At 42.5% G+C, this 269608-nt stretch overlaps 4 protein-coding genes across 10 annotated transcripts; 3 read left to right on the top strand and 1 right to left on the bottom strand.

Annotated features, from left to right (window-relative positions):
• Positions 1-49171: 49171 nt before the first annotated feature.
• DCP1A (decapping mRNA 1A) lies at positions 49172-84678 on the top strand. Of its 2 annotated transcripts, none has more exons than XM_033140894.1 (10): positions 49172-49352; positions 52990-53030; positions 57956-58083; positions 63100-63166; positions 68153-68276; positions 71711-71821; positions 74759-75508; positions 76509-76565; positions 77379-77597; positions 80064-84678. In XM_033140894.1, exons 1-10 carry the CDS (start codon positions 49218-49220, stop codon positions 80142-80144), a joined length of 1713 nt encoding a protein of 570 aa, XP_032996785.1. In that variant the 5' UTR covers positions 49172-49217; the 3' UTR covers positions 80145-84678. The 2 variants fall into 2 exon arrangements, with proteins under 2 accessions (XP_032996785.1, XP_032996784.1); XM_033140893.1 differs by having other exon boundaries at positions 76509-76574.
• A 2561-nt stretch (positions 84679-87239) lies between these two features.
• TKT (transketolase) lies at positions 87240-122375 on the top strand. Of its 2 annotated transcripts, none has more exons than XM_033140891.1 (14): positions 87240-87481; positions 98320-98437; positions 99466-99579; positions 100875-100972; positions 105899-106090; positions 107480-107598; positions 111969-112162; positions 113534-113698; positions 114816-114972; positions 117486-117616; positions 119098-119181; positions 119313-119406; positions 120810-120932; positions 122033-122375. In XM_033140891.1, the coding sequence occupies exons 1-14, from the start codon at positions 87375-87377 to the stop codon at positions 122218-122220; spliced, it is 1884 nt and encodes a 627-aa protein (XP_032996782.1). In that variant the 5' UTR covers positions 87240-87374; the 3' UTR covers positions 122221-122375. The 2 variants fall into 2 exon arrangements, with proteins under 2 accessions (XP_032996782.1, XP_032996783.1); XM_033140892.1 differs by lacking the exon at positions 87240-87481 and adding an exon at positions 97226-97316.
• Positions 122376-125943: 3568 nt separating this feature from the next.
• On the bottom strand, positions 125944-144608 carry TMEM40 (transmembrane protein 40). Of its 2 annotated transcripts, XM_033140888.1 has the most exons (13): positions 144511-144608; positions 142965-143217; positions 140867-140931; positions 135959-136044; positions 132333-132389; positions 131091-131186; positions 130185-130220; positions 129126-129158; positions 128100-128168; positions 126945-127016; positions 126787-126861; positions 126532-126594; positions 125944-126106 (listed from the first exon to the last, which is right to left on the bottom strand). In XM_033140888.1, the coding sequence occupies exons 5-13, from the start codon at positions 132379-132381 to the stop codon at positions 126087-126089; spliced, it is 513 nt and encodes a 170-aa protein (XP_032996779.1). In that variant the 5' UTR covers positions 132382-132389; positions 135959-136044; positions 140867-140931; positions 142965-143217; positions 144511-144608; the 3' UTR covers positions 125944-126086. The 2 variants fall into 2 exon arrangements, with proteins under 2 accessions (XP_032996779.1, XP_032996781.1); XM_033140890.1 differs by lacking the exon at positions 142965-143217 and having other exon boundaries at positions 144511-144532.
• A 27588-nt stretch (positions 144609-172196) lies between these two features.
• BICD2 (BICD cargo adaptor 2) lies at positions 172197-253136 on the top strand. Of its 4 annotated transcripts, none has more exons than XM_033140886.1 (8): positions 172197-172596; positions 220199-220411; positions 243607-243759; positions 244129-244581; positions 245184-246203; positions 246502-246653; positions 249204-249369; positions 252997-253136. In XM_033140886.1, the coding sequence occupies exons 1-8, from the start codon at positions 172357-172359 to the stop codon at positions 253000-253002; spliced, it is 2403 nt and encodes an 800-aa protein (XP_032996777.1). In that variant the 5' UTR covers positions 172197-172356; the 3' UTR covers positions 253003-253136. The 4 variants fall into 4 exon arrangements, with proteins under 4 accessions (XP_032996777.1, XP_032996775.1, XP_032996776.1 ...); XM_033140885.1 differs by having other exon boundaries at positions 172198-172596; positions 249204-249414; XM_033140884.1 differs by lacking the exon at positions 252997-253136 and having other exon boundaries at positions 249204-250773.
• Positions 253137-269608: the final 16472 nt, after the last annotated feature.

Below are 269608 nucleotides of genomic sequence, written 5' to 3'. Positions count from 1 at the left end.
TTTAATTCTTAACAGCCAGCCTTCTGCAAAACTCATATTATGGTGTGCATTCTTAATCAAAAGTAGAACTGGAACATCAGAATCTGCTCTGCTTGTGGATTCTAAATATTTAATTAACTCATTTCAGAGAGAACCTGTTGCAAAGCCAATGCCAATGTACGTTTTACTCAAAACAAAATAAAAAAAATTCTTTCCAGTAGCACCTTAGAGACCAACTAAGTTTGTTCTTGGTATGAGCTTTCGTTTTACTGTTAGCTTATACATCCAGCACTCACCCTCCTGCTGACTTGTATATTGAATCAATGCTTGTCTGTCCCCAGTCTCATATCCTTGTCTACATCCTCCCTCTATTAGCCCATATATAGGCAATATATAGGCCATAACCACCCATATATAGCTTGTCACTGCTAACCATGTGCTCTAATCCAGGAGTGGCCAGTGTGTGGTCCTCCAGATGTTGCTGGACTGCAGCTACTATCACCCTTCAACAATGGCCATCTAGAGAGCTGCAGGTTGTCTGGGTCCTGTTGTAAAGCAAGCTAAGCAGATAATGAAAAATCCAAAATGAAAGCAGGTAGGGATAGCAGGGGGTCAGTATGCCCTGATCCCCATAGTAGCCATTGTCCGCAGTGTCCTAAACTTCAGTGTTCTCCTAACCTGTATAGGACAACTGGGACTGAAAGACCAAGGCAAAAAACACAACGTGTGAGGCTGCAGGGCATGCTTATTGTGTGCAATATGTGGAGGTTGGGATGAGAACATAAGAAGAGCCCTGGGTGGTCAGAGCAAAGGCCCATCTGACCAGTGTTCTGTTCTTACTGTGGACAACTGGATGTTTATGGAGAAAGCCTGCAAGCCGGACCTAAGTGTCCCCACTTGTGTTCCACAGCAAATGCTAATCAGAGGCAGTAGTGAAGTCCCTAGTCAAAGTGTAGGCGGTGTGAAGAAATACGTTGCTTTGTCTGTCCTGAGTCTTCCAACATTCAGCTTCATTACATGGCTCCAGATTATAGTATTATGAGAGTGAGAAAAATGTGCCTTTTCTGAACCTTTCCCAACCCTACAAATATACTTTTCCAGATGCAACAATCAGAACTGAACAGAGTCTTCCAGGTAAACTTGCACCATAGATTGGTATAGTGCCGGGTTCCCCAAACTAAGGCCCGGGGGCCGGATGCGGCCCAATCACCTTCTCAATCTGGCCCACGGACAGCCCGAGAATCAACATGTTTTTACATGAGTAGAATGTGTGCTTTTATTTAAAATGCATCTCTGGGTTATTTGTGGGGCATAGGAATTCATTCATTTTTTTTTTTCAAAATATAGTCCGGCCCCCCACAACGTCTGAGGGACAGTGGACCGGCCCCCTGCTGAAAAAGTTTGCTGATCCCTGGTATAGTGGCATTATAATATTGGCTGTTTTATTCTCAATCCCTTTCCTTATGTCCCATCCCTAACATAGAATTTTCCCTTTCCACAACTACTGCACACTAGTTCAACACGTTTATCGACACCTGAACTTATCCTTTTCCTGCCTTTTTTTGTACATGAATTTAGTAAGTGACTTAACTCTCAAATCAAAGGTTTTTTGGTCCTAGAATACAGAATAACATCAGCAATGAAACTGGAATCTCCCTAAAGTTTACAATTAAAGCAGATTGTTTGGAAGAAGCAGCCTAAATTACAAAGAAAGAAGATGCAACGGACCTTGATAAGGATCTTAGATTCTAGCCTACCAAGTGTGCCTGCGGGAAGCAGCTTCTAACTGTGCTCTAAACTTGAGGATATATGTGAGGGGGGAAAGATGGAGGGAATGGATGCAAAGGAAATTAGAGAAAGAGAAATTGACAAGAAGCTTTGCACAGGCAGGGGATGAACTAATATCTTTTGATCACTGCTCTTCAGACAGAACAAAGATGTAGCAAAGATACTCTTCCAAAAGCTTTTTCTCCCTTTACTGAGGCGGGGGAGGGGGGGCTGTTGCCATGTCCTGTGCCCCTTTGCATAATCTAGTGACAAGAACCTAATGTGCACATACAGAGATGCAAAACAGAGGTGGGTTGGGGGAGAGTTTAAGATGGCTCCCTTGGGGTGGGTGAAGGTTGGGGAGAAGGTTGTTGTTGTTAGCATGTTTCCCACCGACCAAATAATTAATGGATCTTGCATTAAATCTCAGAGAAGGGAGAGTGGGCAGAGAGTGATGAGTGGCTGGCCCATCAGATTGCACGGGGTCACATCAGCAGCTGGGTCCATTGCTAGGTTACCCAAGGAGAAGAAGAGTTCCTGCCTCAGGTGACCGTTTGATGCAACAGCAAACGTTGTCAGATTCACTCTACAATTATTTCTCCTAGAACCATTTCGTAATTCCGCCCCCTCCTCCAAGTTGCACTGCTTTCTCATTCTTCCTTCTCCCCCACCCCGCACTTCCGTCTTTCTATTTTTATGGGATGTCAAAAACGAAGGCGGTCAACCTATTGACCCCTCTCCTTGGCAAAGGGGCACCACTGAAAGTGAACTCCAAAAGGGGGGGGGGCTTATCTTGCCCCTGGCGCGCGCGAGGAAAAGCACGCGCGCGCGTGCGATATCAAAGTCGCTGTCAATTTCAGGAGAGATGAATCATTTCCACGCAACTCGCTCTCTGGGAGAAAGAGGAGCGGGAGGTTGACGGAGGGGGGGGCAGCAGCAGCGCCTGCCCGAGCCTGTTTGCAAAGGCGATTAACACACACGAGCCCCATGTGTCGTCTCTCCCTCGGAGCTCGGCGAAGAGGTGGAGGGGGGGGAGCGCTGCTCGCCCGTCTTCCGCAAGAGCCTTAACCACCAAGGCACATGCCCGGGGCGCCCGCAGCAAACAAAAAAACAAAAAAAACCCAAACCCTTCCGTCGAAAGGCGCCGCGTCCCCCTTCTCGCCCTTCCTTCCCTCCCCAGCTTCAGCCCAGCCTCGCGGCGAAAGGCAGACGTGCGAAATCAATGCAACGCGCTCCCGCGGGAAGGGGAGGCGGCAGAGGGAAGCTCGCTTGCCTTCGCCTCGGGAGCCTGCCACAACCCCGTGACCCCCCAGCCCTTCCTTTCGCCAGCCCCTTAATCCTCCCCGCGGTTCCCTCCTCTAATCCCAACATCCCCAAAATCCCTAGCTGTTTTAATCCCAAGGCATCCTCCTCCTGCTGCTGCTGCCGCGGTTGTTGCTGCTTCGGGAGGCGGCCAGGGATGGAGGTGGGGGGCTGGAAGGTGAGGGCGAGCGCACAGCGGCGCGGCTCTTACCATCATTGAGCTGCGGCTGCTGCTGCTGCTGGGACATCATGGTCACTTTCCTGCGGGGGCCCCCCGAGACGCGGGCGCCGCTCCTTTCGCCCTCCTCCTGCCCGTCCGCCGCTCCAAGCCAGGCGTGAGGCGATGCCCCCCTCTTGGCCCTTGCCCCTGCGCTGCCTGCTATCCGGCTGTCCCCATGGTGGCAGGGCGGGCGAGCGAGCGAGAGGGCAAGGGCTTGGAACGGGGTGGGTGGGAAGAGTCGCTGTGGCTACTACAACAACCACCGCCTCCGCCGCCGCCGGTTCTTCTTCTCCGCCGCCGCTGCTTGCAAATCCCTTCGAGTTTGGGCCAACATGACACTCACATCCGGGTGACACGGGCGCTCTCCATCCCTAGCAACCCGCCGCCGCCGCCGCCGCGGCTGCACCCTCTTCCCGCCCCGGCTGCCGCCTCTCTCGAGCCCGCAGCCGCTGCCTGGCTGCCTCCCGCGCAGCCGTCGCCACGCGGGTTAACTCTCTAGCGCCTGCCGCCGCCGCCGCCGCCACCTGCTGCTGCTCAGCGAGGAGGAGGAGGAGGAGGAGCAGGCGGGCGCAGCGAAGGAGAGGCAGGCTGAGCCGCGCAGTAAGCAGCCTAGAGGCGAGCTCCAGACCGGCGTCCACAAATAGCAAAGAGCGCGCCGCGGCCTTAACCCCTTCCTTCCTCCTCCTTTCCGCTCTTGAATGTCTTGGAAGCAGGAGAGAGCAACTGCGTTGCGAGGGGGTTCAAGGCCGCCTGCAGACCAGGCCCGCCTCGGGCGTGCAAGCTGCGCTTCGTACTCCCAGGAGAGCTGCGTGCGTGCATGCGTGCGTCTGGGCGTGTGACCCACCTCTGCTCCTATAACTGGGCGTGAGCCTCTAGCTAAGGCGGCCGGGCGCGTATTTGCCACCAAGGGAACCTCCAGGGTTAGAGGCTTGCAGCGCCTGGGCTTTGCGCGCGGTTTTGCCCATATGCAAACTTCCGGTGGCATCTGGGCGGCGGATGCTGCTGCCCTGGTAAATAAGAGCAAGGGAATTATGGAGGGAGGCCTTGCGTGTGAGAGATGGGCACTTTTTACACAGAGGGGGAGAAAGCAGCAAACACTACCCTGAAGCTTCTTGTGTTGCACATGTGTTTGTGAAAGCTGGCAATGCGGGTGGAAGAGGAAGCATCTATTCCTTGTCAGCCAGGGGAATTTTACACTTGCCTTAGGTGAGGACCAGCCACGTGTTGAAAACGCGACGGCCAGCAGGCTGTTCATATTGGAAGAGATGAAGTTGTGGGCAGGATGCCGTTTCCTCCTTTCCACTGCAATCCACATCTGGGAGTTAGAGGGAAGGGTTTCCAGGTCAAATCGTGTGCATGCGCTGACAGACTCAAATGAGCCCACCACCACCATGCCTTTATTTTATTTTTTAAAAGTAAAGCACTGTGGAGGAGGCTTGATGTAGCTACTCATGACTGAAGTAAATGTACTGTGCATATCTTCTTTCGTTAGTACACTAAGAGTCAATCAGCTTCGCAGGGAACTTTTACTCAGGGAAGGATGAGAGTAGGTGGGTTTCTTCCCTACATAACTTGCACTGCTCTCCCTTTCATCATTTCTTTTCCCATTTCTCCTCTTTCGTCTACTGCCCACTTTGGACTGGAAAGGTTAGCCGGGGAGATCGGTGCTGGTGGGGGCAAAGATGCTCTGGTCAACGTTGAGTGTCCCTATTTGCAAAATGGCTGCTCCTCCTTTCCCTGCTTCCACTATGGGGCAAGAGAGTTTGTCTGGCATAGCTCAGAATGGGTTGAGCCGAATGACATATGGAAGTCAGAAGATGGAGGGTTAGTTGCTTTCTCTCTCACTTAAACTGACAGAGACTCTTTAGGTACTATGTGCACCCTCTTTGCAAGGCACACGGAAACACTTAACTAGCGCTCCTGCTTCTTGTCACACTAGAACAGGTGGCCAAGTGGCACTTTGATTTCCTCTACTGTCCTAACTACAACTTCAGCAGCCTAGTCTTGCCACTGAAAATGACAGGAGTAGTTTAGAAAGATTGTACTTGTGCATCTTTCATCCTTCACCTTCCATGATGTATGTTATCAGATCTATATCCATGCCACCATTTACACCCTTATTGATCCCCTATTAATTCCAAACCTCTTTAATGAGCCAGTACCATACCAGCCACTAACCTGTTCTCTTTCTATTTGTAATAGAGGCAGCCAGTTTTATCTAGATAAATATACAACAACAATAACCTGACTTGGGTCCTCATTGCTCACAAATTGAGGGAGCAACTTCCCCCTTAATCTGCAGCCTCACCTATCATTTCCCACACAGTTTCCAACGGTCCCCCAACCCTGAGAAGCAGGTTTTTTGCAAGAGGGGATACAGGGGGCTGCAGAAAGAAGCAGGAAAGCCCAATTCCATGAACTTCCATTCAAAGAAAAAAAGTTAGGAACCAAGCCAATGTTTCTAAGTGTTCTAACACTGCTGACATTTTACTTTTGCAGCTCAGATAGCATAAAAAGGTAAAGGACCCCTGACAATTAAGTCCAGTCGTGGATGACTCTGGGGTTGCGGCGCTCATCTCGCTTTGCTGGCCGAGGGAGCTGGCGTTTGTCCACATAGAGTTTAGTAAATACATCAAGTAATTTAATGCAAATTATTTATCTTTGTTTTGACACTCTGGAGTTGTAATATTTTTTAAACAAAATCATTCATACTTGAATATCATAATTTGTAATGTTAGAACTGCATATGAAACACTTTAATTAAATTATCCAATGAAATGGATGCTAATGAATACAGTCATTCATCCTGTAAAATAGGTGATTTTCATCTGCTTTCTTTAGTAAACTGAGATATCCAATTATTCTGCTAAAATTGATTTGTTTTTAGTACATTAATGGAATACAGTGTTGACTGTCTTATTTGCTATTACATTACTTACATGCTAAATGTTAATACTTGCCTATGTTTATTAGCAAATGCTGGGAATAATGAGATTTTGGAGGGGAAAATAGCTTTTAATGGAATAAATGTAGCGTTCTTATCTGCAGTGTTATCCCTGTAACATCACATCATACCCTACTGAAATTCATTCACACTTTTATATTAGTGAAATGGCATGTGAAGAAGCTAGCCTGTTAATTGTTCACTCTCTCCCCACTAGTCTGAAAAGTACCCGGTAACGATTTTGGGATGTAAATCATAATTAGGGGAGCAATCCAAGCCGCTGGTATGCAGCAACAGGGTTTAAAGGAATGCTCACTCTGGACAGGATGAAATGTGGGGAGGGTAATCCTATGTTTTTATTGCGCCAGCTCCAGGGTGGCACAGAAGAGAGGCCCTGATTGGGCTGAATGCTGGTAGCTGGACCATCTTAGGATTCAGCAGTTCCATTTTGGGAGTATACAAGAGGTGTAGTCAGGAGCTCCACCCCTGATGGCAGATCCGGCACAATCATCCAAAGCTGGACAGAGGGACACCTGCACCTCTACCAAACCCCCTCCAGTGTGGTAGATAAGTGTGAGATAAGCCTCATAACTAATCTGTGTAAGTCTAATCAATGCATGAAGGGGTTAATACTATAGAGTAAGCTGTCCTGCCAGGCTTAGCTCACCTTGGGCACTAGATAATCAATACAGTACTTTCTTCCCCTTCAGTCAACTTGTGAGGAAGGCTGAGCTTGTTGATCTCAAGCCACTAAAGTTCCTATACCAATAATTTAGGAACTTTCACCACTTTGCAACTAAGCCAAGTTTTTCTGCCTGTGCAGTTTTTTGGAAGCACATGAATCTCACCTTTGGAGAGTTTGTAAGTAAACCAATTTTAAACTTAGCAAATATGTGGTCTTCGCCTATGCCAGGGGAAGTGGGAAGCCTTGGAACTCACTTTAAAGGGCATATGTTAAAGGTCTGACAACCTGTATTTTTACTCTTTGCTGCATATTTTGTGATTTTAAATCTACTGGGGTTCTTTCACCAAATAGTACTTGCCCCAAACCTGGGTCTTGGCATCTAGGAAATTCTCCTATATATACATTGGTGTTGCATTGTTGGCATCTGTCTGTCACGGGAGACAATGGAGTGCACCTTTAGGGGTGAAGTCAAAACTGTTGGAAGGCTAGACCACCTTCTGTGGCTGTAGAGACCAATATGAGAGATACATGTTTTGTTGCAGCTGGAGCAGATGAAGGTATCCGGTTGTGCTGCTACAGATGCACCATGGCGTTTCTATATACAGAGAGCAAGAATTCTATCTATATACTGTATATCTATACTTCTTTTTTCCACCAGCAATAAGAGCATAAGACGGACCCTGCTGAATCCGACCAAAGATCCATCTAGTTCAGCATCCTGTTCTCACAATGTCCAACCAGATGCCTATGGTAAGCTCACAAGCAGAATTGGGAATTTCGATTGTGCTGTATGTTCAGCGGAACACTTAATGCAGGGATGTACAAGCAAGCCACAGTTAGCCTAAGAAAACATCCTATAATTTGCCCCCAAAGCATTTGAGCTTTTGCAAGCGTTCCTTTTCAACACTCACAAAAGATTCTATGACACCTGCAAAGCTCACATTTCTGCTGCCTTCTCCCCACTTTTCTCGCTCCCAATGCCAAACAAGTTACCATTGGGGTGACAGGATAAGAAGGTGGCTGCAGTCCTTCTTAAGATCTCTGGCAGAGCATTCCACACACACACCTCACCATCTATGACAGACTACCAGAGTCCCAGGGCGGCAGCAACTCCTTAGATAAATGAATTGGAAAAAATCAGGAATAGCAGCACAAGTGTGAAATGTAGACAGTAGAATCCTTTTTTAGTTAAGGCCACTGGAAAACAGAGATATTAATGATATACTGCTGTCAGCAGCAATATTTCTGCAAAATCCTTGACTTGCGCATTCATATTTTCTTCTCTAACTTATGAAATACACACCTACCTGAGACAGGTTCAAAATATGTCAAAAATTCTGCTTGATCATTGTTGATATCAGGTGTGAAGAATGTACAGCTTTCTATATTCCTAAGCTCTCTGTCCTCCCCCAAAATCGCCTGGTTAAAATTGTTTTCACTTTAGAAATCTGATAGCCAGTACCATGGCTTAACTGAAGGGCAAATAATAAATGCATCTGCCTATGTACCGGTATATATGGGTAGGATATGGTCACACTTAAGTGTCTTTGCACTGGCACTATGTCATTAGATGTCATCTTGCTCGACCACAGCTCCAACCCCACAGCCTAAAAACTGCAGTGAAACAGTACTAGGCTGTACAGTTCAAGGCCTTGCATGCCCCCTAAGCAGATAGAGAGGAGTGTTTGGTGCAGAACATCTCTTTTGGTGTAAGGTCACTTCATATGCACATATATGTTCAAAGATGCACATTAGCTACAATAATTGGAAACCCAACTTGAATACCAATATATTCTGCCTTGATAAGCACCTTAGATCTGTGAAAGTTAGTAAACAGATAATAGCTTTCCCATAATTTGTGGACAAGCATGTGCCAGTATTTCTCAGCAAGGCCATTTTCTCTGCTGGAACTCACCAGGAAGTTGTTACGGTGAGTCGTTGGGCAACTCAGGGCAGCCCTGAACAGATGCCGGTTTGACAACAGCTGCATTCACACCACCCGCACAGGTGCTAAAATCTACAACAAACTGTCTCCCTAGCTGGCCACCCCTGGTTCTGGTGCAAGTCAAATAAATGTGCCCCTGCCTCCCTTGTTCTCTTAGATTCCGGCAGATGGCTAGAGCATCTTGGAAGGGACCTCATGCAAACACAATGGCAGAGACACGCGGCTAGGAGTGTAGTGACTAGGAGCTAGGTGGAGTCATAGATCTAAATGTTTAAATGTTCGTTTTGGGCTTCTCAGAAGTACAGTACGTAAAGGCACAAATGCCAGTCCGCAATGTAGTCCACCTGAGAGATGCTGGAACTGCACTCTGGCACACTCTGGCTGAAAAAATGTACTTTAAACAAAGATTAAACAAAGCTGATTTAAGCTTCCCTTGTTAAAATAATCTGTTTATAGTCCTGTTCCCCAAAATATAAACACTGATCCCGTACAAGTTGCCCTGAACTTTGCAGTTGGCTAAGGAAATGGAAGCAAAAGTATTGATCGAACTATTACAACCTCCAGAACACAGTAACAGGGAATCTACTTAGGTGGATGGAAATTCAAGCCTTGGGGCTGAATATTAGATAGTGCACAGTAATTCATAACAACAATGTAGGGAAAAGCTGTGTTGGATTTCGTAAGCTAACAGAGAGTGCTCAATGACCTCTTCTCTATCACGAGAACATCTCTGATGTCCTGGAGTAGTGATAGATGAGATATTATAAAATGCTTGAAACGTATCCAGTGCAGTATCAAATTAATGTTTATGAAATAACAAACAAATCATGGGCTATATGCCGACTTCCTACAAGTTGCCCTTGAACATAATGGAAACCCGTTGAGAACAACCACCGCTCAATATTCCAAGGCACTGAGCTGATAGATGAGCCAAATCATTACCATGAAATTATGGTTTGGAAGCAAGGGTGTAACATTAATTTCCAGAGACTAGGAAATTTACATCTCAATATAAGTTTCTAGTTTCCAGTAATTAAGAATTATATATCCAAATGAATGGATGCTGGCAGGTACATCAACACAGTTCAATAAGGTTTTTTATTATTCATGCAAAGTAAAACAGGCTCAAGTGGACCATATCTTGGGACCCTTCCAGTTTCCTATTGTATATTGGTTCTTTGAAAGTACCTCTCGGAACAGAGACCTAGCTATGAAGAGCACTAGGCATTAATATCTTCAGTCATTTAATCTGCACACTGTAGGTCTTTGTCCTGAGGTCATTTATTCCCATAAATTAAATGCATGGTTCTCCAGCAGTGATTCTTAGGCAACCTGGAAAGTATTGCTTGAAAAACCATTTCAACCTGAGAAAGGTTTCATATTGGATAAGAGATCCAATGAAATTGCTGATAAAATTGTCTAATAGCAAGAAAGATATGCTGGTGACAATTATTAGGAAGACACAATTTGAGTTTACTGTCCAGTAGATAGATAGATAGAAAGAGAGAGAGAGAGATTGTGGGAGGAGGAATGCAAAATTATTTAACATAGAATCATGGTGATTTATTTGAAAGAATCTCTCCTATGTTTCCCCTACTTAACTAAAAATGTACTTTGGCACTGAGGTCCAGTTTTTTGCAGATAAAAATCTCTCAGAATCCACCGTGGGAGCAAACTTTTTCAGCAGGGGGCCGGTCCACTGTCCCTCAGACCTTGTGGGGGCTGGACTATATATTGAAAAAAAATATGAACGAATTCCTATGCCCCACAAATAACCCAGAGATGCATTTTAAATAAAAGGACACGTTCTACTCATGTAAAAACACGCTGATTCCTGGACCATCTGTGGGCCGGATTTAGAAGGCAATTGGGCCGCATCCGGCACCCGGGCCTTAGTTTGCCTGCCCATGGCTTAAAGCATTTGGCTATGGAGCTGAGTTGAGAGCAGGAGGAATTTTTTCAGAAGAAGCCATAAGAAACTAGAATAAGAAGTGATTAAGTGGAATATAGTTGATGAAATCTTATGCCATAACAAATTTATTAGTTAAAAGGTGGTGGCACCCATAATGTGGAACAACCTCCCTTTATAAATCCAGCGCACTGAAGAAGAAGAGGAGTTTGGATTTGATATCCCGCTTTTCACTACCCAAAGGAGTCTCAAAGCGGCTAACATTCTCCTTTCCCTTCCTCCCCCACAACAAACACTCTGTGAGGTGAGTGGAGCTGAGAGACTTCAAAGAAGTGTGACTAGCCCAAGGTCACCCAGCAGCTGCATGTGGAGGAGTGGAGACACGAACCCGGTTTCCCAGATTACGAGTCTACCGCTCTTAACCACTACACTACACTGGCTCCCACTGTTCTCTGCTTGATGCTTTCAGCGAATGCTGAACACCTTGATGCCACACAAGCACCACCTGATTATTAATACTGATTGGTGCATTTGCTTAGTCGCTGTGGAAACTGGAAGCTATATTATAGTTCACTATTTTATTTATGTCTGTATTTTTTTGTTTGTTAATTACTCATTGTATGCTGAAATATTTTGTACATCATTCTCAAGTATTTTAAATAAAAATAAAACTTGTTTTTCTGCAACAAACTAACATGGCTACTACCCCTCTGGAAATTGGGAAGGAGGGAGTTAATGTTTCACCTAGAGTCCATATACTCCCCTCTCTAGCTTCCTTTCTTGAGTCTTGAGAGGGAAATCATGGGTGGCACTTCTATGTCAGAGAAACCAGCAGCTTTCTCAGCTGGAGCCATATAAATTCTACATTTGCCTTGACTGTTAAAGTGCTGCTTTTTCACCATCAGAATAGGGTGCTTAACATCATACCATGTATAACAGCAGGAGAATGAGGTGGGTGTAGTGAGAGTGAGTGACAAGTGGAAGCGAGTGACAGGTGAAATGAGAAGAACAGATAGGAAAGTCAAGAAAGCAACCGGGTATAAAGGCTAGTGGTTAAGACACCAGTTCAAAAGGGGAGTCAGGTATGCTGGGAAAGTCTATTAGGTAGAAACAATTATTCATTATTTCTTAGTGAATGACAGCACAGCTTCTAGTTGTGTTCCTAAAATACTGTAGCTGGCCGACATGGCATGCAGCAGTGGTTGGCAGGGGTGCAGGGTTGGGCAGCCGCACACACCTTGCCTCCCGGCACCAGTGTCACTGCGGCTTACTGGGAGAGAGAGGCAGTGGTGTGGTCAGCGCCATATGGATGGACTGGCAGAGTCAAAGCAGAATGCTGGTGCATTTGCAGAGTGCTGGCCTCCCTGCCGCCTCACCCATCTCCCGGCAAACCTCAGTGCTGAGCCACTGGACACCTAGCTGCTCTGGATTAAGAGAAGGGCTGAACTAGAGGAGTGGGCAGAGCACATGCTTTCATGGGAAGGGTTCCAGGTTTAGTCACCGGCATCTGCAGGCAGGACTGGGAAAGTCTGTGTCTGAAACCCTGGGGAGCCGCTGTCAGGCTGTGTAGATAATACTGAGCTAGATGAACCAATGGTCCAACTCAGTGTAGGGCAGCTTCTTGTGTTCTTTACACAGAGACTCCTGAACAGCATGCAACCACTTTTTCTGGTTATTTTAGCTCACTGAACGAACATGTGTTCAGTTGTTCCTGCACTGAGCTCACCTTGTTCCATCTTTTCTCTCTGGTTTTCTGATTGTTGAAGACAAGCACTCATTTTAAAAATACGATGTGTTGTTTGGGTGAGGCTGAGGCAGAGGAAGTACAGGTCTTAAGAGTTTTGTTCACCTAAAAACTCAGCAAAATAGCCCCTGTACATTCCTCAGCGTACCTGGCTATTTCAGAGAACGGGCCATTGCAACTGACTCTACATGTGTAGTTGGGCTTGTTTAACAAGTTCAAAGAAATCAAAGAGCAAAAAGTGAAGTGTATTTCAATGTATTTGTAAGGAGTTTGATATCTCTTTTATGTATGACTTAAGAATTCATACAAGAAGGAGGAGAAGGAAATGCTGCACTACCCTAAAACAATCAGGAGAGTTTGGAGACCCACAACACTCCAGCCCTCTGACAACAGGAAGGCATTCATTGATGATAAAGGGTAAAGGTAAAGGTACCCCTGACCATTAGGTCCAGTCACAGACGACTCTGGTTGCGGCGCTCCTCTCGCTCTATAGGCAAGGGAGTCGGCATTTGTCCGCAGACAGCTTCCAGGTCATGTGGCCAGCATGACTAAGCTGCTTCTGGTGAAACCAGAGCAGCACATGGAAACGCCGTTTACCTTTCCGCCAGAGCAGTACCTATTTATCTACTTGCACTTGACGTGCTTTCAAACTGCTAGGTGGGCAGGAGCTGGGACCAAGCAACGGGAGCTCACCATGTCTGGGGATTTGAACCGCCGACGTTCTGATTGGCAAGCCCTAGGCTCTGTGGTTTAGACCACAGCGCCACCCACACCCCCTCAGTGATGATACCTCCCTGCATTTATCTGCTGGTGATCAAGGTTGGTATTTCTGCTAACAATCCAAAGTGCCAAAGCAAAAGTTCAGAGTGAAATGTAAAAAGCACAGGCAACAGCAGCTGCTCTGATTTGCACATTAGGGCTATGCCATTATAAGGCAAAGCAAAATGTCAAAAAATAGTGTGCGGGCAGGGGGAAGGGAGGGTGTTGAGGGAAGGGGAAAGGGTTGGACTGGCAAAAGTAACATCTGGGGGGAAAGAATAAGAGCTGGAAAACTTTTCCAGGAAGCCTTTGGATCACCCTTCTAGTTCCTTTACTGTAGCTTATTGAAACGAAACCAAAGTGCATGCCATTGAAATAATCATGTATTTCCCTGCTTAGCCATGCCTACATATGCCACTCTTTGGGATAGGGACCAGTCACACCTGTTCTTTTTTAAAGCATCACATACATAGATGGCTATATAGGGACCCTCCAAACATCCTTTTTAGTGAGCATTCATGACGATTCATGCTCATGCTGGTATCGGGGTGGTTATACACAACCCCACTTTCAATACTGTTTTCACCTGCCAAAAGTTCCAGGGCAGACATACTGCTTCATTTCCACTCAGTGCATGTCCCATAACTTCTTGCTGAAACCCTATAACTTCGTATAGCACAAAATGTTTAATGGGGGTTGAGTTGCCCCATGTTTATTGGGTTATAGTGCAAAGATGGCCCAGTCAGCAGTAGGGTGCTGACAGTGGGGAAGTATCAGAAAATAACTAATAAAGCATGGAATAATGTGTGGTTGATCCATTATCGCCCTATTATTGCATCAGTGGCATGTTGAAGAATCCGCCGACCAAAAAGTCTGGAGCAGCTCATAGCCAAAGTCCACAAAGTTGAAAAGACCACATGTTCTTCTCCCACCTAAGCCATGCCTACATCCCCCACTTTATCTATTGTATCCCTATATCTAATTTAAGTTGAAAAGCCTTTTGACCAGTTACAGCTGCTCTTTGTAGAGCACCATGGACATAGATTGTGACGGTAGATGTATAGATATACAGTGGTATAAAAGCTATGGATATCTCTGTAAGGAAGGCTCCAGTGTCTGACAACAACCTCAAAACAGTCATTCAGAAGAAGAACAGTGGAAGCTCCAGGTCTCCATCTCTCCTACCTCATCATCGCCACCCCTTCCCATCTCCTTGAAGAAGTCCTTTCTCCCTTCTGCACTCCTTTAAAATGTATTTATCTATCTGCCTTTGAACCACTACTTTCATTTATTCTTTTCCTTGGTTTTCTGAAGCTAGTTTTGCTACAGCACATTCAGGCTTCAGCTTTAAGTGCAATACACATTTCCGTACTGGAAAGCTGGAAAGCCACCCCCTGGATGCTTCTTAAGCAACATTCCACTCCAATCTTATAAAATGTCATCAGTGACGCTTGTAAATTGGGTTCTGAAAGCAAGATCACTGGTGGAGGATATAAACTCATTGGCATGCTGGGCTGTATTTGGCTGGCTTCAATAGCAGTACAAAGAAGGAAGAAGTAGGCTGGAAGATTGTCCACTCATGTATTGCCAGCCATGGCCACCTGCTAGTGCCAGCAACAATGCTCTGCTATGCTTATCCCGCCCCCCAATAGTGCCATGCATGGCAGAAGAAGAAGAAGAAGAAGAAGAAGAAGAAGAAGAAGAAGAAGAAGAAGAAGAAGAAGAAGAAGAGTTTGGATTTGATATCCCGCTTATCACTACCCGAAGGAGTCTCAAAGCGGCTAACAATCTCCTTTCCCTTCCTCCCCCACAACAAACACTCTGTGAGGTGAGTGGGGCTGAGAGACTTCAAAGAAGTGTGACTAGCCCAAGGTCACCCAGCAGCTGCATGCGGAGGAGCGGAGACGCGAACCCGGTTCCCCAGATTATGAGACTACCGCTTTTAACCACTACACCACACTGGCTGATTCTTGTGTAGATATTGACTATGCTTGCTTTCAGTTCAGCATCAATGCAAATGAACAGCAGACCATTCTCCTCCCTGTGTCAGAAGAGTGGCAGTCTTTCAGGGCCTGAAGAAGTGTCTGAGACAACAAATGTGGTTGTGTATTTTTTGTGATGCATAGCAGCCGAGGTGTTTTTTTTAATATATAAAATCAGTCCTAATGGCTGTGCAGCTCGTTTGTCAACATGTACTTCAAAGGGGTGGCAAAAGACAGGGGTGTTTTATTTCTCCTCCCCTCTCGTTTTATCTTTTGGGGATTCTAGCCTATAACTACTGATGCCGCTGGAGGTGCGCTCTCCTTTCTACGATCTCTCCCTCCTTGCATCATTGCTCAGACTATTGTTTTCTTTCCTAAGCATCAAAATCCTCCTCTCTTTGTTTGTGCCAGTAGCACCAGTGGTGCCCAAGTTCCACTATTGAAAGGAGCCAGCAGTGATGTGATGGCTTAAAGGCAAAGGCTGACTCAGAAGCGCTGAAGCTAATCATTTATGCTTCCTCCACGCAGAAAAGCAGCTCGCTATTATGGAGCGCAGTGCATGCCTGTGTAGTACTTCTTGCAGCAGAGCCATAATAGATCAAGGAGAATAAATATGAAACCATGAGGCTAGGGGACAAGACAAAGGGGACATTGCAAGAGAAAGGAAGATGCAAGTTAAAGGAGTGAAAGAAATTGGGAGCAATGTAAATCAAAAAGGAGAGGGAAGAGCTCTCCTAGGATTAGCTAAGGATGTCCAGCCTACTACAGGATTTCGAGGTAGAAGAGGCTGTGCAAATTGCTCGCATATAATGTTTATACAAAATCTCTGCTGCAGAGGTTGCATTCACGGCTTGAACTTTGGACCCCCTTTACGCAACGTTGTCTGGCTGTTTGTGCACCAATCAAAGCGTAAGCAATAAGAACAAAAACATTAAGAGCACCACATCCAGAGAAATCAAAATAGTGTGAGGTAAAACTGAACGGGGACCACTATAGCATATTATTCCCTCCTTAAGGCCCTTGAATCGGTCTATTGTAAACATATACTGTAAAGGGGATCTGAATGGGCAGATTTAGCCTTGAAAGGCATGTTTGTGGGTGAAGAGGGAATTGTAGTCCATTTCAGGGAACAGAAGTGTGTTAGAATGTGCACCTGGCAAGATAATGTTTGCGACACACATTGATTTACGGAACACCACTTCTTGATGCTTGGGCATGTCTGCTTAAAGCCAAGAGGGAGCAAAAGGCATGTGACATGGACCACAGCATGTCTGGCCAATCCTGGAGACAAGTGGGCATTTAAAAACTGAGTCTGCTCTTGAAACCTATTCTAATTGTCGGCATAGCAAAGGTTGTTTTTTTCTTTAAAAATGCACTTCTGCAAACCTGGGAATTCCCCAAAACCTCTCCTGCATAGTTTTTCCCATTTTCACTACATAACAGTCCACACTCAAATAGTTGAGTTTGCCCTATCTAGCCATCCATCCTCAGTACTGCCCCCTCCTCAAATACACAATTGTTCCATGCATATCTATTTACACATGCACTCTGGGAATTAGGTAGAAAATCTGTGTGTACCTTATTTCACAAAAAAACAACCTGTTGTACTAAATTAAAAATTACCCACTCCTATGTTGTCTTGGCTTTTGGACAGTGTGTTTATGCAAGTAGGTTTGCATATTTATAACTTTTTTAAAAAATTCACTAATTGATTTAAACATTTTTACTTTATTTATTTATTTTCTATCTTACCTGTTTCAAAGCAGCTGTCAAACAGTAATAAAAACAGAATAAAATATTCTCCTAGAAAAACACATTATACATTCAAATTAATATGTCAACAGTCTCCATATAACAATTTACAGAATGAATCAAAGGCCATTTGGAAAAGCCAGATTTCTCCCAACCACCTGCAGCAGTACAGACATGAGGCTTGATGGACTTTGCTCAGCAAGACATTCCATAGGAGAGGTGCTACAACAGAAAAGGCCCTACCGACTGCTGGCACCAGCTGAGCAATTTTGAACAGACCCAGATGACAATCAGAGAGTGTCGGGAAGAATAGACAGGAATAGGTGTTTCCTAGGGTACCCAGGTCCCAAATGAGCCTGGACATTAATTGCCAGTGTAAATCATATAGAACTGAATTGCCTGGCTGTCATCAGCATTCTGGCTGCAAGCATTTTGCACTAATTAAAACATGCACATGCCATATCATTTTACCAAACATCAAACTAAATACAAGCTGAAGTTACCGCAATGGTTTAGAGAGGCCATAAGGAAGTTGATGACAAACACGCCAGCTCTAACTAATTCTTACCATTGCTTGCAGTAACACCATATAAAAGCTACCTGGATAACTGTATCTCTTTGATCATTCCAAAGGTTCTCTTCTGCATCTATATTTTATACCCTAGTGCTACATCATCCATAAAGTCCCCTGCAACGTCCAAGTGATCTAAAACAAAGCTTGATCTCAAAAATGTCAAACACAGGGAAAAACAGAGAGCCGGTTACAGCTATCTCTGTAGTCCCCACCCTCAAAGGCTCTGCGGTTTTCTTTCAACTCTGTTAATTACAGCTGACTTGGAGGAACCAGCTACTGTTAGCGCTGCTGCTGTTCCCAACTTGGTTGCTGGCGCATGTTCCCTCAGATGAATACGTCTCAGAGAATAAGTTTCCGCATAAGCCGCCGGTGTCCCAGTTTACCTTTATGAGTACAATGCAATTAGCACATGTTGTGACAGGGATTGGAAGGTGCAGAAAACTTGTGATTTTTCTTGGCATTGCAGTCAGGATCCTCCCAGAGGAGAGGCTCAAGCCCGACTCCAATGAAGTCGGCGAGTTGGTTAGCTGACACCACAAAAAATGTGCATGCATTCTTTCGAAAGGAGACTTACCTAGTGTGAGAGTTTGGCAACACAGGAATTGTTCCTCAGGGACATCTGGTGCCCATTGAGGACTGTTAAGGCAGGAAGACCAACAGTAGGTGGAGCAAGAGTCAATGAATTGCAGGAGCCAATTCTATATTTCTATTCTCCTCCCCAGCTGAGTGGTACAAGGGCAACACAAGAGACCGAGGAGGAGGAAGAAGAGGCCAGGAAGTGCCTCCTCCAGACTAGTTTTAAGTAAGAAGGTAGGCCCAGTGGGACTAGTTGGGGCAGAATGAGGTTGGTGGGGCAAGGACACACTCTCCTTAATGAGCCAGCCTCCACTGTGAGCTGTTACTAGGAGTGAAAACAACATTTAGAGACTTTGGAACGCAGAAACAAAGGAAAGCATCAAACAATGAATTCTAGCATGCGGGACGCCACCTAAATTGTATAATTTGGCATCTCAGTGATTGGTATTATTAACTGTATTATAATTTGGCATTGTTATAATGAGGCTGTTATTGGATTGGATTGTGGTAATTGAAAACTAATAAAAATTATTGTATAAAAAAAGAAAACAACATTTAGAAAGGATTAGTCCACAGATCCACCACAGAGAAACAAATGTTTCCCCTGCCTGCGCCTGACCTGTCTTATCTACCCACATTCTGATGCTCTAAGGTATTTTCCCCAGCCAAGCTCCAAAACCTGAAATGGATCCTGCATTACTGGATAAGATGAGCATGTAAAATTAAAGGAAAAGCAACTCAAAATGGTTAAAAATAATGTGGTTAAGGAGGTGGGAGTTGCCTTCTGCCATCTTTCCCAGGGAATTGAAATGTGTTTGGGAGGGGGTAAATTATTGGATTGTTTTTTGTTTTTTTATATTGTGGTTTTATGTTGTAACCTCCCTGAGACCTGCTGGTATAGGGTAATATACAAATAAAGGGTGAGATGATGGAAGTGCTTTGGAAATAAATTAACAAATTGTATGCACACGAAAGCTTATACCCAGAACAAACTTAGTTGGACTCTAAGGTGCTACTGGACAATTTTTTAATTTTTTAATTTATTTTTACTGTAGCAGACCAACACGGCTACCTACCTGAATCTAGTGCTTTGGAAAGTTAGTGAACAGGCAGTTCAAAACAAAAAAATAAATCCCTCAGCATGTATGGAAAATGGTGCTGGGCTTGGGAAAGGAAAAGAATGCTGTTAGTCATTAGGTAAGCATGATAGTCACACAACTACCGGTACATGTTTCATGCAGCACTCATAATACAATCCTTTGCATTTTCTAGTTATGGGCTGAAGTGCAATTTCCCATCAACTTGATTGAGCAGTGTGTGATTTCCGCAGAATGAAAGTGCTTGCTAGAGGGGTATTGTCAGGAAAATGAACAAGAAACAGCTGCCCAAGCTCTGTGCGGAATTCATGTTGTCTTGAAGTGCGCTTGGATCTCATGCCCATTAGCAATGCCCAGCTGCAAACTGAGGTCTCCTCCAAACTAGGAATGGAAGTATTGTCAATTTTGGTTTCTTTCCATTTCTAAACTTTTCAGTCTTAAGTTCAGTTTTCCACATTTCCACATAATTTTCTGAGTTTCTTTTAGAAGTCCTCCTGAAAATGCATTAGCATTTTAGGGAAAATTTCTCTAAATATACATATTTTGTATGCAACTTTGCCTAAAATACATATTTTTGCAAACCACATTTCCCTAATATTTATCCCCCCCATAGAATGTGTTTCTATGTGTTGTTTTCACCAACGTGTTCATTTTTATGCACTCTTTATCCTAGTAGATGCATTTTTGTACATATTACTTGGCTGCAGAACTGCATTGCAAAATTCAGATTTCAAAGCATGGCTGTGTTTCAGTCTGTGTGTTGTTCTGGAAGGTATGGATTGGGTAGGTCTGCCTTTAAATGTGAGCAGAACTGAATACCACCCAATTCCTACTCCAGACTGTCAGTATTTTGCAAGAAGGATTGAGTTACATACTGAAAGTTTCAGTTTGCACTGTTGGTGGATTAAAGCAGACTCCCCCCCCCCCAGCTCAATGCAGATTTTGGGAGGGCAGGGTTAGGAATGAGACAGCGAAACACATTGAAAAGTGTGGAATGAACGAAAGATTAACAACAAGGCATATAAACACCTTGCAAACAAATCAGGATAAATACTCTTTATCATATAAGCACCTCACAAAGAAATTAGAACACATGCCCAATAAAGACTGGATATCATCTAACTTCTGCATAAGCTTTCTGCAAGCAAATCAGGATGGATCTCAATAAATAGGTCATCCGAAGAAGCGGCATGATTTTGTTCATTGGTTTGAGAAAGCAAAGCCTTTGTAGCATTCGTGTTCACCTTGCCACGAGATGCTGGGTAATGAGGCAGAAGAGAAGCACCCTCCTTCGCTAAGACCAATGAAAATGTCAAGGCCAAAAGTGCAGGAAAGATGGCTGAACTGCCATACCCAGGAAAGGGATTTGAGTAGGTGAGTGGGAGAATAATGAGCCCGGTTTCTGGACTCTTAACGCAGGCATTCTAGAGCAACACCTCCCACACTACCACCTCCGACTTCAGTTTATTATTCTCTAACAGAATAACTCCAGTTGTTCGTTGATTTTCTGTCTCTGCCATCTGGGAATGAAACTGCACTTAATTCTGCCAGTTGAAGGTTAAGTGCAACTGAGATCACCTTCTGTTTTCCAGTTGCTGGGAAATTATATGCTCTTTGCTGAAGGTATGGATCAAATATACCAGACTACTTTACAGGCACTCTTGTCTGTTTCTTTAATACAAAATTCTGATACTTGGGAGATGCAGTGATTTTAGTGCACCACTGCTGCTAATGTAACAGATGGCAAATGGCTGCATAAGGGGGGGGGGAGAGAAGCATAAGAGATTCTGGTTTTGCTATGTCAGTATATGAGCTTTTAAGAGGTAAAATTTAAAATTACTGTGTGTGTGGTATTTTTTGATAAATGTGCATAGTTGAACTGTGGGCCGATCCACACTTGCCAGCAAAATCATGACTTCCATTGTTCAGTGGGTCCATATTTGTGTGCTTTTTCTTTTTGTTCTGGAACCCTCTCCAGAAAACCCATGTTTCTTAGTCGGATTTTTCTAAGTGTATCTGCCTTGTTCTGACCTCTGTGCTTGTCAGGGGCTTAGAGCAGCAGAACACTCTAGGCTTCCAGGATTTGTTGCTCCCCTCCCTGTTGTTAAGAGGAGTTCCTAAGAGTGTTATGGGCTCCTAAACTCATTGGTCCTTCCTTCCCTCTTGCTCCTCTGAAGCAGATGCTGGGTCATTTTATGTTTTTTAGAGGACAGGTTTTGCAGTTATGCAGAGATGTGGCACAGTTTGCATAGCAGGGTCATTTGGAAAATGTGGGTGGGGGTGGGGGGGTCTTGTGTCCCAGCAACGCAGTAACTGGAAGTGAGCAGTTCAACAGAGAAACTGAAATGAGTTATTTCCACCATTAGGAGGCGAGTGTGGAAAGAAATGGAGAAGGTGAGAGTTAGTGTGGAGTACTGGGCCGCATGGACCAATGGTAAAAGGCAATCTGATTTGGTATGAGGCAAGTTTGCATATAGAGAGAGAGTCTACTTTTAACTATGGATTGCTATGATGACTCTACCCATTAAAAAGAGGATGTGTCCTGGGAAAAGAGGACAGATGGCAACCCTAAGATATATACACCTACTAATGGGGTATATTGTATTTCTATTTAAATTATAGCATTTACTTCTAAGTAGCCACCCTAGTTCGTGTTCTTCTGAATTATCCCATGTGTCTCTGTTTTCCTGAACTTGCTCTAGAGACCATTTTGGTGCCCACCAAAGGAATGGTAAGAATATTCAGGCCTTTCAAGGTACTCTATCCTTTTGATATAAAGCACACAAGCAATAGGGAGTGTGTTTCATTTTAGAAAAATATTTTCCCTGGAATGGGCATCCCTTGCTCCCTACAGCCCCATCATCACACAGCCGTACTTATCTCTTCTTCCAGGAATTTTACAGATTATGTTAACTGTTCTGTTTTTATTAATGAATTTTTTTTTTTTTTGCTGAAGTTTTCTGCTGTTGCAAAGTCAGTTTTATGGGTTATGTAATGGTTTCATTGTACTGTCATTTTGCCATGCCTTTGACTAAAAGGTTTATGTAAGTTGCTGAGATACTTTTTTCTTTATATTGTTACAAATGCCCGGTTCCTGTCCCTCTCTCTGCCAAGCAGTGGCCAGAGCGAATGGGGCCACGGCCACAGGCACACACAGAGGAGGCTGTCGTGCTTTAAGAAATAGGGTTTATTTGCCTATTTACACCTTCAGTCTGCATGGAGGGAGTCCAGATCTTACAGCATGGCCCACAGCATTGCAGGTAACCTTCCCTCTCTCCCACAAAGATGGATCTCAGCTTTACTTCCTCCACCTTCTTCCACGGAATCCTTGCTTCAAAACTCCTTTTTATTGCCTCCTAAATCACACAAGCAGGGATGCGGGTGGCGCTGTGGTCTAAACCACTGAGCCTAGGGCTTGCCAATCGGAAGGTCGGTGGTTCGAATCCCCAAGACGGGGTGGGCTCCCATTGCTCTGTCCCAGCTCCTGCCAACCTAGCAGTTCGAAAGCACGTCAAAGTGCAAGTAGATAAATAGGTACCGCTCTGGTGGGAAGGTAAAAGGTGTTTCCATGCACTGCTCTGGTTTCGCCAGAAGTGGCTTAGTCATGCTGGCCACATGACCCGGAAGCTGTACGCTGGCTCCATCAGCCAACAAAGCAAGATGAGCGCCGCAACCCCAGAGTCGTTTGCAACTGGACTTAACTGTAAGGGGTCCTTTACCATTTTAAAAACACAGTTGCCCCGGCAACCTTTGTGACATTTGACTCCCCAGGTCAAAGGAGCCTTCTGTGGCCCATCAACACATTTTTATAATGCTAACAGGTCTGCCCTTCCCCCCAGCCAGCCAGGCTAGTTTGCATAAGCCAGCCCAGGAATCCCCTGAATTCCCTGTGTGGCACAGTTCTGTACTTTGATCCATATGCCAATTAATCAAAATCCTAGTACAGTGGTCCCTTGACTTACGAAATACTCAACATCTGAATTTTTCAACTTACGAACGAAAAAAGTGGTCGCACGCCAATGAATTTTTTGACATCCGAATGGAAATCCGATAGCATTTTAGATGCGGTTTATTCGACTTACAAATTTTCTTTTTAAAACTGCTTCAATACATTCCTATGGGGAAAATCGCTTTTTCGACTTACGAACTTTTCGACCTACTAATGTGCTTCCGGAACGGATTAAATTCGTACATTGAGGGACCACTGTATTTATTTGTTCCTTGTGTTTGGGGGACCCCCCCCCCGTTCTATAACAATGTTAAGCAACTAACAGTTTGACTTCACTCCCAAATGCCCACTCCTCCATTGCCTCCTGAGACAGACGGATGCCAACAAACAACTAACAAGTTAAATGAATGAATACATAAATAAATAAATAACAAGAAGGCTGAATCCTGTGCATAATGGGTTCTTCCAGATATGATCCCTATATGAGTATCTGCTCTTAGTATCACTTCATTTTATTGTTCTATTATTTTATCCAATGTTTGACACTGAAGCTGGTTTGTTCCACAGACTGTGCCCAGTTTGTAATTTTACCTGAAGTTGTTGAGTTACACAAAATATTTCATCAAGCAGAAAATCAGAACAGAATCAAAGAACTGTTGGGTTGAAAGGGACCTCAGGTGTCATCAAGTCCAAGCCTCTGGGATGCAGGAATCACAACTAAGTAAGCCCTCTAGCCACAGTGTAGTCAAATTGCCAATCACTCAATGTTCACTAGTGCTATATGGCAATAACTGCACAACTTTACAAATACTCAGGTTGAGCACAGATGGAGGTACGCAGGTTAAACACTGGAGCAAACACTCAAAGCCCACTGTTCCCACATCAGATGGCTAGCAAGCATGGGCGTAGCCTGGGGGGTGCGGCAGCTGCCCCCCCCCATCAAGTAAATAAGTAATAATACTTAACTAACTGACCAATTGCATCACAGATAACTCAGTTCTGTCCCCCCAACATAAATCCTGCCCTCCTCAAATAAATCCTGGCCACGCCCATGCTAGCAATACAGACAAGATTCCTACAGAGCCCAACCCCAGTTCCTTGTTTCTCTTCCTGTGCATCTCAACTAACCTACTTTCTCCCCACACCCTAGCTTGGAGGAGGATGACCTCCCCACTTCTCTGATAAGCTTCTCTGTTCAGAACATTCCCCAAATGCTCCTGAATCATCAAGAAGCAGTTGTCTAACTATTTAATTCCCATGGCAACATATCCCTTGTAGTTTGCCTAACAAAAGGATTCATCTGGCCACCTTTGAGCAGTCCTTCTGGTCCATTAACCCACAATCTTGCAACAATACTATGTGGTAAGTATGTTTTTCACCCTAATGTACATTTTCACCACTTATGTAACTAGGCAGAGACTGCTGCTTATGTTTGTTTGTTTGTTTATCCTGTTTTGCTTCCCTTCAATACACCTCCTGTTACTCCCTTATCCATATAGTAAATGTTGCTGTGTGTGTTTGGGCTGCAGCTAGTCAATCGAACCATATCCATCTTGAGGGAAAACATTATGTTAAAACAGTAAGGTTTTAATTTAAAAAAAACACACACAAAACAAAGCACCCAAACTGTTATGATCAATATACACTAACACACCTGCTTCAGAAGCCTGGGTGGGACAGGCTATTTCAGAGTAAATGAATCCAACATAGAGCAGATGGTGAAGAGTTGCTAGCAATATGGAACAGTACTAGTGGGTGGTGCAATGTTACAAGAGTGCCCTTGTTTTTCCCTCTATGAAATGTTGGAGGGTTTGCACAAATTATTGTCGTTCCTTAAAGGATCAGGAATCAAATTTAGTTAAAAGGATCCGTGAAGATAGAGACAAGTGACAATCTAGCACATGGAAACCATGGAAACCAGCTTGTGTGTGTGTGTGCGCGCATGGTGGGGTAGCTGTGTTTAGGTTTAGCTGAAGCACATCAAAGCGTGCATCAAGCTAACCAAAAGAAATTCAGATGAAAAAGCACTCCAATCAGCAATATAGAAAGCAATGGTTGCAGCAACAGCTCTTACTCAAACAGATTGCAACAGCAGCTGCTCCAAGAACTAACCGGAGACTATTTGGGCCATATCAAAAGCCAAGAGCAACTACATGACAGGAGGTCCCTTTATCTGTTTGGGAAGATATTAATTTCAGCATTCTACTACAGGGCAAAGAACAATAACCACAATCTTTAGCAAAGCAATAATCATGATTGCTGGTATTGCTTGCAAAATGCCTTGGTTTACAGCTTGATTTTAAGGGAGGGATCAATGTTGTGACACTAAGAGCCATGTGATTCTTGGCCAATGTGCACTTCAAAAGAGGGTCTTGTGCACCCATTTACAGAATTACCACATTAAACAAACAAACAATAATAATAATAATAATTGCTGCAAAGTTATCTGTTCCATCTGCACCCTGGTAAATCACTAATGGCATTTCTGTTTGAACAGATTTTTACAACTTTCTTATTTCTAAACCTATAGATGATTCTCAAGCAATCGGGTGTAATTTCCTCATTTTAACATGTTGAGGCTATTCTAGGAAAACTAGCAGCAGATCATAATTCCAGAATAGCCGCTGGCTGCATGCTAAACCATGGATTGGTGTTTCAAAAATGAGCCCCCCCCCCTTCCATGGGGTCAAACATTCCCCCTTCCCTCTCTTCCTCCAATTTGGCTGTGAGGAGGAGAATGGATGCTACCAGTTCAATTTTAGATTAAAAGCGGTTAAGGATGCCATCCAAAACCTAAATAGTAATGTCAACCATGGTTATTAAAAGGAGGCAGGTTCATAAGCTATGGTTTGAAGTTGGCTTGTTTCCACTGACCACGGTTTAAGCACAGTTCATCTGAGTTCAGAAAATATGGCACGTGGTCACTCTAAAACAGAAACAAAAGCTTCTCAACTCCTCCCTGATGGGAGGTAGGAAGCACATAATCACATATAATATGAATGATCAGGGCTCTAGAGTACGGAAAAGCATTTACAGTACAACTTTATGTACTGAGACCCCCTCCCTACAAACATTCATGCTATAAATGAGCAGAAAGAGTCAAGAGTGGGAGCCGTAAGTGTGGTCCTCAGCCCACCTCCATGTGTTCGCTGAACATCTGAAAAATATTCATCTTTCTGATAAATTCCAATTACAAAAGAGCATTTTATTACATACATCCCCCAAACTGCTATTTGATTAAGCATTTTATAAATCTTTCTAAATAAAATTAATAAACTTTGGATCTCCAAGGTTTAGCTTTTCCATTGTCTCATTCAGCTCTATCTTGCCAAGCAATGATTAGTTCCTGGTTACAAATGACAATGAATTATTTCTCACTGCATACTGAAATGCATTGCAAGAGGAATCACAGTGCAATTACAGTCCAGCACTTATTAAGGCGATCTTTTATCCATGACAAATTGCTAATGATATTGAATCAGTGAGCGGTCAGTATAAAGAAATTCAGGGTTGAGACCATTCACCGCACACAGAGATATGCTTGAAAATGGGGGTGGGGAGGATGAACTGAAAAGTTACTCATAGCGACAGAGCAATTAATGTGCTGGAAGGGAATAAAATCACAGAGCTATTTCTTTCTACCCTCTAGAGGCAAACAGAAAAATAGAGCTCTTCTCTCTCAAATTAACAATTGCTTTTGCTACGTGAAAAAGGAAGGGTGGGCGCTGGGCGTTCTTTTTTTGTCCCCAAGGTGTTTTCCGAAAAATGGCAGATGAATATTTCCCATTTGACCCTACACCGCTATGGACTGCTAGCACACCTCAACTCTGGTACTCTGCAAAACATGTTGTAAATTTTATTAACGCAGCTAAACTGTGAGAACAAAGCATGGAGGGGTGTGGGGAGAGCACCATTAGCATATTGATGTAATCCCTAGCTCTGTTGTCGGTATGAGGTGCTGGATATATTATAGGAGGAATCGATTATATAATAGCTACAAGTTCTTCTCACTTACACCCACACAGTTCCAGTGACGTCAGCATCTCTGAGTGGAAAGCTAAGCCTTCCTTATTCACAATATGCACTGAAATACATCTATGTATCTAGTTAGCTATCTGAGCTTTACTCCCTAACTAGCTACATGTGTGCGAATAATGTGAAATAAGTGAAGGACCGGACAGAGGTTTAAGATTGTTTATGTACTACTGTACCACCCTTCATCAAAAATGGTCACAGGGTGGTCTACAAAAAAAAGACCATATAAAACATGATAAGAAGAACATAAAAATAATTTTCAAACATTCTGTAAGAACTTAATTAGCAACATTACTCAGCCTCTGAAAGCCTGACCAAAAAAAAAATGAGTCCTCTCCTGGTGTCTGAAAAAAATATAAAGTGGTGGTGAGGTGCACCTGTGTGGGGAGGACCACCCCCCCACACACACTGATCTTCACACTGAGAGCCAGTGTGGTGCAATGGTTAAGAGTGGTAGACTTGTAATCTGGGGAACTGGGTTCGTGTCTCCGCTCCTCCACATGCAGCTGCTGGGTGACCTTGGGCTAGTCCAGTGTTTTTCAACCTTTTTTGGGCAAAGGCACACTTGTTTCATGAAAAAAATCACGAGGCACACCACCATTAGAAAATGTTAAAAAAATTAACTCTGTGCCTATATTGACTATATATAAAGTAATTCTCTTGAATAGGAATCAAATAAACACAAAGAAAGTATTTTATAATTACTTTATTATGAAATAGTAAGTAAACAGAAATATGAAAAATTATAAAATACTTTATTCAGTGCGCAATCAGGGCCTGTTTGGCTGAACACAAAGCTGATATTCTGGCTGGAATTTTTCCCACGGCACACCAGGCAACATCTCGCGGCACACTAGTGTGCCACGGAACAGTGGTTGAAAAACACTGGGCTAGTCACACTTCTCTAAAGCCTCTCAGCCCCACTCAGCTCACAGAGTGTTTGTTGTGGGGGAGGAAGGGAAAGGAGAATGTTAGCCGCTTCGAGATTCCTTTGGGTAGTGAAAAGCGGGATATCAAATCCAAACTCTTCTTCTTCTTCTAAAGCGGGATATCAAATCCAAACTCTTCTTCTTCTTCTTCAAACATGGGCTGGTGGATACAGGAGGAGGTGTCTTTAAGCATTTTGGCTTCAGTCTTTTTCAAAGGAACTCTGGGAGCTAAGATGACATCATCACTCCTATGGCATTCTGACTGTTGTGGTTCTTCCTGCACAGGCAGCCCCCCATTTATGCATGTTCAAGATGTGCATGGCTGTGTATACGCACATCACGCCGAACCCAGGAGTGACCTGGAAATGTCATAAAGATGTCATGGAAACGTCACTAAAAGGGCAGAACAGGGTGTTTGCAGGCTATTTAGTGTGTTAAGCCTTTCAGTTGAGTTTTCTTCCTTCCAGTATCCTAGGACTCGAGGGTTTCTCTGTAGAAAATACTTCCAAAACAAAGAGGTTGTTGTCGTCAGAATTAAAATATTTTAAAAGGAGGACATGTGACCTTTTTATGATTGCTGATTTTTGGTTTCTAAATTGCGTATGAAGGGCATAATATTCCCTTTTGGCCAGACATTTTGTGTCCTGGGTCTGTAGGAGTGAACACTCAAATCAAATTTGGCCAAGGAGTTGGGGTGCAGGAAATGATCCAGTTCCCCACCTCTGCTCTAATGCACACAGAAGAATGGTAATGGATCATGGCAGCACAGCGGATGTGACAGAGGATCAGGGCAGAAATGGTAATTGTCTGCTTTCACAAGGCATGCTGAAAGCCTTTCGTGTTCCAGCCAACAACAGTAATAATTTGTTCCCTCACTAAGTACACTTTGTACAAATACTACCCACTACGAGAACATCAGGCCTCAGATCCTTCCAGCTGCAAAACATTTTGGGATTCTGAAGAATGGATTTATTTATTTTGCCGTACAAATATGTATTATATTTAGTTACCTTTTACAATATTAAGCTCTCCAGAAGCTTTGCAATACTTTTGGCAATAGGCACACCTTATCCTTTGGGGCGACAGAGAGAGTGTATCATGGTATGATCTGACCAAGACAAGTTGAAGATGTAACAAAGGAGTGACAGTAGGAGAGCATAACTTTCTGGTCCACCTCAGGAATACAGGAAGCTGCCTTATACCAAGTCACGACTACTGGTTCAACTAGCACAGTAATGTGTACACAGCTTCACAATGGCTCTGCAGGGTTTCAGATTGGTGGTCTCTCCAAGCCCTACTGGGAGATGCCAGGGATTGAACCTGGGATATACTAGATGCAAAATGTCCTCTGCTATTGAGCCATCTTTCTCAGTTTTGTGTTCATTTATAAATCTGTGCTATCTTGTTTTAACATCATTAAAATAAACAAACCTTGAAAATTCACCTTCTTTGTTACACATTTTATGCTAAAATATGCATTTTTGTAGGTTCATGTTTCATCTCGCTTTCAGGCCAAGGGAGCCGGTGTTTGTCCACAGACAGCTTCCTGGGTCATGTGGCCAGCATGACTAAACCACTTCTGGTGCAACAGAACACCATGACGGAAACCAGAGTGCACGGAAACATCGTTTACCTTCTTGCCACAGCAGTACCTATTTATCTACTTGCACTGGTGTGCTTTCAAACTGCTAGATTGGCAGGAGCTGGGTCAGACCAATGGGAGCTCACTCCACTGCGGGGATTTGAACTGCTGACTTTCCGATCAGCAAGCCCAAGAGGCTCAGTGGTTTAGACTACAGCACCACAAATCATAGAGTGGGAATAGGAAAGTGGAGAGAAAGGGTGATTTAAAATAAAATTTGGTACTTTTTTGAGCAGACAAATGTATTGCAAAATTTGAAGAAGTGCAAAAGCAGGAAGGATATCCAATATGTATTAGTCTAGACCAGGGGTAGGCAACCTAAGGTCCATGGACCGGATGCAGCCCATTCGCCTTCTCAATCCGGCCCACGGACACTCCAGGAATCAGTGTGTTTTTACGTGAGTAGAATGTGTCCTTTTATTCACAATGCATCTCTGGGTTATTTGTGGGGCATAGGAATTTGTTCATCCCCCCCCCCCCCCAGAAAAATAGTCCGGCCCACCACATGGTCTGAGGGATGGTGGACCGGCCCATGGCTGAAAAAGGTTGCTGACCCCTGGTCTAGACTCTAGGAAACACCAGTCAGCTTGGTTTGCTTGAAAATGCAGGCGAAATGAAATCCTCAAGTATCCCTACCTTGTGGGCAGTGGCACAAGAGTTCAGTGCAACCAAAGGCTCTGTGGATGGTTACATAATAAATATGTAGACCACAGGGCAGGTAAGTGCTCAGAAGGCAACTGGGGGAAATTAAACCAGGGCTTCCCATTTCAGAGATACTTTTGTGGCTCAGAGGAAAGGTAAAGCACACCTGTTCCTTGGCCAGAAAACCCCAATCAATATGTGTGACAGCCTTCATTTTGTGTAGGGCTTAGCAATACGCCTTTGAATAATTCTTTAAAACAGTGGAATGACATTGCTCTTCATTCATCTACATGGCTGGCCAATGATCCATGCAGAGCACGCTGCATCGGTGTGACGATTAAGCAGAAGCTGATAAGTAATTTGAGATTCAAGTGATGGTGGATGCAAAAATTAAATTCAGAAAGAGGAAGACAAATCAAATCACCAATCAGATTATTGTGAGGAAGCATCCTAAATTGTTAGTTTAAAAGAAAAGTCAAATTAATCCTTCCCAACACTGTTAGCAACTTAGCGCCCAGTGTGGGGGAACCAGTCATGGTGCCCTATATCTGGCTCTGCCTCATGCCTCCCAATGTGTTCCAGAGGGTTGGGGTAATTCCTAGAATAGATCTAGGGGGGTGGGGGGAAAGGTGGGGAGAGTTCTGTTGCGCAAGCAAAATCCCATGTACTAATGGAACTACTTACTTAGCACTAAGTTGAATACAACCCATCTCAGCTGGAATTTTTTGACTGAATGCATAAAAAAAAGAAAAGGGAAAATGGGGTATTTATAACCAGGGGTGGGTGGGTTCCAGCTTACAGGCTGGAACTAGATCAGACAACATGCTCTGAATTGTTTCTAAAGACCATTGGAAATTAGACAGCATTTTTCTTCTTAGTTTAAAGCTGAGTGCTCTGGTCTCTTTCTTTTGTGAAGGCAATGGCACAGCAAAAGGCTAAAGTAAACAAAAGAAAGCCAGGGCTTCAGCTTGATAGTGAAAGAATAAAACTCAAGTATGTGTTAGCTGGGGCCAAAATAGTTGATCTCAACAGCCCTGCCTGACCTTGACGTTTATATTATGCAGGCTTCTATTCTCTCCTTGAAGTTAAAGAATCCAAAACACCTATCTTCCTCAGCAAAAGTAGATGTGGGGATGAGCAATATCCTGTTTTGACCCCCTACCTGGATACAGCAATGTATATCAAAGGGGAGCTTGGATAAGATGTTGCTTATGGAAGTATGTGAGGTCCTTCTTAGGAATTACACTTATATATTTACCTATAGCAGATGAGACGCAGGTGGCGCTGTGGTCTAAACCACAGAGCCTAGGGCTTGCCGATTGGAAGGTCGGCGGTTTAAATCCCTGCAACGGGGTGAGCTCCCATTGCTCGGTCCCTGCTCCTGCCCACCTAGCAGTTCGAAAGCATGTCAAAATGCAAGTAGATAAATAGGTACCGCTCCGGCGGGAAGGTAAACAGCGTTTCTGTGCTCTGCTCTGGTTCTCCAGAAGCGGCTTAGTCATGCTGGCCACATGACCCGGAAGCTGTACACCAGCTCCCTCACTCAATAAAGCGAGATGAGCGCCGCAACCCCAGAGACTGGACCTAACCATAGCTGTCAACTTTTCCCTTTTCTTGCGAAGAATCCTATTCAGAGTAAGGGAATTTCCCTTAAAAAGGGGGGGAAAGTTGACAGCTATGGACCTAACGGTCAGGGGTCTCTTTACCTTTATAGCAGATGAGGAGGATTGGGGGTATAATTTCAGAAGCCATTTGCAAATGATCACTTCAGAATTCTGGCAACACTGATCTGCACCTTCTCCAGCAATCTGCTGGGCAATGAGAAAGTGAGGAGAGAGAAGTGGGTGGCAGACAGAGAAAGATGGCCTGCTTACTTTTGGACTGGCCTCACTCATTACTGACTTTAAACAAACCCACAGCTGCCATGCAGCCCCTGACAGACCCCTGACAGATTAATCCTGAGGAAATGTGGCCCACTTTCAACCTATAGGAATGGATAGTGACAGAAATCTTAAAAGTGTATACTCATACAACTGTAATCAATATCCAGTACAAAATTTAAGCAAAAAGCTTACTCAAGCAATTTACATAACAGCAACAAATTGTGAACCTCACACAATGTGCACCGTTTGGTAATATGTGCAATATTAATGCAGCACATAATTAAAAAAAACAAACAAATGCCATTACTTTCTGCAAGAAAAACATAAGTCAGTATGGTTTCGTCAGGGGAAACATTCCTAATATTGAGTAACATTTGTATTTAAACCAATACAGAAAACAATACATTTGTATTGGAAGGGGTTAATTAGCTAACCTATATATTTACCTGAATGTATTGTTAGTCCAGTGAAGGTATTAAGTATAAAAGTGCCCCTGTTAAGCTTTTCTGTATGAAACTGTTCTGTAAAGCTGTGAACTTTGATCTGCATTGTATTTCTCTCTGGCAAGCTTCGCCTTACTAAGTGTCTGGAGATAAGAACAGTAGACCTTACGCAGAGAGTACTGTAGCTGTCCTTCATTGAGAGGAACTGTTGTCTAGGTCAAGAGATAGGATGGCCTTGCTGGAGTGCGCATGAACCAACACTGGGCTAAATGTTATTTTGCCTTATATGTCCTTTGCCTTATATGTATAACAGGAAATGTACAACAGGAAATGTTCCTTATATGGACAAGAGGAAGTTTTCCGAAGGTGGGGGGAATGAGTTGGAAAACTGTATAAGAACTGCTGGTAAACTGACTAACTTTTGTACTTGCTTGGCTATCTAAACACCGAAGTACCTCTGCATGCAGAAATTAAATCTCTCTCTCTCTCTGAAGCCAGAAGCCTCAGGTTTTTTTTTACTTCCATGTTCTCTCACCGGGCGCAACAATGGGAACCCGTAGGGGCAAATAAGGCTCCATAACGTGGTGCATTGGCCGGGAACCCTTTGCTGTTCCCCGGGATTGAGAAAACAGGGAGTCCGAGGCGTCGCTGCACAGCAGAAAAGGCTCTCCTGGTCTGGCGTTTGCTGGCCCCAAGCGCGCTTCCTGCCTGTTTGTGGGAAGGGACTGGCTCACCCCAGGGGGAGAGCCAAACTGCACCGTGGCGACGGGAGAAAGAGAAAGCGGCCGCAAGGGGGGAAGGGAAGTAAGATCTGCAGAGGACAGGTAAGCTCCACAGGGGGAGCAGCTTCCCAGGGAAGGGGAAGCGCAGGATGCGATCGATCCTGCAGCGGCAGTGTGTCGTAGAGGACCGCCGCTAAAATCCGGTAGTGTGCAATAGAGTTGCCACCGGAGCCTGGCAGTGTGCAATAGAGTTGCCGCCAGAAGCCTGGCCGTGAGCCGTGGAGGGCCGCCAGGAAGGGGGAAAGGAAGGGGGGTGCCCTCTCTGAGGAGAGAGAAGGGGGTTAAGAATCTTTCAGAGAGAGAAGGGGGTTAAGAATTTTTCAGAGAGAGAAGGGGGTTAAGAATTTTTCTGTGATTTTACTCTGTGTATGGGGAATGGTGTGTGGGGACACTCCAATGGATGTATTGAGTGAATGAGACGCAGGAACTCAGTGTCCCTAGCGAAGCGGAGAGTGTGTGCATGAAAAAAGTCTGGTTAGGTGGAAGGAGTGTCCCACTGTCCCAGGTTGAACCAGAGCTTGCTGAGATGGGGAATTGGAATTTTTGTTGCTGTTTAAAAATTTATGACTTGTAATAATTTTATGAACCTGTTGAATATTTTTTCCTTCAGTATATGTGTGTGTGTTGTATGAGTTCTGTGTTTGCAGTGATTGTGCAGTGTGATTTTTGTGAGTTTGTCTGTATCTGTAGTGCCTGTGTGTGTGTGTGTGTGTGTTGGTCCCTGTTTGAGGCATGCATTCATTTTGGAAAGGTGGGGCAGAAAGCAGCCCTAATCTGTGGGTTCCCAAACTCTGTGTTCCTAAAATTGTTTCATTTCTTGCTGCATTGCCAATGAAGTCTGGGAAGTCTGTTTTTTCCTTGTATATGTGGCTGCACAATTTGTATTTGTTGTTTTGTTTTGCTGTCCCTTCAAGGAATCTGTTTGAACCCCAGGGTTTGGTGAGTGTGTTTTGGAAATTGTTTGTGTGCCAAGGTATGTCCCTTCAATAGAATGGGCTGTAAAAGTATTTCTCTGCAATGTTAAGGTGAATGTAAAAGTGTGTCTGAAGCATTGAAAGGAGGGCTGCTCTTGCAATCAGGAATGTTTGTTAGTTTGTTTTTAAAGTTGGTACAGTCTTATTTTGTTTCTTAATTGACCTTTGGTAAAGCAATGAGAGTGGGGAGATGGACAGAAATAGAGAGAAGCCTTAGTTTAAACAGCAAGGATTTTTCTCTTTGCAGCAGTGAATCTTGCAAAGGAAGGGAATTTGCCTCCCACAAGGGGGGGAAAGAAGATTATGTCTTCTGAGCAGTTTGATTGTTTCCAGCAGAAGTTGATTAGAGAGAAAAAGTTTTATTTTATATCCCAGGTTTTAAGTTTTTCAGGGAAGGTTTTGAAACAGAAGAAATGGCTTCTTAGCAGAATGTATTTTGGAATGTAGATGTAGGTTTGTGGAATGTGTAATGAAGGAGAAGAGAATGTTGAAATAGAATGGGAAGGGGCTCAACTGGTTAGCAACTGACAGTGTAGCCCTGACAGTGTAAGTTAGGATTTGGAGGAAGTTTGAACCTCAGGAGGAAAAGGGGACAGAAATTTTGGAATGATTGGAAGAAAAATTGATGATAAAGTGAAGGTATACATATCATAGAATCATAGAGTTGGAAGGGACCCCAAGGGTCATCTAGTCCAACCCCCCTGCCCAGCAGGAAACAATATTGAAGGCAATACACCACCCTCCATGCCAAGGTTGCAGAGGACATCTAGGGGGGTGAATCCATTGTCCAAACCATGGAGAGGACCACCAGGTTGTTGCCATGGAAGCATGAGACAATGAGAGAGGCCTGAAGATGGCTCTGCTTCAGAGGTGGTAGATATAGTAAGCCCTTCAAAGATTGTTTTAAAAGGGACAGGGGCTTTCCCTATTGCCTGTCCATAATTTGTTGTTACCTAAAAGAAGCCTGAAAATTGTCACTATTTGAATGAGCACATCAAGGGTTCAACTCCATTGTCCTAATGAAACACCGTTGTGAGGAGTTAGCAATTTTGCTAAGCTGGCCGCCATGTGTGAGATGATGAGAGTGACCTAACGATGGCTCTGAAGCGAGATAAATAGGCCAAGTTCTATTCTGTCTGACAACCCAACTTTGTCAGAATTTGTTCCCTACTGCCCTGTTCCACCCTAAGTCCTCCTGAAGGTCAAAAATAGGTTGGTGGTGGTGAGTTAATTCTTGGACACAAGGTCCTGATAGGCTTGGTGAGGTGATAAGTAGAAAATTAGGTACTGAGGATCAATGGCTGGTGCTTGGATGCAGGAAACAGAAGAGGAGGGAAAGTTAGTTTTTGATGTGGCTGTTGGAATTGGTAATATAATTGGGATGGAGAAATGGAACATTAGAAAAGAGAAGACAGTAAGGAGAAAATAGCTATACCCAAACACCCTAGATCACTTGTACAATGTTATATTGGAGAGGATTAGTTGCTAGGAGAATGTTCTGAAGGATGTCAAGATAGTGAGAATTGCAATGGCTCTAGTAGTGTGTCTGGAAGGTGATGTTGAAGAAGTGGATCTTATTTGGGAAAAATTGTATCTTTCTGTTCCCTGACATTAGCAGAGTTTTATGTTAAATTGGTCTGAAATTGTGGTGATAGTATGATTGTATTGTGTACTTGTTTATATTTGTGTGTATTCTAAGTTTAGAGTGTTTGCATGGATTGGAAAAATGAACTAAATTATTATTCTGGGCCAAAGAAGTAGACCAAAGAGCTATGGGATAATTATTGCGGAAGAATATTGTATTTCGAGGAGATAGTGATTCGGCATGGTCAGTAATATCTTGTGAGTGTATGGGAGGCTGTCCTTATTTGATTGGGTTATTCTAGCTTACCTCCAACAGGGAGGAGGACTGAGGTGTGATCAATATCGATACCTGTGAGGTTAATCTGTGAGGCAAAAGAAAGGCTGGAGGGGCCCAAGACACCACCCTCCAAGGGCAGATATAATCTCTGTAACTATCTTCTATTCTTTTAGCAGGTGCCCTAATGCCATGTAGCTTTGCTAAGCCAGTTTTATCCCTATGCAGCGACTCTGAAACCTAAGTGGCAAAGATCCTAAACAGTCTTTATGACAACACTGCCAGTGGTGAAAGTGGCTGGTGTCCGCCTCCTTATGTAGAGACAGAACCTGCCACAGTGTGCTGAAACATCCCTTGAAGCTGAAGATCCAGGGAAGCAACAAAGGCCAAGAAGCAACAAACCTGCTGCCAATGCACAGGGGAGGGGCCATTGGCCCTGTGCACGCCTATGGAAGAAAAGGAAGGAAAAGAACACTGAATGGGAGGACTGAGTGATCATATTGCCTTAATTTGTGTTGACCAGTTACCAGATAATGTGACCAGTTGAACAGTTTCTGTAATTAGTGTTAGGAATATTCGAAGTAAAAGATCCTTAGTTGTATTTGTTGTATCTGTTGATATTGTGTCCCCCATTGTTATTTTGCCTTTGTATTTCTGTTTAATGTAATGTATGCATATGGTGATTTATAAAGTTGTGTCATGGATTCTTTAGCTCATTGCCCTTGCTAGAGAATATCAGTCATTTCCCAGGGACGCGCTGGAGAAAGAATTCCAGCGGTCCGAAGAAGAGGAGGGAATGGAAGGGGTTAATTAGCTAACCTATATATTTACCTGAATGTATTGTTAGTCCAGTGAAGGTATTAAGTATAAAAGTGCCCCTGTTAAGCTTTTCTGTATGAAACTGTTCTGTAAAGCTGTGAACTTTGATCTGCATTGTATTTCTCTCTGGCAAGCTTTGCCTTACTAAGTGTCTGGAGATAAGAACAGTAGACCTTACGCAGAGAGTACTGTAGCTGTCCTTCATTGAGAGGAACTGTTGTCTAGGTCAAGAGATAGGATGGCCTTGCTGGAGTGCGCATGAACCAACACTGGGCTAAATGTTATTTTGCCTTATATGTCCTTTGCCTTATATGTATAACAGGAAATGTACAACAGGAAATGTTCCTTATATGGACAAGAGGAAGTTTTCCGAAGGTGGGGGGAATGAGTTGGAAAACTGTATAAGAACTGCTGGTAAACTGACTAACTTTTGTACTTGCTTGGCTATCTAAACACCGAAGTACCTCTGCATGCAGAAATTAAATCTCTCTCTCTCTCTGAAGCCAGAAGCCTCAGGTTTTTTTTTACTTCCATGTTCTCTCACCGGGCGCAACAATGGGAACCCGTAGGGGCAAATAAGGCTCCAGTATCATTCACTCTGAGTAAGCAGAATGTGTCACACAAACATCATTTTTAAAACTGTGCGTGTTTAGACTCCTGAATTATAGTGGCACACATTTCAGAATACAGTACTGAACAGGGAAGAACTAGAGAACTGAACTACCTCCTGGTCCGTAGAGATATTGTAAATGACATTACATTGTACAGGTAATGCTCTTCTGGTTTTGATACCTAGGAAATGTAAAACCACAATATGTCACATTCACTGGTCACAGAATATTACACCTTACTGATCCAGTGTGTATGTGTCTCTTAGATCTTCCCCAGAGTCTAGCTGTTTGCTTCAAAATTGAAATATTATGTGCTTCAGATTGTTCTGGCACATGTAAAGCTGAAGGAACAAAAGCCACATTCTTTTCTATCATAAGGTAAAGGTAAAGGTACCCCTGACCGTTAGGTCCAGTCACGGATGACTCTGGGGTTGCAGTGCTCATCTCGCTCTATAGGCCAAGGGAGCCAGCGTTTGTCCGCAGACAGCTTCTGGGTCATGTGGCCAGCATGACTAAGCCGCTTCTGGCAAACCAGAGCAGTGCACGGAAACACTGTTTACTTTCCCACTGGGACAGTACCTATTTATCTATTTGCACTTTGATGTGCTTTCGGACTGCTAGGTGGGCAGGAGCTGGGACTGAACAACGGGAGCTTCCTGATCAGCAAGCCCAAGGCTCAGTGGTTTAGACCACAGCCTCACCTGCGTCCGTCTTCTCTATCATATGTATGCATAAATATCCCCCCCCACACTTTTTGGCCCAGTTGTAACATAGGAAGAGTGCTCTTCAGAACAGTAGGACTGGCATTATCAACCGTCACTATGGCGTTTGCTGAGGCCTACATACCAGTAAAGGGCCAATTATTAATCAGAGCCTCATAAACCACTGCTGGATGCTGCCATCTTGCTGCAGCACTGCATGTGTGCTCTGACATGTTAAAGGATGCATCTCAATTGTGTTAGCAGAACACTTCAGAACACTCTGAAGGCAGCCCTGTTTAGGGAAGTTTTTAATGATTGATGTTTTATTTTGTTTTTAATATTCTGTTGGGAGCTACCCAGAGTGGCTGGAGAAACCCCGGCAGATGGGCAGAGTATACATAATAAATTGATTTTTTTGTTGTTGTTGCTATTTTTAAGTATCCTTTTTGTGGAATACTTCTGCACCCTGAGAGAAGGCTTTCTTGGAGGTGGGGCTTTATTTCTGCCTTTTCACCATTTGAATCCAATTTACAGGGGTCTCCCAGCTCTGGCTCCCAGCAGCACCAGTGGGATCTAGCTGACATGCAAATAAAGCCTTAATTTTTCTTCGGAGCTTATGTAGCTCTGTAAAGCTACTCTGAAAATGGTACTTGCTTCCAAATGCATATTCAGACAGAAAAAAATAGGATGTACATTTGTATGCTGGCATAGCATAGCAGCTAAGAATCTGAATTTAGCTGCTTAGAAGCATTTTTTGACATGATGGAGCATATACAAAAAATCATCGGTTTGAATTTTGGCTCTGCTATGTACAGTAAGCCTGCAACTTGCTTGGGGGTTACGTTCTGGGGATGGCACCTAAAATCAAAACCGCATATAGTCAAAACACATTGGGTTCAATGGCGGGTGGCATTGCCAAAGTCTTTTTTCCCAGATGCCTGCCCACTCTTCGCCCCCTTAAAAGATTTATTTTTGCCAAGCACGTAAAGCCGAATGCATACAAGTTAAATGTTAGTTTACTGTACTCATTTAGGCCAGCCGCTCTTTCTCAACTTCTCTTTTTCCTATCCACAATATGGGAAATAATAATACTGACTTGCCTTACAGGGTTGTTGTAAGGACTTGGGCGGCTGAATACTAACTGTATCCTTCATTTCTGCTGGGCACAGTGCCAGAGAGGCAGCCAAACCTCCGCAGGCTTCCCCAGCACCTGCATATTATTTACATACCCACTCTCAAAAATATGAAAGCATTGTGACATTATCTCTCCAAGATTATAAAATGTACAATTAAGCATAGATTACAGTATATTAATTAAATGTGAAAACAAGCATTGGATATCTATCATAAAGGTTTTGAGGGACCTATTCCAGCCTGTCGTGCAAATTGGTACTGAGTCTTTAAATAGTTTCTTCTATTATTATGACATATGACAGTCTCTCGGGCAAAGTCTAATAAGGCCACTGACCAGTGACCTAACAATAATATGTCAGGCCTGCAGAAGTTCCCTGGTTTTATTCTAACAGTGCATTAAGACATAGGAGCCAACTCCTGGGGGGCGAGGAGTCTTCACCCCCCCTCCAATAAAATATTTGAGGGGGCTAGGCCCCGTCCCCCAGAGTTGATGTGCATTGCCATTCAAACGGTGTGTGTGCACTGTGTCATGTGACCAGTTATGCAGGGTGGGGTTTACCTGCAACCCCCCCCCCCCAATATTTTATTCAAGTTGGCACCCTTGCGTTAAGGTCATGTGCTGGTGGTCATACTGCTCAGAGACATTTACAATGTACATGCAGTAGGAAGACACCTTCCTCGTCACCATGGTTGCTGGTTCTGTTTTCTTTTATACCACTCCAGTTAACATTAGGCTATTAATAGGATTTACCATCTTCCCACTTTTAAGATTAAAGTAGGTGTGTGTATGCATTCTGATTCTGAACTTCGGAAGGAAAGTGCCCACCATTCTGTAGCCAGAACGGCAGATCCACGCACAAGCCAGCTAGCTTGGCGGCATCATAAAATCTTTCAGGGGACGTGGGGGATCCTAAGGCAGAGAAAACTCTTCAACCAGCCTAATGGGAGTGGAAGCTGGTCGATTAGAGTGAGTGTAGCACCACCTCAAGTACGTTAATCTGCTCTCAACCAGCCCCACTTGCCTGCTTTCTTACAACCAGCCCTGTCAGCTTCCTTCCTCATCATGCCCTTGTAGAATGCAGCAGAGAGCAGGATAGTGACAAAGCTAGAATTAGTAGGCTCCGCCTTCCTCTGGCTCTGCCTATCATTGGCTCTGGCTCTGCCTGCTCAGTTGGCCTCCCTCCCTGCCTTCCACCCCACCCAGGGACATCTTAGCTTTTGAGGCTACTGGCGCAAGGCGCCACGGCCTGAGGAGGGCGCCTGCGCCCTCCAGCCCTGCCAGCAGGGCCGCTCTCGTCCACCTCTTCTTGAGCTGCGGATGCGGGGAGGCCGTCGGCGAGCCTCCTATTGGCGCTGCAGCCAAGTATCCTTGGATGGCAGCACCACGCTGCCGCTTCAGCCGAGCAGGGGAAGGCGGAGGCGGAGGTGGAGCACAGCTGGCAGCATCCCCACCCGCCCCTCCGTGCCCTCCAGCTGCCCGCCGCGCCTGGCCCTGCCCAGCGGAGCACAAGGGGCACCAGAGGGATCTTCATGCCAGGGCACCGGATTTACTTAAGACGGCCCTGACCCCACCCCACTCCCAAGGGGCATCAGCCACCACTGCCAGTGAGGACTCAATTACGTTAAGAGACTAAGTCCCATTTGGTTGTTAGCTCCTGGGTAAATCACTGTTACCAACATGAGTTTGACCAAACTGCGGGAGGCAGTGGAAGACAGGAGTGCCTGGCGTGCTCTGGTCCATGGGGTCATGAAGAGTCGGACACGACTAAACGACTAAACAACAACAAATCAATGTGGGAGCAAGGAGCAGGGCTGCACTTGAGTACCAATCATGTTTGTTTGGCCTAATAAAGATACTAGTTTTAGAATTCTTCTTATGAGCCAACATGGCTACTTTGTGTTCAAGTTAAGGAGTACTCCCCAACAGACATTCACCCCACCACTTTCTTTGCCCAAACAAACACTTTGGGAGGCACTGTTCTTTATCATCACTAGCAGCAGGAGTCCTTGCATGCCCGTGTGTGTGTGTGTGTGTGTGTGTTGGTGGTGTCTGGCTAGAGCATAAAATAATCCATGTGAATAGGAAATGAATTGTCTTAAAGGCAATGGCTGGCATCCAGAATTCTAAGGCAGTGGCTGGTATCTAGAATCTTATGTATACAGTTTTGTACTGTATGATAAGGGAATAACTGATACTGGTTCCAGGGAATATCTCTCAAGTTTCAGTTCTCATCATAACTGAATGTAAGAGGCGTTAGCCAGATAGCATCTCTTGCTACTTTCTAGTAACTACTATGCTCTTTTTTTAAACGAAGATGCACATAAACATATGTTTGTAAACTTAAGTGGAGAGATCAAACTCCAAAACACCCAGATCCACCAGTTCAGGTTAAAATAATGAAGAGGGTATTATGAAACACTAAAGCTTTTTTGTGTGACAAAGCATCAACAATGCTGACTTAAAATCTGCGTAATTTATATTCTTGACAAACAAGAACACCAGAATTATTCCACAAGGGGTACAACTTGGTAAAGTCTCTGTTTGCAATGCAACTTATGTGAGTACAGTATACAACTCATTGCTAATTTTGAGACGTTATACTCAGTGGAATCCTATACAGCCTCATCTGAAGAATTTGCCTGTTTTCTAAACCGCGGAAGAAAGTTGATGCAACGACAGACATATATACAGAGAGCTTTGAATGCTGGAACTTGATTTCACACACAAATTTAGGGGGAAAGTTGCCTTTTTAAAGTGTAACCATATTTACAAGTATCTTTCAATTGCAGAAGTCTGTTACACGAGAAATTCACAAATGTTAGGTTAGAATTTGTAGGTGTTTGTTGGAGACTTTGTGGGCAGAAGCATAATGATGGCAGTAGGTTTGGGGGATAGTGGAGTGCCATGCAACCATAGATCGTAAGCAAGGATAGGGAATCTGTGGCCCTCCCAATGTTTTCAGACTCTAACTCCCCTCTGCCCCAGCCAGCATGGACAAAGGTCAGGAATGTCAGGAGATTGTAGCCCAGCAATATCTGCAGGTTTCTCATCCTTGTTGTTGAGCTTATTGCTTCGATCAGGGAGTTGAAGTGCACATTATGTTAATCACATTTTTTCAAATGTCTGCTTAATGCTGCCACTTAACGATTTGTAGGCAAAGCAGCTGCAGGATCTCAAGGTATACTGTGCTGCCATTCAGGACCCAGACTCTTCTCTCTCTCTCTCTCTCTCTCTCTCTCTCTCTCTCTCTCTCTCTCTCTCTCTAACTCCTGCTGCTATATACCACTGCAGGCATAGTCCGCATTAAAAAGTTCAGACCTAATCAAAGACAGACAGTCCAGACTACTGATGAGGTTGTCTCAGAAGTGCTTGCGATTGATTTCAGTGAGACTTGCCTTTAGGTAAGAATGCATAAGATTGCCTTTCTCTTTTTTTTTGCATGGTGGGGAGGCAGGTGAGTCCTACTCCGAGGGGTTCAGGAGCTGTTTTCCCCATTAGTCAACCACAATTGTTTTCTATGGCATTTGCTAACCTTCTAATGTAAAAAAATGGCTGATCTTCCACTATTTTACAAATGAATGACATTCGCTGTTTATGCTGCAGATTTAAGCTGGTTAATGCAGACCTACAGTAGTCCTATTGAAATTATATTACCTGTGACTGAATATTGCTCAAAACATTAACATTTAGGAAAAGAGAAGAATAAATATTTGTATACTGTAAGGCATTGTTTTTCAACCTTTTTTGGGCAAAGGCACACTTGTTTCATGAAAAAAATCACGAGGCACACCACCATTAGAAAATGTTAAAAAATTTAACTCTGTGCCTATATTGACTATATATAAAGTAATTCTCTTGAATAGGAATCAAATAAACAAATTTTTCCCACGGCACACCAGGCAACATCTCGCGGCACACTAGTGTGCCGCGGAACAGTGGTTGAAAAACACTGCTGTAAGGGAATAAGAGAGTTCCCCTTGCATTGGTAGAGACTTTCATCACTTTGCAAAGTGCATGCAAGTTTGCTAAATGCGCCGAAGAAATCAGCAGCTTTCTCGACTCTTACACAAAAAGAAGCAGAACAGAAATGCAAATTGCATCTATGGTTGGCTAGCAGTGTTAATGGCAAGGGAGGATGTCTTATTTTACCACGAGCTGCCTTAAGAAAACAGATCCTCTTAAGAATTAAAAAAACAAAAACTGGTTGCAAGTTGTGAGCGGCACATTTACAGCTCCAGCTTTACCTGTGTCATTAAAACCACTTACCGCCCTCAGACGGAAGATGTCATATTCATGAAGCAAATTCCTGCAATTTGTATGTCTCCAGCTGGCAGGCCGATGCTGCCTTTCCAGAAAAGTTGCCGCCCTTGCACAATCCCCTGATGAAATGGCATCCCATGTCAGAAGGATGCAGGAGATTGGATTACCTGTCTGCACCAGATCATTGTTTCTAGGAGATAATCCATAAATTATTAATCCTTCTAATGTTCTTGAGCAATGTAAGGAGGGCTGCCTGTGACCTATTTCAACCTTTCCTACTGCTGTGGTGAGAACAGCCTTGGTATAGAAATGAAACTGGCTGCTCGTTCTTATTGGATCATCAGGGTGGTTTATAGCCCTTTTCGTTCAGCAACGGCCATTTCACATCTGTTAGCTGGAACAGCCACTAGTTATGGTTAGTTAATTCCGCAACCATAGGGGAGCACATAGAAGCATAAATTGTTATTCTATGCTGTTATAATTGTACTCTATTAAATTACATGGTTTCAATTATTCACTATTTCTTTAATGTTTCCTACTCTACATTTATTTTCTAAAGGATTTCACTGGCTTCACAGAAAAGAGCAAGCAGTGTGTATTGATTCACATTAGCCTCCCCACACTTTATCCTTTCCCGGAGGCCTGGGGGTGTGTAAACTTAAGGATCAAATGCAAGAAACAGAAGGTTCTTAAAACAAGTCTACATAGATAAAAATAATTATTCTGTGTTACAAACTCTTTGGGGCATTTGTCAATTACAGTTTATTTACTGTGATTGATTGAGCAAAACAAACAAATGAGAGCTTCTACAAATATCAGGATCGAAATTTCAACAGAAAGGCAGGGCAGATTCTTATTCTGAACTTTTGCACTAATGTAATTTGAATGGATGGATTTTGGTGCATATATTATTATTTTATCAGTGCTCTTTATGATACTTTATGAAGGCAGTAAGGTAGCATGGCTTGGGTGCTTTATTTATTACATTCTCTCTAATGAGTGTACAGAGTTCTGCCTCCCCTATTTTATCATCACAACAATCCCGTGTACCCCCTGGGAATGTCATGGTCAGATTCCGAGGAGAAATGGAAGGAGATATGAGAGCTGGGGCTGAAGACCCTGAAAAGGGTGCTAGCAGGATGGGCCAGATGAAATCAAGAAGTACCTGAGGCCAGGAAGGAGGCCAGTTGTTCAGGGGACAGAACTCTGGATCCTGGAGACGGATCAAGCAAGTTGAAAGAGGAGTGTTCCACCCCTGTGAAAACTGATACACCCCTAGTCAGACTCTGCCTACTGTTGAGCTGGCATCTCCTCCTGTCAGTGAGGAGCCTCCTCCTTTGGGGGGAGATGACTGAGAGTCAATCAGATGCTGAGCTGGTGCCAACCCCATCTCTGCCTCCAAGGTCATGGAGACACCAGTGCACACAAACCTCAAAAACCCACTCAAAGGAGTGCATGCTTGTTTGCCCACTTCCAGAATGCAACCTCGCACTTCTATCAGCAGGCATGGAAGGAGCCAATACACTGGTTGATGGGAACAGGGGTAACTGGTGGGTGGCTGTCGGAATACGCTGCGTGGATCCGTTAAAAGATCCGCGGTTGTTTCATTTGCTTTAATGGGTTTTTGAGAACTACTTTTAGTATCTTTACGCGTGAAAGCAAAAGTGAAAGTAAGAATGAACAGTTGGTTTACCAATAAGATTAATCCGCCTTTTATTTGTAGTTCCGGCAATATTTGAAGTTATCAATGAACGTTAAACCTGCTTCCCGCCTTTTTGGAGGGCAGCAACAGTGGTTTTATTGGTTGAAGTGTCAATCGTGATGTCACATCTGTTCCCTAATAAAAGGCTGAGGCTCCCCGCTTGGGCACGTTTTTGCTTTAGTTGGGTTTCAGTTCAGGTCAAGTTTAGTTTAAGGGATTTTGGGAGCGGGCTGGTTGGGTTGGATGGGTTTTGCTTTTAGTTAGGTTTAGTTCGCGGAAGATATTCGGTTTAGCCTTAGTTAGGTTTCTTAGGTTTAGCCTAGGGCTAGAATTGCGGAAGATATTCGGTTTAGACTTAGATTAATTTAGTATCGCGGAAGAATTGGCGCGCAGGGACTTAGAGCTCAGGGAAACCTAGCTTAGGGCCACAAGACGAGCCTACGCGGGTTTTGCCAAAGCCATGAAAGAAAGATCTGGTGTCTGTCGTCATTTGGGGTAAAGGGGGTAAAGGTTTTAAGAATTTTAATTTCAATGCAATGTCCTTGGTTTGGTCTACATGGTTCAGATTCAGGGCGTCCTTTGGTTTTCGAGGCATCCTTTAGTTTCCGAGGTGTTATTTTAGTTAGAAGGCATTCAAGAACTCACACACCTTCGGAGTCATTTTCCGTCTTACTCAGCTTCCTTCAGATTGTGAGACTTGGCCGGCGCCCATGCTCATAAGCACGTGGAACGCTGGCCGCTTTTCCCCGCTACTGGTACCTCGTGCATGGGCAGCCTAAGTTTGTGCACGAGGAGCTCCAGCACCCGAACCCCGACAGGTGGCGTTGCTACCTTTTGTGAATCTTAGGCACACTGTCTTTTCCTTATAAGCTTGGTGGCTGGCAGTGGACAGAAAACATTACAACAGCCAAAAATGACATGTTGGTTCCAATGTATTACTTTGCCAAGGGGCCAAACTCCCAGCTTCCAGGGTCCATTTTGAAACACCATGTTTGTGAAATAGGTCAGTAAGGTAACGAGTTAGGGCATGTAATTTGAGGCGAAAACCTGGTTGCTATTTATGTCTTTTAATGCATCTATTAAAAAGTGACTAATGTAAAACCAAATAGAAGTTTATAAATTATGCAAGGCATGGAGAAAGTGGATGAATGGCTCTCATACTCTGTCATGATGCTCCAACTCATGAACAGTTGATGAAACTGAACATTGGAAGATTCAGGACACATAAAAGGGAGCATGGTTGCACAGGAACTTGCACAGGAGGCAGTGATGTCCACAAACCTAGATGACATTAGATGAAGTCATGGGGGATGGGGCTATCAATGGCTACTAGCCATGATAGGTACATTCTACCTCCCCTGTCAGAGGCATTATACCTCTGGATACCAGATGTTGAGAACTGTAGGTGGGCAGAGTGCTGCTGTGCCCATGTCCTGCTTGCAGCCTTCCCACAAGCATCTGGTTGGTCACTGTGAGAACAGAATGCTGGACTAGATGGGCCATTGGCCTGATCCTGCAGGCTCTTATTACCGGTACTTTATCTCATTCTTATGTTAGTGAAAATAGCATCTAAGAAGAAATCCGCCAGAAGTGAGTTACAGAAATAAGAAAAGAATCTATTATCAGAAGCTGGTATGTAGTATCAGCCTGCTTCATATTTCACTTTCAGTTCCAGAGGGACTTAAACACTTGAAAAGTTGAAAGCTGCCTTCACTGAGAATTTCTCTTTACATTTGCTACAGCCCCTTTATACTCTGGGAGAGCCAAGTTAATTCTGAGTTCCTACTGAAGCTCAGTTAACTAACAGCAAAGGTGTGAACCCAGGGCCATAAGATGAATCAGACCAAAAGTCCATGTAGTCTAGTACCGGTATCTGCCTCCTACAGTGGCCAATCAGATTCCTATGAAAAGTCCACAAGCAGGGCTTGAATAGCCCTTTCCTGCTGTTGCTCCTGCAATAGGCAAAATGGGTGCATTCATTTGGAATATGTGAGGTTTTTTTTTTTTTGGTTTTTTTTAAAAAGCTCTCCCTGTACCTCTGGAGAGGTCAAGTTGGTGACTCGTGCCCTCCTCTACTGCTCCTTTTACTGAGGTCATTGAAAAATCTTTATCAAACCCAGGACAATCGGATGCATTTTACATTCTTTTACTCCCCCTCAGATCAAAACACATCTATCACTCTCAGTGGCCAAGTACTTAGCTGCAGCAAGCAAACCCCATCAGGAACTGACTCCAGGCATCTTGTAATTTTATTCTTTGGAGATCATTACGTGACCATAATAACTTTATTTTTTATGTTCCTTTTATTTTATTCTGTGTTACTTTTATTTATTATATCCAACTATGCACATCTCGACAAACATCCATGTGCTTCTTAACTTGTTTAATGGTGGTCATTGACCATAACAATAAAGATTTGATGTGAAAGCTTCTCCCATGCTTTACTGTAGCCTTTGCCAACCTGGTGTCCTCCAGCTGTTTTGGCCTACAACCCTTATCAGTCCCAGCCAGCACAGTCATGCATGTTGGGCCAGATGGTAGCTGTAGAACAAAACAGTTGGAAAAGTCTGATTTTTTTTCATGTATATGCCACTTTTCCTCCACAGAGCTCAGAGCCACATTCCATCCTCACAAACATTCCAGGAGGTAATATACTTGCCAAGTAAAATGTAAAATTACCCTTGCCGTACATTGAGCATGGCTATCAGTTTTGGAAGTAAAGCAAAAACTGTAGTAGTTATACTCCTGTTTTAACCTAAGGCTATACATGGCTCTACAGTAATTGGTAGATTATTCATCGTTATCATATGTGTTTTTATAAATGAAGCGTTCTTCACGCTCTTCATTTGGCAGAGTGGAATGCAGAACAAAGCAAAACAAACATATCCTAACTTCCAATGATGCCAGAATGCTAAGAGATTTGGAAAGCAGTGCTGCTTTTCACAAAGCTATTTACATAAAGTCAGTGCTTTCTTTATAAAAAAAAATTAGGTGCCGGTGCCCAAATCTGGATAAGCCGTAAAACCCCTCCCTTCCCGTCTTCCTACACACCTCCCCACTTGTATACTGAATTTGTGATTAGCTTTTAATTAAATAGTTGATAATAAAACGATGTCATACATTACATTCAGGGTTTTCTTACATTTTCTCCAAACTTACAAAAACTGTGGAACTATTTGAGAACCGATAATAACTTATGAAATCTTCAACTTGGAGAGGCTCCAGCAGGAGAAAGCAACGATTCACTTTACTTCTGATGTGTTTCTGAGCTCCTGGCATTTCTGCAGGAGCTGCTTTGGTTATATAGCTGGGTTTTATTTCTGGGTGAGGCGGAGCGGGGAGACGCATTTCGATTCTGAAACTGGCCAAGCATGGGCGTGTGGAGAAACGAGGACAATACAGAGCGACCAGAGACGAAGCATCCTCAGAAACGGTTTTAGGACCCCTGTGACCCTACGCGCTGCAGCGACGGAACCAAAGGCGCAGGGTAGTGGTTTCCGGCCGGCGGATGGGGAAGCGCTGCACACAGGGCTCCTCCGCGCGGCTGGCTGGCTCGGCTGGCTTTTTCCTTCCTTCCTCCCCCCCACCTTCGCCGCGGCTGAGATCCCGGGTCCAAGATGGAGTCTCTGAGCAAAGCGGGGCAGGACATGAGCCTGGCGGCCTTAAAGCAGAACGACCCCTACATCACCAGCATCGCCGACGTGACCGGCCAGGTGGCCCTTTACTGCTTCAGCCCCAAGTCCAACGAGTGGGTGAGTGGGGCGCTGAGCGGGCGGGGGGGGGGACCAGGCCGGTGGGGACCCCCCCTCTCTCAGCCCCGGTTGTTAACCCTTTTCTCTCTGCCTTCTCTCTGCCTTTGGACCCTGGTCCAAAGTCTCCTCGCGGGGTCCAAAGAGTCACAGAGAAGGTCCCGATGGAAGAGGCGCACAAAAGCGCCTTCGCTTCGTGCGTGCCACCCGCAAAGAAAGATTCCCCACCCGTCCTATATATCCCCGACTGTCCGCAGAGGAATGTTTTCGGTGGGGGAGAAGAGAGGAGGCTGCCCGGTTCGGTTGGCGCAGCAGCTCTTGGGGAACACGCCCACCTCCCTCGGTTTTCTGTGGTTCATCTCCTCGTGCTCTTCTCCTCCTCCTCCTGCTACTAACTCGCTGGGCTCAAAATTCAGGACGGATTAGTTAGCGCATAACACACCCTTTTAAATTAGCCGGCCTCAGTTGAGGGTGGTTTAAAAGCTGGTGCTAGGAACTAGTACTGTAGTGAACTTTGTCGGTGCTTTTTCTGAGTCCTAGGGGACCCTTGTGGTTGGCTGCTGGTTCACAGATTCTGAAGATGGATCTTATTGGATATTGCTGTCCCCTCCTCTCCAAAATATTAAATAGCTTCCCTGGCCAGTCTTCAGATTTGCATTAGTTGTTGAAATTATGGATCCAGTGAATGATGGCTTATGTACTCTTGGTGTGTGTATATTGTCAGGGCTCATATCTGTTGGTGTGCGTGTATATTTGTGAGAGAGCAAGGTTTTAGTGACAGGTTCTAATTATATAGTGCAGGATTATGAAAGCTGGAACTGAACTTCATCTGAACCAAGTAGGATTCCAGCTTGACTTGTGTATATTTCTCCTCCTTTGCTTCATAGGTCGGAGCCAGCCCAAGTTCAAGGCTTTCTTTTAGATTATCTGATTATCACTATGATTTGAGGGAGACGCAGGTTCAGATCCCCACTCAGCCACAAAGCTTGAGGATTGTTTGAAGGTGGATTTCAACCAATCACCATTTTGCAGTCTAACCTACATAATATGGCTGTTGTTAGGGAAAAAATTATGTGCTTGTGGAAAGACCTCTGAGTTACTTGGGGGAAGGTAGGCTAAATAAATAAATAATAGAGCTCCCACCTACACTGTGTCCCACTTATCCACATATTTTAGAGCAGGGGTGTGGAACCTGTACACCTCCAGATGCTGTTGGACTCCCAACTTCCATCAGTCCCATCTGGCATGTTCAGTGGTCAGGGCTGATGGGAGTTGTAACCCACCCAACTGCTGGAAAGTCACAAGTTCCCCATCTCTGTTTTAAAGGGGGCATTGGTGAATTCTCTGCAGTTGCAGTCAGCTTCTTACTTAGACATGAAAGAGATCACAAGGTGGAAAGTACTTGTCCTTTCTAGGGACTGTTCATACATTTTTGATTGCACACAACTGTACCCAAACAGGATTTTAGGTCATTGTCATCCAGAATTCATGACCTGTTCCATGCGGATTGACAAGGCTTGGACCCATCTTAGGACAAAATCAGAAGTTGATGTACATCTTTTTCAGTGAGCAATGTGCCATATGCCATCTCTGTTCTCACTGTATAGGGAGCTGCTTTGCATTGAGTCAGACGCAGGTCAGTATAGTTGACACTGACTGGCAGTGGCTCTCCAGGAGTTCAGACAGTAGTCTTTCCTAGCCCTGCCTGGAGATGATATTGAACCCCTGGGCCTTCTGTATTCAAAACATGTGTTCTACAACTGAGTTATGGTATAGCTTGCAATAATTTTACTGCTCCCCACCTGCCCTTGCAGGACATTTCTGCATGGTGGTTAGTGGTGCAAACATATGGGTTGCAATAACAAACAAACACAGCTGTTACCATCTCCATTATTTCAATAAGTCATGCAAACTTAGGAATAACATGTATATGTGAGAAAATGTTTAGTGTATGAAATATTCCTTTGTGTTCACTGAACCATCTGCACAGTAAGTCTTGGGATTCATTAGAAGCACTGCATTATATTTACCAAGAGAGCCTCGCTGACAGGTAGCAGAAACTTCTTTTCCTAAATGGGTCTGTATCAGCCATTTAAAGGCCACCTCCTCTCAGCTGAACCTGCCCACTCCTCCTGCCTTCAGATATTAGGATGGAGAATATGTGGGTAAGAGCCTTTTCTGCTGTTGTGTGCAGTCTTTAAAGCAATCTCTTCCAAGATAGCACCACACACTCTTGATCTTCTTTGCTCTTTAGTGAGCCTATGTTACCGCTATGTTACGAAGGAATGGTAACATAAGTGGTAACATGTTACCAAGGAATGGGTTACCGCTCTTTCCTTTGATCTTCTGCTGCAGAACTTCCCAAACTTTTCATGTTGGTGACACACTTTTTAGACATCATTTCACGACACAGTAATTCAGTTTTACTAGCAAACCGGAGGTTAAACTAACCCCTTTCCAGCCCTGGGAGGAGCACAGGGCGTGTTCGCGCTACACACTGCAGCCGACACACTTCATCTCTCCCATGCATCTCTCTGCAAAGAGTAATGCTTGAGAGACTACTGTGGTCAGTCATCCATTAATTTTAAAAACCTTAGTTTTGCAAACATATACACCATTTTAATATTTGGTATATGTTACAGTTTATCGCTCTTAATAGAGGTCTCAAGCCTTTTTGGGTCCATGGGCACATTTGCTCACCAGATAAATTGTGGGCACAACACACTTACTTACTTACTTACTTACTTACACACACACACCACAACCTAGTCTATTGGCTACAGTTATTCTTTCAAGACTAATTTCATCAGAGGCAGGGGACCCTATGGGCTCTAAGGAAAACCTGCAGGCATATATACGTCTGTGGGCACCATCTTGGCAACCCCTGACTCAGAAACAGAATAGTAATGTGGAAAACTTCATGTGTTTTAAAAACTTTTGCGGACTGCAATTCTGCCCACTGTGTGGTGTAGTTGATGCTATTTAATAGCTCACTTTATCTCTCCCTAGTTGCCCACAGAATTCATGGAAAAACAACAAATAATTAAACTTCAGGTTTTTTAATACGATTTTAGCATGACTGTTACTGATCAAATGTAAAAGTACATGCAATTTAATTTATTTATCATTACCTTTTGAACCATGCTAATGAATCAACCATAGGTATTTAAAAACTTCTAAATATTGTATGGAGTGCTGTGCCTTCCTGCTTGCAGTCACCTTACATTATATATAGCAATATTGAATGCCACCATGTATAAACATTTGTACTGATGTATTTTTCTAGACCTTTAGCATAAGTTCAGGGTTTGTTTTCATTAGGTTGGAGCCGATGTTAGTATGTACAACTCAACCACCTTCTTGACAGCACAGCGAGTCTTAGAATAACAGTTATATTCTTAACCATGAAAATAAATAGGATCCATTAAGTTCTGTAGTTATAATTTTATGTTAAATGTAAACCTCAGGGGATGAGCTGAAAACAAGGAATTCTGCTCAGTGATTGTTTAGAAACCACAAATTCACCACCTTGGGTTCCATGATGGAAGAAAGATGGGATATAAATGTAAGAAAATAAATAAAACAGGGGCTGTAATGCTTAAATTAATTTATTGCTACAATTTCTTATTGTTTGTTACAGGAGAAGACTGACATTGAAGGTACTTTATTTGTATATAAAAGGTAAGTGTATATTAATCTTATTCTAGAGTCAGTTTTGCTTTCAACACTATGAACTGCAAAACTATTTGCTGTTCAAATAGAGCATGCCTTTCAGAAATTGAAATTTTATTTTCTTAGCTTAACACTATTTTTTCCTACCTGCAGTTCTAAGAAAAAAAAGGGGTTTTCTTTTGATAAACAAGGTTTTCAGGAAAGCTTACATGCTACTGTGTTGTGCTGTTAGCAACCCTGTAATATGATATTACAGTGTATTTAAACCTTTGCCATATCTTTTATGTAAGCAAATATGCCTCAAATGCTTGTATTTGTCAGGAAGATCCTCCCTGTTCCTTGGTAACATTAAATAGTACCGGGTATTTCTGTACCTGCCCCAAATCTTGGATATCCTTCTTAAGAGGGGGTAACTAGTACTGTACACACTTGAAATAGCTTTAGTATGCTTAAAGAAAGAAAGAAAATACTTTCCTAGTAACTGTTTTCACAGTAAATTTGCCTTTTTAAAAATTCACTGCCCCACCCCGTGAACCAGATAAATCTTTCCTGGATAATCACAGCCAGTTTAGCCAAATTCTCACAGGACATGGCTTGTGGCATATGCCTTCAGTGTGGAAAGCTTTATAACTTAATAAAGCTTTCCATTGGCTTCATTTCAGCATCAGCCACAAAATTCTTGTTGTTATCTTTTACTCTTTGTGCAACATCCTTTCTTTTTATCCTTGTTTTCCATTATATACATGTCTGTGATTTTTTATTTTTCAAAATTTATCCCTTCAGCCCTCCTAAAAGTTCCATTCTATACATTTTTCCTTGCTGATGCCTATGCCCAGGGCACTGTCTCCCTTCAAATCCTTCATCATGGTGCACCTTTCCTGTGAAGCCTTTGGCTTAACTTGTTTAGTCCTTATCCCCAAGTAAAAGGCAACCTTAATATGTACTTGGTTTTTTGAGCCCTCACGTTTCTTGCTTTTGCTTTCCCTATCTACCATTTGTTTTCCCCGCAGTCAAAATTCTTCTTATTAAATTTGTTAGTTTCATAATACAGGTGCTCCTGTAGAATGTACAATAATAATTAGATTGTAAATTCCATGAGGAAAACACAATCTGGATATGATGGGTATTGTGCACTGTAAATTACAGGCATGCAAGGAGGTAGAATGGGATCTTTTGGCACACCTCTTGACAATTTGAAGTAGATTGGCAAGGATTTCTGACTCCCCAGCTGATTAACAGTGACAACAACAAAACAGCTCCCCCACTAACTTATACTGTCAAGATGAACAAAAGTGGAAATACTCAGGAGAGGAAGCCTCATGAGTTCAGTTCATAGAATTGTAGAGTTTGAGGGGATCCCTGAGGGTCATCTAGTCCAGTTCAGCTCTGCTACTCATAACAAATTCCTGGGCTCAGAATGTTAACTATATGCCTTTTGCACCAGGCTTCTAATTAAAAAAGTGAAATGGCTCCCTCAAGTCTGCACACTCCTTCTGTAAATAATGGCAAAACACTCACTTGGAAGATAGCATAAGTTTTTGTTATTGTGGTTGTTGTAAGACAATGATCTAGCGATATGTGGTTAAGTTTTGGTCTTCATATTTAATAGGGTGGGGTAGGATTTTAATGTTGCCGCAAGGTGAGCATTTCTGGTTCATTAAGATTCTCTTTTATGTATTTTATATTTTGTATTATATATGCTTTTAAAATTGTTAGCTGCTTAGAGACATGTTTGTAGCCAGTAACAAATAAATATAAATAAGAATGATTTAATATTTTTAATTACATCAAAAGTGTTCAGCTACTCTTTCCATGGACCCCTGGTGGTTCCCATGCAGAATTGGGCCCAAGGGGTGGTAACCTATATTTCAGGTTCTGCTTTTTCACTTCTCATATAGGCATCTGGTTGGCCACTGTAAATACAGAATGCTGGACTAGATGGGCCATTTTATGTTCTTAGCTGCCCCTTCAGGTGGCAGTCTCTGCCAGTGGTAATGTACCTTTTCCCCTGACTGATTTTAGTAAGCATTGAATTCGCAAGAGGGGAAAGTGTATAACTGTGAGAGTTTCCCATAGTATCTTCAGACCTATGGTAGAGGGGATGTGGAGGATTGGTATTAACAGTAAGTAGCAGGCGACACTTATGTAATATTCTCCCCTTCCTTCCTTTCCTTTCTATTTTGACTTACTGAACTAAACTGGCTCGAAAGAATTGCCATAGAAATGCCGTTTAGCAAAAGAATAGTAGTTGAAGTGTATCATCATTATACGAAATAGTTTAGTGTGACACTATAGTTTGAGGTTAAAGGGAGTATTTTAAATATTGGTAAATAATAGAAGGTATAATCTTGAAATAGAGCTGTAGGAGTTTTATGAGGGAGGAGGCCAACTTTAACATTGTTGGAAATATTTAGAGCATGAGCTGGTGCTTGAAGGTGGCATGGAGAATCACTTTACAAGGTAGCGGACACTTGTGGTCAGCAGAGTGTTGTGATCTGTGGGTGATGAGATTAGGAAATGTCTTCATCACCAAAGCAATTGAATCTTTGTGTTTACTTAGGCCTGTAACATAGATATGCTGCGTGCTTCATTCTAATGGTTGACTGTTGCATATGGAGTGTCAGGTTGCAACTGAATATGCATGCTTTTTAACTGAGGGTCTTTAACTCTCTGTTTCAGTTCTTGATCTTGCCACTCTCATCCCTCTTATCATGCATACTGGACATCTTAAGGGCCCTAGTTGGGACTCTCCTTACATATAACTTGGAGGGTGCAGAACATGAGAGTCCTCTTCTGACCCGCTCAGTTATCCGTAGAAGATGAGATAGGTGCTTTGTGGTCTGTACAGTTTAATGTAGGCTTCCAGGCCTATTTCCTGGTACTTAGGGCAGCAGTCCTAACCCTACTAACCTGGAAGTAATCCATATTGAATTCAAAAGGACTTACTTCTGAGGAGACATGGTTAGGATTGTGCTGTTCTGATTTCCTTCTGCTTGTGTACATGTATACAGTTAAGGATTCAAAAATAACTCTTCAATACAGTCTTCTCAGTAATGCTTTAATGCCAGCAGTGCTTTTAAAACTGTTCTTGTGAACCATTTATTTTATTTTGGGTAGCAAGAAAAATATCAATATGATCAGTTTTCTCCAAAACCCTTTTAGAGATCTAGAGAAAATAAGTCAAAACCAAAAATGTCACTCTTCTTGTTTACACTGTTGTAATGCCTTTGGGCTTTCTACACATGCTATTTCCAGACCTTTACTGCTGTAATCATGACTTCAGTTGAATTTTAATTATTTTTGACATGCTAACTCAGGCTGTTAGTCCATCTGTTATAATAGATGTAGAAAATAAAGAAGAAAGTATGTATTAAAGTGACCTCTTATGTTTCTCAGACACAGCCCAATGACACTTTAGGTCTGTTAACTTTATGGCATAGCATGCTTAGCAGTGTGCTAGAATGCAGTCTGTGTCGTTTTCCTCTTGCATTCCCAAGAAATAGCTTGAGTGTTATTTAATTTGGTTTCTAACACAGCTTTTCTTAATACACAGATACACTTTTTATGTACATAAGAAAGGGTATGTCCGCAATAACATGTTTGGTTCCTAGGAAATAGCTCATCACTGAAAATAGATACTTTATAGCTATTTTTTGTATGTTTGATACTTTTGATCCTGAAGTGCTTTCTGAAATGTATTTTTTTTTGGGGGGGGACTGCACTGTTCTGTTTTTTTGCATGAATTAGCATTTATGAAAAGTTTGAGAGTTGGATTTTAGTGTGCCTCTACAAGTTATGTTTCCCACTCCATTTACCTGAATTGCTATTGATAACATGAAATGTTTGTTTACCATTCCGCTCTAAAAGTTTTGCATACAAGGTTGTAAGCATACCAAAATAACCTTTGGTGTTTTTTTCATGGCATGTGAAACTTGCTACAGTATATAATTTTAAATGAAGGAGAAGCATGAATTTAATCCTTTTTGGAGTAGCCTTGAAAATCAGTTTCTTAAAAAAAAAAAAAAAGATTGTGCATCTCTTCCTCCCCTCCCCTAGTTTTAGTTACAATATTGCAAAGTAGACTAATCATTGCTATGTTTTTTATATTCAGATACTGAAATACAATTCATCTGGTTAGATCCAAAGGTGCCAGTCTGTGAGCTTGGCCTCTTCCACAAGCACAAGTGTGTTGTCTGATATAGGAGGAGTGCTATTCTTCTTGCATGAACTTTTGTCATAGCTCTTGAATAATATCTTCCATTAGCCATTGAACAATGGTTCACAGAGGAGTACCACTCCCATAATTCCTTATGCTTGTGAATCTCCCCACACCTTGTGTTTCAAATTGCAAGCTTGCATGGCATTTTGATTTCACTAAAGTCATTTGGGTATTCCCAAAGGAGTAACTTCTGACGGAAAAGCTTCTGTCAACAGAACCAGGAGGGAAGCAGTTTGGTGATTCTCCCTGCCCACTGGAGCCCCCTTTCTGCAAAGAATTTTTCTTGTAAAGTGGTATAAAAATTATTACCGTAAATTAAAAAAGATATTCTCCAAAGAGTTGGGAGCCCCCCCCCCCAGAACAGAGAGTGGGGGCTTCAGGGGAATAGCTGACCCCCCCCCCCCAATTCTGCTTCACCATCATTTGAGTGATACTGTTGGATACATTTCATCACCATCATTGCTATTGATTATTTTCCTGAAAGCAGGTTGTTATTCATATAATGCATTTATTTAATAGTTTTTTCCTCTGGGTATCCATGTTATGCATTTACACCAGTGGTGGCCAAACTTGGCTCTTCAGCTGTTTTCTGGACTACAGCTCCCACCACCCCTAGCTAACAGGATCAGTGGTCAGGGATGATGGGAATTATAGTCCCAAAAGTTTGGCCACCACTGATTTACACAGTTGTTTTGTTGTTCTCTTGAAATAACAGGTCTGCGTCACCTTACCATGGCTTCACAATTGTGAATCGACTGAATATGCACAACTTGGTTGAGCCTGTAAACAAAGACTTGGAGTTTCAACTACACGAGCCCTTTCTTCTGTACAGAAATGCTAACTGTGAGTATAAACTTGGAATAATGTTGTTATTTAGGAGACCCCACTTTTTGAACTGCCCTGGACCACTTCTGCTATTAAAGTAATATACGTGTGATGTGGCAGTAGCTAGTTAGACTCTAAACACCAGTTCAGTTTCTGGGGTGCCACTCTTCCAGCTGTGTTCCATCCATAAACAGTGTGAATTCCGTGTGTTATACAGTCCTTCTTTCTTTCTGTTTCGACACCTCTCTGGTCTTTTTGTGTCCTCGAAGACCTGTCTTCATAATTCCAATTGATTGACTAGTAGCAAATAATGGTTCTTAACTGGTGTGTTGAGGTAAGGTAATATCAAAGGCTAGCAGAGATGGGCAGATGCTTGGTTAGGGGAGAGGCAGGGGGGCGAAGTAAAACGTCTTGGGAAGCAGCATGCAGTGGGTAGGCTATGCTGGATTTGAGCATGCATTGTGGGCCTTTCTTCTCCAAGTCACCTCTGCTCAGAGCTAACTGGGGCTGGCACCCCAGCCAGCTGGAGGCAAATTGCGCCAAACATGATGGGCCTTATTCAGCATAGCATGTATTTGTTATTTTCAGCATTTCTGTCCTACCTTTCATTAAAACTATATTCCAGATAGGAAATGGGTACAAGCAAATTATGAGACTATATCTCCCCAAAGATCATAATTTAATTACTTTAGTTTGGCCTATTTCCTTTCATTTGAGGCTTTGCTATGAGATCAAACACATGTCACATAACCATTTTCTTGGCACCAGAGGTAATGTTTGCAAGGACCTGAGAAATTCAAAAAGCAGGATATTTTGAATCAGTTTGGCAAGTCTGCTGGATCACTGTCCTCTCTTGACCACAGTATCTTTAGCTGAGGGAGCAAGGCATGCAGATCTCCAGGTATTTGTTTTAGGATAAAAAATTTCCTGATAACAGTAACAGCTGGATTATTCTTTAAATCTTTTTAAAAAGCTAGCATCACTTATGCTAATTATTCAGTATGTCACCAAAGACCTATTTTAATCTGTATTGAGAAAGTCACTAAGTTAACTTCAGAAGCTCTAGAGAAGACCGTTATAGAATTCCCATCTTTTATTCATAATATATTGAATACGCTTGTAACATCAGTGATATGCTGTAGTTACCAAACTGCATAACAGGAAGCAATATAAAGCACTCAGTGACAAAAAGGATATGACTGCAAGTAAAAACATTTCTAGTGTCCTACAGGGTTGCTAACTGTGCCTTTCTCCATAAAGGGCTTAAAATCTAAGCATCAACCACTTAATAAATTCATAGATACAAATGTGATCAAAAATTTCAGAAACTTGGGTTTGTTTGGTTTTTAAATCAACAATTTTGAACTTACCTCTAAAGGTCTTAAAGAAGTATGCTTCCAAATCAGTTTCACTCACAATTCTTCCTTTGTATCTAATGTCACTGTCTTGATGTAGAGAACGAAATTCCATGCTAATATTAAAAGATAGGTGGTGGTATACAATTCTGAATTCTCAAATGAAGATACTGCCTGCACTTGTACCTTTTCTTCTTTTTTGAGCTCTGTATGTCCTTTTTCCAGTTGAAATGCAGCAGCAGAGATATAATTCCAGAAGGATGTACTTGAAACTCTGTTACCTTGGCGGTAACAACAGATTGCTCCCTAAATATACCTTTGTAGCCAGGCCGTCTTATTTCGTTGCTGTAAAAATATCAAAGTGGGTCCAGAAAGTTGAAGACCAGCCACATGTGCATATCAGCAGTGTTGTCAGAGTGACATGTGTTTGATCAGGGAAGGGGAATGGATCTTTAGTAACTGCTTTAGCTCTGCCTTCTCAAGAAAGATAAGGAGTGGGACTGCTGTTGCTATTTCTGTAGAGAGAAATGGTAAAATTGCATTTAGGGTGTTTATAATGGAGTTTAAGTTGAGGGCAGCCAAACATGTAGAATAGTGTGGCACAATGAGCTAATGTGTTAAACAGCAGTCACTTTCTTGTTCTCTGTTCTGTTGCAAAGCAGTTATCTCTTTTCTGTCTTTGATAGCTAGCTTTGTTTAGGACAGATCCATTAGTACTTGGCTTTGATATCCTCTTAGACATATGTTTTCTTTCACCATGCTAATAACTCCAGATTAAACCAAAGACTCTTCTCTCCTTCCTTCCTTCCTTCCTTCCTTCCGCCCTTCCTTCCGCCCTTCCTTCCGCCCTTCCTTTCTTTCTTTAGCATAACCTTTAACAGGGGCCAGCAAACATTTTTAGCAGGGGGATGGTCCACTGTTCCTCAGAGCTTGTGGGGGGGCCGGACTATATTTTGGGAAAAAATATGGACAAATTCCTGTGCCCCACAATGCATTTTATGCCCGCCCAGAGGTGCATTTTAAATAAAAGGACACATTCTCATGTAAGGACTCACATAAAAACATGCTGGTTCCTGGACCACCCGTGGGCTGGATTTAGAAGGTGATTGGGCCAGATCCGGCCCCCGGGCCTTAGTTTGCCTACCCATGCTTTAAAACCTTGAATTGTTACATACTGTCTTTTATAAGTTATATTACAGTTGGTAGTTGTTGCTACTTTGCAATGAATTCAGCTCATATTATTGGTCTTAAAAGTTTTCCCTTGAGTTAGAAAATATTTGTGAGACAATGTCACTTGTATTTACAGTGGTACCTCGGTTTACGAACTTAATCCATTCCGGAAGTTCGTTCTTAAACTGAAACCGTTCTTAAACCGAGGCTTGCTTTCCCTTAATGAGGCCTCCCACCTCCAGTGCCCTTCCACCATTCAGATTCCATTCTTAGACTGAGGTAAAGTTCGCAAATCGGGACACTACTTCTGGTTTTGCAGAGTTCGTAAACCGAATCATTCGTAAACAGGGCTGTTCTTAAACCAAGGTACCACTGTATTATTATGATTATTAAATTTCTATACTGCCCTCCTCACAGGGGAGTTTACAGTAGTACATACCATAATAACAAACAATAACAGTACTGTACCCACCCATCCCACATACTTAACAATGCCAGAGATTGTTTAATTAGCCAAAGGCCTGGGAGAAGGGGAATATTTTTGCCTGACACCTCAAGATATGTAATGGCAAGCCACCACAGAGAAGGCCCAATCTCATGTTCCCACCTACTGGACCTCTCGTGGAGGAGCCACATAAAGAAGGGTTTCAGATGAGATGGTGGTCCTGAGCCATTTAATGATTTATAGGTAAAAACTATCACTTTGAACTGGGCCTGGAAACTGATTGACAGCCAGTGCAGTTGGACCAGGATCAGTGTAATATGCTCAAACTGTCTTGCCCCAGTGAGCAACCTGGCCATTGAATTCTGCAGCAGCTGAACTTTCCAAACTGTCTTGAAAGACAGAGTTACATATATAATTGTGCTGCAGTAATCTAACCTAGAGGTTACGAGCGCCTAGATGACATAACTTGGGCATATCCAGATAGGGGTGCAGTTGGGCCACCAGCCAAAGCTGATGGAAGGCACTCTGTCCCACTGAGGCCACCTGAGCCTAAAGCGACAGCAGTGGGTTCAGAAGTACTTTCTAACGGAGTATTATTATTTTTTGATGTTTAGGACACAGCTATGTACCAGTTTCCTTAAAAGATAGTTTTGCATTGCTTTGGTCATCTGCTTTCAAAGATTTAATATTTCACAATGCTTAATGGAATCACATCTCCCCATTTTTATTTAAGAATTTGTCCCTTACTGAATCCCAATTTTTGTTAACTGTGGTTTAGTGTTTTGTGTGAATTGAGCCAGAATCTCTTAACACAGAGACCTGGCCACAAGTTCCCTGTTCCATGGAATTATGGGCCTGCTAGCTTGATCCAGTTCCCAATCCCTGTTCTAATATATAATTATCTGTAGTATATTACCAGTATATCTTTTTTAGAGTCCACAGTTATTTCAAATCAGATTACTAAACTGGGCATGCCTCATCCTGCATCTTCATTTTGTCTCTACCCCGTAGCATAGCTACTCTTCTTCCTGTTCCCAAGCGATGGTTTTCTTAACAGTGCCTTTTCCTTTGTTTATTCTGCTTCATATCAGTTGCTTCCTTTACCCATCTTCTCTTGGGACTCTGTTATTTGGCCCATTACTTACTTTGTCTCTCTTCCTCCGTCTGTCTTGCCTTCTGACCTTGAGTTTCCTTCTTGCTAGATCCTTTTTACTCCTTTGCAAGAATAGAATGAAGGTTTATAGCCAGGAAGGTGACACAGAAAGGACTCTGTATATGCGTGTCAGATGAAAGGCTAGAAGTACAGAGTGAAGGAAAAGGAAAGACTCATGCAGTCTGACAAATTTCTGGTTCCTTTAGACCTTTTCTTTTTCACTCCCAGGGCAGAAAGTGAAATACACATTTTTAAATGTATTTAACGCTTATACATAATTCCCTTTTGAGTTAATGTTGTTAACGTCATATCATTTTAATTGTACAAGCATACACATACCTACTCAGAAGTAAGTCCCACTGAACTAAATGGGACTTACTGGTACATCCAGTTAACTGTATAATGTTAAAGCCAAAGTCTTATTTAAGCTGCTACTGACTTTAAGTGAATGGTTCATAATTATCATACACATATAACTGGGCTGAATGTTATGTTGATTTGCACTGCACTTTGGGTTCTGCACTAGTCTTAAGTGCTCATTTTATCTGACCTGCCTGTAATTTAACCTGTCAGATCGGGAGCTTTTTACATGTAACCTTTTTTTTGGCCTAAGATTAAAGCTTTTGCCTGGGAACAAGATGTTTGTTTTCGATATGGTTGTACATATTAAATTGTTCACTAGCAAGTGTAATACCATAACCTAACATCTGTTTTATTATTTGCTGCTCCTGTTTCCATGAATATTTGAAATTACCCAGTAATACTGCTCATATGTGCATAAATCATTTTAAGTACAGAATTTGTAATCCATGCATCCTGCTGTTTTCTGTTTGGAGATATTCTGTAATCAAAATGATTTAAAAATAGTAATAATATTATATTAACTGTCTTTTTTAAATACCTTCCTCAAGTGTCAATTTACAGTATCTGGTTCTATGACAAGAATGACTGTCATCGAATAGCAAAACTCATGGCAAAGTAAGTATCTCATTTTTTTAAAACAACTTTGTGTTATTTCTAGTTTGCATTTTATAGCATTTCCTATAAAACCATGTATCTTTGCCAATATTTGTGCCGCCAGTAAAAATTCATGATAACTTAGTTTGTAATGCACTCCTTAATTTTGTGAGTATGGGCCATTTACTTTCCCTGTTTGCATGCAATACTAAGCCAAACTATGGCTTAGCACCCAGGCAATGTGATATGAGCTCTCTTATAGTGCATGCAAAGTGTATACATGAGCAGAACAGAAGTCAAAAAATAATAATAATAATAATAATATTTATTATTTGTACCCCGCCCATCTGGCTGGATTTCCCCAGCCACTCTGGGCGGCTTCCAACAGAAACCAAATACAACAATATCAAACATTAAAAACTTCCCTAAAAAGGGCTGCCTTCAGGTTTTTTCTGAATGTCAGGTAGTTGTTTATTTCCCTGACCTGTGATGGGAGGGCGTTCCACAGGGCGGGCGCCACTACCGAGAAGGCCCTCTGCCTGGTTCCCTGTAGTTTTGCTTCTCGCAGTGAGGGAACAGACAGAAGGCCCTCGGCGCTGGATCTCAGTGTCCGGGCTGAATGATGGGGGTGGAGACGCTCCTTCAGGTATACAGGACCGAGGCCGTTTAGGGCTTTAAAGGTCAGCACCAACACTTTGAATTGTGCTCGGAAACGTACTGTATTGAATTGTTTTATATTATATATCTGGAGGATAATGCTAAATCAGATAGCCTTGGTACCTCCAGTATCAGACACTACATGCCTCTGAATACTAGCTTATTTGATAGATGGATTAATTTGTTTAATTAACTCCCCCACCCCCAGTTTCTTCCGAAAGAAGCCCAGAATGGCAAACAGCAAGTGAATAAAACAATTCAATACAGATTCAGACTAGACAAATCCTCTTGCTGGGGATCACAGAAAGCTTGTGGGCTTTCTGTAGACATCTGGTGAACTTGATAGGCCCTGGGCCAGGTCCAGCAGGACAATACTTTGGTCAAGAATTTATCATAAACTGGTTCATTTTTATAATTGTAAAGTAACAGAATTATTGAATGGGTGCGATCCGTTGCTCAAAATGAGTGAGGAGTTGCAGTGGATCACTGTATGTAACACTTCTGATTCTGCAACCCAATGCTGGGTTCAAATTCTGGTCAAACCAATGAATAAGAGTGGGGAGAGAGAGGGATTTATAGCAAGGAGCACACGATCCCATGGCTACCAGTTTTTTAACCGTGGTTACAATTTTAGGAGCATCACATCTGCATTGATCCAGTGATACAGAATCCAAATTTCAGATCTGAATCATGCAAATTAAGATTGTCTATGCCAATTAGCGAAGGTTTGCCTCTCTTCTTGTTGTGTAATTTGGTGGCTTTATCGCAGCGTGTGCCCAGCATGTCCTCAATATTACCTATAGTAATGTCATGTCTTGGAGGACAGTCCACAATTTTATTTGGCATCAAATAGCTGCATCAGCAAATACTTTAGAGCTCAGAGAACGGACCACTCTCAACCCTCTCCAGGGAATTTAATGGTATTTATGACCTTCTGTTTCTGTGATTTTTTCATTCTAGACTGGGGAAACATTAATGTAATGATGGTGTGAGCTGTTGGGAGTTAACCTGCTCTAGCATCCTTTCATGAAGAGAAGATATGGCGTGATTGACATATTCTGTGATTGTTGTGATATCACCTTTTGGCTTTCCCATCAGCTGCCTGTAATATAGCCTGATGCTTTTGACATGGCATTTCCTGTTCTTAATAATTAAATCTACCGTATATCGCGGCGTATAAGGCGACTGGGCGTATAAGATGACACCCCCCCCCAACTTTTTATGTGAAAAAACAGAGTTTGGGGTATACTCACCCAGCCCGGGCTCCATGGCTGCTGAGGCGGCGGCAGCGGCGCTGGAGCGGCGGGGAGAGCCTCCCCGCGCTGCACAGGAGATCTCCGCGCTTGCCGGCAAAGCGCACAGCGGCCTCCATGGCTGTTGAGGCGGCGGCAGCGGCGCTGGAGCGGCGGGGAGAGCCTCCCCGCGCTGCACAGGAGATCTCCGCGCTTGCCGGCAAAGCGCACAGCGGCCTCCATGGCTGTTGAGGCGGCGGCAGTGGCGCTGGAGCGGCGGGGAGAGTCTCCCCGCGCTGCACAGGAGATCTCCGCGCTTGCCGTCCAAGCGCAGGACGGCCTCCATGGCTGTTGAGGCGGTGGCAGCGGCAGCTGGAGCAGCGGGGAGAGCCTCCCCCTCGCCGCACAGGAGCCCTCCGCGCTTGCCGCCCATGCCCAGCCCGGGCTCCATGGTGGCTGAGGCAGCGGCTGCGGCTGGAGCGCCGGGGAGAGGCTCCATGGCGGCTGAGACGGCGCACGCACGGCACGCTGAGTCGGCGCACGCACGCAGCCAGTGGCGGGGCGGAACTCCGGGTCACGTCGCATGATGTTGCCGGCGTACAAGATGACCCCCGACTTTAGAGAAGATTTTTCGGGCTTAAAAAGTCGTCTTATACGCCGCGATATACGGTACTCTCACTGCAGGAGACTAGATAAAAACCCACATCACTACTACCATCTCATTGAAGGTTAAAGGTAAAGGTAAAGGGGCCCCTGACCGTTAGGTCCAGTCGTGAACGACTCTGGGGTTGCGGCACTCATCTCGCTTTACTGGCCGAGGAAGCCGGTGTACAGCTTCCAGGTCATGTGGCCAGCATGACTAAGCTGCTTCTGGCGAAACCCGAGCAGCTCATGGAAACACCGTTTACCTTCCCGCCGCAGCGGTACCTGTTTATCTACTTGCACTTTGACGTGCTTTTGAACTGCTAGGTTGGCAGGAGCAGGGACCGAACAACGGGAGCTCACCCCACCGCAGGGATTCGAACCGCCGACCTTCTGATTGGCAAGCCCTAGGCTCTGTGGTTTAGACCACAGTTAATTCAAGCGGCTTTGATCTAACCTGTTTCAGGAAAGTGGAACATTTTTTACCAGGCTACCAAGTGGGGACCAAGCACTGGCTATTCTGAGCCAGAGCCTGGATCTCCTGCCCCTTTCTCTCCCATTTGAAAAGCTTTGTTGAAAGAAACTTTGTTTATAGGGTGACTGGATGCCCTCTGAAGCAAAGTGCTGTTGATACCCAGCCACCCATCATCTTAAGCCACATTTGCATTATACATTTTTAAAGCATTATCATACCAATTTAAATAGCCACGAGCTCCCTCAAGAATCCTGAGGACTGTAGTTAAGGGTGTAGAGATTTCTTAGGAGGCTTCTGTTTTCCATTACCCAGCTACAATTCCCAGAGTTCTCTGGAAAGAGGGATTGATTACTACACTGATATGGTTCCCAGGATTCTTTTGGGGGGAAGCCATGACTATGTGGGATGATACTATATTAAATGTATAGCGCAGTTGTGGGCTCAACTTCTGAGAGGCATCTATGTTTATAAATTAGCATCTCCAAATATTAAGCATCGGGGTGCCATCTTGTCCTCGGGATTGTGGGTGCCTGCCGCTGCAACACGGGCGTGCGACGTCACACACACAACATGCAGGCATGTGATGTCACATGTCCATGTTGCGGCAGTGGTGGCTCCTCTTCTTCCCCCTCTCCGCAGCCAGCGAGGCACTGTTTTCCATTAGGAGGGGCTCAGAGTCGGAGGCAGAGAGACACTGCCTCCACGTCCAAGCCCCATGCCCTGGAAAAGGATGCCTCGCTCACTGGCTGCAAAGACGGAGCTGAACTGCTTCTCTCTCTCAGAGGCAGCACCGCTGATGCCTGCTGGGTTTTCTCATTGACTTTGTGGTGGCTCAGCCCCCACAAGTCGTTACTGTGGGTGCCCATGGTCCCCTGGAGATGGCTGCTATGTAATGCATATTTGGGTCATGGGCTCGTGACCTGATCCTTTAAATTTCTAGCAATGTTCCTGCTCTCGACCAGTAGTTATGGTAAAATAATAGTCTCCTTTAAAAAAACACACACAAAAAATTGATATCCCATCTTTCTATGCATCTGTACACTGAAAGTTACATTTAAAACAAAATAAATGTGACAATATAATCAACTGAAATCTAAAAGCTAGTATAATGCAAACCAGAAGCAAAACAAACCTTTAAAAGGCTCTGACTAAAAATGCAAGTTGAAATAAAATAGTCTGCAAGTGTGCACTTGAAAATTGGCCATGAAGGGATCAGACATACCTCTCAGTGACTAGACTATATCATTTGTATTTCTGTTCCTCTAATCTTACTCTTTCTTATACAGAATTTTGCACACAAACACACCATCCAGCTGATGAGAATCAGGCTATTCCCGTAATGCACTTCCTGTGATAATTTGTGCCAAAAAATGTCATTATAAGCTGGGCTCTATTGTTTGGCAATAAAACATTTTTGGAGTAGTGGCTAATAAAGGATTTTATAGAGGAATCTCCTGGTGTTGTTTTTTGATGGGCTGCTTTGTACATGTCTACAAAAGTAGGAAATGGTCACATGAAAAGTGAACTGGGTAGTCTTGGTGACTGAGCACATTTACAAGTAGCCCAAATTCAAAATTCCTTCAAATGCGCAAAAGTTTTGTGTGTGTGTCAATGATCTGCTTTTTTTTTAGAAAGTACATTTACTCCTTCTACTACCTTGGGAAAGGCCTAACCTGGTCATAATCAGTGGAATCATAGGTGTTGGTTTACAGTATTACTTGCTCCACTTTATATGTCTTTACTGTTAGGTTATCTAAATGCTATACATAACCACTGTACAAAACCCTGCCATTTTTGGGAAGTAGAAACCAGCAATGAATTGAAATTATAAAATTCAGGTTTAGAACGTATAGCTCTATTGGGGTTAAGATGTGCACAGAATTCATGAAGCATGTATTCAGTTCAAAATATGAAACAAAATGTTTCTATAGTGAATGGTGTGTTTTGCTGTACATTTTTAATAAAATCTAAATATATGCTGTCCCCCCTCCTCTATCATAGAGTAGTGCAAGAAGAAGCTCAGAGATCCCAGCTGCTGTTCCAGGACAGAAGAAATGTCAGCAGGATTAATGGATGCACTGATATCCTAGAGATGCTTAGCAAAGCTAAGGTTGAATATGAACAGGTAAGGAAAGTATCTGTATTAGAAACTGGAGGTCAGACTTGCATTAAATATTTTAATGGGAGCCAAAATAAACTTGGTGTACTTTTTTTTTTGCTAACTGTTGGATGGTTATCCCTCAGTGATTTCCATTCATTCTATTTTCTTTTTCTAGCAGAAGGCACTGGCAAAATGGGGCTGTCCTGCCTTGTTTTTCTAAGAATATCTGGATTTCCATTAATGTAATTTTTGTGTGTCACTGTACATAATTAGGCTTTTGAAATTTAATTTCAGCCTCAAATGGCTGCCTTTCTGGAAGCTGAGATAAATGTCAAAGGAGGTGTTGCGTACTATTACTCAAGGTTCATGTTCCTTCTGTCCAAACTTGATTATATTACCAACAGACCTGGAAAAGTGGGCAACAACAAAGTTGCCTGTATTTTAGTATTCCCCTAGCACAACTTCACACTCTAGAAACTTTCCTTCAGTCTTCAGTACTATAATACAGTCTGTTTTCTTTCTCCTTACCCAAACTTGCTGAAGGAGAAAGAGTGAGCAGTGAATCATCATAGGCAGTGCATTGCAATATTAAAATGCCTCAAGGCATGTTGAATCATGAAGCAAATGGCTAAGGGCTTTCATCTATCCTGGAATACCAATTTTAGACACATTGGTGTTTATCCAAGCTAGAATAAGTTGCTGTACCTTTTAAAAACAAAAACAGCAGCCCGTCATGGTTTATAAAATAATGGCGACATAATCCGTCTTGGCTCTGACAGTAATGACTAAAAACTATAAGGAGAAACAATGAGAGAGAGATATATTTTTCTTCAAGCTTCTGTTTTATCTGGGAGAAGGGGCATAGTTTATGTGAGTAAAACATGCAAATATGGTTTTGCCTTAGTATTTTACATCTGATCAGTTTAAATTTCTTCGTTCTATGTTTAATGCCTTCCCAACCCTCGCCTTCAGTAGCAATCTATCTATATAATGTAGAGTTGTCTAACTCACCCTGTGCCTTCTTAACTGCATTGCAACCACACGTCCATTACTGCCTAGGTTCTATTAACTATGGCAGTCTCCCCTCCAACGCGCCTGTGGTGGGGTGTCCAGTCCTTCAGAAATGTGTGCACTGTGAACGCCTCATCTACTTCCAGCCCCCACCCATCTTGTTCCCTCCCTCCTCAGAGAGACATGTTAAATGAATCAGGTAGGATTAGAGGTAATAAGAGAGGAGAGAATAAGCAAGTACTCCTTGATTTTGGTTTTTTTAAGGTGGTGGAGTAGAATGAATTAAGAAAAGGAACAGTTTCAATGAGTTGGGTCCAGAGTATCTCCTTCTGTTTTTGAAAGGGGCCTGGATCCATCAGAGGTTTCTGTTCCGTTTTGGCAATTCCCCCATTATGGCCTTATTCACCACCTGCTACACTTTTCTGGAGGGTCCCCTAGTGCTAGAGTACACCTTTCAGGGAGCGACGGGAGGAAGGAGAAGTCATTGAAAATACTCCCCCCTCCCCCTCTTCATGTGTGAAATGTTTTGTAACCGCAACACTATTTATGGGATTTCTCAACACAATTCAACAACATTGAGACATTAACATGATCATCACTGTATCTACATAATGGAATAAAGAAAACCTTCACAACCTAATTTTCTGCTTTCAATGCTGTTAAAGACAAAGGAGAAACCCAGAAATAATTTGGCAACCTTAATCATGTGAACTATTCTGGAAAATATGTCTACTTGTCTGTCTTGTAAAGTTCATTGTAAGCTAACTTTATGTCTAAATCTGCATGCCCTCTTCTCTTTTCTCTTGAGGTCTAATATGAATAGCTGGGACAGGTTGAATTGAATCACTTGATTAAATGTATACACCATTCTGTACACTCAGGGCAGGTTGAATTCATTATAACACTGCCTCTTCCATCTGTGGGAGGCAGAGACTCCGACTCCACATTCTCTCGCATACTTTGCATAACTCCTCCAGCTATTGAAATGTGCCCTAAACCACAGCTATCCAATTTGGTTTTCAGAGGTGATGCTTCTAAATATGCAGATCTGTAAAGTACCTGTTTAATGAAAGAAATGAGAGGGAAGCTTTAGAAATAAACTCCTGGTATAAATTGAATTAGTGTTTTATGTTGTTTAGTTGTGGGTTCTTTCTGTTGCTGTGTCATGTGTCTTACACATTATTGCTCCTTATTCTTTTAATTGCATGCTTTTTCAAGCGTGTGTATGTTTTTATGTCATTTCTCTTACTAATTCCTTGCCAATTATCTTGAGTCTATAATAATTATAGGTGAATTTGCATTTTATAGAAAAATCTGCCTAGTACAGTCCAGATGGATCATAAAATAATCCTGCTGTGCAGCCCACATGTGATGGGCGGAGAGTCGGCATGAGAATGGGTAGCCAGGAGTGAGAAAAGAGTTTTGTAACTGCCTGAGTGATTTAATATAGGATTCTAAATCAGCTTAATCTTTCATGTACTCTCTGCATCCAGTCCGTATGAGAAAATGAATGAGTTTGGTTAGTGGGTGGATTCTTTATTCTGGGGTATTTTCTGGGGTATTGTCAATCTATGTTGTGAATTTTAAATCTGTAAGATAAAGTAAATCTTTACATATTTATGCAAAGTTGTAGTGGTGTGGCAGGTTTCCATTGATGGCCATGTTTGCAGCTTGCAGCTTGCTGCAGTTGGCTTAACTTCCTTGGGTTGATGGTCAGCTCATGAAGCTTGAAGCTTGTACTTGGGGGAAAAACTTTGCGTAAGGTAATATATCGACTGAATTTTTTCTCCAACAGCAGCAAAGACTGTCAACTTCAGCTCTGTTGACTGCATCATAAATGGCACACTCAAAAGATTTAAACTGGCAGGTCTCTTGAACCATGAAGCTGAATCATCACTTTATTTTAGTGCTGTTAGTACATTTGCCTAATGCCTGGAAACATGCTGGACTCATGACAGTTCTAGCTAATTTTATAATTGTTCTGTGTACACCTTGGTGTGTATTTTCACAAGTGTAAGCACATCTACCCTTTTAGAGGACGTGCACCCAGTTGTATAGCTGTAAGAGATGTTTAAAAACTCTGTTGCGTAGACATTCTGTATCTTCTCCATTCATCTGGGTAACCCAAATGGCCTGAGTCATGCATTCTTGTCTAGCTGACAACAGCTGGGAGAACTGTTTGGGTTGAAACTGGGTGATGCTGGCCATGATGTTTACTCAGCTTCTGATCAAGTTGTGCCTTTAGCATGACACTGGCAGAACTATGATATGATTGTGCAATGTCATAACCACAACATTGAAAGATAGTATGTTGTGAAAAGCGTAAAGTGCAGAGAGAAGAGGAGCAGGCGAGGTAGTAGAAATCTTCCTGGGAGGTTTATAGAGGGGTGCGAAAAATGAACACGTCTAAGCGGGAATTAAAAACAATAATGCATTTTATTTTCTAGAATCAGAAGAGTGACCTCATTTGTTGGACACAACCAAGTGCAAATCCCACAAAGACGGAAAATACAGAGATTTCAGAGCATGGATCATCAATGTTACAAATGCAAGACCATGTATGTTCATTTTAAAGCACTGTGAAATTACTGCACTGTTTTGTTACCTTTATAACAATTGGATCATGGGGTTGTACCCAGTGCTTTTTTTTCAGGGGGAACGCAGGGGGACACATACCCCTAAACATTTTGTGAATCTTTGTACTTTTGTCCATTTATTGTATTTATTTCCCCCGATTTGAACTACAAAATGGTGTTTTTCTTGAGTCAAAATGAGAGTACCCCTTAATATTTTTAAAGAAAAAAAGCACTGGTTGTATCCAATGGTAGCACTGCAAGCCAAGGCACCCCATTTTCACAGATTCCCCCCAGCAATCGTTGCCCTCTGTGCTATATCCCATAGTGTTTCAGAGGGTCCTCTGGCTCTCAGGAAAAGCTTTTGAGGCCATAGGAGACTTGTCCTGGGTAGGAGGGATCAGTAAAATCGGGGGCCTTGTTTTGTGCAAGTGGAAGTGCTTAGCACTAGTGCAGAGCCACCAGTTGGAAACAACCATTATGAGTTTTCAGGTCCTTCTAACTGGAACATGGTGTAGATTGCATTCAGTGCTGTTCGTAGGCAGCTGTTTGGATCCAGCAGAGGCTTCCATAAACAGAAGGGGGTGGGAAATAATTTTCACTGATTTCCCCCTTCCCTCTGGAGACCCTCCAGAACAGCATGGAAGATCACTTGGAAGACGGCAGAAGAAAGGGGAAATTTGCCAAAAACAAAACAAACAAAAACCCCCAACCCCCTCCCTCTTCTGCTGGATCAAAGAGCCTTTTGTGTACAGAAGGGACAGCATTGGAAACAACCCCTGTGTCTTCATTTTAAAGGTATAGATGACCTCTGTGTTGAACTATACCTGCTGAATAATCACATATTATATTTGTTGGGGCCGCCTTAGGTGGAGTGATTGCAGGCTTCCCCTGCTGGTTTAAAAACAACAAGAGTTCCTAACACAAGAGAAACAGGCTAGACTGGAACTTTTCTTTTCCATGGTGCTTTAAGGTTAGAACGAAGAATGTGAGAACCATGAGTGCAGCATTCATAACTCTGTTGTATGTCTAAACATGGATTCTGTCCCTGCTGTAGGTTGCTTTTACGGCAACAGTAGGGACATCTGACCACCTAGGCCAGCTTTGGGCCCTCATCGGACATCGTAAGGCTTATCAGTCAACTAAACAGGAGCTTTGGCTAAGAAGTGAGACAGATAGCCAAGAAAGATACTGTATACTAATACAGAAAATTGGTTGCAAGAAATAAGATGAGCCTGGTCTTGAAGGTCTTCTGCCTGCTAATAGTGCCATCTAGTGGAAGAAAAGGAGTGGTGCACAATTTAATCTTTAAGAGTCTCCTTCTAGAAATGGGGTTTTAGGGCCATTTTGTCTTACTGAAGCCACTGAGGGTTTTTGACAGATCTACAAGGAAGATGTTGGATGTTTCAATTTTTTAATTGATGTAATTAATCAGAAGTAGTCTTATCCACTTTTTTTGGCTCTAAATGAGGTTTGGGGTGCGTAGTCCTAATTATTAGTCTGGAATTGGAGATTAAAGTGAACCAGTGCTGCAAGATTCTAAAATATTACACTTCTACATCACAGGAGTTTTTCCATCCTTTTTATTTCTCTTTCTCCGCCACCTTTTCCCCTTTTATTATTCCCTCCCTCCCTCCCTCCCTCCCTTTTTGGTGTCTTCTACTCTGGGCCACTATTGGGATTACAGTGGTGCCTCGGGTTACATACGCTTCAGGTTACAAACTCCGCTAACCCAGAAATAATGCTTCAGGTTAAGAACTTTGCTTCAGGATAAGAACAGAAAGTGTGCTCTGGCGGCGCAGCGGCAGCGGGAGGTCCCATTAGCTAAAGTGGTGCTTCAGGTAAAGAACAGTTTCAGGTTAAGAACGGACCTCCAGAACGAATTAAGTATGTAACCAGAAGTACCACTGTATACACACATGGAAGGTAATGGCTGGCTAGTGAAGGACCCTGTGTGAGAGGCAGGGAAGGGAAGAAAAGGAATCTCTCAGGTGATAACTGGAAGGGTCAACCCCTTTCTCTGTGATACAAGGGTTAAGATCTAATTGAGAGAGGACTTTGCTGTTTCTTTTTCTTTTCATTTAAATTAGTTTGTCTTTTATTATATTGTATTATGAAACAGCTTCCAAAAAATTATGACATAAATGAGTTTTGCAGTTCTGAAAGTGGCAGGGAGCTAATTTTCTGACCATGAAGATTTCCTTCTGTGCACAGGGAACAAATAAATCCTTGCCGTAATCACACACAACCCCATTTCTCCTCCAGCATGCTGGAGCTCTGCCTTGTGTAACAGTAACACACCATGCCATGCAAAGTAACCCAGTACCCTTTTGTTGGCCTTCTAGCAGCTCATTCCTTCCTATGCCCATGTGCAGAGCTTACTTTGACTTTAAACTCCTTTTTTGTACTTATCTATTATGGTTTGCAATCTTTACAGATATGAACTACTTATTTGTGAGGCGAAACTGATACTGCCATGAGATAAGATGGTGATATCTGTGCAGAATGGGTGAAGGAGTATGGAAATAAGTAGCTTCTTGGGGCAAATGTGCTTACGGCTCCTTAATTTTTTTTAAGTCACCTGATAAATATTCTCTCCTTAAAGGTGTTTGCAGATTAAAACGCCTTGCAATTTTAAGGACAATAAAAAGCAGTAGGAAAACAAGCTCTTACAGTTAGGATTCCAAGAATTAGTTGTTAGCGTATATTGTTTCATCATAATATACAAGCATATCGTGCCACATAAGTATAAAAATATTGTTGATAAAACCAATGGCCCACAATGTGTTTTTTGCATGGCTCTACAACTTTTAGCAAGCTGTTCTCTTTTAAATTCTACACACTACCACTAATTTACTGGAGACTTGTCTTTGTATACACTTTAAGCTGAGCTTCTGGTCATTCTTTTATCTCTATTTCTAGCCATGCTCATCCATACCAAAACACCTAACAGTGGAAGAGTTATTTGGAACTTCATTTCCAAAGGAACACAGTACAGTTCCCTACTCTAATCCAGAGAGAACCAAGAAGCCTGACGCCTCATGCAGAGAGCACAATTTGCTCCTTCCTTTTTCATTTGAGCAGTCGACAGTGATCCATCAGCCTCTGGGGAAACTGGATGGCTCAAGCTTCAAAAGTAATTCTTGTACCTTACTGCCACAGGAGTGTATGCCACCCTTACTGATTGCCTCACCTTCTGCCCCACAACCTGAAGTGAATAAAGCTTCAAACTATGCCATACAGCTAAGCCCTAACCTTAATTCCACTCTGGCCACGGAAGCTCCCTGCGTGCAAATGCTTCAGAGCGGCAGCACAAACAATAACATGCTGCAAGTTATGCAGCAGGCTGCCAAGCAAATGTCTCCGCTTGTGAATCAGCAGCCGTCTGATGTGAACCACGGTCCGCAGAACATCACTCCCAGTCAGAACCAATTCTTAACATCTTTGGCTGCAACCAGTACAGAAAGTGCTTCGAACATGCCGCTTCCAAATACGGATCTCCTTCAAAAACTCAGGTTGACCCCACAACATGATGTTATGCAGCAGTCGGTAAATAAAGCGCCAGTAGCGCCTAACTCTTCTTCTGCCGCTAGCCAGCTGGCAACCCCAGATCGTTTCAAAGAATCCCACACCAAACAAGCCCTGACTGGTAAAGCGATTGCACCTGTTCAGGTCAGTTCTCTTAGTGTATAACAAAATGGTTAGAGTGTTATCACACTGCTGTTCACAAAAGAGAAGCAGGCGGGCGGCCCAGGTATGGAGGCAAGTGGGTGGAGCAAGCAGTTGGAGTGCAGCCCAGGTGAGCTGCAGAAGACTAGCTCCCCATCAGCTGTCCTGCTCTGCTGCCACTGCGCACCTCATGGCTTTTGCTATTCCAGCCTCATCAGCATGGAAGGCCATGGAGGGAAGTGGCAGCAGAGCAGGACAATTGCTGGGGAGCTGCCCCAGCTTGTCCTGCCTGTTCCTCTGTGGCTTGCCTGGGCTGCTGCCTAGGCGAGCTGTGGGGGGACACAGGTGCATGGCTTGGGTGAGCAAAATGAGCAGGGTTGCGGCTCCTAGTAAATTAATATATGTAGATTTCTTTAGCAATAAGGTTGAGTGTAGAAACATTTGTAGCTTAGTGCTGTTACCAGCGGTTCTCATGTTACTACACCATGTTATTTGAGTCTAAAAGTGCCAACACAATTCCTTTCTTGCCAGTGGGTGAATTGGACATTTGTATTGGATACTAGTCTTGTAAAGGGTGCTTTATAACACTGTTTTGGCTAGGCAGTTAGTTATTATTATTTTTTAACAATGTTGGGTTTTTTCAGTGTTTTTCTTTAAAAGTGACGTATTGATCAGAAAACTTTGGTCCAATACAGATGAAATTGTGTATCCGGCCAAAACAGTATTTGTTGATTATGTCAGTAGAGACTAGATGGTCAGAGAACTGTGCTTGAATCTGGAAGACCAAGTCTCACCTTTCCAAGCAACCCTGTGGTGGTGAGAAGTACAGTATGTAACTGACAATTTTGGTTACGAACTCTTATACAGTAATAGGTTACCTTAGGTATCTTATCTAACAAATGAAGCAATAGCATGTGTATGTGTATGAATTTTTAAAAGGGGGAAATGTAAGAAGAATGCGGGATTGTTCACGTACTACGTATTTCTTTCTTTAAAATTGTAGGTTGCACAGCAAAGCAAAGAGCTTGAAACATTTTCACACCCCAAAGCTTTGTCGAAGGCAAGCCAAGTATGTATTTAAATCCTTGCATCACCATAGTGTCTTTCCCTGTCTGGGTTTGTGCAAAGGCCAATTCTAAACAAAACCTGGTTCTATCCAGGCTGATGACCCAATGTGTCTTCAATCCTGATCCCTTTCCATTAATTAGGATGACCTACTTCTCCTCTACTGGTATACTCCTCCTGGAGACCTCCAGGTCATGCAAGAATTGAAATATGCCTAGCCGACAATCCTTTCCCTTGTAGCTCATAAAACAATAATGCAATTGGCTGCTCTCTATAAAAGTGCCCATTTTTTTCCAGAGCACATATTAGTAACCTCTTGTTTCTTTATAAGACCGAGTTTATACGCTGGTACAAAGAGTCCAAGAAGGCATCAACAATTGTACTACTATCCATATTATTGCAAATCGCTACATAGTTCTCTTCGAGCTACCACATCAGTATGCCAGAATAAAAATTTGGGTTTATTAATTATTTCCTGAATGGCGTTGTGATCCAGGTTGGTTCACAGTGGTTACTGTTAGCATCCATAGCTTTTGTGAGGCCCTTTCAACTTAAGCCGCTTCATTTCTGCATGCAAGTCCCTGCAGCTTGTATAATGTTGGAAGCGCTGAGGTCACATAAGAGCCAGTGAAGCAGCTGCTGCTTTTGCCGGTGTGCCAAGGAGCTACGTCGCTGGTTCTTGCTATTTTAACTGGGGCTTCAAACAGTACCAGAAAGGTAATGTCAGAAGCGGCTTTAATATATCTGGATGGTTCTTGAAAAATGAGAAAAAATCATCCCCATCTCATTTGATTCCTTGTTTTTGCAGGTTGCTTCCCCACAGTTTGCTGCAGCTACAACCACAATGGCACCTTCAGTCCTCCTGTCACCTAGTGTGTTCCAACAGTCAGCTATGAAGTCCTCCGACATCGAAAACAAAGTTGGTTCCTCTTCTCCTCTCACGCTTGGAGCAGTAGATGTTCCAACATTACCTCCGACAGTTCTTACTAGATCTCAGCTTCAAGAAACCTTAATATATCTAATAAAGGTACAGTCAGTGACTCATGTGGCCTCTTGATTCAGAATAAAGTGCTGATTATCAGTGGGTACCATAAAGAAGGTTAGGAGGAATAACACTGATAGGTGTGTTAGATCATTTAGCAATAAAAGCAGCAGCTAGAGAACTGTTACCAATATTTTAAGTGGTAATGATATTGATAACCTTAAAAATGTGAGAATTGTTAATTCAGTTAAATAACACAATTTATTATTAAGTATGCTAACTTAAATGTCATCTACCAAGGACAACTCTCCAAGTATCTCTCTATCTAAGGATTTTGAGGCAAGAGGTATGCGCTTCAGGGCTGATTCAGAAATATTTGGAGTTCATATTTCTAAGCCATTTAATAACTGATGAATTAGGAAAGTGGGTAACCAGGGCCTCCCAAGTTGCAAATTTTGTTTTAAAAGTCTGCTGTGGCTATGGCACCTGAAATGTGTTGGACATGCAGAGGGTTCTGATTTTTGAATTGTCCAAATTGTTCACAACCAGAGGATGAAATAAGTGCTGTCTGCATTTTAAACAACTGCTCAACCTTCCCATAGTTCAGTGTTTCTTTTGAGTGAATCTAATCTGTACGTTCAGAAGGATGGGAAAAATGAAGATGAAAGATGTTTGACATTTTACATGAAAACCTCTAGCAAAATGGGTTACAAAGGTGTAGCTGGAGATCATAAATCAACCTGCTTCACATGCTTTACCACAGGAGTTTGTTCATTAGAAGTTCCAAGTGGCTTGGCCATTCTTGGTTTATTCTGTTACGAAATATTTGAGAGTTCATTGAGACTCGTATTTAGCCAGCAAAAGCACACTTGTTTTTTTAGTTATGTATTGGCTTCAGCTGCAAGGCTGCTTTGTAAGTGTGCCAATAGATCCAGTGAATCACAAAGAGAGATCTTGCACCTAGGACAGGCTTACATTAAGAGGATTGTTTTGCCCTTTTTGTCATCACCAGGGTCACAAACCTTTGTGCTACATCAGGGCTCTCTAGTTCTTTCTATACTGATATCAGTAAGTCTTGTCTACAGAGTACAGATCTAAAAATAACAGGACACAGAAATTAGTGTTTTGGTAATAGAATTGTTAGGAATAAAATGGGCCTGTACTCAGTCACATAATCAGCTTTGTGGCCTCTGTTTTGTGTCTTTGTAGTTTTTTTTCTGCACAACCTGCTATTTCTTTTCCCCTGTCAGAACTGCAAGTGAAACAAAGAAACTTGCTGACTGTGAAGGGAGGGGAGAAGAGCCCCTATGAACAGAGGTCAACTGTCAGCAATTTTACTTTGCAATTAAAATCATGCCGCACTTTCAGTGATCTTGAGAATGTGCTTTGTGTTGTCTTAAACCTTCACAAATGCTGTTTCTGACTGCTCTCTGCTTTGTGTATGTCCGATCTGGTTAACGGTTGATAATATTATTATTAAACTCTGTTTCCCTTCAGTAGAGGAGTATTAAAAAATAGTGCTACAAAATTCCATGAGCTATATGTGGATCCAAAATGCAAAGCTCATCTGATTGTTACATTTATTATAACTAGAGTTCTTTAAGTGATGAATAAATAAAACAATTTAAAACACCAGTCCAAATAAAACACCAGTCAAAGGACAGCACAGAATCCCTGTAAAACGAAACAGCTGGAGCAGAGGCTAAAAGTCAAATAATAAAACAGTAATGGAGAGCAACTCCTCACTAAAACCATGTTCCAAGTTTCCATTAAATGTAGATAAAAATGAATTAATATAGCTGATTCTTAAGAGAATAAAAGAGGATTTATTTTTTTTACTAAGGAAAGATATTAAAATAGGTGAGAGGTGATCACCTGTGAGTGAGGCTGCAGAGAAGTGTGACTAGCAGCTGCATGTGGAGGAGCAGGGAATCAAATGCAGTTCACCAGATTGAGTCCACCGCTCTTAACCACTACACCACACTGGCTAGATGATGCTTGGGCTTCAAACTCTACAATTCTAGGATTCTATGGCTCTGCTTAGTTTCATTGTGGTGGTGGGCACAGGGAGGAGCCATTAAAAGCATAGAGTGCCGTCAATTGCAACCACCTAACTATTATGTGCAGCCTGAGTCTCTCCCCTCAGAGAGAATTGTCCCTTCTCTTCCCAGTTCTTATTTGGCCTTCTGTTATTCCCGTCACAGTATTTTGGCAGCAGCAATGTGGTAACTGCTTTGCTGTGCAGTATATGCTCAGTGATATTTCTGAGCTAGGCCTATATATAATTGATGGTATAGCTTTATTAAACTTCTTGCCTCCTACCCAACTCCTAAACTTAGTGATTGTAAGAAACTGCATCTTCATTCAACTTGGGTTTCCTATCTCCTAATTCTCTAATTCAAATAAATACAGGTTTTGTTAATAGGTATAGAATAATGAATTGGGTTGGAAAAAGTGATGAATTATTTCTGTCATTGGTTTAATTATGTTCCCTCCCCCTCTTTCCTTCAGAATGATGCGAATTTTCTTAGTACGCTTCATGAAGTTTATTTACAAGTCTTGACCAAGAATACGGACAGCATCAAACTATAACTGAAGTAAATACAGTTCAACTTACCACCTAATAGTTTCAGAAACAATTATGCCTCTTCTGTGAAACTGTTAATATTTTTAAAGGTTGTTTTTAGTTGAAGTTTTAAGTTTTGTTAAAGTAAGGAGACCTTGTCCCTTAAAATTGCATAACTAATGTTCTCAGAAGTGATCTAGGTTTCACTGTGACCAACCACCAGCAGGCTTTTATTTCTGTATGCCAAAAATGGTCTTCATGTTTTAACAGCACATTGTTTTTGAGTGGGTTTAGAGTAATATGAAAAACTGTTTTGATTTTTCTCTATCTGGTACATATGTCTAAATAATTAGGGTGAATGTGGCCTAAGCCATCTTCGGCAGTTGAGTAAAGATAACAAGTTGTGAAGCCAGCTTCTGATTTAAAGAGCCATGGAAGGAATGCAGAAGATCATTTTAGGCTTTGGAAGGAAACAGTGGAAAGCATTGTAAAAATGCTGGGGGTTTTTTTAGCTTTGAGCTGGGTGGACTCAGCATGGTATTGACCATCAAATTGACTCTCTTAATATGCAGTGTTGGCTTATGCATCCTAATGTTTTACTAAGGCAAAATCAAGATGGATTATGAAATACCCCTTTAACAATACTTGCAGTGTGCTTATATTTTGTTTATGGTACTATTTTCAAGCAAATAATTTTAAAACAGAAATGGTTGGAACATCATTGTGGTCATCTTATTGTCCTTTCCAGGCTTAATGCAAATTTTGGAGGTTTGCCTGTAGCATAGATGGGAAGGAACCCAGAGAAATGTGTATAATTTCGTTTGTGGTGTTCAAAAACGGGCACATAAACAACAAATGCAGTCTGCTCTTCTCCCAATATTTTCCCTCCATTTGCAGGTTTTTGTGAGTTCTCATAGAAGGTTAAGATTTCATTACCACTGTAAAGATCAAACTTCTTCCCAAAGGAAGTTGCTCTGATCTCCTTCTTGTTTTATATGCTGCTATCGGTCTCTCCTTGACTTGTATTTATTTCATTATGGCATGTGATAGTAGCTAGCAATACTCTAGTGTAACATAAATCTCAATATGTTCAAGCAATACTAATATTAAAGGATGGGGTGGTTTTTGTTTTTTAGTAGAAGGTCTTTGTTTTATATTGTGAAAGGTAATTTTGTAATCCTTTTAACCTATCAACACACACTGCTTATTTGTCAAAGCATTGCTGGAATGGAGGATCCATGTGTTACAATCAGTTTCCTGTGCAAGCCATTGAAACGAGTAGGGCTTGATAAAAAGCACAGCCAGGATCTTATAAAGGCCCCCTTCTTTTGGTAGAGTTTGCAATGGAAAAGGTCCTGAATTAGAATGTACCTGTTGCTCTTAAAATTTAAATGTAACGGTGATCCCTTCAAGGTATCTGCAATTCATCTAATTATGATTCCACCACAAATCAGTGTTTTGATATATAGTGTGTTGGATTTTTAAAAAATCAAAATATGTACTTCATTTTGAGTGATTTTAAGTAGGTGTTTTTATGTTTAGCAAAATCTGCCTTTTGAGAGAACCTCTTCGGCCTTTGAACTCAGTGTTTCTAGTTGCAAACATAGTATTTTATATCAGATATATGTGCAGAATTCAGGGAAATATGTTAGTAGTGATATGCATATTTGACTAATGTTTTGGCTTTAATGGTAAAACTAAAATGCATCTTTTCAGGCTTTCTAGACTTTTTTTTTATGAAACATGAGAGCTCTACATAAATGCTGGACCTTTGATAGCACACCCATGTATGTGCACCAACAAAAACATGCTTGCTTATTTAAACAGAATTATTCTGTATGAAGCTTTTTCCTGGGGGTGGGGCAGGAATCAAGCCACTTCAGTACTCTTCAGTTTATTTTAAGTGGCTATATTAACCATACCCCCTGAACCAAATTTATATAATGCTGTGTTTGTAGATAATAAAGACTCAAGAACAGTCCTTAATTATTGTGGATGGAAAGAAGAAAACCTTCTTAGCCATAAGCATAATATTGGAGGAATAATTATATTGAGCTGAACTTTGTCACAATGTTCAAAGTAAGCATTGTATCCAGATATCTGAAAATGAAACCGAAGTAGCCAGTGTGGTGCCCTCCAGATGTTGAACTGCAACTCCCTGGCCACTGACCATACTGGGTAGGGCTGTTGGGAATAGCAATCCAACATCTGGGGGACACGTTGGCTACCCCTGCTATAAAGGGTTCCCTGATATTGAATGTACCATTACGGTTTTGTTTCTTCAAGGGGTTAGTGAGAGAGAGTTTTGCTTCAAACATCATCACTGTTTCAAAGAATATTTGTCCCAATACACTTGGTCCTCCTGTTTACTATTTTGCATTATAATTCCCTAGAAACCTCATCTGGTAGCTTGTCAGGTCAGAGTTCTCAACTGACAGAAGTATCTGCAACATCAATAAATAGTTCTCTGCTTCCAAAGAATTCCCTTAGCTAGAAGAAAGTTGAACTTTTTTTTGTCAGATTTGCATTAACCTAGGATCTTACACACACCATTAACAACATTTGTGTATGTAGCAGGCTCAATCTGGGAGATCACAGGCAAACTACGCAATGCAAAGCAGCATTCTGCTTTTATAGCTTATTGTAGCGTGAGAAGTTAACAAACGAAACAAAACAAAACTTTTTAAGAATTGCTTTGAAAAACAAAACTCTGCTGCAAGGTAAAAATCACAGAAGCTTACAAAATGTAGAAATCACTGGACAGCTTTAGCCTGATTACATATGGTCATATCCAACAGTAATCATACTCAGAGTAAACCTATTGAAATTGATGGAATTAAGTTCCTTAAGTTGAATGATTACAATAGGTCTGTTCTCAGTGCGATTTAGTCTTTTAATCTCTTGTAGAAGTTTAGAGTTATAATGAAACATTTTATTCTTACCTGCATGTAACAGTAACAAATACATAGCTAACCTACTTGGGCCATTCTTTTCAAGCTTATATTTTAGCAAGGTATTTCCCACAAGCAAATGAATGATTTTAGACTGTCCTAAAAATCAATATTCAGTATCTAAGCATGTATTTTTTTTCATTGCCTATATGCAGCATTTTATTTAAAATTGCTTAATATTTGTCCATCCAAAAGTGGCTTTAAAACAAGCAGCTTACTCAATAAGAACTCATTGCTGTTTTGTTCTGTTGCATTAACAATGTTTTCTTAAAAATGTGCCTAGCAACTCTGTATTTGTGACACACCTGGCAAAATGTAAACAGTCTGCTAAGAGCTAAGGCACACTATCACAGTATGACAAGTAAAAGCATGTCTTATTCTGACATGGGGTTGGAGTCGAAAGTTTCTTCCATGAACAGAAAAGCTCATTCTGTGGAAGAGACAAATGTTGCTGAAGGAAAGGGGGAAGGTGATCTTGCAGATCCCCACTTCCTCCCTGCCTCCCCCATGCCGCCTCAGTTTTCTGGAAGGTTCCTCAGCCCTCCAGAGTAGTTTTCCATCTTCTGAGAGTGACATTTCACTCCCTGGAACTTTGTGGATCTAAGCCAGCGAGTATAATCATGTTTCAGGCATACTAAATGGTATCCCCACCCCATTGCCCACCCCCGTAGTTCTCTTTTGCTTGGATTTAGGGCATTCCACCAATGCCATGTTTAGGCACGGGTATAATTAGTGTGGAACTTTCCAGGAAATATATTTAATGTGGAGTGGTCTGACACAAAAACCCAGCCACCTCTTGTTGGCTTACATGAGTTGCTTCTTAAGCATATCTTAAAAAGAGGAATGTGTGCAATATATATTTCACCTCAGTTTTGGACATCTTTCGTGAACATGTTAAAGGTGCAATATCTTCACTTTAAGTGGGAAACATTTGCAATAATTTCCCCCTGTGGTTTGTTTTTGTACCAATTTAACATTGTGGGCACATGGTGGTTGTCTGTTAAAAATGCACACTACACTCAGTGTTTGGGTTTAGCGCTTTAATTTGCACTCGCATGCATATCAAGAGTTTGAGGTGCTTCCGATCTTTTGGATTTCAAATGATTACTTTAGGGAAACAATGGGCATGGTCCTGTTCCACAGGCACAGTATTCACACCTGAATGATTCCCAGAGGATCAATAGAGCCCTGCTTCCCCATTTTTTGTGGGCACATAGGAAGTACAAGAGACCGTTAGGAAGAGGAATGGAACTTTTGTACGTGTGTCTCATTCATATTCGTAGTCCTTGACTGCTTGGTTGAAGTTACTCATCCTTCTACGCACATATATAGGTGGGGGTATTGGGAGCTGATATATATTGAACTTGTTGGAATCCTCTACATATTGGCGCTGCAGGTGGCCTGGATTGTGCCCACTAGCATTTGAGCAACTTTTAAAACTGTCACCATAAAGCTTCATTAACATTTCAGTATATGGGTATGTAATTTGTGCCATCTTATTATATTGGCAAATATTAAGTTATTGCATAAATGTTTAAGAATAAGCATTTTTCATTGAAAATTTTGTATGTTTGCAGATATATTTTTGTAATAAAACTTCAAAGACAAATGTTCTGGTCTGTCCTGATGTCTTCTTGGTGGCAGTTCACTTTTTGAAAAGAGAGTCCAGCTTAGGAGAGCTGTTGAAAGCTTTTGTGAAGATTTGATAATTGGGTACCAGTCTTCAAAAACCAGACGTCTCTGTACTTTAACACAAAAATGTGACTCTTGGGATTGTAGCCAACTAACATTGGCCAAACTGCGAGAGGCAGTGAAGGACAGGCGTGCCTGGCGTGCTCTGGTCCATGGGGTCACGAAGAGTTGGACACGACTGAACGACTGAACAACAACAACATTGAGTAGACCCATTGAAATTAATGGATCTAAGTTAGTTGTGTCCATTAACTTCAATGAATGTACTGTACTTGGACTACCATTGAATGCAACCCTAGATTCTTGCATCTGTGTTCCTTTTCGTTTGCTTTAACACTTTAATATAAATCTTTAAAATATGCTATACGAACATCTGATGCCACACTTACCCAGGGAATATACTATTATGAAACTGGGGGAAGAAGCTAAGGAGAAAACATTTGAGATGGTGTAAGACATTCACCTGACAGGCTTAGCATCTTTAAAAAGCCAGGATGTCTTCTGAAATTAACTGTTTCATTCAAGTTGATGAAGATGTAACCTGAATACAAGCATCCCCCTACTTAAGTGCGTTATAGTTGTACATGACCACTCATATGCACAGCTCTGAGAAATACCGTATTGGCCCAAATATAAGCTGCACCTTTAAAATTGGAGGGGGGGGGAAGGAAAAACACCCAAATATAAGCCGCTCCATTCCTTGCTGCTCCTGGCTGCATACCGGGGGGGGGGGGCGCCCTGCATTGCCGGCAGCCTTTCCCCTTCCTCACTCTCTCCCTTCCTGACCTTGGGGGGAGAGGATGGGGGACTACACATGAGGTGGGCGCTGCTTTGCCGCACTCCTGGCGCTGTTTGCCCCGCACTTCTGGCTGCACACTGTAAGGTCATGAATATAAGCCACACTTACCCGGTATCTACGTATCTACGGTGGCTAGGAGTGCATTTGCACAGTTAAAGCTAGTGCACCAGCTGCACTCGTTCCTTGAGATGTATTTGGCCACAGTGACACACGCAGCTTAAGTTACATCCCATTTGGATCACTATAACACGCTCTACATGGGGCTGCCTTTGAAAAGTGCTCAAAAACTTCAACTGGTCCAAAGAGCTGAAGCCAGATTGTTGACTGGGTCTGGTTATAGGGAGCATAACAGCTCCACTGGTCTGTTTCAAAGTGCTAGTTATAATGCTCTGTGGGTCCAAGCTATCTGAAAGACCACATTCCTTCTTATGAACCAGCCCATGTTCTGAGATCTTCAGAGGAGGCCCTTTTCTCAGTCCTGCCACCCTCACAGACACGCTTTGTAGGGACACAAGAGAGGGCCTTCTCAGTGACTTCTCCCAAACTTTGGAACCCCCAAGCAGGATTCCACGGGGTTTCAGGCGATCACCCAGTGTTTCCATTGGGAAAATTGAGACACAGTGTATTTAAGAAATATTGTTCATTTTACACCTATTTACACCCAAAGTCTTCAATGAAGGGGGTTAAAGGTAAAGGGACCCCTGACCATTAGGTCCAGTCGTGTCCGACTCTGGGGTTGCAGCGCTCATCTTGCGTTACCAGCCGAGGGAGCCAGCATACAGCTTCCGGGTCATGTGGCCAGCATGACTAAGCCGCTTCTGGCGAACCAGAGCAGCGCTGGAGCGGTACCTATTTATCTACTTGCACTTGGACGTGCTTTCGAACTGCTAGGTAGACAGGAGTTGGGACCTAGCAACAGGAGCTCACCCCGTCGCAGGGATTCGAACCGCCGACCTTCTGATCAGCAAGCCCTAGACTCTGTGGTTTAACACACAGCACACCACAGGCGTCCCCAATGAAGGGGGTGCAGAACATTATTCCCAGCGCCTTTTTTCACCCGGGATTCCTCTCAGGTGGGCGTCATAGCCATTCTAAGAGAACGAGGGAGGCGGTCCTGGTGAGTTCCAGCGCCTCTTTTTCTAGAAAAATAGTGCATAGTGTGTCTCAATTTTTGAGCGTTTTCTTTCAAACCGACTAGTTTTCCCCGCAACATCGCAAGCACAGAATGCCATTACAACGCGGAGCTGGAGGAAACCTGCGGACCCGCCAGGTTTTCTTGGACTCCAATTCCCAGCATCCCTGACCATTGGCCGTGCTGGCTGAGGGTGATGGGAGCCGGAGTCCAACAGCACCTGGAGGTCCGGATAGAAAGAAAGCCCTGCACCCTACGCGGGCTGAGTTGCACCCTGGGCTTTTCCACTTCCCTTCGCCGCTGCGCAAATGGCGCTCAGCCGCGCCCTGCTCCCGTTACGCGCGGAGCGAGAGGGAAAAGGACGCGGCTTTTTTCGGCGCCTCAGCCGCGCCTCTCTTCCTCGGGAGGGGAGCGGCTGGCCTTCGCAGCCGGGCGGGAGAGCTCAGTTCGCAGGCAGCGCGCTGCTCGAGAGGCGGGGGCTTTTCGCCCAGGCAGGCAGGCAGGACTCCGCCCGCGCGCCGCTCGCAGAGGTGGCCCCGGCTCCTGGCCCCTCCTCGCCCGGCCGAGCAGCTCCGCCTCTCCTTCCTCAGTCGCCGAGCCCGGGCCTGTCCAGCGCCACACGCTCCAGCTCCTGCCGCCGCCTGTAACCCGAGCCTGCTGTCGGCCACGTTCCTGCTTCGCCATGGAGGATTATCACAAGCCCGACCAGCAGACGCTGCAGGCCCTGAAGGACACGGCCAATCGGCTGCGCATCAACTCCATCAAGGCCACCACCGCGGCTGGCTCCGGGTGAGCCAAGGGGGAGAGGGAGGGAGGGAGCCAGGCTCGATTCAGGCAGAGCGAATCCCTCACCAGAGAAGTGCCGGGGCTCACACGCCTGCCGGCCAGTCACGCCTTCTCTCTTGGAAGGCCCCGGATCTCGCAGATGAGGGATCAAGGCAGCCTGTCTTGCTTAGCACGACGAAGGAAAACTGCCTCACACCGTATCAGACCTTTGGTCCTAGCTTAGTGTTCCGCGACTCGGACTGGCAGTAGGCACTCGGGGTTTCCAGTTCTCCCAAGCCCTACAGTGGAGATGCTAAGGGTTGAACCGAGCACCTTTTGCATGCCTTTTCCCTGTAATACACGCCGCTTCCGGAGTGCAGACCTATTTCTCCAGAGCTGAGCGTTGGCTGAAATTAACTCACGGAGGGATGGCAGCAGTCTGCCTGGCATATTCAGCACTGTCTGGCTGCCCGCCTTTTATCTTGCCCCAGGTTTCCCACTCACAGTGGGTGGAAGTAGCTCTATTGGTGCCTTCTGTAAATGTCCCCTGCCACCTTTATCCCAGGGTAGATCTTACTTAGGTACCGGATATCCTCCTAAGAACAGACCCTTGCCATTTTCTGAGCAAGGTGGGGTCAACTCTCTTTCACCCCCATAAGGTGGATAGGTTCTGGTCCCTTCATAATCCTAGTAAGCAGAAGGTAGCCCCTACTTATGTGTCTCTTTGGTATAGCCCAGGAAGATACAGTAGTTGTGCTTTCCTTCCTTGGTCCTGCTACAAATGATTCTAGAGCAAGGCTACTATGGAACAAGTACTATGGTACTTGTATGGAGCAGCCTTGACACTACCAGCTGTTTGTGTGGACCTCTGTGCCTCTGGATGAAATTTGGTCCAAATCTTGCCTCTTACTGTTGCATGTGTGTGCAGTCCAGGGGGTTTCTGCAGAGATCTGACTGTTGAGTTGTGCATCAGTCATCAAGCCACAATGTGCGTACACTGTTACCCAAACACTGTATTTGAGTTCAGTAGGGTGTTTCTCTTGGAGCAATAATTGATTTCACAGCTTTGCCCAAATGGGCTAGTGATATCTTAAACATTATACCTATTTGCATACTACCTGTTTTCCCTCCCCCCTTTTCTTAAAAAGCAGCAATGACAAGTAAAATATAGAGCTGAAGATCTTTATTCTTACTGAGAAACCTTGAATTTGGAGTTGCAAAATGGGTTCAGAGCTTCCATTAGGTTTTGAAATGCAGATTTAAAGCAATCTTTAGGTGTCAGTTATGTTTCACAACTCATGTAGTAAGCAAACCTGGTTTGGCAACTTAAAGCTTTCAACGGTTTCAACAGCCATACAATTTAATTGAGGATTTTATTAGAAAAGAAGATGTAGCCATTCATTACAAAACACTGCAGAATGGCGAATATAGCAAAGGTGCAAATAGAATTAGATAGCTTATTTGCTTCATCTGTAGCTGGATTGAATATGGGATTTGAGTAAATTCCAAGGAGCCGAACAAACCCATTTTCAGCCAGTGCCTGCAGTCCTATACACATTTATCTGGGAGTAAGTCCCATTAAACTCAATGGGGGAACTTTTGAATAGACCAGTTTAGGATTGTGCTGAATGTAATCATTGTACCTGGAAGATACAGATCATAATTAGATATGCAGCAGTTATCTGGAAATACACTTGGGTGTGAAAATTGTTACCTCACCTGTGACTGTGAAAAATGAATAAGGATGATAAAACATTGAACACTGGATGTGTTTGTTGATGGAATACTTTGTGTTTTGTATGTTTTGATAAAGGGCTCATTGCATAACAACCCTTTTTACATCATATGGATTGGTTCAAAAACTTCTTTTTTAGAAAAAGAACAGAGTTAATTGCTCTTAAATATAGGGGCCTTTCTGATTATACTCATACACAATTTGTTTATGGATGTAGTGTGTGTGTGTGTCCAAATGTTTGGCTCAGTGTGGATAGCGTGCAGAATGAGCTGCCCTTCTACCATAATGCTGTCTGCTTTAATCATGTACAGCTAAAATGGGCAGCTAAAATGAGAGCATTCAGAAATGCGTGAGAGTATAATATTGACAGTGTATTTTTGACACAGATGGTAAGATATTGGGGTATAAGGTTCTTCATGCGTATGATATGACAGAAAGAGAACTCAGGAATGCTCTCTTGACACACAGTTGGAAAGAAAAACAATTTATGCTTTCGGCCAAATTATTTCTTTTGTGCCCAACAGTCGTAACTAATTGTCGGCAAAATTTCAAGTTGGCCTAAGTGGGATTATTTTTCCAAATGCCTGAAGGGCAGTTTATTCAGGCTTTAGAGTAGAGGTTATTTTAGGCTCTGTCTGCAGATTCCAGAGTTAGTCTAGTTTTGCTTGTACTCTGCGATGGGAAAAATCCATTGTCTTTTGATGTGAAAATCAAGCTATTTCCCCACATCAAACAGGTTTATTTAATGTTCCATTGACAAACACTGATTTTCTAAGATCTCTTTACAATATATTTACCTTTTTTCAGCTGAGGATTGTATTTTTTATTTTCTATTGATTGTGTGTGCTATATTATTTAAGGTTCACATTGTCACATTTTAAAATTTAATTTTTAGAAGCAAAAGTTTTCTGTAAGGTTGAAACATCTGCCCACATTTTAAATTCCTTTTGTCTGTAGTGATCTCTCACTGAATTTTGTAAGGTGCATGATAATGCCATCGTTGGAGGCATTTCTGCACTGAATATCATTTAAATGGAATGCTAAATTCCCACAACCACACGTTCTGTTCTGAGGTCCATCTGAAGGACTAGGGATCATAAAAATATGGGGGGGGGGGGTAAGTAAACCCTTCCACCTTGTGTTGGGCAACAAAGTTGGGCAACAAAAGAAAAGTGATGGAACCATTTTGAATTTGCATAAATTCAAACCACCGAACCATAGTTCAACCTTAACGTTGGTTCAATGTGACATCAGACCTGAGAAACCATGATTTGTAATGGAATGGAAAATTACAACTGGGAACATGATATGAAGTGAGTTTGCTTATACTAGCTGTAATTCCATGATTGTCTGAATTGACACACCATAGGTATGGCTGTTGCCTTGGTGTACCATTAAGGCAGAAAAGCTGGGGGAAATGAAAGTGCACATGTGACTTCAGTTGTAGCACATCATCATGGGTGCTCTATTCTGCTCGCAGGATAGTTCTCCTTTTTCATAGCCTTACTCTTATTATGCATCCTCTGTAGCTGTGTTCAGGGCAGCTTACAGTATAAGAGCAGTTCGGAACAAACAGTGAACAGCCTTATAACGAGCTCCTTTGTAAGATAAGTAACAACAGCAAGAATTAAAATGCAAGTGTATTTTAAAACTGATATTAGTTCTAATCATTGTGCCTGATTTGCCTTGAAAGGAGCATGTTCTGCTTGATCCTAAGTTCACCAAGTCATGTAGAAGGTGGCAAAAACCTTATCCTCCCAGATGGAGCTCAAAATGACTTTATGTTGGCTGTGGGTGGTGTTAGCGACTCGGCGCGTGGCTTCTCCGTCCTCCTGAAGTCACGCTGTTCTGCGGGCAGTTGCTCCGCCCTCCTGGCCACCGCAGTGCCTGCTGGGTTCCCGCCAAACCCAGATTTAAATTCTGGTCTATCTGCAGCGGCCTTGGGGTGTGGCAACAGCAGCAGACCGAGTTGGAGCAGGCTTCACTCTGGTCCGCTCCAGAAGCATAAAAAGGGGCTGGAGCTGACATCGGCAGCACAGTCAGCCCCAGAGCGTCACCCACCTCTAATCTTGTTTTTTTCTTACAGGCTAACCTTTCTCCTTTCTAGGTTCTCTGGCGTTGATATGGTCGTACGATGGTTGCTGTTTTCTCACAGCTGGGAAGGAATTTTCCCTGCTCTACAGGTTTTGCCTACCTCATAGCAATTGTCACAACTTTGGCGATTTTAGGCATTGGGCAGAATCCTTTAGTCTTAACAACTGAAAAAGGGGTTAAGCGGTGACTTACCCCTTCTGCGGCAGCGATACCAGGGTACCCCATTAGAGGGGTCTTGAGGGGAGTCTCTGTCCACAAGGGCACAACAAGTGGGCCATAGAACTTCCCCCAGCGACGTGGGAGAGAGCTAGTTGCGTAAACACACATTTTGCAGTGGCCCCATATTCCCGTTCGACCCTGACTTGCCTCAGACCCCCAGCAGGGGGCTGAGAGGGATACATGCCCAATGCCTATGCCAAGGTTTCCTACATCTGAAATTGTGGCCATTTTAATACCTAAAGATGTTGTTGTGTCTCCTGGTTGATCCTATTGGTCTGGCTCCCGGAGGGGTGGGGTGGGGACTTTGCCTAGGCACACAAAAACCATTTACCAGACTTTGAGTAGGCCTATGCCTCTAGTCGAGGGCAAATAGCATTCCTCAGGCTTGGTCACAACTCTTCTGTACTTTCAAAGCCTATGCTAATTTTTATGCACATTAAAATGTGACTCTGTCACAAATTGCTACATCTCCTGTACAAAGTAACTTTTTAAGGCAAAACCATTTCTGAGGAAGGATATGGAATGGGTGGGGGAAAAAACCGAAGTAGGGTCTGGGGGCAGGGGAAGAAAGTACTTAACCATAAAGCAGAACCCTTAGAAGGAAGTTGCCTTTGATATTCTTGGTGTGGTGTTGCAATAGCTATATTTACCATTTTACAACATCAAGGTGGTTCCTGTTTTATTTTTTGAGGTCAGTTGGAGTTCTGTCTGAAGGAGACTGTGAAGATGCAAAGCCAAGTGACTGGAAAATTAAGAGATGGGAACAATGTGATTGTACAGTACATCCAAATACAGGATCAATATTTATTTGAACAGTCTCTTTAGTAAATAGCATGGAGCAGAGACTCAGTACTGAGTTCGGCAAGATCTAATTCCTCCTTTGTTATTCCTGGGGCCAGATACTAGAATGAATAGATGGATATCTGTTCTTGCCACTCCTTGGGAACATAAAATGGCCAGCAGTAGATGCATGAACATGCCTATGATGAATCATGTTATGGGGCTCTGCAAGTCTCCAATTGATATGCCCTACCCACTTCTTTGTTTGCACTAATAGAAAAGTGCCTGAGGATGCTTGGGTAATCTTTTAGTCCTCTTTCCCTATTGTGTCCAGACTTATCCATCTAGCAGAGTCTTAAAAGGGTCTCATGACCACCAGGGGGCGGGTAACATGCCAGTTGTGGGAGGAGCCAGAGGTAGAAGTAGGTGATGGTGACAAACAATCCAGAGCAGGAAGGAGGAGGCAGCCTTTGTCCGTGAGGACACTTATTTTCCTTGAGCGGCAATGATCTATCCAGGTGCATGCTGAGACTATGTAACTGCCTTTTCAAGGGGACTGTGACTGTGCCCAGAACAGGCTGTGTACCTAATTCCAGGGAAAGCAATTTACTAACCTACAGGACCTCCCTCTTGTCTGGATTCAGTATCTACTTACCAGTACTGGTCCTCATAGAATTATAGAGTTGGAAGTGATCCCAAGGGTCTTCTAGTCCAACCCCCTGCAATGCAGGAATCACAACTATATATACATGACAGATGGCCACCCAACCTCTGCTTAAAAACCTTGAAGGAAGGAGAGTCCACAACCTCCCAAGGGAAACCATTCCACTGTCAAACAGCTCTTACTGTCAGAAAGTTCTTCCTGAATCTCTTTTTTTGTAACTTCAACCCATTGGTTCAAGTCCTACCCTCCAGAGCAGGAGAAAACAAGCTTGCTCCATCTACTATGTGACAGCTCTTTAGATATTTGAAGATGGCTATCATATCTCTTCTCAGTCTCCTCTTCTCCAGGCTAAACATACCTAGCTCCTTCAACCGTTCCTCAATAGACTTGGTTTCCAGACCCTTGATCATCTTGGTTGCCCACCTCTGCACATGTCCCAGCTTGTCAACATCCTTCTTAAAATGTGGTGCCCAGAATTGGACACAAGACTCCAGGTGTGGTCTGACCAAGACAGAATAGAGTGGGACTATTACTTCCCTTGATCAGAATACAGTACTTATGTTGATGCAGCCTAGAATAGCATTAGCTTTTTTTTTGCTGCTGCATCACACTGTTGACTCCTGACCTTATTATTATTTTTAACTTCTCTTGCAAGTCTGAGATTTGGCCCACCTGACCTTTTCCCTGCAACTGCTGGTTACTCATGTATATTCTTCCTTTGGAATTTCCCATTTCTTCCATTTCTTATTCATTCCCTTCTTACATCTCAGCTCATCTGTAAGTTCCTTATGTTGCCACACTGGTTTCATTAGATGCCTCCCATTTTTCATTCTTGATGGAAATGTCTGCCTTTGTGCCTTAAATATTTCACCTTTAAGAAACTCACATCCACCTTGGATGCCCTTCTCTTTTATTGTTTTGGACCATGGGACCATCCAACCCATCCCTGCATCTGGGCACTGGTCAAGGATTCAGATGACAAGGAGAAATAGAGCTAGATGGCGTCTGCGCCATGTTGCATAGTGATCGCAACTTCCTGAAGCATCCTTGCCTTTAGCTCAAGCCCTGTGTTCACAGAACTGGTAATTAGTGGCTGTAGGCTGCTGGCTGTCCTACCCAGCTGTCCCTGCATGCTCAACCTGAGCAATCTCATTGGTTTTTGCAGGTCCTTTTCAGTGCAGCAACTCAAGGTAGTCTCTTGACTACTGCTTCCTTTGCCAGCATTTGGAATAAGTGACTTTCTTAACATGGGCTCACAACCTCCATCAAGATGGTGGTGCATGTTTACAAATGTCTCTTCTTGATAAAAGCCGAAATTGGTTATTTTATGCTTTTACGTTGTTACGCCTTGCTACTCCTTTTGGGCATATTTGCCTTTGCATAATTCCACCCCACCCGCTGGCTGGCACTTGGTGCGTTTTTGCTTAATCAACTGTCCATGCTGAGTAGGCATCTTTTGTATTGCAGCTCTGTTTGTTTTGTGTTAATCCAAGCAGTTTGACCAGAACTAATAGAATTTGACGATTGAAAGAAGAGAGGTTTGATTTTCGTTTTTTTCGAAGGGGGAAAGAACAAATGGTTATTGTAGTTTCGGAGGAATATATATTTTTTAAAGAAATTGCAAGAAGGAATTTACATATGAGTGTATTTCCATAGAATTCACTGTGTTTGCATTCCTTTTCTAAAACGTGTTGTTCGTATTGGGAGTGCTGTTTGCAAATGTATAGGGGGAAAGTTATTTTGCACATTGGCCAATAGTTGAAAATCTCTAGTTTCAACAGGAATGGTTTTTTACATGGAATGTGTTGAATTTCAGATATTGGCATGTAGCTTGGCTTGTAAACTGAATTCCAGTTACTGATGGAAGCTGAAAGGTAGAGGATGTGTCTACTACGCCTTCTGCAACACCTTAGTTCATTTTGAAATCTGCTTGAAGGCTTTTGCAGAAGTCTTATGAAAATTAGTGGTACTTGCAGAACACTATTGCTTAGTGGGTTTTTGTTTTTTTGCAATATCAGTATTTTGCAATCTAATCCTAAAGCTGTTGTCATACTCCCACATACCTGTAAGTAAGCCCTGTTGAATTCAGTAAAACTTCCTTTTGAGTAGGCGTGGCTAGAACTGTGTTGTCCATCTTGCCAAGTTTAATCAGACTTGCTTCCTGGTAACCAAAGTTGCAATCCTAAGCACATTTAACATCTCCCCCTCCAGTAGATAGGTAGCTCGATTTTCAGTTTTTATATTTTATTAATATAATTTTAAACCTGCTTTAAAATGTTTTTAAAATGCTAACAATTATTGAAGTCCCCTACCACAAATATATCTACATATCTATATATCTATATCTATATATTTATATCTGTATCTATATCTAAGTGCCTAGAGGGGTAGCTGTGTTAGTCTGCTGCAGCAAAACAGCAATAAGTCTTGTCTGATGAAATGGACCCTTGCCCACTACAACATATGCTGAAATAAATTAGCTGGCATTTAAGGTGCCTCAAGATTATTTGTTGGAATTGAGAATTGTTGTGGTAAAATGTTTTTAATTGGTTGTTTTTATTTTTCAAATGTTTGCTTTCATTCCCTGTTTAATTTTTCTTCTTCTACATGTTCACCAATAGGTTTATTTTAAAAACTTTACCCCCAGAGCAGCAGTTCTTTAGAGAGATGGTTAAGTATAACATTTATAAGATTTAAGGAATGAAAGCCTTTTAAGCAAGCATGTAACGTTTACTGATTAACAGCCATGTGTAAATATTTACTAATACATGTTTTTGAGTCGTGACTTAAATCTAATTATTTTAATTCCTAGCGTGCAAGTACTTAACTTAACAAGGGATGAGCACTAACCTTTACTCCTGTTTTCTTTTTAAAAGCATTTGCATGTGTTTTAAGAAATTGTTAACGAGAGTGCTGTTCCCAAAGGGGTTTGGATTAGGAAGCAATATTTAATTGGCAGCTTGATAATAAGCACATTATATAGTGGATGCCATACAACTGTTGTATCATGTGTTTGGATTTATGATTTTAAAATGCTAACATGCATGGAAAATGTAGTCAAAGGGAAAATGCCATGTGACAGCCAAACTAGTAGACCGCTACTCTATGAACAGGATTTCTGGCTGTTAACTATTATAGCCGCCCTATAGCATGTCAGCTGACAATTCATTCCACTTTATCATTACAAGCTACTGACGCTTGTAGACTACTGTAGTGTTTAAAACTGAGCGTGATCCTGGGTCACAGACTTCAGCCATAAATTTATGAACAGTTTTACTCTAATTCTGCAGTCCTTAATACACTTATACTAGGGAGTAAGCCTCATTGAACCCAGTAGGACAGGAATGAGGAACCTCCAGCCCAGGGGGCCAATTTTGGCCTGTCAACCTTCCCCATTTGGACTGCAAAGCCATTTTGGGCAAGCCACGCTCACCTGTCCTACACCTGAGGGTCATACGGATAAGGGTGGGGGTGGGGGTCTTGGAAATGCTGCACAAAACTGGTACCCAGCACTAAGCAGGATTTCCCTCCTGGTGCATTGGCTGATGCAAAGAAAGGGTGATTCTACAGGAAACTCCCTCACACACCCAAACCTGCTCAGTTTGGCTGCACTTTCAGAACACTCAGAAGGTAGCAAAGCACTGCTAAAAGCAAGCTTTCCCTTCTTTTCAGCAGCTGTTTCACTGTAAACCCCTTGCAGTGAAACAGGTGTTAGCAGTGCCTTCCTGCCTGCTACAAACTTTGAAGTCCTGATTTCAAAGGGCAAAAAACCCTGATATCATTTGTGACAGAATGTGGGTTGACAGGTAGGCATCCTCACTCACTTGCTAAATTTGGCCCATCAGTTGGATCTGGCCTGTGGAGCCAAAAGTTTTCTCCACACTTGAAGCAGGGCTAAGTAATCATACATAGGGTTGAGCTGTAAAATTCTGTTACATATATTAAAATAAATGATACATTATTGACAAGTCCAAATTCTGAAATCCAGATGCCTTGCTTATGGAATGCTGTTATACTATCTATAATTAACTGTATGCATTCTTATAAATTGTGTATTTTAGAGACAAAGTAAATCACACTCCAGGGTAATGCTTGCTTTCTCAGTTTCTTCAATCCCTAGAAATGTTAATTTCTAGTTTCCCTGTTCAGGGTAGGCAATATCTTAAAAGGGTATGACAAATGTTCACAAATGAAAAATGAAGTGGGGGGGGGGGGAGAGAAATTCCCACTCCATTCAAAAGCCCACTCCAATCTATGGAGGTTTTTCTTTTTCTTTTTAAGGCAAGTTGGGGCTTTTAGAAACCTCTTAAAGAAATTAGTTTAACAACTGTGGAGAATCTCTCTTGCTGCCCGAACATGATGCTCAGGTGTGGTACTATAAGAATTGTTTGCTGTTGATCCTTAAGATCACATTGGGATACATAGGAGGAGGAAGCAAGCCACTTCAAGTTTATACTAGGTTAAACAGAATTGTACTTGTTTCTTGTCCTGAAATAGCCTAATAATCTGCAGTGCTAGAAAGGGCATCTCTCCTGTTCATGTTCCTTTTACATGATTATTTTGCAAACCAACTGAAACCCTTCCCTGAAGCTCAGTAGAAAATCATAGATATCATGCTCCTTCACAATGTCATTGAAATCCCTGCTAAAAATCTCCTTCAGCTCGTGCTCTCTAAAGAGAGAAAGCATATCCAATGTCATAATGCACCAATTTGTTTTCTGGAGCTTAACTTTCCTTTATAAGTGCTCATTAAAACTTAACATCTAGTCAGATAAGTGCTCTTTCAAAGTCCCTTTCAATCAGGAGTGGCTAACTTGTGTCCTTTCAGATGTTGCTGGACTACACTCCCATCATCCTGGTTGGGGCTGGTGAGAAGTGGAGCCCAGCGGCATCTAGGCGGCGAATACCCTTTAGCCATGTATATAAACCATAGGCGAGGAGCCATCTTTGCAAAATACTTGAAGTATTGTCAGGGCTTCGTTCAGGTCAAGGAGATCTCCTTGGGCCTTTCACAGGAAATGAAGCTTTTCTCTAAAAGTAGGTGAATGTGTAACTTCATGAACACAATAACTGCTGATTCTGATGCTCTTTCTTGATCTTAGTGGAGAGAAAGTAGCTCAAGCTGTCCTGTCGCTAAAGCTTACATTTCGGCATCCATTTTGGGGGACATAACACGACATTCTCTTCTCTCAACTGATCAGAGCTAATGGACACTAGGATGATAGTAGATGGAAGGAGTTCTCATAGGCACTTCTAAAGGCGCATTTCCCTGTGGAAGCCTGGAAGGATGAGCATGTTGGTGTTTCAGTGACAGGAATGTGACCTGACAAGAGGCTGCAGTTGTAACGCTCTGTGTGCTTTGATTTGCAGCCACCCAACGTCATGTTGCAGTGCTGCAGAAATCATGTCTGTGCTGTTTTTCCATACCATGAGGTACAAGCCACAGGATCCCAGAAATCCTAACAATGACCGGTTTGTTCTTTCCAAGGTAAGAGCTAGATCTTTTTCATTACTCTCCTGACGGCTAGCTCTGATTGAATACTGTACTCTGTTTCCTCAGCAGTGCTCTTATACAACAATGCAAAAAAAACCCAAGAATTTCTTTGCCATCCATCACAATTTCGGCGCTGACCCTTGGATTCATGCACTTGTTTCAAACTCCTTGGGCTTTTGAGATATTGGCTCAAATGCCAGTTAAGTTAGTCACACCTAAAGTCCTATTGGAATCAGTAGGACAAGTAGCCAACTGGACATTAATTTCAGTGGAACTTGAAATTCAGCCGGCTGTCTTTTGCTTTGGGCTGTTATTCCTTATCTCTACCTCTTTATACACGTTGAGATGGGCAGTGGGGCTCAAACTCACTTATGAAGAGAAGCAAACCATTAACCAGGAGGCCCCATATATTGCAGGATCCTTGGGATTTTGTTTTCTCATCTCTCACTTTGGGCATTTGCTTCTCTCTACAATGAGCAGAACAGAGTAGGGACCAGGAGAAAGTATTTGCAGCCTTCTGGTCTTTGACTTCAAAGATTTTTTTTCACTTTGCACATGTAGACATACCTACTTTTTAAAACTTTCCTTTATTCCTGTTCTAACTGCTTGTCTGCTCCCACCCTCTTTTTCATTACTTCCTACTCCTGTTTGCCATGCTGTTTCCTATTCTAGAACTGCCATCCCCATTTCCCCCTTCTACTAGTTCACTGTCCCTTTTTGCCTCATTTAAACTCTCTGATTTGAATAAGACCCTTCAGCTGAGACCATGTCACTAGTATGATATCTAATGGTTTTTCTCCTCAATAGTTAAAAGTTAAACACACACACACACACAAGCTTTGCTGCATCAAGCAAAAATCCCATCTAGTCTAGCATCCTGTTCTCGCTGTAGACAACCAGATGCCTGCAAGCAGAACATGAGGGCAACATGTTGACATGAGCATTTCCATATCCTTGCATGCTATTTGGCCTTTCTTAAGATGGTCTGCAATTGTTGATTTTGTTTCTTCCCCTTTGTCTAGGGTCATGCAGCCCCAATCTTATATGCTGCCTGGGCTGAAGCAGGCTTCCTCCATGAATCAGAGTTATTAAACCTGAGGAAGATTGATTCCATTTTGGAAGGCCACCCTGTGCCAGTGAGTATTTCGGGAAAACGCAGGGAGATTGCCTTAGGAATAAAAAAGTTTGTGCACCTTTTACACTGTCAACATCTGGTTCGTAGTGATAGTTTAGCAATGGTTTAGGTAACAGAAATAAACCCATGGGTTGACAACAAATGAAGTATAATTAAAGGTGGGGGTTTTCCCCCGTGAAAGCAACCAAAGAAGATTACTTTTACATTTTTGAAGGGCGCTCAATGCCTTTACTTTCATGCATGTCAATATTAGCTATGGTATTAAAACGGGCTACTTTTTATGATGCTCCGACACATCTCTCATACCTCTGAGAATCGATGGATGCTTCATCACAATACCCACCCAAATCCCCTCCACATACTGCCGCTGCCTCCCCTAGATGCAGAAGCCCATGGCAGTGGCTGTAGAGTTTGATCTCTCGCCCTCTTCTCTTGAACGTGGTAGAAGGGCAGATCCATGGACAGTTGCCTTTGGACTGATGTTAAGAGGGAGCGTCGCCAGGCACAGGTTCACCTAATGAGAAGCTGTTTTTGAAATGTACAGTTGATCAAGATGTTCAGCATGCTTTCTTTGTTAGAATCTATTTAACATGGCCATTGCAACAGCTGCGAGCTAAGAGCAGAAAATGGGGCTTTAAATATTTGGGGCAGGTGCAGCTTTTGTATCTCAGACCTTCAGGGATGTATAGGTTATGACTGCAAAGTAATACTTAACCCCTGACACACCTGTATTGCTTTAATTTACTCATGTAGGGTTGCATCCGGTGCTGCTGATCTGCTCATACAACATACTACCACTTGCACATGGAAATGTCTGCTTCCTCTTCCCCGCAGCCCCTTGTGCACCCTCAAAATCTGATATGTAGGGGTAGTAGTCTTGTTGCACGAATGGAACTCCAGTTGTATTGGATGCAACCCATAGGCTCTTCTCGTGACTTTCTGAAGTGCCCAGAGGGGAGTGCTTGATCTGGCAGCTAAGGCTGACTAAGGGCCAGATTTCAAGGGCAGGTGGGGTTGAGTGGGGTACGGTACTTAGATAATATAGATGGCTAAAAAGGTGAGTATTGGTGGTGCAAAGGTGAGTTTCGCAAATTGGTCTTAAGAGAGTTAGGCTGGTATCTGCACTAGATGTACCTGTGGGAACCTTGGGTCAGGGTTGAACATGCAGCCTGATCTGTGAATGCTTACTTGGAAGTAAGCTCAACTGGGCTCAGTGTTGGTGTGCCTAGGATTGAAAACTTAGGGTTTATGAAGTAGGTATTCTTTTTATTACATGGTATTTCTTCTTATTTTTAGAAACAAGCATTCACTGATGTAGCTACTGGATCACTTGGTCAAGGATTGGGTGCTGCATGCGGTATGGCCTACACCGGGAAGTATTTTGACAAAGCCAGGTATCTTGAAAATATTTCACCTTCTTTGCTTGCATGGAGGTATATGGGTGGATAAGGAAATGAAGCTGTTACACAATCAAGTCTCCAATCTCAATCTCCAATCCAACCTCAGGTTTGAGAATGCAGACCCTGCTAAATTAACAAGATTCATCTGTTGTTAAATTGGGCACAGACCAAAGAAATGCCAAATCTGGCCCACAACCTTTTGAATTGCAATTATAGCTTGTTCAGTGCCCATGTATGCATGAGAGAAAGAGCGAGAATCTCCATACCTCTGCAGAAATAATGCTAGTGACAATGGAATAGAAAGGTGACTTTATATGAAAGCAGTATTTAACTTGAGCGGAAGCAAATTTTGTTCAAAGATTGTTATGGCAACACAGCATTGTCCAACAAAAGTAGGTGTTAGAGGATATTATGCAGAAGAACCCTGTTGTGCAATTTGTAGAGAGTTCAAGGGCAATAGTCCTGTTAGAACTGGTATGAAAATCTTCATGTGGTGTTAAAGAAAAGTAGATATCCAAAGGCATTCGTCTGTGTGTGTTGGGGAAGTTGATGTATTTTATGTGACAGTATTAGAGCATGAAAATCTGGGTTGCTGAGTAAATGCAATTTTACATTGCACACTTCACTTGCTTGAAAGCTTTTCTGTGTACAATGATGTGCTGATCTTAATGCAGCCTGGCAGGTGGTATTCATAGAAAGACTTTATCTCTGCCTACGGTTGGTGCTCACTGGCTCTTTGCACGTCATGCTGCAGAATAGCCAGGGTTTTGTAAAATTGCAATTTAGCTAGGTAACTAATAAAGTTTGCAGATATGTGCTCTAACACAAATGATATTTACTGTAGATGATAGCATGAACTGCTCTCATCAGTATTTATTCATTTTTATTCCTGCCTTGCTGTATTATTGCCAGCTTGCTATATTCACACACCCCACCTCACCTCTCACACAAATACATTTAATTTGCAGACTAATGTTTTGGCAAATAGACAAATCAGCCCAGAAATCATACAGTCATCTGTAAAGTATTTGAGGAAGTAGGAAATGCAGAAAAGCTAAATTTGGGGGGGGGGCACAGGGGACCGGGACCCTGTCACTTGGAGTTGAGTTTGATTCACAAAATCTTAAGGCTGAGAGAGGGATGTTAAGTCCATCTAGGATTGTCAACTTTGTTCCATCAGCCTCCTAGGCCTTTTAACAGCTGCATATTAGGTTTAAATACTGGCAGTTTAAATACTGTTGCCAGTGCATTCCCCATCATGAGATACTGGGATGGGTAGCAAATCACGCATTAAATGTCAACCTGTCTGCCAGAAAGAAATGGCATCAAATTACACAATGCAGCAGTTACTTCACAGTGGCTCTTTCTATTCCTTGCTCTGTCCCCACCAAGACGCATCACAATCCATATTGGCCTTGGCTCATTTGAAAAAAAAAACACCATAAAGTAGAACTGTCACCTGATTAAAGAAATGCTAGTTACTTGATCATATGGTTTTTAGTTGACTATAACTATGTAAATTTGCATCAGAATAAACAACAATGCAAGCATACTCTTGAATGCCTGCACGTGTTGCAGTAGGCGCCATCTTACTAGAGACCTTCCATCCTCTGTAAGAGAGAGGGGACGGGGGATGCCTCTTCAAAGACAACACCTGTCACCTGCAGCTTTTTCTAAGAACGTTTTTAAAACCAGTTCTTTTGCTTTGCTTTTTAAAACTTACAGACCTCTTAAATAAGCCCATAGAAGTTACTAGCCTGCCTGCAGAAATGTTTACAAGCTTGCTGGTGGCTAGCAAAGGATGGATGGAGAGCTCTGTTCCCTTTGCAACAAGCCTGTGGCATTTGTGTGCTGGAAGTCAACAGGGAAAGGGTTTCCATCCTCCGGCAGCTCCCTTAGTCTCTCTGCTGGATGCTCAGTAGGGACAGACTCGTCTATCCCTCTGTTAACACCACACACTTGCCTGCTTAGAATTGCATCATGCACTCAACCTGCATGCAGTTCCTAATCACTTGTGGCTACTAGGCTAGTGCTTAAATGCAAGGCTGAGTCTTGGGCACCTTTGTAATAAACCAAAAGATTTCTAATCTATATTAATATAATCAGCCGTACCAAGAAGGAACATTGCTCTGCAAGACTATCGCTCCCAGTGCTTTTACTTGTGGCAGATGCTAATGACATGAAAGAAGTGGGGGTAAACCCAGTATAATGGAAGTGGGGCTTAACCTTTTATTTAACTGTAGTAGGCCACAACGGAGGGCCAAATTAAACATGACTCTAAATGCATTTGGAAGTTGCATTTGTATGTTTGTTTGTTTTGTTTTTTAAACAGCTAATAGGGATATGTGGGTGGGAAATTCTATCGTCTGCTGAATATGCCTCATGCTGTCGCTTCAACCCAGAAAGGGAGTTTCCATTGGTGCTGGTTGGAGCTATGAACTATAAAACAAGCGAACAAAACTTCAAGCATTTTAGCGTCCCGACTTGTTTTCCCTTGAGATATATAGCAGTTACAGTATTACAGGTTAAGCATTTAGACTCAAATATACATACATATTAAATAATGTGCAAATCCTTGCCTCTGGCTGGATAGATTATAAGCAGCACTTGTTAAGTAATAGCTGAGCTTTCCCAAGGATTTTGCTGAGTCACAGTGATGGTGTGTTTAGCAGGCACGCATTCATTCCAGCTTTACAGTAAGAGTCATTGTTACAGCACCTTTTCCCCCTCAAGGTTACATTCTCGTTCTACAATAATTGGCACTAATGACTCACAGCTTCCCTCTGGTTACTCATTTTGATTACCTTTAGGTGAGGCTTTGACTTAGGCGGAAAAACCAAAAGTAGAGAATAATGTGTGTTTCAGATTATTCTTGCTGCTCTTTACGAGCTCTTTAAATACTTTCTAGGGCACATGGGCACACATTATTAGGCCTCTTAACAACCGCAGCAGCCTACAGAAACAAATGAAGTTAGTTCAGTGAACTACACTAGGAGGGGTTGAATTTTGGCCTTAAAAACTTGCATTATGGAGCTGAATAATACTTGTCTGCAGCCCTGTTTCTCATGGTGTGCGACTATGAACAAAAGCTGTCCTCTCAGGGCATGTTTATGTTAGAATCCTAATATTAATCTGTAGTGCTTAAGGTCCCAGTAGACGCAACTGTATTTCAGTGGCGTCCTGTCTAAATCTGGAGGTAGCATATAGCCATCATGATTGTAGCAGCTAATAGCCTTTTATATTCTATGAATTTGTCTAATCTAGGCTAGTGGCTGCTACCATATCCTGCAGCAGCTCATTCCATAGGCTCATTCCAAAAAGGGAGGAGGGGGGCTTTCTAATAAGAACAATACTTCCCACGATTCTTGGGGAGCGGGAGAAGCCATGACATTTAAGGCAGCTTTATGTCTGTAGTGCGAGCCTGATCATAGACCAGGACATTGGAGAGCACCCACAAGCCTTGTGTGACCTGTCGAACCAAATCCCCAAATGCAGGCATAAATCTCGTGTCCATACCTCTGGGGATTGCAGCCATAAGAAATATGGCATAGCTAGCTTAAAGCTTTTATCTGCACACGTGTAAGTTTTCTGTGATTACATTGACACAGCCCTAAAAATTGTGTTTACTTCCTCCTGTCTTCAAAACTGGCTCGTTATTTTAAATTAGATTTTAAAATTATGTTTTGGTGACTATTTTCCGGAACACATTTGCTGGATTGCTGGTAGAAACAGAAAGCTGGACTAGATGAGCCTTTGTCTGATTCACCTTTTAGGCTCATAGACTTTATTTTATGACGCATCCGGTACTATCAATCACTTAAGCTTTTTCAGTATAAATGAGTCACGAACCAACACAAAAAAGACATTTGGATCGACCCATCTAATGAGGATTGTGTACTTTCTCTCTGATTAAAGGAATAAATCCAAATAAACTGGCCTTTGTGATTTGTTTTGAGAAGCTCAGTTTTCTGCTGCCAGAACAGAAATAACCCAAGACATCTTAATGCCTTTAGTATCATACACCCAGAGAGCATGCTTTGGAAACATTATAGCAGCCTTTCACAAACTTGAGTCCCCAGATGTTGTTGGACTACAACTCCCATCATTCTTAGCTACCAGGACCAGTGGTCAGGGATGATGGAAGTTGTGGTCCAACAACATCTGGGGACCCAAGTTTGAGAAAGGCTGTGTAATAGCATGCCAAGCACACTCGTTCTGGCTGCTGTGCTGAACTGTAGCAAAGTCAGCGGTGGGAAACTTAAGGCTTTTCAGATGTTGCTGGACTAGAAACTTCTGTCCAGCATGGCCATTGCTCAGAGATAGTTAGCATTGTAGTCCAAGGGCATATGGGCAGCCACAAGTTTCCTGCCCCTGTCCTAATGGTGAAACCGAATGTAACGGCAGCAGGTCTGTGTTGAAATCCAGTTCTTCCCCAGCCACACAGGAAGCTGGGGGTGGAGGCAGGGTCTGAATTTAAGAATAAAAGGAAGTGATATACCAGACTTTCACATGGCTGTCACTTGAAGTTTCCCCGATACCAAAAGTTTGTCAAGCTAGGAAGCATGTGCCTGGCATGATGGGCTGTAGAGATGTAAGTCACGGGGGTGTCCTGTGCCCCCTGCCTACCTTTTGCTCTTGCCAGATCTATTTTCTCCAGATACACAGATATGCTGCTGTAACACCTAACTAGGTTATGTAATAACAATGCAACAAACAATGGTAAAAAGAAAAGAAAGTATTTGAAAGCAAAATTCCTCAAAATCTATGCAGGAAGAGTGTCATTTAAAGGAAAAAATGTTTCATTGGAGCTACTGTTGTATTGTCCATGCTGTGTAGGCTTCTCTGAAAAAGTGTTTTTCCTCCTTTGTCAACTTATGGTACTGAATATTTAGTCCCCGCTTTTTGTTGTTCAATATGCAGCTACCGTGTTTATTGTGTCCTTGGTGATGGAGAATTGTCTGAAGGTTCAGTTTGGGAGGCAATGGCCTTTGCTGGGTTCTACAAGCTGGATAATTTGGTTGCTATTCTTGACATTAACCGACTGGGACAAAGTGACCCTGCGCCTCTGCAGCATCATGTTGAAATCTACCAAAAACGTTGTGAAGCCTTTGGGTATGTATGTATGTATGTATGTATGTATGTATGTATTTGAGAAATATATAGTGTCTTCAACCTTGGTTGCTCTGTACTCTTCTCAATTAATGGATTGAGTTTGGAGGATTATTAAATGCAGAATCAAAATCTCTATGGGCAGCAATCTTCCCACAGGCCTCTCCCACTAAAGGAAGAGGGCATTTCCCCCTGATTCCTCCCTCAAAATTCCTGTGCTCTCTGAAAAGCTGCTATAGAGTGTCAGGGTACAGAGTACATGGGGCTACACGTAGAAGGCAGATTTGGTGAAAATCACCTTGCCTCCTTCTTGTACTAGGAGCCTCCACTGACTCTCAATTCCTTCCACAAACAGAGAAGTCTGCATCCAACTTGGAGCCATGATAGCCAATATAAAGGTATCATAAATACAGTAAAATAAAGGGCAATACGGGTTGTTAAATTTTGTCCAGGAGTCAGTCCGTTCTTTCATTTGAAGAGCACAAAATGGCAAGGAAGTGTTTATTTCTGGCTCTGTTGAAATTTGTCACATTTGAGGAAACTGACTTTCCTCACTCCTTAAAACACGCTTAAAGGCCCCATTGAACTATTTGAGCCTTTAGGTCACATAGGTGTTGCCTCTATTTCAGAGAGGATTTATTGTTATAGAGTCTTGTGTCCTTAACAAGTATTCTAGACCTTGCTTTAGTTTATAGTTATTTTAATAAAGTGGCTAAATGGGTTGCAGGTAGCTTATAGCCTTTGAGCCCAAAAGAGTATGGGATAGTAAGTGGGAAAAGTAAAAATCTATTATTCAGAGAGATAATTCTTGCTTTTTGCAAAGGTCCTTTATGCTTATGAATACTTGGAAGATATTTATCTTTTAGTCCATGATACACTCTTGCCTAATATTCTTAACTACTGTTTCTTTTATTATTCGTTTATAAAGGTTAGACTGAATATGCTAGGACCAAAATTTGCTACTGTTCAGTGTGCCATAAGTCAGAGACGAGGACGAATAAGCTACTGCTATAAGCCCAAAATGTAACATTTTCTGATTCTGAAACTGTGTGCTCATTCTTAAGCATCCAGGAGAGCTTGGTCTTAATTTCTTTCAAACTGCAGCTCCTCAGGACGCATGGCAAACTACTTTTTGATACTGAGGAGGCATTACAAAGCGAACTCTGATACAGCTTGGGCTTGACTGTTCAAAAAACACTTTGGTGCACTTAAGCTACTTTTTGGATCTTAGCTGCATCTTGCAACAAAAATGCCATAGTATAGCTTATTAATAATATACAACTATATTTACCAGTTCAGTGCTTGCTTTTGCTTATTTGGCACGGAGCTCTTATAAAAAGCTTTGCCTCTGCAAATCCTTTTAAAAGCTAATCTGTTTGTTTGCATTCCTAGCTGGCATGCTATCGTCGTTGATGGGCACAGTGTGGAGGAACTGTGCAAAGCCTTTGGCCAGGCCAAACATCAGCCAACTGCAATTATTGCCAAGACTTATAAAGGCAAAGGAATAACAGGTGATGCCAGGCTGCAGACTTTTCAGCTGAGCAGCAGCTACTGCTATGATTTGCTTGTTAATAGTATTTCTAGCCACTTTTTTTAAAATTAAGGATAAGGATGATGATAAGGAATTACATAGTGCTTTCAGAATGCTTATATTGTCATGTAATCCTTACAGCAACCCTGCATAACGTTAACGCTGTTTTGCTGAAAGGGGTCTGAGACTGACAGAGTGCTTTGCCTATGACCACCTAGTAAGTTCAAGGCAGGTGTGAGGTTCAAAAGCAGGGGTTTCCTGACTACAAGTTCAGTCTTTTCACCACTATGCTACACCAACTATCACATTTATTTATCATGTATATATGTATTCATATTATATGAATGAAAGAGAAATAAATGTGATAGTTGGTGTAGCATAGTGGTGAAAAGACTGAGCTACAAGTCAATATATATATATACAGTGGTACCCCGTGTTATGTACATGATCCGTTCCAGATTGTGCTACGTAACACAGGCATGCGTAACGTGAATGCTCCTCCCAAAAGAAAAAACATGGAAGTAGCGCAAAGTGCGCAGAAGTATTCTGCGCATCTGGGGGTTGCGCGTGCGCTCCGGAAATGCTTCCAGGTTGCGGGCGTTCTTAACTCGAACCTCCACAACCCGGGGTTCCACTGTATATTGCTTGATTGCAGAAAACCTCATTGTCATTAATGATCCCATTAGAAAATGCTTAAGCCACATCAGTAAGTGTGAAAGGCTTGATTTCCCCCGGTAAGACTTCAGTGTGAACCAGTTCTTTGAAATCAGTTCCTCACTCAAGCTGAAACATTTCTGCATTTGCAGGTGACTAAAATGGCAAGATGGCTGACAGCTTATTACAGAGTGGCATGTCACCTTCCAGGCATTGCAGGAGTACAGCTCCCTCTTTTCCTGAGCATTGGTCAGCGGTGTAGCTAACTGCTCAAGTGCCCAGGGCAGCGCAAATGCCCTGCACCCAGGGACAGGGCAAGCCAGGGCAGAGTACGCTGCGTGGAACCTCCACAGAGTCCGCACGCCCCACATTGCCGTTTCGGGCAGCACAGAGTCTGAAGGTGCCCGAGCCATCACATCACTCCCCAGGAGAGACGTGTGGCTCGGGCATGCTACAGGCCAGGCCCCGCGATCAACCCCCTCATTCACTACACCCCCTTCAAACGCCACCGGCGTTGGTCATGTTGGCTGGGGTTGAACGACACCATGTTGTCTATCCCTGCCTATAACGTGACACAGTATGTGTCATAGTGGGAAACACTAGATCTGGACTCTAAGCCTTTTCTTTTCACAACAAGCTTTAGCTGTAAATTATTCTGTATATCAACACAACCCTTTGCGATATCTGATTTTATTTAGCCAGATTTATATATACGGTACCACGAAATCAAAAGCAAATCAAAACACTAAACAAACCTGATTAGCATACCTCAGGACTTGAATAATAGTCTTCCACACAAATTACATAAAATGTGATCAATCTGGGATATTAAGCAGAAATATTTTTAAAAGCCCTGTTCTTAAGGGAGCATAACTCATCGATTATTGTAAAGGAAAAGCTTTTTGTGCAATAAACATGCTACAAAAGTGTCAAGCATGGTGCTGAGATGTAAAGCTAAATAAAATAGAAGTTTAGGCTCAATTCAAGGGGGATGAGGGGAGAAGAGTGGGCTGGCATAAAGGAGAATGCCTGTATATGTACTTCCATATTCCTGAGAATGGTTATGGTCCAAAAATTAAGCCATCGGGAAAAGTGGAGTGTGCAGTATTCAAACAGTAAATTAATGTACTACTACAAGAGAATAACATGGACGTTTTTTTTAAAAATTCAGTAGTTGTTAAATATGAATGAGATGCTCACTCATATCATATATTTATATCAAATGAAGTTTGAGTTAGCCTTCAAAATATCTCTTGTGCTTTTCCTCCTGATTCACATTAAGTAATCTGCCACTTTTTGGTAAATAGTAGGTAGGCATCGTCTTCTGCTTGGCTCTCCAGTATGAATTGTGAGCTGTCACAAGTGGCAGGACACATCAAATGTTTCATTAGCCATGCAGCAGAGATATTTGTGCTCCTCCTGCCTGCTTGGCAGTCTGTGCCCATTAAAAATTAAATAAATCCCAGGCACATCTGCTGAATTTGGATATGTGCAAGGATGTAAATTCCTTTCTGCTCTGGTAGAGAACCAGCTGAAATCACAATGAATAATGAATCTCTTTGCGCTAGGCAACTGGGGGTTTGTGCCACTATGCATTTATCATGTATTCCCCCCCTCCTCCCCATTATGTTACATTTTTAATATTGTGCATCCATCAGCTGGCTTAAGCCATTTCAAAAATAGCTAAATAAACTTAGGATATTTGTCATTTTTCAGGAACAAATGCTGCCATTCTGTGAGACTTCTGTATGGCGAAAAGAATCCAGTATTTAGCTCCTGTTACTGTGAGAGCTCAGTCTGTCTGATGCTCTTTCCTGAAGCAAAGAGACGTTTCGTGCTTGCACAGAGTGCCTGCTTATTCAGGTCCTTAATTACAGAATACCTAGCATGTCATTATTGCAGTCAAGGTTATTGATTTGCTGGCTTGATTTTACTCATTTACTTGAACACATAGTGCAACCTGCTCCAAGGGTTTAGCTAGCAGTATTGCAGAAACAAAATTATGATGATACGTGTTGCGGAGGCTCATGATCTAAAGAGGACTAAGAGAGGCCAAAAAGGGATAATAGCAATATGCATTTATGTTGTAATTGAACTGATGCAGATGAGTGTGTTATATTGTCATTCTAGTGGGCCCAAGCACCAAAGGAGATTACTGTAGAAAGGAGGTGATGAGAAGATGAAGGGAGGAATTACTAGGACTATATTTTTTTATTAATTAATTGCTAGGTCCTTGGAGACACGGGTGGCGCTGTGGGTTAAACCACAGAGCCTAGGGCTTGCTGATCAGAAGGTTGGCGGTTCGAATCTCTGCGACGGGGTGAGCTCCCATTGCTCAGTCCCAGCTCCTGCCCACCTAGCAGTTCGAAAGCACGTCCAAGTGCAAGTTGATAAATAGGTACTGCTCCGGCAGAAAGGTAAATGGCGTTTCGCCAGAGTGGTGCATGCTCTAGTTATCTCTCGCTTGGATTACTGCAATGCGCTCTATGTGGGGCTACCTTTGAAGGTGACCTGGAAACTACAACTAATCCAGAATGCGGCAGCTAGACGGGTGACTGGGAGCGGCCGACGAGACCACATAACACTGGTCTTGAAAAACCTACATTGGCTCCCAGTACATTTCCGAGCACAATTCAAAGTGTTGGTGCTGACCTTTAAAGCCCTAAACGGCCTCGGTCCAGTATACCTGAAGGAGCGTCTCCACCCCCATCGTTCTGCCCGGACACTGAGGTCCAGTGCTGAGGGCCTTCTGACAGTTCCCTCGCTGCGAGAAGCCAAGTTACAGGGAACCAGGCAGAGGGCCTTCTCGGTAGTGGCACCCACCCTGTGGAACACCCTCCCACCAGATGTCTAAGAGAAAAAGAACTACTAGACTTTTAGGAGACATCTGAAAGCAGCCCTGTTTAGGGAAGCTTTTAATGTGTAATAGATTATTGTATTTTAAGATTCTTTTGGAAGCCGCCCAGAGTGGCTGGGGAAACCCAGCCAGATGGGCGGGGTATTAATAATAATAATAATAAAATATATTATTATTATTATTATTATTATTATTAATTTCTGTGCGCTACTCTGGTTCGCCAGAAGCGGCTTTGTCATGCTGGCCACAACATGACCCAGAAGCTGTACACCGGCTCCATCGGCCATTAACGCGAGATGAGTGCCGCAACCCCAGAGTCGGACACGACTGGACCTAATGGTCAGGGGTCCCTTTACCTTTACCTAGGTCCTTGGAGAAGCTCAGGGATCTCCTTCCCCGGCTTCCCAATTTTAAACTCAAAGCAGTTCTGTGAAGTAGGTCAGGCTGAATGATAGTGACATTGGATGAGTGGGGGGGGGGGCTGAGTGGGGATTTTAACCCACGTATTTCCAGTCTTAGTATGATACTCTCACGACTGGCTCAGCATCTTTGAATAATGGAACTGGGAGTACAGCGGGGAGGGAGAAGGAATTTGGCTGTAGGAGCGTAAGGGAAGAGTGTGTCAGGAGACTTTCTGCAGGATCAAAAGAATACAGTAACAGGAATGAGGCAGGCTAACTTTGCTAGCTTAAACCTCATAGGAAGATGATTGCATTTGCAAATAACCTTATTAGCTTACTTGGGCCTAACTCAGAGGAAGCTGCTGATTTTGGCACTTTGAGAAAGTGTGTTGTATTTAACTTATTTCCTTTTTTAATTATGTGTATGGTAATCCGCAGGTGTTGAGGATAAGGAAAACTGGCATGGCAAACCTCTTCCCAGAAACATGGCTGAGCAAGTCATTTCAGAGATTGATGACAGAATCCAGAACAAGAAAAAGCTTTCTCCAGCCCTTCCTCAAGAAGATGCACCAGTTGTCAGTATCAGAAATGTCAAGATGCCTTCACCACCAAATTACAAGATGGGAGAGAAGGTATGATGGCCTTTCTCTGTTCTCCTCAAGCAGTTCCAGCTTAGGTTTATATTTGTGATTGGAAATGTGCTTTTGCTCTCTATTCTGGGAACTGTGTTTTTTATGGAGTTGATGAATAAGAATAAACAACTTTCAGTCCAGAATTCTGTAAAATATTCCAGATGACATTCAGCCGCCTGCTCAGTGGAGTTCCAATTGTAATTAATTCATCATAGTAGCAGAATGCCCATTCAAAATGTCACACCTTTTGGGAGAACAGTAAATGCTATTTCAAAATATTGAAGATGAGGCAAACTTGATCTTGTATATGTGAGTCTCAAAGCCAATGTTTCACTTCATCTTGGCTGTTTAAAAGGCTAGGCCATAATTCTACTGAGTCACTTCTAAGGTAACTGCTAAGAATGGGACTTGTGGAGCCATCACACATGTGATGCCTTGTGCATTCAGGATGGCTGCAAGTGAAGGCTGCAGGTCCCTACTTCGGTCTGGAAGGGATACATCCTGATCAAACTTGGTTGCCATTTCTAGACCCAGGTAGACTTCTTGTTTCTTTAAGAATGAACCAGGTAGAGAGTTTGCCTGTCCCTCTTGTCTAGTGGTGGCAAAGTCACATGACTGGCCAGTTGTCTAGCCTTCACCTGCTGTGATGCAGAGCAAGTAATAGCTGTCAGGCAGCTGAACTGATGCAGCAAATGGGAGAAGAAAAGGAAGACTTACCAGACTGGCCCTCCCTGTCCTCAGATTTGAAGAGCATGGAAATCTTACCTGAGCCTGCAGACGAAAACCTTAGATGCCAAAGTAAACAGAGACAGAAGGAGAAACTCATGCAAGGGTGGTTTTGGGTTTCCACTTCTCTAGGGAAGTGCTGGTTGTGTTCCCATGGCTAGCTTGTAGTCAGTTAAAGGACAACACTGCACTGGTGTAACTGTATGAGGACAACCTGGCTTATCTCAGCGCAGTTTCCCCTGAGGCCTATTCCTAGGTCTTTCTGCTTCAGCTGTGATGTGTAAGATGACTAGAGGTATAAAGACCCTTGTACTACTAGCACAACACCAGAAAGCTTGAAGTTAACCAGGATTGCAAGGACATATTATAGAGGCTTCAGTTAGATAGGACAATCTCTATGCTTAGGATCAGAATGGTAAACGTTTAAAATGTTGGGTCGTAAGTATGAGGTATCTGTGTGACATACTGTAACATGTAGGGGAGCATTAGAGATTCTTTGAAACTCTTCAGTATAATATTGGTCATGCAGAGTTTTGTCTTGGACTCGTTTTCGAAGGTTTTTATTTACGAGATTTGCAATTGCAGCGTAACGGAATAATTGAACATAATGCAAATGAGGCATCTATGTCCTCTTCCTCTCCACAGTTTGCTACTCGCAAAGCTTATGGCTTGGCCCTTGCCAAACTGGGCCATGCCTGTGATCGTGTGGTTGCTTTGGATGGGGATACCAAAAATTCCACTTTCTCTGAGCTCTTCAAAAAAGAGCACCCCAGCCGTTTCATTGAATGCTACATCGCTGAACAAAACATGGTAAGGTGGTTTGTTTGGGTGTTTGTTTGTTTGTTTTTTTACTTCAAACTAAGCAGCTTTTTGGGATAAGTTCATGCTCCCATAATTAAACCATTGCCATTACCCTACCTTTATAAATAAGGTTTTGTATTCAACTAAGTCATCCTTGGAGTAGACCCTTTGAAATCAATAGACTCATTATTTCTGTCCATTGATTACAGTGGCTCTGCTCTGAGGATGACTTGGTTAGATACAATGTCCTAAAGAGCTTAGAGCAGTGATTCCCAACTCCCCCCCCAAAAAACATCTCTAAAATCCTGATCCTCCCCAGTGACATATAATTCTTATTACTGTATTCAAAAAGTGAACTCCTATTTACGTGGAGGAAGCTAAAAGGCCATTAACTTGGTCTAACACATTCTCTAATTGCCCCCCTTAAAATCAAATTGCCCCCCTGTGGGGCATGAGCCCCACGTTGGGAACCACGGGTTTAGTTTCTAGGTGCACCGCAACACGCAACGGCCAGGTTGATTCAAGGGCACATTTCATAGTGCATCAGCCCCATAGTTCTCCTTCTCTTTCAGCCCCATAGTTAACCTTCTCTTTCCCTCCCACCTCTTTCAGAACACCCCCTGCCCTGTTTCTCCTTTCCCTCAGGCCTTGGACAGGTTGCTGCTGCTCTCCCTATATCCAGCCTACCGTTGTCAGAGAGCTTCTGCTTCAGAGCTCTGCAGATCAGGTTGCTGCAACCAGAGCCATTACTTCCAATTTCTTGAGGAGCTTAAGCACATTTCGTGCACCACAAACATGTGCACGAGAGCAGGTTGCACTGCTATGATCGTTCTGTCGGTACATGTAACTCTTATTTCCTTTCCCACTCCTCTGTGCAGTCCAGATTTATTAGTCAATTAGTGACGTAGCAATTGGACCAAGAGCATGGAGACCCAAGTTCATGCATCCATTAAACTTACCAGCTGGTCTTGAGTCACTCCATCTTTCTTTGCCTTGTTGTAAGGATAACGTAGGGAAAAGGGAAGAGCTATGTATACTGCCCTGACCTTCTCCTCGGAGGAAGAATATAAAGGTCTAAAACATATATAGTTTATAATCCGCTGTTCCCCTCCACTCCCCATCACAGGTGAGCGTTGGCGTTGGTTGTGCAACCCGGGACAGAAACATTGTGTTTGCCAGCACCTTTGCCACATTTTACACCAGGGCATATGATCAGATCCGCATGGCAGCAATTTCCGAGAGCAATATCAACCTCTGTGGATCTCACTGCGGTGTATCCATTGGTAAGCGTCTTTAAATTTATTCAGCAGATTGCCTTAGTCTCCCAGATGCAGACACACAGACAGCTCATAAAACTAAGGGGCATGGTTAAAGTTTTAACTCTGTGTGAGTTTGAAACAAATATTCAAATCTAAACTTTGCTTTACCCATGAAGTGAAAGTAATTAAGTTATTATAATAGTCTACAAATTTTATTCTCTGCTTTTTATTTGATATCACTTGTTGCATCATACAGGAAATGAGGCTTGTAAAACTGATGGTCTGCTAAGTCCTTTGACCAAAGTGTACTTTTCAAACCTCACATAGTTGATCTGCCTACAATAGACATTCCATGTATACATTAGAGACAAATAAAGTGAGTTTTGGATGTATCAGAGAGTGTTCCAACATGTGCTAGAAAATGCTGTGTATTTTCATTTAGTTCCAAATGACCATTACACTTTACCATTGTGTCAATGTGCAGGACGCTCTGGCTATACCCAACAAAATTGAAACAGCAAAGCAAGCTTTTCCCCCAAGCTTTTATTCTATTATTGCTATATGGATAATGACCTTGTTTGTACATAATACTAAACCAGACTATGACTTAGCAAGAATAAGCAAGCATGTGGTTGCCCAGCATGAAAACTGATGCACTTTGTCGTTCCCCTGGTTCTGCTGCACTGCCATGAGCCAAATACATGATTTAATTTAGCCTTTTGTGTAAACTTATGCTTGTAGTTTAGTCTCGCTCCCAAGAAACCAGAGTTTATACCAAGCACAAACCTTGGTTATTTGGGCGGGGGGGGGGGGGCAAGCCTCAAGTCTGTGTTCAAACGTAACCCTAAGCCAAACCCTGGTTTAGCTACAAGCAGTGCAATAGCATGACCAGAGATAAGCAAAGTAGCCATAATTTTCACTCTGGGTACCTGCATGCTTGCTCATTCTGGCCAGGATATAATTTGCCTTAGGGGGTATGTGCAAATCGGGTTATTATGAACAGTGTTTTGTCTGATAGATCTGAGTGTAAATCACCTTTGCCACCAGCTGCCAAATCTTGTTGAAATATTGTTCCTTCATAGCTCATTGACAAAGTATATGGTTCAGTAATGATACCACACTAAAAGCTGATTAGAACTGCAAGTGGCTTATCACAAATTTCTTCTTAAATCTGAGCTTTGTGAAGCACAGTGGAAGTTTCCTTATTGGCTTAAGTGTTGCTCATGCTGCACTCAGAGTTTGCACTGGAAATGTAAGCAGTGAAGCCTGAACAGCTTGGCAGTGGTTCAGGAATTTCCAGCTTGGGCTTTGCTATACTTGTCTATCAGTGCTGTCGCATGTTCAGGTTGCTTGCTTTAGCCATTAATTAGCCTCAGATTCTTTCTAACACTACTTGCCACTTGTGCTTCTCTTCAAAGAATTTCCAGTTGCTTCTTTGACAGTACAGCGAAGCCCTCTTTTAAGTACAGGTGCCAGTGTATTTCAGTGCACATATTCAATTTCTATTTGTAGGGTGGGACATATGCTTTTGTTTTTTGCACATGCCAAGATCTTAATTTCAGTAGAACTCTCACGGCCATCAGGATAAAAGCTTCGCCTACTTCCGAAGTGTGTGTTTGTATGTAGGAGGCTGCAGGTTCAATCCTTGCCATTATCAAGAACGGGATCTTAAGTTCCATTGATGAGAGAAGGTAGTGCCATTTCAGTAACTGTCACTGTGGCAATTGTACTGAAATAGGAAGCAGACACTTTCCCACATTTTAAAAAAATGACTTTGGAGCAGCCCTCTGGCTCCTTTTTGAGGCAGACAGTGTTCACAAGTCAGTTCAGCCAAGTAGAAGCTGGAAAAAATGCACTCAGTTCTTCCAACTGGTTTCCTGTAAATACTTTTCTTTTCTACCAGAAGGGCACAAGTGCATCCACAGCTCTTCCTACTGCTGGCTCTGGAGGGATTTGAACTGTGCCATTCACTGCTCTACACACACACACCCAAATATATCCTTAATTATAATTCATCTCTCTGTGGGTTTCATTAAGCCAATCCTCACTGAAAAATAAGCTTCTCATGAGCTTCAAGTGCCCCCTCTCATGAATTCTTCTGTGTTCCACCAACATTTGGGACATGCCTACTGTCACCTTGTACATTTTCCTCTTGCCAGTTGGCTAAAATCGTGTATTTATTTTCTTTCATTTCTGTAGTCATGTATGTAGCCCCATATCCCTTTTCTTTCTCCTTTTGCCTCTGTGGTAGTGGTGGTTTAGTTTCTGCCTTATTGTTTTAGTTGCCGTTTACGTCTGCATTTTTCCATGATTTTTCTTTATAACCCTAGTTTTCTTTCTTTTTAGTTTCCTTCTATCTTCTTTCTTTGCTATTTCCAAGTTTAAGCAGAAGAGGGTAGGTAGCCTTCCATGTCCTGTGAGTGCCTTATATTTATTTTGGATGCCTTTTGTTTTAAGAAGTATACAGAGAAGTTTGTTCACTTTTCGACACTGATATTTTTCATTCATCCCCCGCCCCACAATCATCTCTTTTCTAGGTGAAGATGGACCTTCACAGATGGGGCTGGAAGATCTGTGCATGTTCCGTGCCATTCCTAATTCAACTGTATTTTACCCTAGTGATGCTGTATCCACTGAAAAGGCGGTAGAATTGGCTGCAAATACAAAGGTCTGCAACTCTTCCGCAGTGTGCTTGCTTGGGAGTTTTAGAGCAGGGGTGGAGATACTGCTGGCCCTCCCCATTTGGCCTAAAAGTTTGTTTCAGGCAAGCCTTACACCTGACATCATATATGGCAGTGGTGGCGAACCTATGGCACGGGTGCCAGAGTGGGCACGCAGAGCCCTCTCTGTTGGCACGCGCCATCACGCCAGCAGTGCCGTTGTTTGGGGTTTTCAAATTGGGCAGCAGCTTCCCTCCACGCCTCCTTGTGAGTAAACTGCTCCCACCCGGCCGGCAGCAGCTTAGAGGCAGTTTATCTCCCCCAAAGCAGCTATATTCCTGCCTCCCCGCCCCCGGCCATTGGTGGGATTTTTTTACAGCCAACAGGCTGTAGTTCATGTGATTGGTGGCTTTGTCAAGGGTTTTCGTTTATTGGTTGCTGCCTGCGATCTTTGAGACTATGTGTTGTTTCTGCTCCTTGTGCCATAGGAAGCGTTTATAATTCATGTGAGTGTTCTCCCCCTCAAAAAACAACTGTGATCCAAGCCCCCCCAAAAGCTCTGCTAGTCTTGGCAACCCCCCAAAAAAACTCTGGGCAATGCCCCCCCAAGCTCTATGTGTTGTTTCTGCTCTGCGTTTATAATGCGTGTGAGTGTTTTTCTCCCCACCAAAAAAACTACTGTGATCCAACCCCCCCAAAAAACTCTGGCAATGTCCCCCAAAACTCTGTGTTGTTTCTGCTCCGCGTGCCATAGGAAGTGTTTATAAGGCGTGTAAATGTTTTTCTCCCCCCCAAAAAACAACTGTGTTCCAAGCCCCCCCTCAGCAACCCAGGGCAGCCCCCCCCCCACTCATTTTATTATGGTATATTAATTATTATCCCATATTAAATTGCCGTGTTGGCACTTTGCGATAAATTAGTAGGTTTTGGGTTGCAGTTTGGGCACTCGGTCTCCAAAAGGTTCGCCACCACTGATATATGGCATCAGATGGAGGATAGGTATTGTTGGGACTTCCTCATTGTGCAGCACTTCCCAAGTGCAGTGGGCATTAGGAAGGAAATGTGCAAGGGACTTTTGACAGGCGTCAATCACCTGGCATCCTCATGACCTCAGATGATTGACAGTTGCTGCATAGGAATGGGGGGGGGATAAGGATCTAGCCCATTACTGCCTCCAAATCTGAAGTTTGCTCTCTCCTGTTGCAGAGGCATATAGGGAAGGGTGCCCACTGATGTGAATATGTCAAAGTTTCATTGTTGGTTGGCTGTTTATTTCATTACATTTATACCCCACTTTTCTTCTGTCATGGAACCCAAAGTGTCATGCTTATAATACCTGGGTGGTCACCCATCCAGAATTAGACACATTCAGCTTTAAAAAGGTTAATTTTAGTGTTTGGATTTTTAAATGCATTTTTCCCGTTTTCAAGTTTAATTCCATGGGCCGTTGTGGGTGTTACAATCTATGCTGTGTTCATTTTGAAAACAGGGCATCTGTTTCATACGAACCAGTCGTCCAGAAAATGCCGTGATCTATGGCAGCAATGAGGATTTCCATGTTGGACAAGCCAAGGTAAGCGCCATTTTGAAAGTTGTTAAAAGACTTGAACTACAAGAACGTAGTCATTGAACATTGTAGTTTTAGCTAGCTTTGGCAGTAAATCTAGTACTTTCTCTAACTCTTTGTTTTACTGTTGTTATCAGGTGGTATTGAAGAGCAAAGATGACCAGGTCACAGTTATTGGAGCAGGTGTAACTCTGCACGAGGCACTGGCTGCAGCTGAGCAACTGAAGAGAGGTAATTACACCAAACTCTTTTGAGAAATGCACAACAGCCATCTTGTAGGGAAGAACATGAGGGCTATAAAGGGAGGGGGGAATAGGAAATTCTTTAGAAGTGTAATCTAATTACTACACCTTTCCTTGGAGCCTTGGCAACATGTGCCCAAATCCCAAAATAAATCATTACTTTATCTAATTTTAAGTCTATTTAAAAAAAAAAAACAAGAAAAAAGTTAATGTTTAATATATAAAATCAAACCCAAACATGTACCTTATCTGTAGCAACGTAGCCCTGGTGCAAACAATAGAAACTGGTTAAGAGACTGAGAATGTGATATGGATTTGCATGGCCTCTCTTCCTTGTGAATTTCCATGGTTTGTTTAACAATGGTGTAACATTACGCCACTAACATCACTGTTACGAATAGCGAACTAGATTCCCTTTTGACAGGCACTGGTGAATCTGATGCAAACTGGTTCTAAACATTTGAGGTCACCCTGGTTAGGAGTAACTATGATCAGCCTCAATGCAGTGCATGTACAAGACGAACCATGGATGAAAGGGAAGGAGGGAAAGGAGAAGTCTGTGAGCATGCAGTATATTGATTAGAAATATTGCATCTGCACAAGATCTTACTAGATGGATAGTCCTGGATAAGTAAACCATGGTTTGCTTCACAGTAGATGAAATGTCACCTTTCCTGAAACATAGAGATAGGTTGCACCATACCTGAACACTTTCAGTTGCAGGCTACATAACTGACAGTAGTTCATACATTCCCATCCTCATTTTGCTCCTTGAAACACATGTGTTGCTACTCATTTCACTGCAGATATCATCCTTTTAGTATCGGAAGTGTACTGGGCCATGATTATCCACGACTATTGGCATTCTCCAACATAACCTTTGGTGGAATAAAGGAAATCTCACTATTGAGAAGTCCACAAGATGATAGTACTAATAAGTTAATGCAATTATAGCCATTGGATAAATGAGCAGGCAGCTGTGCTTTAAGAAGATTGAAGCTGAATCTTGTGCTATCTAGTCCTTTAGATATTCTATAAAAGAAGAGTTTGGATTTGATATCCCGCTTTATCACTACCCTAAGTTAGCTTCTGGGTGTCTTAATTCTTCTGGGGATCAATTATCATAGTAAAGGTCCTTGGAAGTGGGTCATGAATGCCCTCATTCTAGGGAATGAGGAAACGAGAAAGTAAGGCTTATACTTAGTTATCAGTCAGCTTGTTTTTGACTGTATTCTGGCCATTTTTAGAACCAAATACTTAGTGGTTTCAAAGACCCCATTGAGATGCTTTAATAAATGTGTATGAAATGTTAAATGTTAGCGAGTCCCCTCTCCTGTGTTTTGTTGAGCTACGTGCTCTGGTGCATAATTCTGTTCCCATTCTTTTTCTCAGAAAAAGTTTCCATCAGAGTGATTGACCCCTTCACTATAAAACCTCTGGATAAGAAAACTATACTTGAAAATGCAAGAGCAACCAAAGGCAGAATTATCACTGTGGAAGACCATTACTATGAAGGTAGGTCAACAGACATGATAAGAAAGGGGGGGGGGAATCAGTACTGTATATAAGTCTCTGCCATGGGTGTCCATTTTTTATTGTTTTTAAATTCCTCTTCTGTGCTGTTTCCTAACTTTGGAGGGTTTTAAATATTTTGTATATTGCACTGGACATACATGGAAGGTGATTCATAACGATGGTGAGAAATACATGGACACTGATTATTTTCTAGTTCCTGTGCTTCAGCTCAACCTATACATGGTACAGACACCTAGAGACATGAAAGAGATTTCTCTCATGACAATCCTAGCTTGGGTGTGCTCTTGCAACAGTTAAACATTGTTGTGTTGGAGTTGCATTTCCTGCTGTTGTAGTGGAGCTGCTAGCTCTCCGGATATTACTCTTATTATCCCTGACCATTGGTTGGTTGGGGCTCCAACATCATCTAATAAGCTACATATCTAAGACATAGTTTCCTCTATTTCAGATATTCAGGGTATGAGTGCCATTAGTTATATAGCTAAAATGGCACCATCCTTGCAGAATGGGGAGGTATCAGCAGGATTGCCGCTTGGGTGAACCCCAACATTCCCAGGAAAAAATTCTTGGGGGTGGTGGTAATAGCTAAGGAACCTCAAAGATGTCCATTGAGAAATGAACAAGCTCATTGTGCTCAGAATGCTGATTGTTTGCTGTGGATGGGCGGGGGAATGATATAATGGAATGGAATTTTGTGGAGGAAAGCATAGCTAACTGGCTGGCTGGAACACTAAAAAGGAGCACTCCACACTGCAACATTTTACCACAGGTCCTCCTTTAGACATTTATAAAATAGCATTTTTGTATCTGCTGTGTCTTCATGATCAACTACTCTACTTGGAGGGCTTGTGTGGACTCCTGGAGATCAGCTGTCTTGATTGGGCATCAAAGCACTAATCTTCTTAGAAGAAAAACTGTTTAGGCAAAAGCCTCTCATGGGACAAACAACTTTGCAACCTTTCCAATCCCTCTGAACTATCCAATTGTTTTCTTTTTAAATAGCTGGATTAAGCTGCTTACAAAGAAATAAAGCTTGTTAGCCTTGACTTATCATCCATTTGTATATTATCTTTCCCTAGGTGGCATTGGAGAAGCCGTCGCTGCGGCTGTGGTTGGAGAACCAGGGATCACAGTCTCTCGCTTGGCTGTGTCCCACATACCAAGAAGTGGAAAATCAGCTGAGCTGCTTAGGATGTTTGGCATCGATAAGGATGGCATCATCCAGGCTGTGAAGTTGGCAGTGTCCAAATCAAGGAATGCAGAGTAGTTTGTGTTGTACACCCATTGTGTTCTGGGGCAGTGTTTTGGGATAAGGATGGTTAAAAAAAAAAGAGCACTGTAGCTTTCAAACAGGGTTGAAATTATATGCAGAGTTTTAATGGAAGAATTCTAATAAAAGTAAAAGTTTTGGGAGAAAAATCATGTTTGCTGTTTTGAACTGTTGGGATTTCTGGAAACCTACATGCTGATAAGGCAATAGCACATAACCTAAAACAGAAAAAATCCAAACAAAATAAAATAAAAAATTCTTTCCAGTAGCACCTTAGAGACCAACTAAGTTTGTTCTTGGTATGAGCTTTCGTGTGCATGCACAGTTGGTCTCTAAGGTGCTACTGGAAAGAATTTTTTTATTTTATTTTGTTTTGACTATGGCAGACTAACATGGCTACCCACCTGTAACTAGAAAAATCCAAGTAAATTGCTGTAATTTAATGTACCAAAATGATTTATAATGCTTCTCTCTTCTCCAAACACTTGTGGGATTGTGAATTTTATGGCTGACCATAGGGCTCTGAATGTAGCACTGTGACATCTCAGTCCCTTCTTCTATTTCCATTGTACTACCGGTACTAGCCCTGAGAAATGCTTTTCTCTCACATAACTGCCAGCTTGTCCAGAAATACTTCCCATTTGGCACAGCAGTGAAATACGATATACAGAAGCGAACGTTTCACTTCAACTACCTGCTTCCTATGTTCAGGTGAAAAATTTCCATGCATTGTATTTTCAACCAAGAGTAGTGGGGCTGTTATTTCTTCCATCCTCCTCTTCCTCTATCGCCAGCCAATTCTGCTCATATTTTCTGGTGTCCCTTTCCTACCTGCTGTCAGCCTCTGTCTCTGCTAACTGGCTGGAGAGACTGATGGGAGTTGGTTACTCATCCCTGTCTTAAAAACTGACCAAACACACTTCTTGTGCATGTGCTGAGAGAAGAAAACTACATAGCCCATTGGTTTAGGAAGGCCAAGAGCCCAATTTTCTTTCCCTTGGTCCTGTCTGCGTGATATCAGTGCTGACTGAGCTGGAATATCTGGACTGAGGCCTTGGCTCACTGATTTAAAACAAACAAGTACCCACAGACAGCATGTCCTTGGGCTTCTCTGTAGTTTATGATCTATTATTAGCCTGCTCAACCATCTGCGCTCAGAGCAAGGTGGAGCGTGCCATCTCTAGTGTATGGGGAAATCAAACAGAGGTTAAGGGAGTGGACGAGGAAACAGCAGCTTCTTATTATTTATTCATTATTTGTATCCTGTCCTTCAGCTGCAGAGTTCAAGGAAGCTTGCAGATTGCTCCCAGATGGTCTCCCATCTAGGGGCAGACCTACTTAGCTGCAGCATGTTTGTGCCTGTACGTGTGTACATGGCTCCTATTGTCTCCCAGTGCAGTTCACCAAAGTGGCGTTCCTGAACCAGAATGTCATTCAGTTAGGGAATCAGATCATTGGTCCGTTTAGCTTGACTTTGGCTACACTGACTGACACCAGCTTCCCAGGACTCCAGGCAGAACATTCTCAGCCTTGCCTGGTGATACCAGGGATAAAAATGAGGTCTTCTGCATAAAAGCAACTGCTCTGCCCCTTAAGCTACGTCCCTACCCAGGCATGGGTCCGTTTGGTAGCAAGATTTGGCTTGCCTTTGGAGGCCAAAGGAGGTATGCAACTATTTCACTTTGAAATATAATTCTGCCCTCTTCTACAAATGACATTTCAGGGCCTTGCATGAAAGTGTGGTGCCTGATCTGACCAGATGTGTGTAGCCATCAAGTGCATTTGGATACACTGACCTTCTGCATCTACAGCACTCCTTACTTCTCAACTGGACTTTTGTGATTCTGAATGAAGTTATGACACTTGCAGAGGTAGGACCACACACAAATAACAAAACAAAAAATCTGTTCCTTGTCAACATCAACAGTAGCCTTTCATATGTATATCAATGTAATGACACAGCATCAGTGCATTTTTTTAAAGGACACAATTCAGACATCATTCAGGCCAGCATGAAACGAAGCAAAGGTGACATAAATTCCAATCATTTAAGCCATTGTTCTTTTGACAGATATTTTTAGTTAAACATAAATTATTATTAGTGAAATAGCTGGATTACATTAATACAGTTAAGAAGAATGTCAGGAACTTCCTCCCACCTCCTAATTTTAAAAATACTTGCTCTTCCTCTATGCGTTTGATACAGGGCATTTATTTCAAAATATTTCCCCAGATTTAGTAGGAATATTTCAAAGCAATGGGCTTATGAGTTTCAGCTACATTTTGTTTTTGTTTTTTTACAAACTGGAAGTACCAATATTACCAGATCTTCCAAGTTTACTTTACCATTTGAGCTTGTATTCACTTTTCAGAAAATTCCTTGCCACAGTTCCCCCACCCCACCCCCACCCAAACGCCAGTTTTTTTAAATTTGAAGTTGTCAAGCTTGAAGATTGGAAGAGGTATTGAAGCTGAATTCTTGGTCAAATGGCCAAGAGAGAAAATAAGACCTGCCCAAAGGTATTAAACATTAATGAACTAAAGCAAATCAGGTATGCTCACATCAGAGTTCTTACTACTTTCAACAAACAATAGAGACTTTGTTCCCTACTGTACATTTACACTGCCCAGCCTTTTCATTGCCTTATCTTACCATGCCTTACCAAAACAAACAGTATCCTGATAAAGGTACAGTAAAATTTCTCACCTGAATGTAATGCATAGCATTGTGTTTGATGCCCCATGCACTTTGATCCAGATAAATGCAGGAGCAACAGAAGGCTGCTCTTTGAAGAGATGGGGGAACACTGCACACAAAATTCCACCTTTGAAATAATGCTCAAGAAACGGGCATTAGGATTGCCCATTGCTTGCATTATGTAGCATAACTTTTTTTCTAAAGCATACCCCATGTGTTAGTGAGAAATGGGGTATCGTTCCTGAGACATTGGCAAGCCTTGCAGTGTTGCTGCATAATCAAATAGATGATAGGATAGGATAGTCTAGGAATAATTTATTGGCCAAGTACATTTTCCAACATACTTGGAATTTTGCTTCGGCTACATTGCAATGTAAACATACCTTATACAAACACTGTTCCAGGATGATAGGACAATGAAGAGCAAGAACCAGCCAAGGACGTCCGTAGAAGTTCCACCACAATGAACAGAAGCTGTCCCACAGTAATGACTCATGGCTGCCACATGGAGGCCACTTCCAAGTTGTTCCACAGTGATTACCATGTGAATTAGCTTTCCCCACACAATCACAAATGACTCGAGAAACGCGTCTTGAAGCTATTTCACGTACTGCGACTCATGGAATATGAGCTGGCTCACGGAATATGTAAAGCACTTTCCATGAGGTAGCCATGGGCTATCCACAGCCCTTTGTCCTGACCAAGTATAGGGAAGGCAAATTTAGCCATAGGTAAGAGCAACAATGTTCAGTATTGGTGAGACCTGGTGCATGGCAGAATACAAGACAGAGTGGAAATAGCTGATATTCACTCACAAATTGTATAATTAATTTGGATTTTAATTTGATTGGTAATTGGAGATATATATTGGAAAATCAATAAATATGATTATTTTTTAAATAGATACTCACTCACAAAGTGGGGTTGCAGCATACAGCCATAGACCCAATGAATACGAAAAGACTGGCAGCTTTTACATATCTCTCTCATGTGGCACAACATACACCAAGGAAGCAAAGGAGTCACTGTAAGCATGATTCTTCCCTCCAACTGAGGAAATTTCACATTTGTATAGTTAACATGTTATTTTACATTGGCCATAATAGTCCTGTAAACATCTTGTCAATTTTAACAGGATCCACCCAGCTCTGTTGACACCTCCGATTTAGTTAATCTTTTTCAAACCTACACAATGACAAAGGGAGAGAGAGAAACTCATCAGTAAGATTATTTCAAAATACCACACATTGGTCTGTGGGTCAGAAAAGATAGCACTTCGACTCGCTTTCATGAGCATTTAATTTAGAAGTTTGAAAGAAGCAGGGATTTTAGAGGCAGCTGTCCCAATAGGCACAAGCCTGCTGGTTAAAAGCACAAAGTCTGCTTTTAGTACTCAGGGAAGTTTATGTGGGTCTCCCCTCAAAACCTGGAGCCATGACAATCTTTGGAGCTGATACAGAGTCTCTTAATCCGGAGCCCTTTTTCCTGGGATGAAGAGAGTTTTTCTATAAAAAATTGCAAAACTACAACTATTATCTATGTGCTGTACCCAAATGATTCCACGGGGGTACCGGTATATAAAGACACATCAAGAGGGCAGAAGGTATTACCAGGTGTTCTGACGCTCTGAAGCAGGGGGATAAAACTTTCCAGGATACTTCTAATGCGGTGCACTATTAGGGAAACAAAAGACAAATAGTTATATGCAAAGAAGCAAAGAAAACTGGACAACCTAATAGCTCCACTACAACTCAAACTGTAACATAAACATCAAACGAATCTTGGTATATTTTAAAGTTTATACCTAGGTATAAATACGAAGCAGCTTATTTTGCTGTCTCAAGTGGTACGTGTGAAACACTTACCTAGACCAAAATATATTCCAGTTGTTTCTAAGGCTGCGAAGGTCATCAAACCAATACCAAGGGAAACTGTCCAGTCTAAAAATATACACATATATGTTTGCATTACATTATGTTCTGTGTTACCCAAATGAAAGCAATGCATTCCAGTTTTGACGTACCTTTATATCTGTAATAGCAAACCAACAAGGTTCCAATGGCAAAACAAAGGATGACAAAATGGAAGAATTCATCTGAAATGAGAGAGAAGAGATGGTTCTTAACGTTCTTAAAGGATATCACAAAATCAAACTCGATGCCCCCTATTGGCTGCAATTTGAAATTTTCTACTGTACTAGTGAAGGTCTTCTGCTTTTGGAACACATATGTTTGTGGAGGGGGGTAAGGTGAGGATTACTCACATACTTTAGACCAACACCCAGTACTTTCACTAACTGCACTGTACATATATATAATTTATGTATACTTTCCAGAGGCATCAAGTCAAGTGAAGAACTTAAGTCAGCAACCCTCTTAGCCATATACATTATTTAAAATATGGAACTATGCTTTATTCCCACACAGCTAAAAATGCCAAGAATCAGCAATTCATTGTTAAGACTATAAGCAATTTTACTGATTAATTACTAGGAACTTTATATATGGAAGTCCAAGACGTGAAGTTTATGATTATGCAATGTTGTGGAAAAGGCACTCTGTCCTACATATGCTCACATGTAGTATTTATTTACTTATATACTATTTAATGACAAAACGGTCTTTGAAGCTGTTTGCAAGTGTATAAACCAATTATACAAGTATTAGCATTTAAGCATCCACAATTAAACCACCACTACACTGTTATTTTCACAATTCTAGGACTGAATTCTAGCATTTTTTATCAGGTACCTGCACATGGGAGAACTACTGGCTCATACTGAGCAGGTTTTGCAATTAAGGGCATGTGCATGTTAATGGCTTGAAAACACAGCAAGGCTTTTCCCCTCGTGCATTTCAGGTTGCATTCTAAAGTGCTGTACGTGCTATGACCTGATTTGTTTCTCTGTGCCTGCAACTTCGCCGCCAAGTCCTATTCAACAGAGTTGTGCATGCACAATGGATGTCTGAAACATATACATCTCAGCTTAACCATGGCTTACATTTTCAAATAGGATGTCTGAGGGAAAACACATGAAACAGCAGCATTACTCAAGAAACCACAACATACATACGGATTCTTGCTAATGTCATGTGTACTCAGGGGCGGGAGTGCATTGGAGCCAGAGTAAATGGTAATGTGCCCACAGCCTGAGTCTGAGGGTCAGTAAAACTCTTACCATCTTTTCGTATGCCCGGTAGCCACCATCTTGGGTGGTGAGGTGGGTGGCAGGGAACATTTTCATACGCTATGGGAAATGAAATTTCAGTTAAAGTAAAAGTCAATCCCAGGTACACAAACTGAAGCTGAGCCACATCATATTAGTCACTGAATTCTATTCTTTATTATTATTGTTGCTATTTTTCTATTTGGTGCATTGGTCAATGGACCTCAGGGCATTTTACAATACCTAAGGACAAAATAAGGCCCATCCAATCCAACACTCTGTTCTCACACTGGCCAGCCAGATGCCTAAGGGAGGCTCACAAGCACACCGGAGCATAAAAGAAACCTCCCCACCTGTGATTCCCAGCATTTCAGTTTCACTGCCTCCGACAGTGGAGGTAGTCATCAACGGCAGCATTTCTTAAAAGGCTATCCCTGGGAGCAGGGAATAGGGTCAACTGTTGCAGGCCCTGTGCCCTGGGGGGTCTTCCACCTGGCCAGCTCTGCCTGTCTCCTGCCCACTCAGCATAGGCGCCAACTCTTATGGACTGAGCCCTCTATATTGTTTAACATGGGGGTCAGCCCCCACAATATTGGGGGCGTAGGAAGCCAAGCACTGATCCGCACCTGTGGACTAGTTTGAAAACTGGATCAATATACTCTTGGTTTTTTTGTTTCGTTTTAGGAAATCCACCGTTGAGTGGCCCAAAATGCTTTAAAATACAAATCTATTTCACAAAATATCTTAGAACACTTTGTAAGTAAAAGCAAACATTCTCCTTCCTTGGAGGTTTTTAAGCAGAGGTTGGATGGCTATCTGTCGTGGGTGATTTTAGTTGAGATTCCTGCACTGCAGGGGGTTGGATGACCCTCGGGTCCCCTCCAACTGTATAATTCCATGATTATCAGTTTGTATGATATGACAGATCATGCAATGTTGAAGCCTTCATATCCCAGGCAGATAACATGGTACTTGTATGAGACTTAAAAGGCAAGAATTATATAGACAAGAACAACATAATCTGCAATTTATATTTACCAGTTGCAGGTTCTCCGTCTCCGCACACAACTTCTGAAAAATAACACAGACTGATATAAAAGGTGCTTTCAGACTTTCACGATTTTGAGGTGGGATTCAGTCACATAGTGACAAATTCAGGCTGTGCAATTAAAGTTAATCTGGCAATCTATTGCAACAAGCCTTCCTCCTCCTCCTCTTCTTCCTCCCCCTCCTCCTCCCCCTCCTCTTCCCCCCCCCACCAAAAATGAATTTATTTATTTTTTGCTAAAATTAAAGTGATGAGGAAATGCATTGGAAAATGTGGGATAATTACTTAATACAATGGTGTATACATATCCCTGCAAACAAATCAGAGCGAATGCTCAACAAACAGCTGACATTGATCTATCTTTGTGCAAACAAATCAGGATGAATCTTCAATAAATAGGTCTGGAGGGGACCAAAGCAAACAAGCATTTCCTTGTTCAAACCAAACCAGAAACAAACCACATTACAATACTAGGAAGTGCATATATATGAAGATTCTTCCTACCTCGTCAAAAATAAACCTCTATGCATTGTAAACAACTACTTGCCTTGCTGACCATGATTTTCTGAATGCAACTCATCAACTCAAATAACAGTATTGTTTTATTTATTTTTAATTATTTATTAAATTTGTATGCCACCCTTCATCCGGGTGGTTCACAACAATAAAACCCATGCACAGAAGCCGTTGAGTGAAGTTACCACTAGAGGGAGCAATGAAGACTTGTCTTGAAACATCCCAAAGCCAGAAAATTCTAGCTGCTTTGTTCACGCTCAATATTATAACCCGTTTCTTTCCATGTGGGGCCCTTCTGTATAGGAAGAATTTACACATTTTGTGGCAGCAAATAGGGTTTACCAATACATGTATCTCTCCCAGAAGAGAGAAGCATGTCAATTTGGCCCAGAAGAGAAGCAAAGAAAGAGAAGAAAGGGGGTGAAGTCAACAGCAGCAGCAACATGAAGGAGGAAGGAGTTGTGGGATATTACCCAAGGCCAAGGGCCTCTCAAACCTAAAAACAATGCTGCTCAGCATTTTAGTCGACTTACCTGATTCACCATATGGAAGGATTTCTCTGGGTGAATCTAAAATAGTGCACAAATATAGAACATATAAAAGTATGGTTAAAGTAAAACTTTCCAGCTAATGTTGCTGTCAAAACATAGAAACTCCTGTTGTTAAAGTTTGTGTTTGTGGTTAAATTTTTCTTTTTGTGCCCTTTTCAATTGAAGGGCAGGTTATCAACATTTCCATCTTTAATAATTTGACACAGCATCTAAAAACAAATACTAACGTAGTGAAAGGCAACAACAAAACTTGACAAGGCATTACAAAGTCCTGTGCATTTATTATTACTGATTTATTGAATTCACATCCTACCCGTTCTCTCTCTCAAAAAAAAACCCAAGGCGGCAAATAGATGAAATACAGTGGTACCTCTAGTTACGAACTTAATTCTTTCTGTAGGTCTGTTCTTAACCTGAAACTGTTCTTAACTAGAGACGTGCTTTCGCTAATGGGGCCTCTTGCTGCTGCTGCGCCACCGGCACACAATTTCTGTTCTCATCCTGGGGCAAAGTTCTCAACTTGAGGTACTGGTAACTCTTCCAGGTTAGCGGAGTTTGTAACCTGAAGCGTTTGTAACCTGAGGCGTTTGTAACTCGAGGTACCACTGTAGATGGGTCTACGGCTGATGCCAAAAGTTCCTCAGTGCCAGCCATATCTCAGAGGGGACATTCTGCAGCTTTTGTGCAGAATGAGTGGGTGAGAGAAAGGTTTGCGAACGTCCACCCTGTTTCAGCTCAGCACTAGTCTGAACTTGGCTGCTGGGTTTATCTGAATATTGATTTGCAAGTGCTTTTTCCATGTTGAAGCTTGGCACTCAAGATAGCTCCCAAGTGAAGATCAGTTCTCCCTGCACACAAACAAAGCATCATACAATCTTTTGGAGTTACCTTGTGACGGACTCTCTGTTCTAAGCTCCCCAGAATAACTTTCACCCTCACTTTCTTCTTGCGGTTTTAATTTCTTGCCTCGTTTTGGTTTCCCACCTGTTAAAAGTATAAGAGAAAAACATAAAAGATTTTCTTGATGTACTGCTGATGGTAAAGCACTTTTCATGTATTATTTACATATCTAAACAGAGTTAGCCTTACTAATAAATAAATAAATAAATAATAATAATAATAATAATAATAATAATAATAATAATAATAATAATAATTTATTTATTTATTTATACATACATACATACATACATACATACATACATACATACATACATTCCCTGCCCATCTGGCTGGGTTTCCCTAGCCACTCTGGGCAGCTCCCAACAGAATAATAATAATAATAATAATAATAATAATAATAATAATAATAATGTGATAAAACATCAAACATTAAAAACTTCCCTAAATAGGGCTTCCTTCAGATGTCGTCTAAAAGTCGGATAGTTGTTTATTTCTTTGACATCTGATGGAAGGGCATTCCACAGGGCGGGCGCCACTACCAAGAAGGCCCTCTGCCTGTATCATACAAGTGACTGCCTAACTGAAGACCAAAGCCCCTTAACTACTCACAACCAAGGACCAGATTATAAATTTTTGAAAATCGGGAAATATGAAATGTGTGATGACGATCAACAGAAAAACAAGAACAGACAGATATATTCCACTGGCCTACAGTGCAGTTTATTTAGCTCAGTTGTACAGCTGATGGTGTTAGTGCTGACAGCCATAGCTACCCATTTTAAAATGAGTGTTCAGTATAAGCGGATAGTGTTTTTATTGTACATTGCCTTGAGACAATTCTATAGAAGGTAAATACTAATAATCAGAATAAGAATAATCTAATTAGAGAGTAATTTCCATAAAAATAAAAATTACCTTAATCAAGAAAGGCTGAATTACAGGCTGTGGTACTGTTAAAACTGAAAGAGAGATCTCACCAATTCACATATCCCATTCCAAGCCCAAAATCAGGATGTTAACAGGCAGACTTCGGTATCAAACTATTTTATGGGTATGACTCAAAATATTACAGAAGAATAAGCTGAAACAAAACACATGGATGTCTGCCTTCTGAAAAATGTCGCTTTAGTATAGCCAAGCACACAAAAATATATAATGCTTGGTCGCCCAGCTGTCTTTTAAACCAATAATGTGCCCCCAGGCTTAGTCTCCCCATCTTTTCATTACCTTGTTTTCCCCCTGTATGAACTAAATCAGCAGAATTTGAGTTACTCATTGTTGTGTCTGTTTAAAAGAGATGGAGAAAGAGATTGTAAATCTGGTTAAGTCCTTCAGATCTTTCATAATCCATTTCAAATCTGTGCAGGCAGAAAGTGTTAACAACCATTAAAAAATAAGGAACAAAAAAGCAGATAAGAAAACCTGAGAGTTCCTTGAGAAAGAACTGCTTCACACATGAGCCATGTGACATGACGTTTTATTTACTGCAGTAAGGCTGCAATTCTAAGCATGCTTAACAGGGAGTAAGCCCAGTTAACACATTGTAGGGTTGCCATAGTTCAAAAAGAAAAAACCAGGGCGCCCCGAAAGTTGTTCTGATGTTCCGATTGACTTGCCTAAAATCCAGGACACAGCACAATTCTGCCTTTGAAATCCTGGTAACACATTGAGACATTTATGAGTAAACATACATAAGATTGCATTGAATGATACAAGAGAAACACATGAAGCAGTCACATGACTTGCAATGACAGCATATTTCTAAGGAACAGGTTTTATTGCAATGCAAAGTTACAAAACAGGACATTATAGTGGCATTCTGGTCCCATGAGGTATCCTGGACCTTTCAGTGGCACTCATTGCCATTGGCCATGGTGTTCATCTACATTATCTATGTTGGGATTTGGGGGCATCATGCTGTGGCATTTCTGTCCCTACCCAACTGATTGGTTTCAGAAGATAATGCTGGATAATGTTTCCTCTTCCCATGGTTTTAGGGCCACGAGGTCCCATAGAGCTCTATGCTGCATCTCATGCTACATGCAACTATTCAGAAAGGTAGCTCAGGGTATTGGCATGTGATGGCATCAATATGTGATGCCATCATCAGATGAGGTAGAAGTGGTGCTGAAGAGCCTGCAATGAGCTGAAGACTACTCAGAAACTTCATTCAACGTATGGTAGCCACCAGAAGATTAGTCAAAATCAACTGGTCAGAACACTTCACAGGTATTAAAATACCTTCACTCCCTTCCAGTTTGTTTCCAGGGGCAACTGGGGATACTGGTTTTGGCCTTTTAAGCCCTATAGAGCTTGGAACCAGGGTATCTGAAGGACTGCTTATTCCTTTATAAATCTGCCCACTCGATGAGATAATTCCTCAGATGCTGTGCTCTAGCTCCCCCAACTCCCAGAAATGGTGCAGGTAGTGACTAAAGTCAGGGCTTCTTTTTGTGATCATGCTCAAGTTTCAGAATGATCCCCCTAATCTGCTAGCATTTAGGCACCGGCTAAATAAAACATTTTGCTCTCATGCTTTTAATAGGTGGGGAACCTATGGGACTTCAGATGCTGCTGGGCTACAGCTTCCGTCATCATTGTCTACTGGTCAGGCTGACTGAGGCTGATGGGAGCTGGAGTCCAACAACAATTGACACCCCCCCCCCCGATTTAATTAATTATGAACTACCTCTTCCTTCACCATTTTTACTTTTAGTTTTCTAGCATAGCGTTGTATGGTTTTCTTTCAATAGTTTATCATTCATTGTTTCAATATTTTACTCTGTTCCATATTTTCCCATTCTTCTTGTTAGCTGCCTTGAAAAAATTATTCTGAATGATGGAGACAGAAATGTTTTCAGTAGACAAACAAATGGCTAGAGGCTTTTTCCCCTGTTGTCAATGCTTAGAATCGGTGTGGCAGTGACTTTAGAAATGGTCACCAAGCAGGGTAACAGCAACACAAATAATCAAAACCATGTAATGACTACAAGCTTACAAACTCTCCTCAAATGTAATGTACCGTTTCAGTGATGCTGGAACCACTTGGAAATTCACATCATTCAGTTTGTTCTGATAATTTTGGGGTTATTTTCCCTCACTGGAACACAGCCTGACTGTTGGCCCTAGAGTGATCAACTGTCTCACATTTGAAGGGCTATTTCTTATTCTATAGGACTGTCCTTCATTTCTGAGCCTCACAGCACTTACTGAAGTAATGAAAATAGACTCTAGATGAGCCTCTTTTTATATATATTAAAAAATAGCTTGATCTGACAAGTGGCCTGCAGTGAAGAAGAGGAGCCAATGAAATGGCTTTATGCTTGGATGAGTTGCTGTGAATTGTGTTTGAGCCTCACAAATGGAATTCATTTTAATCGTTACGCTTTTCCTAAGCCACTGGAATCTACTTGCTCGTTTCCAACCCAATGCAACAAAAAAGGCCCAAATAGCTATGAGAACTATATATATCTGCAACATATTTCTTGATTTCCTACAGTTTTGAAAGAATGCTGCTATAGGCAACATACCGTGAGAAAGGGCGGGGGGACACACACCTGTGTGTGCCTTGGGCTTCTCTGATACATTGCTAACAAGACACAATTAAGCTTCACTTGAAATGCATGAACAGTAATTATATTTGTCTAACAAATACATCATGAATGAAGTCGATGCACAGCTGATCAAGTGGTTAGGTGATATCGGTTGAAGCAGTGTATCAAGTATTGCAATTCCTCTGAGTAAGGGAAAGGGAATTGCATTATCTTATTTACATGAAAAGTAAGTAGCTCAGTGGTAGAGTCACAGTTTTACACACAGAAGGTGCTAGTTTCAATCCTTGGCATCTCCAAGAAAGGCTGGAAATGTCTTCCGCCTGAAATCCTGGGAAGTCACTGCCAGTCACTGTAGCCAGTACTGATCCAATGGGACCAATGGTCTGACTCAGAATATGTCAGCTTCCTGTGTTCCTAGTAATTAGTAGGAATATCTAAGCATTATCATTAATTTAGTTAGCGATAATAGCTTAATTAAAAATAGTTTAAAGTTTAATAATAGTTGATTTAGGCTTATAGCTCTTACAGAAGTAGAGTTTGAAAAATAATATCGGCCTACACTGCATTAGTTTAAAAACAGAACTCCAGAAAGAAGACACTGCTTATCGTTGAAGCAACATGTGTATTGCTAACCTTCCATAGACAAAAGCCTATTTCATCAAAGGCACAAAGTGGATAATAAAAAAAAAATGGCTCAACATGCACGTTGTATTGAATTATATTAAAGACTCAGATGAGCCTCTGCCAACCTGGTGCTCTCCAGATATTGTTTGAATACAAATCCCATCAGGCTGTGCTGGCTGGGGCTGATGGGAGTTGTAGTCCAACATCACCTGGAAGGCTCTAGGTTGGTAAAGTCTGACTTAGAACATTTTGAATAATTTCTTTCTACATTTCTCTTTGTTCAAACTTCTGGTGCCTTATCAATTTGGTAGTAGGCAGATTCAGACTTTCTTTTTTACTGGCTTTGGACTATGTATTGGGAATCAAATGGTCACAGACTGAAGAGGCCCAGTGCATTAAGGTTTCTGTGGCTAACACCTGTTAGACACGTTAGACTACAGTTTCTTCAGCAAGTGTTGGCTGTGAATCCAACATACACCTGATTCACACAACCTACTGCCATTCAATCCCCACTCTACAGTGCCTGAAAAAATGTTATTGTCGGAAACTATTTATCTGAATCCAATCAATGAGCCTTAAATTCCACACATGGAAGTAAAATAACAGCCATGTACTTATAGTAAGACCACTACCAAAAGAAAACAACATAGGCATAGAAAATAATAATCAACTGACCTGTGATGTTACTATGTATAATTGTCTCTTTGGTAACTCTAAGTAAGTGCTATTCGGTTGGTCTTGCTATTTCAGAGATGAACTTCCTGAAAGAAAAGAGAGAACTGTGAATGGCCAAGGAATAATTATTTGCTAGAGCAGAGATAACTGGGTGTGTATCTCATGCAGGATGTCACTATTCATCCTGAGTTGGGTGTGACAAATCATAACTCTGTGCCGAGTAATCTGAGATCAGCTGTTGTAGGCAACCACCTGACTCACAGCAGCTGGTGCAGTTTCAGTTCACCATGATCTGAGTGGGCAAGACTGTTGTGATTTTGCTATCATTGGGCATGAGAGCAGGGGGGTGGAGAGACTGAAGCTATCTAGCAACTGCTGCTGGCCTGGCTCTGAGTGCTCTCCACTGCCACCACTGTTGTTTTCAATGGCAATCTAAAACTGCCTCATGGGAACCAGCAGTTACAGTGCTTGAGGCTGGTTGTATGCAAATAACTGGCTAGGTGTTGCCAGTCACAAGGAAAAGTTGGTAAGTGTTCTTGCCTTTCCAGAAAGCCGTTTTCAATGGGAATTGTTTGGGGAAAATGTGTTCTTTTTTCTGGAGTTATGGGTGTGGAGTCACCCAACAGTGACACAGACTTCAAGCAAGAAGACAGACAACAGAGAGTGAATGCTGATAGTGTGGGGGAAGAGGAGAGAAGGAGTGGGCTCAGGCTCTGCAAGGTTGGCCACAGTCTGCCAGTGGCCATGGGGCACTGATCATTTTCTTCCTAAGTCCCCACTGCTATTTAGACCCCGAGACTCTTGAGGTCTGAGCCTCAGGAGACCAGTCAGCTGACAATATCAGGAGTTATCGATTCAAATAAGTGAAGAAAATCTCATTACATTACAGAACCACTGAAATAGCAGCTCTAGGAACTCCCAGACATTGGATTAGCATTAATGCACACCACATCATGTACAGCCAACCAATAATAGCTTTATATCCCTTCTTAGACACAAAAGCCCTTAGGAGATATCAAAGGAGGAAACTCAAATGGGATGGCAGGAGATGGTGGTTTTGTTTGCATCTAGTCTTCCTAACTACGCAAAAGCATTTGACTGTGTCGACCACAGCAAACTATGGAAAGTTCTTAAAGAAATGGGAGTGCCAGATCACCTCATCTGTCTCCTGAGAAATCTCTATTTGGGACAAGAAGCTACAGTTAGAACTGGATATGGAATAACTGATTGGTTCAAAATTGGGAAAGGAGTACGACAAGGCTGTATATTGTCTCCCTGCTTATTTAACTTATATGCAGAATTCATCATGCGAAAGGCTGGACTGGATGAATCCCAAACCGGAATTAAGATTGCCGGAAAAAATATCAACAACCTCAGATATGCTGATGATACAACCTTGATGGCAGAAAGTGAGGAGGAATTGAAGAACCTTTTAATGAGGGTGAAAGAGGAAAGCGCAAAATATGGTCTGAAGCTCAACATCAAAAAAACTAAGATCATGGCCACTGGTCCCATCACCTCCTGGCAAATAGAAGGGGAAGAAATGGAGGCAGTGAGAGATTTCACTTTCTTGGGTTCCATGATCACTGCAGATGGTGACAGCAGTCATGAAATTAGAAGACGCCTGCTTCTTGGGAGAAAAGCAATGACAAACCTAGACAGCATCTTAAAAAGCAAAGACATCACCTTGCCAACAAAGGTCCGTATAGTTAAAGCTATGGTTTTCCCAGTAGTAATGTACGGAAGTGAGAGCTGGACCATCAAGAAGGCTGATCGCCGAAGAATTGATGCTTTTGAATTATGGTGCTGGAGGAGACTCTTGAGAGTCCCATGGACTGCAAGAAGATCAAACCTATCCATTCTCAAGGAAATCGGCCCTGAGTGCTCACTAGAAGGACAGATCCTGAAGTTGAGGCTCCAGTACTTTGGCCACCTCATGAGAAGAGAAGACTCCCTGGAAAAGACCCTGATGTTGGGAAAGATGGAGGGCACAAGGAGAAGGGGACGACAAAGGATGAGATGGTTGGACAGTATTCTCGAAGCTACTAACATGAGTTTGGCCAAACTGCGGGAGGCAGTGAATGATAGGCGTGCCTGGCGTGCTCTGGTCCATGGGGTCACGAAGAGTCGGACACGACTGAACGACTGAACAACAACAACAAGTCTTCCTAACACGCCAAATGTTGAGAACTGGATAAAATGACACATAAGGGCAGCACATTATTGCACGTCTCTTTTACAGTGAAAGGCTGGGAGGTACCTAGTTATTAGCTGTTACAATGATACTGAGTTTATTTCCTGTTTTCAGTGCCTTAGGAGATGGCATGCAAATTTATCTTCTGACTCTACTGCTACCACACATTCATGTCCAGATCATATGGGGAAATTGGGAAGAGTGGTTATCAGAGATGTGCTCCTAAGACAAAGTATAGTGGGCAATGCTATTTTTCTAGAGAAAGAGGTGCCAGAAGTCACCACGAACACCTTCCTCATTCTCTTAGAATAGCAATGGTGCCCACCTGAGAGGTGCCAGAACTGAGTTCCAGTGAGTTCTGACTGGAAAAAGGCCCTGATAATGGGCCTAGAGAGGGAGAAGCTCTGTGTGCTTCAGTAGTTTCATGCGTTCAAATTAACTTTTAAACTGAAATTTCTAAACCATCTTTCAAACAAAAAGAGGACACCACAAACACAGCAGTGAGACAAATGGAAAACATTTTAAAAGACAAACTCTGGTACACAGCATTCATTTGAAGCACATTGCTTCAAAAAACTCCTGAGGACTGTAGCTTAAGCCTAAGCTTTCACAGGTGGGATATCCAGAGAAGAGCTATGGATGCAGATCATAACACCCAGGAGACTGGTTTGTGGGTCCTTTGAGTCCCAGGCCCCAGGCTGTGCATGGCTTTAAATATTATAATCAGCTCTTTGAATTGTGTCCAGAAACATATAGAAAGCCAGTAAAGCCGAGGAGGCATGTTTTGACCGGCCAGTTCCAGTCACTACTCCTGTAAGGTAAGGTAAAGGTAAAGGACACATGGACAATTAAGTCCAGTCAAAGGCGACTAAGGGATGCGGCGCTCATCTTGGTGTCCACAGACAGTCATGTGGTCAGCATGACTAAACCACTTCTGGAGCAATGGAACACCGTGATGGAAGCCAGAGTGCACAGAAACACTGTTTACTACTCCTGTGGCTTTTTCTGGCACCAATTGCAGTGTAGTCTTCAAAAAGACAGACCCATTTACAACACGGGTTCCAATGAACATTTTTTTAAAAAATGGTTTGCCTCATGTAAGAGTCCTCTCCCAAATTGTAAGGGCTAGGGGATGAATTTGGTGTGGTGTTTTTTTTTTTTTTTAAATGGGATCCAGCATTTACCATGTAGTGGCAGCTGCCTCTAATTTTGCTGCTTCCTCCTTTAAGCCAGGAGCAGTGTACCTGTAGTCTTTCCGATGTTGCTAGACTCCAACTCCCAGGGGCAAATAGGATTCCAAGAACTTCCAGAGCAACAGGGGGTCACCCATACATGTTTTAAACTGTTTAAAAGCCGCTCTCTCTGTTGTTGACTTAAGGAATAGGAGGAGGAGGGATTCTGACTGCTGTAACCATGTGTGCCCTGCGAATGATGCTAGCTCTTCATGCCACAGATACCACCTGGACTTCCCAGGTAATGGACAGATCCAACAGTCCTTCCCAACTGCAAACTTGATTTTTAAGGGGAAATGCAACACTGTCCAGAAGAGGCTGCAAACTCCACGTCATTGGTCAGGAAGTTGTCTTAGACTATTTGTTCATCTGTCTGGCCTGACTGGGGAACCTGTGCCCCTCGCTGATGTCGATGGACTCCCATCAGCCCCAGCCAACATGGCCAAAGGCAAGGATTCGTGGGAGGTGTACTTGAGCAACACACCTCATCCTTTCAACTAGAGATGCTAGGAATTGAGCCTGAGATCTTCTGCCTGTGCTCTGTCACAGAGCTATAGTCACTCCCATAAAGCCAGCTAACAACAATGCCCCTGCCTAGCCATCTAATAAATTGAGCTTCAGTCTATGAGCCCTAATCCAGTCCCTGGCACCAGACATCTCTTTAGCACATTTACCACTTTGAACTGCATTAGATTAAAAGGAGAGAGACAGCTGGATGTCTTCATTATACAGAGGATGATGGAGACACACCCCTTTACCCTGGCTTTAAACACCTGAGGTGTTTAGGAGCCACCTTATTTGTTTTAATGTTAGTTGGGATGGGGGGCTCTTTGTAATTGTGTTTATACACTGAAAATCAATAAAACTTCTTAAAATAATGTTGCTTTAATGTTGTAACCCCCATTGGCACCTTAAGGTGTAGGGCTAGCAAGAGCTGAAGGAAGAGCAGAGGAAGAGGAAAAAGAGAAGATTTGTAAAAAATTCTCAGAGATACCAAGAAATGTGTTGTGATAAGTTTGGAATCAGACCGTATGATGTCAGATGCAGAGGTAACCTAGACAAAACTTCTCATCTTTTCCTTTGAAGTACTCATTGAACTGTTGATTTATGGTAAATCTACATTACATATTTAAACTAGCTGAAAGAGGTTTAGTTGTAGGTAGTAGAAATTGTTTGCTAAAGATCACCGCCCTATTTCTTCCAGAATTACAATTCCCATAGTCTCTTGCTTGAGAGCATTTAGCATGAAACAGATTTAAAGTTCAGTTAAATGTAAACTGCTAGCTTATAGTGGTTGTGAACTATCCATTAGTTAGAAACCAGAACAGATGGATTTGAAACCTTTCTTAAGCACACAGTGAGAAATCATATTTCATATATAACACAAAAATCACCAGCCAAGTAAGGTTTACTACATACAGACAGACAGTAAAATTCTAAAACTTTGATCAGGTTAGACAGAACACTAAACAAATCACTTACCAGCAAAATATTCTCGGTTTCAAGCAGTGTGTTCTCAGCTAACCACAGCAAAAATTAACACTTTGCTGAAATAGTAACAAAGAAGGATAACAAAATTCATGGAAGACAACACCTCTCTGTACAGTATTCTCAGGAACAAGACTTTCTAGTTAGTTTAGCTATACTCCTCCCTCCTGCTACAAAACATCCTATAAGGTTTGATTGTTACTCACTGACTTCATTACTAACTGCAAAAGCTATACGCTAATGGCTCATGCTAATTGTATTTAAACCTAGAGGTTTCATAATGTGTTGACACATTGCAACAACCCGTTCCTGCTTGCATTCAGAGTGATCTTGCACAAGAAAATGTGACTTCCTCTAAAAAAATTGTACTCAGAAGTTAAAGGCCACATCTGAGACATTTTTAAATGAACTGAACTGGAGTTTAGGGGCTTGTACAAGGCTAATTCTGATCCTTCTGTTGTCTGGAAATGCAGACACTAGAAGATGTTTCCCATCTGTCTAAAATCAATCTCAGATCAGATATTTACATAATTGTTTAAAAGTTTAATAAGAGTCCTTCCTTGTCTCTCCCTCGGAATCAGCAGAATATTCAGGACCAGGGCCAGCCAGAGACATTTTGGCACCTAAGGAGAACCACAAAATGACACACACCTATACACCCTGCCAGGGAAGAAGGGGTGAGATCTACATCAGGATCTGTTGCCCCTGTGGATCTTGCTGCCTGAGGCAGTTGCCTCATCTTGCCTCATAGGTGGGCCAGCCCAGGACAATTTGATGTCAGAAGTAGGGACTGCATTCTAGTCCAGCATATTGCTCCATTCTGAGTCTCATTCTCTGTGACAAACATAATTACTTCAAAGGCTTCAGTGTTTACAACATTCCGTGGTTTGCAACTTCAAAACAGCAGGTAGCAACTCTGGCCAATTATCTATCTTGTGTGTCAAGATTATGCAATGTGCCCTTAATTAGGAGACGCCTTTCAACAGAACAGACAGGGTTACAGATAGCAGACATCTTTACCACAAGGGCATTTATCCACAACTTTGGGGGATTTTGCTCCATACTGGTATTTACTTGCAAAATTTCTACCCTGCCCTCCCTCCAAAAGGAACCCAGGCTGGATCTAGACACATCAAAGGAGCGATTCAGTTAAACACTGTGTATACTTTGTATGAGAAATCAGGTTGGCAAAAACAGAACTCCACAGCGCTATCTTGTGTCACCATGTTATAATGCATATACACCGCATATAAAGTGCTTTTTCTTTGCCAATGTAGCTGAGTTCCCAGTCAAATCACAGGGAATTTGTCCATTTTACTTTCTTTAACTAAAATATTTATAAACCACCTTTCATTGTACGATCAATGCAATAAAACAATCAGATACAGTGGTACCTCGGGTTACAGACGCTTCAGGTTACAGACTCCGCTAACCCAGAAATAGTACCTCGGGTTAAGAACTTTGCTTCAGGATGAGAACAGAAATTGCATGCCAGCAGCGGGAGGCCCCATTAGCTAAAGTGGTACCTCAGGTTAAGAACAGTTTCAGGTTAAGAACAGACCCCCAGAACGAATTAAGTTCTTAACCTGAGGTACCACTGTATTTAGAACAGATAAAACCACTGATACCCAGGAACAGCAATAGAGCTGGTCCAAAAAATCTGCTTGGGAAAACCCTCAGGAATACTTGTATCTTCATCAAATGGTGGGAAACCATCACCATAAGTGCCCACCATATCTCTAGGGCAGCCGTTGCCAGCCCAATGCCACTCAGAAGCTTGGAAATACAACACCCATTAGGACACCAGGTTGGCAAAGGCTGCCCTACCTTTTGACCTCTGTTCATTTCTATGGTCCCATAGTGTGCTTATTGCTTGATTTGCACTCTTCTGGCACATGACTAGAGTGGGCGTGTTTTGCTTATCTCACATTGAGACAGGTGGAAGGATCCTGCCTGGTTTTGTATGACAGTGTCAGCAGAGGAATAGGCAGATGAGGCCTCAAAAACACAGCTACACACATACACACCAAGCATGGGGGCTGGAAGAAGAGGGGATGGGGAGATTAAGGGACATTTGTTATCAGCTACTTACCATTCTGCTTTTCTTTTGATCCTTGGCTTGTAAAACTGAAAAACCTACACACACCGCAGCCTCTTAGACCCAGCTGCTTCTACCAGAGGCCTGATGTTAGCCAGTAGCTCCCTCTGCTCTTCCTCTTCCTACCAGCTTCCTCTCTCACTGTTACCTCCCTTCTGCTGCTGCCCATATACGGCTGACATACCATGGTTAAAAACTCAGTGGCTTGTAAATACACGGGGTGGGCTTGAAGACAGCATAGATACACCTGGAAGAGAAAAATTCAATACTTCGTTTAATGTTAATATTAAATGACCTTTTCAATCTCTTTTTAATATTCAGTCATTCCATCACCGAAATACTCTATTTTGTTCTGCAGGGTGTCCAGTGCAGCATGCCCCTTTCAAGCATTCTATACAGGCTTCAACCTTTAGTGATGTGGCTACCAAAAACTCAGTGTATGCCTAAATTTTTAACAGTATATTAAGGAAAATCAGTTGGATAACAAATTTGCATAATTTAGCAGTTTTGTAGTTTGGAAAATTGGAGAAAATCTCACCGTTATTTCTTCCATTTCTTCATAGTTTTGTTTTATGTTTTTTCTATTTTTTTATGTTATGTTTTATATATTTGCATGAAGTTACTCATTAAAAATACTTTAAAGATAAGAAGGTTATACCGTATTTTTCTGTGTATAACACGCCCCGTGTATAAGACCCTTATTTTGGGGGAGCCCAAATTAAGAAAATAGGGGGAGATTGCCCAGAGTTGTTGAGCTTCTTTTCGGGTGGGGTGGGGTTTTGCGGACAATCTCTCACCTGCCTGACAACCGTCGCTGCCAATCGCATGCCTTGCCTAAGTCAACAATCATCTGCCCACTCACTGCCAGCACCAGCCAATCGCACACCCAATTGCCGCAGCAGCAGCCAATCGCCAGCAGGCCTTCCGCAGCCACTAATCACCCACCCAATCGCCACTGACAATCTCCTGCTCGCAGCTACCACCAATTGCCTGTCCCCCTCTGCACTATTCATGTATAAGATGACCACCAATTGTTTACATTTTTTATAATAAAAAAACATAGTCTTATACACGGAAAAATTCGGTATTTTCTTTTTAGAATGCAGAGCTCTTCGAACATTCTGCTAACAGTGCCATCATTTTGCTGTTCTGTTTCCAAGAGCTACAAACCATTGCCCTACCACTATTCGAAAAGATGGCTAGCTTCCATAGACAATTTTTATAGTTCCATGAGCCAGCATGGAGAGATTGGTTTCCATTATTTGCACTGCTTAATGTGCATAGCTGCAGGTATTCTTGGTGATCCATTTTTACCAGCCCTGTGGCACCAGACTTCTGGTACTCAGATTCAGTAATGGGCTGTTGGATTCAGAAAGTAAAGGCTATCAAGTAGAGACTTTGTCACATAAAAACGAGAGAGACTGAGAATCAGATTACATACCTGAGAACAACACAATTGCCCAAATGTTATATTGAATCAGGGAGAGGATAGCAAAATATTTTAAGGCATAAAAGAAATAGGAATATTTCTTATACTTACACCAAGACTGCTAAAGCGAAGACAGATGGCAGGAAAGAACCCAAACAGGAAAAGGAGACTAGCTTAAAAGAAGAACAGAGACTGGTAAGGCAAAAATAGAATAGCTAAAGGCAGTGCTTTTTATGTAGAAAAAATGGTGCTGGTACTCACCATGAAGTTGTTACAGTAAGTGCCACACTTTTAACATTAAAAAGGTGCTGGTACTGCATACCTTTGAGTACCCCCAGAAAAATGTCCTGGCTAAAGGCAGCAATGAAGTAGCTATTCATTCATTCATTCATTCAGCCTTTACTGTCATAATTTAGACAATAAAATCATAAAAGAGGGGGGGGACATCCCAACCCAATTTTATTTCATTTATTTAGGAACAGGACTTTTGCAAAATCCCAGTGTGATATGCGCTCTTATGGAATGGGAAGTAGAATCAGTTCCTTATTCCAGAGGATTTGTTGGAAAGGCAGCAAAATGTCATCTGCAGGAACTAGGCTCCTGTGGATAGACCAGAATAATAACAATGGCTTTTGTTTTGCATATTGAACTTTTCGCAAATTAATTTTTAAGATTTTTTTGTATGTTTGACAATTCAATAGAGCGTGTTTAGAAACAACTTTCTGCTTTGTTCCTTTAATTTATCAAACTCTGCCAATAAAGGCAGGCCTTAGGGTCTCAAATTTCAGTAGTGCCCTTTGTGATGCCAAAATTTGCTCCCCTTTCCATTCTACATAATAGCTGTGGATCCTTCTGCAGCACTACCAAGGCGCCACGCCCAAACTGGTTGTGCTCCCCTAATTCTGCCTCTGTTGCTGCAGTGCTATTCTCAAAGACATTCTTCATATGTAAGAGCATTACAATTGAGCCAGTAACCTTTATGTTGAGTACTCCACATACTAAGCCATTCATAGGTGGCAGGCAGCTTTGGGACAGTTCGTGAACATTCATGCAGTGAGAATTTAGAGGATATACCTGGTGCACCTCCAGACAACAACTCTCATCAGCCTCAGCCAGAATGACTGTGTTGGCCCATGCTAATTGGAAGTGTAGTCCTCACCTGGAGGACCAGGTTGGCGAAGGAAGGAAAAGGTTCTCCTAAAGCAGGGATGGAGTAACTTGTAGCCCTCCAGATCTCGTTGGACTCCAATTCCCATCAGCCCCTGTCAAGGGATGAGGGGTGGACTGTGGCCCAACAACATCTAGAGGGAAGCAGGTTCTCTACTGTCATGGCAACCTTGCCTTTGAAGCTGCTATGAGGCATCAGCCGGAACGTTTCTCGGTTTTCAAAGCATTTTATTGCACTAATTATTTACAGAGCTACAAAGTGTGTCTGCGTACTTTGGTTACAAACATCTCAACTACTTCCTTCCGGTTCCCGCTTTTTCCAACACAATAATCTCCGGGTGTTCCGGAAGTGACGAGAAAACTTCTTCCGCTCTCTTTTGCTTCCCCCCCCCTGTTTATTACTGACATCCTCACCCCCCCTTTCTTCTGGCGATAGTTCTAAGAAAGGGTTGTCATCATCGGACGTATCTGTGGAGATTAATGGGGCCGGTTCTCGATAGGCCGTTTCCCTCACTGTTCCTCCCCCCACACTCCCTTCCCGATCCAGGCTTGTCTCCGTGACATCCACTCCCTCCTCCAGGCCCCCTTCCTCCCCGGATTCCCTGGACTCCAACGGATGGTGTACAGTCGTGCTAACATTCTCCACCTCCCCGCTCCCCTGCTGCCACTGTTGCGTGCGCGGTGGAGTGACAAACCCCAGGAAGTCTGTGTCCTCATTGTCATCCGACTCAAAAACCGTCTTCCACTGTTCCGTCGTAAAAGGTGCGAATGACACTACCTCGTCAACCTCCTCCTCTGACCATTCCGAATGGGTTTCCTCTGTCTCCTCCCCTCTGCTGTACCCTTGGTCCCCCAGCCCCTCCTCCTGATGACCCTGCCAACATTCATACCCCGGTGGGGCCGGCTTTTGTGGGAATAACGCATGGAATTCAGCCTTGAGGTACTCCTCCTGAATATTATCATGGCGCATCCATGTGTTGCTCTCGGGGTCCTCCCCTTCCCAAGCCACCAAGTACTCCACCTGCCCTTCCCTCCACCTGGAATCGAGGATCTCTGTGGCCTCATTGCCTGTCCCCACCTCCTCCCCTGAATGCCTTTCCACACTCGCTTTTGCGTACAATTCCGAGCTAGATGCCCCGGCTTGTCACACACAAAGCATTTGCGCGTCTCTTTCTCCCCCCTGCTCAACAGCTCCCTGCGAGGCTTTTCTTTGGGGCCTTCCCTCGTGTCCAAACGTCCTATTTCCATTGGCTCTTCGGGGGCCAGGTGTTGCTTGTGCCCCTGATGCGGCTGAACACCATGGGAAGTCTGCCTGTAAGCATGGAATGTCTTACTGCCGGGCACACTCCGCCCTTCCCATGCCCTTAGTTCCTGCCGAACCCCCACTTGCAGAGCCAGTTTAATATAGGCATCCGTGTCTTTAGGCTTCGGGCCCCTGCTTATTTCATCCAGAATCTCTGGGTTCAGCCCCTGCTGGAAAAGCGCTTCAGTCTGAGGGGCTAAAATCTCCCATCCCAGTTTATGACAGAGAAGGGTGAATTTCGCCACATAATCTCTCACAGTCCCTTTTCCTTGCCTGAGGCTCATGAGTTCCTGCTTAGTTATCTCTTGATCAATGTCACTTGTGTAATGAGCCGCCATGGCATCCAAGAAATCCTGAAGGTTCCCCAGCGCTGGGTTGTCACTTGCCAAAAGTGGGCGTACCCATTCCCTCGCAGACCCCGTCAAATGCGAAATAATAAAGGCCACCTTCTCAGCATCAGTCTCAAAGTCCTTCCCTCGCATCCTCAGGGCATAGTCCACCTCAGTCCTGAACCCCAAATATCCCCTGGGGTCCCCATCAAACTTACTCACGGATGCAAGCTGTTGCCTCTGAGTCACGACTGCTGTGGCCCCTCCTCCACCTGTTTTGCGCGCTTTGTCCAGCCGAATATCCAGGTCTCGTAAATCTTGTTCCAGTTTGGCAACTCTAAGCTCAGAACGCTGATTTATCTCCCTCAAATCAGCAATTATGGCTCCCTGTTCCTCCCGAACCTTCTCAATCGCTTTCTTGGCTTCAATCTCCCAGCTGGCTCTCGCCGCTTGCAGCTGCTGCTGGACTGCTTCCATCTCTCTCCTTCCCAAACGCCTCACAGCAACACAGAGGAGTTGAGATGTGTTGTCATGGCAACCTTGCCTTTGAAGCTGCTATGAGGCATCAGCCGGAACGTTTCTCGGTTTTCAAAGCATTTTATTGCACTAATTATTTACAGAGCTACAAAGTGTGTCTGCGTACTTTGGTTACAAACATCTCAACTACTTCCTTCCGGTTCCCGCTTTTTCCAACACAATAATCTCCGGGTGTTCCGGAAGTGACGAGAAAACTTCTTCCGCTCTCTTTTGCTTCCCCCCCCTGTTTATTACTGACATCCGCACCCCCCCTTTCTTCTGGCGATAGTTCTAAGAAAGGGTTGTCGTCATCGGACGTATCTGTGGAGATTAATGGGGCCGGTTCTCGATAGGCCGTTTCCCTCACTGTTCCTCCCCCCCCACTCCCTTCCCGATCCAGGCTTGTCTCCGTGACATCTACCCATGTTCTAAAGCAGGATTCTGTGTTGTTGTTGTTGTTGTTGTTGTTGTTGTTGTTGTTAATGGCATTTTCATCCCATCATTTCTCTGAGTAGTTTGGGGCAGGATACACGGTCCTCTTCCCACCATTTCATTTTTCAGAAATTATACTTAGGAAACAGGCTGAACAATAAAGGGTGTCCAATACTTGCTTATAAAAAGTAGAACACCTATGCCAACCTGCCCCTCTAATAAGCCTCAATGTAGATATTGAGGAGTAGAGCATCAATTAATTATCTTCAGGAGAAAGAAGCGTAATTTCTTCCCTGTGGCTGCAGTGAAAGCTACATCTGCTTCTACAAGATTATAAAAGACACAGCTTAAAAGAAAAAGAAGGCCTCTTTCGATTGCGTGTTGAGGTCCCCAACCACCCTCCAGTAAATAACTCACACCAGAAACATTAATTTTGGTTTGGTTTTTGGAATAAATTTTGGCCACAACTTTATTAAAATACAAGATATGTGAGTGGTTGCGTAGGCATCGGTTTAGACTATCTGACCCACTGGGGACAGAACTGACGACAGTCAGTAAGGGAAAGCAAATTGGGGAGAGAATAGGAGCTGGGGGGTCAGACACTACGACTCTCCCCAAATGCTCCCAGGGGCTCTTGCGTGGCCCTGGCCCCCGACCGGGGGATACGGACAAAAGCATTGCGAGCCCCTGGATTCCTTTAACGGAATTCCCACGCAGCAGCAGCAGCATTGGAGGGGCAGACACAGCCAATCATTACCCCTCCAGCAACGAACACGAAACCAATGCCTAACCGCCAACCTTACAAGTTGTGACTAATTGCTACGCAGTAGGTGAAACCCAGAGGGCACGAGCCAATCAGCCAACTGGAAAAATTCCTACCAGGCCCCTGCACCAACGGCAGATGACCCCATGACAATCATAGCAAGGTCAACGCAGAGGCCTAAAACGAGGGAGGGGAGGGCGGGCGATCCGTTGCAAGCAGCAAAGAGAAATAATACAGGGCGTGCCAAGGATTTAAATCCAGTAACTGTCCATCAAATAAAATTGCAACGTTAATTTCTCCCCAACAACAAATAATGCCCCAATCAATACAGCGACTAACTCAGAGCCAACCCACACTGGAAGGGTGGATTTTCTGGCCCCCACCGCAACCCGTGCTCTCTAGGAAGGAGAACACGCATTGTCTGTCTATATTCCACTTCCCGAAGGACTGAGGTATTTTGTGAAGAATTATCACCACCTTGTGGCCTAGTGTTGCATATAATCTTTTTATGACGAGGAATAAGTTGAACAGTGTTTCTTTTATATAATGTTAACCGCTCCATGTAACTTTTACCTGGCAGGTTGTTTTTTTAAGTAACCAAAAGCATTCTCAGAGGGCAAAACTGCAAATGATAGCAGAGGTGTGTGAATGAATCATCCTCCCTTTACAACCCCCCCCTCCAAATAGAAAATGGAGGAGGGCTAAATCTGGATTTGGGTCACAGCACAGAGATGTGTGTCTTTTAAACTGTTCTCTTATGAAAATTGCCACCTGAGACCGCTGTTTGCCTATAAATCTACACAGGTAGTTTTATTTTGGTTTTTTTTTAAACAAAACAAAACAAAACAAAACAAAACACCAGGGCAAACATTGGCTCTCGGTGTGAGATTTTCATTAGGAAAATGGTGTAGGGGTAGGGAGGGGGGTTAACTCATTTACCTCAGACGACACTTCTGATTCAGCTCATGCCTCCACTTCCACCTGCTATTTGGGAGTGAGAGATTAGGGGCACATGAATGCATCTCTGTTATCACATCTAATTTGGCCCGGGGAAAGGCTACAAATTTAAGGGGAGCAATAGCAGGGAGGGGCTGTTTCATTCCTTCTCTCTTAGGGTCTCCAGTCTGCTTCTTCTCTGCTTCTGATATCCCTGTATCTTTAAATAAAATTGAAATAAAGTAAGGATCTTCTCCTATATTCTGAAAAACGGGGATGGCATCCAATGAATGTTGCTGTACTGTTGAAAGGCATCTGCCTGTGTGGAACATGGAGAAAGGCCGTGTTTGTCATTCCTCTTCAATGCCTCCGCCCTTAAAAACTCTGCACGAGAGGATCCTCCAACCCACTGGAGCAGATTTGGGGAAAGGGGGGAGGGCAGAAGGCTATATTGAGAGGAATCATGAAAAATTGCCCCCCTCTCCATCCTGCTGCAAAATGCCTTTAGTCAGCACAGCAATGGCCCCTGTGTAGCAGCCATTGGATTCTACTCTCTATTTATATCTCAAGTTTCTTTGTTTTTAAATTATTATTTTTTAAAGAAAAAGACGGTGAATTTACCGGTATTAGCTTTCCTTCAAAAGTAGGTCCTAACTTCTCTTTTATAACTTTTCTTATAAAAGCTTATCTGTGTTATTGCTTTAGAATTTTCAATATAATGTACTTCAAATATTTTCACAGGGTGTTCCTTATTGATACACAGAAGAGAAAACTTAATGTAATCTGAACAGGTAGGTAGCTGTGTTGGTCTGCCATAGTCAAAACAAAATAAAAATAAAAAAATTCTTTTCAGTAGCACCTTAGAGACCAACTGTGTTTGTTCTTGGTATGAGCTTTCGTGTGCATGCACACTTCTTCAGATACACTGAAACAGAAGTCACCAGACCCTTATATATAGTGAGGGAGTGGGGAGGGGTAATCTGAACATTATACATGCTATTATTCTTACATTGGTCCAAGGGCTACTTCACACTTGTTTCAATTTTCTTTTCTTTTTTTTCAGTTCACAATGACTAGGATTCATTGTGTTCATGCCTCAGATCACTTTTCAAAAGCCACATCTTACAAGAATCTTTTCAGTCCTGTTTCTGGTGGCGTTCGGCCAGCAGGTGTCAAGAACATATGGGAACTGTAACAGCCTTCAAAGATTTGCTTTTTCACCTTGATCCCTCCTACCTTTAGAATCCAGTCATTCAGTTTGGTCATTTTTGTGTGTCATGAAGTTGTCCTTGATTGATGTTTCGTTCTTTTGGTGTGATTGGTGGGCTACTTAAAAATGAGGCTGCAGTTTAGATTTAATTTTAAATTGTATTTTAATCTGTATTTTAATGAATTGTTTTATTTTTGTTGTTGTGATTTTATTGGTGTTAGCCGCCCTGAGCCCAGTTTGGCGGGGAAGGGGGATATAAATAAAAATTTGTTATTATTATTATTATTATGACACCTGAAACTAGTTAATAGCGCCATTCTTCTGCAATCCTATACGTGTGTACTCAAAAGTAACTTCTGTTGAGTCCTAAGGTAATCATTTACAAAACTGAAGTTGTTTATACCTATATGTTTTAAGTATGTGGAAGCCAATGTGATGTAGTGGTTAGATTGCTGGACTAGGGATTAGGGATCTGGAAGGCCCAGGTTAAAATCTTGACTCTGCCATGAAGATCACTGGGTGGCCTTGGGCCAGTCATTGTCTCTCAGGCTAATGTACCTCACAAGGTTGTCATATGGATAAAATGGGGAGGGGGGATACTTGGAGGGAAAGTGGGATATAAATGTGATAATGATAAAGATAATAATGCAATATGGCAATCAGAATTTGGGACAGATATCTGTGGTGAGAAACACACATCTTGCTGGAGTTTAATTCATTTGTATGCTGCTACTCCATTCTGCTCTCTCAGTGCCAGTGTTGGTCCAACCCTTTGTGGATATAAGAATCCTCAGGGAGTCTACATTATTACTGATATATTAATTACCTAATGTCAAGGAGCCAAATCAAGAGCATGTGGAAAGGCAGAAGGAAGGAATTATAACTGTATAATATTTCATCCACAGAGATGATGACTTGGCTCAGTTACAGAATACATCACTGGCAAGATTTAGGAAACCCTCTATATGCTTTTTAGAATTTGTACATTAGCTATGGAACTCTTTTAAATTTACAATTGGAAATAATTTCAGGGCATGTTGCATGACAAAACAAAAGTAATAATCCAAAGCTACAATTTGCTTTCTGGGCAGATGAAGAAAGATCCAGATTTACCTCTGTATGTGTTTGAAAATCAAGTGTAAATGTTCATTCTGAGTCTTTAACACCCCCAACCCAAAAAAGTACACTTACTCCATGCAATTTCAACTTCCTTTGCCGTTATCCAAAGTCCACAGTACACAAAATGTTGCCAATTACTTTTTCTCTCATCCTCAATTCCTCATCTATCGAACTAGAAAAGGCTTAATTGATGAGGACCTTTAAATTTCCTTGTCGCTGAATGTTTAAGCCACTTAAACAGTGTTCGAAACTCCCACTGTTCTAGGCACATTTTGTGACAGCGAATTTCATTAGCCTGAGCAGATTCCGAGCTCTGGGTCAGGGACGGAGCAAGGGGGTGGGGGGGCGGTCCGCCCCGGGTACTGCCCTGGGGAGGGTGACACTCTGGGGGCAGAGCATAATATTTTAGCTGCATTTCATTCATTTTCAGCTTTGTATTCTTGTTATAAAAAAGCACGCCTAGACATTCCGTTGTTGCGCCCATAACCTAGGTTTAAGGTGCCATTTAGCTCCTAGCTTTCATATCCCAGTTTCTAACACTGCTTAAACAACATGATAAAATGCATCACCAAATGCTATTAAAATAACTTCATCTGATGCCATATAATATATTGTGGGGTGTTTTTTTTTAAATTCACACGGGGCTTCTTTTGTACAAGAGAAGTAGGCCTATAAAAGAATCTGAAACTAAAAAGAATCCAGGTATTCTTATATCTGAATTTACAACATGCAATTCAGACTCACAACACAGCAGCCTTAAAAGATGAGATGAATTCCATGTGGAAATCATGCATGTTGGTGCACATCTATTTACCTAAGCATATGTGACTCCAAACCACTCTTCTGTTTCTGCATCAGTGCATTGGAAGGTCTGCAGAAAGGTCAATGATCATTTGATCAGATTTCAGCTGACGAGCCAGGAGGAATCTGGCCTTTAAAGGAACCAGGCTTAAAATCATGCAGCTTTGCTTGTTACACAATTAAATTATGCACTCCAATGCAGTATTTCAGAGCTGGCACAAAATTCCCCAGACTGTATAAAAATATCTCTTTTCTCAATCCATCTTCTAATCTAAAGTGACATACCTGTAGGGCTTGGGAAGCATGCTGGCTCCTCTTACTGGTGAGCCTGGAGTAATTTTCCTGATTAAGCATTCATGCTAAGGAGCTCATGCCACATCTCCTTAAAAACACACCACCATGATTCCTTGTAAGTATATTCCTGAAAAGGGGAGATGGGATACAAGCAGGAAAAACAGTCATCCCATAACCACCACCACAACAACCTAGAAGTAGCAACCAACACACACTACATACATAGATCCACAGCGGTGTGCTTTGCCCTACAGTATTCCAATATAAAGCAGTGTGACAATATCCACACTGAAATTTACTGGTAACTAATGGAAGGACTACGTCATCATCATCAAACCTTTTATTGGCATCACATGTTGTTGTTGTTGTTCAGTCGTTCAGTCGTGTCCGACTCTTTGTGACCCCATGGACCAGAGCACGCCAGGCACCCCTATCCTCCACTGCCTCCCACAGTTTGGCCAAACTCATGCCCGTCGCTTCGAGAACTCTGTTCAACCATCTCATCCTCTGTCGTCCCCTTCTCCTTGTGCCCTCCATCTTTCCCAACATCAGGGTCTTTTCCAGGGAGTCTTCTCTTTTCATGAGGTGGCCAAAGTACTGGAGCCTCAGCTTCAGGATCTGCCCTTCCAGTGAGCACATAGGACTTTCTTTAAGGATGGGTAAGTTTGATCTTTTTGCAGTCCATGGGACTCTCAAGAGTCTCCTCCAGCACCATAATTCAAAAGCATCAATTCTTTGGCGATCAGTCTTCTTTATGGTCCAGCTCTCACTTCCATACATTACTACTGGGAAAACCATAGCTTTAACTATACGGACCTTTGTCAGCAAGGTGATGCCTCTGCTTTTTAAGATGCTATCTAGGTTTGTCATTGCTTTCCTCCCAAGAAGCAGGCGTCTTTTAATTTCGTGACTGCTGTCATCACATACAAACACCCAAAACAAATCAATACAGAATTACCACTTCCCAGGGGCAAAAAACATTTGCTAAAAAAAAGGAGGCAGAGCAGTCTATCGTCACATCTCTAGGTCTCCAGGGAGATCAGACGTCTGCAGTGTATTTCGACGACAAAAAACCAAATAGAGATATTTAGCCACTAATTTGGCGAGCTCCTGATCATTCCCCAGTAATAGAAAATGTATGACCTCCAACTCTGGTTTCCATTTAGGGATGCAGAGTTGGTCTAGAAATTGCTGATGGAGATCAGCATATAGTTTACAATTAAGAACCATGTGTGTAAGGGTTTCCACCAGGTGGTCTTCACATGGGCAAGTTCTTTCTCGGAAGGACTACATAAAATCCACATTTGTGAGGATTTTGCTGGTAATGGATTTTTCACTTCTGTTAGCATAATGTACAGTACGTAATAAGGTTTTCCTTCCTAAAAGTTATCCATATTAATGTGGCAAATAGTACTATATACCACTTACAAATGCCCTAACCTGGGGTTCGATAGGTGAGAAAAGCTTGATTTTCTGTAATTCTCAAGATCTAGCCATTTTTTTCATGTCACTTTGGGTCATTGCAGCTGTAATCCTATACCCACTTACCAGGGTATACCGTAAATTCCATTTAGTTTAGTGGGATTTATCTCTGAGTACCTGTGTTTACAAGTTTGGGCTGCTAGGCTGCAACTCTAGGCACACACCTGGGAGTAAGGTCCCATTGAGAATAAAGGGATTTATTTCTGCGTAAACATGCATTGGCTTGCACTGGGCTGATTGTGGGAAATTTCAAATCCTCACGAACAATCCATTAGTCACTCATGTGTGCTATTGACGTTAGTCAAAGAGAACTCCCCTAGTAAGAACAATTGTATCACTGCTAGAAATCCAGTAAAACAGAGCTTCATAAACAGCAGCTACAGTCATCACAAACCACAGCAAAAGGGATACTGCTTTTGCATACTATTAGCCATTGGGCAATTTCCAATGTTAGTCATACTTGACCCATTGAAATGAATGGTCATAACTAAGTTAGGTCCTGTAATTATGTTTGGCCATGCATGTTATGATTATGCAGTTGGAAGTGAGTGGACGGAAGTGGTTTTCTACTCACCCACTCATGGTAAGAGGCTGCTCTGCTATAGAACTGAGCCCCGCAGTTAATTATAAGGACTGCAGGATTTGGCAGGCTATGAATTTTCAGACCTGGGCAGTAGAATTTGTTACATGTGTTAAGGTTTGATTTTCTCCTGTAAAAAATACTCCATCACAGCAAGAAGCAATCAGTATTGTGCCCCGTGGGTGTGGGGTGACCTTTTGGGGAGACAAAGCATCAACACGAAAGCATTTGTCTAAGCTCTTAAAAGCTTAAGGAGGCAAATTGTCCGTCCAAGGGACAATACTTATATGGGGCAGTGGACATATGCCAAACACCCAGATTACCTATTAACAAAAACTCTTTAGGAGCTGGCCTCTGGGATTTCCTCAGGAAACAGACCAAGTAGGAGGACAGGGATTATAAACACCGATTTAAAACTTGCTTGTTACAGATGGGGGGGGAGGGAGAGATGAAAATAAAATATGCTGCTTTGTGCAGAAAAGTCAAATGTAGGGAAAAAAGAATAAATGTTACAATAACATTTCAGAAGAGAGATTCTCTTCTCTCAGTGAGTTAATTTCCCCCAGATGACTCCCAAATGCTTCATATGGATCCTTAAATTGCTGCTGATAGACTTCCCTTTGTGGATATATTTCCATCCGTGGAGGCTTTTTGAGCAAACACACAGAGGTATAATGAAAAAAATAACAACCTATAATGCATCCAATAACTTCTCCGCCACTTTCCATTATTGAATGGTGTCACTGAATAATTACCCAGTTCAGCATTGTCTGCAACAGCCACAAGGCTTGATATTGCCTCACTATGCTATAGGAGTGCCCTGGCTGTCAACTCCACACAGAATGGTAACAAAGGAATTCAAGAGCATCTGCTTGTTCCTAGACTATTCTACAGTCTGCTTTTAGAAGTGGAATGATCTGTTTTGTAGGATGAGTGAAAAAGAGCTTCTATTTTGAAGTTCATCATAAAAGTGTGTATGAACACCTGTGGTACTGATGGATTTTGGTATCGCAGGAGAAGAAACCTGCATTTTGCTTCCTGCGTCTGTGACTGTAAGTTAAAGCTCTTTATTTGGTTGGCAGCTCTTTGGACTATTTTTTAATGCCTTCTCTGCGCAGAAAAGGGCACAGAGTACAGAATAAAGAGGAGTAAGCATGGGGTGAACAGCAGGCAGATTACAAGCAGAGAGGATTGGAACAGAAGGGAAGACTTTAGGAAAAGGATGAAGTAATGTTTTTTTCTAAGGAAATCATAGGGAACTCCTACCTGCATTCAGAACTGCTGTCTCTGAAACCACTTGCTTACCTTCCATTTTTTGTCCCCTTTTTAGAACTCCACTTTCTTTTCCTATTCCAGAATCTTCCGTCTCATGTGCTTGCAATAACTGGCTGATGACCCATTATTTCTGCAGCTGCTACCTATATTTAAAGGACATGGTTCCCTTCCCTAAAGAATCCTGGGAATTGTAGTGTACCACTTAAGAGTTGCAATTCAAGGCAACCTTTAAAAACTACAGTTCCCATGATTCTTTGCGGAGGGGGCATGTGCTTCAAATATATGGTGTGGGTGACTCAGGGCTCATCCACACTTCTGCTTTCCCGTGCCTAGAAAGCATGTGTCCGAATGGTTTTCTGCTTGTCTCGTGTTTTCTAGGCATGGGTCTGAGTGGTTTTCTGTTGGTCCCACTGTTTTCCCCAAGACAACCCATTCTTTAGCACTGATTTGGAGCACGTGCCAATCTGCAGGAAACCCAATTATGTTTGCTCCGATTCAGTGGTAAGGCTTGGGTTTCCATGGAAGAAAGCAGCAAGGCAAGCAGAAGTCTGGATGAGTCCTCAGATATGGAAACATAGGCATGATATTTAACCTCTTTTTTCCAATATAGTGGTACCTCTGGTTACGAACTTGATTCGTTCCGGAGGTCCGTTCTTAACCTGAAATCGTTCTTAACCTGAGGTACCACTTTAGCTAATGGGGCCTCCCACTGGCACGCGATTTCTGTTCTCATCCTGGGGTAAAGTAGTACCCGAGGTACTACTTCCGGGTTAGCAGAGTCTGTAACCCGAAGTGTTTGTAACCCGAAGTGTTTGTAACCTGAGGTACCACTGTACTACTAACCGTCCAGCTTGTATAGTGCATGTTTGTTCTGTTGACTGTTCTGCCACACGCAAATTACTTTTTCTTTGGTTCCTTCCAAATTCTGCATGGCTTTGTTAGTTTAGTTTAAATTCCAACTTGTCAGCATCTGATTCAAATGTGATTTGCATCCATCTCTCTATTTTTGATTAAGCTTCAACAAATGCAGGGCAAGAGCGTATCAGACCAGGGCTTCAGTGCCTACTGTATCATTTCAGAGAGGCTTCTTGAGTGCTTGTCATTTTCTTATATTCTAGAGAATAGTAAACTGCAAACAACCTAAAAGCAGTACTACTGCATTTAGAATGTTTTGAAGCCATCCACTAAGTTGCCCTCAAAGTTTGCAGGATGCATTGTACATAAAATGATTCCTACAGTGATGGAAAATCATGTCATTAGATACCAGGCAGAGATCATAACAATATGTAATAATTATTTGATTATGAATTTCCTTGTTGATAGTTACACACATATATATATATTTACAATAAATCTGTTCGGTATATTATCCTTTTACTGTCAAGCATTTCATGTGGTTTGTGGTTGCTGAAATTAGTCTTCGAAGTGCCACAAGACGCTGGGAATAGATAGCAGTGATGTTACCTTATTTAATTCATATTATTAATGCACTCATAATCCTGCCAAGATACTGATACATACTGTTAGCATGCCTTTACCTGCTTTTACTAAATTCCATTAATCAGCAGAGTCAAAACTTGTCAGGCCCAAATATAAGTAGCTGCATATTCCTTGGACTAACATGAAGCAAAAAGAAAGTTTACCAGATAATAACTAGATGAAGAGATTATACATTTGCATTGCACTTTATAAAAGATCTTGAAAGCGATAGTAATCAAATTATGCATTTTCTTCAAATCTAGGAAGGAATATTTTAGACTGTTTATTCTAGGAAGGAAATGTGTGACTATAGCTGTACAACAACACACTTTTCCTCCTTTAAAAAACAAACAAACATAAAATGGACTTTATCCAGTGATGCCTCTGTGCTAACGGAAAACACTGTTGTGCAAGCCGCAACAGTGAATTTTTGTGAGTCCTCCTACTCTAGTCGCCGCACAGCAGACAAAATGTTGCAGAAACACTCAAATTACATTCTTGAGTCCCTGAGGAAAGTTTCCACTGAAACACATTTTTAAAAAAATCATTTTCTTAAAATTCTCATTATATTTTTCCATACTATTTAAGAAGCGGGATGGAGCCCCTCTAGTCTCAAAACTCCTATCAGCCCAAGCTACCATGGCCAATGGTCAGGGATTATGGGAGTTGTCATCTCTGGAAAAAGAGGGAAAGTTTAAAAAGAAGAGAAATATTAAACATGTATGCAGAGTATAACCAGGTGCTGAGTACAAGCATCCCTTCCTCTCAGCTTCTCAGAGGCATCTGACCTGTTGCTGTGGATAACAGGATGTGGGACTTGGCAGACCTTGGTAGTAGCGGCCCAAGACATTTTGCTGCCAGAGGCAGAGCAGCAAATAGCACCAGTGGCGTAGGGATGGGGGGCGGAGGGGTGGGCCGGCCCGTGTGTCATGCCTAAGGGGGGTGACAACATCTCCCTCCCAGGCGGATCACCGATGCGACGATCCGCTCGGGGATGATGTTGTCATCCTCCCATGGATCGCCGACACGACGATCCTCCCAGGGGGCGGATCAGCCTTCCCCCTGGGAGGATCACCCCACTTTGCCTGCTCCAGGTGCGCAACTGCCTAGCTCCGCCACTGAATAGCACCTTCCCCCACAAGTCACTAGCAGTCATAAAAAAGATGCAACAACTAACAACTTGCTCTCCTTTCATGACATCCAAAGGCAGCTGCTAGAGGTGGCCATCTTGCTTTGCCTAGTGGCATGGCGGGGGGCCCTGCTGGAGTTCGACCTGATCTACTAAGGCAGTTCCTGCATCTTTACATTCTAAACCCCACTTAACAAAAACTGATAGATTTCAAATCAGTCTGGGTATATGTGGACATATTGCAAATGCAAATCTTGGGCTGTCGTTATAAAGGTGTATCTTGAAGCTGCACCCCATCCCAGAATGGGTTCAGTAATGCAAAGAGCATTGTGCGTCACAGATGTGTTTTTAAGTCATATACGAGAGCCTGCTGGTTTCTCTGCTTTTACCAGCACAACATGCATGTTTTTACTTAATGGTAATCATCACCTTGACTGTGAGCGTCTTTTGTGTAGTACAATGGACCATAATTTCCATACAATTTGCTGGCATTAGCAGAGAGCATATTCTGCACTTCCAGGCAGAAATACTCTTTCTGGGAATGCCATACATCTGAAGAAGAAGAAGAGTTTGGATTTGATATCCCGCTTTATCACTACCCGAAGGAGTCTCAAAGCGGCTAACATTCTCCTTTCCCTTCCTCCCCCACAACAAACACTCTGTGAGGCGAGTGGGGCCGAGAGACTTCAAAGAAGTGTGACTAGCCCAAGGTCACAGCTTGTGGCAATATGGTTATGGCAAACAGGGAGAATGAAACAGAGAACTGGATTTGTGTGTGTGTGTGTGTGTGTGTGTGTTGTTTTTGTATGAGCACTGTGGAATGTGTTCTACTCCTTTGCTACAGAGCAATATTCTTACCTCTTAAGAAAAAAGGAATTGCTTCTTACTCAGGGCGTATCTATACACACCTCTTTTTTAACATTTAAAAAATGTATGTTTGTTTGCCAGTTTAGTATTTGTTTTGTACATTTATATCCCACCTGTTTACAAAATGACACTCTAGGTGGGCATTAACAACCATGTACCTTAAAAAAAGACAATACTGTTTTCAGTCTTGTGTCCAATCCACATTGTCTCAGTGTTGTGCTTTTGTTGAATCAGTAGCCCTTAAACACACACACACACACAAACACACAATACTTTGCAATATTTTCTACCTGAAATAATAAGCTGTTTCCTTCAAACAGGACATCACAGCCATTGCATGGAAAATTGTTAGGTAGGTGTGTGTGTGTGTGTGTGTGTGTGAGCACACAGGTGTGCAATGGACACCTAATTACAATGTGCAGTATGTAGTTATTTATGTAATGGGAACTTACTGGTAAGTCATACAATTTGTGTCATAATTAGTGGTCAGTGATACTAGTCCAACCTTCATTCCAGGATCATTTTGTGAACGTTTTGTTTTAGTTCTTTTCTTTGATGGATTTTGTTTCCCATGCCATTTTTTAAAATGTAATTTTTGTCAGTTGTATACTCTCCTGCTAATTCAGCTTCTGCCTAGAAACACAGTTAAAATAGTAGAGGGGGGCACCTACACTATATCCCACTGTTAATATGATTTATTGTTTTTTTGTTTTAAGATTTAAAAAAATGAATTGGGGGCTGACCATTCTCTCACTATATGTCTCCTGTGCAGAAGTTCACATCTTCCCTCTTTTTTGTAAGCTGTGTCTGTGTGTGGAGGGACAGGAATATCATTATTAGTGGGAAGAAGAAGAAGAAAAGGAAGAGGTGATTATTAAAATAATTCAAAATCCCAGAGTTCAGTTGGCCGTAAAACTTAAAACTGAATACTTTAAGAGTAACTCTTATTTTTCATATCACGTTCTCAGCCCACTTTAAGTGTCAATCCCAAGGGGCATAATGGGTCAAGAAAGTCTGCCTGGTGCCTGCCTGGCTTCTCAGACCTGACCCAAGGTTTGAAACTCTCCAGAGGAAAGTCTCTGTGTGTAGACCTCTCCACACAACAGCTTTCTGAAGAAAACCAATGAACCCAAGAAAGACTCAGTCCTGCTGTTAACAGCTTTTTCATTTCTCTCCCATTTTCCTTTTTCACTCTCGTGCGCTGTCTATCTCCAGGTGATTTTTGAAAGCATTCCTTTCAGTCAGAATAGAGCCCTTGAAATCTGCAACTATTTTCTGGTAAGCTGTCAATGGCATGTAAAATACTACAGGAAAATACATCAGTCAGCCATCAGGAGCAATGTATTCTCCAAATGAAAATGCCTACGTCTTTTCTTGAAATCCTCCAGCCGGGAGCCTTGAGCCTATGAAGTTTTCTGTTGTACATTTCTCCCTCTGCATCAGCTGCTGAATAAAATCTCCCATGGCTTCTGAGGAACAATTTGGCTTATTATTTATATTTTTTTAAAAAACAACAACAACAACAACAACAACATGCTTTCCCTTCCTTCCTTCCTTCCCTCCCTACCCTATTGTGTCAGTCAAGTTTATATTGTGAGTCTGTGGGCAAGGAATAGGCTTTGTAAAACAAATTGTGTGCAGCACCTAGTAATTATTGGTGACTGAATAAATAAGTTTATGATGGTGGTGAGGATGGTAATAAAGGGAAGCTGGAAGGTCTGTGACCCAGTGGTAGAGCTCATGCTTTGTATACAAGAGGTCCCAGGTTTAATCCACTCTTAATTCCTTCTAACTTTAAACTTGTTAGGGAATGTTATCAGCTTGAAGTCCATGACATAGAACACCGGACCATTTTTTGGAAAGGAGTTAAAAATATAGGTGCTAATATCTGAAATACAGCAGGGCACTGAAAGTTAGGTGCTTTCATTTGTTAAAAATGCATTTATTCATCCAGGCATTTTCTGGCCACTGATACTCAGCTGTAGATGTTTCTCTGTATTTGGATATTGTGTCTTGTTTTAATGTAGTCTTACTGTATTATTATTATTATTATTATTATTATTATTATTATTATTATTACATTGAAAGGAGTCACAGAGCATGCTGGTCAGCAAATCACCCACAGTTCAAAGTCTGCGGTAACTCTTCATGAGCAAAACCAGGACCTCCATAGACTAGGTTGAGTTTCAGGCCTAATGAGCTCATTCCCTGTGGGTCTTCCTCCATGAAATCAGTTGCTGAGACTGAAAGTCCCTGCCTCTCCACAGCTGTCTAAGTCACCTCCTCTCCAGGGCATTTCCCAATCAATTGGAGACTGTGCCTGCATACAGTTTGTAACTGCTCTGTCCATTTCAGCCCTCTTCTGGTTCTGGGAGATGGGAGGGGGAGCTTGTCGCTGCAGGAGGGGGAGACGCCCGTGACTCTGCACCAGCCTGACTCATCTCTGCCTCTTGGCCTACCTCCTTCCATCCTCCTTCTTTAGCTTCTGCTTCCAATTCTGGACTTCTCTCTGCCACAGACTCTCCCAGCTCACTAAGCCTTGTTACCTCAACAGCTCCTGACACCACCTCTTCCCAGTCTTCTCCCTCTGACCACTCATCACTGTCCCACCATCACTCCCTAGGCTCTGAGCCTCCTTCCCCTGATGGTTCCCCAGCTAGTTCCTCCCACCATTTTTCTGCATCCAACCAGTCCATGGCAATAGGGTACATACACCACCTTGGAATTTTCTTTTTAAAAAGTAAACATAATTCGAAAGTAAATTTGAGTAAGTAAATTTCAGTTTAGATGTAGCTTTATACTGATCTATTTTGTTACCACACTTGGAATACCATGTACAGTTCTGGTTCCTGGGAGCTCAACAGAATGAAATCAGACTGGGTGTGCATTGTTTAGCAAAATAACCTTTCTAATTAATGGTATGACCTCTACTAATTCTGCCTTAATCTGATCAAGAAAGCTAGCAGTAGGAAACAGTCTCCCTTTAACAGCTGGAGCAAAACCAAGACAGTATCTCACCAAAAAGGTTCACAGGCACCAAATAATGTCAGCCAGGAAGGCCCATTGCAATGCAAGGCTTCTACAAGGTGGAGGTCTGCTTTAAAGCTACAATCTAAGTAAACCCCACTGAATGCAATAGGACTGACTTCTGAAGAGGCATGGTTAGGCTTGCACTGCCACCCAGGAATGATTAATCCCCTGTGGTGTGTGATGACCAAATGTGTATCAGTAACCTCATGGGGGCTTGGAATATAGACCATACATTTAAAGCACTCTGACACCACTTTAATAGCTATGATGAATCCTGGGAACTGAAGTTTGTGAAGGGTGCTTCAAAAACTAGGTCTTTGGAGTCAGCACACATCACATACTACAGTTCCCAAATTCAGATGTGATGCTAGTATCTGGATATTAGTTCAAATCTGAATTTGAAGCTTTTCAAAAGAGTTCTTAGAGAGCTAGAATTTTCAGAAATAAATAATCTCGTACAGTTTCTCTCTCCACTAAAAGTCAGAGGCAATACAAAGTAACCAATGCAAGGGAAGAAAATAAATACATAAATGAAGATTAGGAGCGGGATTTGGAAGGAAGGATAATTACCAGTCCCTGAGTGGTGCCTTAGCAGGCTTTAAACAAAGGGGCTGTGTGTAGCTCTAGGTGAACAGCTGAAGATTAAATATTTCCCTCCTCCTACACGCAACCATTCCATCCCTGCCTTGCCTGGATTTGCAGTTTCTTGCTGAGTGAGCACACCCAGTATCCAGTTTGCAATACACACTGGCAGATGGCATGCCAGACATCCCAGAATTTGGGCTCTGCTTGTCTTCCCCCCTGTGTCTCTCCCCTCTGCAATGAGCCAAGACAAAGCTGTCAGCGAAAGATAGGCAGCCCCCCTCCCCTCCCCTCTCCATTTAGAGCTACTTTCTTGAAATTCAGTCAAACCAGTCTGCTCGGATTTTGGATTAAAATAACTTAATTCTCTGTCTGCTGCTATTTCAACTTTTTTTTTTTAAGAAACACATCCCATTTCTAGTACATATTGTTATATCTGTATTTACACACCACATTAATACTGTACATGGTGTTCAACAGAGGGAAGCAAATTGCTCTGTTTATTTATGGCATTCATAGACAACATTAATACAAAATTAGCACAAATAAAATTATAATGTCACAATGTAACAGTGTAATATAAATAGTACCACCAGTACAATGCAATATTAACAAATGGCTTTTTATATTGGGAGCCAGTGTGGGGCATTGATTAGAATGTTGTTAGGGTTCAAATAATTCCCACTCAGCCATGAAGCTCAGTGCAATCCTATATCAAAAGTAACCCCCACTGAGATCAGTTGTGCTTACTTGCAGGTAAGTGGGTGGAGCTTTGCAGCCTAAGAGTGTGAAATGTAGGGTTGCCACACATCCCTAGAAAAACGTGATCAGCCTTTTTTTAAGGAGATCAGCCAAAGTTATTGGGCTTTTGGGGGAAACATTCTGGTGGCAGCAGGAGTGGGGTGAACAGTGAGAGAGGCGGTTTGCATAATCTGGGTGGGGGGGAAGAGTTTTTTCATGGGCAGAGGCAGGTGGGTTGGAGAAGGAGACTCTGAGTCAAAGAGCAGGAGAGAGGCGGATTGCATGGCCTTCCCAACCTGTTGTTTATTTTACCTGACCAAAGGTGGCAACTCTAGTGAAATGTGACTTTGGCAGCCTTCCACCACCCCCCATCCTACCATTGCAACAAACTAACTGAACATCTTTAGGCAAGCCACATTTATTTATTATCTTCCTCAGCCTTCATCATATGCAATGCAAAAATAGTTCTACCATCAGAGGCTGTTGGAAGGCCTGATGATATAATGCACACAAACTCAGAATATTTGAAATACACAATAGAAATAATGCTAAGCATTATTGTGTCTCTCATCATGACTTCCATAATGTAGTCAGTAGGTTAAAAGGGAAAAGTGGGCGGATTGCAGAGGCCAGCCATTTCCTGCCTAGAGGAGAGAGAATTCCCAAAAGCAGTGTTAAGATAATTATGCCCTGATGCAGGTGTGGTGGTTCTGGACTCATGCCAGTCTGGACATAACAGTCATTACAAGCTTTTATTATGCTAATCACATAGCCTCATCCTCTCGCATGAGCTCTGTCCTTGGCAATCTGCCATTTCTGAAAAGCAACCAGATGTGCCTGTTAAATAGAAGCTCCTGCTTGCTGCTGCTCAACATCGTCCTTCATGTTTTGGGATGATAGTGCTATCAAAAGAGATTTTGGAAGGCAAATGCATATGTGAAAACACACAGATTCACTGATCATCCATAGCAAAAAGCCATTTTGTTCACATATGGAAATTCAGCTTCTCTGTTCTTTGGAGGTTGGCTGGCTCTGATGTATGGATGGTTCTATAGCTTTCTGAAGTGTTAATACCATAGTGCTTAGTGCTCCAACACTCTGCATAAATGTTTCTTGCGACTGGTTGCACCTCAGTGTGCTCATGCTATTTACAGGGTTCATAGGAAATCATTGATGTACTGCATACCAAAATATTATGCGAATTTTCTGGAAAGGCTTCTCTTCATAGGACTTTGGATCCTGGTTAACAAATAATGGAGATTTTTTTTTTAATGTCCAGTAGCACCTTAGAGACCAACTATGTTTGTTCTTGGTATAAGTTTTCATGTGCATGCACACTTCTTCAGACCAACGTCAGACCAACACGGCTACCTACCTGAATCTAGAACAATGGAGAAATTGTTCACATTAAAGTCTGAACATCTGAATTATTGGAGAAAATAGAAGCAATATCTTGCATTTCAGAGAACATCTTGGGCTGTGAGTCCTGGAAGACCTGCTCCCTGCCTTGTTACATGCTAAATGCATGTTGGAATAGGCATGGAGCAGGAAGGAAGAGGCATACTTAAAAGTTATTATACTCAGTAGCCTGTAAACAAGGGCTATCTTCAGAAAGGCACAATCAAAAAATTGACATCTGCTGGTGTAACAAAACGTGGGGCTTTTGATGCCCAGAGCAATGAATGTCATTATTTTTCTTCTGTCACATGGCAGAGCTTCTTATGTTAATTTGCTCAATGCAGCTTCTTCTGAGAATACTCAGAAGTTCTTTGTGTGCATGTACTGAATAGGTGGAGGATGCTGTGCAACATTTTCTTCCCCAGCCTTTTCAAATAAAGCTGTGGTTCTTTCTGAAATAAATGAAGAGAGGCTGGAGTAGAGGCTGTGAGACAGAGGGAAGAACATGAAAGGAGAGAGAAAATAGATCAAAACATGATTGTCTCCACCGAATTTAGGAATGTTAGTAAATGGATGCCTCTTCAGTGCTTTGCTGGAACTGGGAATTTGGTTTCAACCACAGGCACTCCTCGCTCTTTCAAAGCCCTTGTTTGGATGCAACCCGAAGGGGAGATTTATTGCCTGGCTTGTCCCTGCATGAATGCACAAGTCAGGATTCAGAATGCAATGTACCCACGGCTGTGCCAGTGCAACATGGAAAAACATGATGTTGTTTCAAGAGTTGCAGGCATATATGCCACCTGTTTTGGTGCAAGTAAGGCTTAATTTGTGCCAAGGCTACTGACACAACTCTTCCTTGAGTGACAGGCAGCAGCGCTGGTACGTCCATACAAAAGATGACAGTCAGCACAGTGTCTTCTGTTAAACTGTTGTACCACCAAGAAGCTGAACCCAGCTGGGTAATGCAGCTGTGGCTAGCTGTGTACTTGATGGCTTCCATTGAATTCTATGGGAAAAGATAATCAGCTTCAATGTAGGGCAGGTGAGAAGGGGCAGAACCCGCCTCTTACCACAGAGATCGAAGTGGCTGGAGGGAGGTGCCTGAAGCATTCCTTTGCTTTCCACAATTGTGACTTAGACTACACCTTAGTATATTTCCTACTCGACTCATCAGCTCAAGAGTTACCATGCTGCAGCTTACACAGGCTCCTTTAAGCTATTTGTTTTCAGTTAGAGGCAGAGTCAGGGGATCACCTTTACAGCTGCTTATTAACACAACAATTTTCAACCATGGTATTTCAACTTCTAATCATAAAGCGCAGGATTTGTTATAAATTTATGCTTTAATAAAGCCCGCTTTGGGGTATAAAACTGCAGCTGTAATCTCTGCAGCATATTTACTGCAGGGAAAGTAGGCTAGGTCCCAGATTGCTCACGAAACTTGAAAGTGTCCCCCCCTTGACAGTAATGCGCTCTCTCTCTCTCTCTCCCTCTCCCCCCACAATGTAGCTTCACTGACTCAGTGGGAAACAAGCAGTTTAAAGTGCAGATTAGAATTGAAAGGATTCAAGGAAACAGGAAGGAAGCAGATGCTGCTGCAGATAGGCATTGGCTGCTGGTGGTGAGGGTACCAACTTGCAGAGGTAGCTCTTCTGTTGATCTTTTGTATTTTGGCTCCTTAGAGTTCTTAGGCGGGTGGGTACTAAGGAGACGGCCTCTGCGATTGTGGTGCCCTGCTTATGAGATGTCCTGGTCTTTTACAGTAGGTGGTAGGTGAAGAAACCGTCTTGGTTTTCCAGACCTTTTAATGACAATCGATAGGGTGATTTAGTTTTGGGATCATTCCCTCTTGCTAGGTTTTATGCTGAGTTTAGCTGCAGTTGAAGCTTTTTTCCTCATGGGCTTTTTGCTTATTTATTTTTGTTTCAGTATTTTTTTGTGAATTGTATTGTACTGTCTATGTAAGCTGCTCAGAGAACATGGTTGCATGGGCAGTATCCAAATAAGACAACAACAACATTATTTGGTGTAGTGTGGTGGTCACAGTGTTGGAAGAGGAGCTGGGAAATCAGCATTCAGATTCCTTGGGCCAGTCACCATCTCTCAATCTAACCAACCTCACAGGGTTGTTGTGGGGTTAAAACAGGGAGGGGGAAAACCATGAGCTTCTGGGATGGAAAGAGAGATATAAATGTAAAAATAAATTCTGCAGCATTGCATGCTTCTTGTTGCTCGCTCCCATTAAGCTCATGAGACGTTAAAACGAAAGCCATTAAGAGTATAATTCATCCATTCCTGGTCACATGGACCTAACATGAACAGATGGAATACTGAACTGAATACATGGTAAAGTGTTCAAGGACATGTGAGAGTTTTCATGTTTGAGCCAATTAACAAAGAAGAACGAGGGCTGAAGAGAAAGAAAACAAACGTTCATTAGCTCCATCAGAAAGGATTACGTCAAACCATTAATATTTTGCTTTCAGGCAAGTTTTATAACAAAGCAGCAAAGGAGGGTGTTGCCTCCACTTTCTTCACATGATAAATCCAGCCTCACTATATGCACCATGTGAATTACTGAGTTTGCATAAAAATCCGTAATAAAAAAAATTAGCCAGGATTCCACGTGATTCTGCTGATAAACTTGCGCTGATGAGTCCCTTTATTAAAAGGGCGATGTTTTACATGTGCCAAAGAGGATTAAAATAATTGAAAGGTGGATGATTAAAGCATTTTATAAAGCCCCTGGCAGTAGGTGGGGCAAATGAGGAGTGATCTAATTTTCAGGTGTGTTCAAAATGGATAATTGTTTTTTTTTTTCTTTTGTTTTGGTTGGCACTTTTCTGTTCACTGCCCATTATTTCTGATGAGAAGAAAAATGGTGAGTTGCATTTGCTTCAGTAAACTATTTTGCCAGTTTAATGCCCATTCCTCCAGTTTGGAGAGGTAAAAACATTAGAATAGCCCCAACCAATCTGACCAGTTGCCCATCTACTTTTTTATGTTGTAGTTTTGCATTTTTTACATGCTGTAATCTGCTTTGAGCATGGTTTGAATTGTAAAAAGGCGGCATACAAATGTGTGTGTGTGTATAGTCCAGTGGCCAACCATATGCCAATGGGAAGGCAGGAACTGAGTTCAACAGCACTTCCCCCTCTTGTGGTTTCCAGTAACTGGTATTGAGAAGCATACTGCCTTTGACAGTATGAATTTATCTAATTTTATACTGAAGCCATCCAAGTTGGTGGCCATTGCTGCCTTGTGGGAATGAATTCCATAGATCCTGTTGGAGTTCTTCACAATCTTTTTAGCGTTTTCACTATCCTGGTGTCGTAAGCAAACCTAGCCTCCTTACCACTGACCCCTAACTCTAGAACATTTATGAACAAATATTAAAAAGCATCATCAGGGGACCTCACTTCTTATGTTCCTCCACTGGCAGAATAGTTTCTATGGGAAACTCTGATTAAAAGCTCTGTTCCGCTATGAGGCCCACTGGGTTGCCTAGGGCTTTCTCAGCCTGACCACTCTCACAAAGTTTTTGTGAGGTTGTAATGCTGCTGCTCCAAGCTTCTTGGAAGGAATTTGGGATACAACTGACAAATAACTTTACTCCCACAGATCTGGCATCAGCACCAGTTTTGTGATAGAAAAGTTTATGTATTTATTTATATTAAAAACTTGTAAGCCACTCTGGGCACCACAGTTCAAGAAGGATACTGACAAGCTGGAACGTGTCCAGAGGAGGGCAACCAAAATGGTCCAAGGCCTGGAAACGATGCCTTATGGGGAACGGCTTAGGGAGCTGGGTATGTTTAGCCTGGAGAAGAGAAGGTTAAGGGGTGATATGATAGCCATGTTCAAATATATCAAAGGATGTCATATAGAGGAGGGAGAAAGGTTGTTTTCTGCTGCTCCAGAGAAGCGGACACGGAGCAATGGATTCAAACTATAAGAAAGAAGATTCCACCTAAACATTAGGAAGAACTTCCTGACAGTAAGAGCTGTTCGACAGTGGAATTTGCTGCCAAGAAGTGTGGTGGAGTCTCCTTCTTTGGAGGTCTTTAGGCAGAGGCTTGACAGCCATCTGTCAGGAATGCTTTGATGGTGTTTCCTGCTTGGCAGGGGGTTGGACTGGATGGGCCTTGTGGTCTCTTCCAACTCTATGATTCTATATCAATGTGGTGTACAATCCCCCCCAAAAGTAAGTATAAGAATAATATACTACGACCAAAAGGTTGTTAGCAGATAACAACTTTTTTTCCTGTCAAAAAAGTGCTGGGTAAATTGAAAGGTCTTAAGTGTACATATGAGAGAGTAGATTGCTGGAGTCACTGACGATGCTTTTTCTTCATTTTATTAAAGTGGAGGGGTGGTGGTGCACTAGCCAACATTATGGAGCTGTGGGAAAGCCTGATGGCCCCTGCCACCTCCATTTCCTCAGAATGCCTGTGGCCCCCAGTGTAGTGGGATGCCAACGTGATAATGACATTTACTCCCATTTGGCCTGATGTAGCAGGTGGCGCTGTGGGTTAAACCACAGAGTCTAGGGCAGGCATAGGGAACCTTCGGCTCTCCAGATGTTTTGGACTACAATTCCCATCATCCCTGACCACTGGTCCTGTTAGCTAGGGATCATGGGAGTTGTAGGCCAAAACATCTGGAGAGCCGAAGGTTCCCTATGCCTGGTCTAGGGCTTGCTGATCAGAAGGTTGGCGGTTCGAATCCCTGCCATGTGGTGAGCTCCTGTTGCTTGGTCCCAGCTCCTGCCCACCTAGCAGTTCGAAAGCACGTCAAAGTGCAAGTAGATAAATAGGGACCGCTCCAGCGGGAAGGTAAACGGCGTTTCCGTGCGCTGCTCTGGTTCACCAGAAGCGGCTTTGTCATGCTGGCCACATGACCCGGAAGCTGTCTACGGGCAAATGCTGGCTCCCTCGGCCTATAGAGCGAGATGAGCCAGAGTCGGACACGACTGGACCTGATGGTCAGGGGCCCCTTTACCTTTACCTAGCAGAACCCAGAGGCAATCTTGGGGAAATGAAGGCCGCAAGCTGCTGCCGCCTCACCTGGTAGGATGGTTTGCATCACTTCACAATGCCAAGCTGAGCTCTACCTCCCCAGCAAAAATGTTGAAAAAGGGAAGCCTGTCCTGTCCCAGCTGCCTGGTAAACTGGGGGTGGGGGAAGGAAGGCAGGATATTATGGAGAGGGGAGCCCAGGAGGCACCTTGCTCAGGCCCCAATTAAATCCAGGCTTCAGCCCTGCCCAGGGGTGGAGTGAGGCATTTTTGCACCTGAGGCAAAAAAAATCCCATTGCCACCCCTGCAATGGTGTGTTGGGGGAGGGGGCATGAGCCTTTGCAAATGCTTCAAGGAAAACTCCTTGCAAAGCCTTGTCAGGGGACAAACTCCACCAGGGAAACTCAGTGAGAGAGGGTGTTCCAGACAGCTTTGGCACTGGCCTCTCTGTCCCTAGGGGCAGTGGGAGAGCAGCAGCAAAGTGGAATGCCAGAATGCCTTCCTTTCGCCGGGTTTTCCCTCTCACCAAGCTTCTCTGGAAGCAGGGGGGTGGGTACACGGGAAGCTGCCTCTTGTGTTTCCCTTGCCTGAGGCAACTGCTTCACCCTGCCTCAACTGTGGGCCAGCTCTAGCCCTGCCCCTAAGGTTCCTCCCCAGCTATTCTCTGCAACCAGGCTAGGCAAAAAGCCCACTGCTGGCAACGCCCGCAGGATTTCAGCGTTATTGGTGCCATGAACAATGCCGGTAGCCACTGTGGGGAAGGAAGGAAGGATGTCTAACAGAACAGAGCCCTGGTATGTACTATATGTATTTGCTGCAAGACAACAGGCCATCCTCCTGCAACGTAGCGCAAACGCCAGGCAGTTCTGGGCACGGCCTGCAGGGGGCAGCGCTCAAGCGCCTTCCAGCGCAGCCGATGACGAACAACAGCGCCCGCTGCCAGGTTCTTCCCCTGCTCCAAGAATTCTTTCAAGAGGGCAGGGCCAGGCTTCCATCTGGGGCTCTCCTCCCTCTGCATTGTGGGACTCGTAGTCTTCGAGGCGCAGCGACCTGCTCGGCCTCGGAGGAGCCGGGACTACAAGCCCTACAATGCCTCGGGGCGACTGACTGGCCGTTCCTTTTGAATGATTTCACTGCGGTTTCCCCACATTCCCTAAGCTAGACGAGCAGCAGCAGCAGCAGCAGCAAGAGGAAGAGGGCGCAGGAATCATGGTGTAAAGGAGCCGCCGGTTCGCTGGCGCGGGGGACCAGGGGCGCAAGAAGCCTGCCCATTTCATGGCAGCCAGGACTAGGGGCGCTGGCGAAGAGAGGGGCATGGCAGCTTGGGGGGTCGCCTGGTCTTAAAGGCTGCAGGGAGCGGGGCGGCGTTGCTGCTGCTGCTGCTGCCGCCGCCACCGCCGGATCCATCCTGCTTCTCTCGCGCTCTGCCGCATTTCCTCCCTTCTCCTAACTCCCGTCTGGAGACGCACCACCACCCGGCACTCTGAGCAGCCTCGCCCCCGCCAAGATGTCTCTAGCCGTCGAAGAAGAGGACTACGCCAAGCTGGTGATGGAGTCGGGGCCCGAGTGGCTCCGCACCGAGATCAAGCGGCTCTTCCAGGAGCTGGGCGAAACCACCCGCGAGAAGATCCAGGCTGCCGAGTACGGGCTGGCGGTGCTGGAGGAGAAGCAGCAGCTCAAGCAGCAGTATGAGGAGCTGGAGCTGGAGTACGAGACCATCCGCACCGAGATGGAGCAGCTGAAGGAGGTGAGGGCGGCGCTTTCTTCATTTTGCGGGGGTCGTGCGGTAGCAACAGCTGCGGCGGCGGCGTATCTAATGGGGTTTAGCGGGCGCGAGGAGGCGGTGCGCGATGCAGGGGAGAGGGGGACTGTGCTGAACGCCGGCTGCTTTTTGCGGGAATAAATATAGCAGGCAGCATGGGCTAATGGTTAGCTCACAATCGAGGATCCAGCGCACAAGGCTCCCCTGCCTGTCTGCTTGCTTGTGGAGACGTGTGCATTCTGTGGATTAACGTTTTCAGGGGGAAGTAGTGGGTGTTATGGGGAGCGCGCGCCTAGGCGCGAAGGCTTCCCGAGCAGCCCCGTTCCCACGATCGCAAAGGCCAGCTGGGCCTGGCTCGCCAGTGCGTGCCGGGCGCGTGGCGAATGCAGCGCCTTGCAAACCCTCCCCCTGGCTTGGGAAGGTCTGCGGGTGCGCGCCTCGCCTTTTGGATTCGCCCAGCTCGCGGGCGGCGCACCAGCCTTCTCTCTCCCCGGCCCCCGCGATGCAGTGTCACAGAAAGAAGCCGACCCGGAGCCTTTGGTCCTCCCCCTTTTGCTGGCGTCACGCCTTGCATCCCCCTTAAAGGGGCAGCTCGGCAATGTCTGCGCCTCTCTAATGCACCGTGCCCTTCCTGTGACATCTGCCATATCTTCTTGCACTGCCGTGAAATGTGCCGGACAGAGGATATTTTGAGATTAATACTCTTGGGCTCGGGTGACATCTGTCCACCAGAGACCGTCGTGTCGTTTCCTTTCCTTCCCCCTTTGCAGGGATCTCTTGTGCCTGCCTTGTTGTTGAATATCCCCTGGGAGGGAACCCAGGATAGGCCTCTGCCAGACCTGGAGGGAATTAAATTATTTCTGCCCACGCCAACTGGCTGATGCAGAGTTTTGATGTTTTGGAAGCATGAATTTGCAGGATTAACGATATTGCTTGACATTTGTGCAGAAACTAATCTGAATCTTAAATGGCTCAGTTAAGAGTTCATTAGATAAGTTTTCTTCGCTCAGAGATTGTAACATTAATATTTGAAGAATTAATATTAGGCGTATCGCATGTGCCAGCATAAACTGATCAGAGATCACTGAGTAGATTCAGAAGGCGTCAGAAAGCCTGCTATCTTGATTGCTTGGGCACTTTGAGAATCACCCTACAATTTTGAAATACTGTTTGGCTCTGTGCAAGCCTGGCCCCTAAGAATCTGAAATATTGTTTTTCTTGTGCTGGCCCATTGTATGTTTCTAGTTATACATGCTTTTTACCAATCGTCTGTTTCACAGAAGCAGTAAAGGCCTCTCGTGCAGCTCCTTGCCTCTCCACTGTTCTCAGTTCATTTCTGTAATCACAAACTGTAATGGAAGAGTGGGTGCCTATGGTTTATAATGTTTTGTGTGTTGTTTTATCAGGTACTAGGTTTTCAACTCTGGGACATGGGTTGTTTAACTTTTTAGTTGTGCTTTGAAATTTTTTATTGTGCAAACAAATGTAGTTCTTCCATCCTGTTGGGGACACTGGTTGGGGCTGAGGAATTAAAGTACCGTAGCTTCATTTTTCTCTTGTTCTACTCAACAACATGATAGGAAGGAGGAAAGAGTAAGGGAAAGACTGCAACAGTGCATATTGGGGTGGCATGATACGCAAATTCTGACTGTTTTCTTTGTCATTTCAGTTGTGTGGAGTGGTGAATTAGGAAGGGGGAGACTTATCTCTTGGATGTGGTTTGGAAGTGGCTAACTAGAAAAAACTTAGAGGGGTGTATTTGAGGGATTCAGAGAACAGACCTTTTTGCCCTGGCATGACATGCTTGCAGTAAGTTGCTAGGCATCAGTCGGGCCCTGTGCCAATGGCGACCACATGGAGATCTCTGGATGCCAAGTTAACGACTGACATTTCTATCTGGCTGGCTCCCCCAGCTTTCTTGAGAAGGTAAGCAGAAGGGCTTATTTATTACATTTTTTTATCCCACCTTTTCATCCAAGGAGTACATGGTTCTCCCCCTTCTCATTTAATCTCTACAACAACCCTCTGAGGTAGGTTAGGAGGCTGTGACTGGCCCATGTGAGCTTTGTGAGTGGGGATTTGAACCCTGATCTTCCAGATTCTAGTCTGATACTGTAACCACTACACCACACTGGCTTCCTAGAGTACTTCTGCTGTGGGGCAGCTCAATAAAGTAGGTAAATAAATATGGGAAAAGCAAAATGTCCCCTAGAGAAGGTTCTGAAATATTTTCCTTGAAGCTTGAATTCGTTTCTTCTGGATTGTTTTATTTGATGTTTTAATGTGTTGTAAACCACTTTGAGATATATATAGTGGTATAGAAAGGAAATGAATGACAACAACGATAACATCATATTTCATTGCAAAAAGAAAGAAAGAGGTACCTACACATTCAATTGTGGTGACTGCGACCCAGGTTTAAAGTGCCATTTGGCGTTTAGCTTATATATCTGAGTTTCTAACACTTGTACCAGCTGAGAGCCATAGGAACTTTGAAACTCTTCTCACCAATTTGAACCATTCATGCTGCCACTAAATGCATTTTAGTGGCGGATAGACGGCAGTGCTGCTTTTGAATGGGAGCAATGCTGAACCCTCGTCGGTGGTGGCCACCTACAGTCTTGATTGACCCTAAAATGCAATGCACCTGCTGATGTGGCAGCATAAGAAAAAAACCTGCTCTGTGATTATGGTCATGTGGGTGCCCCCATTGGTGGCCCCATACTAAAAATTCCCTGAAATGTGGCAGTAGTGAGGGCAGCAGTGCAGGGCCAACTTAAATGTCTCCTTAAGAGAGCAAAATCAGTGTTGATTTAATTAGATACTGCAAATCCCTTTGCTGATGCAGTTTCGTAATGAAACCTGGTTTATAGCAATGTGCTTAATATTGTCCACATTAATTAAAGCAGCGTGTCTTTCAGGACCCATTTAAAGCTGTACACGTTTTCAGATATTTTTACATTGCTGGAAATGCATGTCTGTGGACTTGTGGGTATGTCTGGAAATGCTAATATGGAATCATGGGGAAAGTTATTATATAGGGAATGCGTTTGTATGTGTCAAAACAGTTTAATCTCTCTTTGCTCTCTGTTCTCCACCCCTTCTATTCTGTACCTTGTGCTAATGGAGCATCTGCATCCATTAACATGAGCACAGATGTGAGGACTTTTTGTGGCTTGATAGGAGGAGGGGAAGAGGGATTTCAGTGATCAAAGCATAGGAATACACTCAATACAGCATCCCTTTCTTAGCTCTTTGCCCTTTCATCTGACTACTAGAACTGGAATATGTTACGCAAAAATAAGCAGATTATAAGCACATGCTCTAAATTTGCATGATTGACAGAATTCAGTTTTTGTTTGTGCAGCATTTTTAAAAACCTGAAGTATATACTGGTACACAGTGTTGATGCAAGGACTGATTGTCTATGGGCTGGCATTGGGGAAATTATAGTTTTGTAGACCTTTATGATGTTATGGAGGAATCTGGATCCCATTAGAGATTGACTAAATCTTTAACAGATGTATGCTGAACAGGCTTTTGCGGTGGGTGGGAGGAAACCTATTTAATGGCTATGCCTCCCACCTCCGAACCTTTTTTTAAATATAAGTTTACTTAGAAGATTTTTAGTATTATCTTGTACACAGAAGTAAATTTGCCTGATCATAGTGGGGATTAGGTTGCTCCACAGGAATGTTGGCTTTAGAAGTTGCACGTCTTCCACAATAGAAGTTGCTGAGGGTATGAAGTAGAGAACCTTATTCTCTTTGGTTTCCAAACTCAACGTGAATGACGGTATTTAGGCTGTGCTCACAACACATGGCATAGTGATGTAATCATACAGGTGAAATCTGATCACTCTGTCCTCATTTGCTCACAATGCTAAGTGAAACCATGGCTTACCACAAAGATGCAGCCTCTTGGAGAGAAGATCACAGACACTTTGCTCCTCCCTCGTTCTGATGCTGCACTAAGCCATGGTTTGGCTTAGCATGTCATCTGAACCCAAGCTCATGGTTTTGCTCTCCCAGGCAATCCATGAGCTGTAAAACAATGGACAAGGTTGTTGTTGTTTTGGAGAGTGCTAAACCGCAAATCTATGTTCAGGCTATAAGCCAAGCCATGCTTAGTTCAGCACAGCACAACAGCAGAATGTCTGGAGGAGGAGCAAAACACAGTCACAGTCTCCTCCAGAAGCCAGCATGGTTGCTAAGCCATGGTTTGGTTTACTATTATGTGAGAACCAGACCTCTGAAGGCATCAATACCCTACACTGAAAATTGGTGCCTGTGGAAGTTCTGTAGGATGAAGCCAATATAATTAGGAGTATCCCTTCTTTTTTAAAAAGAAAATGTGGGTCCTGCGGCCAGTCATCTCAGCATTTTTTTGTAGAAACAAGCAGACCATTTACGGAGATTGTCAGATCCAATAACTCTGCTAATTTGAGATTGTCATACAAAGCAGGTTCTTCAGACTTTGGCAGCCAAGTACATTTTAAAAAGAAGTACAGGGTCATTAAACAAAATGAAGCAGACCTTTTGTGAAGACATCCATGTTAGTTTTGTTATTCCATCTATTTATTATGCTCCAGCATGAGTGTCGTTGTTTATGTGGCCAAGAAAGTACCACCCACGCACAAGACGGGGGTGTATTAGCAGGCTTGGAGAAGTACTAAATTTTTAAAGAAGAAAACTTGGGATGGGAATCCCCACCCCCACTCCAACAGTCAGTGACTAGAGGTTAAGGGACGTGGGTGGCGCTGTGGGTTAAACCACAGAGCCTAGGGCTTGCCGATCAGAAGGTCGGCAGTTCAAATCCCCGCAATGGGGTGAGCTCCTGTTGCTCGGTCCCTGCTCCTGCCCACCTAGCAGTTCAAAAGCATGTCAAAGTGCAAGTAGATAAATAGGTACCACTCCGGTGGGAAGGTAAATGGCAGTTCCGTGCGCTGCTCTGGTTTGCCAGAAGCGGCTTAGTCATGCTGGCCACATGAGCTCGAAGCTGTATGCTGGCTCCCTCGGTCTGTAAAGCGAGATGAGCGCCGCAACCCCAGAGTTGTCCACGACTGGACTTAATGGTCAGGGGTCCCTTTACCTAACCTAGAAGTTACCAGAGTGTTGACAACAGAAGTTAGGCTATCCCTGTCCAGAAAGGAGCCAGAGTTGATGAAAAGGCTGCCATGCCACTTAAGCCTCAAGCAGCAGTGATGGATCCAGAAGTCCTCCCATGTATCTGCTCTTTCAGAAGTAGTGTAACCACATCAAGAACAGGACACCTCCCATCCATCTGGTCTCAGTTTTATCTGGATTGAGCTTCAGTATACTGACATACATCCATTTCATTACCAAAGCAAGACATTGGTCCAGCTCATCCACTGCCACTCCTGAGACATAAAGGAGAAGCAGAGCTGTGCATCATCAGCATATTGTTGGCAATGTACTCAAAGACTTCAGGTGATCCCAACCAGCAGTTTCATGTAGATGTTAAACATCATCACATGTTATTTTAATTAATATTTTCATTTTTGTGCATGCTTTCCCTTAATATATGCATTTTTGTAAACCTTGGTTGGAGAACTTCATCACAAAATATGACTGAGTATAAATTTAGAAGGATAACTGTGTTTCAGAAAGAAAGAATTCAATAGATTTGGCTTTAAATGTGTACTGAATCAAATTCCTCCTCTATTTGTTGCGCTCATGTTATCTAATGGTTGAAAGGTAGGTCTGTACAGTGGTACCTCCGGTTATGAACTTAATTCGTTCCAGAGTTCCGTTCTTAACCTGAAACTGTTCTTAACATGAGGTGCGCTTTCACTAATGGGGCCTCATGCTGCCGCCGCATGACTTCCGCTCGCATCCCAGAGCAAAGTTCTTAACCAGGAGCATATACTTCCGGGTTAGCGGAGTTCGTTATCTGAAGCGTTCGTAAGGAGGATGGTACGTAACCTGAGATTCCACTGTAATGTAATTTCTCTTTCTCTCTTTGTCTCTGTATTTGCCTCTGCTTTACATCCTGAAATTTTATGTGCCCTCATCCAGTTATAAGTAGAGATGGAAACATCCTGTAAAAATGTGTATTATTTCCTCTGAGGAAGAAAGTATGTAACTAGAACTTGTACAGTCATCATGTTGTTCTCTTTGTGCAGGATAAAAAAAAAAATCTGCAGCTAGTGGCTTAACTAGATCCCTGTGCACATTCCCCAACATTAGATTTAACGGAATCTATACCCTATCTTAGAGACTTTTGACAGCACAGACCATCTGTTTTGCCATGTGCATGCTGGGCTAGGTTTGTATGCAAAAACCTGTTTGGTGCAGAAGCTTGCTGCAGTGCATGAAGATCTGTAAATGAGGTCCCATCACTTCCATGGAGGAACGATAAAGTGTGAAATGCTCCCAGCTGGCTTTTAGGTGAATCACCTACTTCCAGAGCTGTTCATGAGATAAGATGATTCTCTGCTTATCCTCGTCTGATCTTTGTAGAAGGACTGCCCCTATTTCCACACAAAGGATCTCTCACTTACTTGTGGAAATACATTCTTCAATTGATGTAGTTTCTCATTTTCCCCCCTTAAAGGAATTCTGCTTTAGATTCAGGAATTCTTTGCTTACCTCATCTTATAATTAGCAGCAGTGCAAATATTGTGTGAAACAAAACATATAACATTTGCAGGAAAAATGTCAGGTGTGGGCTTGCTATCTAATAAGATTTGACTCATTTGTCACATGGATTTGTTTGGATAGCCAGATCCAAATTCTGTGCTTTAAATGCCCCTAACCCATTTTCTGTGAATGAAAATTGCAAATTGCAAAACAGGATAACAAGTAGGCATCTGCAATAAATGTTGAACTTGATTGGCAGAGAGCAAGGAAGAAAGAAGAATATATGGGGGGGAGCAGTTAGGGTCAGTAGTGGAGTTGGGAGTGCTGGAGAGGTTGTGCAATACCCATGTGCTATTTTTCCTGATAAGTGAACATTTGTCCTATGTTCTTGATTCTTTGGGTGGGATTCTACTAAGTTGTTGCGTGCATGGTGTGAGGTCCACTCATGCAACCCTAAGTCTGCTCTGGCTGGTTGGAGGAACCTCCAGAACACAGTGGGGGGGGGAAGAGTCTTGTTGCATGAGTGAACCTCATTCTGCGCTTAGAGCTATGTGGTACAGTCCCCTCTTTAACTCATGCCTTTTTGGTACAGCCATGAAAGTTAGTAACACTAAAAGCCACCAAGTAAATCCAGGATTTAGCTGTTCCTTTTAACCTTTGCTTTTGGTTGGAGGGAGAAAAGCACCCGGCCCTATGTGAGATAGCCACATACAAATCAGGGTTACTCCTCTGAGGTTTTGCAGAGTCAACTTTGACTTGAAAGAGGGATTGTATGCAGAGCCTAATCATCTGCAGTCTTGACACAATTCATTTGGTGGGGACTGGGGGTGGGGTGGACAAAGGCCTGCAATCCCTGACTTCAAAAGAGGTTATCTCCTTTGCCTAGTGCTTTGATCTGTATTAAGTGATGTCTGCAAGATTTATAGCTTGCTGAAAACTGAAACTGAAACTGGTTCCTCCTGTTTGGAACTGCTTTCTGATTAGCCAATGGTGAGGCCAGTGGATGTAATCCTCATGATTCGATTCCTTAGCGCAGACCTGATAATACTTTGAATTATTTATTTCTATAATGCAAGGGATATGCAATCGTAAGACATACATATATATGAGATTGAGTGGTTGGCTTAGAAGACGAGGCTAGAGCCTTTTAAAGCTTTTGCAGAAATGGCCTATTGCTAATTCAAAACCCACATTCCTCTTTACATTTGAGGTGGTTATTGGGAAAGGGCGTGGATAAAGAGCTCATCGTAGCTAAATACATTTAGGTCTTGCTGATTTTAGTGGGGGGGGGGCATGGTGGGGAGAGAATAAGCCATTTTCATTCCAACTGGCCACATAGCAAAGAACTTCATGTTCAGCAAAATTATGTGATAAGAAGCTTTCTTAAGTTAAGGAAAGTACAAATTTGTTTTTTAATGCTCCGCCGTGTAACAAACATGCAAGACCAAATACATCCAGTGTAGAAATCATTATGAGGAAAAACTGCTCCTTTTCCCTTATGGGGTACCCAAGAGCCTTTTGTAGGTTCTCTATCAGTAAGAGTAAATAACAGAGACCAACCAGAGAATATTGAGAAGCAAAGCAGCTAGTAAGCCTGATCTTTATTAAAGCTGTTGCAACAGGGTGCTCCCCCACACGCACAGGAGGGGTGGAGGGGCCCAGAACAAAGGTGTGCCCACCCTTATATAGACTTTTACAATTTCCCACCCTCAGGGCCGGCGCGTCCATTTAGGCGAACTAGGCAGTTGCCTAGGGCGCCAAAATGGAGGGGGCGCTGGCCAGCCTGCCCCCCCGCCGCCCGGTGCTGCTCCGCCAGCTGCAGAGTAGTTGAGGAGTGGGGAGCAGCCCTAAATCGGGCTTCTTCGCCCCCTCTGCCAGCGGCAGAGTGACGGGGAAGGGGAGCAGCCCGAAATTGGGCTTCTCCGCAGGGCCGGTGCTAGGGATTGGCGGGGGGGGGGGCGCCAGAAGGTGATCTCGTCTAGGGCGCAAAAAACCCTAGCATCAGCCCTGCCCACGCTCAAACTCCAGACCACCCCCAGAAGCATCGTACATACATCACTGAACATCGTACATACATCACTGAAGGGGCGGACTACAACAGAAATCTGAGTGCGTTGTTTATTTCTCTTGTCTGCTAGGTTGCTTGATTGGATTACCTGGGCATCCTGGCCACTCTTTTGTTATTCAGTTCCTAAATCCAGGTCACAGGCTTACACCCTATTCATATCTTAAATGTGCCCTTAAGACAGGATTCGTGAAAGAGACAATGGGGAGATTTCCCCCGTTTCCTACCACCTTGCAGAGAAATATTTGAGGTCATTTTGGGAGAGAGAAAATGGTTTCAGGACTTTCCTGTGGGTTTCAGACATGTGATTTACATATTTGTATGTGTTTGCTTGGTACATTTATGAACATCTACTTTATATATATAAGAACTTAAAATTCTTATAACAAAAGCAACCCCTTTTAAGGAGAATGATTCTAGGCTAGTTCAGTAGTTTACTAAAAGGCAAAGTCTTGGTTCATGTATTGGGCAGGAAATCCAGGTAGCTCCCCTTAAGCTGAGATCATGTCTGAAGGGTCCCCGATGTCTTCTTAAATGAAGTGGATGGTGACTGCGGAAGGGGACTGGCTGGTGGTGGCACCTCAACTTGCAATGCTGTATCTTGCACCACTTGCCTCATGCTGCGTTAGGCACTAGTGCCTAGACTGGAGTGTTTGGTGCCATGCCAATAGTTGTCCCCTCACCACCACCCCGGCCCAACTGCTCTCTTCTTTAATCTGCAGTAAATTTGTTGGTTCTGTTTTAGATCTTATTTAAAATGCTTTCGCTGTTTTTATATTTCTGATGTTCCACGGGATTGTATTTTATGTGAATCATGTTAACCTTAGTATGTTCCTAGAATTTATTTGCAAGCTGTTTTTGAAAAATCTTTAAAATTATAAGGCAGGGTTTTATTTTATTGCAAGCACATGCTGAATGTGGCATGGGGCCCAATCCACCAGGGATTTTATTTGTTTAAGCTCTTGAAAAGCTGTTGTTTATAACATTTAGGGCACAATCCAATTCTCTTGAGCAAACCTGTGGGCTGTCAGTCTCCTCCTCTTCTTTCTGAAGTGCCTGTCTCATTTTGGCTGCGCAAACAAATACTTTTTTCCCTGTGTCATCCCTCCCCCCCTAATAATAAAGAACAATAGAGGGGCTGAGGCAAACTGATAAGTTTTTATTTTCTAAAAACTTTGTTTACAATCGAAGGAGCTAATTTGCTTCATGTATTCCAGTTTTTCTTGTGCAGGATGTCTAGAAGAACCAGTTAGCCTGCATATTGTGAACATTTTCTTTTATTTATGCACGGGTAGCATTCTCTTAGGCTGCAATCCAATACCCACTTATCTGGAGCTAAGCTGTATTGAATTCAGTTAGACTTATCTTCTGAGTATATAGGATTCTGCACTTAAATGTGTAAAATAAGAATGTTTTTGGCCTTTCTCTGCCCCCATCCACCTTGCCCTTTTACTCCACATTCAGTGGGGTCAATTGCTCAGAGCCTGGACTCTTATGATGGAGAGTCGCCAAGAAGCAGAATGTTTTCTTGGAGGAGAATTGTTACTGCAACCTGAGCAAAACCAAGAAGAAATATAAAGAAGCCCCAAATAATTTTGCAGATGGCCTGAAACTGAGCTTTAAGACCCAACCTTTTTACCCATCCCCAATGTGTTGGGATACTTTCACCAGCATCTGCACAACTTGCCCTATATCCTCTGCTCGTTCTTTTTAGGTGACCTGCCTAATTGGAGACTGTAAAATGTATTATATCTGAAACAACTTTGTGTCTTAAAATGACTATGCCTTTAATATTTATTTAAAGCATTTATACCAAGGTGCGGTAGACATTACAATAAAGCAATCCAATGCAAAACAAAAAATGGAGTATGCAATTAATACGATCCAGCAAAAGCAACCTATCACAATTACAGTAACTGGGAATCATTCAATTGGATTTGGAGGCCATGGAAAGTTTAAATAATTAGATGATGTTTTGAAGAGCAATTAGAAGCTCATTACAGTACATGTCTGCTGTCTTTCAGTGGAAGGTTTATTTCATAGGCTGGGGACCACCATGCAAAAGGCCACCCACCCTGGTTACCTCTGCAGGTGTAGATTATCTGAAATAACACTTTCTCCCATATAGATCTGCCTGTACATGTAATATTTTCAGGGGAGACCCCATTAGTTACGCCACGGCTTGCAGAGATTTGTTTTTGTGGCAGCTTGTAGGACAGCCTTCTCTATGTCCATGTTGGCCCTCAGCTTGTGGAGGGAACTCATTTCCGAAATACATCAAGCACCAGCTGTGTTGAGCTTCCATTTGCTCTTTAAAGCGTATCTATTCACTCACTCTTGAGAGTCCCATGGACCGCAAGAGGATCAAACCTATCCATTCTGAAGGAAATCAGCCCTGAGTGCTCACTGGAAGGACAGATCCTGAAGCCGAGGCTCCAATACTTTGGCCACCTCATGAGAAGAGAAGATTCCCTGGAAAAGACCCTGATGTTGGGAAAGATTGAGGAGTCAGACACGACTAAACAACAACAACAACAACAATTCACTCACTATTTACTCATTATTTACCTGATCAGTACACAAAGCCTTAAAACCTTGTCCTGGGAGCAGATTGGCACCCAGGCCAGTGCCAACCTTTGCTTTCAGGCTAATTGCACAATAGCTGAATTTCCCTGAAAGCCTGTATTTGAAGGCTCACATTTTTGTGAGCTGAAGCCATGTGATGTGAAAATAGCCTCCTTCTGAGCAGAGGGTGGCAAGGAGCAGCTGGGGGCGGGGTGCAGTGAATAGCTTCACCATTTTCTGTTCCCATTCTACTGTATGTGAGGTTATGACTAATCAGTTACACTGCAGGGGCATAAGGCGACTTCCAGTGGGTGATTCATTCTCCAGGCATTTGTCTGGGCTCTCTCTCTCTCTCTCTCTCTCTCTCTCTCTCTCTGTTTTTCTTTGCCTCTCCACTTCTGGCAGAATGGTAGCTGAGCAACAGAGAAGACTATAGCATGGATTTGGAATATGATCTATGAAAACTTTAACACAAGCAAGGGCACAAATAAACTTTGGCATCTAAGCGATTCTCACAGCAAAAAACAAAAAAAGAATTACCGGTAGACTCTGACTGGATCCTTGGTAGCGAGAAGCTGCCGATCTTGCAAGAAGTAAACGGGCTGATGTGGGAGGAGAATTCCACCCCACCCCCAGGACATTATTCCTGCTGGCTATTTTGCTTTTATTTATTTATTGCAGACTTTTTTTGCCATAGGCTGATTCATTGAATTTGAACTTTGCTAGTAGGAAAGGGGGGCCCAGGGGAGAATAAAATAATGTCTGTGTTTCCTTGGAGCATAATTAAATCAGTACGCCCTTGCTAGTTGTATGGTAGCTTGCTGTATGAGATTATAATTATTTATGGGGGGGAAAGATGTTTATAAATAGAAAAGAAAAGAAAATGAATTGTTAGATAATGGCTGGGCAAATGTCCTAGGGGAAAGTTTCCATGTAATCGTGTATATGCTGTATTAAACAAGCCCTTCCTCTATCTTCATGTTACATTGGTATAAACAAGAACAGTCGTACCTTGGAAGCCAAACTGAATATGTTCCGGAAGTCCGTTCGACTCCCAAAAACGTTCGAAAACCAAATCACGGCTTCTGATTGGCTGCAGGAGCCGCGGAATCCCCGCCGGACGTTCAGGTTCCAAAAGAACATTCGCAAACCGGAGCAATCACTTCCAGGCTTGCGGCGTTCGGGAGCCAAAACGTCTGAGTTCCAGGGCATTTGACAACCAAGGTACGACTTTTAAATTTTTACTGCAGTTTTCTGAATAACTAGAATAAGCAAAGTTCACTTAGCTGAAGTGAGTTTTTATTTTAAAAAATGGTTGTATGCCTCTCTAGTCCTTGGGATTCTCCCCAGACTATGCTCGCCACCCCTCCAAGCCCTGAATCCTCCTTCATTGATTTTGCTGGGTGGAATGTGTCCTTCGACTTTGACAATGCCTCTTGCTCGCCTCAATGGAGGTGACACAGATGTGTGTGCACCTTCTGCTTTTGTATGGCTGGAATGTAGCTTACTGTACAAAAGGTGAGAGCCACATCCATTGCTCTGGCCGCTCTTGAGGTGTTGCCTTTAAAGGAATGCAGCTCTTGGATTGAGGAGAGGTTCCCTGGCTTCAGAATACTTGTAGGCATGATGTACCTGTGCTTGTTTACTCAGGGGCGGAGGAAGGTGGGGGCGATGGGAGCGCACCGCCCCCCATCGGCGCGATCCCGGTGGGGTTCCATCGCGGCTGCCCCCTCGCCCGTGCTGGGTGCTTCACCCCCACAGGCTGCACGCTCCGCCCCAGAACGTGCGCCATGCCCCTGCGGATGCGTGCCAGCCCCTGCCCCGCCTGCTCCCCGCCCCTGGTGCCGGAGAATGAAGCTCCGCCACTGTGTTTACTGAGTTCCCTGAGACTTGCTCCCTAGTAAATTACCGGTAGTTGAGGATTGCAGCCATACTCCCATTTTCTGCTTGTGTGTTCCTGGTGGGTTATGCAAACTGTTTGAACCAGCGGATAGGAACATAGGAAGCTGCCTTATACAGAGTCAGACTCTACCTCAGTTCTGCCTACTCTGACTGGCAGCAGTTCTCCAGGATTTCAGGCAGGGGTCTCTGCCTTCCCTACCTGGAGATTGAACCTGGGATCTTCTACATGCAAGACAGATGCTGTGCATTGAACTACATGGCCTTTTGCTGATGCTGGAAACAATAGTAGATGTTACCCTGTTTCTCCTAAAATAAGACATAGCCATAAAATAAGCCATAGCAGGATTTCTATGCATTTGCGAAATATAAGCCGTTCCCCAAAAATAAGCCATACCCTGAAAATAAGCCATAGTGACGTGGTACCTCCCATTAAAACAGCCTGGGGAGGCGTGGCTATGCAGCGTACCGATGCGACACGGTTAAAATAAGACATCCCCTGAAAATAAGCCATACTGTGTTTTTTTGAGCAAAAAAAAATATAAGACGGTGTCTTATTTTAGGAGAAACACGGTACCTGCACTGTGGTGTTACATCCTCTGGCAGCTATGAAATGCCTTATTTCATATATATATTGTTGACTGATACATGTATGCTTTAACAATGGTTTTGTTTTAATCTGCCTGTTGTTGTTTTTATGCCCTAATTAACTTTGAGGCTATATAATAATAATTAACTGCCGTAACGTAACTGACAGTGTCAGCGACTGACAAGCCTGTGCCTGAAAGAGTTTGCAATCATAGGGTTTAGAGTGGCGGTGAAGGACTGAACATCTTTGGAAAGGAGGAATGTGAGCATAAGCCGAGACATCAGGAATAGAGAAACTGCACGCACAGCTGACCCACCCACCCATCCCACAGATGTAAGACTCCCAACCCCAGTCAATGGGTGATTTTCTAGACCTGCTACACTGTTCCATCCCTACAGAACAACCATACTGCAAGAAGGCCTTAGAATTTCAGGAAATATAGGTGGCATTAGATGCTCGGGAAAGAGGAAGCCATACCCACGTCTAGCATGTGGCTCTTGGGGGGATTGACGAGCCCTCAGTGTGGCCCTTTGAACCTGAGAAATGGTCAGCCACCTCTGATGTTAACAAGGGGTTAGCTTGCAATAGTGCAGTTTGTAAGCAGTGGGAATTGGGATAGGACTAATGTTTCAAAGCTGAGTGTGAACTCTGGCTAAACCTTTGGTATAGATGGGAACATCAGTGCAGGCAGTGTGGCTCTCACCTCCCACAGAATTCAAAAGAAGAAGGAAAAAGGCATTGTGCTCCAATTACTCACAAAATCAGAGACTTAATGGGAGCACAGACTCTGAAATCTAATGACTTGGATGGATAGATTTTGGCAAATGCAGTATTCTGCCCCAGCAGTATGCTGGAGCACAATTTTTGCATTCACTAAGCAAGATCGCCATGCTTTCATCTGGTTTTTTTTTTCTTCCAAAAAATGCTGCTTTATTTTTCAGGATCAGCTTTAGTCTGCTGTTAAAGCAGAAGCTGGTTTGTTGTTTTGGCCCTCCTCATGTTTCCCCTCTGCATTTCGAATCATTTAGCAATGTTTTATGGACAGGAAATAGGAACTTCTGGTTCATACACACAGCTGGTTTAAATAAATCTCAAACTGAAGGGAACATGTGGAACTCCACCACCCCCAGATTGTATTCAAGGGATCTCTGCAGAACTCAGATCAGAACTTATACAGTTCCAGTGGAATGTTTGTTAAGACTACAGTCTTTGTAAGGGGCATTTTAATGACTTTTAGCCCAACTTTCAGCTTGTCAAAATGACCAAATAAAGGGCTTCCAAATCAATACAATGTCCTGAATTTAATCTGAATCTGTTGTTTTTATACAATTACAATATGCTAGTGAAAGAGAACTTAACCACAACCCACAGCGATATGGTATTCAAATATTTTTGGATGTTTAAAATATGATTTTATTTTTCATTGTATTGCTTCAGCATTTTGGTGTTTGCCACCCTGAAGCTCTTTGGGTGGAAGGTTGGGAGAGAACGTTTAATAATAATAATAAGAATAATAGTTCAAACAGGGTATTCTTCTTAAGCCTTAAAATGGGGTTACTTAATTAAGCAGCCCCCTTATGCTGGTGGGATTGTAAGGGATGAGGAACATATTGGCATACGTGGTAGGGATGTAACTATGTACACACGTTCTAGAAGCAGGTTGTAATGGAAATGTAATGGTATTATTGTTGGCATGCAGGTCACCCTAGATGATAAGCCATGTATCTTATACCTTTTTGATGCTGCCAGTGAAATCTTACTTTTCAACAATTAATTCTATATCCGTTGTTGCTGCTCATCTTGTGATCTCTCAGGGGTGGAAAGACGCATCTTGTTATCTATGGATCTGTGGTTTAAAAAATTCATGTTTGTTGCCATTTCCGAAAACTGACTCATAAAATATGTGCTGCCAGGGGTGTTGCGGACCCCTCCAACTTTGCTTCTGTTTGGGAGCCAAACAATATCAGGGTTGGCACATTCACACTAAATATGAGTTTATTTGGCAACAGTCATGAATATTTGGTATCTCTGGTACAGATATGAACCACTATGTAATTTATTTTACGCCAATCATTCTTTTTATGCTTTCTATGCTTATTATGCTTATTATTTTATTACCTTATGATGTTATTTGTTCTGTTTCTATGACTGCTTTTAAGTACAGATAGGGTGTACCTACAGCATCAGCAGCTGGCCACAATCAACCTTTGGGAATGTTATTCTCTAGTAGGTAGGACTGCTTGCTTTTAAAGGAAGATCTGGTTCTTTGATGTTTTTATTGTAACAAGCTGTACGTGATCTTTTTTGTGTATATATTTTAATTCTAATGCTTAATTTATTAAAGTTAAAAAACAACAACACCCGAGGGTTTTTTTCCTTAGTAAAAAGTGCCCCATTAAGTTCCAGCTCAAGCCTTGAAACAATTGCATGGGCATGATAACAGGGCCTTTGTGACATGGCAAGACTTTAGGTTTCTCATAGCAGAGAGAGTAGTTTTGCAGATAAGAGCTCCAAGGATCAGTCCAAACGCAAACAAGGAAATCTAGACAGGCCACAAGAGAGGAACCAACCAACCAAAACCAAAACCTAGCACCACCAAATCAGTTTGATAATCCACATATTCTTTTCCTGGAAGTACATCTCTGGTATGTTTGCCAAGCAACACAAGGGACACCAGGGACCAGAAATGGCCCATGCAGTTTAGAATCCTAGAGGCAAAGAAGGCCATGGGAGGCCTTATGTCCTAGTAGCTGCTGTTTATTTGTATTTAAATCATGCAAGTCTTCAAAGGTGGAGTAGTGTTGCCATTCCCATATTGCAGATATGGGACTGAGGCAGAGCTCATGGCTGTGATGAGTTCTGCCCAGAAGATTGCCTGTTTCAGAGCTTACTCTTAGGCATTGCCCTGGTCCTCAACTCAACAAGCTTCATGTTAGGAACTACATATTGGCAATACACGATCCTGAAAGGTATCACATGCTTCAGAGCTTGTTTTACTGACTTATCAAAGGAGTGCAGTTTAACAACCACACTAGAGATGTAAAGTGTTTTTTTGTTTTTTGTTTAATGTTATGTTTCTGGGGTTGAGACCATAGCTCATAGTTGGAGCTCATACTTTGCATTCAAGAATTCCAAGGTTCAACCACTGGCATCTCCAGTTAGGAAGAACAGGTAGGGGTTGATTGGAAATATGACTGCTAGGCAAGGTATACAGCACTGGCCTAGATAGACAAATAAGCCTGAGTTGCACAATTGCACCTAAGCTTTCCAGTCTGAGATATAAATGAGGTTTGTTATCCATACACACACATCTCCTTCTGTCCTCTCTTTGTGGGAGTTAGTCATTACATCCAGAAGTCTCCAATTAGCCATAGTTTCCCATTTTGTCTGAATCAGGAAACTGTGGTTAGCAGGTTTGGAACAGGCCAGGCTGATAGTTTTAAGCTTTTGGCTTGTTCTGAATCTGTTAACCATAGTTTGCTAGTTCAGACAAATGAAAAGCTGCAGTTAATTAGAGAATTGTTGGTTTAATTACTGCATGACACATAGAGAAGGGGCTGCATGTGACGGTTCCTATCTTGGCTTATTAAGTCAAGATGTGATTGCCCAAACCAGGCCATTGTCTGACCTGTTATAAGGCAGCTGCCTCTGTTCCAGAGCATCAGATTGGGCAATACTGTGTGGATCAGCCAGGCAGAAATAATTATGTGGCCTGAATTGTCGCTCTTGGTAACTACATTCTTAAGCAAGGAAGAATCTTGATTCATATAAACTAGGACACATGCCCAGTTTACTGGGAATAGAGGGCTAGATTCTAATGTTCTCTATCTGTGTTAACATACTTTTGCTATGAAGTCAATGACTATGCAAAGGATGTTATTTCTCCTCATTAAATTTGCAAGAGTGCAAATTAGAGGAAAGTGATTTTGGTGCGTGCATGGCTCAGTTCTGGGGTTTAATCTGAGATTTCAGCCTGTTGTTCGCTGAGCTTTGTTCAGAGATTATAATATTTAGAGTGATGGAATACGCAAGGAGAGGCATGTGCGCTTGGCAGTTGCGAGAGCCCTCATTCAGAGCAGAACATGAATCAAGAATTGCATAAACAGTGCTCCCTAATTCCCTAAACCAAAGTCTATTAGATCAGCTCTGGTGTGTGGAAATTCCTCCCCCATACCCACTTTGCATCTGAGGAACAGTGCAGGCAATTAAACCCTGAGTGGATGGGCTTAGCTAATTTAATGTGACCTTGATGTGAACTACATTAAGAAATCTCTTTGAGCACAACATGAAACCTAATCATTTTAAAAGCATCTGTCCCCGTGACACACAACTGGAATAGGATGTCACTTTAAATTCTATGGGATGCTGCTGGGGCACATGATTATACAAATTACTGGGAATGTTACAGCTGGGGAAATAACTGCTTATTTGTTTGGGATTGTTGTTTTGTTGCTGTTTTGGCAAAATTCCTAGGATTGTGAGCTCACCCGTTAGATGTGGATTCACATTGAATTTTCTTTTGTCTTTAGCATATTATGTGTGGGTGGGGTCGGGGGAATGATAATGCAAACCGTAACAGTTTGTATGTAAGAGAGTTACTTTGTATTTTGACCTCCCTGAATAATTTCATTTCATAGGACTGTAAATTAGTGGGGGGTTTTTGTAGCCTTTGGGGGAGGATGCATAAAAATAAAATTCCTTTGGAGACGGGTAGTGTAAAAGCAAATAATATTTGGCAGTTTTTATACAAATTTCAAGGGGAATCAACCTACTGAAATGGCGGGTGACTTTCAGTTAATTTTAAAGTAATAATTGAATACTTCTTACTATTGAGAGTGGAATGGAACAAAGATAATATATTGAAGACTTAGAAGAATGCAGAATGTATGTTTTCAATGCAGTTTCCTGTGGCTGCATGGGAACATTCAGTCACTGCACTTACACTTCTGCTTACCATTAAAAAAAGCTTCTTTTCCCTATTTTTCAGAGGGGCAAAGCAGCTATCATATGAGTAGCCGCCCAGAGTGGCCGGGGAGACCCAGCCAGATGGGTGGGGTATAAATAATAATAATATATTATTATTATATAGAATGTGTCCTTTTATTTAAAATGCATATCTGGGTTATTTGTGGGGCCTGCCTGGTGTTTTTACATGAGTAGAATGTGTGCTTTTGTTTCAAATGCATCTCTGGGTTATTTGTGGGGCATAGCAGTTCGTTCATCCCCCCCCCCCCAAATATAGTCTGTCCTCCTACAAGATCTGTGGGACAGTGGACCGGCCCCCTGCTGAAAATGTTTGCTGACCCATGCTGTAGCATGTCAGTGGGCTGATGCTAAGAGGGAGAGTCCATAGCTGTTCTTACATTGCTCTCCTATTTAAGGGGGGGCAGAATATGTAACTGTGTAATCTTTGCGTGATGAAGCAATCTGCCGCATGGAATTTAGACAATAATATGGTTGTGCTAATAAGCTTTCCAGCTGCTTGTGTTAACCCAAACATAGTTAGCTGTATACATTCTTTGTATCTTCCCACACGTAATTAGCTAAATAAAAATAGCTGGGGAGTGTGTGATAATGGTAGGAGATAGAAGAGCTGAATCTGCCTGCAGGGAAAGTGTTTCCATTCATTGTAAGGCAGCCTTGCAAATTAGGCTGCTGTCCAAATCCTGCTTACCTGGGAGTAAGCCCCACTGAATTTGGTAGAATTTGCTTCCAGATATGCTTAGGAGTGCAGCCTTAGTCTACAGCAATCACTGGCTTCAGATATTTGCATTCCTGCATTTAACATGGGGCCTAGCAGAAAGAAGAACAGCCATGTTTCCTTGCATATAGAAATCTGGAGATGATTCTCTGTGGCCACAGGTGAGCTGTTTTTTGCACACCTGTTCTTAGTCTGATGTGTTTTCATATTTGCATTGGTGTTTGGTGCCATCAGTGAAGTAATAGAAGACAGGTCCCTGTCCTGAGGAACATACCATCTAAAATTCAGTGTAGGGGAGAGAGGAGGAAACAGGGAAGTTAGCTTAAGCTTTGCTGCAGCCAGGGGGTCTTGTGCCAAAGGCCTCATGGAAGAGATGGATTTTGAGGAGGTGCGGCAGGCTTAGGAGGTCTAGAAGGCGGATCTAAGTAAACAAGAGAAGCAAGGGGGGATATAAGAGCAGAAAAGGAAGACAGAATTATTATGCTACCTTCAATTCTACTTGAACGTGACACCTGTAATTGAAACCCTTACATTACTACTCATAGGAAATGCCTCTCTGAACTTGGATTGTCCCTTACTTATTTGAGGAAAAACTGTAAAAGATTGGGAATATTCCTCCTAGCCATTCTTATTATTCTGAACAGTGTTTGGTCTTGTCCATATGTTCATGTCAGTAGCAACAATTTATCACCTTGAAATGTTCACAAGGATCTCCAAAAGGGTTGTCTGTGGACAGGATTTGTGGGTTGCTACGAAACTCTGAGGGTGAGTGTGTGTGGCCACTGTTGGTGCTTCTGCAAGTTGCAAAACTAGTCTACAGCCATTGACCAACAGAGAATGGTTAGAATCTGCAACTACATACATATAAACACCACATTTCCCTGCAATTTATTCCAAACTGGCTGGCTGACAAATCCTAAATTGTCTGTCATGTGAGATTTGTAGTGAAATGGAAGAATTGTACAACATTTAATTGTCTTGCAAAATATTCTATAGCAGTCTTGCAAGTTCGGCTACAAAAGATACTAGCCTGTAAGGGAGATGCAGAGATCTAAACAGAAACCATTGTCTGTGGTGTGACACCCCTTTTACTTGTATTTATTTTTTATTCAGATTTGTCATAGCCAATAGCTAGTACAATAAAGTTATTTGGGTTGGGTTGGATACTAGCCTGCAACCATTTTTACTAGACTACTTGTCCATACATATAGATATACCGGTAAGTCATTTGGGGTACATAAGTAGTCCACTCTCCTTCAGTTTACTGGTACTTTCTTGGAGCCACTTCTTGTAAAAGGTTAAAAGGTAAAGGACCCCTGGATGGTTAAGTCCAGTCAAAGGTGACCATGGGGTGCGGCGCTTATCTCACGTTCAGGCTGATGGAGCCAGCGTTTGTCCGCAGACAGCTTTCTGGGTCATGTGGCCAGCATGACTAAAGTGCTTCTGGAGCAACGGAACACCGTGACAGAAGCCAGAGCGCACGGAAATGCTGTTTACCTTCCCACCACAGCAGTACCTATTTTTCTACTTGCACTGGTATGCTTTCAAACTGCTAGGTTGGCAGAAGCTGGGACAGAGCAATGGGAGCACACTCCATCTTGTGGATTTGAACCGCTGACCTTCAGCAAGCCAAAGAGGCTCAGTAGTTTAGACTACAGCGTCACCCGCTCCCTGCACTTCTTGTAACAGGTATGCAGGTGGGTGGCTATAAAACAAGCCTGTTTCAGAGTGTGCTTAATTGGCTCAGTGAGAAAACCACACATAAAACAAATTGTGTACTAGTTGCTTTGTATTTGCATAAGCATCTAGGGTAGTTCTTTTTGCAATTGTTTCTGCTTTGTTTAACCTTGCATGGCCAGATGCTCTGAGATATAAATGGATTATAACTGACCTATACAAAATGTGGCCTCGTTTTTCTTTTTCTTTTTAACACTGGCACTAAGTCTATTAGCATAAAAATTGGTCTGGTGTTGCCTCTGACCTTCGCATTGTTGTTACTTGCAGAAACATAGCGAAGTATTTGTTCCTTTTCTTTCTTTCTTTTCCTGCCAGTGTGCTGGACTGCTGCTGGAGTCTGTGTCGTAGAATCTCCTTGTCCTCTAGTATGTCTCTGGCAAAGCTGTCATAATAGAATATGGGGTCCTTAGCGTTTCTGAAATTGCAAGGATGGAGAGGATGCATTGACCCTTCAGCCTCGTTGGCTTATTTTACTGTAGAGTAGTTCTTTATCCCTCTTGTTTCACACCATTTCGTTCATACACATCCACCCCCCCACCCCCCAGCAACATTAAGTCATGGGATACTGTTAAGTTTTGCATTGTGTTTTAAGTGTACTTCATAGAGGAATGCCCTTTTCCACATTCTGTTTCCATTGTTCCTTCTTGCAATGGGGGTCAGCTACGCTCACTCTCCTTCCTTTTTGCCTCTGGCTTCAAGACTTGCTGAGTGGAGCCATGCTGTCTTAGTTTTGTCATTGCTTTTGTGGGTACTGTACATAATGTTAGCTTTTGTTTGTCAGATATGGGCCTTGCACTTCAGTAAGCACTGAAAGCTTCCATTCACTCAAAAGGCATGGAGGCAATCCAGTGTTTGGGTGATTTCCCTCCCCCCCCCACTGCATTATAGTACTGCTGAAAGGAGTTAGAGAGCTTTCCATTTGGTGGCGGAGCTTGCCTGAAGAGGCCCAAAGCTAATTGTTTGTCTGTTTAACGAAGAAGACTCTCTCTTTGTTAGCAGCAATCAAAATTCTGAAGCCTTCCCATTGTTGTAAGGTAGCTTGGCCTTTCTGTACCCACATTGCGAAATGCCCTGATAACACTGGACCGCCCAGGATAGTAATAATCGAAATTGTACGTCATTTTTATGGCGTCATTCCGAGGCTGTTGCAGAAATGCTCCGGTGCTTCTGTGGCTTTAAAGACACGATCTGCAAATTGATGGGAATAGTTGGAAGGGAAGCAATGTTGTGAGGCAGTGTCTTCGCTTGTGAGGTGAAATAGAAATGTGTTTATTGCAAATGAAAAGCTTTCCCTCCGTGACACCATTCCGAGACATTATTGGTGCGCAGTGCGCTGAAAAAAAGGGGGGGGGCAATTGCTGTAATAACTCTTGTGGTACCTATAGCTTTTCCCTCTCAAATTCCATCTGTGAATGCAGAGCTCCACTCTTCTGCAGGCACAAAGCAATGTTTCCACATAATAGAGTTTTCCCCAGTTGTCCGCTTTCAGTCACCATTTTATATTTTTCGTTTGTCTTTTTGGGATCTACAGCTGTGATTTGTTCCCCATTGTGATTTGCCACCCCTAGAGCCTTTGAAAGGGGTGGGGGCGGGGCGATGTATAAATGTATTTCTATTGTTACACTTTGCATGGAAAAAAACTGCCTTCATTTTCTTCCTCCTTACGCTCAAGGAACAATGGGTCTTGACTTTAAAAGTGCTGCAGAATCCTTTATGGTTTGCCTTCAAAAGACACACACGCTGGCCTGAAGTGTGTTGTTTTCTCCCCACACTTTATATAGAGAACAAGTTAAGTTCATGTTATAAGAGAATCCAGTTCAGATGTATACTCATGAAGCTGCCCTCCCCCCGCCCATTGGATCTACCAGATCATCTCACTCAATGTTGTGTGTCTCTTCTGAGGCAAATACATTGCCAGCTTTGCTACTGAAATGACGGAATGGAACCTGGGGCTTTCTGTACATGGAGTATGTATAGCTCTACCACTGAGCGACGGCCCTGCCCTAGTGATTTCCCCCCTGCCCCTTCTCTGTTGCTAGTGGGCACTGGCTGTGGTGATGTGTGGCATATCCTGCTGCGTGACAACTCTGGTGTTGCTATAATTGCAAGGGTGGATCTCGTAATGAGAAAAGGCAGCATGTGAGAGGAACTTTCAGGCTAGCCACTTCTCCGATGCAATATGAGAATGTATCCATGTCCTTGATATACTCCCAGTGAGCTGGGTTCAAGAGTTTGACTTGCTAGTAGGCCACTTAATGGATGGGGGTTCAAACTCTTCACTGGGCCATGAAGCTCCACTGAATGATGTTGGGCCAGTCGCTGCCTCTCAGCATAATCTACCTCACAGGGTTGTTGTGGGGGTTATATGAGGAGGAGGGGGAACCATCTACACCATCTTGAGCTCCTTGGAGAAAAAGATGGGATATAAATGTGATAAATGATTTAGGACCTTTGCTCTCTGCAGAAGTGATTTTTTTGTATACAGCTGTTCCTTTAGTTTAAGAGACTTTGCTCATGTGTGTGTGCATGTTGCCAAATATCAGTGTTGTTTCATGTACCTAATTGTGAAGGTTTGTGTGGAAGTGGTGTTTTGGCCTGATAAGAATGCCTTGCTGCTTATGGGTGGCCCCAAGTGCTGCTGAACATGCCCCAAAATGACACACACTGCTAAAGGGGCCATGTTAAAATTCAAGCGCAGCTAGCTACGAATTAGAAGCCACAGCTTCCGATTCATTTCCTTCTTCACAGGGCCCTAGAACAGAGATTTGATTCAAATCAGGTATTTTTCTGTTTGACGACAGTGTTTGCCATTGCGGTATGTGGAAATCCATTGTCTGCTATCCCTTGCTTTTGCTGAGTGAAAATCCTGCTATGTTTAGTTCCAGAAGGGCATCTGCTTTGTTTTGCTTTCTTTTCTCTTACACCTCAAGCCTCTAGCAGTCTGGGAGTTGTTCCCTGTACAATTTGACAATCTCTCTCTCTCTCTCTCTCTCTCTCTCTCCCTCTCTCCCTCCCTCTTCTCCCCCCTACTTTCCCTTGATTTGCATGCTGATGAATGAGTGGTTTGTGCCTGAAGTGAAATGGGGATGTATATGCAAAACAGCCAGCAGCTGTTCCTAAAGAATCCGAGTTTATTTTCCTCCCTGCGGTGTGTGTCTCCTTGCCTTGTGGACAAGGACTCCATGCTGAATGAGAAATTCGAGTTCTGATAGCAAGAGAGCCTTTATGGATATAGTTCACTTGCTTACTCTTCTTTCCTGGCTCTGTAGTTTAGCCAGCACACAAAGATTCACTGGATAATAGCTCTTCATTGTTGCTGCTGCCTGCCAGCTTCTGTTGCAATTAAGGGGTAATCTTTTCTAAATGGTGCTAAATTAAGCTTAAATCCCTCTCTCATGCCACATTAAGAGGATGAATCCCTGGTTTTCTAAAAAGAGCTTATTGTTTCGGACAGTGACCAATCCAGTAGTCCAACAGTGGTCTTCAGTAACTTGTGGTACAATTCTCAACACACACACACAAAAAATTCAAGGAAGAATTGAAGAATTACATAGGCAGTCAGAAGACTCCACTATCACGAGAAAAATATCATTTGTCTCTTGTTTTCAAACTTGGGGGAGGGGAGATTATACACAATGGTTAATTTGCTATTTAGAATAATAAACTTATCTTCTTGGGTGACATAGATGCGAGCTTCTGTGTAATACATGCTTCATCACGTCTAATTTTAACCAAGGGGTTCATTTACCTCGTTGATTTGGACAGGTTGACGACTTGTAGTGTTTGCTGTGGATAGTGTCCTTGGGTGGTATTCAGCTAAGTTTTACTCAGAGTAGACTCATTGAAATTAATGACTGTGACTAAATTGGGTCCAGGAATTTCAATAGGTTTGCTGCTCTGAGCAAAGCTTAGTTGAATACCACCCCACGAATCCTTGCCATCTGGCTCAAAGCTCATCTGCCCACCCCTCTTGGTCAGCTGGCTGGCATCCACTCCCTCTTACCCGTGAGTGATAATGGTGGTGGGGTCTTGGTCAACCCTAAGTTGGCCTGCCAACCTACTGACTTTTCCTAATGGCACATACAATGGTAAATGGGAGAGCGGTTACATTAAGGATTGGTCAGTAAAAGAATCGCCACCTTTTTGGTTAGAAATAAAGCTGCTAGTGTACAATTTCTGTGCGCTTTGGTTTGTTCTAATGGATATGACACACAAGCAGCTAATCTCACCCGACGCTAATACTCTTTTTATTTGGATGCATTTTGGCAGGTTCCAAAAGAAGGCCACTGGACTACTGTTCCTAATGCAAATCCGAAGGCCCCTGCCATTCAAGGATTCCAGCATTAATGTTGCTAATGTTTGAGCCAGAACTGCTTTAGGATGGGTTCCAGTTGGCAGCAGAAACAGCCTTTCCAAACTGCTGAGCATTCATCAAGGGTAGTTCATGTGGTACCCTCCAGTTGTTGGACTACAACTCCCATCACCCCTAACCACTGACCATTCTGACTGAGGCTGTTGGGAGTTGTAGTGCAAGACCTGCAGGCCGCCATGTTGGCTATCCTAGGTATACACGCATGAGATCGTTGTACTGAGCAGAAATGGAGGGACGCTTGGAAAAGTGCCCCATTGGCAATGTGAGGGTGCTATGAAAGGATCAGCATACAGAGTACTTGTAATGCAGATCCAGGGAGCATTGCTTAGTCTCAGCAGACTTTGTGATATTGTTATGTAGCCAAATCAGACTGGAAATTGTGATAACATCCTTTTCAATGCATGGTCTTTGATTTATTGTGATCGCTTTCCAGATACGAGAAATCCTGGTTTAAAAAAACAAAACAAAACCCAGCTACACACACATAACACACACTTGTGCCAGATCAGCTGCCAGTTTGGTGGAGCACAGCCAGAACAAATTTTAATTGAGAGGGGAATATTTCAACAACACGTGGCATCAACACACACTACTCTCCTACAGACAAGTGAGATCAATGGCTCAGCTTTGCTACTACAAAGCAAAATACGGTTAATGCTGGGAAGTGAGGTGGAATTACTATGGAAAAGGGGCATGGGCATAGCCAGGATTTATTTTAGGGGGTGGGGCAGGCTGTGTGTGTGGGGAGGGGGGAGCACAACTGAGAGATCTGTGATGCAATTTGTCAGTTAGCTAAGTATTTCTATTTATTTACTTGATTCAGGGTGGCAGCTGCCCTCTTGCCCCCCTCCCCGGCTACGCCCATGAAAAGGTCGATGGGATGCATCTCTGAGATCGGCTTCCAAGTTGCAGAATGTAGTTTACAGGGAGCTGTCTTTATGGCTGTACCAGCCAAAAGTATTGGATACTGACACAGAAACTCTCCCGCGTCTGGATTATGAATGGACACTCAGCATTCAGATATAGATGGTATCAAGCTGTCTTTCAGTCTTAATTTTTTAGCATTCACGAGTTATGCATATATCTTGATAACACTTACTGTCTGGTCTAATTGGGAAATAAAATGCTTTCTGAGAAGGTGGCAGGAGGTGTGTTGGAATCAATAACCCCCAGGCTGTGTGTGTGTGTGTGTGTGTAATCCGTCTAGTGCTCCTATAGTCAATTAAAACAAAATTGACACAGGCTTTTTATTAGATGTGCAGGCCAGCAGGCAATGAGGTCCTTGGCTGAATGCTGGGGGTCCTGGGTAAATTTAATTATAAGAAGTTTTCAATTAGTTGCTGCCATCTGTGACAAAAACCTAGTTGAACTGCTTGTAGCTGGAGATAATACATTAGCAATCTCTCACCAATATGCTCTGCAGCCCATTCTGAAGAACGGACTTGAAAGGCTGGCGTGCCAACAACTATGCATCAGATTTAGGTCACGGTTGCAGTAGGGCAGCATGTTGTTAAGTAGCTTAGGCGAAAAAGGTAGCTTTTGATTTACAACTGTTTATAAAAACATGGGCTAATACTGCTGAGCAAGAAGTGCAGAAGCAAACTAATGAGCATGGACATTGTTTAACTTTCTTTTATATCCCTAGAATGGTATAGCTCTGCTGTAGTGCTGCCTGCCTGCAATAATTGAAAACTCTTGGGTTTGTTTGGGTTTTTTAAAAGAGAAACAAAGGAGATCTGAAGCCACCCTTTTGAAAGTGAGCACCATTCCTGGTGCTAGTTATGGTTCACATTATACTTATAGAGTGGCACAGATGAGGGGTAATGCAAACCATGGTTTATCCCCCCTATAAGCCAGTGATTGAAACCATGGTTTGAAGTGATTTTGCAAGCTATGGTCAGAAGGGATCCTCGTTTGCCTTAAGCAAACTTTGCATCAATACACGCAAAAGAGAGGGGAATTGTTCTGAAGAGGGAATAAATTAAGTGGAGGGGAGGGGAATAAGTGTGCCCCAAACTAGTTTCTGTTTTTGCAAACCATCATTTATAAGGAGCCAATATTATGTCTGTACTAGGTTGTAGTCTGATTTAAATTAGGGGGTCCTTTTAAGTGCACCATTGAAAGGAAAGTATTGTGTTAGTGTCGCACAAACGCAGAAAATTTTAGAATCTTACTATAGATAGATGGCAAATACCCATGCATGCTACAGAAAGATAGGGAACAATGTTCCTTGTATCTGGAATGGATGTAACATTACATGTAGTACTTAATGCTGTCCAGCAGAAAGTCATACACACTAGCAAAAGTGCAGAATTCCTCCTCTAGGCTTGTGGAACATATGAGGATTTGTTACCTTAGCTCCATTATCTTGGAGAACATGCCTGCAAATGCTACCGTGTTTCCCCGAATATAAGACACTGTCTTATATTTTTCCCCCTCAAGAAAACACACTATGTCTTATTTTCGGGGTATGGCTTATATCGTGCAAATGCATAGAAATCCTGCTATGGCTTATTTTTTATGGGTATGTCTTATTTTCGGGAAAACATGGTACTAAATCTGATTTTAAGCTCTGTTCGTGTTGTTTGACTTGATGGCTTCCTGTAGGGAAAGACTTCCAAAGCAGGCAATAAAACAATATTTACTCACTGCCAACTGCAATAAGGAGTTTATTTTTAGCCACCTTCACCACAGGAAAAAAAACACAATAATCAGGTTTAGATAAGGCTTTTAAAACTTGGACAGTTTCCCTTGGTCCATTTTCCATTTATGTTTTTGTAACTGATTCCACCCACCCCCCTCATCCCAGCGAGTAGTAAACAATTCTTTATACACTGTCTAAATTCCTAATTCTATGGGGCAGGTCTGATTTGATTTCAAGATTGTCTTTGTTTTTCAGTGGCCTTATATCAGGTTTTTGTGTATGTCTTTATAATTTGGATACAGTATAATTTTTCAGAGTCAAATAAGTAACACATACTGTATCAGTAAAGCTTTGGGTCTCCCAAGTATCTTAATCAGTTCGTTGTTCCTGAAGGTTGTCAGTGTCACATGAATTGTGTGACTCTTTTATGACCATGTACCTTCCAGGAAACTGACCAAGCGTATGCTGGGTAATTGCATATATAACACACAACTGTGACAGTTGTATTGGGACTGGCCAATGTCGTACAACAGGACATAAGGTCATTGCTACCTGGACCATATGGTTGCTCTGCATATTCTGGTGTGGTCAAGACTTCAGCTTCCTTGCTTTTGTTGTATGCTCTGCTACTGCTTATGACTGTAGTTTGTACACAGGCAAGGGATAAGTTTCCACTCTAGAATGAAGTACACTGGAAACATAATCCAGCACAAATTAGCTTTTCTTAATGATGAGGCTGATGACAATAATAAAACATTATCATTAATTTACTATTAATAATTTATTAATCATCTTCTACACAACCATCTCAAGGCAATGTACAATTAAAATAGCAAAATATATTTAAAAACATAAAAAAATCAGATACATGTAAAACTCAATCAATATGAAAAGCAGATACTATTTATCCAGCTGGGAAAGCCTATCGGAACAAATTTTTCTTCAACTGTTTCTGGAAAGTGCCTTCCCTGCTGAAGACAATCCCACAGTGGAATTGCATTCATGAATTTGTGGGAACCTGAAATTGTTTGAAATCTTCCAGTTGTGAAGATGATCCTAGACATAATGAGTTGATGGCTGTTTCTGATCTTTTCTGGCACGGACAAAAATGTATTGAGAGACCCTGTGGAAAATCTGGGCGCATAGCTGCCCTATCCTGCTTCCTACTCTGTTCTGCTCAACTATGTCAAGAGTTGCCTTTATTTTTGCTGTGTAAACTGCTTGACCCAATGTTCAATATTTTCAGCTCACATCTGAAAGTTTGTATTTCCTTCTCTCTTTTTTTTTAGCAGCTTTGCCTTTTTGTAGCAAGAATAAGTAAAGCAATACACTTTAATATCTTGAGGTTAATTCAAGTTGTGCCATGCTGCTACGTTGTCTGATATTTCGCTCTGCAGTTGAAAGCTTCCTCTGAGCAAAATCTGTCCATTGTGTTCATTGAAAACTATGTAGCAGCTTTGATTACCATTTTCCTGTGTGCAGAGAGAGCACAGTTTAGGCATTATTCATAGAAGATGACTTCACTGTTGCATCAGCACTGCCTTCAAACCCTGGCAAAAAGCACTTTTGTGTTTGCAGAAGCAAAATGGCATCAAATTAGGGCAGTGAAAGAGAAGCTGCGTTTATTGTGACTTTTCATGCTAAGGCCTCACAGGAAGCTCATAGATCTTGCTTCTTAAATGCAAAGGTGATCTGAGAACTGAATCGTTATCAAACATCTACAAAAGTTTATACCAGGGTGGGCATTTGTGCAATGTAAGAAGTTGTTGCGACTGATGGTAAAAACACTCCTTTTTAATATACAAACTGATCTTTTGAAAGAAAGAAAAAAACCATACATTGCTGAATACCAGCCTTGTGCTGTGAAGATTTCAACTCCCAAGCAATTAGAAGGGTAAGAGCAGCAGGGCATCTTCTCCACAGCAGGTGAATAGTTTTACTGAACTGTAATAACTTTAAAATTGCATACCAGGCTTTCCGACCTGAATCATTAGTCTCTGTTCTAAGAGCATGACAGACCTCTTGTTCAGCAGATGTAGCTTTTAAAAAAATAATTAGCATCAACTTTGATAGCTGCGTTGTGCCGTTGCTTTGTTTTAAAGCCTGGCTTAGACTGCAAAATGGATCCCTGTTCTTCAGCTAACTGTAAAGCTAAGTCGGGAAAACAGGAACTTGGTTCTATTTTTAACACAGCGCAGGCCACTTTCTGTTGTTTTTGGACAGGTACCAAAAATATGGCAGTTCCCACTGGCACAATGATATTAGAAAGAGCTGATATGTTGAGACATGGAAACATTTAATGCAAGTAGTGAATGGGAGGTTAGAATTTCAGTTCGGGTTATTGTTCGGTTTCACCTGCTGGACTTCAGGTTCGATGCTTCTCTCCCCCCCCCCCTTACCTTGCCTTTTACTGTGCTCCAGGCTCCCTTTTTATGTCTCCATCATTGCCAGACATTAATACCGGTACATATAGCCCTCTGTAGTTAAGATTGCTCAACCTCTTTCCTGGCTGCATGTGAAAGGCAAGGCAGAACATCCTTATCCAGGGGTCAGCAACCTTTTTCAGCTGTGGACTGGTCAACCGTCCCTCAGACCATGTGGGAGGCCAGACTATATTTTGGAAAAAAATAATAATTAACGAATTCCTATGCCCCACAAATAACCCAGAGATGCATTTTAAATAAAAGCACACATTCTACTCATGTAAAAACATGCTGATTCCCAGATCGTCCGCCGGGCAGGATTGAGAAGGCGATTGATTGGGCCGCATCCGGCCCCTGGGCCTTAGGTTGCCTACCCCTGTCCTTATCTGTCCTCTACAATACTGTACAGATAGACCAACATCGGTTGTATGGGACCAAACAGAAGAAGAATCTGTGGAGGTAGCCAAGAGGATTTTGAAAGGTAGTTCTTTAAAGAAAAGGGAAAGAACTCTAGAAGAAGGAACAGAGAGATTGTACCAATATATGTTAATGCCGGAAAGTAGCCTCTGCATTCTCCTGTTAGGCATAAAACTGCTGACATTTCTCTTTTGCTGCCCAACATTGTTCTGTATTTCCCCTTAACCCTTCCTGTTGTTGTTCCATATCATTAATAAATCTTTTTGACTTGCTGTGATTTTGTGCGTGGTTATTGCGCAAAGCACAGAGATCATCTGGGATGTCTGCATTTTTATATATATTTCCGAAGGCTCTGTGTTTGGAGCACGAGCGATTTCCTTTTGGAGAAGCAAGGCTGATAAAGATCTCGTTGGGGGCCTACTTGTGTGATTTATTTTTTTCTTGCCTCGCCCGAGAGCCAGGATTCTGACCTCAGCTGCTTCAAGGGGGACATCGCATGTGCTAGCAACAGGACCAACCAGGACATCAAGCATGAGAGGGATGCATGAGACTTGTAGTAACAGACGTGGGTTTCCGAACCTATCCGAATAACTATCTAGTCTGACTCCAGCACCCTGTTCTCATAGTGGCCAACCAGATACCTATGTGAAACCTGCAAGCAGGACCTGACAGCATTTTGCTCCCCTGCAGTTTCCAGCAACTGGTATTCAGAATGATTTCCTTGTAGTTGGTTTCCCCCTGCAAAAAGCATTTTTGACATGACAGTTTAAAAATAGCCATCTGCTATTAAGTAATGTCATATGATCCTATGATTTCCTTCTGCTTGCATGGTTAAAAAAATAAATCTAAAGGAGCCCTATTGGGAAAAAATCAGGACACGTGAAAGAAACTACTCCTTCCTGTTTTCCATTTTGTAACTAAATGTTGGCACTGCTTATTCCTTGGAGACCTCTGACCAAATATATCTCCAGAGAGAATTATCCATTTTGTTTTGTTTTGTTTGGAATGACCTTGACTCGCTGTTGACCAGTGACATCACCCCCAGGAAGGCTTTGTAATGCAGGCTGCAAGTTCCTTCACACAGATGCTCTAGAGATATTAGTAGCATTTAAATGGATTGCTTTTTAGTCATGTTTCTCAGCCTCCCAGTCAGTTTGGCACTAGTATAGGATGTCTGTGGCACCTGGAGCCTGCCTGTGGCATGAAATGGAAGCTGGCAAGATGCCTTGGATAGCTCCAGAAGGGGGAGGCTGGATGGGAAGAAGTAAGAAAGCATTTGCAGGATCAGAACAGTCAGGGAAACGGAGCAAAGAGGTCACAGGTTGAAGCCAGGAGGGGAGAGTAGCTGAAGGAAGAGCTGACAGGCGGCTTGGGAAGATCGAAAAAGGAAGAAGACAGAGAAGGGACAGAAGGAGAACTGAGAAGGAGAACTGACACAGGCCAGCATTAGGGATGTGGGGTGGGAAGAGAGAAGAGTGAATAGACAAAAATGCAGAGATGTGCAAGAGCACGTGGCTGGAGCAGTGTCAGTTGGGGGTTGACACCCACATCCAGTCCAGGAGAGAGCTGGGCTGGGGGGCAAGTGATATCCCAGGGGGTTGTGGAGCTGGGGAGGGGCTTAAGTGCAGATGCCTGCTACAGGCAGACTGAGTGTATCAGTTAGTTTGCTGGCACATTATGATGGTTCAGAAAAACAGACATGGGGGATGGGACATTATCAGTCAGATGGACGGGGTATAAGTAACAAATTATTATTATTTATTATTATTATTATTTCCCAAAAACTTCAAAATTACTATTCAGTGCAGCCTTTTCCGTTCTTTTAATTCCCCTGCCCCTGCTTCTGAATGAACCAAAAAACTCTAATTACAGTCAGCAAAATTATTTGGGGAACCTTTAATTTTTCTCCTCCTCTGCAACTACTTTGCTATGTTCTCTGAAGATCTCTGGCAGCCAGTCTGTTTTTAAGCCACTTAAAAACAGCTCAAGCAGCTGTTGGTTTAGCAGTTTACTCCCAAGCAATCTTTGAGCTCTCCAGGATAGCTTTTTTTTCCATCGTGTGAGTAATGTGGTTGTGGGCAGCCAGTCAGTCCTGTCGAAGGGCCATCAAGATGATTTCCTTCCCCCCTCAACCTCTCTCCTGCCTCTTCTGGCCTCTTGAGAGCAGGGCAAAAGGAGGCACATGGCTTGCAGCGGGAAAAAGAGGAGCTGAAAAGATGCCACGCTAAATGCCCAAGTGTGTTTTGGCATAGAGGGCTCACTTGGCATGTGTGTGACAAGGATCTCATTTCCAAGGCTGTGAATAACGATTACAACCTCAACTGTGTGTAACAAAACCAAATTGCCACTCCGTGGGGCAAACAGTGTTTGATTTCCTGTTTCCTGGTCAAAAGAGTTCACTTTGTTCAAAGAGGGAAAAATAAATGCTGACAAATGAAGCACCCTCCTTGCTGTGTGTGACTAATGTCCCTTGGCTCTTGATGCCGTGCAATTAATCGTAGGATCACATAATTTCTCACTTTGGGGAATGTGGCTGATTTATGCAGTGTTTGTAAAACGTCTCAAACACAGAAGTGAGGCTCAACATCTAAGCTTACACTACCTTTTGGCGGGACAGCTGCATGCAAGGAATCTGTATGTCAAGGTGCCTGAAAAAACAGCAAAATATCCATTGGCACCTTAAAAGACTTAACACCAGCGAGACTAGACATCCAGTGTAGTGTAGTGGTTAGTGTGTAGGACTAGGACCTGGGAAGCCAGGGTTTGAATCCCCACTTTGCTATGAAGCTCACTGGGTGACATTGGGCTAACCATGGCCTCTAAGCTTAACCTACCTCACAGGGTTGTTGTGGGGATTAAATGAGAGGACCATGCACACCACGTTGAGCTCCTTGCAATAAGTAGTACATTTATTATAGCATAAATGCATTCCAGTTTTAGACTATCCCCTAGCAAATTTGCCTGAGTAGTTTGCAAGAGAAATAAGACCACCCAGTCAAAATCATGAATAGAATCACATTGGTATTGGGGAAACCATCTCAAGAGACAATAACTGAAACTGACAACACACCAGAAGGTGATTCCAACCAGTTTGAACAGCAGCAACAACAAAAACTTTCTAAAAAACACACAATAAGGACGGTGACAGGGAGTTCTGTAACTTGGGTGCCATCACTGAGGCCCCATCTATGCCAGACATTTAAAGCAGTACTGTATCATACCACTTTATATGGTCCTGGAAACTGCAGTTTGTTAAGGGTGCTGAGAGTGTTTGGACCCACCCCCATTTCTCTCAAAAAGCTAGTTCCCAGAAGAGGCCATTTTTGTTAAACCACTCTGGAAGTTGTCCTTTTGTGAGGGGAACAGGAGTTTCAGAACCCTTAACAAACCACAGTTCCCAGGGTTCTTTTGGGGAAGCCATGACTTTTTAAAGGGATATGATAAAGCTTTAAATGCATACTGGAGATGGGCCCTGAGAGAAGGCTTTGCATCTCAAAAGCAATGATGGGAGCACTGTCAGCTGAGGGACCTCAGAAGATTTCAAAATTCAAACACTTGCTCAAATGACTATTGAATAATCCAACCAGAACTGCAGAACTACATTTAATAATTAATTACAGGGTTGGTCAGAGGAAGGGAGGGTAAGGGTAGGACATATATTACTTTGCATGATGATGGACACAAGTTAAACCTTGCCATCACGTGGAAGCTGGTTTAAGTTACTCCCTTGTGCAAGTTGTTCTAAGTGTAGGAAGCCATTTGCCAGCAGCAGAACATACTGTGGTCAAGGGAGTTTTCTGTATGCCAATGGAGCTATGTTTATTTGGGGCATTTGCTGTGATGCTTAGGAATTCTCTATATTTGTACCTTTGAAGCTTAGCACAGGTCAAACTAGCTGCGACATGGGTTGATTTTCGAGGGTTGCCTCTTTGTGGTGGTTTTTAACTTTTAGACCAGCTGTACTGCCTTTTTCAGAAGCATTCTAGTAAATGTTCAAGGGTTGGGAGCTTTTTTAAAAAACAAACAAAACAAAAACCTTGAAAATATTGGCTGCAGCTGAATTCTTACTGCCTTTCACAAGTTCTCTTTTCATTCTAGAATTTGTGAAGTTTCTTATACATGCACATCTAGTATAGTCCTTTGGAAAATGGAGCAGAGAGCAAGACCATGGCTTTCTTCCCCTTCTCTGATCTTGTTTGGATTCTTGTAGACGAAAATGAAACCGAGGCTCAGCAGGGACAGTTTAATGTGCTAACATTCCTTGGTGCCCATTTCTGAATGCAGCTAATAAGAGTCATGTTTGTGGATTGCTGGATTCCTTTCTTATTCTTCCCCCTTAAAGAAGACCTTCGCTCAAGGCCTATTCACTTAACAAGGGCAATGGGGAGCTCCTCTCAATAAGACTGCTTTATTTTTAATGCTTCCCGCACCAGCACTTTCTCTTGGGGGTGCTTCTTTCCTCGACTGAATTACAATAAATGCCTTTTAGCGGCATTTATTGTAATCACATGTCCATGCCCGTTAGCTTCCAAACACAGCATTATTGTCAAGGGTGTGTGTGTGCTGTACATGGTAATGTAAATGTAATGGGGAGAATCCAGCCTGCCTTGAACCACGCCTTGTGAATGGGCGAAAGCAGCAGTTAATGTCTCAACGTTGGTTCATCTGTTGAGTACAATTAGCTTCATCTATCAGCCTTTCACTTCAGAGAAAAGGGCAGTGTGGCATTTATTAAAGGAGGGCCTTGTTCTGCTTGACATTTCAGATCCTCATGTCACTGGGTGTCTCAGCTGGAGGAATGGGTGAGACTGGGGGACACAACAATGTATTTGTGGGACTTTGATTGAAACTGGCAGTGCCTTGGAGATGTGGAAAGCGAGTGTAGACTCTCTGCTTTAGAAGTGGTGGGGTGGGGTGAGGAGGGACGGGGCTCCCAAGTGTGAATGCTTTCCTTTCCTTTTTTTGCTTTCTAGGAAGAAGTTGCTAGACAGACATCTCGCCCCCTCCCTGCTACTCAGTGGAGGGCCAGCATTCGCTCCATGGGCTATTAGTGATGCCCCTTCTCACACTTCCAGCAGAAGTGTTTAATTGGAGCCTGCTGTGAGGAGAGCTCTGATTCCAGGAGGCCTGTGGTGTGATAAAGGTTACATCATTTCACTGCCACTCTGGATTGTGATAACATGTTGAGCTCTCTCCCCCCCCCCCCGTTTACACACACACACACACACACACACACACACACACTTTCAGTGCAGCAGAGGTCAGTGCAGCAGACATTTCGGATGGTGCAGCCTCCATCAGGTGGGGCAATTTGGGGCGGTTCATACAAATGCATTTTGTTTAAATGGAAAATTTGCAGAAAATTTGCGATAGCCTCTTGGGGGAGGGCTGCAGCAGAGTGATAGAGCATTTGCTTTGCATGCAGAATCTGCAGTATTCATTGGCAACCTATATCTTCTTCAGTTGCCTAAGCATGCCTCATGGAAGACACACACTCTCTCTCTAGGTATGGGAGGAAAAGTGTTTGGCTCTGAAAATTGGGAAGAAGGGTAGAGAACAAAATGTTTTATTAGGCTCTTAAGTGCATACATAGGGTTATTTTGGCACTGCTTCGATTACTTAGTGGCATTGCGTTCAGAGTCCCCAGAGTCGTCCACGACTGGACATAATGGTCAGGGGTCCCTTTACCTTTATTCCCTGTGCGCATGTTGTCTGAGGGTGTATCTAAGCCTACACTTAAATCTACATGCTTTACAGGAGATCACAAAAAAGAGAGAAAGAAAAGTAGGCGGGTTTTCTCCAAGCTTTTCCTGTGGAACCAGCACCTTCTCTCATTGAATACAAAGTTTTACTGTTTCTGCATAAGCTAGCAGGTCTTTGCACATAAAGGGAAAACAAGCCACTTGAGCACAATGCCTGTGGCACCTAATACACTAGCATAGTCAAGTACAGATTCTCCAGTCGTGTAGGTGGAATCCTAAGGGCTTTTTGACACATAATACAGCAGCAAACTTGGATTCAAGACCAAGTGCACACTTGAGAGCTGCACTCTGATGAACATACCTGTCTGACAGGTATAAGTAGGCCCTCATGTAGATGTTTTTTGTTGATGAGCTGACAGCCCTGGTATTGAATGATTGGCATGTGATATTGATCATCCCCTAGCTGGTATAATCTGGAGTGAGAAACCTCAGGACAAATGCTGTCTTCCAGATCTCTCTATTTAATCCTTAGGACTCTTCCTCTGGCTCCACCTCTTCTCAAGCCAAACCCCTCACCAGTCTTGCTCCATGCCCTCCTCAAGTAGTACTGCATCCTTGAACTACTATGAATAATAATAATAATAATAATAATAATAATAATAATAATAATTTATTATTTATACCCTGCCCATCTGGCTGGGTTTCCGCAGCCACTCTGGGCGGCTTCCAACAAAATATTAAAATACAATTTAATCAATATTTTAATCAAAGAACACAAGAAAAGCCCGCTGAATCAGGCCAGCTTCCTGTTGTCACAGTGGCCAACTAGATGCCTATGGGAAGCTCCCAAACAGGACTTGAGCACAACAGCCAGCACACAGGACTAGACTAATGCTCAGCATTTCAGGAATTTTACACACATGTGTGCAGAAGTGATCCTCATTGAGTTTAATCCTGTGGACACCTTTTTTTGAGATGAAGCCACCACATTCAGCACAGTGGGGTCTTCTTTGAGTAAGCATGATTGCTGCTTTATCCTTGTTCCATTTTGTAATCAGCAAAAAACAAACAAACAAAAAACTTTAAATGTACTTAACTTTTTAAAAGAAAACCAATACCACCCTATTCTGATAATTTTTGCTGAGGAGGAATGTTTGGATGTGAGTTTTCAGTTGGAGGTAACGAGTGATTGGAATATGCATATGCAGGGCATACACTAAAGCCTGATTTAACAGCTTGAGATGATTCTTCTTCTGGATGTTACTGTGCCATCCCCAGATTAGTCTTCAGTTTATAGAGATTCATGTCATCACCGTGCTGCTGACCAGTGTTTGACCCCATAGCTATATCATCCTCTTTATACATGAACCTCAATCCTTCTGTTCTTTTGAGAGGGTTACAGCAAGGTTTCCAAGAATCACACTCGCTGGAAACAAATAGGTAAAAGTCAGAATTGGCTAGAATTATTATTCTCTCGGGGTAACTGCTTCCTAATTAATTATTGGAGGGTGGTGCATAAGAAGGGGATGGGAGAAGGAGCAGAACCATTATTATTATTATTATTATCATCGTCGTCATCATCATCATTTTATTTAAAGCCATTATAATAATCCCAAACTGAAGACCTGAATCTGAACTCAAATTAATTTCGGATCTGGATTTGGGCTGGGGGAATGACCTTCGTATTTTTAATCTATTCCTGGGATTCACTCAGATCCTGATCTTGTCAAGATTACAATTTATATTTTCTCATAGGCTTGAAATTTGTATTTTAACCAATTAAACTGCATTGCAATGGCAAGTCTGAAAGCTTGTATTTTTACCAAGAACAAAGGGTTAAAGACTAAGGGTGATATTCAACTGAGTTTGTGGTGAGAAGGGGCTAGTTTTATGTCTTTGTGTCACAGTTCCTAGGGCAGCGGCTGTTTATTTTTATTTTTGAGAGGGGAGGTGTTAGTTATGCTGCAGGATAGTAATGCTGAATAATTTCGGAACTCTTGCCCTGTAACGCTGCAGGCCTGCTTGGCTTGAGTTGTCTGGTTTATTAACCTTAACAAATCATGTGGAGGCTGCTATGAATTATGCAGGACAGCCTGACCCATTTGCTGGCAAATCTGTTTGCAGGGCAAGGCAGGTCACGTGCGGAGCGGTCTGTGGGATTGCATTGGCAAATAAAAGCTTTCTAGCCTCAGAGGTGCTCAGTGCACCCTTTGCCTTAACAGTACATCAATTGTTCAGCCATTAGGAAGTAATTGTTTGGGGGGGAGGGGAGCGAGGGGAATGCTGTAAATATGCCATGCCAGAATTCTGTAAAGCCTTCCAGGTGTGGTCTGGTCAGGTGACATGTCTGCCTTCAAGCAATGGCTTAAAATGCCTGGTTTTGGTGTTAGTGTAGCTCAGGGGTCAGCAAACTTTTTCAGCAGGGGGCCGGTCCACTGTCCCTCAGACCTTGTGGGGGGGCAGACTATATTTTGAAAAAAAATATGAACGAATTCCTGTGCCCCACAAATAACCCAGAGATGCGTTTTAAATAAAAGGACACATTCTACTCATGTAAAAACACACTGATTCCCGGACCATCCGTGGGCCGGATTTAGAAGGCGATTGGGCCACATCCAGCCCCCGGGCCTCAGTTTGGGAACCCTGGTGTAGCTGCTTAGAATAGGGGTCGGCAAGGTTTACCTTGCTTGGGCCGGTTCACTCCAGCGGAGATCCCTCCATGGGCCGGATTTGCGCGTGTGTGATTTCCGGCATCTGCGCATGCACAGATGCAATTTCTCGCACTGCTGAAGCAAGTCCCCGTGCTGCGCTGTGCCAGTTTAGCTCAGTGTGTGGGGGCTCGCCAAGCAGGCGGCTCAGTTCGGGGGTGGCTCGTGGGCTGGTTAAATGACCCCTGTGGGCTGCTTGTGGCCCATGGGTCTTAGCTTGCGGACTCCTGGCTTAAAACCATAGAAATTGCTCTGGAGAGAGGTTGGGTGGCGGAGGGAACTAGGATGGGATTCTTCTGCTTGCTATTCATTTATGGGTACATTGTATACATTTTGACAAAGGGCAGTATCCTGACAAATCGGATCGGGATCGTGTATGCCAGCAAGAGAGAAAGCACTGCCAATACATCTCACACAGAGCCCAAGTATTCTGTCATTTATGCATAATGTACCCTGTGCAAATTTTAAGTCGGTGCAGTCACAAGTACTGTTGGAGATAGTTTAGAGTCTAGGGAGATGGAGGGGCCTGGAATGAGTGCACCAGACCATCTGTCCCCTAGGGTCTCCACGTGTGTAGGGGGCAGGGAGGAATTACTGCAGCTCTGTGCATTCATTGTAAAACAAAATGTGTATGTGCATGTCTGTCTCCATCTCCCCCAGCACCCTCTGTGCAACAGTGGTGGAAGATCACCCTGTGCTAACTACAATGAAAGGGGATGTGATTTCTTTATGGACTCTTTGAATAAAATGGATGTGTCTTGAGTTCTTTGGCCTCGATAATTATTGCACTAATAAGTGGAACGGGATGGCTCAGGAGACTGACTTTTCTTTCGAGCCAGATCCGCTTGCCTTTAGTCAGCTGGGACCAAAAGCAATTACTTGTTGATGGATGGCTAGTGGCCCATGTGTGCAAATTCAATGGCTTCGGGGAAGTTGCTTGCAGACAGATGTCCGCACTGCAACAAACTCTGGGGATTAAATTCAGCAGCAGTCAGACCGTCTGGGGCTGGCTGTATTTGGGTCTGGAGCATTGCCAGAAAAGCACAGCAAGCCCAACTGACCTAATGATACGGCTTCTTCTTTTACAATGCATTGTGCAATCAGAAGACCTGGGAACCCCATTCATCCCCCCTTCAATACTTTGTATATAAAACAAGTTGAACCACAAAGTAATGTAACATTGTAATATATTTGTGCCATGAACATTGGAAATAGGTTCCTTGTATACACACTGCCTCTTGAAGCTCCAGGTAGGACTGCATAGGACATTTGAGTTACACTCAGTACGATGAATTCAGAGGGCACTTGTTTCTGTTCTCTATTCTTTTGTCTCTACCTCCAATTTATTTTCTACCACGCTGCCTTCCATTCTTTCTTCTCCTTCCCTCGTGTCCCTTCTCATGGCTGGCATTTTCTCCGTAATCCTGCATCTGTTTCAGGCTGGTTCCAATCTGAAGTTGTTTAGGCAGTTGGTCTGTATAGCAAGGTACAGTGGTACCTCAGGTTACAAACACTTCGGGTTACAGACTCCGCTAACCCGGAAGTAGTACCTCGGGTTTAGAACTTTGCCCCAGGATAACAGAAATCGCGCAGTGGCGGCATGGCGGCAGCGGGAGGCCCCATTAGCTAAAGTGGTACCTCAGGTTAAGAACAGTTTCAGGTTAAGAATGGACCTCCAGAACAAATTAAGTTCTTAACCAGAGGTACCACTGTACAGGTACATTTCCCAGGTGTGACATGTTGTGTTCATCATTAGCTTGCCATAAGGAGCTTCAGAATGGCAGCGATGGATAGGTGTATGTGCCTCACCTTCTTTGAAGCTCATGCTGTGGTGATGGCATTTTATGAACTGTACTGCACATGCACTGTGTAACCACTTGGAATTTTTGTGGTTTTTTTTTTTTTACAATCAAGTGCCATATAAATAAAATGAAATACAAATAAATAAAGAATGCAAACATGGCGAGGCTAGCCTTTTGCCGTTCGTTTAGTGCTCTCAGCCATTTTAGAGAACTTTTTTCCCTGGTGTTTTTTTTGGGCGTGGGGGAACGAGCAGCTTAGAGGGAAACGTTCAGAAAATGTTGAGCTCAGAAATTCCTTCTGTATAATTGCAAGTCGTGTCTGCTTTATGTCAGAGGCGTTGTTGCCTGACTGCATGAATAAAAGTAAGTCAGCTTCAGACTTAAAAGGTGTGGCTGCTCTTTGCCTCCTGGTGACATTAGTTAAAGAGACACATGATGTGACCATCAGCGCAGTCAGCACTTCTCTGCCCTAAGATGGAGAAATTCTGACATATTGTGCATCAGCTTTACCTGATGTAATCAGGAGTAGCAGGAAAGGGATGTGATTTGGCTGTGGTTACACCTTTCAGGTAACATCCAGTTTGGCCCATAGAGAGAGAGAGAGAGAGAGAGAGAGAGAGAGAGAGTATTATTTATTTGGAAGATTTCTATCCCATCCTTTAATCCAGATGATCCTCAAAGTGGTTTTCGCTGTATCTGTAATAATACACACACCCCAAACCCATACAGCTCAACAGCCCTTCTTTTCCCGGTCAACAGATGTGGTCAGAGTGTGCCTCTCTTCAACTCTGCAGTTCTTTTGACATGGGAGAAGGCACCAAACACTCTGCTGCAGGTCTTTTCTTCCTGGCTGATGGATAGGGAAAGGGTAGTCTTCCCTTGCTGCGATGTTCTTCCTGGGAAGCAGGAGGTGCTACCACTGGAAAACCTTGTTCCCCTGGCTTAGCCCGGAATGTGCTTTCCTTCTGTTCTGCAGATCCACAGCAATTTATTTATGCCTTAAGAGAACTATCACCTCCCATGCCTTAGTTATTCAAATATCATTCTGATCTACATTCACAGTGTCACCTCCGTCAGCATATATAATGAACTCCTGTCTATCTGAATGTTCATTATATGCTTCTATGTGTTGAGGAACTGATTGCTAATTGTATTTATTTAATAGATATCAGAGACAGCCCCCCCTTTTTTTGCAAGGTGGGCGTTGTTCTCCTTTAATTTGTAAAATCCATTTCTCTTCATGTATAATGCCCTGGATTTTTTTTAATGAATATGTTGATGGGGAAGCAACGAAGGTGAGTAGAAACAGATTCAAAATGCCAGCAAAGATATTACCAGATCAAGAGAGAGGCTGTGTCATCTTCTTAGTGTGCTACTCTGAGTTTAATCTGTGAATTATTTTTCCCTCCTGACACGCAGCATAATGGAGAAGATAAATTTGCATATTGCTAGCTCCACCTGACTACTAGTCCTGTCAAGAAACACATCAATAATGATGCACAAGGTCACAGCAGGATGCATAAAGTATTCCTAACTAGGCCATAATTGCTGTGCTGGAAAACTTATTAAAATATTATAGTAGGAGGCATGCAAATTGCTTACTCCCCCCCCAAAACCCCTCCCTACTAAACACCAGCCACTAAAATGTTATTTAATTGCTATACTGTTTTTTAACATGTTGCATATACACAATATTTAAGTTTGCGTTTGCCTCCCCGTGGTTCTTGCAGATGAATAACCAGCGGTTCCAAATTGGCAACTTATTTTGTTTGCAAAGTTAATTGTGCTCGCTTGAAAATACACCTTAGCATTTAAAATATTTCATCCTAAGGCTCCACTGGTATGGTTAAAATTACAGTGGCAGCAAAACTGCTTGCTCAGTAGGTGTAAAAGAATCACAGGCAGCTTTTGAACAGAGAGGTCAAAACTGGGCACCAGCACTTGCCCACTCATGGTGTGAAAATGCATCTATGGCAGCAGCACCCCCAAACTACCATTGTTTTGTATAGATGGTAGAATCAAGTCACCACAATTGTACTAGGCTTATACTAGGCTACAGTTCAGAATATTCTTCTCTGGTCAGATGTGTGTGTGTGTGTGTGTGTACAGTATGTGTGTATAGGGTTCTAGAGGATTAGCTGCACAGTTGGCTGCCTGGCCATTTTATCGCCTGCCTCAGTGCTAGAACTGATGGACGCACAGTTCACTGTTGAGATTCAGAAGATCAAAACAGGACATAATGTGTGTATGACTAGAGCCTTTCTCAAGCATTAATTTTCATGCTGAGGCCAAGCAAGGTGAAAGGGGCTATGGGTTGTGTATGGACATGGTGTCTCCCTTAGCAATCAGCCCTTTAAAATCAAGGGAGAAGTCACAACCCGCAGGGAAGGCTGCAGAAGTTAATGCTTAACATGGTGATGGTAGCAGTGGGGACAGGAGCGAGGCAGTGCTACTTTGGGGGGTGAGGCTAAAAACATGACCCCACAGCCACTTTCACCCTGCTTGTCTTCTACATGTGCGTAAAGTGTAAAGAGGCCTTAGGGGAGGCAGACTTTTGGTATGCAGCAATTTCTGGAAGACCTCTGCAGAGTACAAACAGCATAATGGCAAACTGATTAGAGGGCTTCTGTTCTAGTAAGAAGTGCATAACTTTTGCAAAATAAAATAATTAAAGAAAGAATTGATGGTTAGCTTGGTTCTAGCTATAAAAAAACCTGAGCATGTGGGAAAGCATTTGGTCTGAACGAAAGATATGTATCGGTGGCCATTGGCCTTGTGAAGCTTTTGATATGCAAGCTCACAAGTTAGGAGTTTCAGAGCAATGGGGATGTTTTTTGTTTACACCTGCCCTGTGTGCAAGCAGCGCAGACCTTTTCAAAAATGACATAAATCTACATGTGCAACTTGTTCTGTGCTCTTGCATGTGCAGTTTAACAGAATCATATTATTGTGATGAACAGTTACCTTCGTGGCACAGGAAATAAGAGGTGTCAAAATCCATAATAGCTTCATGGGGAAAATATTGGTTGTGTAACCTGAGATCAATCTTACACTTTCTTCAAACGTGCAGAAATGTCAATAAAAATTTTAACTGTTTCTTTAATTGCAACGAGAAATGTTGAGGTGGCTGTACAGCAAATGCATTTGAAAGGAAGAATGCTTGCTGAAAGGTCTGAGAGTGTAAACTGCCATGGCAACAATTCTTTACAAGTTCAAATAGGTCGATAGGAATGAGAAAAGAAAGTCCTTATGATAAGCATCTGATTTATGAGCTTAAAATGAAAGGCAAAGGTTCAGTCAGCATGATATCTTAAGAACTGAGACCCCAGGTGCCACTGTGGGAGGAAGAAATCCTTTATATTGTATATTTATAACAAAACCAGACCTTTTCATGAAATGCGTTGGATTTGGAAGTAGTTCCCCCCCCCCCCCGCAATATAGCTAGAATTTCACAAATTTGAAGAGCCCAAACACCCAGGAAAAGGCATGCTGGAAACACCTTAAAAATAAGAACAGCCAGTTGTGTAATAACAAATGCAAATTGTGTGTGTGTGCCTAATAGTGAGTTTTAACTCATATACCTCAATAATAGGAAGGTGCATAGTGTTGTGTGTGCACATGCATACACTTAAGTGTGTGTGTGTGTGTGTGTGTTGTACTAAGCGAAAAATACTGTCATTTCAAAAGTCTTACAGCAAAGTACTTGTATAGCAAGGACTCGTTCTACAAGTACTTTTACTTCCTCAACAAAAGCTGAAAATTTGCAAGCTTCATCCACTTTGGGAATGCTCCTGTGCATGGAAATTTTATCTGCTTCTGATGAAAGGAGGAAAAGTTACACAGATTTTAGATTCCCCATAAGGGCTAATAGGAAACATAGCTTTATGCAGAGTGACCTGGAACACAAATTGAAGATTGAAGCAGACAGAGTACATAATGACTCAGAAACAAGTAAAAGTAGTCCCGATAAAGATAACAATTTACAATGTGATTGATTTTGATATTAGAAATTGATTTGCGTGTTAAGGGGGGGATTATTATAAGTTTTTGTAAACTTTGCTACACTTTTTTTGTAGATTCTTATTTCAGTCTCTTCTGCATTTGTAAATATATAGCCATTTAAATAAACAAACAACTTAAAAGTGCTTTAATTGGGTACCATAACTTTATTCTCCTCATTGTCCTGTAAAAGAATTTTAGTTCTTTGGGGTAGCAAAAAGAAGCTGACATGTTGAGGAGATGCTTATATATTGGTTTGCTAACACCCTAACATATATAGAGATCTTGGTCACTAGGCTTTTAAGCTGCTGTGTGCAGTTGAAACTAATTTGACAGTAACTTGCACATATGGCATGTTACTTTCTGTCTGAAATGTGACGCTTTTTAATTTCCCTAAGGACTGTTGTGTGAACCTGGCCAGAATTTCCTCAATGGTTATTTGTCTCTGGTTTCTCTAATTTGCTTATCTGAAATCAGATTCGATCTGATAGGAGCAGTGAGTTGGTGCATTGCATACAAGATGGCACAGACATGTTCAATCATATGGTTTACTACTGTTTGTTCAATAATTACCGTACCAGCGAATGCTTCCTATCTAATATGCTGAAGTAATGAAATTCTGAGGCCTACTTCTTGCATGTAGGAAATAAATTTCCTCCTGTGATGACAGATATGGTCTGAACGGCTAGGACATAAATGGCCAGTGGAAAACTTGATAGATCATTAAACAAGGAGCATTGTTTGGAGAAGGAGGAGAGATCCTGGTTTGCCCTTGACCAGGTTGAAAATGCAGCATTCGTACCAGCAATCTTTCTTCATATGAAACGAATGAAAGAACTGGCATGTTGGACATACCCATTCACTCGAAAGACTCAAATCTATCTTGGAAGGCAGTGGTTGCAAAGACATATTGTAGTTCAAAGATAGCATTCATTTCAGCTCTTACACACCAGTCCATCTGTCAGGTGGATCCCAACTTTAATATGGCTCCTTAAAATGGTAGGGCAATTTGCCTTTATAAATATATAAAAATTATTTGAGCTCTCGGAAGAGCTAATTGCAGGTGTCTGATAACACACAAAGAGGTAAATAGAAACACATTTGCATCTTGGAGCAGATTCCATTGTTAGCAATGAAGTTCTAAAAGAAAAAAAAATGAAATTTACAGTAGTACATGTGAACAGTATAGATTTGATTTAACAATAAGAGTTCCTAATCATTATACATCTATTGTAAAAATAATTGCTGTTGGTCATGCAGCAGGACTCTTTGAGCATGTAGAGTTGTAAGAACTGATTTAGATACTGTATTAATCATAGGATTCTTTGTTCACCAACTATGTGCTTTATGCATGGCCAGTATACTTCAATATGTACTTAAGGTTTCTGGTGGCATGGTGGCCACCCATTTATCACAGCCAAATGTTTTTCATGTTAGCCTTTTGTTTGGTGTTCTTCAGAGCAATTGAGCCAATTTATTTGAAGTATGGTATATTAAGGTAATCTAGGGAAGCTTCTAGTTCAAAATAAGTGCTGGGCTGCCTGAAATAGAGGGAAATGATGGGTGATAGAGCCCGAGGAAATTATCTCAGCATTGTGGCTTGTTCTGAAAAGACACCAACTCATATATTTTAATGTTACTGAAGAAAATAGAGCTGTTCAGACCAGGAGATATATGCATGTAGACCCTCCTCATGCAGAAATCTCCACTCAATTTATGGTTTTGGAAGATGGCCCTTGGTGCATTTCTATGCCTCATCCTCAGATCTGTAAAATGGGAATTATAGTGATCCAACTGACAAGGATGTTGTGATGATTTCACAAGTGTCCACACTTGATTGTTTTAAACAATTACTTGACTTACAAGGTTGCCATTTTGAAAAATGGGAGTTCTCTTTAACACAAATGCAAATCCTCACCTCACAGCAAGGAGATAATCGAGTTAGAAAAGGAAAAGAGCACAAGGTTATATCCAACCAAGTTGTCCCATTACTGCAAGGATTCCTACCTGTGCAAGAAGACCTCTCTCTTTTCTCTTTGCACGCTCCCTGATCTGTTTTGGGGTTCACCAACCATCTGGAGAAGAGTTGGGGGCACGCAGGGCTGCACGAGGAGGGGAGTGGAAAGGAAAAGGAAGTTCCATGGTGCAAGGACTTCCCTCTGTGCAAATGGGACAGCTTCACTGGTTACAACTCAAATACCCCATAATGTGTGAAATACAGCAAATATTTATGTTTCTGCCCATTAACGGATTTGGGGAAACTGATGTACTCTTCAGCTTCTTAATCAGGGTATACTCAATGCACAATAAACATTCATGTTGCTAAAATTATTCATTAAACATCTTTCTGATTTCCCCCCAGGCTTTTGGTCAGGCTCACACTAACCACAAGAAAGTAGCAGCAGATGGAGAGAGCAGGGAAGAAACCTTGATTCAAGAGTCCGCCACAAAGGAAGAATACTACATGAAGAAAGTCATGGAACTGCAGACAGAGCTAAAGCAGCTGAGGAATGTCCTTGCCAACACCCAGTCTGAAAATGAACGCTTGAATTCTGTTGCTCAGGAACTTAGAGAGGTGAGAGTTATTGGCCAATAATGCCTGACGTGCAAAAGTTCTGAGGCTGTCTTGTTATATTCCCTTGGAAAGCCATGCCTATTTATGTTTCTGATAGACTCTTCTTAAATTAGGCATGCTGGGGACTTTCAAAGGCATTCAGTTCAGCAGGGCCCACGAAGTTGCTCCTCAAACTAACTATATCTGTCCGTATACATAAAAACGTAAGGCTGATGACATGTTGCAGTTTGCAACTGCAGTGTGAGGTACAGCAGGCAAGTGGCCAAGCCAGAAGCACAGTTGGCGGGTGGCCCAAGTGAACTGTTTAAGTTGCTCTGTGAAGAGCTTCCTTTCTCTTTTAAAAGGGGTTGGGGCAAGCTGTGAGGGGATCTGCAATGGGGTGGGTGTGGTGTGAAAACTGGGGACTTGGTCAGATGTGACGGAAGGTAATAAAGAGGTAGGTATAGTTGGAGAGCAGGTGTGGTTGGAGAGCAGAGCAAGTAGGGGCGGCAGCCCCTAGTTAAAATCTAAATGTTTAAACCGTGTCACATTAAAAGAAATAGTTTTAAGGTTTCCTAAAAACTGCATACAAGTAGCAGTGAGCTAAAAGTAATAATTCAATGGCCACCCTACATGCCTGGAGGAGCAACAACAAAACTTACCTTACCTTTAATATGAAAGGATGTTGGATTATTGGGGGGTTTTTTGGTGTTTTTTTTTTTTGCTTTATTTATGAGCTTCATATGTTGTTTTTGAGGTTAGCCTGCTGTGAACCCTTCTAGAAAACTTAGTTGGCTAGGAAATATCCTACAGGTGGGAGCTGTGACCTACAGCACCTTTGTTCTTTTTTATAATTAATTTATATATTAATTTATAATTATTTTTTATTGATTTTCCAGTTACTTATTCATATTCATATACATATTCCATTATTTTCCATAGATATAATATAAGTCAAAATACATACAATAATCCCATATCTTCCCCAGTGACTTCCCACCACCTCATTACAGCTTCTTTTATTCCCTCTCTCTCTCTCTCTCTCTCTCTCTCTCTCTCTCATCCACTGTGTTGTTATTCTTGTTTCTTCTTTGTTACATCATGTATCTTATCTAACTATTCTTTTATTTTGCAAATTTTAAATTAAACATAGCAAGGATTTTATTTGAGGGCAGCATTTATCTAGATATTCCTTCACACATTCCCACTCTTTTTGTATTTTTTTGTGTGATTCCTAATTGCCACTTTGTTCTTGTGTCCTCCCTGAACGTTATGATGTTCGCCATATTGAGGAAGCATTAGCCACATTAAATAGGAAGAAGCTCTTCAGATGGGGCTATGGATTACATGTTGTATCAAAGTCCAAAGTTTTGTTATGTAAATGCTTATTTGCAGATATCTGGCTCTCATTCTCTCTCTCTGTGTGTATATATAGATTGTTAAAGCTATGGCCAAAAAATAGATTTTACTTCTTTAACATGTTTTACAAACATAATTTATGTTTGGTCAATTTTTAATTTCTCTTATGCCCTTCCCTGTCTCATTTTTTTTCCTGGTGAAATGAGGCATTAAATGTAGAAATGGGAACATGTTGGTTTTCCCCCTTCACAAAAAGCTGTGTATCATCTGCAATGTTGACTGCTTCAGTTTCCATTTCTTGGAAACAGTGTGAAACGAAAGTATCAGGTTATTTTAAACTTTGTATATATCTGCTTGAACTGGTATGAAAGTTGCAGATTTCATAAGCATTCCTACTTCATCCTCCTGACGCAACATGTTGAGCGGTTTAAGCTTGGTTGTTTTAGTTGAGAGAGGCAGAGAAGAAGCACCGTAGCAGTGAATGCAAGGTGTAGGCCCCACAGATTTATTTGAAGCTTTTGGTTGTATGAGATTGTGTGGCAAAAAGTGCTGAAAACAAGTGGGCTGATCTTTAGGGAGCTGTTGACACTGTGTGAAGCTGTCTTACTTTATCAACACTGCGTACGAGGACAGGCTGCAGATGAGATATCTGTGTAATGCAGAACAGAAGTCTCTCGATGGCAGGCATGAGTAAGATCAGTTAGGGCAGTTTCTGATTCACTGGCTGGAATCCACCAGAAGTGTGGAGGGGGAAATGAAGGAAGATTGGGGAAAGTAGCCCTGCTCTCGGTGATCATGCTTTGCATACAGAAAAGTCCTAGGTTCAGTCCCTGGCATTCTGAGGTAGGGTTGGAGAGGACTCTTGCTGCCAGTCAGTATAGATGTGTCATCCCAGTAGAGTCTTGGACACATATGTATGCAAATATGTAGTGCCCCCCCGCCCAATTTTTAAAATGAAAAAATAATAATGCATAAGTCTAGGCTGTGCCTCATTTCTTTGATGACGCTATCGCAAAAACCTCCCATTCTGTCAGAAGATAATGTTCAAGCAAATAGGATACAGCTAGGATATGATTGGAGGTAGACAGAATAGTAGTAAGTATTTATTTTTTGTACCCCACTCATCTGACTTGGTTTTCCCAGCCACTCTGGGCTTCTTCCATTTTGCCTTAATTGTTCCCTGCTGCCTCATGATTCTATACGGCAATAATATTAGCTTTTGCCTTTTTGTCAAATTCTTATAGGAAAAGCCACGTTTCCTGCTTTGTGGAGCCTTTTTGTGAAAAAGTGAAAAGAGTTTAGTAAGCAGATGGTGGGGGAATCAACCTGTTTGCCGTAGCACTGAAGCTCATTCTTTCAAGAAGAAGCTTGACGGTCCATTTTGCAGAGTAAGGAGACTAAGGCCCTGATCCTTAACCGCTGGAGGGGGATAGGGTTTAGCAGCATTGTAATTAACGGTAGACGGCACGGTAGCATAAGCACAACTGCTGGAAGTGTGCCTGCTTGGCAGAAGATGGAATCTCAAAATGAGGTGGAGTAGGGCTGTCTATAGATTTCCCTGATTTCAAGCTGACCCAGTTGCCAGACAGGGGTCTGGGCCTCTGCTATGCCAGCCTGGTACTGGTTCAGCACAGAATATTCAGAAAACTGCTCTCCATCACACCCACCACCTCCCTTGACCAATGCAAGTGTCAAGGCTTTGGATGCGATGGTGGAGCCAGTGTTTGCCTATTATGGTCCTCTGGCCTGCTCTGCTCTGTTTTAGAGCAATACAAGTCTGGGCAAGAGGAACCCGAGTTAAAAGGAACCACTAAACCAACATCAATCAGAGAGCAGCATTGCTCATTGCTTCCCTTCCTTTAACATGTCAGAACGCTTTTCTATGACTGACAGTTGCTAAGCGGGTAACTTAGCCATAAGAATAGCTCTTCTGGATCAGACCAAAGATCTGTCTATTTAGTTCAGTTTCACGTTGCCTACAGCAGCCAATCAGATTCTTTTGGAGCAGAGAGGCAAGAAGAGCCTTCTCCCAGTATCCAGAGGCAAAACTCACAACTCAGCCACTGTAAACCTTAGACCTTGGGCATGGTTGCTTCAGTGCTTTTTTTGTCACAGTTGCAAGGCCCTAAATACTAGGGCACAGTCATTCCTGGTTGAGTTGCACATGTTCTGTGACATGACGTGTGCTGAAGTTTGTGTGTGTGTGTGTGTGTGCGCGCGCATTTTTAAGACAGCTGCCTGTTTTGTGTATGCATCTTCAAACCATTGTAATGATTGAAACAGATTCTTACTCCCATGCACAGAATCTGTCTGCCTATTTCTTAAGGCATTATGATCTTTTGAAACATACTATCCAAAATAAATCACTGCAGTTTTCTTGGAAAAATGTTTAGTTAGTTTTCTAGTTTGTTCTTGTTAAGGCTTGTTGATAGAGTGGTTTTTCGACATGAGTGTGGTGTTGCCATGAGCTCTCTCAGCCTCTGCCTCCTGGAGATTCTCTTGAGACTACTATGTACCACTAATTTCCCCATGTCATCTTTTTGGGAAAGGGCCCTCATATAGTGACAGACTCATGGTTTGCGTGCAAAAGACCCCAGTTTCAGCCCCTGGTATCTCCAGGAAAGGGTTGGGAAAGTACTCCTGTCTGAAACCCTCAAGAGCCTCTGCCACTCAGTGTCAAAATACTATACTAGATTAAGGAATGATCCGGCTCTGTATAAGGCAGATTCCTATATTCCAATGGGCACACGAAACAAACACAACCCAAGATTGTTGCTCTCTAGAGCCAGTGTGGTGTAGTGGTTAAGAGCGGTAGACTCGTTATCTGGGGAACCGGGTTCGCATCTCCGCTCCTCCACATGCAGCTGCTGGGTGACCTTGGGCTAGTCACACTTCTCTGAAGTCTCTCAGCCCCACTCACCTCACAGAGTGTTTGTTGTGGGGGAGGAAGGGAAAGGAGAATGTTAGCCACTTTGAGACTCCTTCGGGTAGTGAAAAGCGGGATATCAAATCCAAACTCTTCTTCTTCTTCTTCTTCTTCTTCTTCTTCTTCTTCTTCTTCTTCTTCTTCTTCTTCTTTTTCTTCTTCTTCTTCTTCTTCTTCTTCTTCTTCTTCTTCTTCTTCTTCTTCTTCTCTAAGGTGAGCCATGTGGTTTTATAGTTTGGTGTGGGTGTGCAGTATGCACACCAATCTGAACCGTTCCATTTTTAGAATGGAGTGAAAAACCAAATATTTATGTAGTTTATACAATTTATTTGCTTTTAAGTCAAATCAGCTCACCAGCCTCTCCTAATCTGTGACTAAGCCATCTTGGGGGGGGACACCAGCCCTCAGTTCATTCAGTGGTATTGGGAAGGTACAAGCAATTTCTATTTCTTTTTAAAAACCATAAAAGTGGCAATTTTTCTGAGGCTGCCTTTAAAGAAAGTTCCTTTGGTACTTTCTGTCTGTATTATGGCTCATCTTGGCTAGGCTGAGCAGCATAAATAAACCACATGTTAATCCTCAAAATGGAGTTTTCTGATTATAATGATTTCAGTACGGCCCACTCTCTGTCCCCCCCTTTTCAATCATGGTTTACACTAGCAATCAAGCTTCTATTAAATAAAACTGTCCTGGAGCTATAAATTTACCTAAAGCTATAAAAATTCATTTGGTTATTTACAGAGAGCAGACCAGCCCTTTCCCTTCTCCCAGATAAGGAACTTTAGGGGTGAGTGAAAGAAGGTAGGCAGAATGAATGAATGGTGTGTGTACTGGAGAATTAATCCAAAGCTGAGTGTTCTCCTTCCTAGTCTTTCATTTCGTGCTGCTGTAGCACGAACGAGCTTTCTAGACTGTCTTCTTTCTTCAAGCTGGGATTCCTATGATTTTTGTTTCACTGCAGCAGCCAGTTTGAACACATTGGAAGACTTCAGATGTTGGTCATCTGCCGTTAGTCTGTTCCCATGACATGTGAAGGCTAGAAGGAAGAGTTGTGCTTGTTGTGGTTTCGGTTTCCTTTGTGCTTTAAACGCTCGGGATTGGCCGTTTTGAACCCTGCATTGCTTTGCTTTGCAGGACAAACAAACAAGCTCTTTCAAGCTGTTTCTCTGCTCCCGCTCCCCAAGTCCACTTGCCTTCCTGTTGTCATGCAGCAATTTTAAACCAGAGCTTATGGCACAAATTATCCTCCACAGTCCTGCTGCCAGTGGTCATGTCGTCCACCTGCCTCCCTCCCATGTATCACTGTCCTTTGTGCTTAGTTCTTGCTCCCTTGACCTTTCTGCCTACGTTTGCCCTTCAGATGTTCCTGAGCAGTCTTCAGATGTATGTGGGGAGAGGATTCTGCTCTCTCATATAAGATGGAGTTAAATATTTTCCCCTTTAAAAACTGCTAAAACTCTCAGCAGGGTTTCCCGCACCCAGAGAGCTTACAGCCTTTAATTTCACCTTTAAAAAAATACAAATGGAACACAAGAAATGTATGGCTGGGGGAAAGAGAACGAAGAAATCTATGGTTCTGGTCTATTCACCCAGATTTGTCTGACTGTATATAAGATTTCTCCCCCACTGGCTCTTTTATCTCCCCCATTCAACCAGTGTTATTTTCAGCAAGTGTTTATTTTTAGGTGCCAACTCTGTCACCATAGTAGCCAGCTAAGCTTGTTGTTAGGCCCCATCTGCCTACATTGGCTCTGTCTGGTGCTCTTTTCTATATACACAGTAGCCTAATTGTTCCATATCTCCAAGTTCCCATAAGCACCTGCCTTAACATCATTACTGAGGGCAGAGTATTCCTAAAGTCAGGGGCACACTTCTATTCCCCAATGGGATTTATAGCTAAAATGCTGATTAGTCCTTTGTGTGTTGTTATCCTCTCATCTCTCAGAAACTGTTATACTAGTGTGTGGGTTTTTTTGGTGTGTGTGTGTGTGTGTGTGTGTGTGTGTGTTTTAAGGACAGGACAAAACTTACTTTCCCAGCTAGGGGGTTTCCAAAGCTTGCACTATGAGCCAAGCCTAAGTCACATGTTCTAAGCAGAAGAACTTCCCTTGTTACAAATACCATATTTTTCCGTGTATAAGACTAGGTTTCCCCCCCTGAAAAATAATGTCAAACATTTGGGGGCGCCTTATACACAGATTCATCTCCCCCCATTTTCTTAAATCGGAGTCCCCCAAAATAGGGGGCATCTTATACATGGGGGCATCTTATAGACAGAAAAATATGGTAGTTCTTGTTTCAAAAGAAGTGAACTAAATGAAAATCTTCTTTACGTGTATTAATGTGAGTGTTCTTAAGGAAGAGTCTGCATAGTGGGATGGTTGGTTCATGAATACTGGCTTATTAAATGAGTGATAGGTATGTATGCATTATAAAAAAGGATATTGTCCCTGCTTTGTTAATGTTACCAGAGTGTTGTCCAAGCTGAAAAACATGACTAAAAGGACATGAACAAATCTGACTCATTCCCCTGATAGTTCAGAATAAAAGCCCAGACTTTGCTATCGAAAGAAAACGGACTCTATTGTTTTGTTGTTTTTTTAAAAAAAGAGCAAGCAAGAATAGAAGTGAACAAGATAATAAATGCTGTAGCATGGTGCAAGAGGTGTTTGGTAGCTAACAAAAAAAGAGAGAGGGAAATAATTCAGGAAGCTGTTGTGAAAGTACGGTACATGTGCAATGTAAGAATGCAAAGGAGAGGGTAGACTACCAAATGGATGGGTGAGGGACAGCACTGCAACTAAATATGAAAAATTCATTAAGCCACATGCACAATTTTGGTCACATACAGTTCTGTTACAGTGGAGAAGAACTGACATTTAAGATGCTATTAGATTTGCAGTAAACCACTCTGTACCCTGAATCAAGGGGTTGACCCTCAAATATATAGAATTTTGCAGAAGTCAATGCTTCACAGATCTCTCCAGAATATCTTTTAAATTTAACTTTGACATGCATTATTGGCACCGAGGGCCTACTTAGTGACTGCTCCCAGACTGTGGAACTCACTTCCATGGGAAGGTAGCTTTTAAATGGTGTTAAGTATGTTCAGTGCTGTTTTTAATACAGTTACTTATTTAATTGATTGTTTATATTTATTGTGTGCTTTTAGTTGTACTTATTCTGTGAGCTGCCTTGGTTCTTGAACTGGGAGAAAGGTGAGTTATAAATAAAATAAATTCAACATGCATAAGCACAATGAATTTCACTACTCATACCCAACATAAATATTAGAATTTAAACCCCATTGCTTTTCATAATAGGCACTGGTGACTTGTGCTGACATAAACAATTGCAAGCTTTACTCAAGTATAAACAAAAAAAATTCCTTCCAATAGCACCTTAGAGATCAGCTAAGTTTGTTCTTGATATGAGCTTTCACGCACACGAAAGCTCATACCAATAACAAACTTAGTTGGTCTCTAAGGTGCTACTGGAAGGAATTTATTTTTTATTTTGTTTTGACTATATGGCAGACCAACACGGCTACCTACCTGTAACTTTACTCAAGTGTGTTAGGGCATGTACAGTTGAAGCACCCATTATTGCATAATCAGTGCGAACAGGATCCAGTATCATGCTCTTCTTTTCCAGGTCTGTCACCTTGCCTTCACTTAGCCTTCCCTAAATGGGTTCCTTCCAGTTTTTTTTGGGGGGGGACTACAAATTCCATCATCCCCAGCAAGCCTGATCAGTGGTCAAGGATGATGAGAGTTGTAATCCAGCAACACCTGAAGGGTCCCAGGTTGGAGGAGTGAAGCATTACGTAGGTGGAAATGTTAACCACAGCTGAGCAACCAGGGTTTCAGTTGAACTAGGTTTTGAAATCGGGGTTACCAGGATATTTTGAAGTGTAGCTAAATTGGAACCCTGCTTAACCTAAGCAGATCCTAGATAAAAACAGATAAAAATACTGGAGATAGGCCAGTCAAGTACACAAATATATAAATATACTGATAAATCATATGAAACCCCCAGGCTAAAAGGCCGTTCAAATAGTGACCTCATTCTCAGAGAGTCAAATGATTTTCTCTGTTATCGTTTCTGTTCCTGCTAGAAATAAGGTAGACAATGAGGCCCTAATTTGGCGGCCTGAAATAGTCAGTAAAGATGGTACGATACTCTCGTTCCTCAGAGCTATATAGATAAGCCGATCAAGACAAATATAGACCTCAGGTGCATGGGCTAGTCATATATGTCGAGTTGTCTTTCAAATTGAGGCCCTTAGTCTCATTGCCCTCTCAATGAATCTGGCAACCTTCTCTGTTGTCTGGATGTTCTGGTCCGCTAACAAGTAAAACATTGCGGCCGCTGATGAGCGACCTGGGACGGAAAGTAGGAGGGGAGTAATAATCTCGCTCCTCAGGTCTTTGTACAGGGGGCAGGTCAGAAGAACATGTGACGCTGTCTCCAAGTTTCCGTCTCCACACGGGCAGAGTCGTTTCTCCTTGCGGAGTTTCTGATAGCGGCCTTCGAGCACGGCAGAGGGTAGTACGTCCAATCTTGACAACGTAAAAGCACGTCTATACTTGGGGATATTTAAATTATGCAGATAAGATGCAGATCCTATGTCTTGTTTCATGCGACAAAGGGGTTTATAATAGGTTAAGTAGATCCCTTGAAAACTACTTGTCCTGTGAATTGGCTCTTAGTGAACATGAAAAAGAAGTAGGTGGGAATGAGATTATACAAGGCGGATATATTGCATGTCTGGAATGTGTTTGTGATATGGCAGGAGATGATAGTAATTCATTAAAATGCCCACTAAAATAAAGTCATCTGAAAGGGCACTCAGCTTTAGCAGCAGCAGCAACAAAGCTAAACGTGGGGTGGGGGTGGGGAGAGAGAATGGTAGCAAAACAAGAAAACTGGTCGGGGAGAAGAAGCTATTGTGTGAACGAAGGGGTGCATTCCCAGGAAGCAAAATGGTCCTAAATCCAGCCTCTTTGAAATTTCTTCTCACTGGATGGGTCCGGTAGTGCAGCAGGCAGATAGTTGTATATGTGACATTCTGTGCAGTACGCAGATAGCCTCAGCATCCCTGATAAATTTCTACCTGCATATCTGGTGGGAAATGTTTCTTGGGTGCTCGGGATTTCTTAGGTCACAAGGGGAAGGCCTTCTCGCCCTGCTGCCAAAATTGCTCGTTGATTTAGCTGTCTTGTTATGTTGACATGTCACTGGGGCTAAGATGCTGCATCAGCTAAAGCTCCCCACCCCCCTTGTTTGTGGAGTGGGGCTCTCTCACTAGGTGATTTGGTTCTCTAAATTATAATCCTGTAATTCAGTTGTTCCATGAAATTGCCTTTGGATTTAAATCCTTTGTGGTTGTTTTACACATTATGGTATCATGTCTCTGTTATACCCTGTTAATAAACAGGCATTCAGATTTTATTTGAGAAATTTAATCGCCCACTCCTCAAATGGCAGACAGGCTGGGGGACCAACTACAGATAACAACTGATTAAACACACATTCAAATGATGCACAATTGCACACACGTGTATGATGCTGGACCTGGAAATAACCCGAAAACGTTACTAAGCACATCACTAAAAGGACAGAACGGGGCGGGGGCGGGGGGCATAACAGGGCAGAGCACTCTTATATGCGTTCTGCCAACCTGCAGGGATGGGGCCAGGAATGAAACCCCAATGGTCGCCAATGGTATTTAGTGTAGTGGGAGATACTGCAGTAATTGCTTTATTATTGCTATTGTATTATTGTTATTGATATTATTTTGCCAAGAGTACCATCTGAGAATATTTGCATTCTTTGGCTGTGCCTCTTTGACAAAACTGATGACGTGCCATACCTTCCCTCCCTCCTTAAAAAAAAGGTTTAGTGCACAATCTTCAAAGCATATTATAGATCATAGATTATATTGCACAGTGAAGTTACCGGGTATAGGCGCATTTCAACTAAATCTGCCTGGCAGCACACTGGTACAGTGTTCAAATATTGTCCAGAAGGCAGCCCCCTCCCCCCCTCGCCACCCTCTACTGCCAATCTATGCTTATCACAGCTATTCATAAAACACAGATTAGATATAAGCTTTGTGTCCCCAAGGAACTCGCCATATCAAATTGGGTCTGCGGGACTTGTCGTCCTTACCCAGCATAGTGACCAAATTAGGAAGGTCGTCATATGGTTTCTTCTTTGCTTCCCCCCTCAAATGCTTTGACTTTAAGGCACCACAAAGAACTGCAGGGTAAATAGGCAGAGCCCCTGCATTTTCTTTTGTTCGTTGTAGGAAAATTCAGATGTAGACAATGGTGGGACTCCAGCCCCACTGCTGGGCGCTCCCTCAGCACACTGTGGGCTGTAGCAGATGGCAGCTGTTGGGCTTCTCACCTTTTATCTTTATCAAAACTGATTTTAAACGCAGTTTTTCTTTCTTTTGCTCCCCCCCACAATAATTATAAGAATTTTCTATTTCACTCAATGAGAACCTATCATTTATCATTTGTAGCCCTTTTGAGAGCCCATAATTTTTTTGGGGGGGGGGGGGTTTGAAGCATTCCAAAGATGATGAATTGTCATGGAAATGCACTTGGTTTCCTTTGCATATTATTTAAGGAGGCTTCCGTTCCTGATTTGCTTTATTGATGTTGTGCATTGATATACTTGAAAGAAAGATATTTTAAAGCAGAACATATCTTTTTAAGGTGACAGCGTAGAAAGTCTTGGCAACTAACAGAAATCAGGAGATACAGCCTGATTTTGAAGTGTACAATGTTTTCAGGAAACTTTGGTTTTATCAGGGCAGACACAATTGAATGTTTTGGTTTAATATACTAAATGAATAAATCCATTCCCCGAGTGTATTGAAGTTCTTTATCCTGACTGTACTCTATTATTTGAGAACTCATACCATGCACGACTGAAGATCACTTAACTTTTAATTAAACCATTATGTCGTCAAAAGCCACATCCTGATTTTTTTGGGGGGGGGGAAGCTCTGTGTGTTTTTTAATGTAGCATACCTTGACTTTTATTTTGACCCTCAGTCTGCTAAAGAATAAGCTGTATACCCACCTCAAAAGAGCCACAATTTGGCTGTTTCAATATAGTGTTTGTTATTGCAGAGTATCAGAAGCAAATGAGAAACAGCAAACATCTGAGTGTAGGTGCTCCAATATGTTTAATAGTACTTGACACACAACAATACTTCACATAATGATGTTAATAACATTTCTAGTAGTTTTAATTATTGAATTAATTTAAAAGTCCTGAATTCCAGAGCCTGAAAAGGTTCACTGTAGAAGAAGCTTGTCAAAATGTAAAGCAAACTGCTTCCCTCCTCAGCCCAAGGTTATCCTTATTAATTTTGTCCCAGTCTCATATTGAATTATCCCTGCAGATTCATGCAGTAGATGAACCTAAATCTAGAATTTACTAGACCAGGGATGGGGAAACTGTGACCTTCCAGGTGCTGTTGTACTAACACTCCCATAATCCCTGACCTTTGCCCTTGTTGGCTAGGGTTAATGAGAGCCGGAGTACAACATCATCTAGAAGGCCACATTCCCCTGCCCAAACACACAAGTTCCTCTTGTTTTTGAAGGTGGTACCCTAGGCCAGTGTTTTTCAACCTTTTTTGGGCAAAGGCACACTTGTTTCATGAAAAAAATCACGAGGCACACCACCATTAGAAAATGTTAAAAAAAATTAACTCTGTGCCTATATTGACTATGTTGTTGTTGTTGTTCAGTCGTTCAGTCGTGTCCGACTCTTCGTGACCCCATGGACCAGAGCACGCCAGGCACGCCTATCCTCCACTGCCTCCCGCAGTTTGGCCAAACTCATGTTAGTAGCTTCGAGAACACTGTCCAACCATCTCATCCTCTGTCGTCCCCTTCTCCTTGTGCCCTCCATCTTTCCCAACATCAGGGTCTTTTCTAGGGAGTCTTCTCTTCTCATGAGGTGGCCAAAGTACTGGAGCCTCAACTTCAGGATCTGTCCTTCTAGTGAGCACTCAGGGCTGATTTCTTCGAGAATGGATAGGTTTGATCTTCTTGCATATTGACTATATATAAAGTAATTCTCTTGAATAGGAATCAAATAAACACAAAGAAAGTATTTTATAATTACTTTATTATGAAATAGTAAGTAAACAGAAATATGAAAAATTATAAAATACTTTATTCAGTGTGCAACCAGGGCCTGTTTGGCTGAACACAAAGCTGATATTCTGGCTGGAATTTTTCCCACGGCACACCAGGCAACATCTCGCGGCACACTAGTGTGCCGCGGAACAGTGGTTGAAAAACACTGCCCTAGGCTAGTAATACATTTCTAAAGATTTTTCTCCTTTACTGTAAAGTCATGGCTCAATTAATCTCAACACTAAGCACCTTACAGTTTTAGTAATTTTATTTACACATTCTCCTTCTAACTTTACCCTTTCCATATCCTTCTTTTTCATTCTCTAAAGCACCTCATGATTTACTACCATAACTGGGGCACAACAGAATATTCTACTCATATCATATCATATCATATCATATCATATCATATCATATCATATATATCAAAGTCTGCTTTCCAAAAATGCAACTGTGCATAAAAAATACATTTTAAAAACAGGCACCCAGCAGCTTTACAAAGGTTTTGCCTCAAAATACTTCATAAGTGTCGCATATATTTAAATATTTATTCGCACATCTTAGTTTATGAATCCCAAATGTCCTTTTCCTGCCCTGCTTTTCACAAAAAGATGCTGTAAGGATGGGGACATGCTTGAAGAAATAGGATTTTATTCTACTTTTTCAACAAAGAGATGTTGGTGGCTCCCCCCCCCCCCAAGAAATCAGGATCTTGCTAGAAACTTAGCCTGTCTATGCATGAGTACCATGGCTCAAGATGTGTTCTTTATTTGCACACAAGTTAATTTGAACTGCTAAATCACAGTGTTTTAGAGGCCTTTCTTCAGATATTGCATCGCAGTGTGTGTGACGACCTTTCTCACCTCCCTCAGTTAAAAAAGAAGGGGAGTGTGTGAGGCTAAATCATGCCCACACTTCAGACTGAGAATAATGTCATAGATATTGCATGCCAAGTGCACACAATGCGCTGCATGGGGAGTTCCAAAGTGCAGTACAGGTGTTACCACACTAAAAGTTTTGACACCCTGCAAATGCTGGTGAGGGTTGCAGTCCTAACTACCTGGAGGGCACCAGATGGAGAAGGTTGGACTAGAATAACTAACCACATTCTTCTTCTTCTTCTTCTTCTTCTTTCTTCTTCAGTGCTCTAACTACATTCAGTTTTCTATTGACTCTCCTTTGTTTTTGTTTTTCCAAATGGCCCAGGAGTAGTCTCACAAACATGATAGACCCTGCCAGTTTTAATTCATATTAGTGGTGTTGACATCCTTTAGATTGCTCGCCACAGTTGCAGCCACAGCTGAGACTCCTAAATTTGGAGGCATTCCTCCCCCCTTCATTCTGGATATGAGATCCAAGGATCAGGCATAAGCTTGACTAATCCTCGCCACAAATGATCAATGCATCCATCACTCGAATCTGAATATATTCCTATGCAGACAGTAAACCTAAAATTAAACAGTATCTTTGGAAAGCTAGCACAATACTACACTGTTATTTGTCCTGCCGTTTCAGTGTAGCATTATTTTCCTGGGTGGGGAGGGAAGGAAAAGACACTAGAAAACATTCTTGCTTCCATTAAATAAAAATGTAACATTTGTTACGAAGAAACCTGTTCAGTTTCCCCACAAATGATGCCTTTCAGCTGCTGTACAATTTAGAGAAAGAAATGGGGAGAGATGGTAATTTGGACAGACATTAAACAGTCTCTGGGTATATTTCTTTTGAGGGATTTCCTTTCTCTCCCTATTAATCAGCATAGGGTTCCCACAAAGAACTGCCTCTGAAGGAATAAAAGATTCTGGGATGTTGTCTTATGAAAATAGTATGAATAAATGTCAAGGAAAGCCTACCCCTGGGTTACAGTTCTGGACTCAGTTATTATCATTTTATGATTACTTTAGGCTACACATATGATGCCCCCCCCGGACTGCTCATTGTCAAAAAGATGGGATGCTAAATTGGCAAGGTTTATCTGAAACTTTAGACCCCTGTCCAAATAGTTTCTAGAGAAGAGGACCAGACCACAGTCAAATGATGACCAGTAGATGCCATTCCTCAGCAATATTTTCGTGGGTGTCTTTGCTGATAAAAGATTTCTTTCTTGCTTAGTTTAAAAAGAATCATATAATCATAGAGTTGGAAGAGACCACAAGGGCCATCCAGTCCAACCCCCTGCCAAGCAGGAAACACCATCAAAGCATTCCTGACAGATGGCTGTAAAGCCTCTGCTTAAAGACCTCCAAAGAAGGAGACTCCACCACACTCCTTGGTAGCAAATTCCACTGCCGAACAGCTCTCACTGTCAGGAAGTTCTTCCTAATGTTTAGGTGGAATCTTCTTTCTTGTAGTTTGAATCCAAACGAAATACCCATTATGCAGATATGTCAAAAATGAAAAGGTTCTGTTAGCCCTGCTGCTTTAACCCAATTTAAAATGTCACATTAGTGTGAGAACTGGGTGATTATATCATTCAGTTCTGTGGAACAATATCCATTTCTCTTATCTATAAAACTTCCAGTGAGCTGACACCTGAGCTGGGCAAAATCAAGGGCATGAGAGGGCAGAATTAGTTAACTATTGGAGCACCACATTGCAGTCCCATTCCTCCTCTGCCTTTATGTTCTCACCTTTCTGCACCACAGAACAGTTATGTCTAGGGTGGATTTGATTTACTAAATCAAATTGATTTAAATCATGATTTAAATCATTATTCAGTAAGACTTGACTTAAATCATTTTTTTACAGAAAGACTTATTCTTGCTGGTATCATCTTAATATTTACAACCAGAGGAAGGTTTCATTTTTGGAGTAATAAATTTTCAAAGTAGTTTTTACAGTTCTATCAAAAATTACTGATTTGGTTATACTATTAGAAATACATAGACAGATAATTTTGTAATTATTCTGAGGTTTAATAAGTTAACTGTTTATATTTGGACAACTTTTCTGCTGTACTTTATTGGAAGGAGAAAAAATAATAATTTCCTTAATAACAATTTAAACAATGTATTTAACTAAAACAATAACATTATAGCATATGTGTCCATGTTTGTTAACTGATGTGGTTAAACGATTTAAAAACAAAACAAAACAAAACCTTAGACTGAGCTTTAGTACACATGAAAAACTTAAAACAAATGCTTATTTCCTGATGAATAGCCTTTGGACTATAATGTAACTTAAATAGAAAAATATATTTAGAAAGATTTTTCCTCCAAAAGCATTTTATTTTAAAATCCAATTTAAAAATATCCAATTTACATAAAAAAATCTGATTATTATTATTATTAAAAATCAATTGATTTTTATCCACCCTGGTTATGTCCCATCTTTTGAAATTCCTCTGTTGTGCCTTGTTGTGTGTGGCATTCTTGCTTTTGTTATATTTTTTAGTTTTTCAAGCAATGGTCCACTGCTCTTTGCTTCCTGCAAAGGTGGGGGACCTGCTGCCCCCCTAACTTACTGGGCTGCCACCAGCCCTAGCCAGCATGGCCAATAGGGATAATGGGAATTGTAGTCCAGGAATCTCTAGAGGACCACAGTTTCACTCCTCCTGCTTTATTGTGTTGCTGCACACACCTGTCACAATATGGGTTAGGCAGGCGTGTGACACAGCCTTAGGCAGTCCACCAGCTCCTTCTCCTGTTCAATCTCATCTAGAGCAGTGTTTTTCAACCACTGTTCCGCGGCACACTAGTGTGCCGCGAGATGTTGCCTGGTGTGCCGTGGGAAAAATTCCAGCCAGAATATCAGCTTTGTGTTCAGCCAAACAGGCCCTGGTTGCACACTGAATAAAGTATTTTATAATTTTTCATATTTCTGTTTACTTACTATTTCATAATAAAGTAATTATAAAATACTTTCTTTGTGTTTATTTGATTCCTATTCAAGAGAATTACTTTATATATAGTCAATATGCAAGAAGATCAAACCTATCCATTCTCGAAGAAATCAGCCCTGAGTGCTCACTAGAAGGACAGATCCTGAAGTTGAGGCTCCAGTACTTTGGCCACCTCATGAGAAGAGAAGACTCCCTAGAAAAGACCCTGATGTTGGGAAAGATGGAGGGCACAAGGAGAAGGGGACGACAGAGGATGAGATGGTTGGACAGTGTTCTCGAAGCTACTAACATGAGTTTGGCCAAACTGCGGGAGGCAGTGGAGGATAGGCGTGCCTGGCGTGCTCTGGTCCATGGGGTCACGAAGAGTCGGACACGACTGAACGACTGAACAACAACAACAACATAGTCAATATAGGCACAGAGTTAATTTTTTTTAACATTTTCTAATGGTGGTGTGCCTCGTGATTTTTTTCATGAAACAAGTGTGCCTTTGCCCAAAAAAGGTTGAAAAACACTGATCTAGAGCAGAGAGCTAAAGGAAGATGCTACCGTATCCAACAGTGTTGGGAGGGCCTCCGCTTCCTGCAACCAGTACCAATTAGGCTGGGTGGCAGCTAGAAGTTCGTTTGCTTTCCAGAAGAGAACCAATTTCAACTTGCCGTAACAACATGACATGCTCATTGAGCCATACTGATGTCACTACTGTCTGTATGCTTTGTTTGTCACTGAAGACAGGGTGGCCTCTTGATGGCTTAACATTGACTCAGATCCCAATAGGTGTGGCTCATGGTTGTCCCATGATTGAGGCAGACAGAAAAACTTGGGAAAGGACTAGAACAGCCAGATTTTCTGTCAAAGATTGCTATTTTTTGTAACTTTACATCCCCATATGTTATAATGGTTGCCCCCACTCTGTGAGATCCTGTGTTAGGGAAGAAGCACATTGTCCTGGAAGTGTCACAGGCATTTAAGCAGTGAATTGTTGCAAGCAGGATTGGAAATGGAATCCTTGGTCTTGCAAGTCACAATCGCCTTCCCTTTCCCCAAGGCCTAGCAACTTGATTTAGGGCACAGCAAGTAGATAGCAGATGATCCCAGGCCCAGCTGTAGGGTCTTCCCCTTGGCAGGAATGAAAAACAGAGTGTCAGGATCCTGCCTTGCTTCACTGGCAAGGAAAGAGACTCTGCCAGGGCTTGGGGCTGGCCACTGCCTTCACTTAGCTCAAGGTAAGCCATAGGGTTTTTGCAAATGTTCACTTGCGATGATGATAAAGGTTTGACTTCTGGGGTGAGCGGTAGGATGCCCTGAATCCATAATAATCTTTTAATGTTCATTCATAAATCTAAAATGTATAACTAGCAGTCACTTGCACAAATAGCTATTTGCCATAGTAATCAGCTAAGATATTAGGCGATAGCAATAAAATGATATGTTAAAATAGGATATAAGTAGGTAGAAGTGTAATTAAGGTTTTTTTTTTGGTTAAAATAAGATTATGATTAGGAGATATAGACAATGAGGTAGAGAAGTGTTAAAGAAGATGTTAAAGATGTTATAAAGTTACTACAGTATATTTGAAATGAACGCAGAAGAGAGGATGTGAGGAACTCCACTAAATAAGATTTGAATAAGTTTAGAATATGTTGATGAAATTTTTGTTTTTTGTTTTTGTAGTGTATTTGTGGTTGTTGTGTAGTTGTAGCTTGTATGTGTATTATGTATGTTTGTATTTTGAAAATTTTAATAAATTCTAGAAAAAAAAACGAAGGGAAAAAAAACAAACAGCTATTTGCCAGTGTAACACCATGTTAAGATGTGTCTTATCTCAGAAAGACCCTTTCCCTTTATTTCATTATTGTTTTAGTGCAGTGTTTGGGAGATGTTTTCAAATCTTACCCACTTCCCCTCTTTGGTGCATTAATTCGTGCCAAACACTCTCTGCTGTAAAAGATCCTTTAATACCTTTCCCACTGTTTTGACTTTGAAACGTTATTGGGGTAGTGGTGGTGAGATATTTGTTGGTCTCTGCTCCAAACTACTCCCCCCTGCCCCTTTGTATGAGATAAAATCAATTTCTGGACATTTTGTACACAGGACATTAATGAGACATGGCAGCTGGTAGGCTCTGAAAGCCTGAAAGCAAGATTGGTAGCAACATGCAACATTGCCATGAACCAGCCGGTGCTGTAAGATGAACGCTGTGCTCCATCTGACTCCAAAAGGGACAGGCAGATCTGGTCATTCAAGAGTTTGTGACATTCGTTGCCCAAGAGGTGTTCCATATTCTAAATTTAGAATCTAAATGAAGGCCAAACAGCACAGTGAAATAAGTAAAGATATTTTTTTTTTAATTATTGGCTTGAAATAATTTGGCTTTTCTTAGCTTGGACAGTCCTTTGGAATCCATTTATTTGTCTTACCAAAGCAATCTGTTATGACTCTGTTTTTGAAAAGTAATGTCCATGAGCATCTCCCTCTGTTCTGAATAAGTTGCCTTGTGCTTTAACTTGCCATCAGGGCCTGAGATTTAGTTGCTAGCTGGGAATTGCAAGAAATGTGCAGTTAGCTTTCTATGGGTGGATTTAAGGTATATTTCTGTTAACTCTTGGAGTGATAAATCTTGATTTCATTTATGTCACCAAAACGTTGAGTATTGTGAGAGTGCAATTCCTAATCCAGTAACACACCCAGGTGTAAGTGAATGGAAATTCACCAGCACAATCCTTGCATGAAATATGATGTGTGTGAAATATGGTGTGTGTGTGTGTGTGTGTGTGTGTGTGTGTGTGTGTGTGTGTGTCGTGAGAGCATTTCCTTGCTACCTAACATGTTATATGCATCTTTTACATAGTGTGCCATGTGTCTTAGGTAAGCAGAAACACTTTGCCAATAATGTACCTTGTACTTGGAAATTTCGACAAGGTCTTGGCTCATTTAATTTGCCTCTTTAAAGTTTCTTGGCATGCAGTAAATTACACAGGGCACCATTTTCAAGATGGCCAAAACATTTATGTTAATTTCCTTCCTCACTCCAGAAATAACTGGATGTTTAAAAATTGTGATCTATCTATGCAAAATAGTCTTCCCTGGAACAATTGCAATAGGAAATTTACAGTTCAATACATTCAAGGAGGAGAAAGAGATGTGTAGTTTTATTTTCGAGTCTTCCAGAAATGTTATCTAAAATCACGTATACTCTTAGAGGTATGGACCTCTGTCTGGATTGAAAACATTTACAAAGCTTTTAGGCTTAGTTGTAATGGAAAACTTTAAATAAACCAGAGAGCAGAAAAGGAGGAGAGGGAGTGATTAAACAGCTGTAAAAATGTGTAGAAATAAAACAGCAGCTGTGTAGGAAAACATGATATTTTTAATTTCTGAGGTTTTCTGAGAAAAGCTCTTATGGGAAGCGGTCATTTCTAGTTCTTAAATTAATAAGTAATATCAATGTAGCAGCAGGTTCTTCCAATCTCTTCACTGAATACCTTTAAGACAGCCGAAGGCTGGCACAGTCTTACTGGGTCACTAGTTCTCATACCAGTAGCAGGCAGCAGAAATGGGGGCAGGGAACGCAAACTGCGGCCTCCTTGGAGACATTCAGCTGCCTCTGGCCTTTCTGAGATGCAAGCCAGCTGTTCTTCCTTCTTCCATTACTAGACACACCACATGGAGACTGGCTTACACTATTTCTTAACCCTTTCTCCAAGCCCTCCTCAACAAAAACAATCTTGAAACAAAATAAAAAATAAAAAATTCTTTCCAGTAGCACCTTAGAGACCAACTAAGTTTGTTATTGGTATGAGCTTTCATGCACACGGAAGCTCATACCAATAACAAACTTAGTTGGTCTCTAAGGTGCTACTGGAAGGAATTTTTTATTTTTTATTTTGTTTCGACTACGGTAGACCAACACGGCTACCTACCTGTAACAAAAACAAGCTCATTGCTGCAGGCCTTCTTCCCACAGTCCCACGGGCTTTACGTGAAATTTACAGGGGCTTTACCCCACTAGATGACTGATAAGCAGTGGAAGGGATATGTGGAACTTCTCAACCACCCAGCAGCAATGAAATGAACCCCATCTCTTTTGCTGCCACTGCCTCCCAGACTCTACTTCCATGGAAAGTTTTTACTCACAACAGGAATAAAGGAGACTACCTTTTCCCAAGATAAGCAAACACAGAAACAATTATTAAACTAAAACAACAAAAGTTAATATGATGCAATCTGCTTAGAGAACGACACATTTTTAAATGCGTAATTTTAAAGCAAACAGGTAAGCAAAATGCAAAAAGTAAAGGGAGCTGGGCTTTCTCGTGAGAAAGGTTTTGGTAACGATATTAGGGCAATACCTTTATTAGGCAAACCAAGAGTAGGGGTTTAGGTCATTAGGTGCAAACCTATAATTTCTTTTGAATGGATATAGATTGTAAAAAAAAGTTTATTATAAGAAACTTGTAAACATGTGGATTGCCAAAAGTTTATTACAAAAAAGGACAATCAGAAAAGAAGTGCTAGTATTTTGGGACAGGAATCCACTAGAGCTGCATGCTGTTCCTTGATTTTACTTCAGATTTGCTGGTCTGTGGCTATTCTGGCTTTGAGTGATGTGTGCACTGTGGTTTTGCACAGCCACCTTCATTCTTGCTGGCTGCTCTGCTCTGCTTTCCCCGTTGAGCACTGTTGTCTCCCAGGACTCTGCATACCCAACTGGTTGGTGTGAACACCTTTTCCCGGCCGCCTCCTCCTCCTTCTCCTCCTTTTAACTGCACAGTGAGGCCAGGCAATGTACAAAGCATCTACAGCTGTGCTAGAGCTACATCATGGCCCTTGGTCAGCAGTGGGGAATCTCTGGCCTGCAGCCTTAATTCAGTCCTCCAGCCCTTTGCTTTTGGCCAGTGAGGCTGCTTTTAGCTAACCAAAAGTGTAGCCTTCACTTTTGGACCAGCCCACTTTGTGCCTCCCTTCACCTTTGCCACTGGCTTTGTCCCTTCAGAAGGTTGGCCGGGTAAGAATGCGTCTCTTGGGCTGAAAGAGGTTCCCCACCCTTGCCCCATAGAGGTTAAAGTGTGGAATTCTCATTTTCAGTCTTTCTCTACCTTAAATTTTAGATCTGTTCCAGGTATGCCTTGATTGAGGCTCTGTATGTTGTTACATAGCTCCGAAACATGGGTTGTGCTCTTTTCGTTGACTGTATCTGTTGTAGGTGCAGTGAAGAAATTTGTTTGTTTTGCATTTTAAAGTGCTCTGACCTGATTTGCCAGTCGTGGACTTAAATGTCGATCAGAATGCAGCCATCAGTCGTATCTCATACTTCTCTGAAATTGGCAGTTTAGTTTCAAAACCCCCAAACAAAACTGCACATACCCTGGGAAGATGCATGGAAATGCCTTTATAAAATGCGTATTTTAGGGGTTGCATGCCTAAGATGTATCAAAAACGAGTGTAACCGTGATTTTTTTTAAATCCGTGGAACGAGGATGGAACAGGCCTGTGATCGAGCACATGTGAAACTGATAACAGAACAGAAATAAGCTGATACACTCTTAATGTATTGTATGACTCGGTGGTCAGCCTCCAGCTGTGCAGGCTGTGCTGCTCTATTTTCTACTCCTGTGGGACCAGTATGACTGACTTACATGGTTTAATCCCAGCCTGAGTGACAGCTATTGTTAGCTTTATTGGATTTGTTGCTCACGTTATTCGGCTTCTGTCCTAAACAACAAAAGGCTTTAGGTCAGATTACACTATTACCACAAACATGATTTCTTTGTAACCCTTCCTTTCTTACAAGTATCATTTATTTTAACAGTTACAGGTAAGGTAGCCGTGTTGGTCTGCCATAGTCAAAACAAAATAAAAAATAAAAAAAATTCCTTCCAGTAGCACAACTAAGTTTGTTCTTGGTATGAGCTTTCGTGTGCATGCACACTTCTTCAGATACACTGAAACAGAAGTCACCAGACCCTATATACAGTGAGAGAGTGGGGAGGGGGGGGTCATCTCACCCCTTGCTTTTTCCTGTAAGACCAATTGCAGTCATTAACAGTCGTCAACAGGTTTTCCACACCTATCAGCCAATCATTCATTCCCACCACCTTTCTGAGTAATACCAAGAACAAACTTAGTTCGTCTCTAAGGTGCTACTGGAAGTATTTATTTTAACAATTGTGCTATGTTACTTACCAAGGCTGTCAAAACACACACACGTACAGAATATGATGCAGGGGGCAAGACGGGGGAATGGAGGTAATATTTTAGGGCTGCAATCTTGGTATGTTCCAACTCACCAGTTGAAAACTTGTGGTCCACAGCTTTCATTTTTGCCTCTTCTCCCCACCCTCCACCCTCCCAAATTGATGAGAACATTTAACAAACAATTTACATAAATCATAGATTTATTGGTGCATCACAGATCCATTGGCTTTCTTCTCTGTACTTAAATTGTACCTGAGAGGTGCTCCTTTACTCCATATTTTAACCTCAAGAGAAAGCGAATCCACATTTTCTCTGGTCAATTTTGTTCTCTTTAATAAATAAAGAACAAGCCATGCTTGCTTTTAAAAGCACTAGTTAGCATCCATCCTGATTCTACGAGGTCATGTTGTCTCCTCTTTATAACAGCCTTTTAGAATGTTTAATGGCCACTTTAAAGAAATTGCTAAATGCGGACATACAGTTTTTAAATTAGCACTTGAAGCATATGGCCTTTTGAAAGGATGCTCCTTTAAAAAAAAATCAATTTCTACCCCTTAGGGGCTTATACCCTTTATGGTGCTTCCTTTTCTGGGCAAGGGGAATGAGGAAGACGCACGGTTGTTTTGTGAAACATCTGACGATTGCTTACAATCTTTGAGACCGTAAGTCTTTGAGGCAGACACAAATTGTAGTCAAGTATTATTATTATTACCTGTTGCAGATAAATCAGAACGTGGAACTCCAGAGGGGTCGCTTGCGAGACGACATAAAGGAGTACAAATTCCGAGAAGCCCGTTTGCTGCAAGATTACACTGAGCTCGAGGAGGAGAACATCTGCCTTCAGAAGCAAGTGTCGGTCCTGAAGCAGAACCAGGTGGCCATATCTTGCTCTCTGTGTGGTTGGGTGGGTGGGCTCAGATTCAGATTCAGTTGTGCTTGTGGAAAGCTTGTAGCTCTTCTCTGATGCCGCAGATTTCAGTCCTCTGAACCCCATGACTAATAGCAGGTGAAGTTTGGGGGCAGCAGTGCTTACCTGACCCCCCAACAGCAGGATTTGCGCTGCCTAACAAGAGGGAGAGAGGCAAGGTGGCCACATTGGCTCTGCTGGTGCATTTGCTGCATCGTGCTGATCCCCCCCCTCGTGTCCCCCTCTTCCTACTAATAAGCAACGGTGAGCGTTTCCTGCTTCGCCTCCCCCCTGTTTTTTATGTCAGGCATTTTAGTGATACTTTCTGTGTCCTAGGTGGAATTTGAAGGGCTGAAACATGAAATCAAGAGGCTTGAAGAAGTTACCGAATTCCTCAACAGCCAGCTGGAAGATGCCATAAGGTTAAAAGAGATATCTGAGCGCCAGCTTGAGGAGGCCTTGGAGACCCTGAAGACCGAACGAGAGCAGAAGAACAACCTTCGGAAGGAGCTGTCTCATTATATGAACATCAATGATTCCATGTACACAAGCCATTTGAACTTTTCTCTGGATGGGCTGAAGTTCAGCGATGAGACCACGGAGCCCAATAATGATGAAATTGTGAACGGCTTTGAGCAGAACTGCCTGAGTAAAGTCAACAATGGCAATAATAAGGCATCAACGCCGAAGAAAAGCGAGAGCTTCCCTCCAGCGCCTAGTCTTGTGTCTGATCTCTTGAGCGAGTTGAATATATCTGAAATCCAGAAGTTGAAACAGCAGCTTATGCAGGTAAATTCCTTGCTAACTGTGGCTGGAATTTGATCGTTTTGTCAGCGCAGGCATTTCTTATCGCCTGATGGAATGCTTTCTCCTGTTCTGGGCACTGTACTGGGGGTTATGCTGACCTGATTGGGGTGTGTGCAGGGGAATGAAGAGGGGGGAAGCTCCGTTGTACTAGTGAAACTTCCCACGGTGCAGCTATTTAGTTGAATCTGCCCCTATATATGTGAAAATTAAGCGTTTGTCAAAAGCCATTTATGAACAAAGTGGTTCTTGATATTATTACTATCAACAGGCTCAATATCATAGCTTGTTCTGAAGCTGGTACCCATGGTACTGCTGTTAATTGAAGACTTCCTGTTTTGGTTGCTCACACCATGAAGGAAGGGTAAAGGGGTTGTGTGTACACAGGATAATAGAATTGTAGAGTTGGAAGGGACCCTAAGGGTCACCTTGTACAACTACCTGCAGTGCAGGAGGAAGGCCCGTTTATAACTAGTACTGGAGGTGCTGGAAGTTGAACCCAGGAATTTTATATACGCAAAGAATTAGCCATGTATCCTTTATGGCAGATGTTATAGTAGATGCACTTTGCTTTTTATTCATTGTAGATGGAAAGAGAAAAAATGAATTTGTTGTCTACACTCCAAGAGTTTCAAAAGCAGCTGGAGAATACCCGAGGGGCTCTGTCTGAGCAGAATGAGAAGGTAGTCAGGCTCACTGAGAACCTCAGTGCCATGAAAAAGCTCCAGGTCAGCAAGGAGCGCCAGTCAGCTCTAGACAATGAAAAGGAGCGAGATAGCCACGAAGATGGAGATTATTATGAGGTTGACATCAATGGCCCAGAGATCCTTGAATGCAAGTACAAAGTGGCTGTGGCGGAGATTAGTGACTTAAAAGATGAGCTCAAAGGCCTAAAAGCCAAATATGAAGAGTGTGAATCCAAATACGAAGAGGAGAAGAGCAGGTATGAGACCGAATCTCAAGCTCTGACCGAAAAGATTACTTCATTGGAAAAATCTAGCAGGCAAGATAGAGAGCAGGTAGTTAGACTGGAGAAGGAACTCAAGAAAGTAAGTGATGTTGCTGGAGAAACACAGGGAAGCCTCAGCGTAGCTCAGGATGAGCTGGTCTCCTTCAGCGAGGAGTTAGCCAACTTGTACCATCATGTCTGCATGTGCAACAATGAAACTCCAAACCGGGTCATGCTGGATTACTACAAAGAGGGCAAAGGAGGCCGTACCAGTCCAGAGGGCAAAGGCCGCAAATCGCCCATCCTGCTCTCTAAAGGCTTGTTGTCCATAGACTTAGGAAAATCAGAAAGTGGGAGTGGGGACAGCAGTCCTTCGCCAGTGTCGTCTCTCCCATCCCCAGTATCTGATCCCCGGAAGGAGCCCATGAACATTTACAACCTGATTGCCATAATCCGCGACCAGATCAAGCATCTGCAGCAAGCTGTTGACAGAACGACAGAGCTGTCTCGGCAGCGGGTGACCACCCAGGAACTTGGGCCAGTAGTAGATAAAGACAAAGAGGCTCTAATGGAGGAAATTCTGAAGCTGAAATCTCTGCTAAGCACCAAGAGGGAGCAGATAGCAACTCTGAGGACTGTCCTAAAGGCTAACAAACAGGTAAGTGATTCTGTAATTTTACACAGCTTACGTTGTCAACAAAAGGGATTCATTAGATAAATGTTGATATGCATCCATCCATGTAAATAATATTTTTAATTGTCTCTTCACATGTGCACAATATGCTAAGGTAGACGACTACCTTAGGGTACTCATTGGTGATTCTGTGTTCAGATCCTGGTAAAGGTTCCAAACAGGTGTGGAACTCTGATGTATTTGGATGTTCTCCATTTCTTAATTATCTATAATCCCATTAACTGTGAATATTTTCTTTCGCTGTTTTCGGTAAACTTTTAAGACCGCAGAAGTTGCTCTGGCCAACTTGAAAAGCAAGTATGAAAATGAAAAGGCCATGGTAACAGAGACAATGATGAAGCTGCGTAATGAGCTGAAGGCTTTAAAAGAAGATGCTGCTACCTTCTCTTCTCTGAGGGCCATGTTTGCTACCAGGTAAAATACACTGAAACGTCAACAAAAGTTGGTAACAGGGGGAACAAATAGAATTTGCTACAGTACCAGTGTACCCTGGGGAAATGTACCGATACAAGCTTCCTCAGTGGCCGTGTTGGGTAGTAACACCATGAACCATAGTCAGATGAATTAGCTTGTGCTCCTTCACTCCTTGAGCAGAGTAACAAACCACTGAGCTGGTAGCTTAGCTTTATATCCAAAGCAGCACTCATGGTTTCTTTTCCCCACAAAAAAGCTTCCCAGTCATGGTTGGTTTGGTAGAAACTAACTGTCAGAGCTGGTTTGAACACCACATGAAGCCAGCTGCTCCATGGTTTGTTTTCCCCACTCAAGGGAGGGAAGAGTGAAGCAGGGAGGGCAAGAGCCACAACTCAACATGGCCAATGAATATTGTGTGTGTGTGTGTGTGTGTGTGTGTGTGTGTGAGAGAGAGAGAGAGAGAGAGAGAGAGAGAGAGAAATTGCACAATAAGGATGCAAATCTATACTAGAGAGCAAGTCCCATTGAACACAATGGCGTTCACGTGCATAAGATCATGCTGCTAAATACACATTTTTCTGATTTTACACAAAAGTAAGGCCTTCAAAAATGTTAAAATGCTTAACACAATATATATAATGCCCAGCCCGCAACAAACAAACACAGGATCCCAGCAGTTGAATATGTGTCTTCTTTTACCATATGAAAGCAAGAAGGTTCTAGTCCAACACGGGCAGTAATGTGTGTGCCCATGGGATACCTAGCTTAAATAGCACTGGAAGTCATGCACAACAATTTGTAAGGTCTTTATCCAGCACCAGAAGGCACAGCGTCTCTTTTTTGAAGACTGTTTCCTAGCTGTTACGTTAGAGCTGCCTTTATGCTTACATAAAATGTATTAGGGATGCCTTCCAGCAAGGAAAAAGCAATAAATGGAAATTATGGTGTCCTGAACTAACAAATGAGGATGAGCAATGCAGAGCTACAATATAGCTGTGGTTTTAAAATATCGGAATAGTTCTGAATGCATGCCTAGGATCTGAGGGGAAGGGCGCTCAGTGGTCAAGCATCTATCTGTCTTGCAAGCAGAAGGTCCCAGGTTCAATCCCTGGCATCTCCAGATAGGGCTGGGCGAGGCTCTTGCCTGAAGTCCCGGAGGGCAGCTGCCAGTCAGTGTAGACAATACTGAGCTAGATGGACCAAAAGTCTGACTCAGTATAAGGCAGCTTCCTCTGCTCCTATGTAAGAGAAACCAGTATGAGGCTTGAACTACAGCTCAGGGTATACTGATAAAAATACAAACACATTTCAATAGTGGAATTATAAGGTGCGTAGTAACTTTCAGTGTGGAATTGCCTTAGTATCTGGATCTTCATAATGTATCTTTTGTTTGAATGAAGAAGTTTCTGAATTGCATTAAATTGTGGCCGGCAATTAACCTAGTTTACTAGCATGAAATAAATAAATAAAACCCCAAGGGGTTTTTTTGTTTTGTTTTTGAAACAATGAAAATGTCACAAAGGTGTGAGCAAACTTTCATGTTCTCCAGAACTATTCAGATGTTATGTCAAGCAAAACAGGGTCAGGGTGTGGAAGAATCTAGGCATGATCTTGTTGCCCCAAAGTCTGCAGTTAAAGCCAATTTAAAATGGAATAGGATTAGGAGTCTTGCTAGGTGAAAAGACAGATTGCAGAATGCACCCAGGACTACTGGAGCTAAGAAGCAAAAACCGGAAAGCTCAGTTGGTTAGAGCATGGTTCTGATAACAACAAGGTTGCAGGTTCAATCCCCTTATGGGACAGCTGTGTATTCTTGCATTGCAAGGGGTTGGACTAGATGTTCCTCAGGGTCCCTTCCAGCTCTACAACTCTTGATTCTATCATTCTCCATTGCTGAAAATGTAAAATCTCATACTTTATTTGGTTCTGTCTCCAGCCTTAAGGAAAAAAAAAACACTCAGGCCTTTGTGAAGCAGAGAGCAGAAGAGAAGGGAAAGATTGTGTTCTTTTATATTAGAAATGCTGGAGATTTATTTGAGGTGCCTAACCGTATATAGAGTCAACAGATGCTGACTTGGTAATATTACCTATTGGTTGAAGGATATGTAACTCCTCAAATTACTGTGTGTGTTTGGGGGTTCGCTTGCTAAAAGCACACGTCAACATCAAAATCTCGTGCTCTCTATGAAAACCTTGCATCTCATAGCCTTTGGGACACAGCAGTCTTGGAACTGATCAATCTTGATTACTTCTGTAAGTCATGGAAGCCATATGCTTCCATAATTGGTAGAACATGTAAGCCGGAAACTTGTGGATCTCAGTTACAGCAACCTTCCCAAGCTGAAAGATCTATTTTGCCCCTTAAGAGCCCCTAGAAGCTGCTGCAGCTGAGATCAGTATGCTCTCTTGACATGTAAGTGCCTGCTATCTGTATGAGTAGCCTGTCCTTGTGAGTCCAAAGAATGTGTCTGAAAGTTAATATGTGAGCCAACTCTCGGATGCTGGTAGCAAAAAAAGCCGTGCTGCTTTAAAAGTGCTTTCTCATTGCAGGTGTGATGAGTACGTCACCCAGCTGGACGAAATGCAACGCCAGCTTGCCGCTGCCGAAGACGAAAAGAAGACGCTGAACTCCTTGCTCCGTATGGCCATCCAGCAAAAGCTGGCTTTGACCCAGCGCCTTGAGCATCTTGAGCTGGACCATGAGCAGTCCAAAAGGGTGCGCACAAAATCTGCTTCCAAAGCCAAGAGTAGTAGCCCCAGTGTAAGTCACATACGGTCGTGCGGAGACAGATCCGAAGGATCTGTGCTTAATAACCAGGTGTTTTGCAGTGAGAAGTATAAAATCTATTGCGATTAAGAAGGCAAAAAGAAAGAGAGAGAGAGGCCGTAAATATGCATCTGATGTTTGTGCTGTTTGAATGTCAGCATAAATCCCCACTATATTAATGTTGCGGTGGTGCATGGCTTTGTACTAGTATGTTGTTAAACCATGTAATACAGGTTGTATTATAGTGGTCTTAACTGTAACTGATTCACAAGCATGGGGAGGGGGAATGCTGTTAACAAGCTAATGATGGAAAAGCACTTGGCTGTTTCCAGAAGGAGCGACTTTGGTTTTGCTGTTTATGGGTAAGTGTTAAAAGGTGCAGGCCAGGTGTACGACGCCTGGCGTTACTAACTGTAGCTTGTCTAGCGCAGATGCGATCCTTTCCCCTGGGTTCTAAGCCGTTCTTCAAGCAATGGAGATAATTTCACTGGCAAGAGCCATCTCCTTGTTTAATACGCCTGCGAAGTGGTGAAATGCAGCGCTTAAAAATTAGGTGTGTAATGTTGGGTGTTAAGAAATCTGTGTTTTGAACCAGAAACAAATCTAAATTAAATCTGCTATAGCAGGTAGTTGCTTTCATTATTACCACTTAGCAAAAGCCAAAAAAAAAAAGAGCTTTCTTATAAGCTGTTAAGAGCTAGGACAACCTAGTAGGAAGGATACCTTCTGAAATTCCTGGGTTTCCTCCCTCGCTTCACTTCAGAGGGTTAACCTGTTGAAAATTGCACAATTAAAAAAAGAGAAAGAGAGAGGAGATAATGCAATATTGCCTGTTCTGGAACACAACTTTACACTAAAAGAAAGCAAAATTGGGATCTCAGTGTTTCAGAACAGTTATGTTGTGGGACAATAGCATATACTACAAAGATTTCTGTAGTATCATGTTGTTGTTGTTGCTTCTGGCAGTGTAATTTGCCAGGAAGAAGGTGCATTACATATTGGGCACCGTCCAGCCAAAGTTAGCCTAACTTTAAATCTCCTTGATTTTCAATGAGAAAGTTAAACAAGTGCTTAACTCTCTCTTCTGTTTCAACCAATGGGATTTTAAAGTACGTAAGGTCATGCTCATTATTACTATATCTGCACAGTATACGTGTACAGAATTAATAGGAGTGTGTTCTAGTATTGTCAAGTTGCAATGCATTTCTCCTTAACTGTCAGTATTAAGGCTTAATAGGATAGTATTACAGAGCTCTGTCTTTTGTTCAAGCAAAAAAAAAAAAGATGAAATAAAATTGCATTTTTAATGCAAGCACACATTTCACAGGGCTCTACATTCTAGGCACAGGAAATTAAAAAAATAACCAGTTTATTGCGTAATTATGAAGTAGGTTAGTAAATGCATATTCATCTATAAAAAAGATGATTTGTCCATTATTGAACTTTTAAGGGGCCTTTTTAGCCACTTAATTTCAATAAGTTTGATAAATTTTTTTTTAAGTGTACTTCATAATTGGTGCCTATAGAAATTGTAATGATACAAGGCTGGGAGTGGGGAATGATGCTTTTTAAATTGTGATAAATTTAAGGAGCACAACAAGGCACATTTTTGTAAAGAAAAAGAAACAAAACAATTCAAAAGTGCCTAGCCTCAAACTTTATTTTAATGTAAAGCCCTGTTCATTTTGTACTCTTTTTCAAATAACTTTGTATGCTTAGAATACTACTGAGAAGTAATGCAGGACGGCACAGCTGTGTCTGCTGACCATAGTAATATTCCCCTCCTCCCAAAGCCATGTGATAACAGTGATCTTGGTGTTGTTACTGCCTCATCTTACATTATTCTTTTTAGATGATTAGCAGCTTGCTTCCTCTGTATTACCGCTCTGCCTATAAAGTAGTTAGGAGATATAGCAGTGTTACTGTAAGGTAATAAATAGGGGGAGTGTTCCCTGTTTTCCTGGCAGAAGGAAGCAGAGTGGTGCTTGAGAGATTAGGAACAAAAACAAATTGCAAAAAATTGCAAGGAGGAAAAAAATAAACAGGATCTGGCAGCTAGAAATCACACAATCGACATTATATCTGCCGATGTATAAACAGTTCTGAATGATCCAGTTTTAATGTATTGCTGAAGAATCAGCAAACACAATATTAAAAGTAAAATTGGTGTCAGAACAGCAAGCCTCATACACCTCACTTTATTACTACATTTGCAGAAAACACAGCCTATTCTCCTGATTTTGAGCTTTAATAGCAGGCTTTGATATTTTTAGAAGCAGAACACCTTTTAGCAAATGTTCAATCCTGCTTTTCTCCTCTTTGATGCACAATAATCCAAAAGGCCTTTTGAACCCACCCCTTTTGAAACAAAATGCCTTGGGAATAGCTAGGCATTTAGAATACTGAACTATTTTGCTCCATTAGTAGCAGTGGTTGCTATTGCTTTCGCATTGATGGGGAGCTGATAATACCCTTTCTAAATATATCCTTTTCTCTGGTGGTGCTTTTAAACACAAGAATACTCAGGTGGGGGTGGGGGTGGGGAGAAAAGGAAGTTTTATGGAATCAATAGCATTGGCAAGTTTTCAAGTTAACTGAAATGAAATAGGGAAGTCTCAGTGTTGTGAGATGGTGACAGTGTCTATCAGTGTCTGTTCATATTGCTCAAGACAGCATATTTACAGTTTTCAGCTGGCTTACTAACAGTTTCCATGGTGATCTCTACAGCTGTTTTATGACCACAAAGGCTTTGCACCCTCTTTACATCTGGAGTATTCAGAGTAGCTGTGCCTAGCTAGCAGGCTTGTGTTCCTGAGCAGTCCAGGTGCACTCTGACATTTGTCAGTTTCCTGTGCCTGGATTGGTTTTAAACTTGCTAGGAAGAGAAACTCTGAATAATCCCCAGGTGATTTTCTTCTTGTTGTGTGTAAGCTTTGGTAAAAGATGTTTGGGACAGGCTTGCACCTGTTGTGCTACTGGCTTCCTCAGACTAACTACTGCTAAATCAGTGTCTTGGGTTTTTGTTTCTGTTTTTAAAAAAATGCTTTTATTTTTTTGCTCTTGTTGAGTTGGGATACAGCATGGAAAACATACTAAGCCATCAGCTACCTCTACAAAGCAGGACTTTTCTCCTGGATGGCTTCCTGTTCTGTTCATTGGCTGGCATGATACACTGACTGAGCTGCATGTTTCCGGAGGGGCTGCGCTATGCTTCATTGATTAAGTTCTCTCGCGTACTCACCGCTGCCTACTTACTGCTTGAGTAGCATATTGATTTCAGGACTTGTAAGGAACTTTTCTTCCTGCACAGCTTTTGCTAACAGTGTGCACCAGAGCATTGTTTCAGATGCTTGAAAAGCACACGTGAGCTGCATCGACTGCTTTACCTTAGAAGACTAACAGGTTCCCCTCGGCTGACTAATGTGCGATGGAGCTCTTGCAGCACACCCCTGTGTGTATTTTGAAGTTTTCCGTTCTTGAATTGAAGAATAATGACCAGGGTTTTTTCTTTTCTTTTTTTCATTTCTAATGTTTTTTTTGTGTTCTTTTTCTTTCCCCCCACTTTCCACTTTCCAGCTGTAGAGTAGCTCCCGGAGAAGCCTATTGCAACTGTGCAACTTCGTATCTTAGCCTGTGTCGTTGTGGTTAGACGTGGTGGTAGCCTGTTGCACAAAGAATGGAAACCATTGACCATGAACCTCTCTTCCCTCCCACCCCCCCTAAAAAAGGCAAAAACCACATAATTTTTAATATGCAACATGCATTGTTGGGTATTCTTCCCCCTCGCTTTCAGCCATCTTTTTTTTTTTTTTTCCTTTTTGGCATATTATGTCTGGATACAAACAAACAAGGCTTTATCCTTTTTAAGTGCTGCTGCAGGAAGAAAACTTACAAATGCTGAAGAAACCTACTTCATCATCTGATAATTGCCATGGTAGCTTATTATGGCCTATTAGAAAGGTTCACATGGGTATTATTATTTTTTTGTAACTTTCATTATAGAGCATTAATGTAAAACAACAACAACCAACAATGGTCTGATTGTTTAAACCTGTGCACTTTTAATATTTTGCTATTTACTTTAACGTCTTTTTATTCTTTTTTAATAGAAGAGTTTATATGAAAGGGGGGGAAGTCCAGTGACTTAATGCGCATAGTCTCTCTCCATTTTGGACTTGTGCTTGCTGTTTTCCCATCCGCATGTGGCAGAGTTTTATATGATATTGTTTTGCTCTACACTGTGTTTAGTAAAGAACTTCCAACACAAGCCAGGAGTTCTGCTAAACTGTATATGTGCTGTGCATCAGCAGCTTTTCTTTTTCTTTCTTTCTTTCTTTCTTTCTTTCTTTCTTTCTTTCTTATAAAATGTTAAGCTTTATCTGTTTTAAATTACTGATTTTTAACTGCCATGTTAATTGAGAAATCCAGGGTATTCAAATTCTGGGGTTTTTTTCATATTGTATTATTATTCTTAGGAATAGTTCAATGTAACAAGAAGAAAACTTGACTTTGCTCTGGTTAAAACAGTTATAGGCACTTGAAAAGAAATATTAGTGTTACCTATAAATTCCAGAATGTCTGGGTTTTAGGAAAATCTTAATGGTGTATGATTGGTTAACAGAATTTTATACAACTTATACCACTTAAATTCCAAATTGGAATTGTTTTTGTTACTACTTTGTTTTATTGTGCCAAATTGTGGTACATTTTAGAAAGACAAATTCTAAAGTTGTCAGTGCTAGGGTGTTCTATTTTGACGCCTTTTTGTGATTTAATTGTTGCCAGTAGTGCCTTTCATAATTTTAAAGGGAGAAGCCTAGGCTAGCTTAGTCTGTCCGAAAAGAAAGGAACCACGGCTTTGGAACCTAGTCACGATGTGGAGCAATAAGTGCAAAGCAAACTCCCCTGCCGCACTTTTTTTTTTTTAAATGGGTAGACCTACTATAGAGATGATATATGCGCAAATTGTAAAAAATTCTGTTAGTCAATGATACTTCATCATGCAAATTCAGGGGCATAGAAGAAAAGAACAAGCAGACAACTATTAAAAGAAGAAGAAGAAAAGAAACACCCCAAAATATACTTTGCAAACCAAACGAACTTTATTGAACAAAATAAGAAGCAAGATGTATTAACACATTTGTGGTTGCAGTACAGAGGTTGTTTTGGGAATATTGGTGTTCTGGTAGTTTGTATGGTGGTGGATCAGTTAACCATAGTATTGTTTGCAAATGTGGAGAAGAAGAAGAACAAGAACAATGCATTTAATATTTTTTTTCCTCTTGCATGTTGTATCTAATCCATGGTGATTTCAGGAAACAGAAACTGAGATGTGCATCAACAAAGATGGACCTCATGGTGCTATTTGTTGAGGGTAACTTTGAATGATCAAATTTGGTACTTTTCAAGGAAGGAGAAACCACCTTCCTTTTAAAAGAAACGAAAAGAAAAAAAAGAGTAGAAATTGTAATAATAAATGACGTGGGAAAAAGATTTCTGTTTGCTGGAAGAAACTTTATTATTCCTAGAGGTGGGGACATATATTTTCATCTTTTTTTTGGTTACAGTATTGATTCATAAGTGGTATGATTACATTTTAAAATTACATCTCTATGTGGGTATTTATTTGAAATGTCAAAGTACTGTATTATGTTTTTACGTGCATTATCTTTTAGTGGTGGATTGGTCTTCGTTTCATTGTCATATGCATGTACTCTTGCCAAGTAACCTTTACACAGACTTGGGGGGGAAGCGGGGAAGGGAAGCTAATATAATTGCTTAAAAGCAAGACGTGAAACTTGATTAAGGTACAGCTCTTGTGTTAATTTGATAATTTTAGGAGGTGTAGAAGACAAAAACAAATTAATTCCAAATTAATCCAAAAAGAGTGCATGTTGTGTAGGAAAGCAATCTACCTGTGTAAAGGTAGTCATATTGGCAGTATCAATAAAGGAGAAAGAAAGAGTTTCTGGCTGGTTTGTTTTTGAATTGCACCACTTTTGTTTGCTGAAGTATTTCTAGACCTCTTCACACTATTAAAGTACAAAGTCTTGACACATGTAGGCATGAGTCAGCCAAAGTTAATCACTTTTAAATCCCTTTCATTTCAATGGGAGAGGTGGAAACGTGTGTATATAACACTCCCATTGAAATTAATGAGACTTAGAATGGCTTCTGTCCTGCTTTTAGATGTACATCCAGGACTGGCACAAGACATTTTGAGGCCTGAATCAAAGGACAAGATGGTGCCCTCCTACAAGGCACATACAGAAGGCAATTGGACGGACCGTTGAACTTTGCTCCAGTACTGGTGAAAGGCCAGTGTCTTCCACTGCACTTGAGGGTAGCAGGCTAGCATAGTGGGTACAACACAGGCCACATGGCACTCAGAGCTCTGGCCACTCCCCGCACCTCATCATCTGCCGCCTGAGGCAGCTAGCTCACTCTGCCTCATCATAGGGCGAGCTCTGTGCACACCAATGATTCTTGAAGTGGGCTCATGCTGCTCTTGGGATCTTTAATGAAGATGATTGCATGCTACCGACAGAACGGCATTTCCTTCAAATACCTTGCTCAGCAGTGATCGAACAAGTGTACTTGCTCTGGAGAGCCAGCAACAGCCACACCTGTTGAAAGGGGAGGAGCTTGAAACTCTTCAGAACATGTCAAATTTTGTTTACTCAAAGCAGGATATGCTTGTTGGCTGGTATCCATTTATTCAACCGAGATTATTCACAGCCAAATGATAGGCAATACTTGCATGAGATACAGTAATTGGTTCCAGGAATCAACTAGGTAATTAGAGTCTCCTGTCTGTGGGTGGCACATGTTTGGATTATCTGTGGCTGGCACTTCTGAGGTGTTCCCTGCTACCACAATGAAACTCTCATTACTCAGAGCAAAAGCAAACCACACACACAGTTTTGGAGCATACAGAAAGTATCAGCTGAACCAAGCTTCTTGATAACAGATCTTTATTGTTGATCCAATATAACCTGTATTAAAAAAAAACCGAGCCTTTATGCTTTTGGATATGAATCAAAAAAGGTTGTATGAATTTATTCCAGCAGCCGGGATAGCAAATCTAAATCAATGTACTTGTTAATAAAAAAGTTCATTAGGAGAAACATTTAGCCCACGTCAAAAACAATACCTATTTATCTTGGCACACATTTTCTCTCTCCTTTTCTTATGTTGAATTGGGTGCTTCAGGTTTACATGAAGCAAAAGGAAGGGTGTCATCAGTAATAACACTATTAAGGGCTTGATTTTAGATGCAGGTCTGATTATTGTTGTTAAACAAGGACTTACAAGCTTGCATCTTTGCAAAGGGTAGAACTTCAGCCTGACAGATGTTGCTCTGCTTAATCTCAGGGCGAGGAACCTTCTATTAACCTAACGCTTACTCCCACCTGTCATGAACAATCAACAATTTAATGCTGAGTGCTTGTTGCCTGCCTATAGCGAGGCTCTTCACAGACAAAAAAATAATCGAATTATAGTGTAGACATTTGTTATGAGAGCAAGACTTGAGTTTAAAAGAACTAAGTGACTGATCTGTTGAGCTGCTGAATTCCATCACTGTTTTGTTAACTTCAGGGAATGCTGGAATTATTTGCCTTCCTGGCATGCCACATTGTGGAAGAATATGGATTTTCTGTAGCCCACGTTCCTGACTCTGAAAGGGAGATGGCAGCAGTGGTGCATTCTCTTGCCTAGGAGGATGTGAAAAGTGAATTCATTTCGGCAGTAAGTGCAACACTACCTAGATATAAAGGAACCAGCACTCATGGGCAACATTTCTACCCAGAAACAATGCACCCAGCTACCATGACATCACAAAAGTGATAAAAGCCGTAGGTTGGGCTGTGCCACAAAGTTCTAGTTGAGGACATCCTTTGAACATACTGGGCAACCTTCATTGCTTTGTATCTACAATCTGCAACCAGCCCTGTACTATTTCCTTAGTACATTTACACATAATATTAGGCATAGATGATATTAAATTAGATGCACAGTTAATATTAGAACTACTTAGTGTGGAGGGTGGGGAACAATCTGAAGCTGGCAAAGAATGCAGAGAGTCTCAGCCTCCCTTCCACTTGTGCAGCCTTTCAACACTCATTTTCAATTATCTCCAAATATGGAATACCATTTCTTTCTGAAGTGAGTGATAGACAGGTGAGAGGGCAGTTCTTCAGAGCAGCAAACCAAGCTGACAGCTCCATCACTGAAGGAGGAAACCAATAAAAAGGAGAAAGAAGACTCATCAAGTGGAAGACAGCCACCTTTGTGTGTTCATTTATGTCACAAACATTTTCACTGTATTGTTTATAATAAGCTGCTTTTAAGCCTCGTGAGATAAGTGGAGTAAAAATAGGCAGTATGACGCCATGTTTTGCAGCCACACTGTCTTTTTTATTGCCTTTTCTTAGATAGGCTGTGACTACATTGTCCTTGAAGGATAGTTCTCAACCCATCCAGCACAGATAGCGGAACTAGCAATCTGCAATTAAGACAGTAATCCTTATTTTCAAGTAAATATGGTGGAATTGGGCTATACAGCACTATAATCAGACTGCCACCATAATCCTTTCCAGTGCCAAATGTAGTGGTCCAGTGGAGATAGACTTTAAAAATGTGTTAAAAGGCAGGGGCAAAATGAACTGACAGACAAAGATCCATCCTTTGGGATGTTTTAAAACTGCCACACTATTTGAGTGTGATTTCCCCCTGCTCTTGTTTCCATCTGAAATCTCTGCACTCCATTTCCTTTTACTTCTATAATTCCACAGAAATCCCTATTACTAGGGTATTTTATCTGGCATTGTAGAGTGCTTCACATTTTGCTATCTGGGGTTCTCACAACAACCATATAAAGAAGATCATAATTTTGGAGATATTGCAGATTGGGGAGTGGGGGTGGGCTTTCTAAAAACAGGGTCTGTGGCTTTGGAGTCTGGCTTGCAAAAATAAAGCTACCCAGTGCTATCTTTTTTAAACAGAAAAAGGTGCTGGAACTCACCCTTGAATGGCAATGGTGCCCACTTGAGAAGTGCCAGAACTGAGTTCTGGAGATTTCCATCTAAAAAGCCCTGAAGCCACATAAAACGATTGTTTCAGCTGGGTTGCAGGTTGAGAGTCCGTGGCTTGGAGACAGAGCACATGCCTTGCATTGCAATGGTGTTGGGTTCACGTTCTGTCATCTCCAGCTAAAGCAGTAGTGGGAGAACCTCAGGCCTGGGGCTGGATGGAGCCTGAGCAGGCCCCTCTGGCCCTCAGGGCTAGCCATGTTGTGTACCTCCCAGACCACAACCCTTCCTGGCGCTGCTCTATGCCTTATCCACTGCTTTTACCTGGCCCTTGAACTAAGCTAATGCCTCTTGTTTACCTGGGTAGAAGAAGACATAGCTAGCTGGACTGTAGCCTGCTGTACAATAGTAAGAGCTACATCCCTGCTTACCTTTGCCTTTGGTTCCTGCTCACTGTTGACATGTGGTGCACATGGCTTGTAGTTCCCCAGGAGAAATGTGTCCCGTCGCTGAAAGTCAGAAGACCCCAGGTTGCAGAGCTGGAAAAGAGCCAAGTCAGAGCCACTGCCAGTAGAAAATACAAAATGCGATAAACAAATGATATGGTTGTTAAGACATCACCCAAGGTTATTTGTTTTGTTTTTAAATCATATTGACAGATATGCTTATTCATGAGAGAGATTAATTGCTTTGTTCTCTCCTCAAAAGAAAAGGGCACCTCAGGTTGTATAAAACTCATAAACAGGAAAACAAAACCTTCACAACTAAATCTTCAAAAATAATTTTGCATGCGCATGTATGTCCTCCATACTGCACAGAGTGCATTATTACCCCTCATATGTCCTTGTGTCATAAACCTACCAGCACTAGCATTGCAACAATTCAGGCATTGCTAGCAGTTTATTCCTGTTAGCCTAGACAAGTGTCATTATCACCTTCCGCAAATTTATTGGCTATTCTGGGCAGTTTGACAGAACCACTTCCTGACATCTCCCCTTTCTGCAACTGCTCTTTATCACAACCAATGACAGCTTGGCTGTCTATACAGGGAATGTGATACCTGGAGCCTCTTTCTCTTCTAGGTTTTCCTTCCTGTGTATCTTGTTTGCTTCTTACTCAGATGTCACATCTGGCTTGCTTTTTCTAAGATATTTTTAGGTGAAAAGTGGAGCGAGTCTCTCTGTGAATGAATTACACGTTTTTCATTTTATACAGGGGGCCCATTTTAAACATGGGAGTCAGCTTCCTCTGTTTGATACAGTATCGGCTATGGATGTTAAAAAATTAAATTCCCTGTTGATTGACTTTTTGTTAAAACCATGTATATACCACTTTTCATTTTAAAAAGTACAAAGGCAGTTCAAAAACAAAGCAACAACAAAATAATATAAGAAGAAAAAATGGCTCAGTAAAACTAAGTTTAGTAGTGAAGCTCACACCATTGTTTCCCAGCCTAGACTTACATTTGAGTATGTTCCTGGGAATAAAAGGTATTATTATTATTATTATTATTATTATTATTATTATTATTTTAAATTTTGTATACTGCCCTTCATCTGAAGATCTATTCACAAAATAGATAATAAAACAAGAACAAACCAATAACCCCCATCCCACAAACACATTTAAAAGGGCATAGAATATTGATCAGCTAAAGTCCTGATTAAAGAGAAACATTTTCACTTGGCAGCTAAAGAGATGTAATGAAGGTCCCTGATGAACCTCTCTGTGGAGAGAAATCTACAAATGGGAAACCACCACAGAAAAGGCCCATTCTCATGTTGCCACCCGCAGGACCTCAGAGGAGGGTCCAGGTCGGTTCATATGGGAAGAAGTGGTCCTTGAGGAACTGTGGTCCTGAGCCATTTAAGGGTTTATAGGTCAAAAGCCGCGCTCTTAATTGAGCCCGGAAACTAATTGACAGCCTGTAGTATGCTCATACCGCCTTGCCCTGATGAACAACCTGGCCACTTAATTCTGCACCAGCCAAAGTTTCTGAATCCTCTTCAGAGGCTGCCCAATGTATAACATGTTGCTGTAATCTAACCTAGAGGTTACCAGAGCATAGCTGACAGAAGTTAAACTATACCTGTCCAGTTACAGGTAGGTAGCCGTGTTGGTCTGCCATAGTCAAAACAAAATAAAATAAAAAATTCCTTCCAGTAGCACCTTAGAGACCAACTAAGTTTGTTCTTGGTATGAGCTTTCGTGTGCATGCACACTTCTTCAGTATATGGTGTAGCTGGGCCACCAGCTGAAACTGATGGAAGGCACTCTGCGCCACCAAGGCCACCTGAGCCTCAAGCAACAGCAGAGGATCCAGAAGTGCCCTCGAGCTATGTACCCACTCCTTCAGAGCGAGTGGAACCCCTCAAGAGCAAGCAACCTGCCACCCATTCAGTCTAGGGAACCACCCACTGACAGTACCTCAATCTTACCTGGATTGATCTTCAGTTTGTTCCCTCTCATCCAGTACATTACCGAGGCAAGACAACAGTCCAGCACATCCACTGCCACACCTGCAGATGATAAGGAGAAGTAGATATGCTCTTATCAAACTTTGAACTATTTTTATTTCTTTTTTTTTTTTTAAATTTATATATCCTTCCTCATGGAAAATTCCAGGTGGTTTACAACAATTAAATGTACAAGAACACACCCACCCCACCAGAAAATCCACAGCAGCAAAATTAAAATACTGTGAGCTAGGTAATAACAGCAGCGAATGTTTAGAAAATATAGAACACTGCAATATTCACCATGTCTGCTCAGAAGTTAGTCAGATTGCAGCCCAGTTCTTCAGCAAGCACCTAAAACCATTCAGTGTTTGTGCTTGCCTAACATCTAGTGCAAGTAGGGAATCTGAATGCAATTATAAATAGACTTATTGGGATGTGTGCTTTTCTGCTCACTGCCCTTGGACAATTATTCTCAAGTAACTTTTCTCTACTTTACTCTGTCTTTTACAAAGCATACTGTACATGGATGATGAATATTTGGCCCTTGAATCCAGGATTGTTGTGATGTAGCAGGGGGGATTTAGCAGGGGGATCTTTTTCTGTTTCTAAATGCATTTATTTATTCTAAAGATCTAGAGCAGCTACCGATTAAATGACCATATACAATAAAAACAGGAAAAAATACATGAGCTCCATATACCCAACTTTTAAGTTGTGTGGAAGTGATCTCTCAATGTTAGGCTTCAAAAGCTTGAGCTTCAAAAACCTTGGGCTAGTCACACTTCTTGGAAGTCTCTCAGCCCCACTCAGCTCACAGAGTGTTTGTTGTGGGGGGCAGGGAGGAAGGGAAAGGAGATTGTTAGCTACTTTGAGACTCCTTCAGGTAGTGATAAAGCGGGATATCAAATCCAAACTCTTCTCTTCTTGAGTAATGAGCCACACTTGGACCTGGTGTCTAATTATCAACAGAAAAGGTGACAACAGGGCAGAAGTGCCGCAGCTGAGAGCAGTTGCTCACAAGTCCCTGAGTAACAAGCGACTTCACCCACAGACCTTAACTCCTTGGTAGGAACACATGAACCCAACAGAACAGGAACTAGAACATCAATAGTAGCACCATGTGGCTGAGGGAGAAGAACAGGACCGAGAGTTGAGAACAACACACAGAACACTTGCCATGGAAGAAAGGTTATCAAGGAACACACCTCCCTGTATCAGGGGGCAAAGAACAAAAATAATATTTGAATTATGTGCCAGCCAATAGTGTGGTACCAATCTGGAAGGAGGCATAATACAGAATTTAGTTGCAAATGAGGGGGATCACTCAGGACCAAGGAAGGAGACACAGAAGGGCCAAAATGCAACAACTGACCTCAGCAGCACACAGTACCTTGAGTGCTGGTGTTGCTAATGCAAGTAAGTAATAACACTTTTACTTAGCAGGACTTCAGGACCTGGTTTGTCATTTTTCTCCACTGCAGCCCTACCTGTATTGAGAAAAGCTGCCCTGGTTAGGTTTCGGCCTCCTCCTGAATAGGATTACTATTGGAAAGAAGGTGGCAAACAGCTACTTAGCTGTGGATGGCTCTCTTCCATGCAGAAACTGCTAGGTACTTTTTAATAATGAGAAACTCAAGGAAACATTCCTATGCAATGAATTGAAGAATTAAAAATAATTAGAAGACATGCTACAAAGGGACCACTAGATGGCAGTACTGCACGAAATTGTCTTGCAACAATCAATGCAAGTAGATGGAGATGTCAAGCAGCTGTATTAGTTGGCACAAACCTTAAATTCCCTTCTATTTGGGGCACTTGACTCCTCACTGCACCCTCATCCTTCACTGTGTCTCAGAAGAAATGTTTCGTTTGAAAAAAAAAAAAGTTGTTATTTGCGTATGGTTTTTTTCAATAGGACAATGCAATCTTCTGAGATGCACATCTTTCTTTAACTGGTAGTACCTGGAATTTTGGTTTTTAAAGGGTGGGGCATTTTTTCCAAGCACGGACCCTTGCATGCATCTTAACAAATATATGTTGGTTCCACAATGTATTATTGAAGTTCTGGGCCACAGCTCTTCATGTGTGTTTTTTTTTCCAATTTAAACTTGCTTTTGTGTAATGTTCACTAGGTGTTAGCCAGCGGAATTCTCTGGAGAAGAGAGGACCCTCTGAATTAGACTGGTGTGTGTTCGTGTGTGTGTCTTGGAGAGGTGCTAGGGGGAAGAGAAGGAGGAGAAGTCTTGCTGCATAAGCAGAAATCCATTTAGGTGATATTGGATATTATTCCCCACTGTGTTTAGGGTGTACAATCCAAGGAAGAAAGTATGTATTTTCTGTGGCCTACAGTAGTCACCCTGCTTCTGTGAGTTGCTATAAATATTGGCAAGCTAACAAATGCTGTATCTGGCATCGTTTGTGCCTTTCTTAAATTATATAAAATCTCTGGATATCATGCATGTGTGCTGCTTGCCTCCTGGGCGTAGAAAATCAGCTGATGAACTAGTGCTGGACTTCAAAGCTTCTGCTTTCCAGTTGTGAGCCCACAAAGGAAATCTGCCCAACTTTTATTATTTTATTTAAATATTTTAATCCGACAGCAAAGAAACAGAAGGCCTGTAAAAAGTTCTTCATTGCTACAGTGTGGGATAGGTTCGCCTCATAAATCCTTTATTCCTTGTATACAATATTTAAGGGAGGGATCATCAACTGGAGGTCCCAGGCCAAATCTGACCATTTGAGAAGCTTTGCCTCCTTCTCTGTTACCTAGAGGTAAAGAAAAGAAATTGGAAGCTATACTAACAGAACTCGATGCAAGTCTATGAACTCTGTCCTCCTCCCATAGTAGCCATCCAGAAAAACACTGAAACCTGAACATTTTTTGCTAGAGTGTAAAGAAGCTGAAGCTAAAGGACCCCTGGATGGTTAAGTCCAGTCAAAGGCGACTATGGGGTTGTGGCGCTCATCTCGCTCTATAAGCCGAGGGAGACGGTGTTTGTCCGCAGTCAGCTTTCAATGTTATGTGGCCAGCATGACTAAACTGCTTCTGGCGCAACAGAACACCGTGATGGAAACCAGAGCGCGCGGAAATGCTATTTACCTTCCCGCTGCAGTGGTACCTATTTATCTACTCACACTGGTGTCATTTCGAGCTGCTAGGTTGGCAGGAGGTGGGACAGAGCAATGGGAGCTCACTCTGTTGCGGGGATTCAAACTGCCGACCTTCCAATTGGCAAGCACCAAAGGCTCAGTCAGAATGCTTAGGGTTGTACTTACTGTTATTTCAGCAAGGAGGGATGGTTATCAACATGAAATTATCATAATGTGTGAGCTAGTGGTGTGAGTAACGGCAAGGATGAGGAGACCTCATCTGTATTTTCCTCCTCTTGATCTCAGTAGTTCAGCAGGAAGGCATCACCAGCTGCCATCTATATTGGTCATCACTCTAATCTAAATTATATTTGTGTGACCACCTGCCTTTGGCCTTGAAGCAGCCAATTGTTTGGCTCGCACTGTCGCTCTGAAGAGCAGAGGCAGCAGATGGGATGGATTGAAGATGATCAAATATTTGCTTTGATGGTAAATAAGTGGGTGGAGGAGACAACAAGGACTGCATATACAAGAATGGCTAGCATTGTCCAGGTGTGCTTAAACAAATAAATGTCAAAGTGGTTTGTTAACAACAGAAGTGCAGTAAACTAGAGTATTTTCATGACAAAGAGGTCTCTCACGCCATTTTTGAGAAAGCATATCTTAGAGAATGCATTGTCCTGTATCCATCTGCCCATATATTAACATCAGAGGAAGATAACTTTCCTGGTGGTTGCTGGAGAGGTGTGTAGTAGAGGACAACAACAATTTCTCCATGCATGCCTCTAAAGAGAGGGAATTCTAGAGTTAGGGAGCAATCTCACACCCCAACAGCATGTGCAAGACTTGCCAGCAAGACTGCAAGCTGCTCAGAGTAGCAGGGAAAGTTCCCCTCCTCTGGGGAGGCTTGAACAGCACTTGTTTGAGGCCTTCGGGAGCCCTGAAAAGCACTCCCTGTATGTTCTTTATTGTATAGTCATACATTACTCTTAAGCATAGATGTGCGCATGAGGTGTGTCAGCCACACACTAATGCTCAGGGAGACCCTAATTTTTTTTTAAGGGGGAGTGGGGATCAAGGGAAGCAGGAGGGTTGCAGGAAGAATAAAAAGGCTGGAATAGATCTGCAGCTTCTGCCTGCATCTGTCTCTGGTAATTGGCTCCAGCAGCAGAAAGAGGAACTGCAGGATTCATTCCAGTCTTTTTCTTCTGCCTGCGTCTGTCTGCTAGCCACCTTTTGCAGAGAGATCCATGGGAGCAAGAGGCTGCTTGTGTGGTCCGCAAAAAAGGAGAAAGAGGAGTGATCCAGCCCTTGGCCATCCAGATCTGCCTGCTCTGGTCAACTTGGCACAAGTCTTCTTCTCTGCGGGAAAAATCTTTCTCTTTTTGTTTCTTGACCACTTTTGTTGTGGTTGTTATGTTGGCTTTTTGCCTCTGTGCCTCTTCCTTGTCCTTATTTGTCTTGTTGTTTTCCATACCACCACTCCCTTCTTCCTTTGGTGGAATAAATAATCGATAAAAATATCTGGGTGTACACCCCCATGCTCTTAAGGAACAATGTCTAAAGGCAACACCCCTTTCATATTCCAGTGATAGAAATCTTACTACAGTACTGTATGCCACCAGCCTGGCTGTGAGTGCTCCAGTAAGGAAGAAAAGTACTCCCCCTGCTGGTCTATTGGGTCTAAGCCTGATACTATACAGAAGTGATTTTCAACCAGTGTGCTATGGCACCCTGGGGTGCCTTGAATAATGGTCAGGTGTGCCATGGGCAACACTGGCCTCAGTCCCTCTTTCCTTTCCTCCCTCCTCTGATGCCCTCTCATGTCTCTGCCTCCCAAAGGCTTGCATAGCTGTTTGTTGCAGCAGCCCCGGCTACAAGCTCCGTTGGCAAGTGGTGCCTCTGGGGCTGGCCTCTGGGCCAGTGTGAGGAGGCACCTCTCTTTGGGGCAAGGGGGGCAGAGACCAGGGGTGGCAGCAGCTGTGGCAGCCCAGAGGAGAGGAGAAGAGACTGAGGGAACACTCCACAAGGGACGGTGTTTGAAAAGAAGAAGAAGAGTTTGGATTTGATATCCCGCTTTATCACTACCCGAAGGGGTGAAGGGCTGCCAGCTGTGCAGGCAAGGGGTGACACAACTGGGCTCCTGGGCTTCACAGAGATGCTGCAGAAAGAATGTAGTTGGTCAAGGGAGCTGTGGACTCAAAAAGGTTGAAAATCTGCTATACAGCAATGAGTAGTAGCAGCGGCAATGTCAGTGTGACCACAGTGTGTGGTGAAGTGACTAGACTACTGGATTTAAATATGAAGCATGCCATGTGACCTAAGGCTAATTGACTGCTTTCTCTGCCTAATTTACCTCAGGAAGTCATTGTGAAATTCAAACAGTGCTTGGAGCTTTTATTCTCTTTGAGTATTGTATACACCCTTACACACACACACACACACACACACACACACACGAAGAGCCGCGAGCAAGTTCCTTGAAATGGGCTATTTGTGAAGGGCATCATCAGAAGTATTAACTTATGGCAAAGAACAACATTATTAACACAAAAAACCTGCTCAAGTCAGCTGTTTCTTGAAAACAAAATAAAAACAAAACAATAATATTTTACAAAACAAACCAGAGCATTTGAGTGCTTTGCAGATAAAAAAATGTTTAGGTAATTTTGAAACAAAATAAAAAATTAAAAAAATCCTTCCAGTAGCACCTTAGAGACTGTGGCAGACCAACACGGCTACCTACCTGTAACTAGGTAATTTTGAGACGTTGCCACTTGCTGTTTGAAGTAAAGACATAATACTTTTGCTAAGGACAAACATCACTATTAGGCTGAAATCCCACTGCATTGAATGGGACTGAATCAGAATAAGCCATGCATTGGATCAGGCTGCACATAGCAACAGAGCCTTAACTGTCCTGAGCATGTTATCTTTCTGTTATGTTTGAACTGCGGCAGCAGTTCCTACAAGTGCACCCTACTGATCTAGTTGCATGTGCTCATGTACTCTTGGAGCTTGTGCACAGGTGAGCTGCTCCATGAATTGCAATAAAGGTAGCCGAAATGTATGTGTGAATTGTGGACATGTGAACCATCTCTCTGCATTTAAATGAATAGGACAGCTTTGTGGGCAGAGAACTGTGTGTGCTGCTTGATCCAGGGGATCTGTGTTTATCTACTTCTTACCCAGGAAGTCTTAATAGCAAGCAAGTAGTATTTTCCCCAGCCTATTCCTCTAGCCCCAGCCATATCTGTTTCCTGAGCTATAGACTGCTTGACAATGAGTTATTATAAACTTGCACTAAAAGCCATTTCTTAGTATACATTTCAGTTTTCTGCATCCAGAATAACATCATAGAGTTTGGTGTAAGTACAACTGTGCTTCCCATTTGTGGCATAATTGTAATTCACTGCTTTGCTGTTTGTTTACAAGTGATAGGGTCTCAGTCCAAAGAACTTCAGTAGCAAAGTTCATAAATATTCAGGGTACAACAATTTTAATTCATCTTCATGAGAAAAATTCTTGTTTAAGGAAGTGGGCTCTAATTTAAAATCCTGCCATTTATAAATAGGGAGCTGTTGCACAAAGGAAGCACTTTGTACATTCAGTAGAGTATCATATGATGGCAAAAGCACATGAGGGTCACCCTAAGGATTACCTCATACAGCAGTGAATGAAACACATATCTCTTAAATGAAAATTGTGTCAGGAGAAACTATCTACTTTCAGATGTTGTGGTTTATAGTCTCTGATGACTCATAAAATGCAGAGGAATTTATATGTATAGATTTATTTATCATGAGCATATTTTGGGAATCTTCAGTAATGTGAAAAGCACACCACCAGGAAGAACAGAACTGTGCACAAAATGTTTCCCTTCTGGATCAATATCAATGCATTATGATGAGCAAAAATGAATGATTATATAAATTCAAGTTGAACCAATCCTCCTTACCCCTTGTGTGCTGCTGCTCTTGTGGAGTAAGGAGACAACGAAGAAAAGCTCCACGTTAAAATATTTCATTTTGCACCAAAGACTGAAAAATAAAATCTGAGCTAAAGCAGCTATCCTCATTTACTGGAAACACTGCCTTTACAATGATAACCTCAAATCAAGTATCGCATACCACAGATTCTATTATCTCCAGCTCTAATTGCAAGATGGGAAGTACCAGGAAATGTTTCACTTAACTCAGTGACAAAACATGATTAGGACTGAGCTGTTTGTCAAATCATTGCTGAAGAAGTGGAAAATCAAAACAGACACTTGTAACGCCTACCTGCATGAAATGTACTCCAAAGAATGGTCAACATGAAAGATGTGGAATCCTAATACACAGGAAGCACCATGAAGTGTAGTTTTTAAAGGGTATTTTGACACCGCTTGCTAATAAAATATATAGTTGGTGTTGTATATGAATGCTTAAGTCCTTTTCCCCTATAGTAATAACACTGCCTCTCTGTGATTATTTGCATTTCATTAGCTGCCAGAGACTACGATTTATTAAGTATAACCTAAATTTTTAGTCATTCTGGCAGGTTCTCTTTTCTGATGTGATTTGTAATGCCAACTCTACTGCAGAATATTAGATGGCAGCAATGAGTAATAGATGAACCTCACGTTTTGCCTTGGGAGGCAAATAAAATTCAAACCACATTAGTTAAGGAGCACTGGAGCTGAACTCCTCCCCCTCCTCCCCAGGTTTAGTAGTGTTTCCCGTGGCAGCTTAAAGGAAACCACAAGCACTGAAAGATCATCAACCCTGTTCTTTCATCAATGAGATACATAAGCCTCGTTTTAATTCCACACTGGCTTTCCAGAATTAATGGTATTGCCACACTGATAAGCATCCCCTCCTCCTCTCCAAGAAACCAAACACAGGAAATATACTTTTGGCCTGATCCTACAAAGCTGTTATGTTATTCCCATATGTATAAGCACAGGGATTTTTTCTTTCTTTCTTCCAGCCAGAACTCAGTTCTGCCACCTCTCAGGTGGGTGCACATTGCCATTGTAAAAAAACCTAAGGGTAGCGTTCATAATGAGTTCTGGCACCTCTTTTTCTCGAAAAATAGCACCGTATAAGCATTTGCTCATAAAAAACAGCAGATAGCATGGCAAAATAATGCACTTTCCTTGTTGCTCTGTTCCCATGATTTGTTGTTTAGCCGTTTAGTCGTGCCCGACTGTTCGTGACCCCATGGACCAGAGCACGCCAGGCACTCCTGTCTTCCACTGCCTCCCGGAGTTTGGCCAAACTCATGTTAGTAGCTTCGAGAACATTGTCCAACCATCTTGTCCTTGGTCGCCCCCTTCTCCTTGTGCCCTCCATCTTTCCCAACATCAGGGTCTTTTCCAGGGAGTCTTCTCTTCTCATGAGGTGACCCAAGTGCTCACTGGAAGGACAGATCCTGAAGCGGAGGCTCCAATACTTGGGCCACCTCATGAGAAGAGAAGACTCCCTGGAAAAGACCCTGATGTTGGGAAATATTGAGGGCAAAAGGAGAAGGGGACGGCAGAGGATGAGATGGTTGGACAGTGTTCTTGGAGCTACCAACATGAGTCTGACCAAACTGCGGGAGGCAGTGGAAGACAGGAGTGCC

This window comes from Lacerta agilis, chromosome 2 (assembly GCF_009819535.1).
Source record: "Lacerta agilis isolate rLacAgi1 chromosome 2, rLacAgi1.pri, whole genome shotgun sequence".
In the NCBI taxonomy this organism is placed as follows: domain Eukaryota; kingdom Metazoa; phylum Chordata; class Lepidosauria; order Squamata; family Lacertidae; genus Lacerta; species Lacerta agilis.
Note: the sequence above shows the minus strand (reverse complement) of the source record. Positions and strands in the feature narration are given on the sequence as shown.

What these genes read in the sequence shown, in the direction of transcription:
- TMEM40 (XM_033140888.1), bottom strand. Translation starts at nt 132,381, where the DNA reads ATGAGTAACTCAAATTCTGCTGATTTAGTTCATACAGGGGGAAAACAA. An exon ending in ACCGGGCATACGAAAAGATG is followed by an intron (nt 127,017 to 128,099) that starts GTAAGAGTTTTA and finishes CTCTCATTTCAG; the next exon opens with ATGAATTCTTCCATTTTGTC. An exon ending in TGGAATATATTTTGGTCTAG is followed by an intron (nt 126,595 to 126,786) that starts GTAAGTGTTTCA and finishes TTTCCCTAATAG; the next exon opens with TGCACCGCATTAGAAGTATC.
- TKT (XM_033140891.1), top strand. Translation starts at nt 87,375, where the DNA reads ATGGAGGATTATCACAAGCCCGACCAGCAGACGCTGCAGGCCCTGAAG. An exon ending in AAACGTTGTGAAGCCTTTGG is followed by an intron (nt 106,091 to 107,479) that starts GTATGTATGTAT and finishes TTGCATTCCTAG; the next exon opens with CTGGCATGCTATCGTCGTTG. An exon ending in ACATCGCTGAACAAAACATG is followed by an intron (nt 113,699 to 114,815) that starts GTAAGGTGGTTT and finishes TCCCCATCACAG; the next exon opens with GTGAGCGTTGGCGTTGGTTG.
- DCP1A (XM_033140893.1), top strand. Translation starts at nt 49,218, where the DNA reads ATGGAGTCTCTGAGCAAAGCGGGGCAGGACATGAGCCTGGCGGCCTTA. An exon ending in GCCCCAAGTCCAACGAGTGG is followed by an intron (nt 49,353 to 52,989) that starts GTGAGTGGGGCG and finishes TGTTTGTTACAG; the next exon opens with GAGAAGACTGACATTGAAGG. An exon ending in ACTTTATTTGTATATAAAAG is followed by an intron (nt 53,031 to 57,955) that starts GTAAGTGTATAT and finishes TTGAAATAACAG; the next exon opens with GTCTGCGTCACCTTACCATG.
- BICD2 (XM_033140884.1), top strand. Translation starts at nt 172,357, where the DNA reads ATGTCTCTAGCCGTCGAAGAAGAGGACTACGCCAAGCTGGTGATGGAG. An exon ending in TGAAACAGCAGCTTATGCAG is followed by an intron (nt 244,582 to 245,183) that starts GTAAATTCCTTG and finishes TATTCATTGTAG; the next exon opens with ATGGAAAGAGAAAAAATGAA. An exon ending in AGGGCCATGTTTGCTACCAG is followed by an intron (nt 246,654 to 249,203) that starts GTAAAATACACT and finishes TTCTCATTGCAG; the next exon opens with GTGTGATGAGTACGTCACCC.